The sequence below is a fragment of the Pan paniscus genome, chromosome 7 (assembly GCF_029289425.2).
Source record: "Pan paniscus chromosome 7, NHGRI_mPanPan1-v2.0_pri, whole genome shotgun sequence".
NCBI lineage: Eukaryota > Metazoa > Chordata > Mammalia > Primates > Hominidae > Pan > Pan paniscus.
The window spans coordinates 44,343,477-44,631,834 of record NC_073256.2 but is presented as its reverse complement, the minus strand read 5'-3'; the positions used below and the strand labels follow the sequence as shown (position 1 = coordinate 44,631,834).

The 288,358-nt window shown below is 42.4% G+C and overlaps 1 protein-coding gene and 1 pseudogene across 2 annotated transcripts; both read left to right on the top strand.

The window, feature by feature from the left end:
- The first annotated feature begins 46,671 nt into the window (after positions 1–46,671).
- EBF2 (EBF transcription factor 2) lies at positions 46,672–251,846 on the top strand. 2 transcript variants are annotated; one of them, XM_008977203.5, is made up of 16 exons: positions 46,672–48,275; positions 50,752–50,908; positions 52,001–52,064; positions 52,332–52,387; positions 52,899–52,972; positions 59,837–59,905; positions 184,912–184,993; positions 203,613–203,730; positions 205,520–205,650; positions 206,611–206,737; positions 230,704–230,792; positions 232,123–232,188; positions 232,271–232,448; positions 234,992–235,177; positions 242,801–242,968; positions 248,934–251,846. In XM_008977203.5, the coding sequence occupies exons 1-16, from the start codon at positions 48,145–48,147 to the stop codon at positions 248,963–248,965; spliced, it is 1,728 nt and encodes a 575-aa protein (XP_008975451.2). In that variant the 5' UTR covers positions 46,672–48,144; the 3' UTR covers positions 248,966–251,846. The 2 variants fall into 2 exon arrangements, with proteins under 2 accessions (XP_008975451.2, XP_034821752.1); XM_034965861.3 differs by having other exon boundaries at positions 203,613–203,756; positions 205,519–205,650; positions 248,934–251,829.
- Positions 149,482–150,753, top strand: LOC129398601 (uncharacterized; annotated as a pseudogene).
- Positions 251,847–288,358: the final 36,512 nt, after the last annotated feature.

Genomic DNA, 288,358 nt, shown 5'->3' with positions numbered 1-288,358 from the left:
ACTTAGCTCAAGGGAAAAGTCAAGCTGGGAACTGCTTAGAGCAAACCTGCCTCCCATTCTATTCAGTCATCCCTCTCCTCACTGAGGTAAATGCATTTCTGATTGCCTCCTCTGGAGAGGCGAATCAGAAACTCAAAAGAATGCAACCATTTGTCTTATTTCCCTATGACCTGGAAGCCCTCTCCCTGCTTCAAGTTGTCCCATTTTGCTTTGAGTTGTCCTGCCTTTCTGGACCAAACCAGTGTTCATCTTACATGTGTTGACTGATGTCTCATGTCTCCCTAAAATGTATAAAATCAAACTGTGCTCTGACTACCTCGGGCACAAGTTGTCAGGACCTCCTGAGGCTGTGTCACGGGCATGCATCCTCAACGTTGGCAAAATAGACCTTCTAAGTTAACTGAGACCTGTCTCAGATATTTGGGGTTTACATACATAATGTTGCACATCTTTTTACATGCTTATTTGCCTCTGTATATCTTCTTTGATGAGGTGTCTGTTCAAGTTGTTTGCTCATTTTAAAATCAGGTTATTTATTTTCTTATTTTTGGGTCTTAAGAGTTCTTTGTACATTTTGGATAAGTCCTTGATCAGATGTGTCTTTTGTAAATATTTCTGTCAGTCTGTGGCTTGTCTTCTCATTCTCTACACATTGTCTTTCATAGAGCAGAAGTTTTTAATTTTAATGAAATCCAGTGTCTCAATTTTTTTCTTTCATAAATAATGCCTTTAGTATTGTATCTAAAAAGTCATTGCCACACTTTTTGGAGTTGAGGATGGGGGAAGGTCATCTAGTTTTTCTTCTATGTTATCTTCTAGGAGTCTTATAGTTTTGCATTTTACATTTAGGTCTACGATCCACTTTGAGTTAATTTTTGTGAAGGGTGTAAGGTCTGTGTCTAGATTAACTGTTTGTGTGTGTGTGTGTGTGTCTGTCTGTTGATGTCTAGTCGTTCCAGCCCCATTTGTTGAAGACACTATCTTTGCTCCATTACGTTGCCTTTGCTGCTTTGTCAAAAATTAGTTGACTATTATTTATGTGGGCCTATTTCTGAACTTTCTATTCTATTCCATTGACCTATTTGTCTGTTTTCTCACCAATACCACACTATATTGGTTACCATAGCTTTATACTAAGTCTTGAAGTTGGGTAGTGTTTGTCAGTCATCCAACTTTGTTTTCTCCTTCAGTATTTTGTTGGCTGTTCTGGGATTTTTGCCTCTCCATATAAACCTTACAATCAGTTTGTTAATAGCCACAAAATAACTGACTTGGTTTTGGATTGGGAATATATTGAATCTACAGATCAAGTTGGGAAGAACTGATACCTTGACAATACTGAGACTTCCTATTCATATACATGGAATATCTGGATTTATTTACGTATTTATTGAGACAGAGTCTTCGGCTCACTTTCTTTCTCTCTTTCTCTCTTCCTTTCTCTTTCTTTCCTCTTTCATTCTAAAATATTTAACTCTTTAATCTTTCCAGAATTGATTCTGGTTTATGATATAAGAGAAAGGTTTATGTGAGTTTTTATTTTTGTTACCCAAACAATATCTTAGCAAATTTTATTGAATAATTAAAATCCTTAAAAGATGAACTTTTTTTGTCAAAGAGCAGATTCTGAGTTTCTGGTTCATGGCTCTTGACAACTGGTATTCTCAGGTTAAACCGAGTATTCAAAGATTAGTTTCAATTTTTCAAAAGACCTATCAGAAAACAGCATATCCATTAAAAAAGTTTATTTATGATAAAACTCAAAGGAGTAACTACTTTTTTTGCTTTTAATTAGAATTTGATCAACTCAACTCCATGTAATAATCAAACATTTATTGAACACCTGCTATGTACCCTGTTCTATGCAAAGTCCTGGATTCTTCATGGCAGTAACATTGGTTAGCTCTTGGAAAAATAAATAGAGATTAAGCAACAATTGAAGTTTCATGAGTAACTTCTTTCAAGACACAAGGTATATGGAGGAAAAGTAATAAAATGAGAGAACATTATGAGGTTTCCTGAAATCATGGACTATTGAAGCAGTATAGGGTCAATGAAGCAGTCTCCTCTTCTGAGGTGTTAACTGAGCTCTTTGTCTCATGACCAGGAAAATTAAGGAGCATGGACACCAAGGGTGAGGTTGGAGCGAAATTTTAATAAACAAAAAAGGAAAGCTCTCTGCAGCAGACAGGGGGCCTGAGAGGGTTGTCAGCTATGAGGCTGAGTTTGGGGTTTTTATGGACTCGAAGGGGAGGAGTGTGCTGACTGGTCTGCAGTCCATCTTGGAGAAAGCACCACTCAGAAAGAGGTATGATAGTGTAAAGAACCAATTGGAGGCAGAGGTGAAGTCTTGGCCCAGGACCTTGGCCCAGGACCAAGCAGGGGCTGAAGTGATGATTCACCCTATGTAAATGAAGACTTAGCTCCAGACAATTACAGAAAGGTAGGCATATGTAAAATAGGTGAAAAGTAAGAGACCAAGATATGCCAAGGAGACAGAAATGTGTCCAAAAAGGGATGGAATTTGTTCATCTGGGTTCACAGAGTAAGCATTTCCATTCAAGGATGGATGTGGGCTCTTTCTTTCTTTTTCTTTTTCTTTTTTTTTTTTTTTGAGATGGAGTTTTGCTCTTGTTGCCCAGGCTAGAGTGCAATGGCACAATGTTGGCTCACTGCAACTTCCACCTCTGAGGTTCAAGCGATTCTCCTGCCTCAGCCCCCTGAGTAGCTGGGATTATGGGCGCCTACCATCATGCCTAGCTAATTTTTGTATTTTTAGTAAAGACGGGGTTCCACCATGTTGGTCAGGCTGGTCTTGAACTCCTGACCTCAGGTGATCCACCTGCCTCGGCCTCCCAAAGTGCTGGGATTGCAGGCATGAGTCACTGCACCTGGCCAGCGGGCTCTTTCTTATCTGGGGCCTGCAGTTTGATTGTCAGGCTCTTCTTTGTTGAAGGAATTTTGCCAAGGACCCACCCTAGTTGCCTGCCTGACCAGTTTCTTACTTTCTCCTCTCTCATTATGTCTATTTATTTTTGTGTACTCAGCACCTAACTCAGTGCCTGGCACCTGGCAAGCATTCCAGTGATTTAAGGAATAAAATTGAATTGAAAAGAAATTCTGCGTGATGAAAAGGCTATGAACCTCAGCATTACCTACACCCTTTTTCCAATGATAGAGTTTTTAAGCTTTTTGGGGGAGACAGTGAACCAAAATGTTGTATATTTGAGCATATTTTTCTAGAGGGAGGATCCATATTTTGTATCAGACTCACAGAAGATTCTAAAACCTGCACTGTTCCTAACGAAGAAACACTGCCTTTACTCAAATATACTCCTGTGAGTAGGATTTTGTAAAAAAAAAAAAAAAAAACGCATTTTATTCACTGAAGACGTAGATTCAGGAAGGCAGGAGGGTATATTTTTCAGAGAAATATCACTTGGTTCTTTTCAGAAGTTCACAGAAGTGCTTCCTCCCTTCCCGAGTGCTTCAGAGGTTAGTGGTATGAAAAGTACCCCAGATGGAGAATCTGTGCTAATAAAATTCACCAAATTGATTAACCAGCCAGAGGTATCGCCTGTTCCCCAGTGTTCTGAATGTTCACACTGTAATTCACAGTACTCTGTATTTGCTGCCGTTGTAGTCTAGAAATGTCCGGAGACTTCCCTCTGAGGTGACACATGTCTGTGAAAACAGTCTCTGGCAGTGCCACAACCGCTGCAGGGGAGGCATGAGCCTATGAAAAGATTCAACTAGGTCCATGTCAGCACTGGCTTGAGAAAATGGAACACATCCCAGCATCCCAGCCCACACGCTCGGGTGGGACAGCCGCCATCCTGGGTGGGCTGTCTTAGGGTGGTCCGGTTTGCACGAGCTGCTCTGGGCGCCGTAGCCTCCTGGTCACGCTGCCATCTGTGCATATGCACACCCGGAGCTGCTTGGCAACTGCTGTACTAGGAACAATGGGCACTTCCTTTTTTTGGGGGGGGGGGCACTTCTTGTAAAAAACACATAAAAACAAAACTCAGGAGTTGGAGCTCATAACTAAAGTTTTAAGGAAAGCAAATCCAAATGGTCTAGGTTATGCAGCTGTATCTTCAAAGTTATGAAAAGAAATACTGGAATGGGTTTTCCTATTAAAATCACTTTTTACCGCAAAAGCACCTCCTGGAAAAATAGAGACTGAGCAGGCCATCTTGCGTTCAGGGTCGGGCTGGGCTCTGCGGCGCGCGCACCGAGGATGTGGAAATGGCCACTAGATGGCGCCCCAATCCAGGCAAATTATCTCCAATCTTGGCAAAGAGACAGATTTTGGTATTAATGCCAATATCCTGGAGGCAAATTAACACAAGCCTTATTGATTCTTCACCTAGATATTTCAGTTTCTACTAGAATAATTCCCGTCTCTCTGACACCCTCTACTAAGCTTTTTTTTCCCCCTCAAACAGGCAGCGGAAAAGAAATACCGACATTCCCTCATTTATTTCACGTTTAACTGTGTTCCTAAAAAGATGTGTATAAAGTCATTTAAATTAATTACAGCACATTTAGGGAAATTATTTTTACATTATTGGCAGTGATTCTTATCATGTTAGCTGTGGAGTAGAAACAGCCCTGAGTTAGGGTTGGGAAAAGCAGTTTGGGAACTTGGTTCTTCATGTACTCTAACATTAGCCAGGTCTTGGGAAGATTAAGCGAAGGTGGTCTCAGTTTCTTCACTGAAGTTAATAGTAACAGTACCTCATTAGCTGTAAAAAAAAAAAAAAAAAAGAAAGAAAGAAAGAAACCATGCCAACAAAGAACTCTCATTAGCTAGTGACATATGCTGAAATATTGACTAGTGAAATAAGATGTGGAATTTATGTTTTAAAATTCCAGGAAAAAAAGGAGATAGAAGAAAAATTAGCAAAGTTTTGAAGATGAGTAAAGGTTGTTTATCTTATGGAGACTACTTTTGTGTATGTTTAAAAGAGTCTATAATAAAAAGTTAGAACAAATATTTCTACTATAAGCTTGTTGTTTTAAGTATTAAACAATTATAAGTTACTGTTCATCTTCTCTGACTTCAGTAGTCTGCAAAATGAGGGGTTTGGACTAACTGAACTGTATGACCCTTTGGCCATGTAATTTTTGTGAATTTCTGCTCTCAGCCTGTCTTGTAAGGGATGCACCAGCCAACACAGATCCTCCGGGTCAGGCCTGGGCTGTCCTTGGAGAGGGCTCATTTGACCACCCTATCTAAACACTAGTCCCAGGACCTCACTCTTGATCTTGTATTTCTTTTATAATGTTTATCACTACTAGCCTTATGGACTGAGCTGTGTCATGCACCGTCCTCCCTCCAACCCCAGGTCATACATATGTTGAAGCCCTAACCTTCAATACCTTCAATGTGACTTGCATTTGGAAGTAGGGTTTTTTTTTTTTTTTTTTTTTTTTTTGAGGCGGAGTCTTGCTCTACTGCCTAGGCTGGTGGAGTATAGTGGCACCATCTCAGCTTACTGCAACCCCCGCGTCCCAGGTTCAAGTGATTCTGCTGCCTCAGCCTCCAGAGTAGCTGTGATTACAGGCGTACGCCACAATGCCTGGCTACTTTTTGTATTTTTAGTAGAGATGTATTTTTAGTAGAGATGGGGGTTCACCAGGCTGGTCTCAAACTCCTGACCTCAAGTGATCTGCCTGCTTCGGCCTCCCAAAGTGCTGGGATTACAGGCGTGAGCCACCGCACCTGGTCAGAAATAGAGTCTTTAAGGAAGTAATTAAGGGTACATGAGATTGTAATGGTATGGCCCTAATCTTATCAGACTGGCACCGTTCTAAAAAGAGGGAGAAACTCCAGGGATACACACACAGAGGGAGGACCATGGGAGGACACAGCAAGAAGGTGACCATCTGCTAGCCAAAGAAAGACACCTTGAAAGAAGCCAACTCTGCTGGCATCTTGGTCTTGGACTTTCAGCCTCCAGACTATGAGAAAATAAGTTTATGTTGTTGAAGCTGCCTAGCCTGTGGTATGTTGTTCTGGGGGCCCTAGCAGACTAATATAACCAGAAATTATCTTCCTTGTTTATTTCTTTTAAATCCAACTCCCCCAACCAGAATGTAGAGGCTGTGTGTCAACGCCTGGCACATGGTAGAGTGCCAATGCACATATGCTAAATGCATACATGAATGAACTTTCGAATGCATCACAAGCACTCATTCTACACTTATTGATTTTGCAAGAAAAGTCCTTCTGCCAATTAGAATGATCCCCCTTGAACTGTGAATTTTATAAATGCTAAGTAGAGAGTCTTAAGTCAGAAGGCATATATATGGTAGGGGACAGTGCCACTACAGACATCCCCAGCCATCCCACTTATCAGCCTCTCCTCACGAGAGGCACCTCGAGTCCCTTAAACAGCTCAGCTCTGCTTTAGAAACCAGGATATTCTTCTCCAGGGATGATGCCAGGCTGCAAATATACACTCTAGCAAGGCTGAGCTCCCGTCCTGTTTGTTATAACCTACTAGATACTGTCATCAAGAATTTATATTATCTGAAGTTAAAAATGAAACAACACAAAACCAGGACAATCCTGTTCACACTACTGCCAGGATGTTAGAGGAGAGAGTTCCCTAGGACCCCAGAATGGTCTCCTCTGAAAAAACAAAACAAAACAAAACAAAACAACCATTAATTACAAACAGTTGCCATTTTCAGAATTAAAAAAAAACAAAAAACGCTTACCGTCACATTTTGTTTATGTTTTCTTGTACATCTTGGTTTTTATTTTTATTTTTTATTACATATATATATATCTTGTTTTGTTTTTGTTTTTGTTTTTGTTTTTTTTGAGATAGAGTTTTGCTCTTGTCACCCAGGCTGGAGTGCAGTGGCATAATCTTGGCTCACTGCAACCTCTGCCTCCTGGGTTCAAGTGATTCTCCTGCCTCAGCCTCCCGAGTAGCTGGGATTACAGGCGCCAGCCACCACACCTGGCTAAGTTTTGTATTTTTAGTAGAGACGGGGTTTTACCATGTTGGCCAGGCTGGTCTCGAACTCCTGACCTCAGGTGATCCACCCACCTCGGCTTCCCAAAGTGCTGGGATTACAGGCGTGAGTCACTGTGCCTGGCCTATTTTATATATTTTTTGAGACAAGGTCTCGCTCTGTCGCCCAGGCTGGAGTGCAGTGACATGATCTCGGCTCACTGCAACCTCTGCCTCCCAGGCTCAAGCAATTCTTCTGCTTCAGCCTCCTGAGTAGCTGGGACTACAGGTGCATAGCACCATGCCCAGCTAATTTTTGTGGGTGTTTTTTTTTGTAGAGATGGGGTTTCAACATGTTGGCCAGGCTGAGCTCAGGTTATCTGCCCGCCTTTGTCTCCCAAAGTGCTGGGATTACAGATGAGCCATCATGCCTGGCTTATTTATTTATTTTTTTTGAAAATAGGGTCTCACTGTGTTTCCCAGGCTAGTCTTGAACTCCTGATCTCAAGCCATCCCTCCACCTCAGCCTCCTGAATAGCTGGGATTACAAGAATGAACCACCATGTCCAGTTATCTTGTTTTTTTAAATAAAGTTTTTACGTTGGATTAACCCGAGATTTACAGAAAAGCTACAATGATAGCAGAGAGTTCCCACATACCCTTTATCCATTTTCACTAATGTTATCATCTTACGTGGCCACGATACCTTTGCCAAGACTAAGAAACCAACATTGGCATATTGCCATTAACTGAACTTCAGACTTTGGATTTCACTGGTTTTTCCATTTGTGTCCTCTTTCTGTTCCACGATTCAGTCCAGGGTACCACCTTGCATTTACTCATCACGTCTCCTTGGTCTCCTTTGGGATGTGACAGCTTCTCAATCTTCCCTTGTTTTTCTTGACCTTGATGTTCTTGAGGACTAGTGGTCAGGCATTTTGTAGAATGTTCCCCTATCTGCATTGTTGGAGGCTTTTGTCATCATTCACCTGGGGTTATGGGATTTTGGAAAGGATACCGCTGAGGCGAAGCCCCATTCTCATCAGAGTATATCGGGGGTGTGTGATGGCCACACGACATCACAGATGATGCTAATAGGATCATTTGGTTAAGGTCACATTTGCAAGTTTCTCTCCTGTCAAGTTACTCTTTCCTCCTTTTCTTCAGAAGTTAGTCACTAATTCCAGCCCATCCTCAAAATCATGAAGGGTTAAGCTCTACTTCCTAGAGGTGATGGTGTCCACATTTGTTATTTGGAATTCTTCTGTAAGGGAGAGGTGCCCCTTCTTTCCCATGTACTTATGTATTGAATCATTTATTTATATCAGTACAGGCTTATGTAGAAAAGAACTATTTTAAACCATTGGCACGATCCTATCCACATGTAAACAGATGCTGATTTACTAAGTGGTTAAGAACTAAGCATTAACTGAAATGCTTCTTAAGGTGACAGCAGGACCAGTCTGGCTGTCCCAGCAGGTTCCAGGCCTCAGCAGGGCCACCCTCTGCACTCTGCTCCTGGGGTCTTGGGGCTGAGTTCTCAGTGGCTGCCTTCACTGCACATCCTGGCCCAGCTGATCTCACATCCTGTGATGTGATTTAACGCTGCCCTGCCCTCACTGGGGGTCCCCAATCTGCCCTCCTTTCTGTTTCTCTTAAGTTAAACTTTTTGGGGGGTCAATTTTAGATTTACAGAAAAGTTGCAAAGATAGTAGCGAGTTCCACTGTATTCCTCCCGCAATGCCAGTTTCTCCCATTGCTGTCATCTTACATTATTCTGCATATTTGTGAAAACTAAGAAATAAGAGATACAGATGCCCAAAGGATGGGCCCTACGTGAGTACCCCAACAAGTTTCATGTTCAGACAGGAGCTGGTCCCAAGAGACACCCATCACAAGGGGCTAACGATTGTGCCCCAGATGCTCTTTAGGTTTAAGGAAGCGCTTCCTAGTTTAATACTTTTTTCAATGAGGAAAAATTGATTTTAATAATTTAGATGCTTCAAAATATCAACCCTCTTAATAGATATCTGCATTCTTGGATGACATTTACCTTTAATCCAGGACAAATTTCCATTCTCTAAGATCCCGACACTGCTTCCTTTTCTAGTTTTTAACATTTTAATGAACAAATATGTTCCTTTAAGTTATTGTTGCCCTTTTTGGCTTTATAGTCTATAATCATACAGTTATTAGCTTTCATTTTTCAGAATACAGTGATTAAAGATATTTTATTTCCCAAATTCAGTACTACGAACATTTATTAATTACTGCACCTGCTCTACCCTCCACATTAGGTCAAATATTATAGGGGCTAAAAAAGGGTGTAGACCCATGTACAAGAAAGTTAAAACCAAATAGGGGGATGTTTCAAGAGTGATAAACTGACCCTGCCACTTTTCGGTAAAGCCCTTTAGTGACTTCCGATTACTATCGAGATTAAAATAACTCCTTAGCATGCTTTCCAAAGTCCTTCGAACTCTGAGTTTTCTCATTGTGGTCCCTCTCTTCTACTTCTTCTTCTTCTTCTTCTTCTTTTGTTTTTTGGAGGCAGAGTCTTGCTCTGTCACCCAGGCTGCAGTGCAGTGGCATGATATCAGCTCACTGCAAGCTCCTCCCCCTGAGTTCAAGCAATTCTCCTGCCTCAGCCTCCTGAGTAGCTGGGATTACAGGCCCGCCACCACGACTGGCTAATTTTTTGTATTTTTAGTAGGGACGGGGTTTCACCATGTTGGCCAGGCTGGTCTCGAACTCTTGACCTCAGGTGATCCACCCACCTCGGCCTTCCGAAGTGCTAAGATTATAGGCATTAGCCACTGAGTCCTGCCTGGTCCCTTTCATCTTCTGTGTGCCAGCCATGGAGAACTTCCTTCAGACCCTTGAACAATGACCCGCCTTATAACGTGTCGTCTGGGTCTCAGGGTAGCCGCACTTCTTCAGGGAGCTGCTCCTAGACCTGGGCCAGGTTAGACTCCTCCTGCATGTCCTCTCGGAGCTTCCTGGAATTCTCCTTTGCTAACTCAACCCATTTTTATGGTTCCCAGCATTGAGTGCCTACACTCTGGGTGTCTACAAGCTCCCTCCCTCTGGCAGGGGCTCCATGCCTTGTTCTCTGTGGTGTCTCTGGCGCCCAGCAGGGATCCTGGGCCAGTGTGTGGCTTCAAGAAATGTTGTGGGCTGACTGAATGAATGAATGAGTGAATGAATGGATAAATAGACTAAGGGATACGTGGATAAGGAGTCTAAACAAAGTGGTTCTTGGAGGTTTCAAAAGAGAAGGAAGGGCATTTAGTTGGAGAGAATGGGCAAGTCCTCAGCAGAGCTCTGGCATCTGCACTGTCTGGCGGGAAGTAAAGGGCTGAGTTGAGAATCCAAGACACTGCTGATAAGAATCAGCACAAGTGTGAGTGTGGAAGCAGGAGGGGAGGGACGGTTTCAGGCAACAGTGTGGAACCATTGAGGCTGAAGTCCAGGAAAGATGTGAAGGAGAAGAGGAAAACCAGACCACATTACGTCAAGGGAGCCTGGTTTACAGGACCAGTGGGAGATGAACATAATAACCAGTTAATAACTATGTTAATTTAAAAAATAATTTAAATTTTTAAAATAGAGATGAGGTCTCACTATGTTGCCCAGGGTGGTCTCAAGCTCCTGAGCTCAAGTGATCCTCCCACCTCAGCCTTTCAAGCTGCTGGAATTACAGGTATGAGGCACCAGAATGGGCCCATTTAGTAGCTATTTTAAAATGGAACACGGCACCTCATGAAATAGTGAGCTTCCCATAACAGCAGACATGTAAGCAAAGACTTGATGACAGTCTGTCCAAAAATATTGTGATGGGCATTCCTACACTGGATCAGAGTTTCAACAAGATAAGAATCCTAAAGTCCTTCCAACTTCAGGTTCCCAGACTCTGCAATCTCATTCTGTTCTGTGGGTCGACAGGAAGAGCTGTAGGTCACTGAGCATGAGGGGAACGTGATGAAACTCAGCTGCAGGAAGGAGGCAGGGGTGTGGCGGCTTCGGGAAGGAAGGGGCTAGGCTACAGCTTGGGGCCGGGGACGGAAATCAGACAGGAGGTATAAGCAGGGCATCATCTTCCTAGGGAGAAGAGAGTGGAACCTGTGGATTCCATGGAGAGGGGAAGAGGGTTGAGGGTGGGACGAGGAGGTGCTTCCCTGAAGGCACCTGTGGAGGAAGGAGAGGAGCAGGCTGGGAGAACGGAGGCATGTTAGAGGGGCACAGGGTGCCACGGCCACACGGGCAGCAGGGAGAGCTGCTAACCAAGGGATGTCATTCCCTGGGGTCAGGTCCTGGGGAGCAGGCAGGTGGGTTGCAATGAGATCATGTGCCTTTCTGAAAGCAGTTTCAGGAGAGCTATAGGGGAGAGGTCAGATTAAAGGCAATAAAAAGGAGGGGGCAGGGAGGGTGACTCATTTCTGGAAGCTGAATGGAAAAGAGCAGGAGCTGGAAGAAGCGCAGGAGAGGAAAGGGGAAGCCTACTCCTGTGTAGATGCACAGAGAAGCAGGTGGAATCCGGCGAGGGGAGGCACAGGAGGCAGCGCAGAAGAGTTAACAGCTCGCGAGGTCCCAGAGCAGGGGAAAGTGCTGGGTAAGGGTTGGCTTTGGCAAAGGAGATGCTGGCATCTTCGCTAAGTCTGCAAGGCTAGAAGAGGATGTGGGAATTGGAGGGTAAGGATTTGGGGACTGGAGGGAGGAGGGAGGAAAGCAAGACTCATCTATCTCAATGAAATAGAAGAGGAAGTTATTCTTAAGGGTGAGGCCAGGTACCTCTGGAGGAGGGGACAGGGTCTGGAAGAGCTTAATAGTGAGCAAGAAATGAATGAAAGGACTACCGAGCATCACTGAGAGCTCGGCTGAAGTGAGCATGGCCTGGGAGTGGACGCAGCAGCAGGGTTTTGTGGCTTTTCCTTGACAGTGGAAGGCAGCCAGGGAAGGAGGAGATGAAATAAGTCTCTGGAGGCTTTCCCTGGGTTGGGAGTCATCAGAAAGCAAGGGTGGGGTACAGACATGAATGAGTTCAGGAGACAAGTGATGGGATTGGAAGCTGCAAGAAGGAAGACAGTGCACTCACAGGGTGGAAAGCAGGAAAGGGCATGGCCATGGAGTGGCACCTGCAGCACTGAGTCTGGGGCGACGACAGCCACACAGGTGAGCACTCTCCATCCCAGCGTGGGGACTCCCCAACAGGCTCAGCAGTGGACAGACACTAGGACTTGGGTGGTGGCAGGGAAGATGGTAAATGCCAAGAGGATGGTCTGCAGGGTGCAGGTAAGCCACATTTTGGGGGATCTCCGAACTATTTGGGGAAGGCAGAATCTGACATGGTCTGGGATTCGCAGTGAGGTTGAAGTCAGGGATGACAATCTTCTAAGAGTTTCATTGTGACTATTTTTATTGCCACGCTGGTGTGGCCTGAGGGATATAGAAAACAATGACCTTGTCGAGGAACTGCTGTGACAGTTAATGTGAGGACATGGGTAAAGCATTCGCCTGGTGTCGGACTCATGGTGGATGCTCTGTAAATATCAGTTTTCTTTCTGCCACGTGTTCAGCATCACACTAGATCTCACAGAGAAACAAAAGAAAGAATACAGCTGGTGCAGTGGCTCACACCTGTAGTCCCAGCACTTTGGGAGGCCAAGGAAGGAGGATTGCTTGAGGCGGGGTTGTAGACCAGCCTGGGCAAGATAGCAAGACTCTGTCTCTACAAAACATTTTTAAAACAGCTGGGCCTAATGGTGCACATCTGTGGTCTTAGCTACTTGGGAGGCTAAGGTGGGAGGATCACTTGAGCCCAGGAATTTGAGGCTGCAGTGAGCTATGATGGCACCACTGCAGCCGGCCAACAGAGTGAGACCCTGTCTCTAAAAAAAAGTAATCAATTGTTTTTAAAAAAGAAAAGAACAAGTGGGCTCTGCTTCCATGGGATGCTCACATTCTAGGTGGGAAGAGAAAGCCCAGGTGGAACACCCAGGATGATCCCACAAAGCAGAGAAGGCTTTGCTGTGTCCAACTCTACAGCTGTGAGCAGCAGCCCCAGTGGGCGTGATTATATCACAGTTATATGCCACACCAGGTAAAACTAGGACGCAGGGAAGGACGAGAGTTCGGCAGAGAGAGGTTGGCAAGGGCACAGTAATTCTCAAGGGCTGCTGCGGCGGATTGATCTGAGGTGGGCCCTGTGAGAGGAAGGTGGAACTTAGCTAAAGCAAATGATGATGTGTGTGCACAGCCAGAGGATTAGAACTGGTCAACATGCAGTTTGTTTTGATACATCGGCGTGTATTTAACAGCAATAATCCTAATAATACTGAAGACAATGATGATGGGCAGGTACCGAGTGCTTCCCACGTATCAGATACTGTGCTAAGTGCTCTGTGTGTGCAATTGCACCTCCCAGCAATCCCGGGACATGAATCACTAGGGTTCTTTGGTTGCAAGTAACAGAAACCTTATTCAAGTCAGCTGGAAAATAAAGCTTTATTCTGGCTTGTAGGATAAAGACTTGCTGAAGAGTGGGATCCTCAGGCAGAAAGACCAGGAGGATGAGGAGGGGCAGTGTTTTAAGTAGGAAGACACCAAGGTCCCCCCATAGATGGCTCTCCCATTGACTCCTTTATGTGCTCATCCATAAGCCTGTGAATCTGGGGCCTGTCTATTCCTGGGAACCTCCAGAACTGGCAGGGGCCAGCTGCATTTGGCAAAGGCGCGTGCCTCTGGCAGCAGAAATTCACAAGCTCAGCGGCGCTCACCCAGGGCCGGGCTCCCTCCCAGGATGCCCCGTTACCGGCACACGCTCGCAGCCTTGCCAGTTGTCAGTCTCCCAGGGAGGGCCAGGCATAAACACAGGCTTTGGCTGAGGGGACCTGCTTTCAGAGCTGAGGTTTGTGGCCTTTGGTTTTTGTGTTTTCCCAGTTTGCATGTCTGTAGTCTTAGCCTGGCCTTCTTTCATTTCCTTTCCACAAGTAAGTACAAGCCTCTCCTGTGTGTCCAGCCACATACAAAGTGCTGGGAACTGGCAGAGAGGAGCCTAGAGTGGGCAGTGCAGCATCCCTCACCCCTCCCTCTCGGGGCAAGAGATTCAGCTGGGGAGACCTGTGTGTTCTGGTATCGGTTGGAAGAAAATCAACATACGGATAATCCAGTTTCTTACTTGTTCTGCCTTTGGACTCTGGCTTATGGTTCCAGAAGCTCCCATAGCTCCTGAAGCTGTTTTTTTTTTTTTTAATTTTAATTTTATTTTTAGAGAGATGTTCTTGCTGTTTTGCCCAGGCTGGAGTGTAGTGGCACAATCATGATTCACTGCAGCCTCAAACTTGAGCTCCAGCAATCCTCCTGTTTCGCCTCCTGAGTAGCTGGGATTACGGGTGTAGGCCATTACACCTGGCTAATTTTTAAAATTTTTTGTAGAGAAAGGCTCTCACTATGTTGCCTAGGCTGGTCTCAAACTCCTGGCCTCAAGTGATCCTCCTACCCAGGCCTCCCAAAGTGCTGAAATTACACACATGAGCCACCAGCCCTGGCCAAACTACTGAAGTTTTTGATAAGCCACAACCTAGCTACATTTGAGCAGTTGATCTACTACCCTCAGTCCAAAGTAGCTCTATTTGTCTTTTGTAGTTTTGCATTGTTGCATTGAGACATTCTCCAGAGCAAAAGGAAAGTGGGGGCTGGTGGCAGGAGGTGGGACAGAGCAGGGGGCAGGGTGTCTCACAGCAGTGAAGACAGTGGGGGCTGTGACAGGAGGTGGGACAGGGCAGGGGGCAGGGTGCCACACAGCAGCAAAGGTGCTGGATGCTGCCCCCATGCCCATCTCTGGTTTCCTGAAGTCCAAGTTCCAGGATCGTTAAGAGTGGCCTCCCTAGACCCCTGCATCGCACACCCTCCTTGTCCCTTGGCCCAACAGACAGGCTGGGGCTGATTACCTCTGCCCCACACATGCTGCATGACCTTGAGGGAAGCATTTGACCTCTCTGGGGCTCTTCCCCTCTCTGTAAAACAGGGTTAATAGCATTGACCCATCTCAGAGAGTTAGCACAGGAGGCATCACTAATAAAACTTGTCATAAAAGCCTTTGTTCCCTCAAGTCTCAGCAGTTCGGCAAAGAGCCTGGAGGCTTGAACAACAGCCCAGAGGAGAGGGGGCTGCTTGGAGAGCAGAGGTTCACTTGGAGCCACAGAGCAGGGAACAAAGTCCTCCACTGCCACACAGCCTGCACCAAGCGCTCCTCCCTTAGGGCTGCACAGAGAGGGACAGGGTGGCTCGGGCCTCTGACGGTGGCCATGCCAATGACCCACACTCGGTGCATCTGCAGCACTCACAGGGGAGGTGATATGAGCTTCTCACACTTGCTGTCTGTCAAGTCCAAGAGTCTGTCCAACAACATTCAGTTGGAAGTTAAATGCACGAAAGAAAGGCCAAACTTGGCCGGGAGTTTGTTTTTGTACAGAGAGCAATGGTCAGAGAGTACTGAGCTCTGCAGTGAGCGACTGAGCTGACCACAGCTCCCTATGGAAGGCTGGCCTGCACCAGAATTTTGTGTGTGTGTGTGCGTGCAAGTGTGTACATACGTATGCATGTGCATGTGTGTGTGTAGGTGTTTTGTGTACATGTCTGCATGTGGTTTGTATGTATGTGTGTGTGTAAGCATGTGTGTACGCATCTGTATGCATGTATGTATAAGTGTGTGTGTGCATGGGGATGGCTAGAGGGTACATACATATCCGCATGCCTTATCTCAGGCCTTCGCAGGGTTGTGTCCAAGTCAGTAAAAGCTCCCACAACTCTCGCCCAGCAAATGTTGCTGACTCCGAGATGTGGGCAGTGGATATAGGGGTGTGTGTGCTGGGGTCGTGTGGAGAGAGGCTGCCACTGGTGGGTCAGAGCCCTGCGGTCCCTTCCCCGGAAAGCTGCTGGACAAGCCATTCCATGCTCATAAGCCAAAAATTGCCTATGCTGGTCATCTTTTGATGCTTAAGATTTTAGACATGCCACAAATGTGCCAGAACATGTCTTAGTTTGTGTTTTATATTAACGAAAGCTAGGAAAATCTTTCAAGTTGCATCTTATCAAGAAAGTTTTTCAAAATATATATTTCAAAGTAGCCCTTTGAATCTTTTCTCACATTTCCAGCTAATACACATGTTGTCTTCCTTGCTACTTTTTCTAGTATTATTAATTGAAATTCAGTGGATGAAGCCCAGGACTAAAAGTTGGCAGGCTTCGGAATGCGGTCCCTGAGCCAGACAGTTGTGTTTGAATCTAACAGAGTGCGTACATATCTGCATGCCTTATCTCAGGCTTTCACAGGGTTGTGTCCAAGTCAGTAAAAGCTCCCATGACACGTGCCCAGCAAACGTTGCTGACTCTGTTTGGCCATGGGGAGGTTACTTGGCCGTTCTAAGTCTTCATTTTCTCATCTGTAGAATGGGGGTGCCTCATAGGATTGTCATGAGGATTAAATGAGATGTTGCATAGCTTCCCAGCCTATGTGCTGATGTGCAGTTTACTGTGAAATATGCACCCCTCCAAGGGGACAGGGTCTGCTACAAGGCCCCAGCTACCAGTTTTAGGTGATGAGCAGTGCTGGGAGGGCCAGCTACATAACTTATGGGGCCAAGTGTGAAAAGTAAATGCAGGGTCTCTTGTTAAAAAGTCATTGGGAATTTCAAGTCGGTGACAACAGAGCATTAAACAACTGCAAGGCCCTTCTGAGCACATGGCTGTCTGCGGTCACATCGGTTGCATGCCCACGAAGCCAGCCCTACCTGCAGGTACTGAGCATGACAAGTGACGTAGGCACTGGCTTCGCCGCAGTGTGCTGAGGGCAGTCCTGCAGGCTGAAGTCCTGAAATCTATGACAGCAGCCAGGTGCTGAATGCTCCTCTGTCCCTCCTAGCCAAAGGGCCCAGGGACCACATGGCATTTATGCTCTAGGTGCCCAAGGTACAGGCAGGGGACACAGGTGTCCTGCAGGTAGCCTGGCAGGGGACACAGGTATCCCTGGTATGCCCAGTTCCAGGTGAGAGTCAAAAATTTCTGCCTTGGCTGGGCAATGATGACATACACTTGTAGTCCCAGCTTCTCAGAAGGCTGAGGCAGGCAGATTGCTTGAGCCCAGGAGTTGGAGGCTGTAGTGAGCTATGATTGCTCCACTGCACTCCAGCCTGGGTGACAGAGCGAGACCTTGACTCCAAAAACAAAATAAAACAAACAAACAAAACCTCTGGCTTTGTAAATCAGATGCTTGTCAGTCTGTGGTCCACGTGCCCTTTTAAAGTGTCATCTAAGCGAGCTGCAGGGTGACCACCCCCCCAAAATGCACATACACTCTGCAAATTAGAGTTTCATCATGATTTTGAAGATTTTCTTTGAGAAAAGTTTGATGAGGTTCTGCTGCTCATAAGCCAAAAATCACCAACTCTGGTCGCCTTTTCATGCTTAATATTTTATAGATGCCATGAATGTGCCAGAACATGTTTTAGTTTGTACCTTATATTTATGAAAACTAGGAAAGTCTTTTGAGTTTCATCTTATCAAGATAGGTTTTCAAAATATATATTTCAGAGTAGCTCTTTGAATCTTTTCTTACCTTTCCAGCTGATAAATATGTTGCATGTATAGACATGTCATTTGTATATGGTTTGTTTGGCCTCACCAAGTCTCATGTGGAAATTTGATCCCCAGTGTTGGAAGTGGAGTCAACAGGGAGGTGTTTGGGTCATAAGGGCAGATCTCTCATGAACTGCTCAATGCCATTCTCATGAGTTCTCATCATTTAGCTCCCACTTATAAGTGAGAACATGTGGTATTTGGTTTTCTGTTCCTGCATTAGTTTGCTTAGGATAATGGCCTCCAGCTCCATCCATATTTCTGCAAGGACATGATCTCATTCTTTTTTTTATGACTGTTTAGTATTCCATGGTGTATATGTACCGTATTTCGTTTATCCAGTCTACTGTTGATAGGCATTTAGGTTGATTCCATGTATTTGCTATTGTGAATAGTGCTGTGGCATAGGTCAGGGAATGAGTGAGTTCTCACCCTTTGTTGTTGAAAGGAGCCTGGCATCTCCCCCTCTCTCTTTTGCCTCCTGTCTTGCCATGTGGTCTACACACACCTCCTCCCTTCACCTTCTGCCATGAGTGGAAGCAGCCTGAGGTCCTCACCAGGAGCAGAGGCAGGTGCTGTGCTTCTTGTACAGCTTGCAGAACTGTGAGCCAAATAAACCTCTTTTCTGTATAAATCACCCAGCCTAGGGTATTCCTTTATAGCAATGCAAACAGACAAACACAGCCAACATTATTACAAAAATTCCAAAGTTATATTTGCCAGTTAAAGACTTTATGGTTCTTTAGCTATAATTTATTTAGATTATTATTTCAAAGTGTACATTTCTGAATGGTTGTAAAAATGGTATAAAGATTGTGTTACCTATTTGAGTGAACAAAATTTCTCTCCAAGGGTCAACATCAAGAATTCAAGTGATCAACCTTAAGAACATTTGGGTCAGGGATTGTGCATAGCCATTTCTTTTTTCTTTTCTTTTCTTTTCTCTTCCTTTCTTTCTTGTTTTTCTTTTTTCTTTTTCTTTTTCTTTTCTTTTCTTTTTTTTAAGACAGAGACTCTCTCTGTCACCTAGGCTGGAGTGCAGTGGCACGATCTCAGCTTACTGCAACCTCCACCTCCCGGGTTCAAGTGATTCTTGTGTCTCACCCTCCTGAGTAGCAGGATTACAGGCACCTGCCACAATGCCTGGCCAATTTTTGTATTTTTAGTAGAGATGAGGTTTCACCATGTTGGCCAGGCTGGTCTTGAACTCCTGACATCAAGTGATCCACCTACCTTGGCCTCCCAAAGTGCTGGGATTATAGGTGTGAGCCACCGTGCCCGGCCGTGCATAGCCATTTCCAGCGTAAAATGTAACATTAAAAAGATATAGTCAAAGAAGCAAGCTCTAGTTTGAAATATTTGGAAGTTTTATACAAAATCAACATTGAATATCTACCCTGTTACTCTGCATTTTATTTTTGTCTTAATTATAAAATGTAAATTGAGTGTAATGGATTGTTTCAGATGGCACACTGGAGGGGCATAGTTTACCCCAGCTTACCCTGGTGTGCCGTATCTCTGGTTTCATTTTCTTTGAGTGCCACAATGTGGAAACGGCTGGGAAGCACAGAACCACAGATGTAACGAGCTTCCTCATGTATAGCAAGCAGTCCATAATATTAATTATGCCATTAATGCATTATTGTCATCATTATTATACAGAGAGCATGGATAAAGCTTGGAGCGGGTTGTCAGAAATTGTGAGTTGGAGGCATGCTTTTCTCATAAACTACCTAATGACTATAAATGAATCCGTTTATCTTTTTTATGTCTGCTTAAAATGCAGATAATATTGCCTGCTCTTCCTGCCCAGCATGTGATGTTATGAGACTCAAATGAGAAACTCTACATCAAAGATCTCTGAGAAATATGAACTATTTTGCTGGTTGGTTATTTCTCCTTTTCAAACTCAATGCTATCCCATCACAGGTGTCTATTTAAATTTAAATTGATGAGAATGAAATAAGACTGAAATTCAATTTCTCAGCTGTGTGAGCCACATGCCAAATGCTCAAAGCCACATGTAGCTGATGGCTACCATGTTGGAAAGTGTGGCTTAACTACTCATTGCCCCTTAATGCACAGCGGTCACCCCCATGTTTCTACTTCCTGCCCCTCTTGTGGATCAGATAGGGAAGATTTAAGTTCTTATATAGTCTTAACCTACAATAGGTATAAAGCATTAAAGATCCTGACCTCTGTCACAGCACTATTCACAATTGCATAGACATGGAATCAACCTAAATGCTTATCAGCAGTAGACTGGATAAAGGAAATGTGGTACATATACATCATGGAATACTAAACAGCCATGAAAAAGAATGAGATCCTGTCTTTTGCAGGAACATGGATGGAGCTGGAGGCCATTATCCTAAGCAAATTAATGCAGGAACAGAAAACCACCGCATGTTCTCACTTATAAGTGGGAGCTAAATGATGAGCACTCATGAACACAAAGAAGGGAACAACAGCCACTGGGCTCTACTTGAGGGTGGAGGGTGGGAGGCGGGGAGGATTGAAAAACTAACTATAGGTGGGACGTGGTGGGTTACACTTGTAATCCCAGCACTTTGGGAGGCCGAGGTGGGTGGATCGCTTGAGCTCAGGAGTTCAAGACCAGCCTGGCCAACATGGTGAAAACCCGTCTCTACAAAAACATACAAAAATTAGCCAGGTGTGATGGCATGCACCTGTGGTCCCACCTCCTTGGGAGGCTGAGGTGGGAGGATCACTTGAGCCTAGGAGGTGGAGGTTGCAGTGAGCCTAGATCGTGCCACTGCACTCCAGCCTGGGTGACAGAGTCAGACCTTGTCTCAAAAAAAAAAAAAAAAAAAAAAAACCAACCCAAAAACAAAAATAACTAACTATTGAGTACTATGCTTATTACCTGGGTGATGAAGTAATCTGTACAGCAAACTCTCATGACACACAATTTACCTGTATAACAAATCAGCACATGCACCCCTGAACCAAAATAAAAGTTAAAAAATTCTGATCTCTGCTTCCTGTGGTATGGGAAGATGCCACTGCTAGCAGGGTGTGCACCTTGATGGGTTTGCTTTGACTTCCCTGGCCCCTCTTGCCCAGATACTTGGCATTTTCAGGTGGCAGAAGGGCTGGAGAGTTATCAGCAATATTGGTGGAAAAGAAAACTACCAGGTACAGCGAGGGTTAAATCCAGGACTGTGAGCTCCTTGCATGTGATGTTTTAACCATCCTGACTGCCATCTGATCTTTACTATGACTAAATGTCATTGTCAAACTTTTTATTTAAATAACTCTAATGGACTCTGATTTTTTCACACTGGTTAAATAAATACCAAATGATGGTAGTTCAAAATGATTACCATCCATCCCCCTACCCACACCTAGAATTGGGCATCTGTTACCTAAACTATATGTGAGAACTACTTTGCTGAAGTTTCGGAACATAATGTGGCTAGCCAATGGATTTTTGGAGTCTGCTAGAGTCATGACTGTTGCTACAAGGACACAGTGGAGAAGAAATATGGGACAAATACTGTGTAGTGCCTTCAACGGTGGTTAAAATATATTTGCGCCACTTCCCTATTTCCTCTAGGACATGTGATTGTGGGCCAGGGTGTATTTGCATGACTGCCTTGAGGGGAATCTTTTCCCTGATCCATTCTGGAACAAAATTGTGTTTCTTTTGGCTGTCAGTTATTAGTCAGTCAAATCTGCTGGCGCAGTTTGAAGAAATGCTGACTTTCTTCATTACCTTTGGAAAAGGCTCAAAATAGAATCATAGACTCCATGAACTCCCAATGACCACATTTTTCTGTTACATACACACAGCAGTTGCAAAGACAGAAGTGACACAGGGCAGGTTACTACATAACTGAAAGTTCTCTTGCTGCTTTTTAAAAATCATGGGTTAGCAATATTTGCTACAGACAAAAATTTGACACATAAGCTTTTTAAAAGCTTACTAATGTTTAGAAATCGAAACTGACTTGGATATTATCTTTTAAACATCAAATATTCTTTTTGGTATACCTTTTGCTACAGACAAAATTTGACACATAAGCCTTTTAAAAGCTCAGTAATGTGGCTGGCGCAGTGGCTCACACCTGTAATCCCAACCCTTTGGGAGGCCGAGGTGGGCAGATCACCTGAGGTCAGGAGTTCGAGACCACCCTGACCAACATGGTGAAACCCCGTCTTTATTAAAAATACAAAATTAGCCAGGCATGGTGGCGGGTGCCCGTAATCCCAGCTACTTGGGAGGCTGAGCCAGGAGAATCTCTTGAACCCGGGAGGCGGAGGTTGCAGTGAGCGGAGATCTTGCCACTGCACTCCAGCCTAGGTGACAAGAATAAAACTCTGTCTAAAAAAAAAAAAAAGCTCAGTAATGTTTAGAAATAAAAACTGCCTTGGATATATATGTTTTAAATACCAAATATACCTTTAAGGAATCATAGATTTAGAAAAATTACCGATTCTCCTCTTATCTTTCTAACTGACATCAATTAGGTTGACAGAAAGCACAAACATTTTAACATGAATCCCGGAAGCCATTATTTCATAATACAATGTATTGTGACCCATTGTTGGGGTGTAGAATTGCTGATCTAAAAAACAATTCAACTCTTTCAGCCTAGTTCTGCTAGTTGTTTAGGTCTGACATACCCTTTTAATTTCTTTATGATCCAGTTTTTCATTTGCTAAATGGGAATCATTCTTCCTTCTGTAACTTATGTGGCTATTGTGAAGTCAAGATGGGATAATAGATGAAAAAGTGAAGTGCTCTGCCAACATTAGAACACACAACCCACACACAACTTAAGTTTGTTCTCAATTTTCTGTGCTTTGCAATGTCACCCATTCTTCTTGGTTACTTAACAAATAAGGATCTAAGAAGTGGTTCTTTCTGTCACTGGTATGTGGCTCTGTCTGTGTTTTATCTGGAGAAGCTGGAGAGGGTGGAAAGGACAGTAGCTGAAGTGATGCCAGTACCTTCTCATTCCCATGATGAAAAGCTTTTACTGGCTCTCGACTTCATAGAGCCCCTGCCCTCAACGTCACCCACTGAATGGTGGAGACAGTTGAGGAACTTGGTGAGCAGGCAAACTCCACACTTAGTGCTGTCTGAGGACTCAGCTCTCCAAGGTAGTAACATGCTGGCAACAGATGTCTTGATAAGAGGGAGCTGGGTGCAATGGCCCATGGCTGTAATCCCAGCACTTTGGGAGGCTGAGGCAGGAGGATCACTTAAGCCCAGGAGTTCAAGACCACTCTGGGCCACATAGTGAGATCCTGTCTTTACTTAAAAAAAAAAAAAAAAAAAAAAAAAAAAAGAGGCTCGGTGTCGTGGCTTATGCCTGCAATTCCAGCACTTTGGGAGGCTAAGGCAGGTGGATCACTTGAGGTCAGGAGTTCGAGACTAGCCTGGCCAATGTTGTGAAACCCCATCTCTACTAAAATTATAAAAATTAGCTGGGTATGGTGATGTGACACTGTAATCCCAGCTACTCGGGAGGCTGAGGCAGGAGACTTGCTTGAACCCGGGAGGCAGAGGTTGTAGTAAGCCAAGATCGCACTACTGCACTCTAGCCTAGGCAACAGTGCAAGACTCCTTTTCAAAAAAAAAAAAAAAAAAAAGAGAGAGAGAGTTTTGGATGAGTGTGAAGGCCCTGCCCTGCCCTTCCTTTTCTCTCTTTTGCATAAATCTTTCCATTCTTGAGGGTCCCACAGCTCACACAGCACTCAGGAGCATGAGAATATCGCAGAGTGATGCCCCACAGACTCACTGGGGAGCCCACTCTATCAAACACACCCTGGGCACAGTTACCTATTACTCTGCATCTCAAACCAGATAAATAAAATTGAGGAAGTTGTGCTCCTCCCTCTGGTTTTGATAGAGCCACTCACTGAGGGAACATGCCAATCTGCTCCCCTCCTCACTCTCTACATTGACTTTATTTCCTTGCTACAATCTTGCTGTACTCATTTCCTGTGGGTGCCATAAAAAAAGTACCACGCTGGTGGCTTATGCAGCAGAAATGTACTGTCTGGAACGTATTGGCTGGAAGTCCAAGATTGAGAAATTGGCAGGGCTGGTTCCTTCTGAGGTCTGGGGGAGAATCTGTTCCATGCCTCCTGCCTGGCTTCTGGCAGTTGCTGGCAGTCCTTGGTGTTTCTTGGCTTGCAGAAGCACCACTCTGCTCTTGCCCTCATCTTCGCATGGCATTCTCCCTGTGTTTGTGTGCTTCTCAGTGTCTACATTTCTTTCCTTTATTTGTAAGGACATCAGCCATATTGGATTGGGGCCCACCCCAACGATCTTACTTTCATTACATCTGCAAAGGCCTTATTTCGAAATAAGGCCACATTCTGAGATACTAGGGACTTAGACATTCACCACGTCGGGGAGTGGGGCAGGGGAGTCAAAATTCAACCCATAACACTTGTCTTTAACCAAATAATGTTTATTAGGAACAAGGGTATGAGAGGGTTAAAAAAAAAAAAAAAGAAAAGGGAAGAGATGAGGAATAAGGCTGAGGCTGAGGAATATGTGGAAGAGAAGTGGTTATCTCCAAAGGAAGTTTGAAGAAAGAGATATAAACAGGATAACTGCCCAAGGGCAGGGTTAGGGCATTTTTTTTTTTTTTTCCAGATAGGGCCTTGCCCTGTCACCCAGGCTAAAGTTCAGTGGCACAATCATAGCTCACTGCAGTCTAGAAACCCTGGGTTCAAGAGATCCTCTAGCCCAGGGGTGTGCAATCTTTTGGCTTCCCTGGGCCACACATAACATGCACTAACAGCAATGATAGCTAATAAGCTGAAAAAAATTGCCAAAAAAAAAAACTCATGAAGTTTTAAGAAAGTTTATGAATTTGTGTTGGGCTGCATTCAAAGCTGTCCTGGGCTGCATGTGGCCTACGGGCCACTGGTTAGACAAGCTTGCTCTAGCCTTCACCTCTCTAGTAGCTGGGACTACGGGTATGCGCCACCATACCTTGGCTAATTTTAAAATATTTTTGTAGAGATGAGGTCCAGCTATGTTGCCCAGGCTGGTCTTGAACACCTGGCCTCAAGCAATCTTCCTGCCTGGGCCTCCCAAAGTGTGCTATTATAGGATTATAGGTGTGACAGGTGATTATGTGTGTCCCTGCCATCCCCCTACTCCTGGCCTCTGGCATGTTTTCTCTTAGAGGATATGCTAATAAACTTCCCCTGGCAATTCCCAGTAGAACAGGAGGAGGAAGAATTTGTGCTTTCTTGGCAGGGAAGCTGTGACCCAGGCTGCAGTTGATACTGTGGTGTGCCATCCTTCAAGCTCCCAAATGCTTGGAGTGTTGGCTGCTGGTAGCTCACAGCTATCCCCTTCTTAGTGAATTATGCTTGGTCAAAGGAAGCCACCTTACCCAAGTGTGTGCATTCCTTCAAGCTCCCAAATGCTTGGAGTGTTGGCTGCTGGTAGCTTACAGCTATCCCCTTCTTAGTGAATTATGCTTGGTCAAAGGAAGCCACCTTACCCAAGTGTGTGCCTCCTCCCCTGCACCCCGTGACTGGTTTATGTGAAACTACAAAGGCCAGACCCCTTGTTTTAGTTCAGGACCTCTATGAAGGGTCATCCCAGCTCCAGCACTCCTTGAAGCAGTTCAACTTCTCTTGTCATCCAAGTCTACTTCTCTTGCTTCTTCACCAGCTTTGGTTTTGAGAGCATTTCCCAATGGATTGCTTGTTCTCACCATTCTTAGAGTCCCAGGGTCTGTTTCTCTGGGAACCCAATGCGTAACAGTTGGCACTGGGAGAGGTCCTAGGAAACAACCCCTAAAAACAGGGTTTGAGAGGTAGGTAGATCACCTGCTGGAAGGCTGGCAGTGAGGCCCATAATGTTTGTGGCAGGTGGAGTATGGAGAGTCCCTGTCCTATTGCAGTTATACAATTGCTAATTTTTCTGGTAGGAAAAATGGTGAGAGCAATGTTACTGGTGGGTGAACCAATGTCTTAGCAGGCTTCAGCTGCAATAACAAAATACCATAGACTGGGTGGTTTAAGCAACAAACAATTATTTCTCATGGTTCTTGAGGCTGGAAGTCTGAGATCAGGGTGCCAGCATGGTCCATGTCTAGTGAGGGCTCCTTTTTTGGTTTACAGATGGCTGCCTTCTTGCTGTGTCCTCACATGGTGGTGGTGAGAGAAGCACTCTCTGGCTTCTTTTTATAAGAACACTAATCCTACCACGAGGACTCCACTCACATGATTCCCTGTAAACCTCATTATCTCCCCAAAACCCCATCTCCAAATACCATTGCATTGGGAATTAGGGCTTCAACATATGAATTTAGGAGTGGGTAGTGGGACACAAATATTCAGTCTATAACAATGAGTCCATTACAAGGTCTGCAGAAGTGGATCACTGTTGCTGAGGGCAAAAGAGGCCTTAGAGAAGACCATGAAAGCCTGAGGGAAATTCATCAACAGCTAAAGGCTAAGTGCAGAAGCCAGAGGGCCTCTGGCAGGAAATCAAGAGACACTCATATCCTGCAGATGCCTAGGACAGATCCAGATGTCCAGGGCCCTGATTGGCTGAAATGAGACCTTGAGAGATGGAATGACAATGTCTTCACTTGAATGTCTTGAATATCCAGAGCCCCTTGAACATTCTGGGCCTGAAGAAGTGGCCCACTCCTCCCTGTTAGAAGACAGCACTTTCCAATGGCTTGAAGATAATGCACAGGCCTCTAGACCCTTCAAGACAACCCATGCCCGTATTAGTTCACTTTCACACTGCTATAAAGAATACCTGAGACTGGGTAATTTATAAAGATGTTTAATTGACTTACAGATCCACATGGCTGGGGAGGCCTCAGGAAACTTACAATCATGGCAGAAGTTGAAGAAGAAGCAGGCACCTTCTTCACAAGGCATCAGGAGAGAGAGGAAGGAGGAACTACCAAACACTTATAAAACCATCATATCTCATGAGAACTATCATGAGAACAGCATGAGAGAAATGGCCCCCATGATCCAATCACCTCCCACAAGGTTCCTCCCTTGACACATGGGATTACAATTCAAGATGAGATTTGGGTGGGGACACAGAGACGAACCATACCATGTCCCTTTCAGGCTCTGAGCCCACCTCCAGTTATGACCACCAGACTAATAACAAAGGTCAGGTCCCAACATTACCTGGCCAGGGAAGTGCTGGACCCACTAAGAGAGGAAGAGGACTGTGCCCCAAAGGACCCACTAAGATAGGAAGAGGACTGTTCCCCAAAGGGATTGATGGAACTTGCAAAAATGTTCTAGCAAGAGCCAGGAGAGACTGTTGGGGGATGGGTCCTGAGGATGCCAGATGTAGAGGGGGCAGAACATCAAGTTGGGTAAAGGGAGCCTGTGGATATGGGACATGCTGCATTACTAAACCTTAGCAAGGACCCTGGCACCTCAGGACTCTGGGATCCTAGGAGATGTTGCTAACACACTAAGGATGATTTGGAGAAACTTGTATACAAGCTTAGTGTCAGCCATTAGTGTCGCTTAGTGGCTGACACTAAATGAATTAGAAATATCAGAATTTTCATGAAAGACAGAAAAGAAGGGCTCAAAGATTTCAGTTAAGTGAGATTGCTACCTACAGCTGGGAAACACCAGCCAACTGTTTTCCTCAGGAGAACCCAGAGGACACTCTGTTCATGAGAGCAACAAGAAATGAGCTGGGCAGAGGGGCACCAACATCATTGAGAAATTCAGGAGTGGCTGTCCTGTGCAGGCCAGGGCAGATGGCAGGAGATGCTGTTGGGCGACTGGGCTTCCATAGCAATGGGGGTGATAGGATCCCTAAACAACAGAGACCAAGTGGAAGCAGTTAGCCATTAGAGGCAATGTGGTGGCAATTACTATACCAAGGAGCTAAATCAGAGTGGCAGCCAGTGGCTTGATGAGGGAGAGCTACAGAGACAGCTAATAGAACATGATGTTATACAGAGGAGCCAAAGATGGCCCCTGTAGGTTGGCCCTACGTTGTTTGCTTCTTTGCACCAGGCTGGGACCATTAGCTCAAAAGCCTGCCAAACTCAAATTTTTTAAATTCAAAGCATCCTGTTGCTTTAAATAGAGAACGAGTAAGTAGATTTTTAGCTATTTACAGGCTGTCTGCTTTGCCTACCTTGCAAAATATCTGTATCCAATGTTTGCTAGCCATAGATAAGACAAGCCCTGGGGTTATAAAAGACCCTAAGCCACTGCTGCCACTGGGAGCTCTCCAATCCGGACTCCCTGAGTGACATTGCCTAGACACATGAGGCTTCTCTGCCACTCCCCTTTCCCTCCTGAATTCTTTTGCCTTCTTCTCCTTCTGCATGGCCCCTTGTTTCTGGAAGGTTTCCTTCTGGGAAGGACTTCCCTTTGCACACAATCCTATCAAAGTGTTGCTGAAATCAAGTTCATTGTGTGCTACTATCACCTAGTGGTCATATCTCTGTCTCTTATCAGCCTCCAAATCCCTGAATTCACAGTGGGGATCCCTAGGGCCAAGATAGATGAGTAGCCAACAAGGGTACTGTTCAACCTGCAGAATAAACAGAAACCAAGGAGAGGAGATTGGAGGCTGAGAGCAGCCATCCAGATGGAAGTCATGCTCCTTGTCCAGTTTCTAGACCTGAGCCAATTTTCAGACCTACTGACTGAACCTGTTGAGGAAGGGAACCTACTGACTGAAGCAGAGGAAGGGTCCTCAGAGGAAGAGACCCTGCAACTCTCTGACAAGTGTATAATTATGGCCAAAGTCCTCTAAGATCTATGGCCATTTACATGAGTGTTCCCTGGGGAAGGGTGACAATTCAGATATTTGGAGGATTGTTGGACACAGGTTCCAAGTTGGCATTGACTGGGTGCCCCAGGTGTCAGTATGGACCCCCTGTTAGCAAGAGGGGCCTGGTAATGTGTGGAGCCTGGTAATGTGTGGAGTTCTGTCCTAGGTGTGGCTCACAGTGGCTCACCATCATCCATCTGGTGTCACCTCCCTTGCCTCTGGATGTTTGATGAGAATGGACATATTTAGGAGCTGGAAGAACTCCCACACTGGTTCCCTGGCCTGTGGGGGAGAGGTATGGCAGTATGTATGCTTGGGAAAAAGCCAAACAGCAGCCTCTGAAGTCCCACATTTCCTCTGGCCAAGAGAGCAAATCTAAACAAAGATCACATCCTGGGTTGGGAGGAGAGAGTAATGCCATCCTTAAAGAGCTAAAGGATAAAAGGATGGTGGTCCCCATTGCATCCCTAGGTAATTGCATCAGCCCAGCTCCTACAGAAACCAGACACCCTTTGGGATGAATATGGGCAATCACACACTAAAAGAGTAGCCCCAGTTCCAGCTGCTGCACTGGAGAGAGTATAATGTCTTTGCTAGAGCACTTTAAGATAGCCTCAGCCCTAGTATGTAGCTATTAATCTGGCAAATACTCTTTTCTCCATTGCTGTTAGAAAGGAGGATCAGGAACAATTCACATTCATATGGGACAAGCAGTATATCCATTAACAGTAGTGCTCCAGGGTTATGTTTCTCACTCTCTGTCATATGTAGGCTGAAGAGACCTGGACAATCTAGACATCCCTGCAAATATCACATTGGCCAACTATATTAATGACTTCACATTCATCAGACAGATGAACAAGATGTGGCAAGTGAGTTGAAGGCCTTCATGAGACACATGTTCTAGAGGATGGGAGATAAACCCAACAAAGATTCAGAGATCTGCCACAATAGGTAAGTTTTTAAGGGTCCAGTGATCTGGAGCACAATGGGACATCTTCAAAGTAAAGCACAGATTATTGCATCTTGCACCTCCTACCACTAAGAAGGAAGCACAATGCCTGGTGGGCCTCAAGGTCTGAAAGCAGCATATTCCACACTGGGGAATACCACTCTCCCACCAGCTGTAACTCTGGAGTACCCAGAACTGGAAAGAGCTCTATAGCAGGTCCAGGCTGAGGTTCAAGCTATGCTGATAATTGGGCTTTATAATCCAACAGACCCTATGGAATTAGAGGTGTCTGTGGAGTCAAAAGTTGCCACATGATGTTTATGGAATCTCAAATTAAAGAATCACAATACAGACCCTTAGAGTTTAGGAGTGAGGTCAATGCCATCTATAGCAGGGAATTATGTGTTTGAGAAACAATTTATAGAAAGTTTCTAGACCCTAGAGAGACGAAGCAACTGTCCATGACACATGAAGTGATCCTTCAGGCAGACTGCCTGTTATGAGCTTGGTTCTGTTAGACCAAATCATATATCTGGAGAGACCCGCAGCGCCATATTTTGAGATGGAAGTAGTACATCCAGGGAGGCCCAAACAAAGTCAGAGCATCAGAAAGCTGCATGGGCCAATGGCCCAAATCTCCAAACCTCCATTGAACTCACCACTGTTTTTGTATCATTGCCTCTCCTGAACTCATGCCTCTGGCTGCATGAGGTTGGGTGATTCCTTATGACCAGTTGATTGGGGAGGAAAAAGGCCAGGTGTGGCTCACAGATGGATCAGCATGGCATGTGGTACAAGCCAAAAATGGACTGCAGCTTCCTTACAGCCCCACTCAGGGTTGGCCCTAAATGACTGGCAGGAGAAATCCTCTCAACAGAAAATGCTGTGAGCAGTGCACCTGGGCATCCATTTCATGTGTAGAAAAAAGGAGGTCCTTAAAAGAAGAATAGGCCGGGCATGGTGGCTCACGCCTGTAATCCCAGCACTTTGGGAGGCCAAGGCAGGTGGATCAAGAGGTCAGGAGATCGAGACCATCCTGGCTAACATGGTGAAACCCTGTCTCTACTAAAAATACAAAAAAATTAGCTGGGCATGGTGGCGGGTGCCTGTAGTCCCAGCTACTTGGGAGGCTGAGGCAGGAGAATGGTGTGAACCCGGGAGGCAGAGCTTTCAGTGAGCCAAGATCGCGCCACTGCACTCCAGCCTGGGTGACCAAGCAAGACTCCGTCTCAAAAAAAAAAAAAAAAGAATATATATGGACTTGTAGGCAGAAGGAACTGGCTGGTTTCTCAGAAGCTTGGGAGGAGAAAGATTGAGAACAAAGAGTGCTGGGAAAGAGGCCTGTGGTTGGACCTAATGGAGTGGGTATGAAAGGTGAAGATCCCTGGATCACACGTGAATGCACACCTGAGAAAATCTTCCTGGAAAGAGGGACTGAACAACCAAGCAGATGTAACGACTCAGCCAGTTGTCATCAACCAGCCTCTGTATTCAGCCCCCACAGGGCTTACACAATGGGTGCATGAACTGTGTGGCCATTGTGGAAGAGATGCATGGGCCCAATAGCGTAAGTGTCCACTCATGAAGGTTGACCTAGCCACTGCCACTGCCGGATGTCCCACCTGCCAGCAACAGACACCCACACTGAGCCTCCAGTACAGCAGCAGCCCTCAAGCAGACCAAACTGCCACTTGGTAGAAAATGGCCAGTGATTCATCTTGACTAGAAGGAACACATAATTGGGGTATGGATTTGCCTTTCCTGCCTGTACTGCTAAAGCCAGCACAGCTCTCTGATTGTTTACAGAGTATTGATCCACCAACACAGGATCCTGCAAAACATCACATCTGACCAGGGACTTACTTTCCAATAAAGTAGGCATGGCAGTGGGTGCCTGAGCATGGAACCCACTGGCCCTGTTGCATATTCCACCATCCAGAGCTGCTGGCCTTATAGAGTGATTAAGGTGCCATCCTCCAGGACTCAGTATGCCCTCTAATCAATGACCATTATGTGGCACTACGTTCCCAATAGATAGAACACATGGGGCTGGAAAACATGGCAGGGAAGCAGGAGTGGCCCCATGGTCTTCATTCCCAGTGACCCCTGTGAAGAACTTAAGCTTGTTTTCTCTGAAACTCTAGGTGGGCCTAGAGGTCCTGGTTTCTAGAGAAGGAAATACTTCCACCAAGAGACATAGCAAGAATCCCTTTAAACTTTAAGCTATTGCTACTGTGAGACAATTCTAGGCTTCTTGTGCTAAGAGACCACCAGCCAAATAAAGGTGTCATCGTCCTGACCTGGATGGTTGCCCCTGATCACTGGGAGCAGGTGGGTTTGCTGTTATGTAATGGAGAAGGAGGAATGTATTGGCTCCCAGGTGATAAATGGGGGTGATTTCTTGGTACCTCCCTGCCCAATTCTGATGGCAACTGGAAAAGTGCAGCAGCCACAGTCTGAGAGCATGGTCTCCAGAGACTCAAACTTCTCATGGATGACATTCTGAGTCACTCACCAGGTAAGTGGGTGACTCTGACCTGCAGAAATTTTTTTTCTTTTTTTTTTTTTTTGAGACGGAGTTTTGCTCTTGTTGCCCAGACTAGAGTGCAATGGTGCAATCTCGGCTCATTGCAATCTCTGCCTCCCAGGTTCAAGTGATTCTCCTGCCTCAGCCTCCCAAGAAGCTGAGATTACAAGCATGTGCCACCATGTCTGGCTAATTTTGTATTTTTAGTAGAAATCGAGTTTCACCATGGTCAGGCTGGTCTCAAACTCCTGACCTCAAGTGATCCACCTGCCTCGGCCTCCCAAAGTGATGGGATTAGAAATGTTATTTGAGGGTGGAGGGAGCCTAGAATGGAGGGAGATGACGTGTGTCAGTTGTTGCCTTGAGACCAGCCATAGCAGCAGGCCTATAGTTTGACTCATTCCTCTTCTTTCTGTGTTTCCCTTGAAAAGGAGACCATTCTGAATCCCAGAACTGGGGGGAACTTGCTCCATGAGAGAGGTAATTGAGCAGCACAAGGGGTGGACTGTAGTGGATACTTTAGTAGGCCCTCCCAATGCTCCTTTGGGACCCTAGCACTCATTGCTCCAGGTGCTGGGTGTGTTGGCTGTTGAAGGTCTGCAGCTGCCTCCCTAGGAGGGAACTGACCTCCATGGAAGGAGGCTGCCTCACCCAGGGTTAAGCTGCCTTCTCCTGGTCAGCTCACATCCTGTGACCAGTTGATGCAAGAGTACAAAGGCCTAGGCTTCTTGCCTTGATTTGGAATTTCACTGCAGGTCCATCCCCATTTTAGTTTTCTCTGGCCCATCACAGTTAACTTCTTCCTCTGCCCAACCTGACTTCTCTCATTCCCTCTTATTTACTGTTGACAAGAGCAGTCCACAGTAAACTTCCTGTATGCCAGTCTGTGGCTCTGAGTTGGTTTCCCAGGGAATCCAGGCATATTGTTATTATTCTTTTATTTTTATTTTTGAGACAGAGTCTCGCTCTGTTGTCCAGGCTGGAGTGCAGTAGTGTGATCTCGGATCACTGCAACCTCCACCTCCTAGGGTCAAGCAATTCTCCTGCCTCAGTCTCCCGAGTAGCTGGGATTACAGGTGTGCACCACCATGCCCAGCTAATTTTTGTATTTTTAGTAGAGACAGGGTTTCACCATGTGGGCCAGATTGGTCTTGAATTCCTGACCTCAAATGATCCACCCACCTCGGCCTCCTGAAATGCTGTGGTTACAGGCGTGAGCCACTGTGCCCAGCTGAGGCATATTTTTTCTCTATCATTCTTTCACCCCATCACTTCTCTTTCTTCTCTGTTTCCCTATGCATAGGGTGATCACATATCCTGGTTTTCTGGATATGTTTTCACATGTCCTGTTTTACTTCTGTTACTCTGTTGACCCACCTGGCCAATATCTCCTTTCATTCTCAAAAGGATCCTGATTTAGACTATAAATTATGTGACCATCCTACTAATTCATCTTTTCATCACAGATGTATTCTTTATACTTACTACATTTTACTAGGTGCTGGGAATACAGAGTTGAATATGAGATTCCAATCCTCTGAGACCATGCTGGAAATTCCTGTTGAAATTGCCAAAAGAATATAATTTCTAAAAGCCCATTATTGCTGGAAACTAGAGAAAGGTGCCATTCTCAAATCATAAACTTCAAGCAATTTCTCCAAGACATATTACAGGCATGAATGAATGAAGGGGAGGGTCTGCCTAGACAGGTGTTTCCTTTGCTTCATTTCATGCATTTTCTACAGATGAGAAGCTACCCAGGGACCAGTGGGAGTCACTCCACCAGCATGCCCTAACTCAGAGCAGACGGACCTGGAGATGGCATGGGGAGCTGAGTTCTACCTGTGCCTCCCAGCTGTGCACTGGGCACAGGGAGAGGCTCAGGGTGAGGGCCTACTCTGACACACATGGTATTATCTGTTTGGGATGTATCCTAAACACGGTATGGGTGCTACAGAGATTGACCCTAAGGAGGGCAGAGGAACCCTAAATAAAATATCACTGTTGCAGTTAACATTAGGTTGTCCTAAGAAATATAAAGATAAAACTCTCAGACATGGGCTGGGCATGGTGGCTCATGCCCATAATCCCAGCACTTTGGGAGGCTGAGGCGGGTGGATCACCTGAGGTCAGGAGTCCTAGACCAGCCTGGCTAACATGGTGACACCCTGTCTCTACTAAAAGTACAAAAATTAGCTGGGCATGGTGGTGCACACCTGTAGTCCCAGCTACTCGGGAGGCTAAGGCATGAGAATCACTTGAACCTGAGAGGCGGAGGTTGCAGTGAGTAGAGATTGAGCCACTGCACTCCACTTTGGGCGACAGAGACTCCATCTCAGAAAAAACACCAAAACCCTCTGACATGAAGATGTCAGAGTTGTAGTTGTAGCTGCCTTCCTGTTCTCCATAGCCCATTGGAGCTTAAATCTAGAAAAGTAAAATGCACAATAACTTAAAGCTTCTGATTCTTTTTTCATTGAGGCCTGGAGGATCTGAATAAAAATCCATCTGGGACTCAGTCTCAACTCCCATTACCTGAAAAACAATAAAAAATTTCTAAAATATGTCATCATTATGTTTTATACATGAAAACAGTGAAGCATGCTGATGTTAAGTAGCTCACCCCAAATATTCAAATTCACTCCCCTCTGTAGGAAGAGCACTGAATATGCAAAGTCCTTAGACATAGAAAGAGAATTGGCAGTTTAAAGAAAGAGATCAATTTTATGAACCATTGTAGAACTACTGGGAAAATAACACTTTAAACAACTTAAATTGTCATTTCAATGAGAGTAAAAATACTGGGAATTAACACTTAAAGATTCTAAACAATTCTTGGGAAGTTTTACCAAACAGAACTGTAATGGAGGCAGTGATATTGTTGTAAAAAATGATAATATCCACATGTCATGTCCAAGAAACTTCTCAAATACTGAGAAATATAATTTTTAACAGCCCCTTATTGCTGGAAACTAGACAGAGGTGCTAATCTCATATAATACACTTTAAGGAATTTCTCTAAGACATATTACAGGCGTGAGTGGATGGAGGGGAAGGTTCATCCATACAGTCTTCAGTTCTATCTAGAAGAGGTGAAGACTATGTAGGCTGTTGTTAAAGCACCCTTTCTGAAAAAATTATTACAGGCTCATGTCAAAGCTTTATTTCAGATTTGCCCTGGGGAAAGAAGGTCCTGAGCCAGCCATTGCAGATTTTTTTGTTTGAAGAAGAGGTTGTAGAAAAATACAATAAGGCAGTGCCAGTTAATGTTATCAGACTCTTCTCAAGAATGATAGCTTCTCAGAAGAAGCTCTTGAGCTCAATAAAGTCTACCAAAAAATCACACAAGGATGCTAATTATTTCCCAGAAGGAATTATAAATTATATCACATACATAAAGAAAATTGTGTCCCAGACCATATTTGGGACAATTTTCTTTCTTGCCATGCTACAAGGCATTTGGTGGTATAATAGTTCAGTTATAGCTCATTTAATGGAGAAAACAGAATCTGGACCACTATTTTAGACAATGTCACAAGTTAATCTCATATGCATGAGATTAAACATGTGGATGTAAAAGATGAAATTGGAAGTGTTGGATTTTTTTGTGTAATTTTGAGGTGTAGAAAGACTTCTTAAGCAAGACTCCAAAGCACAAAAGTGGATGGAATTGACCAGATAAAAATAAAGCATTGCTAATCAGCAGAGGACAACACTGACCAAGTTATAGACAAATGACAGATTAAGAGATAATATCTGTAACATCTAAAACTGACAATTAACATCTAAACATATAAAATCCATCTGCCAATCATCAACATCAACAGCAGCAGAAGCAGCAGCAACAACCATCTCCAAGGCTGAAAATCCAGTGGAAAAATGCTATCAATAAGTGGTTAATTGGTGGGGGATCCAAATGGTTAAAAAACGTTTGAAGAGATGCTGAACTTCACCAGCAAGCAAAGAAATGCACATTAAAACAACAGCAAGATATATCTTTATACCCATCAGATTTGCCAAAATTACAAAGTCAGATAATACCAAGTTTCTGGTGCCCTGTTGATGGGAGTATAAATTAGAAAAGTCTGGAGGAATAAAAATAAAACAGGATATTTAGGTTGGTTCCAAGTCCATCGGGGGGTGGGGGGCTAGGGGAGGGATAACGTTAGGAGAAACACCTAACGTAGGTGGTGGGTTGATGGGTGCAGCAAACCACCATGGCACATGTATACCTATGTAACAAAACTGCACGTTTTGCACATATAACCCACAACTTAAAGTATTAAAAATAAATAAATAAAACAGGATGCAAAATGAAAATATTCAACTCTGGCAATGGGAAAAAATTGTTTCAGATACAGAAAATTAAAGTTATAGCAGAATACAAGGTACAGCTCTATGGTAATGTATTTAAAAATATTAATGATATAGATTATTTTATATGAGAATAAAAATTATCCAAATATACTCAGTAAGCGATAGAAAACCTGAATAAATCATTAACCATCAAATAAATTAGATAATTTATCAAAGCCTTTATGGGAAAGTTTTGTTAATTTTTTTTTAATAGAGAATGGGGCGGGGGGGGTTCTTGCTATGTTGACCAGGCTGGTCTCGAACTCTTGGTCTCAAGTGATCCTCCCATCTCAGCTTCCCAAAGTGCTAGGATTACAGGTGTGAGCCACTGTGCCTGGCCAAGTTCTGTTAATTTAAAGAAAATATAGATCCTATGCTATTTAAACTAAACTTGTATATTTAAAAAATCATAGAAATTATTTTTACAGAGCTTGTATAACCCTGATACCAAAATCTGATGTGCTAGTTGGAGTTTGGCATAAGAAATAGAAAATCTTCCAAACATCATAGAAAAAGAGATTTAAAAAAGGGGGTGTGGAGTTTGTAAAATTGTTGGAAGAGTTGGAGAGGCAAACTTCAAGCAGGGCCTTCTAAAATGATCCACAGAACACCAAAGAAGTAAATCTCCAGGACAGAAAGGCACAGAAGAGGAGGTGAGAATAAATGATGGATGTCAGGTGAGTAAATACACAACACACCTGCAAAGACAGAATTAACATGAGAAAATTGCAAATCAATCATCATCTTTTCCCTGGAGTATAAATTTCTCAGGGGTGTGGACTTGGTGTCGTTTACCATGGTGTCCCTGGTAAGGTGAGTGTCTGATAAATTTGTAATGGATGCATAAATGATTAAATGACCATGTTGGGTTTACTATAGAAATTCAAAAATATGTCATTATTAGTAAATATATTAATTAATAACAATAATAGAAAGATAGGAAAAGTCTATAATCACCCTAATAAGTGCTAACAATATATTTGATACAATTCAACATCTATTTATAATCAAAGTTCTCAGTAACCTGAGATAAATCTGTACTTTATAATACCAGACACCAATCAACTTAATAACACATTATAAAAATATCCATAATATTCAGACACAATATAAAGTGTATCTCTGATACTTCTACTCTTTGCCATTGTATTCTAATACAATGAAACTAAACAGGTAAACTAAACAGGTAAAATAAATCAGGTTTACTTTACTAGAAAGAAAAAGACCAAATTATCATTAAGTAGGTGATATAATTGTCTACTTGGAAAGTCTAACTGAATCAATTAAGAAACTAGGACAACTAATAAGAGCTAAGAAAGATGTCTCTGTGTGTAATAAATGAACAAGTTCCCCATATTTCAGCAATAATCAGGAACTACAGTCGAAAAAAAATACAAACTACCTAGGAATAATTCAAACAAAATTTGTGGTGGACCTATATGAATAAACTACAGGCTTTTTTTTAAATTTATTTTTATTTTTTTACTTGAGACATGCTTTCACGATGTTGTCCTGGCTGTTCTTGAACTCCTGGGCTCAAGCAATCCTCCTGCATTTGACCTCCCAAAGTGCTAGGATTACAGACATCAGCCACCAAGACCAGCCAATACTACAAGGTTTACTGCAGGACATAAAATAAACTGCATAAACTAAAAAGCATGTGGTTTTTCTAGTTTCTAAATGTCATAAATTTCCAGTTCTAATTTTAAAATCTCTCTCTCTCTCCATATATATATACATATGTACATATACGTACGTACGTACGTATATATGTGTATATATACGTACGTACGTATATATGTGTATATATACGTACGTACGTATATATGTGTATATATACGTACGTACGTATATATGTGTATATATACGTACGTACGTATATATGTGTATATATACGTACGTACGTATATATGTGTATATATACGTACGTACGTATATATGTGTATATATACGTACGTACGTATATATGTGTATATATACGTACCTGTGTATATGTATACATATATATATACACATACCAATGTTTCACATTTTGGGAGAAATTAAGGATTATTTAATAAATGCTGTTGGTACAATTAAGAGTTTAGTGACAGAAGTTTGATTTCCACCTCTTAATATAAATGGAAATAAATTCCAGATGGACTATAGTTGATAAATAAACATCAAAATATTTTGAATAAAATGGGCGGGGTGTGGTGGCTCATGCCTGTAATCCCAGCACTTTGGGAGGCGAGCGGATCACTTGAGGCCAGGAGTTCAAGACCAGCCTGGCCAAAATGGTGAAACCCAGTGTTTCTACTAAAAATAAAAAAAAATCAGCTGGGTGGTGGCACATGTCTGTAATCCCAGTCGTTCAGGAGGCTGAAGCATGAGAATTGCTTGAACCTGGGAGGTGGAGGCCGCAGTGAGCCAAGATTGGCAACAGAACAAGAACCTGTCTCAAAAAAAAAATTTTTTTTGATATTTCAGTATCTATAGCTAATCTTCTATTTAAATTGGCCTTCTAAAACTTAGTTTTTATTGTTGAAAAGGGAACCAAGACCATAATGAACAAATCTATTTACTTAGGGCAAAATTTTTAATGAAAATAGAGAAATAAGAAAATATACATCAATATTTATCTTGGAATGGGGAAGGATTACCTGCAAACAACACAAAATGAACATATTATGCTTTTAAAAATTTTATTTTTAATTATGAGTACATAACAGGTGCTAAATTTTATTTTTAATTATACACAAAAGATATTATAAAGAAAAACATGGGTGAAGTTAACTACACACAAGTTAAAGACCTATTGCAGGACATAAAATAAAATGGGTTTGTCTAAGGCCAGGTGCAGTGGCTCATGCCTGTAATTCCAGCACTTTGGGAGGCTGAGGTGAGCGGATCACTTGAGGTCAGGAGTTCAAGACCAGCCTGGCCAACACGGTGAAACCTCATCTCTACTGAAAAAATGCAAAAATTAGCCAGGCATGGTGGCACACGCCTATAATCCCAGCTACTCAGGAGGCTGAGGCAGGAGAATCGCTTGAACCCGGAGGTGGAGGTTGCAGTGAGTCGAGATGGCGACACTGCACTCCAGCCTGGGTGACAGAGCAAGACTCTGTCAAAAAAAAAAGGAGGGGGGGTTGTGGGGAGGGGGGCTTCTCTAGCTGCCTAATCCAACTGCCATTCTCAACCCGCCCTGAAGTGCTTCACAATGGCGGCACTTGCTTTCCCAGATAAACGTCTAACTATGGATGGCCACGTGACTCAGTTATGGCAAAGGAGGCATAAGGGCTGTTTCTGGAAAAGCTTCTACTTTGCAATCCACTGGGCCAAACCTGCCAGTGGCTCTGTTCCTCTTGCTTCCTGCCTTGAATGTGCGCCACTATTGCTGCTGTATCCGCCACTAGGAGGCAGTAACGGTGAGATTGAAACTCAACATGCAAAGCAAATGAACCAGGGTTGTTTGTGGCAACCTAACTTGGGGCCATCTACCTCCCGGCTTCTTGGTATGTGAGATAATTAAATGATTTTATTGCTTAAATTGCTGTTAGTCGCTTATTTGGGTACTTGCAGACGAAAACATAGTAACTAAAATACATCTGTATTTCTGCCACCAAAAAATTATAAATAAAATTACCAGCAAGCAAAGATGGAAAAAATATTTTCAACATATATGATAAATTAAAATTCAACGTCCTTAATAAAATAATATTTAACTCCCCAAAGATGTACACTGGCCAAAAAGTGTATGAAAAACAATTTCCCCTTACTGGAAATTCACTAAATATAAATAAAGTACAAATACTAAAGGACATTTCCAATCAATCAAACTGGGAAATTTTAAAAATAAGACTATAACTTCAAAGATTCAGAAGGTTGAGGGGTGAGGGCAGAAGGGGTAATCTCAGGTATTGCTGGCAAAAGTGTACATTTAGTCTTTCGAGAGGCCAAATTGTCAATCTGTATTAAGGTGTAAAAACATGCAAAGCCTTTGATTTTGCAATTTTACTTCTAGGACTTTATCTTAAGGAAAGAATCATAGTTATTGAAAAACTAAGCTACAAAGATGTTCATCATAGTATTGTTTATAATAGTGAAGAATTAAGAGCAACTTAAATGTCCAATCCAATAGACTGGTCAAACAATTTATGGTATGGATAGGGAAATACTATGCAAATATTAAATGTTACTGTAGAAAAATATTTAATGGCATAGGAAAATATGCTATATTAAGTGAGCCAACAGGTTACAAATCAGCATATAGTCTATGCTCCCATTTAGAGTACTGTATATAGAAATATGCGTAAAATAAAGGGAGAAAACCCATCCAGATGGTAGCAACGGTTATTTATGTTGATGCCACTGGAGGCGGTTACAAATTTCTTTTGTTTTTATTTGTATATATTTTTCTGCAATAAACATGCATTGCCTTTGCATAAAAGATGCTGCAAGTTTTAAAAGAGCTTCTAGTTCTGTGGAATGGAAAAGTCTGGAACCTCACCCCTTAACACCGCCTCCCCCCTCCCCCCGCCACCACTGCCGCACCCCGCAGCCTCCAGTCAGCCACCTCCTGGCTGACAGTGTCTCAGTTCTTCCGCCCGTCAGCTTGCCTCCCTCCCAGCTTCGTTTAATGCGGGCTCTGGAAAGCACCACTCGGGGAGCTCGGCTCTGGCTCTCGGGAGACAGAGACCAGTAGTGTCAGGCGAGCCGCGTCTCTTCCTGAGGGCGCAGGGCGGGGAGGGGCTCCCCAAGCTCTCTGTGAACCACTCATCGACGGGGGTTTGTCGTAGAAACCGAAGATCCATTTCAGAGCTCCTCGAGACCTTCAATTATCTAGCGAGTTCCGCGATCCATCCCAGCACGCGGCCACGCAGCGAACCGCACTTGCATTCGGGGTGCGCCCTACTCACTGCCGCGCGCAGCGCGGAGCCCCCCGCACAGCCTCCTAGGAATGAAGTCGCATTCCCTCCCTGGGTGAGACCCCGCTCAGTGACCTACGGTGCCCTCTGACGCCCGCGTGCACCAAACAGCTTCCAAAGCGCTTTCCTCACATGCAATTTCATGCGGAACAAACAAAAAGCTTATCACCCACTGAGCGATCCAGTCCCTGTGCCAGGCAAAGGAGCTGCAAGGACAAGCGAGTCAGAATCCCTGCCTCAGGAGCGCATAGGTCGGGGGAAAGGAAACCCATCCCCATAGGAGACTCAGGATCCAGTGAATTCCATAAGCAGATGTGATCATCCTCATCTTACACCTGCAGATGCTGAAGGAAAGCAAGCGTTTATTGAACACCTACTGCGTGCCAGATACTTTCACCTAAGCTGTCTTATCTGTAAGGCAAGCAAAGCTCTGAGGAATAAATATCCCCATTTTACCAGTAAGGGAGCTGAAATTCAGAGGAATAACATTCCCATTTAACTGGCTAGGAAACTGAGGTTCAGAGGAGTAACAACAAATGCCAGAGACCTTATTAGTAAATGCCAGCCTCTAACCTGGGTCTGCGGACACCAAAGTTTCTCCTTCGAGTGAGGACAACAGAAACGACCCAACCTGCCCGGGTTCAGATCCACGGAAAGTGGACATCACGGGTTGTGCGGGTTTCTGGGCATTTAGTCCAGCGACCCCTACGCGGCGAGGCCAGCATTGCCCTATAAACGTTGGTCTAAGCACTTACCGCGCGGGGTGACTGTCTGAACGCAGTGACCCCCAAGCCCTGTGACCCTCGTCTGCTCTCCTTTGGGAGAAAAGAGTAAGTGGAAGTTGTGACCCCCTTCGAGGGTGGTACGGAGCTGCCCGGCCAGGAGAGCGATCTCTGTTTTCCCAGCTGGCTCTGAGGGTTTCCGTGGGTGCCATGTCCCGTGCTCCCTGGACCCACTGGCGCCCCGAAATGATTGCCCGGCTCCCGGCAGGTGAGGGGGTGGGGGTGGAAGGTTCCGTGAGCCAGAAATGGAATTTCTAGGCCTTGGGCTGTGTTTGGGGAGATCCCATGATTAGAAGTCCAGTTTGCACCGTCAAAGACTTCTTGAAATCCGTGCACTCTATGCAAGTGACTTTCCTGGATTTTCTCTCTTGCCACCTGAGTGAGGTGTGCCAGTGTAGGTGGAGGTGATCGTGATGGTGTGCGAGTGCGTGTGTGTGTTGGAGGAAGAGGTTGCCTAGTGATAAATGGAATGAAATTCTAGATGGTGCCATATTTGCAGCTGACCCCCGCCGCCAAAGTCTCCCCCATCCTCAAATCCGGGAGGCGGGAGTCGCGGTGACTAGTATATTATGAGGAAGAAAGTTGGATCTGAAAGCCAAGGGTGTTTGTGGGGGCCTGGAGGAAAAGGCAGCCGGGTTGGGGGTGGGTGGGCAGCAGTGAGCGGGAGACTTTTGTCACCCCTCCCTTATCCGAGGAGGGCCCCGGGCGCGCGGGGCGCTGCGTGCGTGTGGGGCCATGTGAGCGCTTGTGCATGTGGGTACGTCAGTGTACGTGTGAAATGTGGCGGCGCCGGCCGCAGCAGAGTGTGCGCTCGGTAAAAATATGAATAATCAACACATCGCTCACACCTCCGCCGCGATCCGGGAAGGAGCTGGGAGGTCCCTCGGGCTTTCCCCTGCCGGCTGGCGGGCACCACCAGGAAAAGGGGGGGCATTTCAGAGTAGCTCTTCGGTTATCACTGAGCTAAGAAGCCGGAAAAAAAGAAAAAAGAAAAATGTCATATTTAACTTTTTCTTTCTGAAGGCCTTCTGTTGCACCCTATTGTTGAGTATTAGAAGTGGAAGATCGGGGAGGATCCTTATTCCCCATTTAGCAGCTGGGATGCCACTTGTCATCTCCCACCCTCATTTTGTTCATCTGTAAAATGGGGGCAAACAAATCAATAAATTCCACTGGAAGTGTTGCTGTGAAGTTTAAGGGCGAGAAAGGGCCTGGGCAAGTCCTGCCTCTGATCGTTAGTACCTTCCTCTTGGTCTTCCGTTTCACGGAGACCAGCATGATTAGGCCTTTTAATGCGGGTCATCTTGCCCTGATCGCTGCACCGTAAATAGTGATGACAGATGCCACCGCCTTCGTGCACAGTTCCCTGAAAGGGGCTGCAATCGGCCAGCCGATTTACCCCAGCAAGGCCCCCAGCAGGGGCTTCACGTGAAAGTCACCCCTCCCACCTGGGAAATCGGGTCCCCAGGTTCGCGTGGAAGCTATCAATCACTTCTCTATACAGACAGCCTGTCCCGCAGCACACACACCTCCGGGGCCTCTATTTCCGCGTGGTCACCCGCGCTCCCCAAGCTGCTGCTGCGAGAATTTGTTCTCTTGACCTTTCCGCTTTGCTTCCTCGCTCGTTCTGCACCCGGAATAAGGAGATGGGAAAGAGGGATATTTCTGAAGGAGAATACCAGGGGGAGGAGGAGCAGAGGAGAGGAAGACGAGGAGGAAGACTTTCTGGAGTTGCCAAGTGTTAGGGTAGCGGTGAATCTGTCTCCTCCAGTCTATTTTGGGTAAACTTACTGCAGTGCCCCGACTGGCCTGGATACAACCGACATCAAGTGTCTCTAAAACGTTCCTCCACGACTCAGTATTTCTGCAGCTGTTCCCGCTGAATCTCCTTCACTATGCGAAAACAAAAGAAGCGAATCCACTTCTTACCCAAATTGTCCTATAAGGGAGCTGTTTGGTATTGACGGCGGAGTCCCCCTGAGATATTTGTCGTGCATTTTTGATTAGTTTCTTTTCTCCCACCCTCTCTAGGGAATTTGCATTTATAGAACATACAAATCTAGTTTCCGGAAGAAAATGCCAAAGTTGCAATTTGGTGTGAGAGTTAATGGAGTTCGATATTTAAAAAAAGCATTTCATAAAGAATTGTGAGTTAAATATTCGGCAGGTCTCTGATATGCCAAGTAAAGCTATTTCTTTGTAGTCGGACAAAGAGTAAAAGTTCCAGCTTAAAAAATAAAAAACCCAAAATTGTAAAATTCACGTTCGAAGAGAGGCCAGGGGGACAGCCACTTTTTCCATTTATAAAACCCAGACTGGCTCTCCCTGTGAATCGAATTCCCCGGCTACTGTCTGGCTCTGTGCTTCGGCGCAGGGGGTGTGTGTCTGGAAGAGGGGGTGAAGGTCGTATTTAGGGGTGTGTTCTGACATCTCTGAATTCACCCCAGTGTCCTGCCGGACAGGAACACAGCCAGGAGAGCAGTTTCTAAGTAAAATTTCCGAACCTCTGATCGGGAGGAGAGACTTGGCGCCCAGATGACTGGACTAGACGAGATTGGGCAAAGGGGCTTAAAACCAATTAAGAGGAAATCGAACATACCGCACTGGGTTGCAGACGTGAAACAGAAACATGAAAAAAACGGGGGTGCGGGTCATTTGGGAAGGGTAAATGAAGAAGGGAACAGGGTAAAAGACAGACACCCCCAGTTTTGTATAAATAGATTGTGAATAATTTTAATCATAGTGTTCATTTTGGATTTTTCTTGACCCGGGCTAGAGGCAGAACCGAGCTAGTTGGCCGGAGCCTGAGGAGCGCGTGGGCTCCGCAGCCCCGCGGGATTGGGCTTCCCGGGGCCGCAGCTGCGCTTGCCAGGCCCCCGCACAGCTCGGGGCAGGTTTTGTGTTGCACGAGATCGAAAAGGAGGTTTGTTTGGGGGTAGCTGGAGGCGACAGAGGTGGGAGCAACCCTCCAGGCGCAGCCGCCGCTGCTCATTCCCCCAACCAACGCATGTTTCGCGCGAGTGGCGGACTCTGCGAGCATTCCTACCCAAAACCTATACAGACGCAATTAACCCCAACTGGGTTGGCCGAAACGCCGCCACGCTGGGCCCAAGGCAGTCCTTGTCCCCTCACGCTCGCGCAGGCACTTCAGCCTGGCCAACAGGGAACTTCAACGCCCGCAGCGAGCCACACAGCCATCCCTGGAGCTCCCAGCAGCACTGCCGCGGGGGGCGCCCTTAGCGCAGCCGGCAAGTAGTGGGGAAGCCCCACTCTGTCAAAGTTCGGGACCACGGCTCCCCCAAATTGCCTCCCAGCGGGGCACCGAGGCCCCTGAGCGCGTCTCGGGGGGTTGGCTGGGAGGAGGGGCGCCCGCCGAGCGCGGCCCCGTCTGTTTTGGGGCGGGCAGCAGGGAGCTGGGAGAAAGGAACAATTCATTCGCTTCCTGAGGGGGCATAATTTGGGTGGCAGCTGTTACCGCCGAGAAAAGCTGGTGCCCTCGACCCTGACTTTGCCCTTTAACCCCAGCCAACCTGAGCCTGAGGGGTAAACTGTTGGGGCTTGGCCCAGGCCCACTGCTGACCAGAGGCCTCTCCGGGTGCCCTGCGCACCTTTCCGGGGCAACGTGGAGGTACAGCTGATCAAAGCCCCCTTGAAAAAAAAAATCACCGGGCTCATAGGCATGTCTTGAAGGGCTCACGGCTGTTCCACACTCTCTGCCAAGGAACTCAAGGCTTTGGCCCCGCTGGGCGCAGACCCCAGACGAAGGGGGTGGGGGGGAGTTGCTTGAGGTTCGGAGAGATTTATAGAGACCGTAGAAGACTCCAGGTGATCAGTTTTTGCTGGGACCGAAAGTCTCCGTAAAACCTGCATGTAACAGAGAATTGCCGAGTTGAAACAGGGCAGTGAATCTCATCCCTACAAATTTCCCTCCCCACCCCCTTCTTCCTTTGGACACTCCTGTCTTACTTGGCTTTTACTAGCCACCCGATCCATTTCCCAATCGCCCTGTATGGCTCTCCCGCCCCTTCCAGTCCAACAGGGAGGACCAAGCCAGAGCTCTGGGGTCCGGGTACCACAGTCAACACAACCCAGAGGCGGGGGGTTTACCTTCTCTACCTTCCCCCAAATCAATGACCCCAGTCCCTGGATCCCGGGGCCTGTGCAGAGACGGTCCGTGCACCCGCCCCGCAAACTCCCTAACCCCCTATCCGTTTTCAAGCGAATCTCCGCAGTTCGGACCAGCACTTCCTAGTCGCAATCCCGCGCACGCAGCGTGGTGCCGCGGTTTGTCCCTTGGGGAGGTGGAGGCGCGCACCGGTCCCTTTCTCGAGAGAGCCCAGTTTTCTTGAAGTGCAAGCTTCCTGTCAGCCTAGGCAAACCAGTTGCAAGGCGCTGTGTCCTCTAGCGGCAAACTCTAGCAGTTCATTTGCGAGCGCTCACCTACACCTAAGGGATCTGGTCTCTCAAATCTGAGACCCAAGAGGGGAGAAAGTGCCCTGAACGCAGTCCAGGCGCTCGCAAATGCCCTCCCCGTAATGAGACCGGGAGACTCGGGCGCAATCGCTCGAACTACGAACAGCTGATTGTCTCCTCCACGGCAGATGGTCTTTGAGCACAGATTTGCATTCATTGTCTTCAAATCTGTTTTCGCGCTGGTGTTCTAGATTTCAGCAGCAGATCTATGCGCAGATCAGAATACAAAAGGAGAAGCAAGAAAATGACACCCAGCCAGGAGGATGTTTAATAGGCACCGCGAGCAGCCCCGCGCAGTTAAAAAACCGTCTAGGGTTTCAGCTGTTCGGTGAGGCTGACTGCCACCGCCTGCCGGCCACCAGCCCGCGGCCAGCACCGCGGCGACCGCGCGCGGTGGGCGAAGTTTCCACGACTCCCCCGTCCCTCCCCGCCCACTACCGGGGCCTTCGGGAACGGAGAGGTGGGGAGGGAACCGGAGGACCCGCGGGAATACGCCCCGGCCGCTCGCGCACTCAGCCCGCCTCGATCTGTCAGCAACCTCTCCTCCACAAGGGTGCGACTGCCGCTCGCGCCCGCCCGCGGGTGTTTTCCTTAGGTCATGGACCGTTTTCCCCAGCACTGTATTTGAGCAGCACTTGCCCCTCGCTCGTCCGCCCCACCCCATCCCCCGCCTTCATTCATATGTTCTCCACTCTCAGCAACGTGCAAGCCGCACACAACATCTGATATCACCATGGAACTCCAGGAGACCTGGGGAGCCATTCAGGGAGCTGGGTGCTCTGGGGGACGTTTGCGCAAAACATAAGCACATGTGGCCACGCTCACAAGCATGCACACAGATCCGAACCCCGGGAACGAACGTGCCTCCCGGCAGGCTACAAAAACCTACATCTAGAGGCAGGATCCAGGGAGGCTTCCCGCAGCCAGGCCGAACCCCTGCGTCCCCAGCCCGCAGAGACCCGCTACCCTAAGTCAGTGCAGGGTGTGGGGGCCCCCCAATCCTGCGCACGCACACGGGGTTCGTGCTAGGACTCGACGCCCGCAGCTTTCTGTCCCCTTTCACCTCCCGGAGTCCCGGCAACGCAGAGCGTGGCGCGCGCCGCCGGAGGACGCCGGCCCGGCTTGCCAGGCGCCGGCCAATCCCGCGCGTCCATGCAAATGAGGCTCCTTATCGGGCCGCAGCTCCGCCTCCCGCAGCCAGGGCCGTAGTAACCCATTCATGGGGCCCGAGCGCGGCTGCAGCCGGGCTCCGTGGCTTTCGCAGCCACCGCCTCCTCTCGGCTCCAGGTCTTCCCCTTCTTTTTACAACTGATCCTGTTGGGGATTTTTTTTTTCTAAATTGGAACGGTGGGGAAGACAGGGAGGGGGGACCTGGAGGAAGGGGAGAGATTAGGCAGCCATCAATTTCCTCCAGTTTCTCCCAGAACAGGTGATGCTTCTAAATTGTGATCACTTTCAGGAGGCAGCACTGCAGCTAGAAGGATGCGAGCGACCTAGGGTGGAGTGGCTGAGGCGGCAGATCTGAACTTGCGGAGGATAAGAACCCAAACTTTGACTACATCAGTCCGCACCTCGCCAGTGAAGCAAAGGACGGGTTATCTTTTTTTTTTTTTCCTAAGACTCAAACTTGGGCACTTGATCCCTTTTCTTGGATTGCTTTGGAGGAGACGATTTGCTGGCAACGTTGGGAACAGTCAGGACTGTGTTGTAACTCTTACTTTTAAAGCGACAGTAGAGGATCAGACTTTTTAAATGTTTGGAATTCAAGATACTTTAGGAAGAGGACCAGCTCTGAAAGAGAAATCGCTGGGCGCGGAGATGGATTCGGTCAGGTCCTGGGTCCGGAATGTCGGAGTGGTGGACGCTAATGTCGCCGCGCAGAGGTAACGACACGGCCGCGCAATTATTATGCTGTCTCTCGCTCTTACGGTCTGTCTCTCCGTGTGCACCCCCCCGCGCTCCCCGTGCCTTTCTCTCTCCCTGTCCCCCCATCTGTCGCCCAGGCCCTGCGCGCTGGGGCTCGCCCTCGGGCAAGCAGATCGCTGCAGTCAGGCGAACGCTCACCCGGCAGCCGGCACTCGAGTTTCTGAACTGCCTGGGTCGTAGGCGTTTCTCTCCTTCTCCTTTACCACAGTCCACTCTTTGCAAGGAAAAATAAAGTAGCCCCCAACATCTCCCAGCTCAGCCCCTAGTCCTGCAAGCCGAGCCGGCCTGGCCCCGAACGGAGCGTGAACACCGGCGCTGGCAGTGGCGGCGCGGGAGGAAAGCCGGCTTCCTTGCCACTCTCGGCTTCTCCACGCCGCCTGCGAGCGCCTATCTCCCGCATCTTGCTGGGCGATTCCTGGAGCCCGGGAGGCCGGCGGCCAGAGGGTGGCGGCGGCGAGGGGAGCGGGAGAAGCCGGAGCGGCTGCCCGGGAAGGCGAGGCGGCCGGGAGCTCTGGGAGGGGGGACAGGCTGGAGGGTCCCGGCTCAAAGATAAAACAGTGAGCCAGACGAACGGAGCTAGGGAGCTGGAGAAAAGAAGAGATTTAAAAGAAGAGAAAATACTGAGTCACAGTAGAAAGAGTTGCGGAAGAAGAAAGAGGCGAGAAAAGGCGACCAGCAGCTAGACTGGCTCAGGGATCGCCAGCCTCTGGTTTTGCGGATCCCTGAAGTTGACTTTGTGTTTAGGCGTCTGCGTGCTGGGATAGTAAATACCATGTCCGGGGTGCCACCCTACGAAGACATTACGGTCCCACTCTCTCATCACCACTACTGAGTTGGGATTTGTGGCCTCCAGGTCCTTGTCTGCGAGAGAGGCAGCCCTTCTACCCCCAAAGAGCCGATGAACTTCTTCCACTACCCTCGCTTCCCCTGCTGCCCTCCTGGCCACCCACATTTAAGTGCCAACATCACACGGAGAAATGATCCCTTTCCCAAACTGGCCAGGTGTCCCGGGTAGAGCGAACCGGCCTCTACCCTTGGAGCGGAGAAAGCAGAAGTTTTATCGCTCCAGGACTTGAGCCGGCGGCGGTTCCCTCCCTCCTGTGGCCCGGGGAGCGCGGATTTCCCTCCGGCAGACCGCACAGCGCGGCGGCCGCGGCTTTCCGCAGCGCTTCGGGACTGGCCCGCCTGCGAGCTAAGGGAAATAAGGCAGCACCGCAGAGGCAACTGTGCCGCGCATTTCCTTAGCCGGGCTCCTGAAAGACGCCTCCCTCGCTTTCCTTCCTTCCCGGGATCAAAAAGTTTGTTGAAGCTGGAAGGAGCAGACTTAGTAGGGGAGAGCTTAGCCAAAATGTTACCCCTTTCAAAAGAGTGAATGAAGGCGCTTGCGCACCGGGGTTCAACCTGGGAGACCCCAGCGCCGCAGGGCAGCTCCCGCAATCTGTGCGTTCACCTCAGCCCCAAGTCTTCGGTGAAATGGGATCTGATGGCCAGGTGGGCTGTGACTGCGACCGGTTGGCTGGGAAGCGTGTGCACACACTCAGCACGCTCGAGGGCGCCTTCCGGGTCCCCCAACTTGGGTTTCACAGTCACTGGGTTCGGCTGGCGCCGCCGGAAAACGCAGCATGAGTGGGGATCGCGTTGGCCCCAGGAAAGGAGGTTCTCGCCTTTTAACAGTTTGGCTTTTCCCCACCTAGCACCTCTGGGAGGGAGGGCCCCCTATGTCGGTCATCTCATTTGTGGTGGCCAGCGATCCCCGGAGCTGGTCTCGAGGATTCCGCCCTGTCTCTGTCCCAGGCACAACTTTTCGGAAGAGCGAGGCAAGCAGCCCAAGGACCCAGACCTGGACTCTGTGTTACTCTCCCGCCTGCCCCTTGGGGTTCTTACCCACTACCTTTCCCAGTCAGCATTTGGGCGTTGTGAGCAGTGGGTCCAGGACTGATAACTCGAATTAATACTAAATAAAAGGGTCGCTTCTTCCAAAGCATAGGAGGCACTTATTCCCCTAACCCTGGGCCCCAGCTCTGCATCCTGATACACCCAGCAGTACCACCTGAGGGAGTGGATGGAGACAGCCCCACGGTATAGGACGCGGGCCACCTCCTTAGGGGACCACTCTGGGCCTCTGTCTGCAGCCGGGGTCTTTCGGTTTCGACTAAAGACGGGATGGTGAGTGGCCCAGCGGTGGGATGCCGGACCACTTGGTGGTGTCAGAGACCCCAGGTATCAACCCTGCCACCCAGCCCCCGTGGCCACGGTGACTCCTTTAAGGAGTCTCCTCTTCCTTATCCGAATTGGAAAAAAGGCCCGAAGGGTTCAGAACTCTGGACCTGGAAAGTGGACCCCTTACCCCTCTGCAGTGTTGTGGGCGGTTAGTAACATCGCCTTTTTGTGCTTCCCCGTGTCTTGTGTTCCCCCGTTTTTCTCCCTGTGCAGCGGGGTCGCCCTGTCCCGGGCCCACTTTGAGAAGCAGCCTCCTTCCAACTTGAGGAAATCCAACTTCTTTCACTTCGTCCTGGCGCTCTATGACAGGCAGGGCCAGCCGGTGGAGATCGAGCGGACGGCCTTCGTGGACTTTGTGGAGAATGACAAAGTAAGCGGAAAGTACCCCCCAAACCCCGCGGCCTAATAACTCCCTCTTGCGAAGTACTAAAGATTCCATCTGTCACTCTCGCGACACTTTTCCACTCTCATCATCAGGGATGATAAATCGAGGCTACTCACCCCCAGCCTCTAAATCAGTCGATTTCCCGAACCTCCTCCCATCCCCACTCCCCCAACCTGGAGCTGGAGGAGCGCTCCCGGCTCTGTGCACCGAGCCTGGAGGCCTTAGTAGCGCCTGGTTATGGACTGACGGCGGAGCAAACGCCCCTTGGACTAGTTAAAAAGTACACCCAAGGCCGCCGCTCCCCTTCTCTGGGTTAATTTTAGTTATTTTGCACCTGCGAGAGCCAGGTGGCCTGAGTTGCGGCACTAAGTGGAAACCGGCAGCCCAGCCTTGGCCTGCCTTCTGGCCGTGTCTTCTCTCCTGTTCTGTTCTCCAAGGCAGCGCCTCCTCCAAACTCAAGCCTGGAATTGGGGGCTGGGTTCGGTCTCAAATGAAGGACAGTCCGCCGAAACCTATGTGTGACCAAAGGAAAATCCCTTGCCCTTTCCGGGTCTCCGTGTCCCCAGCTGTACAATGTGAGCTTTAGAGTAGGCACTTCCCAAAGTCCCTCCTGAACCTGGAACTCAGTCCCTGAGCTCGTGGCCCTGCCTGCGCAGTCCTCGCGGGATAGGCCCGAATGCTGCCTTTCCAAATGACAAGTCCCTTCACTTTTCTGCCAAGGGAAGCCTTGGGGCTTCCTAAGGACAGACAGAGCCCGATGGGTTGGGTGGTGCCTGTTTAAAGGCAGCTTTGGCAAGTGGTCCGGTTGTCGGAAGCTCAAGGGTCAGACTTCTGAGGACATTTTTAAGGGAGACAGAGGGCTGGAAAGGGTCAAGTGGCTACGAGTCTTGGCAAGTTTCCGGGGGCGGCCAAGGACAGGCAGATGCTCATGCCCTTTGACCTAGGGCTGAACAGGGGGTTGCTCAAAGCTGCCTTTTGATGGGGAGAAGGGATGTGAGGTGGGGATTCACTGTCTCCTCTTTCCCTCATTTTGGGGGGCTGGAAGGCAAGGGAATCGAACGCTGCCTGTCTTTTCAGGAACAAGGCAACGAGAAGACCAACAACGGCACTCACTACAAGTTACAGCTCCTCTACAGCAACGGTGAGCTCTTCTACAGCAACGGTGAGCCGGCGCCTAGCAGCCGGCTTCCGGGCCACACGCGCTGACCTTGCCATGATCACTCTCAGGGATCGCATGGAGCCCAGGGCGGCGGGAGGCTTGCCTGGGACAGGGGACTGGGAGGTCACCGTCTCCAGGGCGGCTCAGCATGGAGAGGCTGCTTGGGCCTCAGACCCATGGCAGAGAAGGGTTTGGGGTGCCCGGAAGGGGCTCTACGGCCCTTGACTCGTGCCCCTCCGGTCCCCGCAGGTGTCCGCACGGAACAGGACCTCTATGTCAGGCTCATCGACTCGGTCACCAAGCAGGTGAGCCGGAGGCCACTTGGCTTCTCTTCGCCTGTCTCTGACCCCGACCCCCAAACCCCCCAGTTTGTTTCTGACCTGCCCCTCCTCCACGATTTCCTGGGTCAGACTCCACAGACCCCTCCACGTCCCCCTCCCAGCACTTTGTCTGCTAGGGAAGACTTTTTTTTTTTCTTCCCTGTCTCACCAAGTGACCTGTTTTGTCTGGCTCAGGGAAACCCTGGGGGCAGTAAGAGGCGAACAAAAAGGATGGAGAGGAAACAATTATTGGGAGATTCAGTTCCCCCAAACATTCCATTTTGCTAAGAATGATGTTCTCACTGGGGCAAACTTCTCTATGATTTCAGTCGAGTCCAAACTCGGCAACCGCGCAGAATGTGCTGCGGGCGGGAATTCCTAATGCGGTGGCAGGTAGTGGGAGGGAAAGCGATGTTGTGCTTGTTCTGAAGTCCCTTCTTTCCTTGCCCCCCACCCCTCTCCACATCTTCCTTTCCTGCCACTACCTCCTTCACAGCCCATCGCTTACGAGGGACAGAATAAGAATCCGGAAATGTGCCGAGTTCTCCTGACGCACGAAGTGATGTGTAGGTAAGAGCCGCCTTTTCCCAGGCCTTCCTGGAGAGCCCGCAGGTGCTCCAGCCCGGCCTTGGCGCGCCGCGTTCCCGGGACTAACTTTCAGGACTGAGCGCTCGCAGCTGGGAGGCCTCGCGGGCAGACGGGCACAGAGTGTAGATCCACGGAAACCCTTTCATGCAAGTGTCTTAAAGCATAACCATTGGGACTCAGAACGACTCGGGATTCCACCTCTCTGATGTCGCAGGAGTTTCCTCCGGCTACGTGGAAAGTCTCCACTCTGCCCTTGTCAGTAGTAGTGGTGGAAGCGGGCTGGGCAACCCCGGGCCGGGTTTGGGATCGGCTGGAGTTCCCGCCGGGCCTCTTGTGGTAGATTTCCAGTAACTCCACTTGGAGTTACTGAGTGAAAGCCCTGGAACGACTCCTAGTCTGGGCGAGGGACCACCAGAGGGTCCAGCGGCTCATTTCCGGGGTGCTTCCTGGCACCCAGGCACCTGCTGTGATGCGTGGGCGTTTCTTCCTCCCGGGAGGTTGCTCTCTTAGGAGTTCTCGTGTCGGGGGAGTTTCTCAGGTCAGAAGGAACTACCTGGAAGAAAGATCAGTCCAGTTCCCACCAGCGTTAGGAGGGGCAGGGAGAGGACCCACTGGGAGATCTGGAGTGTGGAGCAACAGCTGGATTCTGATGTTCACGTCGTGAAAGGTTCAGTCTACTGGCGTTCCTGCACCTTTCCCATCTTCCTTTCAGAGACCAATCCATTCCACCTTGAGTCCTGTGCATTCCCCCCCTACCCTTTTTTTCTGCCTGACTAGAAGAAAGTTTAAAAAATCAGAAGAATTGCATCTACCCTTATTCTTTCAACAAATGTTTATTGAGTGCCTAACGTGTGCCCGGTATCGGTTGGGTGCTGGGGATCCCACCGCAGACAAGAAAGGATATAAATAGGAAACTCTGGGAAGAGTGTGGCTATTTTATTATGAAAATTTAAATGTCTGCTCCATACATGCTTTTCTTCCTCCAAAAATCTTTGATTGGAGGGAAAGTCTCAATTCTTCCTTACTTGGCTATTGCTTTAGTCAATGTCTCCTAACTCCAGACTTACTAGCTTTGGGTAATTGCAGGTTATCTGATTTAGTGTGTACTGTTTTACGGGCAGCTCCCTGAAGCCCTGTCTCCCTCCCCAACCCAGTCAGGAAGAAACCATAACAATCAGACATGTTTGTTTTGGTTTTGACCAAGTATCAAAACAAACTTTCCAAATGCCTGTGGCTTCAGCTGAAAGCAATGGAGGCTTCCTTGCTGGAGTAGCTGGGGGGAAGGCATTGGGAGGAGTAAGAAGATAGATACTCCAATATCTCAGGGACGTTTGATAGATTTGTTCAGAAAGAAAATACAGTTCTGAGATGTAGTTCATATAATACCTAGATTTAAATAGAACGCTTTGATTAGGTTGGTTAGTTGAAGGGAGGTTTTTCTTTTTATACCTTTGTTTGGAGAGATTACCTCCTGAAAAGGAAAGAAAACAAAAAACTGATCCATTGTCTGATGAATTATACCTATCATTTTAAATAATACTTGCATGCCCCATCCAGCTGTAGTTAAGACTGACATTTTTATTTTTAAGCCCAATCAAATCCTCCTCATTTTATGCTGTTTAAGTAGCAGCATCAATTTTTAAAGCCTCTAGTTTAGTCTGCATTAGTAACACAATATAAAAATTTAATGTACTGTAACTTCTCTGCATTGGAGACCTGGGAAGATGCTCTGCTGTTTTCTTCCCAAACTACAATTTAAAATAAATATTAATTATGTGTAAATAAATGATCCATTGGATAGATACTGTCTGCAGCATACGTGTGTGTGTGTACATGTGTGCAGATGAGATGGGTAATGGCAAATATTAGATGCATCCAAAAGGGAAGTTCTCATTCAATCTGTCAGTTAGAGCTGGTTGATACTCCAGGAAGGGGGAAAAGTTCCTTCTCTTACATTTTAAGAGCCAGTTGTAGCAGTCAATGATTGAGAGATGAATCAGGTGCCCTGTTTCTCAAGGGTTATTGCATATACTTAGTTTCATTTGCATAGTGTTATTTGGCATACCTGGGCACTTCCCCGGATGGTTTTATGTTCCGTAATCTTTAGTAAAAGCCTCATAAATCTGTGTTTAGCTTTGAATGGGGAACAAAGCAGAGACAAAATAAATCTCTTTAGGAATAACTTTTTTTTTCTCCCTTCCCCAATGGTCTCTGTTCCTCTCTTCCCTGCTTTGGTTCATTTTGCCAATTATTAGCAAGGAGAAATCTAGTTGTTATGTCGCTGCCAGCCACCCCTGAGCCCTCAATGCTCAGAGGGTTAAAAGATATTATAATTTGAACAGAAGTCGTCTCAAGGCCTACAGCTGGCTAATAACAGAGTTGTATTGAGCTCGAGCAAACCCCACAGCTGTGACTTTTCGCCACAAGGCGCAGGCTAGACAGGGCCCTAATCAGATGGGCCAGCCGGGCAGTGGGGCCAGTGTCTTTATCGGCCAGATGGTGTGAATTTAGACACTTTTGTTATGCAATCACAGGGAGGAGTTGGGGAGAAGAAAACAAAACAAAAGCCACCATGCTGTGCGCTTATTTGAGTTTGAAATTAGAGACAGATTTTTGAAAGTTGAAGGTTGAATTTTAAAAACTATTTTGGAGGGGAAAGGGACACACTCGCTTGTCGTGAGCTGGAGTTTGGCTGACGGGACACTCTCCGTCCAAGGCTGGGGCTTTTTCCCTTTCCCCAGCCATCTTTTATTCCTCTTTTTCCCTTTCTGAAAAATGCAGGTATGATTCAGGATTGTGATAAGAGTTCTCATATTTCCCCACCTCCCACTTCCAACTTGTTTTATTTTTTCTCTCTCCTTCAAAGACTCCGGGTGGAGATGGGGAGAATAAATTGAGAGTGTTTCAAGTAAAAGGTTCTCCAAATAAGTACTAGAATAAAATAAACCAAACCAAGCCAGAGAGAAACAGTGGAACAGCTTTCATTTTCATTCATTAGGAAAAAAGAGCACCTCTGAGTCTCTCTGGGGTTGTTACGAACACAGTCTTAACCTATTGCCAAGCTCAGTTTCCTCTTCTCTTTGTTTTATTTATTTTTTTATTACTTTTTTTTTTTAATCTTAGAGTCATTTTTAGTTTTAGAAAACACTTATCAGGAACTTCAGACTTGCTTGTTGGAGAATAATCCTAAAAGCCTTTTAACTAAAGTAGCTGAACCTGAAGTTGGTCACTCAGGCTTTGTTTACACAGCAAAGGGAAGGCAGAATTGAGTTTATCATCTGAGTAATTCAGGGACCTGGTTTCTTAGCTGTTCCACACTGTTTGGGGAGTGTAGGTTCACAAACATCTCAGGTTCTCCACTTCCCATTGCTTGTGCTAATATTGCTGGCAGGAGGACTGAATGCCGTTAAAAACAAAGAACGACTAGAACATATTAGTGAGAACTTTTCTAAAAATAATAATTTGCTTTGGCCAACTTAACAGACCCAGAAAAAAATTTAAGATGGGCTCAAATGGGGCTAATTCAACCAAGTTCTATTATTTTTATACCTTTACTATTATAGTTCAATGGCCAAGTATGTTCTATGTATGTTTTGTGCTGAATATCAACATTAGAGATGATATTTAAATATGTTACTGTTGGAAAATGGAGGATTGGATCCTAAAGTTTATCTGCATTTTTCTTTGAATATCATTTCCTCCCAAGTTCTTTCCCTACATTATACTACACTGGCACCAGGCTTACATTTTTATCTGTTTTCTTTTCCTCCAGAGGAAATCCCCACGGAAGGCAGCTGAATTCAGCTGAACAATTTTGAAAACTTACTCAGCCCCCTCAGAATCATTCCTACCCAAACTAAACAGATTGGCACGTTCTGACAGTGTGTGCTCTTGTAATTAAATTGTACCCGGCATTGCACACATATTTGGGGTTAGGTTGACATGCTGGTGATGTCAAAGGGGAGAGTCTTGCTTGAAGGTCTGTAGGTAGCTGGCATGTATGGGTCTTTTGAAACCGTGTTGCTAAGAAAAATGGTTTGCCTGAGCTGCAAAGGTATTACGTTGACATAAGCAATATTCTAGAAACAGGAAAGGTGGGAGAAATGGGTGGGGGGTAGGGATTTGGGAAGAGAGACAAGGGCTTTAGGAGGTGGGAGAGCAGCTGGACTGCATTTTTATTGGTGTTAATCTTGGGATGGATTGAAATTTTAAAAGTTAAGACCTAATATAATTTCAAAGGCCAAATATTATTTCAGAAAGTCCCAGTGGCAAACTCTGGTATTTAAGAAAGTTGAGACCATTTTTCTTTTCCTTCCTACTAATTTGATTAAATTTCTTAAAACCTCATTGTGCCCATTTGCTGCAAATGTTTAAGCATCTCTCAAGTATATTTTACTTTCTGAGGATGGTAGACTTACTCACTTGCGAATCCACACACCCATGAAAGAGGTGGGTTTAAAAAGTTTTAAGATATTTATTTGTTTATGTTTAATTCTGTGGAGAACCAGAGAGGGCAAATGAGCTGCAGAGAGCCACAGAGCTAGGACTGGGGCTTGGCATGGTGGCATACACCTGTAATCCTAGCACTTTGGGAGGCCGATGTGGGCAGATGGCTTGAGCCTAGGAGTTCGAGATCAGCCTGGGCAACACAGCAAGACCCTATCTCTACCAAAATGAAAAATAAAAAATTAGCCAAGTGTGGTGGTGTGCACCTGTTGTCTCAGCTACATATGGGAGTCTGAGAAAGGAGGATCATTTAAACCTGGAAGGTTGAGACTGCAGTGAGTCATGATCATGTCACTGCATTCCAGCCTGAGCAACAAAGGGAGACCCTGTCTCAAAAAAAAAAAAAAAATTCTAAGACTGGGTTGGTGCTAGGCCATTGGGTTCCTGCTGTCACATGACTTCCCTTTTTCCTTATGTTATCACCACTTTCAAAGGGTGCTCATGGAATCCCCTAGCCTCATGGACTTAAACCTAGAAGACACTCTAGAGAGAATCAAATCCAACACTTTCACTTTATTCATAAGAAAGAAAAAGCCCAGAGGGGTTAAAGACATTTGACTAAATTTGTGAAGCTGGTTGGTGACAGCTTGGACACCAGAACGCTGATTCCCAGTTCAGCAATCTTCCTAAGGTATCATGTCAAACTTATGCTACAGAAAAACTACCATGGGCAGGGCAGTGTTCACATATAGTTTGGTTATTGTTAGTGTGCTTACTCCTTAGGCATATTCTCCAACCAGTATGGATGATAAAGATTTTTTAAAAAGCCATGTCAAGGCTACATCCTTAGCCAACTATAGTTGATAGTGGACCATGTACCTGAGATGAGCTAAGAGGTATTCAGAAGTCTGTAGCCCTGATAGGCAGCAGATGGGCTCCCTGGTGGTAAGGGAGTGAATTCCCAGTGCTTCTTACCAGCAAGCTTCCTTTGCCCTTCTCACATTTGTCTAGGTATTTTCGAACAGATACCTTTGGATTGGAGTGTTTTGCACCCCTCTCAGGTCCTAGGGAGTACTTTCTGTTTGTTGTAATTGCCCCAGGGGATCTTCTTTATCTCCCTCTCAGCTAATCCTATCAGCATTTATTGAGGTCTTTCTATCAGGTACCCAGCACAAGAGGGACGTCTTGGAAAGTGGAGTTTTCAGAGCTGGGACTTACAAACAGTGGGATACCATTTCTATTTCAGACTTGGTGAAAATTATTGGAGCTACCATCCAACAGCTCCTTGCTTCATTTTCCTCGTATTTTAAAATGTATACCATAGTTCTGGTCTTCCTACTTCATCTGAAAAATGATGGAAATAAGTGAATGAATAAATGTTTATAAAGTATAGCAAGATCTCTGGAGAAAGATGTTATGTAAATAAGGTTTATAGTAATCCTGGCAGCCACTTGCAGTCTATTTTACATATTTTCCTTCCTCTCGTTTCTTTAATTATTTACTGAGCCACAAATATCTAAAATATCATAAAATCATTGAATATCAATCTGGAAGTGACCTTATCCATCTTAATATCCAACCTTCCGTGGTTCCGATTACAAATATGACTCATGGGAAAGTTGTGATTTGCTGAGAATTAGCCAGCTTCTAAGTCACAGAGTGAGAATTTGAGTATATTTTGGCTTCAGGTTCAGTGTTTTTTATTTTTTATTTTATAAAACATGGTCATAAATCCTGCCCTCAAGTAGCTTATAGTTGGGAAGCTACCTTAGACAGATTCATTTTTTTTTTCTTCAACTTTTATTTTAAGTTCAGGGGACCATGTGCAGGACGTATAGGTTTGTTACATAGGTAAACATGTGCCACGGTGGTTTGCTGCACAGATCAACCCATCATCTAGGTATTAAGCCCAGCATCCATTAGCTATTCTTCCTGAGGCTCTCCCTCCCTGCACCACCCCTCTGACAGGCCCCAGTGTGTGTTGTTTCCCTCCAAGACAGATTCACGAAGGTGAATGTTCTTGTGGCCAGGCACTACAGCTCATGCCAGTAATCCCAGCACTTTGGGAGGCCGAGGTGGGCAGATCACCTGAGGTCAGGAGTTCAAGACCAGCCTGGCCAACATGGTAACAACCCATCTTTAGTAAAAATACAAAAATTAGCTGGGCGCGGTGGCACACACCTGTAGTCCCAGTTAGTCAGGAGGCTGAGGCAGGAGAATTGCTTGAACCCAGGAGGCAGAGGTTGCGGTGAGCCAAGAAGGAGGCATCAAGCCATTGTACTACAGCCTGGTGACAGAGCCAGACTCTGTCTGGGGGGAAAAAATGTTCTTGTCATGTGCTCATTGCATTTTCTTGATTTAATAAATTTCTTTCACTCTTGGTTCCTTCCCAATCTACAGTCGATGCTGCGAAAAGAAAAGCTGTGGAAACCGAAATGAGACTCCATCGGACCCAGTCATAATTGACAGGTAGGGGGAAAAAGTGATTTTTCAATCATTTTTGGTTCCTTTTCTTCATGAACCTCAACTCTGAGTACTGATCCATGGAGCTTTGCTGTCAAGTTGGTTTCATGTTATTTCAAGTCACTAAGCTCATCCAACAAAGGCCTCCTCATGCTGGCCTTTCTTGGAAGAAGCCAGAATCTTCCTTTGGAACACGTGTCTCTAAATCTGTGGTGGAGTCTTTTCCAGGTGCACCAGCTTCAGCCTAATAAGTAGTATGTGTGGTGCAGGATATAAGCGATGGCACCTCTCCTTTCGGGCAGGGTATGGTCTCAATCAGTTTTCTAGAAGAAGCAATGTGCCCCAAGTTAAGTGGCACCCACTTTATTATTCTCGGTGATTGCTGCTTGGCTGGAAGATTATCAATTCAGATTATGGTTTAGGGGATTATGGCAAGCTCTCTGCTGTGTTCAGGGAGATTCCTTTCTACCATGGAGGATTGCATTCTGTGTTCTATGTTATATTCAGAATGGGAAAGATTATTTGGGACAAGACACTAATTCACTGAAATGTGATTTAGGCATCCTCAGCTGTCTGTTTTTTGTGATTGGAAACAGAACTTACAAACCAATGAAGAAATACCAAATTAACTTCCAGAAATCATGTAATTTTTAAGAAACCCCATATTCCCATCCCTAATTTTTTTCTCTTTCGTTAAAAAACGGAATAATTCCCTATTGCTTCTTTCTTTGGGTTTTCACATTTCTAGCCAGGTCCTGAAATGGATTGGAGAGACCACAGTCTCCAAAGTTGTTATTCCAATATTCCAACAAATTCTCAGTTGGGAGAATGGAACCTCTGGCATTCTTCCCAGAAAGCCAGCTTGGTTTCTTCGTGGAAAGTATAGCATAGCCTAGGAACTGAGGAGGCTGGAATTCTGATCTTGTCCTAGCTTCTGACCTTGGACAAAGCACTCAGCATCTTTGTTCTTCAATAATATAATGATGGGTTAGGGGGTGCAGTCACTGCTGTAGGCTTCAAGAGGCTACTGAAATATCAATGGCAGCTTTGCAGTGTTCTCTGAGATGCTTGAAGAGGATGATGGGCAAATATAAAATGTTTGTTGGATGTGTATAGTGTCTTTGCCATTTTAGAAGGTTCCAGTGAGCTGCGTTTTAGGGAGCTATTGGGGTTGCTCTGGTCTTTTTTGAAAGTACAGAGAAGCTTAAATATATAGAGTTGCAAGGACTCTTTGGAGTCAGTCATTTTCCTCATCTAGCTGAAAAATCTGAACGCAGAGCAGTGGCATGACTTGCCCGTGGTTGTGCAGCTGGTTGGGCAGAGCTGGCATTAGAACACAGCTGTCCTTACTTCCAGGCTGGGTGCCGTAACTCACGCCTGTAATCCCAGCACTTAGGGAGACCGAGGTGGGCAGATCACTTGAGGTCGGGGGTTTGCGACCAGCCTGGTCAACATAGTGGACCCCAGTCTTTATAAAAATACAAAAATTAGTCAGGCATGGTGGCACATGCCTGTAATCCCAGCTACTTGGGAGGCTGAGGCAGGAGAATCGCTTGAACCCAGGAGGCACAGATTGCAGTGAGCCAAGATCACGCCACTGCACTCCAGCCTGGGTGACAGAGACAGTGAGACTCTGTCTCAAAAAAAAAAAAAAAAAAAAAAAAGGAACACAGCAGAACTGTCCTTACTTCCAGACTGTGCTTCTCTCCATGGCCACAACCTCATTCTCCCAGCACTTTTTCTGTCCTAACTGATGAGTTGGATCTGTTCATTTCTGTGTTTCCCAGGGATTCTCTGGGAGACTGGATGCATATGAGAGCAGCCTAGACCCTGTCCTTTCCGGCCTGTGGATTGAGCTCACTAATCTTGATCTAGTCTTTTCCACTATCTTTAGCTTCTCTTTTAAGAAGGTACTCTAACCTCATGACTGTTACATCCTTTTTCATAATAAACACCCTGTAAACCAGGTTTAGAAATGTTTGCAAATCTGTAAATACTCACCTGCACCTTGCTTCTCATAAGTACACACCTTAATGGCTCTGCACTAAGCAGGAGCTCTTACTTTAAAGAACTACATCTCACTACATTCACCGATAAAGTTGAATATGCTCATGTTTTCTTCCTATGTAATACACATATGTACAAAAGAAAGTATCTTTGCGTCTATAGAAAGAAAAGATTTTCATATTAGGCGCCTTCATAGTTTGTGCTAGCATGCTCTAAATTCTTCTGAGAAAGTGGAAATCGTATCTTGGCTACAGATTATGAGTTTTATGTGACTGTGGCATTTATTTTTACTATCCTATGTGCAATAAAATAGCCCAGTGATGTCTCTGCCTCACTTGAAATGTGCGTTACTTCTGAAATGTTGCATGTCTACACATGGAAACATACATACCAAAGGGTACTGTAAATTGTCCAGTATCAGGTTTTAAGTGAGCCCACCTTACTATAAACAGATCCATTTGTTTGGCTTGCTTATTGTAGGGCTTTTTTTTTTTTTAATGTAAATTTTACGGTACATGTGCACAACGTGCAGGTTTGTTACATATGTATACATGTGCCATGTTGGTGTGCTGCACCCATTAATTCATCATTTAACATTAGGTATATCTCCTAATGCTCTCCCTTCCCCCTTCCCCCACCCCACAACAGTCCCCGGTGTGTGATGTTCTCCTTCCTGTATGATGAGTTCATGTCCTTTGTAGGGACATGGATGAAGCTGGAAACCATCATTCTCAGCAAACTATCGCAAGGACAAAAAACGAAACACTGCATGTTCTCACTCATAGGTGGGAATTGAACAATGAGAACACATGGACACAGGAAGGGCTTTTGTTTTAAGATAAGAGTTCTCTCACTGAAACCTTGTCTCATCGCTCCTGAATGTCTTTCGGGTTTACCTTAGCCTTCTTGCCTTCATTTTCAGAAGTAAAATGGCATGAAGCAACCTGAGCACCATAGTGGGATCCCATCTCTACAAAAACTAAAAATGCTAGCCAGGTGTGGTGGTGCACACCTGTGGCCCTAGATACTCAGGAGGCTGAGGTAGGAGGATCACTTGGGCCCAGGAGGTGGAGGCTGCAGAGAACTGTGATCGTGCCACCATATTCCAGTCTGGATGACAGAGGGAGACCTGTCTCAGAAAAGAAAAGAAAAAAAAGGGCATAAAGTCAGGTTTCCATTTGTTGAAGGTGGGAATGGTGCTTACGGTATCCAGGGGTTTGGATCAGCCTTGCGTCTGGTCTCTGCGTCCATCTGCCAACTCCGTGGGTTCCCTCACAAGCCCCAAATGGGTGCAATGTAGTCTATTTTGGATTTCCTCTGTGTAAATATAGAACTCTGTTCCTTGTCCTTGTTCCTATAATGCCAACTAATTATCTCCTCCCCCTTCTCACCTAACCTTACCAGATGCAGTTAATTTACACTGTCTGTCTTTGCGTTTTCTGACACAACAGGCACGCTCCACTCTGGCTCAGAAGAAGTCTGTTTATTCCCTTGAAATGTGCATGTTCCAGGGAGAGGGAGAGGATGGTTCCCCAACTTTTCACCACCAAGGACCCCTTAAGCTTCTTCCTTGGTGAACACAGGGTTTTGCAGGACTTTGCCTTCCAAACTGCTATGGACAAATAATAATGCAGCTATAATTCCATTTTTATTAATCAAAAACGTATAACAAAATGGGAGGGAAAAACATCTCCTCTCAGAAATGCCCTTGATACCATCAATGGCCAATTAAGAGTTTTTGATTGGGATGAGATAACCAGTGTTACCACACTGACTTGGGAGACTTCCAGCTCAAACACAAAACAACTTGGCTTTCTGGTGAGTCCATGTGACCATATCCCAGCAGATCTTCTGTTTCTAATAGGCTGCTTGAAATACGAAAAATCGCTTTCACTACTTTGTGGCCCTTTAATTGAAAACCGTTGGAGTTTACAATAGGGGATCCTCCATTAAGGACTTAGTTCTCCCCTTCTCAAGACTTAGCCCCAGAGTTGGAGTTTTTTCCCCCAATACTAAATTACTCCCTGCCTTAATCTCTCTAGAACATAAATTTATTTTCTATTTTCATTTTTTTGTTCAGTATGCTTTTGTGAATTCTTGGGCAACTATGCCCCTCTCCAAAAGGCTAGACCAAAACACAGCCTAGCAGGACTTGCTGCTGAATCAAGGGTCTCCTGATTAATTTTTAGTGTAGAAATCCAAAGTCCCCATCAGGGGAAAAAACCACAAAACAGAACAGAACAAAACAGAAACACTAATGAAACATCATTCTTACTGTGGCCTTCAGCTGAGCTCTTGTCTATAAAGGCCTGTGTGGTAAATAAAAATAAAAGGCTCAAATGGATTTGCGTTTGTGTTTTAGAGGGAAGCTCTAATTCAAACTTGGTTGTTATGGGCTGTGTTCTTTTCAAACTCTCTTCTCTATCTGGCAGGTTCTCTGACGATCCAGTGAGCCTCTGGGGGGCTCAGGATAATCTGGTGATCTGTGAGAAGAGGACTTTAGGGACAGTCTGACTAATGTGGGAGAAGGAAGATGAGTCCCTATTGTTCCTGTCTTTGTCAGCCCCATAAAAAGTCAGATGGATAGAGAGGGCAATAATTTATTTTGAATCTTCGTAGGCTACCCATGTGCGTACTGGTAGGGTATTTTCTAGTAAATAAATAAAGAGGAGGTCCAACCTATTTCTCACACGCTAAATATCCCAGTCTTTTGTCCCTGGACATTGGTCTCGTATATTTCTGAGCTCTGTTCCCAGGAGGACCACTTTAAGTGTTGATGTGTTTTTGTTTATTTTCTTTCTTGAGAAACCAAACAAACAACACAATGACCTTCATTCAAAAGGTTTATTCAAAAAGATCTGAATAAACTGAAGTTTATTTGCCCATGAAGGCTTCTCCTGACACCATTTTCTTTTTTTAAAAATTAATTGTGGTAAAATACATATAAAATTTACCATCTTAGCCATTTTAAGTGTGTAGTTCAGTGGCATGAAATACATCCACATTGTTGTGCAACTATCACCACCATTCATTTATATAACTCTTTTCATCTTGCAAAACTAAAATTCTGTACCCACTGAACAATTCCCCACTACCCATCTCCTACCCCCACAAGCACATGGAAACCACCATTGTATTTAATGTCTCTATGAAGTTGACTACTCTAGACACCTCACGTAAATGGAACCAGGTAGTATTTATCTTTTTGTTTCTGGCTTATTTCACTTAGCATCACCTCAAGGACTCTCCATATTGTAGCATGTGTCAGAATATCCTTTCTTTTAAAGGCCGAATGATATTCTGTTGTATGGATGAACCACATTTTGTTTGTATATTCATCTGGCAATGGGTTGCTTTGACCTTTTGGCTACTGGAAATAATGTTGCTGTGGACATGAGTATATGAGTACCTGTTTGAGTCTCTGCTTTCAATTCTTTGGGGAACATACCCAGAAGTGGAATTGCTGGTCTAGATGGTAATTACATTTTCATTTTTAAAAGGAACTTCCATATTGTTTTCTATAGCAACTGTACTATTTTGCATTGCCACCAGCGTAAAATGCTACTGCTATTTTACATTGCTGCCAATGTAAAATAGTACAGTTGCTGTAGAAAACAATATGGAAGTTCCTTATTGTTCTTCCATATTGTGCATAAGCACAAGCAAGGCTTCCAACTTCTCCACATCCTTACCAATCCTTGTTTATATTTTATTTTATTTTATTTTTTTGATAGTAGTCATCCTGATGGGTGTGACTCTTGTTTTCTTCTTCCACCATCTTGGTGTGGGCATTGTCATCTGCTGGTCTCACCTCTGGTCCAGGCTTGTCATCGGCCCTTCTCCTGCTGTCTAACACAGTCTCTTCCTGCCTTTCTCTGCCTCATGAAGTAACTTGTTCTACTGAAGCATATGTTTGGATCTACTTTCCCCTGGGCCGTACTTGTTCTTTCTGTCTCTCAAGTGTATTTCTTAACTCCAGTGAAGTGCGATTTGTGGGATGGAAACTTTTAGAGAATCATGGTAGAAATAGAATTTGGGTAGTAGTTGGAGTTGAGCTGCAGGTGAGATTTATATCTACAAGGTGACCTATGTCTGCAAGGTGACCATTACCTCCCATTCCTCGGAAATGGGCAAATCAGATATATCAGCAGTGTTATCTCCTGAGTGAAGATTTCTGGCTCTGAGAAGGATACATAAAACCAATAATAACATTTATCTAACAGTTAATTGGCACTTATAGTATGTTGGGCATTGTGCTATGACATTTGTGCTAGTAAAATCATCTTAATTCTCAATGGTTGATAAAAGTCTCAAGTTTGAAGGAGTTATGTAACTCAGCCAAGGTCACATAGCCAGTTTGCTTGTGAAATTGGAATTTCGTCAATAGGTAGAAATTACAGAGAGAAAGATTTTGGTGTAATAGGAAGAAAAACTGCAGAGTTAAGAGCTGTGAAGATGGAAGGGCCTGGTGGGTGTGATCTGGAAGAACTGATAGGAACACTGGAGGGGGAATCTGTTATTGTGGAAGGAGTGGGTGCTGTTGGCCCCTGAAATAGCATTTAACTTGAGATTGTGTGAGTCACATTCAACTGTGTGACAGATTTGACAGAATGTCCGTCCTCGGCGTGACTGAGGAGTGGATAGTGCAGTGCAGCAAAAAGGCCTCGGATTAGGAACAGAAGACCTGTGTTGGGCCCAAGAACATTTCACTAGTTAGCTATCTAATGTTACAGAGGTCAAGAGCCTCCTCTCTGTGACTCAGTTCCCCTATTTGTCAAATGAAGTGCTTTGGGTTCATGGGTGACTAATACACTACCTTCCAATTCTACTTTCTCTGATTCTTGCTGAGGCCTCAAGTTTGGGGGTCAGGTATGCTAATTCATCCCTGCTCCTCAATAATTTACCAGAGTTATTAATATATATGTCTTCTCTGTCCAGACTCTTCATCTCCAGTATGGGAGAACCCAGTACTGTGAAGAGCCCACAGAAACCTGGCCCCAGGCTATTAAAAAAAATTTCTTTTTGAGACAGGGTTTTGCTCTGTTGCCCAGGTTGGAATGCAGTGGTGCAATCATAGCCCATTGCAATCTCAAACTCCTGGGCTTAAGTGATCCTCCCGCCTCATCCTCCCAAGTATCTGGGACTACAGTTGTGCCACTATGCCGGGCTATCTTTTAAATTTTATTTTTTTGTAGAGACAGGGTCTCACTCTGGGCCCAGTTTGGTCTCAGGAATTCCTGGCCTCAAACTATCCTACTACCTCAGGCTTCCACAGTGTTGTGATTACTGGTGTGGGCTGCTGCACTCAATGTATTTTTTTTTTTTTAAGTGAAAATTTCATTCTCTCAGGGAGGGTTTAGATTTTCTCAATAAAAACCACAGATTATCTATCCAATGTGAATGCATCATTCTTTCATGATCTTATTCCGTTGTTTCCTAGCAAAACCTTTGTTAGTTTCTTGGCCATTTCAGGGAATTACAGGTAAGATAAAGGACTCTGTAGCTGGGAAAAAGTGTCCCTATGGATTGAAGCTCTTCATTGGAGGACACTGGAGCCAAGTGGTAAAAAAGAAACAAAATTTTGTTCGAGAAAATGACTCTCCTCCTCATGATTGCAGAGGTGGTGCTGGAAAGTTCACTCATGTAATTGGGTTAGTATTTAAGAATTACACTTATTCTGCTTGCCTGGCCAGCTTCCTGACACTAGAGTTTTAGGATTTGATGCAAACTAGCTTAGTTGTGTATAAATGGGCTCGTTCCATCATTCATTCACTTGCTAAGTCCTTATGTTATTCAGTCATCAAGCAAAAAATATTTGTGAATGGCAGTGAGAGATCAGCAGGGAATACAATAGGCATGGTTCCCGCTCTCATGGAGCATACAGCGTAAATAAGCACACAAAAAATACGTATTCACAAAATACAAAAAGCGCTCCGAAGACTAGGTCAATGGATGGTACCTAGGTCCCAACATTCGAATCCCATCCTTTCTTTCTCTGTGGATCCCCCTGTCCGGAACACAGATCTTGAATTTTTCCTCTTTTCTCCCTTTGTATACACTATTTCCACCTGGAATACCCACCACAAGCACTCTGCCAATATAAATCCTATCCCTTTTTCAAGACCTAGTTCAGATTCTACTTCCTCAAAGATATTAATTCTTGTAGTGAAAATCTTTTCTCTTGACATTTATCACAAATTCTTACTCTTGTTCAGGGGTATGGGCATTATTTATTTATTTTATCTATTTCGTGCTTGCTTTACATTTCCAATTGTATTATAATTCTTAGATATCAGACATCACATGGCATTTAAATCTTGATGCCAATATTTATTAGCTGTGTGATGGTGTTAATAATACCTCTCCCCTTAAGTTGTTGTGCTAAATACATTAATGTAAGGTGCCCACATAGTGCATGATACAACAGATGCTTTAAAAAAAGTCAGGGCAATTATCCTGTATCTCACATTGCATCTTTGTAGTGGCTTGGATGCTACAGACACTCCATAGATATTAATTCACAGATTAATCTCTGACTGCCAAACATTGAAGAGTTTGGGTGATTGAGTCTATTGCCAGTTCATATAGGACCATTCCTGTGACTTCCTGCATTCTACAACCTCTTAGCGATCTTATGTCCAGTGGCAGATAGGTACAGAACAGGCCCAAGAACAGATATCTAGGGTTGTAAAGCAGAATAAAATTCTTACTTATATTTAGTAAATATTTATCAAGGGCCTATTATGTCATGGACCTTGCATGGGGTCTTAGGGATAATAAGATTGAGTAAATAGAAGGCTTTCCCACTAAGAGCTTGGAGTTTATGTGGAAAAACAAAGGATGTGTAGATATGACTAGGATGCTATGCAAAATGCAAAAAGTACCATAAAAGAGATAAAAGGATAAGCACTCTGGAAGATCTGAAGTGCGGAGATAATTTCCATCATGGCAGAGATAGGTGGGGTGATGGCTATACCTCGAATATTTACAAATTGGAGCAGAATGGCCTTCTAGGAAGAAAGTGTGTTGGAAAAGGCACCTGGAAAGGAAAGAATTTCCTAAACCTGCACATAGTTTTAGAGGTACTTGGCTACATGTGACGAGAGACAGTAAGAGAAGTTGGAGAGATTATTTGGGCCCAGATTTTGGAGGACTTTATATGCCCATACAAAAGTATTTTGACATTACTTTGTTAGTGATGGAAGATGTAGAAGGGTTTTGAGTTGTGCCATTTCATGATCAGGCTGGTATTTTGGAGACAGAACTTTGAGGATGGATTGGAACACGGAGAATAGAAGTAGGGGAACCTGCTAGAAAGTTTTTTCCCTGCCAGATACTCTGGTATCAGCCACTGGAGGGAAAGGTCCTTTTTCTTACCTCTTCACACCCTGCTTCCCCTCCCCCAGCACACTCACCACTCCAAAGCTTTTGCTGATGTTGCCGCTTGTCCCCATGAGTACGCGTCTTCTTTGTTCACTGGGAAGCTCAGATTCATTGCAGGGAACTGCTGTTATACCATCTGGCAATCTGTGAATTTTTTAGTAGCCTGGATGTTTGTGAGAAAGCAGAAACTCAGGCCAGAATCCAAACCATTTATAAGTAATTCTTTAGAAAAGAGGGAGAAAGATGAAAACCAACTCACCATGACTAGCATTCTGTCATTCAAAGTGCTTGCCCAAGACCTCTGGATCAATTCCCAGTGAAAATCAGAGGACCAACTGGATGGACGTGGTTATTAGAACAGATGATGCCATGCTTCAACTTCCAGCTTCTTCCTTATGAAATTGTGTGATGTGATTAAATAGCAGATTTGCTAGGAAGTGGATGGGTCAAGGAGCAGAAGAACAGTACTCTAAAATTGTGCTGTGCTGGAAATAAGAAGTAGGTATTTGTTTTTGGAAGAGACATCTCTTTGCAAACTTATCCAGCTGGCTTTAGGAGGAACAAAGGTCGTGGAGCCTGGGAAAGATTAGGATAAGACTATATATTTATCCAAAGAGGACCTCCCAAAACTGCCAGTTATTATCTTTCTTCTATTGGAGTGAACAGGGCTGGATAAGTTCTTTGGGCCCATTTTTGACCCAGCTAAGAGACTGGCATGCCAAATGGTTGGGAAATGAGACCTATATACCAAGGAGAGAAGGAAGTTATCCACAGATGATTCGCAGATTTAGGATTCTACCCACTAGGGATTGACTAGATGATTTGTTTGCGAATTAGAATCTTGTAAGAATTGTTCTTTGCTGCTGTCTTCTACACATTGACCTAGAGTTGCAACTGGAGGGGACATTTGATCAGAAAGAGAAGTAGCTGAGTGATGAGAGGCTCCAAGCCTGTCAGCCAGCCTAGACCAAAGCCTATAAGGAGTCAGCATTTCATCAGTCTGGACTGGCTCATTGATGAAATTGTTGTCCTCCAAGAAGTTTTGTTGTAACCTCAAAATTTCCAGTGAAGGCAAACTTTCCTGGTCCCCTCGAGACCACCAAGGAGCTGGAGCTGGTGAGAAATGCAGCAGCTGCCCACATTTAACAAGAGCCTTTGAGAGGGAAATAAGGGGAGAAATTCCTAACTCCATGGATGTGATGACAGAAATGGAGGAATTTGCAGAGATGGAACAAACACTTTGGGACTAGTACCTGAAAAAGCCCCTAAGTAGCCAGGACTTTTAAAACAGAGAACTCACAAGATGGCAGTGAGATGAGGGCTGGGGCTATTGTGTCTCTGAATGCTGCTATTTCCATGTAGCCCCTCCAAAAAAGCCCCAAGGTGTGGGTCTCTCTGGAGATAAATGGTGAGCTGTTTTGGTGCTTTATGCACAATTGTACAGGACATTTTTCTAATTAATTGAAAACGACGTGCACAACTCATTTTAGCTACAGACTGGAAATGTTATCCCACATTACAGAGTAGAAAACCCAATTGAAGATCAACAATTTCGGGAGCTGTGTAGCTGGCCAAAGACTCAGTTGGGATAAGAGACAAGGTCTCCAGCTCCCAGAACAAAATCTAGGTGGTCTCTGCAAGGAAAGGGACAAGAGAAACAGTGGGATTCACATAGAATAGATTGTGGCTGAATTACAAGGCTTCTAACTGAACTGAAGGCTTGGAGGATTTCCTGAAGGTCTGAGGATTCATTACCTTTCAAGCATATGGCTTGGGGCAAACTGATGGCATTTCACTTTACTATAATCAGTGATTTTGTGTGGAGCTGGTTTCTTACATGCAAAAAGTATTTTCTCACTTCAGAAGATACACATAGGAAATAGATTTCTGACACGTGAGCTGAGGACTCAAAGTGGCTGTTGTTCTTGTAGTATGATAATAACCACAGTAAAATTTGGCATCAGCACCGGTTTGCTTACTCCTCTGTCATTCATTCATTCATCCATTCATTCAATTCTTCCCTCTCATTGAATCTAGAGTTGCCATATTTAGCAAGTAAAAACTAGGATGCTACTTAAATATAAATACCAGATAAACATGAATGATTTTTTTAGTATGTATATCCAAGTTAAATTTGCATTTCAGATAAACAATCATTTTTCAGCATAAGTTTGTCCCATGCAATATTTGGGATATACCTCCACAGAAACATAATTCATTGTTTATTTGAAATTTAAAATTAACTGAGCATCTTGTATTTTATCTGGCAAACCTATCTGAATCCTGGTTTCTTATGTGAGGAGTTGGAAAGCAGTGGCCCTCAGTGTGGAGGGGGAAGAGAGATGTTGTGTGGCCATAACTGACTTCAGACCCAATCAGCATATGCTATGGCTCCTTTATTTTAGTGATTTTTAAATCTTTATCTGGGGCTCATAACCTTTGCCTTCTGATCTATACAGAAGCTGATTCACACGTAGGAGATTCACTTAAAAGGCAGACAGGTGAGCAGAAAGCATTATTGGGATCCATCAGCATTTTCCCCTCTTCTTTGTCAGTTTCTCCTCACAGACTCCCTCCTCATGTTCAGTCTCTTCCCTCCTTTTTTGTCACCTCTCAATGCCTTGGTCTCATGGTCTGTCTAGACCCTGCTTTATGGACTTGTCACCTCCCCTGGATTGTTTTTGCTTAGTGTCCACTGTCCAGCCCCTGTGCACTTTAATTCTGACTTCCCTAAAACCCTTTGTTTAGCATTCTCCAAGTCTGCTTCTCCAGCACTTTAAACATGTGGGATTGTTTAGGCTCGAGTGATAAATTGCACAGAGTTAAAGGTGAAGGAGAAGCTCCACTCTCTCTTCTTGGTTGTGGCTGACGCTTGAACAAGAGCCAGACTTTACTTCGATTTAACGCTAACAGTCCGCTCGATACTTACCCAAGCAAATGTAGAGTGGCTAATGCATTTTATCCTCCAGCTGGCAAGGCACAGGATGAAGAGTAACCACCCTTTAGACCTGTATCTGGATAATGTAGAGAACTGGAGAAAAAAAATCTGACTTCGAAAATGTGATGTCGTTTAGATTCAACCTACATAGCAAAAGGGACAGCAAAGTTAACCCCACCCCTGCTTCCTTTACTTGTCTTTAATCCACCACCATTGTCTCCATCCCCTTCTTTTTCCTTTGTTTACCTTTCCTCTTCCTGCCTTCAGTTTTTTGGCCTCCCTTGCTTTCTATCCATTGCCCTGCATTTCTAGTGGGTGTCTAACCTTGATTCCTACTCAGGCAATGAGAAACATTTCCCTTAGCGACTTGCACCCCAGTGCCTTTCTCCTAAAGACCTCCCTTTCTTCTTTTCATTCCCCGATGAAGAATAAAATGCTGGTTTCACTGTAGGTGTCCCATTTATAACTCTGGGCTGGCGGTTTTCACTTCAAGTGGCGTCCATTGAGCTTGTAAATTGTATTGGATCAGTGAGCCCATAATGAGACCTCCAAACCCAAACACTGGAAGTCTGCTGGGATTTTATTGTTCATAAAGCTTCTTCCCCGGGGAGGGATAGAGTCATTAGGTGTGCACTGTGTTTAATATTTGGTCATGACAGGAAGCAGTAATTTTCTATTTTTATGGTGGCTTCTGAGTTTTTAAAGCAATTGTCTAATTCCCATCACTGAGACTGGAAGCAAATTAACTAGACAGTGAGGAAAGCCTGAGTAAGGGTGGTTTGGGTTGGGGCACATCTTTCTTATCTTTCTCCATCCTGTGCCTGACCTGCTCCACCTTTGATGGTTGGCACCTGCCTACACATGGGCACACCTTATCCTTCGAGCCCCCTGAACTCTTCCTGTCAGGTAGAAACATTCCTTCTCTGCAGAGAAGGTGGAGCTGTGCCTCCCCACTTCTCAACCCCTGGGAAAGCAGGCAGTTTTGAGCATGATGTCCATTCTGAAGATTTTCAACTTAATCCAGCTTAAAGGTAGCTCCAAGTTGCAGTGTAAGTTCTCCCTGCCTCTTGGGGTGGGAGATGGCTTTGGCTTAGAAACTTCTGAAACAGAGACAGACCAGTTGCTCTCAGAAACCAAGCACCCAGAGACCAGGAGAGAAAGAGCTATTGGTGAGTTTGCATGGTCACCATCAGTTGCCCAGGCTGACCTGTGATGTCAGAACAAGAGGTGGGAATTTCTGAGTACATGGGCTCAGCTGCTGTCTAGTCACATCTGTACAGGGCCATAACCAGCAGATGATCCTATAGGTCCTGGGGCCAATGATCTGTTGGATTCTGGCTGCTGGCCTACCCTGACTGTGGGATTTGCAGTGCCATGGAACCAAGATTCTATGATGTAATTCCAAGGACAAGGAGGAAGAAGCAGAAGTCCAATTGCTTGGATTGAGATCTATTCTGTCTGTGGAATATCTTGGTCTCTTCAGAGCGTTTTCCCTGGTAGAAAACTAACATTGAGGCTTCAGAGACCTGCTTCTTGGGGATGCCAAAGCCAACCTTTTTTTTTTTTTTTTTTTGAGTTTTACAGGCCCAGTGGGAACCAGCTGAGCAAAATTATCATGCTGGATCTGGCCCTTAAAGCTGTGGAACTAACTCTTAGCTGTTAATCAAATGGGATGACCTTGAGAAATACTTCCTAAAAGCTTCTTGGCATTTGATGCCTGAACTTGTTGCACATTGGATAATTCCAGGGAAAGTTAAGAAACCTTGGCCTGAAGGCAGAAAGCCTGACCCAGGGAGTAAATAAAAGCCTCTCCTTTCCAAAGTGAAAATCATGCATACCTATCCTCTGAAATAGTATGTTGCCTGCAAAGTGAGAGGATGCCTAATACCTTCCCAGTGTTTGGGGGTTCTTTGCCTTTTTTTTTTTTTTTTTTTTTTATTGCCATGGATCCCACTGATGGTCCAGTGAATCCTATGGACCCATAATACTAATGTGGCTTGTTTACATTTAAAATGGAAGGAAATGGTAAATGTTGGTTGGGGGTCAGTGAAAATAAGATGTAATGTTTATCCAAGCTCATGGACCTCTTCACACTCCAAATGCATGAGAAGTGCTACCAACTACACATCAGCACACGGTGCTCTTTTTCTTCCTATTCCGTCAGCAGCCCTTTGTTTCTCTCTCACTTCTTTTTTTTTTTTTTTTTTTTTTTTTTTTTTTTTTTTTTTTTTTGAGATGGAGTCTTGCTCAGTCACCCAGGCTGGAGTGCAGTGGCACAATCTTGGCTCACTGCAACCTCCGCCTCCCGGGTTCATGCCATTCTTCTGCCTCAGCCTCCTGAGTAGCTGGGACTATAGACGCCTGACACCACGCCCGGCTAATTTCTTTTTTTTTCTTTTTTTTGTATTTTTAGTAGAGATGGGGTTTCACCATGTTAGCCAGGATGGTCTCGATCTCCTGACCTCGTGATCCACCTGCCTCGGCCTCCCAAAGTGCTGGGATTACAGACATGAGCCACCGCGTCCGGCCGTTTCTCTCTTACTTCTTTACAGTCTCTGTGCTCCCTTCTACTTGCAGCCTTTTCTCTTCTTCCTTTCCTCTCATTTTATGTCTGTCTTTTTTTTCTGTCTCTCCTCCCTCTGGCTCCCATCTTCCACTCCCTAAGTTATCCAGAGCTTCTAGGGAAGCCAACTGACAGCGTGCGTGTCAGTAACTTAGCCTTGGCTGTTCTGTGGCTCTCAATGGGCCATTTGTTTGCTCCTGCGAAGGGAGAGAAAAAGAAAAACTTTTCCAACCTATGAGGTCCGTTGTCTCCCTAGGGATCCTTGTTTGAATCTTTGCTGTAAGATTTTTTTTTTTTCCTTCTATGAAGTACCAAAGAAATAATTGCCTTATCGTTAACAAACAGAACCTGGCTCTTATCACCCCATACCCCAGAGCCTTGGTGCGAAAGTTGGGCCGTGCCAAGTGCATGCATTAACCTGATACGCGAAACCCCCTTTCAAAGCCAGTCCTTGGAGGATGCTCATTGAGGGCGTTTTTGTCGAGAGGTGGCACAGTGAAACCCCTTCTTATAGCTCTAGGTGCCAAAAGAGATTGGCTGGCGTTTACACCCCTGTTACAACAAAAAAGAGTGTATTTTTCTGGGAGGAACATTTTCAGATTGTTCTAATTGTCACCGGCAATGAGCAATACTTGGAACTTGAGTCTTGCAGTGGCCTTGCTGGAGTTTCCAAGCATCCTTTGGCACAGGAGATTTTTTGGTTGTATGGGTATGCTGTGGCCGGTAAAAGCAAGCGGACTATAAAAAGGATGAGGGCTGGCTGCCCACATGGCCCTGTGAGAGGACAGAACATGCCCTAGAACTCAGACCCAACTGTCAGCATGGTTCTGCGTTTGTTTTGGGACCCCAGAGACCTCCTGTGAGGGCTCATTTGCATCTAGGAACAGCCCCTTTGCTCTGACTTGTTCATGGTCTATTTTATCAAAAACAGAGATCTTCCTCTGGAAACTGGGTAGATTGTGGCATCTCACTTAAATCAATGGTATCATTTTCAGGCAAACCGACTGTAAGGCTGCTCTCTTTCTCTTACCATCTAGTCACAGAGCAACACAACTTCTGGGGTCTTTTGGGTATTTAGACAGGGTGGGCACATGAGGGACCTGGAAAATCTTCACTTTGAGGTCAACATGAATTGTGATCCTTTAAAAAATGTTTTCCCTTTGAGTCTTTTTTTTTTTTAAATAAATAAGGGGACTGCATGGCAAAACACACATGTAAAAGATATACAGTGTACAGGCATTAGATACTGACAATGAGTCTGAAAAGGTCCTTGGGGAAGGTTGTGTTTGGGGTAGGGGGAGAAATCCTCTTCAGTGTTTCCCAGCATTCCTTCTAGACATCTGGTTCTCTCATTTTCTCTCTGACTTCTGCCTTTTAAAAAATATAACTCCACTATTGTCATTATTTTTTATTATTTTTAACCATTTAACTAAATGTGCTGAATGGTGATCCCACATGACATCTTGTCTAAAACTCATTTGACCTTCAAAAGTGATCACCTTAACCAATTTTTACTGGCAAGTGTCTTGACTTTATTACTCAGGAGACAGTTTATTTTTGTTCCTTAAAGAGAGAGTGAGCAAGAGAAAGCGAGGTTTTCTTGAGATCAAAAGAAGGGAGGGAAAGAGTGAGGAGGTTCTACCCACCCATCTCTACTGGAGCAACATTTTTCTCTTTCCCATCCTGTTTTATTATTATTCTCAGTGTCCTTATAAAAGCATAAATAAATAAGGTGAAATCTCACCCATGCCTCCTGTAACCACATTTCCCTCTTAAAGCATTCAGGCCCTCCTCTGCACTTTGAAATTGGATTGCTGAGTTGGAGTATTGTCTAATGTAACCATTGTATTATTTTCTTTGGCCCACTAAGTAGAGGCCAAGTTGGTTAAATTTTAAAAGACGAATGAATGTGTGAATAAATGAATGAATGAATGCAACTGGGTTGAGTAGTTCTGCAATCCAATTTTAGTAGACATAGGTCTGAGTTAGAAGAATTAACTTTGCTGATATCTGCCTCCTGCTGGTCTGTATCACTAAAACCAAATATGATGAGGCACAGTGGTGTGCAATTGGTAGACTCTGGGTAGAGGCCCCAAGTGGAATGAGCACAATGAATGAATCGCTGCTCTATGCTCAGATGAAGTGGAGTGAGAAAAATCAGTAGAATAGAGTAAGACTGTGTTACCTCCTTCTCCCTGCACTAAAGAGCTGGTTTAGGTTTCTGGCATCATAAATCTCAAAGACCTGTGAACTACTGGTAGACAAGAACACTTAAACTTTAGCATCCTACCTGGGAATGAAATAATTTTAACCTTTCTAGGTTATTTGAGGTGATGTGTTGGGAAAAACATTAGGGCCTTGATCTAGAGCATTTTTCTTTTTTGGAGTGGAGCTTCTTTAGGTGGCAGCAGGGGTGAGGGCATTGTGGTGCTGGGGAGGCACCACATCAGGTCAGGGCTAAGGAGCTGCTATCTGCTTAAAGCTGCTGCCCTCAGGGTCTCTTCTGTCTTGAGAATGTAGGTTTCATTGGCCTAGGCTTTGCCACATGTCAGGAAATGCAGTGATGGTTGGACAAAGGCTTGACCAAGTCACCAGGAGTTTGTGAAGAAGCAGCCTTCATGATAGACCAGGCTAAAAAGGTAATCTCCTTTGTGTATGTAGATTAAAGTCTGGATTTCTAGAGCATTAATAAATATCATTTATACCATTTGCAACAAGAGTGACTGGCTTATAGCAGTTGGAGCCTCAGAGTTAATCTCCATGTCGCCCTATCCGAATGTTCTTACTCTCATACCATCCCAAGTTATTGAAGGCAAACAAGGCTGTTGATTCAGTTAATCAACTACTTGGTCAACCCACAAATGCATAGCGAGCACCTAGTTGCACTCAGCACTGTGGTAGTAATGTGGGGGTGGTGAGAGGATGTGAAAACTGCTGGTTAAAGATGAAAGGGCATGCCCTTGTGGCAGGGAAGAGGAGGATTTATGCATTCTTGATTCTATCCAGGCTTATTTGTGTGTCTATGAACTCGTAAGACACACTGCATGTCTCTGGGGCTCAAACTTAGCAGTGACTTCTGGAAGTCATGTTGATATTGTTGCTGGATTGTTTTTTCTTCTGTGGTCACTATTATTTTCTTGGCCTACCCATCACAAAACAGAGGTCACAGCACCATGACCTTTTCCTGGTGGAATGGACTGCTTAAGAAGTCACATGGCCAAGTTTCTATCGGGGGTCCACATTTGTTTCCTCCACTCTTTTAATCAGAATGCTCATTTAATTCTATTCCAGCACCTGTTCAGCAATTAACACCCTACGATTTGCATCTTACCCTGACATTTGCTATCTTTCCAATTAGTTTTTATATCAGTATAATTAGGTAGGGTTATTACAGTGCATCAAGCAGGGTCATGGTTATTCCCAAGCCTTTAAGCGCTTTCCCAGATTTGTTTAGGGAAGCCACTAAGGGCAAATGGTTGATTAGGATCACTGTTTTTCTTCTTCATTCAGATCAGGAGAAAACTGTTTCCCCATGTGGCTCATGAAAGATCAGGGAAATATGTCAACCTATAAGAATTAGTATTATGTAGTTCATGACTTTTGGGCGAATTTACAGAGGATTATAAATAAGGTGTACAAGGTGAATGTACTGCAGGCATTTTCTATGCTGGGATCATGACAAGGTCCTCTCCTTGCTTGCTTTGGGTGATCAGTGGCAAGCACAAAGAGAAAATGTTAAGCGAAATCGAAACCCTCAAAGTCAACTTTTCAGTATTCTTGTGTTTCTGAAAGAGAAATAAATGCTTTCTTCCTAATAGTGCAAAGGAGTAAAGAAAAGGCAAATTCACATTCAGCCAGTATTTGTATTTAAACTTAACTTTGATTTTGTAATTTTTACCCACCTTGGGAGTACCTGAAGAAACAAAACCAAAAAGTCTCCACCAAAATAATACTAATACTAATACTACTACTACTAATAAAAGTCAGAGGGCAGAAGCTTTGCGAGATCCATTGACGTATCTCTTTATCATATCCTGGATACTTGGAACAATGCCTATATTTATAATATAAGCAGGAGGGAATTGTTGCCTGTTATTAAGTGGAGTGTCCAGAAGTGAATCTTTGATAAGTTAAGTTTAAAATATATGCCATTCATTAATATTATATATTATAATGTGTATATATTATTTCTCCATATATGCCTTATCAAATTCATAGAGTTTTCTCATGTAGGTATAGGTTATTCATAAATGTAGAAGTCAAATTTCATTTCACCTAATACAAAAGTCCTGGAATTTTGAGAGTTGATAATTGTTGGAAACAGACAAGGGCTTTGGACTTTTTTGGAAGAGCTTGGGTTTTGGTGGGCCCAGTATTGTCTGTAGTGGTGTCTGACTTCCATGGTTTGAAGGAAAGAGCCTGATGGTTTGGGAAGGTGTTATAGCAATATCCGGATGCTGCCTCTGATACAGTTGTTGGAGAAACAATGCCATAATTGATGGGGGATGTAATAATGCCAGATTCCTCAGGGAGAGAATTTTACACTGTCTGATTTCATATCGACAAGGTTTTCTTTTACCTGTGATACAAGATTGCATGGAGTCATCTTGTTGTGTCTTGCCTTGATTTTTTTTTTTAATAGTGGGTGGAAATGTGATTTGAGAGTAGTGTGGATCAGAAAGCCAGGAAATCCACATTGTTATAACCGGAGCACCTCAATTTGCTATTTGGGGGTACCTGAAATGAAAAATTCCAAGTACTGAGTTGGGATGCTCTGAATGTTTCTGCCTTAATTAAGGAGAGAAGAGAGATTTGCAGGATGGAGGGAAAAGACAGATGATTAGAACCGCCTGATATAGCAGAAGTGCTTCCACACTGCCTTGATATTCCTTCTTCAATGCACTCCACTTAGAGCAGGCACCCAGCAAGTAATAGTTAAAGGGATGATGGAGCCACTGGGAAGACCACAGGAACTCACGAGGGCAGTGTCAGTGGGAGAAGCAGGAGGAAAGAGTGTGGCAAGGTGTGATCTAGTCTCTTAAAGGAATATGGGAAGAAATAGAGCTGTTTTGCCCCTGGCTGTGATGGAAGTGATAAAAACTAATGGGGACATCATCATCATCAGTTAATTCACATCTATTAACTGGAACTGTATATTTCAGTGTGAAGTTTGAGGTCAGATGTCCTTTGGATTTTAATGTCCCTTTAGTGAGATACTCCTCCCAAAACCAGCACTTCTTAACCCCCTTCCCGACTTAATTTTCTTCCTAACACTCTTCATCAACTAGGATGCCATATATTTGACTCATTTACTTGTTGATTGTCTATATTTCCAATCCCCCACCAACTCCCACTACTCTGCTACAGGTGGGCAGGGATTTTTATCTTTGTTTATCCTTGGCATCTAGAATAATGCCTAACACCTAGTAGGTATCGATGAGTATTTGTTTAATGAATGGATAACAGAAGGCCTGCACCATGGAAGACTTTGTTTGATGCTTCACAGAAAAGGTCAACGGTATGGGGCTGCTGAGTGTACATGGCACATGCTGTGAGCAAGGAGACAGGGACAGCATTTTCTTCGTCTGTGTGCCTCGCTAGGATCACCTGTTTGAAATCTGGCAAACACCGCAAATATGGAAAATGTCTTAGAGGCAGAGAATGCATACATGCATAAAATGGTAACTCTGTCCATTAGTGGAAAAGCTAAGAACCTTATCTGCCCATCTCTGCACACACTTCATCTTTGTCTTAATAGATTTCATTTTGGAATGCAAATGCTCTTGGTATAAATGAAAGGGCCTGTTTTATATAGGAGATACCCACTCTAAGAAGAAGGCAAGAATGAGAATAGAGAAATAAGCTTAGTATGTATCAGGAATTACTGAAATGATTTTCAATTTAGGGTTAAGGCATATTTCTCCAGCTATTTCAAGTTAGTTATTTTTGATTGCATTTTTCCTTGTGTAATATTCCTAAAAATCCCTATTTTCATATAAAGGACATTTATTTCGATGTTCCCTATACTAGTATGATATGAACCTTAATATGTATATTTATATATACTAAGCAAAGGCAACCTTCCACAGAAAATCTCTCTCGTATGTTTTACCTGTGGCTTTTTCTCCCCCAACCCACCTTTGGACTTTAAGGACAAAAACAAAATCTCATTCCTTTAACAAAAATCTGTGACACAGGAACTCTAGGGAAATGATATGCTTGCAAAGAAGTGAAAAAATAAACAGGGCATGATTCTTTCTTTCTGTCTTAGAATAGGAACAAATGGATTGGCTTCCTAAGGTGATGAAGTTTCTCTCCCTGCTTCAGTTTTCTCATACTTCGGGTCTTTCAAGGCTCCCTTTGTTAAGTTACCACAGTGAGGTGGGAAAAGGTTAACCCACTCAGGAGGAGGCATTCCAGGAGGGGACGCTTGCCCGGGCATCCATTTATGATTGATGTCACCATGCTCCTGGCTGTGCATGTGTCCTGGAAATATGATAACACGTTGCTTTTTTTTAAAAAAAAAAAAGTTCAAGTAAATGCTATTCTCCGTTAAGACTGCTGAGAGTTGGAGAATCATAGCAGGGAGGGGCACCACAGAGCGGTAGCAGTGAATGAGGACTTGATTTTGCAAAGACACATTTCCAGGTCTTGCTCAGGGTCCTTTTAGTCAATGGTACCATCCCATGTTTACTTATGTGTCAGTTTACTAAAGACCTTCTGGGAAGCAGAGCCGCATTTTAGCTGATGTCTCTCTGGCTTTAACATTGTGGCATGGTCCTGGTTGCAGCATCAGACCGAAGGAATACCTGGTCATTAGTATTTATTATTGGCAAACTTGAAAGTTGAGGCAGGGAGAAAAAAAAAAAAAGCCACCTGAAGAGAAATGTTTATTGGGAATCCAATAGGTGAGGACAGCATTTAAAGCTATTTAAAATGAAATTTAAAGCCAGGGAACTAGAGGCATATTCCCCACATAGAAAATATGAAAGGAAAATGATTGGTCGCTGCTATCGCTTTCTTTTACTAGAACAGGTTAGTTGTTTCACAAACGCAACCTAAAAATAAGAAATCGTATCATGTATGAGTGAGAGCAAGATTAGCAACATAATCAATATAAACAATATTTCCAACTGTATGCAATTTCCTTGGGAACAACCCCAAGTTACCAGGATGCAATTTCAATTGCTTTGATAAATGTGGTTTGCCTTTATCCATAAAGTGCTAAGCTGATCAACTGCTGAGCTGTTGCTTAGAGTCTGAAGCAGTGGAGTTATTAACTTTTGCTGCAAAGATGTAGGTAAGACTACCTTAGAGATGTGTGTGTGTGTGTGTGTGTGTGTGTATACACACATATGCAAGCATATAAAACAAAAGTTTATGCACTTTAAATAATAATGTTTATGGACTTTTTCTAGTGCAGGCAGGTAAATAGCTACACATCGGTGCCCATGTTTGTCAATATCTTTCAAGTATCCATTCATGGAACGCTCGGTGATGAAGGACAGAAAGAGCCGCTCTTTGGGTCTGATGTATCTGCAGGCATCAGGGAATGTTCCCCTCAGCGCGGTGCCCTCGTATCGAGGGAAGAAGGCATTCCAAGATGTCATAAATAAATAAATAACATTTGCCGTTGTTTATAAATCAATTAATTTGTAAGTTGAAAGGTCATGCAAAATATTTAGAGCTTTCCGAGGCAGCTCTCAAGCTGCAGCACGGCGGCCCAGAAGCAGCTGTCACGATTGTGCTCCTCTCGGTGCTCAGCTGCGCGTCGCTGGGTATTTTCTGCCGGGAACGGGTGACCGCTTGATTAGCCGCTACTGGGTTTTGTTCAACGGAGAGCTCTGCATGGTTGCATTTTAACACCTTCTCCACTAAGCAGGAGGCCAGCACAGGGTGCTAAATTCCTGTCTGTGGCTGTCTGTGAAATAAATCTGTGTGTTGTGCCGTTCCAAGCTGTCAGCAGTGGTTCGCCCTGATGGGCCCCTGAAAGGAGTTTCCTTTCGGTCTGTGGAGCAGTGAGCAGCCACTAGGGAGCTGTCTTTAGCTCAGATTTCAGAGTTAGTTCATTAGACCAATAACAGCAGACACTCTCTTAAACATATTCACAAAGTTATATTATGAGAAGGGGGAAAAAATGCCACGGCCAGACAATGCTAATATTGGGTTTCCCCTTCCCTTCTGTACCAGCCCAGATAGGAGACAGGAGGACTCCATGACCTCAGGCTCCTTTTCTTTCTGTTCCCCCCGACTTTCCGTTCTGATGTGTGGCCTATCTCCATGACAGGTTTATTTATAAAAGCAAAGTTTCTTCCCTTCCTGGGTAGGCAGTATCTCTCATCCATTTTCTCTGTTCCTTCTTAATAGGAGTTCGAGCCAATGGTATCTGAAGTGGAGGGCGTCCAGTGAAATGATTATTCCATGTCCTGGCTTCTCTCCTTGTTCTTTAAATGCATGTTTTTCTTCTTGGCTTAGGATGTCAGCAGTCTCCTCAGATATTTATGTGAGATTCATGAAATGAAGCCAGTCACTGAATTTCTAACTGGGGTGTTTCCCTGCAAAACAGTTTTTTCTTCTACCCTCTATTTAACTTGTTCAGCTCTTCTACTTTAAACATTCCAGAATTTCTCTGCCCAGCTGTTATTGGCATACGATCGCTATAATGTAGTAGATACCACACGGATGCCGTTTGCCAAGAATCTCGGATACTTTTAATTTGCGGGCAGTATTTCTTAGAGAATCGTGGCTGGAAGAAGCAAAATAGAGTCAATACCCAAGTTGCCCACGTTTTGCAGCGTTTGCATTTCAGTAAAGGCTATCTACCTTTTGCATAATTATTCAAAATAATTTTATACATCAAATTCTTTTTGGCTGATGAGTACTAAGCACATGCTTGCTTTCTTATTCTTGCAGTTATTTGTCATTATGATGTGTGATCAGATTTGTGTCTGGTAATGCTAGTTTTACGGTTACGCATAGATCTGCCTTAAGAATTCCCTGGTGCTCACTTGTATAGAACATGCTGAATACGTTTATACTTGGCTTTAGCACAAAGGTGATTCTCTTCTTTCTGGGGGAAAAAAAGAGAAAACTCAGGCAAAGTATGTTCAGCCATTGTGAAGTAATTCAAGGAAAAGGAAAGAAAGAGCAAAATAACTTTTTTCCTCTTTTATGACAAACTCAAACACCCACTCCATGGTGGTTTTTTTTTTTTTTTTCGCTTTTACTCATGGATAACTTAAAAATGGCTCAACTTGAAATTTTCCATGTGTCCATGAAAGCTCCTGGGACTTCTGAGGATATGTAGGCAGGAAACACTTCAGAATATATAAGCAATCAAAATTTTGTTTTCAGTTTGTGAGCATGCTGTATAAAATATCACAAACTTTTTGGCTTAACGACTTTTCCTACAATTTTACACACACATAGCATGTGTTGTTGTTTTTATTTCTGCTTTACTTTCGTGTTTTTTTTTTTTTTTTTTTTTTTTTGAGAGGTTGATAAATAGGGGTAAGAGTAGTTTGGTTATTCTAGGCATGGACAGTTAACTATGTATTTCTATGTAGAGTAACTTTTTTCCTCTTTTCTGTTTGGTTTCTCAGGAAACAAAGGCCTGGGATATAAAAAGCAAAGATGATAAAATGCTGCTAATTTAATATTGGCAGTAAAATTTCAGGCAAAAGGAAAAAATCAAATGGGAAGCCTTAATTCTTCTAACTGCACTTAGCACTTTGCAATCGAGAATTTTTCCCTATTAATTACAGTGATCTCAGTGAGTACTTTAGTGGTTAACGTAGTAGGTTGATGGGCTGAATACATCTTGGAGTCCTTGGGTTCCAACCACTGTGTGTCTCTGTGGCATCACTAGGCTGACTTTTTGCTCTTAAACAGCCACTTAAACATTTATTTAATGGGCACGGAACATGACCTTACCAGGTCCTTCCCAGCTGAGGCTTCTCACAGTGATCAAGGCAGGACGTGTTTTGCAGTATTATTGGTCAAATGCAGAATAGAATAAATGTGAAGGGAACTGCAGGAAAAGGAGAAAATATGGGAATGCAGACATAATGCATATTATGATTTTTCCATAGACTTCCTGAGGACTGGCCTTGTACTTATAGCCGAGGAGAGGTTGTGTGCTGTAAATACTGCTTGGGAAAAACAGGCCCATACCCGTGTATCGCTGAAGTCCATCTTGTATGCAGTTGGTGAAAACTATTATTGACCTGGAAGATCTCCCAGGCCCTGCTGGTCATGATGATTGCATTGGAACTGGGGACAGAGTCTCCCAAGTGGATTCAAATATTAGCCTCTGTGAACGGCCCAAATGTAGGACATTTAAAACTATTTCACTTGGAAACTATGCAGTGATGTCTTCTTTTTTCCGGGAAAAATGCTGAGATAAAATTATTATTATTTTTTTTAGGGAAACCTGCTATACTTTTCAAGTTATATCAGGCTAGTTTATATCTGTAATTGGGAGCTGCTTCCTCTGTAGTGTGTGTGTGTGTATGTGTGTGTGTGTGCGCGCACATTTGCAAAAGTTGCAAGTGTACGGGAAAGTGATGGTTCTTTAGGGGTGAAAATCTGTGTCTGATCCGGGAATCCAGGGTGATCCCACTATTGCAGCCTGGCTCCTGCTCTGTGGTTTGAAGGCTTGGTGTGAGCCTAGGAGCTTCATGCAGGGGCGATGAGTGTTATTGTCTTTTAGACTTCTCCATATTCTCAGGGAAACCCTTCCCCAGCAACCTTGACTCGTGCTTTTGTTTTCTAAATGAGACTGTTTTAGTTTCCATCCATTTCTTTATCTAGTTGTTTGTTTGTTTTACATATGGACCCTGGATTAGATGATTAAAAGAAACTCAAATGAAATAGAGGAGAACAAGCAGTAAATGACAATATTGGCAGGAGAACATGATGAAACAAATTGCATCTCTAGTTTCCCAGTGGGACCCGATACCAAAGTGATTCACGTTTCATGAATGGAGAATGTCAGAGGCCACAGGGGGTGTTCAGGGGCCCCCTCAAGGCTGTGGAGTGAGTCAGTGCCCAAGGCAGGACACACAGCCTGGCGTCCTGTCCACTCACCAAGAGGCCAGGCTCTCTCCCTGTTGATCCAATAATTTAAAACATCAGGGATGGAAATAATCAGATCGCAGAAGAAAACTTCACTGAAGCAACGTGGCTCCAAAGAGCCAGGAGAAGCAACAGTTCTCTTTAAGTCATACTTCATCTCTCAGCGAGAATATTTCTTAAGGATTATGTGCATTACCTCCATCAATTCCTTTGCTTCTGTGGCTGTCTAGAAGGGCCTGTTCCTTCAGTAACCGAATAACTTATTTATCCCTTCTGTTGAGGTAGACTATGCTGTCATCTGACAAAAAGGTGAAAATGTAAATATGGTCAGAGGAGTGTTTTTGATAGTAGCTATATTGGATTATTGACCAAAAAGTATGAATCAAATGGGTCCTGCTGTGTTCATATTACTCAGTCCCACGGCCTTTAAAGGGAAAAGAAATTGCAGTGGTTCTGAAGAGGAATAACACAGAAGTTAAAATCCTATTTCCAGTCTCTTAAAAAGGAGGGATGGGGACTTGGCCGTGTGCCCTGTCTCACTATAGCCAACATCAGCCTAGCTAGTGGGCTTCTGATTTTTGCTTTGAAAAAATCCCTGCTGGGCACTGGCAAGGAGACAGTGTCATGGAAATGTAATTAACTGGACGACATAGTTTTCTCATCAGGAAGAATATAGAAGGTTGTTTATTTAAATATAGAGTCATAAGGAATAATGCCACAGAAAATTACAACCCTACATCCATGAAGATGTTCATTCCATTGCTTATTATCTAGAATAGCAAAGACCTGAGCAATCTATTTCGTAAGAGAAGAATGACTAAGCAAATGATGGCACAGAGATTTGATGCACTATTGCACAGTCATTGAAAAGAATTATAGAGGTTGTCTGGCAATGTGGAAAAATAAATGTTTGGTGAAAAAATAGAACACATGTTGATCTCTGTTGTAGATACTACTCTGTAAAATGTGCCTACATATGTGCATGCAGGAAGCAGAGAAAATAAAAGAGTCAATGGTGAGGGTGGTGTGATGATGTCCCTGGATCTGTTTGTTACTTTCTGTTTTTATTTTCTATCCCTAATGTAATTATAGGCAGTGTTTCAAAGGAAGATCACCTGGATCAGCTTTCTGAGGACCTGCCTTAGAGTATGTTTTAACTTTTTATTCCCACTCTGCATTTGTCTCTGTCCAAGGATGTTTGGCTCCTTGTGAAAATGGATGTTTGTTCTGCAGAAAGGGCATTTTTTTCTTGCGCTGGGGAGGGAGCAGAGTTCCAATGGAGACATGCTGCATGGAGGCCCTGACCATTTTAAAACCACAAATTAAACTGCGGCTACTTTGGGAAGGATTTGTGCTTTGAAGTCAGTGCTTCAAAGCATGAGTCTTTCTATCATTTTAAAATCTTTTTTTTTTTTTTGAGACTTGGTCTTGCTCTGTTGCTCATGCTGGAGTGCAGTGGTGCGATCTTGGCTCACTGCAGCCGCCACCTCCCAGGCTCAAGTGATCTTCCTACCTCAGCCTCCCAAACAGCTGGGACTGCATGCACACACCACCATACCCAGCTTATTTCTAATTTTTTTTGTAGAGACAGAGTCTCACTATGTTGCCCAGGCTGGTCTTGAACTTCAGGGGGCTCAACCGAGCCTCCTGCCTTAGTTCCCAAAATATCTCTCTCTCTCTCTCTCTATAAAATATATATATATTTATAATATATATATGTATAATATATAATATATTTATAATATGTAATATATATGTATAATATATAAATATGTAATATATGTATAATATATAAATATGTAATATATATTTATACTGTATAAATATATAATATATATTTATACATTATAAATATATAATATATATTTATACATTATAAATATATATATTTATAATGTATAAATATATATTATATATTTATAATGTATAAAGGTATAATATATATTTATAATGTATAAATATATTTATAATCTATAAATATATATTTATAATGTATAAATTAATATATATTTATAATCTATAAATATATATTATATATTTATAATGTATAAATATATAATATATATTTATAATGTATAAATATATAATATATATTTATAATGTATAAATATATAATATATATTTATAATGTATTATATAGTATATAATATATATTTATAATGTATTATATAGTATATAATATATTTATAATATGTATTATACATTATAAATATAATATATAAATATATATTATATAATATATAATTAATAATATATATCATTATATATCATTATATATTATATATAATATATAGAAATATATATTATATATAATATATAATGATATATCATGATATATCATATATCATTATATATAATTTAATATTATATATAATTTAATATATGATATATATTATATATTTTATATATAAAATACATAATTTATATAATAAAATGTATCTATATCACATATAGATATATTCTAGATATATATATATCTCCATCTCCCAGCTCTTCTTTAATATCTAACTAACTTCTTAGCAGTGTTCCATAGGTTTTCCCATGACTGGTAGGAAGCACAATAGACAAGAGAAAATCCTGCACTTTAATTTGATTTTTTTGCCATTGAGCTTGTGTTTCTGGGCAAGTGGTTCTTCCCTTTGTACCTCAATGATCTTCTTTCTATTTCTTGTCTACCTCAAAAGAAGACTAGCCACTATGCAACTGTTGTATATGGATCCCACTGTTCTAGATAAATGAAGAAATTAAAGATAATTCTATTCTATTCTTTAGGAATAGACTCTATTTTATGGAATGAGGTGGGGCTCAGTTTGAGCTATGGCACCCATCTCTCAGCCCTGGTTACGAAGTCACCATTTGGAAGTTGAAGGGTTTAGGTGCCTTTTAGGGGACTGTTATATTTTTTTAAATGATATGATTAATTTTGGTCACGGAATTGTTTTTATAGACAGCATTATGAAAGGGACCACTTTGTTTTAAACCTGCTTTTTTTTTTTTTTTTTTTTTTTGGAGACAGTCTTGCTATGTCACCCAGGCTGGAGTGCAGTGGGGTGATCTTGACTCACTGCAACCTCTGCCTCCCTGGTTCCAGCAATTCGTGTGCCTCAGCCTCTCAAGAAACTGGGACTACAGGCATATGCCACCACGCCCAGCTAATTTTTGTGTTTTTAGTAGAGACGGGGTTTCACCATATTGGCCAGGCTGGTCTCGAACTCCTGACCTCATGTAATCCACCTGCCTTGGCCTCCCAAAATGTTGGAATTACAGGTGTGAGCCACTGTGCCAGACTTATTTAGTCCTATCTTAATAGTCAAAGTAAATTACACTTTGAGTACAATTTGGAAGTTGGGCATCAATGTAAATCATGATACATTCTACTCTGCTCATCTTTCTTGCAACTATTTTACCAAAATGTAGCCAGTTTAGAGACAGATCATTCACTGGGCTTGAAATTATGGTCCAAGAAAAGCCATTGTTTAAAAGATTTATAATATTGGAACCAATGGTGACAACAAACTCCACATGTAGATTTTATTTTGAGTAGTTTTAATCCTTTTTTTTTTCTTTTTTTAACATGTCAGTCTTGTCCTAAGGTCTTTGGACATGGGGAAAATACCAATTCAATAATTAAACGACACCTGGAAGTGAAAGTCCTCCACAGAGTGGAAGGACAACGCCTCTCCTAATGTGACAGAAAACAAAGATGAGAGAGTTCCAGAGACAAAGAGCTTTGCTACAAACTACCCCTGGTCCCCCAGGAGCGCAAACTCTTGCTGGCAGGAGCGAGCACTTTGGTTAATCCCTAATTGTCCTCCTGGTGCTTCGCCAGAGAGGTGATTTTTCAGGAGAAGGATATAATGGTTCGGCTCAGAGGATGTGTGAATTTGGTGGGGTGGGTCAGTAACGATTGCCCCTTCTCAATTCTCAGCAATCCTGGCTGTCGCCTCTTCCCCAGGGATCATGGCCAGGGTGGAGGATTGATGGCCCAATGTTCTAAGCATAATGACCTTGCAGCTCCTCAGTCAGTTTACCTGAACACCTTCCAGGTGGAGGTTGCCTCTTAGGGCATCAGATTTCAATCTGAGCTTGTCTCAAGCCAGGGAGAGGAGCCTCCACCCCACCAGTGCTCCCATAGGAACTGTGGTACAAGCTCCATTGTCCTGAAGCCGGATCTGATTCCAGAAGTTCCAATACAGGAGACTACTTACCTGCTGCCTTACCCACATAAAAGTCATCGTAAACAACTTTCATCTCCTTCTTTTGCGGAGAGGGTTGGGAGTAACAAGAAAAGTTGAAGCTGTAAGAAACATTTTGAAAACTCTGGCTCACAGAAAATAATCTAGTAGCAATGATGGAATAGGGATGGGGAAGAAGCAGCAGCTCTCAGGGGGCATTCAGCTCCTTTCTAAAAGGGCCTAGAAGTTTTGGGCACTTTTTGCAAGTTTTCCCAGAGGCTCAGTTCCCAATACATACTTAGTTATCCATGGAACCCTCCCAGTCCAATGTTACCCAAAGCTCCCAGAGACTCCCAGAGTGGAAGCGGAGGAGCAACTCTGGATAGTCTCTCGGAGGACAAGTGACCCATTGGTTTCCACATGACCAGTCAGGAACTTCCTGTGTTCCTTGGGATCCTTGTCTGCAAAATGAGGCTGAGAACAGGGATGAGACCTTCCCCAGATGAGAGCTGTCTGGGAGCTGTCCAGGGCCACCTGCCTGCCTGCCTGCCTGCCTGCCTGCCTGTCCTGTTGGCTTTAACATCAAATCTGCAACCACAAGCAGCCACATTCTGACTTTAGAAGAGGCTTCACACCCAGGGGGAGAGACGCAGCCGGGAAGAATCGGGCCATTACTACCCTCATTATTTATTTCTCACCCAGCACTCCAAAGCCTGCAAGGAAAAGAAGTCTAATTCCCTCCGCATTTCCATCCTGCAGTATTTACTCCAAGCCCGAGCCTCTGCCTGTTAATGTTCTCTCTGAGGAACTCTACTTGCTTTGAGGGAAGGGCCGTAGGGAAATAGAACACAAAGGGAAAAGGAGGCAGAGAAGTGCTCAGCCCCGGGCCCTCGCCGAAGAACTGGCGCTGTCATAATTTACACACCTTGTCTAATGCACAGCACATGTCTGGGCTACAAAAGGCGTTGGGTAGGCTCGGCGCTGGCTGCCTCGCAGTGAGCCTGCTGGGAATGTGTCAGCAATACTCTTAACGATGACAAAGTAGTTCATCAATAATTTTTTCCCTTACACCCTTATCCAAGAACGGAGCAACAAAATAAAATTCGTCTCCCATGTAGCCCTCCCGTCTGCATGGTCCTCACCGTCATCCGTCACCCCACCAGCAGACTTCATGTTGCCTTAGGCAAGATGACCACAAGCTCAGCCCCAGAAGTGGGATCCTGGCCCTGGGCTGGCACCTTTGATTCCACTTTCAGGCAAGCAAGTGGCCTGGGATCCTTATGTTCCTTTGCCTGAACTCCCGGTTCCCTTTGTCTGTGCTAAAGTCGGGTGATACTGAGGCCTTTCTGGCTATTGTGCCTCAGAAAAGGAAGCTCTCTTAGTTTTCATCACAATCCTAGTGAGTTTAATGCATTTCAGTTCCTTTTTATCTGTCATCCCCATTCTGGAGTTCCTATGTGAGCAGCATCATTAGGATCCAGAGGCTGTGTAGGAGTGGGCATGGGGGAGGAAACTTAGGTAGAGCAGTTCTTTTTAAAAATGCAGGGCTGGGTGTGGTGGCTCACACCTGTAATCCTAGCACTTTGGGAGGCCAAGGCGGGCAGATCACTTGAGGTCAGGAGTTCGAGACCAGCCTGGCCAAAATGGTGAAACCCTGTCTCTACTAAAAATACCAAAATTAGCTGGGCATGATGGCGCGTCCCTGTAATCCCAGCTACTCGGGAGGCTGAGGCAGGAAAATCGCTTGAACTCGGAGGTGGAGGTTGCAGTGAGCCAAGATCGCACAATTGCACTCCAGCCTGGGGACAAGAGCAGAACTCCATCTCAAAAAAAAAAAAAAAAAAAAAAGCAAATAAACTTATTTTCCTTTATATGTATGCCATGTTTAATGGAGAGATTATTTAGAATTATAGATACTGTAAGAGAAAAGAAAGCACATCTGCTAAGACTAACTGCAAATAATATTTGGCAAATATGTAGATATCTGTTCAGCTAGATGTTGATAGATGTCTTCATAGATCTCTTCCAAGTATCCATTTAGTTAAATCTCTTTCCATCAACCTCTCTTTCTTCCTCTGTCTCATCCTTCCTCCTTTCTTCACTTTTTCACTTCCTCCTCTCTTAACTTTTTTTTGAAGGCAGGAGCTGGTCTTATAAGACACAGACTGTATGTCCCTTCCCTTCCCCTTCCAGTGCTGGATGAATGTCTTGGCAGAATGGTGCCCTTTGAGGGCCCAGTGAGCCATTGCCAAGCACAGCGCCTGCCACTTAGCATGCACTTGGTGCTCATTGGGTTACATTTTAGCACATGTTTTTAGGTACCCCAAAGACCATAAGATTGCTTCCCATGCTAGGAGTCATTTGCTAAAGACTGCATTGTATCTCAAGCTTATGTTAACAGTTATGGCCCCTCGTTGAGGTAGGTTTGATTTTTGCGCCAACCTCCACTCTCTAATTTCAATTCCTTGCTCACTTCCTGCAGCATGACCATTGGCAGTCTATCCATAATACAATGATTTTCCTTTATTTATTGGGTTAGCTCTTCGGCTGGCATTTTTACGGTTATGTTGTGCCTGTTGATTGTTGTTGGCTAAAGAACAAACGCCTGGCTAATGTCCACAGGGAAGAACAATTTGCAAATTTATTTTATCCTTTTGTTGATATTTCAGTTCCAAAGGCTCAAGGTTAGTTTGCTTAACTAATGCGTTATCCCATGATCCCAGGTGTTTCCATATGACAGTGTCATCTGGGCTTGGCTCCCTCGTGTGACATTCAGGACTTGCGAGGATGCACACATCCTTATGAAATACTAACAATTCCATTTATTAGGGGTTACAGAACCAAGATATAGCCAGTTGATTAAAGGAACAAATGAATAGTGAGTTTATTTATGTGTCAACAGGGGCCAGTTATTGAATTTGTCTTATTTTTCTCATACAATATGGCCTCAGTACTGGTGATCATGGTTGCTGCTGGTGGTTTCCAGGCTGTAAGTGCAGAGACAACAGGGACCATGTCTTCTCCATCTTCCCCAAGACTTACCACTGGACCCAAAATATGTTTGAGCTTCACAAAGGCCACTTAGCGATATTGATGATGATGGTGTAGCTAGCATTTGCACTGCTTTGTAATGGAGCAAGCCAAACTGTGGTGCCCAGTGACAAATATACACATCACCCTTTGTATCTTGACAACATAAAGCCAAGTAGAAGGCTGGGTCTCTCCCAATTCCCCTGTGTGAGGAGGATTTGGGAGTAAGGACTCAAATGCCAGATTCTCATTCGACTGTAACTTAGAAAGTTCTAGGACTCCAGAAATATCCTGGGACAATAAAATTGTGATGTCTACAATTTTCATGGCCCGCTGTTATGAGTTTCTGGCTGCTCAGGAGTTTTCTGCCAGGGTAGTCAGGTCCCTTGTTTTTGAGTTGCTAGTGCTACTGCCTTGAGTTCTGAGGTCCCATGGACTGGGGCTAGATCCATTTCAGAGACTTTTGATGTCTTGGTCCAAGTGGAGATGGGTTTTGAGCCACACGGCTGGTACTAGAGAAATTTAGTGGGAGGTAGGCAGCAAAGAAAACGATGAGGAAATAGAGAACTGCAGAAATGTGATGGTAGAAAGACTAAACAGAGAAGAGCTGAGTGGACAGACTAAACACGACGATAGAAAGAGAAAATGGAAGGGAGGAACTTTCACAGAAGAGGGAGTGTGTGGATATGGGGGACGGTTTGGGAAGATGGGAGGCAAAGACAAAAAAAAAAAAAAAAAAAAAAGAGGAAAGACAAGATCCAGAGTAAAAACATGAAAGAAAGCAGAAGACATGTAGGGAAATGCAGAAGGAAATTAAAAACCCAGATGTAGAGAGACCAAGACTGCGGAGGGAAGAAAAGAAAAGGAATGGAAAATGAGTATAGGAAAAAAAAATTGCAAGTTCTCTTTGAGGGAGGTAAACAGGGCATTCGTCAGATGAGAGTTTTCATGAGACATGCTACATTAGCAAATAACTCCAGAAAGAGAGGGCTGGAAAATTCAAATACATCTTTATCTGATGAGTTTTTAAAAATAATATTTATTTATATTTTCATTGGCCCCAAATCCACAGAATGCGAACCAAATCATCATGAATGTGTGTCTTGAGGAGAAGAAAATAGACAAAAATGATGGTGGCAATAGATTGTTTTTCATTTTCCATTTCAGAGACAATTTAATAACAGTTTGGCTCTGATGGTTTTATTTATTTTGCTTTCTCTTCTCAAGGGCCTATTGGGTACATGTCTGTTTTTCTCTAAGCTTGTTTATAACTAAGAGGGAACCTAATCTTTCACTTCAGTAACATCAACCTAATTTTCTCTAGGATCCTGAGTTTCTCTCTTTCTTCTCCAGCTCCTCTACAAGAAATTGGCCACATGTCAATCTTTTCCTTTTCTCGAAAAGTTTTTTCTTTCCCTATACTAGTTACTCAGTGGCGCTGGCAAGTGGGACCCGAAATTTGTTTATTCAAAGAGAGACGGTGGTGACGAGTGTATTTCCTGTACTGTGAAATCTGAACTCATCTGTGCTCTTGTAACGAGATATCAATCTTTTGTGTAATGCCAGGTAGTGTGCTTAATTGCCCTCTTGTAATGTGTTATCCCTGAGATGATAATTTGAGTTATTTCTTTGTTAACCTTTACACAGCCAATAACAAATTAAACATCATTATCTGAGTTTAAAATAGGCTGTAAATCTCTAAGCCCTGGTAATACTCAGACACTTACAACCAGGGAGTCATAAAATGACATTAAATGACACTCTGAAACACAACCCAGAAAGTACTACAAATAAATGGGAAGAAAGCAGAACGTCACCACTGGAGTTTACATGGAAGGATCCATCTGAATCACCATGTGGAGATTATTCAAATTACAGCAGTTTTGCCCTAACAAAACCACCGAAAATGCACTTGCTTCATCTTTCTTCCTACGGCTGGTGTCCCTTTCAGAGTTGGACATTCCTTCTTCATCTATGGCTTGAAATAGTGCGAGAAAGATTGAGTTTGCTTCTTTTGTGCCACCAGTTTCTCTCTTCTCCTGACACTGATATCCTTGTCTGTTTCCTTCACATCTATTGCTTGAACTACCCATCTGGTGACTTCTCTTGTTTTCCCTCCCACTGCCTGACATTGTAAGTCATCTCTCCTTCATGACACTGTGAGCTTGCTTGTAGAATTATGTCTTGCCCTTATTTTGTAGAGTAAGTGTGCCACGACCCAGGGATGGTGATGGCAGCTAGGTGGGATGGGGAAGAAGGCCTAAGAAGACCTAAAAAACAATTTCATTAATGTTATTCACATCTTCTCCAACTTTATTTTTTAGTCTATTTTGTTTGCCAAAGAGCAAGAGGGATAGGTTAAAAGTCTGTAGTTATAATTTTTTTCTGCCAATTTATCCTTGGAATTCTAATACTTTTAAGATGTATATATTTTGATGTATATTTTTATTTATGATTACTGTGTATTATTATTAATGTTAGCTCTTTTTATTATTATAAAATTAGCTTTTTTATCCAGTTTCGTGCAGAGGAAACTGCTATTTGAACCAACATTGCTGTTCTTTTTCTCAGATTTGTTTGAAAACTGGTTCTATGGGATTGCCCCATAGTCTAACTGAGCCTTGTATATCCACTAAGGGCCAGAGAGAGAAACTGCCTTCTCAAGATAGCACTGAAACTATAGTTAATGATAGAACAGGTCTAGAACTCTAGCTTCCAGCTCCCAATTTGAATGTTCTTTCTGTTATATTCCATGTCAGATGGAGATGGTTAGAATGGGTCTGTTTGATTACTTTTTTTTTTTTTTTTTTTTTTTTGAGATAGGATCTGGCTATGTTGCCCAGAGCCAGAGTGCAGTGGTACAATCTTGGCTCACTGCAGTCTCAACCTCCTGGGCTCAAGTGATCCTCCCACCTCAGCCTCCTGAGCATCTGGGACTACAGGTGCACATCATCATGCTTGGTTAATTTTTGTATTGTTTATAGAGATGGGGTCTCGCTATGTTGCCCAGGCTTGTCTCAAATTCCCGAGCTCAAACCGTCTGCCTGCCTTGGCCTCCCAAAGTGCTAGGATTACAAGTGTGAGCTACAATGCCTGGCCTAATTTTTTTTTTTTTCTTAACTATTGCATGAACAATGGTGATAATCTGAGAGAATGTGTCTTTGGGGCTTACCAACCTCAGTGGAATGAAACCATAGCATGAAATAGAGTGGATTTTAGCACAGAGTGGGCAGTAGGGAGTGGGTCACACCACACCACACCACCTGCAAGTTCTGCTCCAGCTGTGCAGTCTCCAGGATTGCATGGTGACCCATCTCCATGACCTCCTGTGCTTTTTGTTTTTTTGCTCATAGGCTGCCTAATAAAACTCTTTTAGTTTTATGAAAATTGTTGCAAGATCTTGAAAAAGTTTTATTCTGAAATTTAGTATTTCCCTAAAAATAGTGGATTTAGTCAACATTTTTATACTTATTAGCACATGATTATATGTAGTATTCTTCACAATTTGAAAAAATCTCCACTTTAACTATAAATTCTGAATGTTTTTCATTCCTAATGAGGTACTTGCCTTTGTGTTCTCTTTTTCTCTCATTCTCTTACCATCTTTCCTCTTATCCTTGGCAGAAGTTTTTCCAGTTTATATTTAAATTATTTAATTTTATTGTCAATTCTGCTTAATTATGGTCTACTTTAATCTTTGTTAATTCCATTATTCTGCTTTCTGTGGGTTTATTTCACTTTTAAGTTTCTTTGATTGAATTCTTAGTTTATTTTTTAGTTTTTCTTTTCTTATTTTTTTTAAAACAAAGCACTTTGGGCTATGCATTTTCCTCTGGGTGCAGTTTTGGCCATGATTTTTCATGAGTTTCAGTAATTTTTTTTCTGATTGTCATTTTTTGTAAGTACTCAATTTGCAGTTCTGATTTTTAAGTGACTGATTTGTTAATTTGTTAAAATTTAAGAGATTACCTTAAATTATTCAGTTTGGTTAGAAAAAGTGATTTGAACAATTTTTGCCTTTTGGGATGCTGGAAAAAAATTTCATTAATGTTTTTCACATCTTCTTCAACCTTCTTCATTTTTTTTTTTTGTTTGTTTTTTGTTTTTTGTTTTTTTTTGAGACAGGGTCTCGCTCTGTTGCCCAGGCTTAGAGTACAGTGGCACGATCTTGGCTCACTGCAACCTTCACCTCCTGGGCTCAAGCCATCCTCCCACTGCAGCCTTCCCAGTAGATGACAGGTGTGGGACCATGCCTGGCCAATTTTTTTACTTTTTGGTAGAGATGGGGTTTTGCCATGTTGCCCAGACTGGTCTCGAACTCCTCAGCTCAAGTGATCTGCCAGTCTCAGGCTTTGGCTTCCCAAAGTGTTGGGATCACAGGCATGATCCATTGTACCTGGCCCTACCTTGTTTATTTTTTAGTCTATTTCATTTGCCAAACAGCAAGGAGGATACGTTAAAATCTCTAGCTATAATTATTTTTCTGCCAATTTTTCTTTGGAATTCTAATACTTTAAAATTTATATATTTTGATGTAATTTATTTATATTTATGATTACTATGTATTATTAATATAAATGTTAGCTCTTTTTATTATTATAAAATTAGCTTTTTTACCCAGTTAATGCATTTTTTTACTTTTAACTTTACATTGCCTACTATTAGTTTTGTGACCTCTGCTTAATTTTGGTTTATGTTTTTCTTATAACCCCTTATACATCTTTTTACGTATAATTTTTTATTTGGGTGTTTTTAAAAAACAGTTTATTGAGGTGTAGTTTACATACCATAAAATTCATTCATTTTCAGTGTGCACTTCAGTGATTTTTCATAAATTCATGGAGTTATGGAACATCTGAGTGTTCTTTTAAATAGCATACATATTTTCGATCTAACATGAATATTTTATTCAATTCCTTTTTAATGCGAGAGTTTAACTTATTTACGTTTATTATTATAGCAGATATTTTTGCTCATGGATCTGTCTTCCATTTTTTATTGTTTTTCTTTCTTTCATCTGTTGTATTTTTGTATAAATATGTTTGCTTTAAATCTTTTAAAATATGTTGGAATGTATATATCATTTTTATTTTTATTTTTTTATTTTTGAGGCAGAGTTTCACTCTTGTTGCCCAGGCTCGAGTGCAGTCATGCGATCTCAGCTCACTGCAACCTCTGCCTTCCAAATTCAAGCAATTCTCCTGCCTCAGCCTCCCAAGTAGCTGGGATTACAGGATGCACCACGCCTGGCTAATGTTTGTATTTTTAGTAGAGATGGGGTTTCTCCATGTTGGTCAGGCTGGTCTCAAACTCCTGACCTCATGTGATCTGCCCACCTCAGCCTCCCAAAGTGCTGGGATTACAGGTGTGAGCCACCACGCCTACTGTATATATCTTCTTTAAAAAAATTTTTTTTTTCATTACAAGGAATTGAAATTTTATTCCAGGTATTTATTTATTTAATTTTTTTCCTTCTAACTTTGATTTTAAGTTCAGAGGGTGCATGTGCACATTTGTTACATGGGTATATTGCATATTGCTGGGGTTTGGTGTATAAATTATTCTGTCATCCAGGTAGTGAACATAGCACACATAGGTAGTTTTTTTGGCCTACCCTCCACCCTCAAGTAGTCCCAATGTCTGTTGTTCCCTTTTTTGTGTCCATGTGTACTCAGTGTTTAGCTCCCACTTATAAGTGAGAACATGCAGTATTTGGTTTTCTGCTCCTGTGTTAATTTACTTAGAATAATGGCCTCCAGCTGTATCCACATTGTTGCAAAAGACATGATTTTGTTCTTTTTTCATGGCTGCATAGTATTCCATAATATATATGTACCACCTTTTCCTTATCCAGTTCACCATTTTGGGGCATCTAAGTTGATCTGATGTCTTTGCTATTGTGAATAGTGTTGCGGTGAACATACATGTCCATGTGTCTTTACGGTAGAATAGAATGTATATCTTCTTTAATATTACTATTAAATTTTTTTCAAGAAGTTTTTTAGCCTATATTTCTATTAGTGTCAGTCATAAGTGGAAGTCCTATTTCTGTTTGGCACAATAGTTTTATAAAATTTTGCCTTACATCATTCCTATTCTTTTCTTATGTTGCCATTTCTTGGTCTTTTTAAATAATAAATTTGGCTACTATATCCAGACTAATATAATTGTATCAAGTTTTCATGTATCTTCTATTTTGATCATTATTTTTAATATGTAAGTTTTATAGTCATATTTATGTTGATTATTAGGCTTACCTCTATTTTGATTGGTTTTAGTGTTCCTCACTAGTCCCCTTCATATTATGATATCTGCATTTTAAGCTTTTAATTTTGCTTTATTTTTCTAATGTTGGATTGCATCTTTAATAATCTTGTCAAGCAGGGTATATAGGTCCTATGTTTTCTGACACTTCGAATACCTTAGAGTCTTTCTCTGAGGTCTTCCTTTTCAAAATAGTGGCTATAAAACTCTTAGGCCATACCCTTTTCTAACTATTTAGACATTGCCCAGTATATTCTAGCATTTAATGTTGAGATAGGAAAGTTTGGGTACACCTAGATTTTCATCGATTATTCCTGGAACATAATAAGCTTCCCCCACCCCCCCAAAAGACATAATGGACATTTAAAATTTGCATACATTTCTTCAGCTCAGAAAAATATTCCTGTATTACATTTTTTAATGCTTCTTCTATTACATTCCTTTGTCTCACCCCTCTGTGTTCTAGGGAGCATCTCAAGCTTGCATTCCACACAGTGGTTGCAGTTTCCCCTGGTTGCTGCGTGAAGAATGAACTGGAACGTAGCTTGAGACAGAGTGTAGCAGAAATGCAACTGGGAGAGCAGTCAAGGTGGCTCTTACAAAGACATAAAAAGGAAATGAGCATGGCTCAGACCAGGAGGGTGGCAGTATAGATGGAAAGCAGTGAATGAAATTGAGATGCATTTCAGAAGTAATTTTCAGTGTTGCTATGAACATCTTTCCTTTATGTTGCCTCTCTGGGTCTTGTAGTAAGAGGCAGGGGAAACTGCATAGGGGCTGTTAGCAGAAGGTCATTTTGAACTGGAAGTCTGCTAACAGATGTGGCCAATTTATAGGGAAGAGGAGTCCTAATAGCTGGGCATTTGCAAAGTTCTTAAAAATTTATACAGTGATGTCTCATTTGCACCTCTTATCCAAAGGTGGTTGACAGTGCCGACAGAGCTAAGAAAACTAAGGTTCTGGGCAGTTCATTGACTTGCTTGAGGCCACCACTTAGTGGAAGAATAATGACCTCATCTTCTGTTTTTCAGGGGAGTGGATTTTCCACTTTCCCAGTGTATTGAGAGCCTTTGGTGTCCGTAGGGACTTTGGAATTATTATGTCACTGAAGAAGGTGGGGGCAGGGAAAGGTGGTGGATCAACTCAGCACACAAAGCTGGGTCCCTTTCCACACATTGACCAGCACAGCTCCCCTTTTGCCTGTGATATTCTTTTAATTTCCAAATATGATTTTTTTTTTTTTTTTGAGACAAGGCCTCATTCTTGTCGCCTAGGCTGGAGTGCAGTGGGGTGATAGCTCACTGCAACCTCTGCTCCGTGGGCTCAAGCTATCCTCCCACCTCAGCCTCCTGAGTAGCTGGGACCACAGGCATGTGCCACCAAGCCCTGCTAATTTTTGTATTTTTTTGTAGCGATGAAGTCTCACCACGTTGCCCAGGCTGGTCTCGAACTCCTGAGCTCAAGCAATTTGCCTGCCTTGGCCTCCGAAAGTGCTGGGATTACAGGATTGAGCCACCCACCGTGCCTGGCCTTAAATATGAAATTTTTGATTTAAAGAAATTGTGTTGCCTTTGGGCCTGATGGGTCTGTGGCTTTAATACAAAAGACACTTGAATCCTCTCCACTCTCTTAATCTAGATTCTGACCAAGCGCACCACCAAATGGAGGTGGCATGACAACCATGAGACGCGTTGTGCAGTTCCTAGTTCAGCTCCACTGAGCTGGTGTTTGGAAAAGACTTTCTCCACTCCTGGCTTGCATCTGGTCTTGGCCTATACACTGCCTTTTGCTTTTTTTTTTTTTTTTTTTTTTTTTTGAGACAGAGTCTCATGCTCTTGCCCAGGCTGGAGTGCAATGGCGCGATCGTGGCTCATTGTAACCTCTGCCTCCCAGATTCAAGCAATTCTTCTGCCTCAGCTTCAGCTGGCATTACAGGCGCCTGCCACCATGCCCAGCTAATTTTCTGTATTTTTAGCAGAGACAGGGTTTTACCTGTCAGGCCAAGGTAGGAGAATCACTTGAACTCGGGAGGTGGAGGTTGCAGTGAGCCTAAATTGCACCACTGCACTCTAGCCTGAGTGACAGAGTGAGACTCTGTCTAAAAACAAAAAACAAACAAAAAAAGATTCATCATATTGATACCTGTATCCACAGTTGTTCCTTTTTCATTGCCAAGTGGTATTCTGTTGAATGACTCTGCCACAATTTGCTTAGCTAGTCTATTGCTGCTCAGTGTTTGTCATCATGAATGAAGTGGTTGTGAACTCTTCCTTTTGTTTTTGCTGTCCCTTATTTATTTTTTTGAGACAGAGTCTCACTCTTGTTGCTCAGGCTGGAGTGCAGTTGTGCGATCTCGGCTCACTACAACCTCTGCCTCCTGGGTACAAGCGATTCTCCTTCCTCAGCCTCCCAAGTAGCTGAGATTACAGGTGCCCGCCACCATGCGTGGCTAATTTTTCTATTTTTAGTAGAGATGGAGTTTCACCATGTTGGCCAGGCTGGTCTCAAACTCCTGACCGCAAGTGATCTGCCCGCCTCGACCTCCCAAAGTGCTGAGGTTACAGGCGTGAGCCACTGCACCCGGCAGTCCTCTATTTTCTGCCCCCATTTCCAGACCCCTCCCGTCTTTGTTCCCAGAACACCTTCAGAATGCATGAGTAAAATGGAGGTGATAATTTCCAACTCACAGGATTGTGGTGGGAAGAAAGTGAGACCATCTATAAAAGTCTTCCAGTTCAGTTCCTGGCATACAATGGGCCTCAATAGGTGGTGGTTCTGATTAGACAGAATAGGCGCAAAGGCTTCTCTCTGTGAGGCTTATTGTGATTGGATTTCTGTGATATATTCTTGCTCCTTGGCTTTTGCCAAATGAACCCCCACCTACGTGCCTTCATTTATTCCCCTAAAATCTCTCCCTCTCCCCATGAATTAAATAAAGATAAAAATACAAACTTTCCCAGTATTATTGGAAGAGAATGCTGAGGAAAAATGATGGCAGAAGAGTTTGCAAAAGAAATAGCATCTCCTTTTTTTTTTTTTTTCACACTACTCGAGTTTTGCAAGAAATTGCTTCGAGATCCTTGGATGAGAAAACTGTATTCAAAAGCCAAGAGCTACAGTTTGAGGGATATCCTTTTCCCAGACCCATTAGCTGCCATTCAGCTAGGACTTAGCAGTTTCCACTGGAGCATAAAGAAGTTTATTTTACCATTTTAATTTGGTGCTGCTTTATTTACCCTGTTTGTGCTAACCCAAATTTGGCATCCACTCTGTACTCCAAGTGCTAATTTAAGTGACATATTTCCGTTCTGCCTGGGAAGAATACACAGAAGAGCTGAAAGACGTGTGTTTATAATTATAAGGTACTGAGTTGGCTCAAACAACATCGCGTAGCATATGGGAACTATGTGGGCTAGTTAGCAAAAGTTTATGCTGAAGCCTGATGCCATTTGGCTGAGTTTTGTAAACTCAGAGTTGTTAAGTTGTATCTAAGAAGACATGGGCTGAGTCAATTTAATATTTCCAGGCTGGTCCATTGTGGTGGTAAGGACGGCCCCTTTTCTTGGCTTGAAAGCACAGAGGACTTGGATTCTGTGCTGGAGCTAGTAGATTTTGTTGGGATAAGAGAGACAGGCTGTTTTCTTACAGCACAGTTGTAGAATCTGAACATGAGTGCTTGGCCCCACGCTGGCTAAATCTGGCTTTTAATTTTTCATCCCAGATTGACATTGAGGAGGGTTCTTGGATTATACTGAACATTGCTCATTTTAAGCTTTCTGTTTAAAACAACATTACATATGATCTTGTAAAGTTTTGACTTAACAGACCTTTCTTATTATTATGTAATATAACAATCCATATTTAAATAGGGTATTTTAAACTCAGAGGAAGGATGTGCTGGTGTAGAAATGTGTCTATTGATTTTATGTGTGTGTGTGTGTGTGTGTGTGTGTGTATAACCCATAGCTCTGTATTATATACATGCAGATGTATAAGGACATTTTTTTATGTAACATGACTGGCTGTGTAAAACTGGAGTTTCAGTAAGATGTCATTGTATACCTACTGCGTGCAGGCAAATTAGATCTTGCTTCCTGATCTCAGGTTTCCTTTTCTACCGCAACCTTCAAGGCTGGGAAGAGGAGATGACAGGAGAGAGCCACTAGGGACTGAATCCCCAAGCCAATCCTAATGCAGCTTTAGGCTCTAGAAGTTGACCCCTAGGCCAAGTGAACTGGTAGAGAGGAAAGCCATTAGCTCTCAGTGTAAGGCTTCCTGGTGAGGCTGCCTTGCTGCTGCTGTTGCTTCTGATGTTTACTCACTGGTGAGTATAGGAGCAAGGCCACCCATGGCTCTCTTATCCAGAAAGCCAAATCCACTTAGCTTACGGAACGGGAGCCTCATGTGCCCATCTTCCTGTTATTTACATGGAATACACAATGTCTTTCAATTGCAGGCATACTGGAAAGAGACAGGGTCAGAAATTTAAACTACTTGTAAATGTGGGAGAGTTGTCTGCAAGCCATTTGCGTTGTCATGTATCTGAATCATGTTGATTCCCAAGCGCCTCCGGCATATGAGGCCAAATGTAAAATGTCTATAGTCTCTGAAACCCCTTGTTTACATGGATATTTATTTAAAGAATCAGAGCTTCCTATGCCAAATAACATACTTTATAAATCATGTCTTTTTTCATCTTTAGAGGGGATTAGATGAGGTCTTGCCCTTTTACAAGTTTACTAGGACACAGATCTTTATAATCCAGATTTGAATGTATTGCAAGCCAAAACCTTGCCTTAATGTCACATGGGAGATGGTGAAAGCTGCTGTGATGTGGCATTGGCCCATCCTATGAGTTTGTTATCTGTCAACACCCAGCAGAGAAGGGCCTCTTCCTACTATTTCACCACTCATTCCTAATGAGTCACATTTAATTCATCCTTTTCTGTTTCTAAAGCATTCTCACATGCATTTATGCCTGTAATAACCTTCTAGGGAAGCTATCATTAGACTCATTTTATGGAACACTGAGGCCCAAAGAGGCTAAGGCATTTGTGCGAAGCCAAATATTTTGTCAGTAAGTGACAGAGCCTAGGTTGCCTGACTCTAAGACCAGTGTTCTTTCCTCTACACCGCAACTGTCCCTTGTGTTTGGATATCACATAATTAATTTGATATGATAGGATGATACAATGTTGCTAGTTTAGTTTTGTGTATTAGTCTTGTTTTGCAGAACGAACATAGTTTTTTGGAAAGAGCTGTGGATTTGAAGTCTAAAGAACTGAGTAGAAGTTCTTGCTTTTCCACTATTTAGTTATGCGACTTGGGGCAAATCAATTCTGAGCCTTGGTTTTCCTTATCTGCAAAATGGGCCTAGTAGCAAATGTCTTGTGAATGCTGGAGGATGGTATCTGATAAAGCATTTCGTAAAATAGAAAATATTATGCAAAATGTAAAACGTTACCCTTATAATTCTCTCTTCAACTAAATTGTAGATTCCTGGCTGGATTAGATCACATTACTTTTCTATTTCTATAACTTAGCATAATGCCAGCTACATGAAAGTTATTCAATAAATATGAGCAGATGATTTATTCATTGACTGAAGCTGAGATCATGCCTCCTAGTTCCCTTGTTTCTCATCCCCAGTGCATAATGTGGTAACACCCCAGAGATAAGTTTTGGCAGATTAAAATATGCTCCTTAATGCATGTATCGACATTCATATTTGCATATATGGACTTATAAAACTCATTTAAATGTGTGCATGTGTGATCACCTAGAATATTTCTGCATGTGCATGGGGAATTCTCCATTAGTAGGGGCTCACTAATGGCTGGGGCATAGGGACTAATGGAGCCTTGGGAAGATCAAAGCTTGTCTGCTTGTCTCTGGCTCAGTGTGGCTCTGTGGGCAGCTCTTTGATGAGCCCAGGGCTCTCAGAACTGTGTGAAGAGCCCCAGGGTGGGAGTATGTGCTCTACCCTCTTTATTTCCCTTCTATCTACACTCCCCAACCTGCTATCCAGTGAGTGGCCAAATGGATCCATGGACAAGAAGTGCTAGGCTGGGAGGAACCAGCAATCCTGAGGAATTAGGTCTTTTGAAAAACCCTTGGACACCACTAAGCTGTCCTTGGAATGTACCTATGTTATGAAAAAATTCAGTGAATTATGAGAGTCTCTATAAAAAACCTAGCAAATTGGTAGATCTCCTCAAGACATGACAATGAAGATGATTATGAGTTTTGTATATTACTGTAGTGTATACCTGTGTGGTTGTGTGTCTGCAGACACACAGCTACTACCTGGAGCCCACATGAATGCTTGAAGCCCCTGAGGGCAGGGGCTTCTAGGGAGCACAGTGAACACCTTTTGGAGGGCATTGGAATGGGGGTGGGTTCTTATGCAGTTTGTGTTCAAGAAGAGTAGCACGATACAGAAGCATTCAACCTGGAAGTTAGGAGACCTGGGTTCTGGTTTGATTGTATTATTCTTGATAAAACTTAATCTTTGTGTGCTTCAGTTTCCTCAGCTGAAAAGCCAAGGCAGTAATCCTCACTCATGATTGTTGAAGGGCATGGATATGATGCCACTCATAGAAGTTCTTAGAAATCTGTAAAGTGTCGAGCACATAAAAGGTGATACGATGATTGTGTTTTGAAGGCGTAAATGACTTGGAGAGCCAGCCATAGAGTGATGAAGAGAAGGACTCTGGAGACTGCCTGGGGTCAGCTCCCATACTACTTACCAACTGTGTGAACTTGAGCAAGCTACTGAGCCTCTCTGTGCCTCAGTTTCCTTATCTGCAAAATGGCGGGAAATAATAGTACCAACCAGTGTTTGAGCACACAGTTAAGGTCTCAATACATGTTTTATTTTATTTAATATAAAAACATTCCTATATCTGTGATGTTCATATATGTATCATATTATCCAAATCATATATAACTAATATCCAATAAATATGACTCTTTGGTAAGTCAGATTCCAATATTGTTGCTCTTTCTGTCCTTACCCTCACCTCTGCTTCTTTAGCCTTATCTTCCTCTTCTGCTTTTATGAGAAAGATGCAAATTATCAAGTTTTTTTTTAATTCCAGGGTAAAATCTAGACCAGTGGCTTTGGGGTTGTGCTCAGCAGAGCCTCACGGGTTACAGAAAAGTGTCACAGAGCTGATGGGGGTGAGGATGTCATGGCCAGGTGGAGGCCTGGGCTCCCCATGTTGCCTTTGGCAGAGCCTTTGTCCACACTGGGCTTCTTTATATGATTTTATTTAACAAGAGAGTTCAGTTGCTTACAAATCTTGGAACATGCTGGCTTACAATCAACTCTATTCTTATCCATTCAGCTTTTATCTTAGGAACCGTCTCCACCTATGTCTGTTACAACTGACAGAGTATTGTTAGTGATATTGATGAACCACAGAGTATTGTGCCATCCCCCCAAAAAGTCAGTTTTTTTTAAAGTTGTTGTTATTGGTGTATCATATGAGGAAAGTAGAATAATCCAATTGAAAAAGATTTACAAAATAAAGGTTGACATAAAAATGAACTCTCAAATGACCAGTAAACAAGCCCACTGAGTTTAACCAAGATTTTCACACAGTCAAGCATCAAGCAAGGTGTATATATTGAGAAACTGGTGAGTTTGGTGCCATGGTGGACATGACAGAACTGCCCCTGTCTTTGGGAGTTTATAATCTAGGGAGGGTGACCGTTTGGGGGCACTTAACAGCAATTCAAAAGTCATGTGATTCCACATTCAACAATGCTTCTGTAAATACTACAGCCCAGTGAGAGAGAAGTTAGAGTAGACTGCATTAATAGTACAGGAAAGCTTCATGAAGGAGCTGGGAGTTGAATATGGTAGAATTTAAGCAGGTGGAGGGCATTCTAGGTGGGGGCTATTGCGTGAACAAAGGCAAGGAAAGTGGACCCAGCAGTCAGAGACAACTGTTATCTGAACCATAAGCTTCAAGAAGGCAAGAATCATGGTATATACCCAGCATATAATAGTTGCTCAACAAATATGTGTTGTAGAAATGAATGCATATCTTAAGGCTATGTCACATGTAATCATTAAGCTCATGAAACCTTCCCAACCCCTCATGTACTTTTTATTTTTTATTTATTTATTTATTTATTTATTTATTTATTTATTTATTTATTTTTGAGACAGGGTTTCACTCTGTCACCCAGGCTGGTGTGCAGTGGTATGATCACAACTTACTGCAGCCTCAACTTTCTAGGATCAGGTGATCCTCCCACATCAGCCTCCCCAGTAGCTGGGACTACAGACGCATGCTACCATGCCCAGCTAATTTTTGTATTTTTTGTGGAGACGGGGGGTCTCTCTGTGTTGTCAAGGCTGGTCTTAAACTCCTGGGCTCAAGTGGTCGGCCTGCCTCAGCCTCCCAAAGTGCTGGGATTACAGGCATAAGCGACCGTGTCTGGCCTCACTTCCTTGCTTAAATAGCAAGATTCCCGTAATTCCTGTCCACCTCAATTTCTCCTCTCCTGGCTGGACCATGAATAATCTTTCAGTGAATGTCAGGGATTTGAGAATGACCTTTGCTATATATCTGGTCCAACACTTTGTTTTACAGAGGAGGAAACTGAAACCCAGAGAGGTTAAGTGACTTACCGAAAGCCACACAGCCATTTAGTGGCAGCACTATAGGGTTTTTTTCTGTTCAGAAAGTATGTTCTCAAGTATGTGCCTGGCATCGTCATTAGGGCCAGGCTGACTCTGGAAACCTCTCTATTTCCCCAGACCGTTGGTTCTGCCTTGCTGTCTGGAGGCCTCCCACCTGGGTTTACTGACGGGGAAATTTTATGTGGATATCATGTACAAGGAAATCTGCTGTGGCACTGTATATTTTATATGTAGCCACTGGGTATTTCAGAGAAGGCAGCAGCTAAATTCCCAGCCAATTCTAAAGGGCACTCTTACACTTGGTGTTGGCAGAGAAGTGAGGGGAGGTCTAGCTGCATGGAGCCCTGGAGGGCTTTGAGACGTTGGAGGCTTGAGTTATCCTGGTTAATTTCCAGTTTGGTAGGGTTCTTCCTGGTTGCAGCCCATGCCTTGCTCAGTTCTGTTTTATCACTTTTCAAATATAAAACAATCCCCCTGTCTCCCTTAAGAGCAGAGTTTACGGTCCCTAAGATCTTCTGGAGAGAGAAGAAAGATACCTTTTCCTTTGCTTATTGTAGAGCCATAATTTTTTTCAGATGCTGAGTTTTTAAAGAAGTTTCTCAGTTTCAGGAGGTGGGTGGATAAAAATCTTTGAGAACACCCAGGAAGGGTGGCTGTGGATCTGAGCTGTGCAGATCTCACTCTGTAAAAATCTCAAGGCCTCCACTGGAAGCAAAAACCTTGGGCTGTTCCCAAAATGTAGATATCAAAGAATACTGGGCAAATTTCATTACCTAGAAGCGGGGGTTTCTGAGGTGCAATCAGGCAAATGGGTCTTTTTTTTTTTGAGATGGAGTCTTGCTCTGTCGCCCAGGCTGGAGTGCAGTGGCACCCTGTCGGCTCATTGCAACCTCCGCCTCCCGGTTTCAAGCAATTCTCCTGTCTCAGCCTCCCGAGTCGCTGGAACCACAGGCGTGCGCCACCAGGCCTGGCTAATTTTTAAATTTTTAGTAGAGACGGGGTTTCTCCACATTGGCCAGCTGTTCTCGAACTCCTGACCTCAGGTCATCCACCCACCTCGGCTTCCCAAAGTGCTGGGGATTACAGGCGTGAGCCACCGTGCCCAGCCGCGAATGGGTCTTATGGATTTTTTTTCAGGCTCTGTGCCTTGTAAATGTTGGAAAACCTGGGTTTTGGGGTATATTTACATATGCTCTTAATTATATAATTAATGCAACTGTGTGCTAATCTGACACTCACATTAAGTCAGCCAATATTGTTTCAGTAAAACAGTGGTTCACAGTGCTCTGTGAAATGCCTGAGTTGTTACAATCTTCCTAAATTTGGGAGACCCAGCTCCTTCTCAGTTTCGCATTCCAGAAATAATTTATTTGGATTCTAGTTTACACACAAGTACACATGGAATCACACAAAAGTACACACCTTTTGGTTTACTCTTTCCTGTCTTTGACCTTGGTACCCTCAACTATGTGCTGTTAAAGGAGAAAGCCCCGCACATGGCAGGGTGGCCAGTGTTGAGGGAATGCTGCTATCCACTACTAAAGAAATGCTTAGTTGTAATTTTTTGGGAAGCAGTCATTGAACAGTTATTTTGGGGTATCTTTTAAATAGCACCCCACTGACATGCAAGGATAAAGTTCGCAAAGCAAAGCTTTTGATTTTTAAATCGACATTGATACCAAGCGGTGAAGTCCTTTGTTATGTCTTCAGCACTCGGGTGTCAGCTGATCCATATGCACCGGTGGGCACACCCAGCGAGTTTTCATAATTCATAAGCAGCGAGGCCCCTGATGAGCAGAGGCTATACACAGCTAGAGCCCGGGGTTGTGCTGAGGAAGCTGGGGCCGGCTGGGGTGAATGCTGGGGATTGGAACTAGGGAGTCCTGGCTTTTCCTGTCATTCCAGCTTCCTGGGTAGTGTTAGGAACCCACAACCCAGTCCCAAATTAGTTCCCAGTAGACAGCTGGGGATGAGGGCAGGAGAGTGAATGACACTTTCTCATTGGAGGCAGCGCTGAGCCTGGAGTCAGAGAACTTCTGTTTAAGGTTTTCTTTTAAATTATAAAATGAAATAACAAAACAAAAAAGTCTGGAACATAGAAGAAGAAAAAAGTCGCTGTAACTTTCAGCTCTTTTGCATCATTACTTTCGCTTTTGTGTGTCCCCTTCCGTCTTTTTCACGGGCGCATTTTTACACGTTTGAGTCCACATGATTTTGTGGTGTTATTTTAACTTTCACACTCAATGATGCACATTTTCCATGCTTTCATAGATTCTTCATCTTTCTTAAATGGGAAATACTATTCCATTGGGTGGGTAGATATGACATAATGTATGCGACCATTTCTACACTATTTTTGATATATGGGAGTTCCGTCTTTAACTTGTAAAAATGCTGTGATTTGAATGTGCTCGTGCATGCGGAGGGAATGCGTTTGTGATTCCTGGTTCCACTGGAGGTTAGCTAAGTGATTTGTAGAAAGTCATTGGACCGCTTTGAATCTTATTTTTTACCAGAGAATTGAGATTATTGTACCTATTTTACTGACAAATATAAGCCTTATACATAGAAATTTATAAATTTAACATAATATATAAAGATATATTGATATGTAATTACACATTTGTATATACTACGTTTACATATGTTACAAAATAATAGAGCACAGATTTTTGCATAGGTCACTCTTGTGTGTTTCTGTTTAATTACATGGTGGGTTCTATAGTGTGAAAACCAAAATAATTTAAATCACCCTGAACTTTAAAAAAAGAATATAACACTTTCCCCCAGCACCTCTCAGAGGTGGAGGGGAGACAAGGTGCTGGGAAAATCAGGCAGCACTGGTGTGTTACCATTCTTAAAAGGTTAGGGGCCACAGAGTAGCTTCAATGGCCTTGGAAGGTGGTATAAATGCAGATCAATGAAATCTGCATACAGTTCTCCAACCTCCTTTTAGATAGAAGTTTCTTTCAGTGCCCTGCCCATGGAGTCTTACATTAAAACTCTTCCCCTGGGAATGATCTGAGTTTCACCTTTCACTCCCCATGACCACTTACTTTTTGGTGGAGGTTCAAGGGGCAAGGAGTGAGGAGGAGGGTGAAGGGATGAGGGAGCGGGGCCACAGCTCCCTGGCTGGGGCCTGTGCTGTGGACTCCAGCTGACATAGTGTTCAGGCTCAGTCCCACCCAGCCAGCATTCTGGGAACTGGGAGAATCAGCAGTTCAGTGTGGGTGTTCTAGGCAGTTTTCTCACCACTTCCCATTTAGCAAATGTCTGAAGGAATAGCTCACAGAATTGGCAGTGGAGTTCAGAACATTGGTGTATGGGAAAAGAAGAACTTCAACTGTTTTTGAAGCATAAATGGGAACTGAAGCCCAGGTGTCTGAGAGCAGAGAACTAAAAATGCCCATCCCTATCCAAACTCTAATTGGGTCAACTTTATATATAATACGAGGGGCTGAAATCACAGGAAACCTCCCTCCGTGACAAATGCAGCTAGGTACCTTTTGTAAAACTTAGTCCACGAGCCATGTTAGACTCTACCAGACAGCCTTTGGTTTGCAGAAAATTTTATTCTATTATCCAATTGTGAAACCCTTAATTTGCATTTAACTGTCAGATTATTTTGAAAATTTACATCTAGATCTTTCCATTTAAGGAAAGGAGAACTGGGCATCTATTCCATATACTGTTTTGCTGGATGAATAACTACACAGATTTTTTTTTTTTTTAAGATGGAGTCTCAATCTCACCCAAGCTGGAGTGCAGTGGTGCCATCTTAGCTCACTGCAACCTCTGCCTCCCAGGTTCAAGTGATTCTCCTGCCTCAGCCTCCCTAGTAGCTGGGATTACAGGTGCCTGCTACCACTCCTGGCTAATTTTTGAATTTTTAGTAGAGACGGGGTTTTGCCACGTTGGCCAGGCTGGTCTCAAACTCCTGACCTCAGGTGATCCACCTCGGTTTCCCAAAGTACTGATAGGTGTGAGCCACCACATTGGGCCTTCCACAGGTTTTTACACTGGGAAATGCAGGTGCATGTTGTCTGACTGCATTGGTTCATGCTTTTCCTTCCCACTTCCATTGCCCTATCCATTTCATTTTGGAACCCAGATACTCCAGTTCCAAAATGAAATGGATAGGGCAATGGAAGTTTGCCTTGCAACAATTGACAGGAATCACAGAGCATCGACTTCGTACTCTTGATACAGTGCTAGGTGAGGGAAGATGGGATGGGGGCAGGAATCTGGCCAAGGTCTAGGCCACTCCTGTTGCTTAGAAGTTAGAAGCAAGGAGATGAAAAAAATGCATGTGTAAAGGGAGTGATGCAAGACAGCAGAGCATTGAGACCTCACTGCGTGGTTGGCACAGGTGGTGGCAGCCAAATCAGGGGTCATCAGGGAGGGTGAAGAAGGAGGCTTCGGGGGCAGAGCAGGGAGGAGCAAGGCTTAGAGAGGAACAAACGAGATGTTCTTCAAGTTTCAGGCAGAAGCAAAGCCATTCCTGGAGCTGGGAACCAAAACTGTGTGGTAGTTGAAGTTCTCTGTTCATGGACTTTCTACCACTGAGCTGGTTACACCTTCCCCAGGACAGGTCACAGTTACTCCAGGGGTGAGGGGGCCACCCCCCACCACAGTGCTGGGGTTGCAGTTTTCTCATGGGTTCCCAATGACACCCCTCCCCCACTGCTTTCCTCCAAGGCATTTGGCATCTTTTTTTTTTTTTTTTTTTTTGTGGTGGCCTCCCAGTGTCATTAGGCAAGTCAAAGGTCATCGGTCTAGAAATTGACACACTTGACCCATTTCCTTTCTGCGCTGGACCTGGAGTCTGGAGCAGCTCCCCCTGGGACCATGTGAAGGGCTTGAAGCTGAGTCTTCAGTGCTTTCTTCCCATGAGGTGTATAATTCGATATTTATTGCCTCTCTCCCCAGCAAGGTCTATGGTGCCACTGGGATCCATTCGGTAAAGAATGCTGATCCCCCTTATGAATTTTTGATGGTGGAGGAGGAGCATTGGAGGCCACTGGGGGACCTTGTGAAATGGAAATGTTTTTTCTTTTTGATCTTTCTTTTTTCTTTTCTTTCCTTCCTTCCTTTACAGCACGCTTACCATTGTTGCAATGTCTGGACTTCTCTGAATGTCAGTGTGTACTCTCTTTAAAAGAAGGAAGAATCATAGTTCTTTAAAGCAGCAGCCTCAACACCTCCTTACACGTTTAACTGTGTTTACAACAGTGGAAACTTTATTCAGGAAGAGAGATATTCAGGTCAAGAAACAAAAATTCAAAATAAAACAGAGCAACAAATAAGGTTCACTCTGGAATGGGAGAGGGTAAAGGATGCCCCTCCCACCCCCGCTGTTCCATTTTTTGGTGGTCTGAGGGGGTAGCACCCAAGGGACTGAGAGAGTCAGGATCTGTATTTCATTGCTGAGAATTTGACAGCTACAGTGCAAAGCAATACAGTCCTGCTTTTTATTAGCCTGTGTGAGTCCAGCACAGAATGAAGCTTTTTTTTCTTTTCATTTTTCAGAGGTAGAAGTTTTTGCCAAACTATGAGATGATTTAACCACAATTTCCTTCCTGAATTTTTTTTCTAAAAGGGGGAGGGGATGGTTGGGTGGGTGTTATTGTTTAATAAGATTTAAACAGGGTCTCTATTTTGTGGCCGGAACAGCCTTTCATGCCCTTTATCTGTACTGGGATTTCAGCTGGGTTTTTATTTTGGTGACATATGGCCCACCGTATAATAAAAAGAGACGAACCATTCAGATTTAATTTGAGTGGCTAAGGACGTCAGAAGGGCTGCAAGGGGAGGCTGTACCTGAGCTTTCATTTGTTTAAAAAAAAAATTGTACAGAGAAGTTGAGAAGGTGACTTTTGGAATTAGTTTGGTTTGGAGGCATTAAGTCCCAGATCAAGAGAGAAGGTCAATTTGTAAGTTTGGGAGATATGCCAGCCCTGCTCGCTCTTTTATTGGAGAATTGCCTGTGGGGCCTTTCAGAGTATCTGCCCTTCAGGAGTCCTGTATTCCACCTGCTTCCCCCTTAAACAGGGAAATGGGCTTTTAAAAATATTACGCAGCACGCCACAGCCATCTCCTGATCCGAATGCCGTGTGGCATGACACAATGTGACTCGAGGGCCAGGGGCAGGGCGAGGGTTTGCAGCTGCCACATGGTGCTCGTCCCGTGCAGGGACCGTTTCTTAGCCCCGCGTGCAGTTCCCTTGGAGGACACGGCCCACCTGGCCTCCACATACCCCTGGCAGCCTGCCCAAATCATTTTCTCTCCTTTCACCCTCAAACACTGTCGTGGAAGAAATGCTTTTTGCATCTGCGGGACACACAGCAACTTGTGATGGTTTTGTGGGCTTTGGGTGTGACAGTGACAGAGCCAGCAGAGAGATTCGTGCAGCCACACAGGAATCTCACCATCATTTTCTATGTGGATCCTTCACAAGGGTGTGTGTTCAGATGAGCTACGGTATTCGGAGAACCCTCCGTGTCACAAGATTAAGGGTGCTGCGTGGTTTGAGCAACCCGTTTTCCAGCCTGAAGCCACTGCAAGCTGCCGAGCGAACCAACCCGCACCACTCCGCCCCCCGCCCAACGTCAGACCCTTTATTTACCTTCCATGTCATAATGCACGTCTTTGGCATCGTCTTTTACAAGCTTTCATTACCGCATGGATTGTGTCCACTGTGCACCGAAGGGCCCCTTTGTGTTGCTTCTGATTGACTGCAATGACAGCATTTGATACTACTCCATGTGCCGGAGGAAGGCGCCTTGGTTATGTTTCCTTGGGCAAAGCACATGCCATGGCGGGGTTGAGTGTTGTGGGGGTCCCATTTCCTAGGTGTGCTCAGGTTCTGAACCTGCAGCCAGAGGGCGAAGCGCACCTTTCCGCTTTCATTCATGTGGGGCTCAGGAGGGCTGCACCTTGTTTTCTTTAGCTCCCAGAGACAGCTTGGTTTGGACCATTGCTGCGATGCCCCTCATCGCCATCATGGGATAATCAGGTGACCATCTCGGTCGCTCTCCCAGCCAGCTGCCAATAGCATTCCTGATTTATTTGCAGCAACTTGGAGATCCGCAGCTAACAGACATCTTGATGGGAAACAGCACTATAATTGCTTGGGGAGAAAGGCAGGCATTTAGCAGTCGTAAAAGAAAATCTGCCCACCACCAAACCAAATGCCGCTGCTCTCCTTCCATGTGGCGGCCACGTTACCCCCAACCCGAGGCCCCTCAAGGTGGGCCTGGGGCTTCCCTGGCTTTTTAATCCTCTCCATTTTGAATCTGGGGTTTGCGTGATTCTTTCTTCTTCCTTTTGGGGTAGACGGAGCACATGGGGAGGGGGCTGCAGTATTCAATGCATAGTTTCTGGGGCTTCCAGTGTGACGAGGGTTCGGTGACAGGAGCTACTGATGGCCTCTGGGGCTGTCCAGCAGCCTGTGACCACAGTTGATCAGCTGGGGGTTTGTGGTGCTATCTCCCTCTTCAAAGTGACAACGGGATAGGGTCAAGAAAAAAAAATTGCAGTAAAGCTCAAGTCAAACCAAAAGTCAGGCTAGAGGGGAAAATAATGAAATAATAATGATCCCTAACTTTTCCCCCTTCTGTGGGCATCACAGACGTTGCTTTCTTCCCTCAGGTACTCATGTTATCTTAGTCTCTGTCTGCAGTCCCCAACTCACCTTATATTTCTGTAGCCAGGAAAATGTGTCTTTGACACGTGTCATAGAAGAAACTGTCAGCCAATAGCATTTGTACATGTGCACTTCGGGCAAGGAAGTCAAAGCTGACTTGGAATGAACCCTGTTCATGCTAGGGGTGAGATCAGAGAGGACCACCACTTCCTTGTCCGGGAACAAAGGCATAACTAGCTTGTTTGAAGAAGGTGCTTTCTTCATGCTCCTGACTTCCTTTCTTTCTCTTCTTCTTCCTCTTCTTGCTCTTCTACTTACCTTCTTCTATCGTGGTCAGAACATAGCTGGGGGTGAGAGAGAAGATTGAGGGTTTTGTGGCTTGGAAAATCAATTATCACTCCTCATGCATTTATCAAGCACCCCTCTGCATGTGGGGTGCTGTATAGAAAATGTGCAAAATCACAGGCCCTACCCCCTTTAACTGGGGGAAGGAAGCTCGTGTTTGATGGAGGAATTGGGTTCAGCTGGGCTCAAGTGTCTACTGCTCTGTCCAGGATTAAATGAGATAAACTGTGGGGAAGTACCTGACCCGCTGGGAGCATGCGATGTGCACATATTAAGGGGACAGCTCTGAAACCCCGCCCTGCCCTTCACTGTACCCCGAGCCACTTCTCTCTTGCACAGAGCTGCCTGATAGTCAGAGATCCGTGCCAGGGAATGAGGGCAGGCTCTGGGTTTGGAAATGCCTCTGCTATATTCCCTAATCAGATCTCAGTCAGATAACAGCTCAGACCTGGGAACATGAGATTTTAATGTGAAATGAATAAGTACCCTGAGACTGAAGCTTGTCACTGCTGCACATCTGGAATCACTTACAGCTGGGTAAATTCACTGGGAGCTGCAACTCAAGAGAACATGGAGTTTAAAAGGAGGTGCACAGAGCGTTCCTTTTAATGTCTAAACAGTCTGATGTTGACAAGCCTTTCACATTAACCCCAAAGTGGCAAAGTTTAAACCCTTTATTATCCGATTCTGTTTGGCAAATCATTTAGAGGCTTAAGAGTCCATGTTTACCAGGAAAAGGCCAATCTTTATTTTTGTCTTCTTCCAACACAAGCAACCCTAATGTATACACATTTATGTTTACTTAGAAGGTTTAAAAGACCTTCAGCATTAAGTGAGAATCAGGCTAGAGAAAGAAGATTTTTTTTTGTTTTGTTTTTAAGAAAGCCCCTCATCTCTTTAGAATACAAAAGGCATGAGCATTGCAAACTCTGGAAACTATATCAGATTAACAAATAAGTAAAGAAGAAATACAGGAAATCATTTCCAAATATTATTAGTCCTCAGTCGAAATATACTGTGTCTTGGCAGCTCAGCCCAACTCTGTGTCATTTTCCTAAGGATTTGCCCAGAATGTTATGAGTGACTCTAAAGACGGTGAATGGTAGTTTGGGTTCTATAGGGGACTACAAAATATTATGGAAGTTAGAAAGCTTAACAGTCGAGCAGTGCTTAATAACCATCTATTGGACCTGTTTCCAAATTGGCAAAATTTTACGGATCTCCATTACAGCATGTGAAAGAACATGGAAAAAGACTGCAAGTGGTTTCAAGACCTAGATTCAATAATAATTTAATAATTTTAACCACATCTATGAAAAGCGATGAAGACATTTTAATTCATCTTCATAAAAAGCATGATGCAAGAGAGTTGAATTTTTAATTTTCATCGGAGGAGGGTTTTCATAGTAATTGAATTTATTATTATTTTATTTTAAAGAAGACCCCAAACTAAGAACATGGGTAAATCTGACTCTACAGAAGGGATCTCTGTGGACGTTTCTGGCTTTGGTTTGAATCCTATCGAAGAAGTTCATAAAGATTAAGATTGCAGCATAGTTTTGACCACAGCTGTTCATCCTTTAGATGTAATTTTTAACTTTTCTTTGGCAGCTGCTCAAATTCAAATCTGAAATCACCAGTTATCAGCTTTGCTGAAACAGAATTTTCAGATTCTGGGATAATTTTCTGCCTATTAACCCTCCCCAGTAATCGTGTGCACTGTGTCAATTTTTACCTCTCAGGATACTGTAGAGTTACTGTAGAAATGAAAATAAAACTTTTTTAAAATGTTGCTTGGGAACATAAATACTCATTTAACATAATCCTGCAGGTTTGGGTTAGGCAAGCAAAAGATGAAAGACTCTTAGAATCTTGTTTATACAAAAATATTTCCTATAGCACAGTTTTTAAAACTGAAAATGAAATCAGGCTCTGTACATTTCAAATATTTCATTTAATAAAGCCAGCGTATATGATCAGCATATTAATAACCTGCAAAGCATATTATTCAACTTATAAAGGCTTAGCTGTCTACTTAATCCTGTCGCACTATTTAACCGGGAAAAATGTACATCTGAATTTTATCCTGAAGAAGTGATAAGAAAGGAATCTGATATTGCTTTCAGTGTCTGTCTACATTACATTATGTGCCTGTGGTGTGTTTTACTGAGACCGTTGATTCTGTACCAACTAAACTTCATCGAGAATGAAACCTCCAAGGCCTTTTCAGTTTTGCATGATGTAAACTGCTGTAAAATTTGAAACATGTATCGTTTCTTTCATTTTCCCCTGTAGTCCCTGCTCACCCAGGCTGAGCAGAGGATGTGATTTTCAGCTGAGTAGTTCCTGGGTTAACAGGCGCTTCTGAGGCCAGGATGTGAAGTTTCATTTTATTTTTTCTGACTTGGGTGTATGGTGTTTTAGGAGTGGGATTTCGAGCCGAGGTTGCAACTGCTTTAACTTTGTGGTCTCTGATTAATCTCTTTGCTTTGTGTCTCTGGTAGAAACACCACCACCACTGAAGGTAATGCTTATTTGAGAAATTGATGTCAGCTTAGTAACAAGAGGGGCGGGGCAGCCGGTAGCTTGATTGTTCTGGATGAGCTATCAGGGATCTGCTGGGAATACTGGTGCTTCGACCCTGATGGCCCTCAAAGTGCTGAGTGTGGAAAATGGGAAGTCTCCCCGGATCTCAAAATGCACAGGATGTCAGAAAAATGCAGTTCTTGGAAAACTGTATTTTTTTGGCTACAGTAGGATGGGGGGGCAGGGGGAGTTTGGCAGGAAGGAAAGCAGGGACTCATAATTATTTTGCCTTCCAAGTTCCAGTGTCTTTATTGTTACTATATTTGTATATTGTCAGAAATAGTTTTTAAAATACTAACTAAAATATATTTTAAATCACTTAATTGAAGAGCAAAATTCTAACTCAGTTTTTTGTTTAGTCCACACCACATTAAAAGTTCAAACTAAGATTTTATCAAGTTTTCTGGCTCTAGGCACTAATTGATAGCTAAATCAGCTTTTCCCAATCAGGTAAAAGGATAGAAGTTTTCACTTTGATAACTGGGATACTTCTCCAGCAATTGTTTCAGCTATAGTCAGCACAAGGAGATACAGTGTACTTGGATCAAATCTTTCATTTACTCTTACTTTCTGGAGATGGTCAGGCCTGCAGGATGAACTCACTGGTTGCTCAAATCGGCAGTGGGATGACAGGAAGTCAGTGGGAGATGCTGGCAAGAGCACTAGGTGAGGAGTCTTGGGTCCTGGAGCCTGGTCTGGTTTTGCCCACTCCATCTGTGACCTGTGCCACTTCCCCTTGGTGCTTAGTGAGCTCATCCGTAAAATCAGAGTCAGACAACATGATCTCACCTGCCTCTTCCTAGTCTAAAATTTGCGTGTTTGGTAAGAACTGTAAAATCTTTTGCATTGTTTCCATTTGGAATTCTCATAGAGATGTGGTGCTCAGACCTCACATTTTCTGGAAATGAGCAGAAAGCCCTATAGGTTTTCTAATAGAAATGAAAAGCTTAGGCTGGGTGTGGTGGCTCACACCTGTAATCCCAGCACTTCAGGAGGCTGAGGTGGGTGAATTGCTTGCTCCCAGGAGTTTGTGAGATCAGCCTGGGCAACATAGTGAGACCCTGTCTTTATAAATAATACAAAAACTAGCCATTTGTGGTGGTGCATACCTGTTGTCCCAGCTACTAGGGAGGCTGAGGTGGGAAGATCGTTTGAGCCCAGGAGGTGCAGTGGGCTATGATCCTGTCACTGCATTCCAGTTGGGCAACAGAGTGTGACTCTGTCTCAAAAAACTAAAAAGAAAAACAAAAGAAAAACAGACTAGCTTCAAGGGGGAAAAACAATCTAACAAAGCAGACAGATTTGAGGATGGAAATGTGATTTGAGAGTTGTTTGTTTTCTTTTAAGTTAACTTTTATTAAAATGTAGTTTGCATTTTTAAAAAGTTAAGTTTGCTTCATCGCTGGTTTTGCACACCTTTGGAAATATCACCTCCTCCTAAATTTTCAAAGGGAAGTCAAAAATATTGCTTAACTGTGCATTCAAGCCAGTCCAGTGTGGTAGGAAACAGATCTGCCCTGTAAATATGATCCAGATTAGAACAGGATCAAAGGTACTGAAACAGATTCAGTAATATTCTGTTTAGGGGACTGAGGCTGGGCAGGGGAAAGAAAGGTATCTAGCTAAAAGGATGGAATCAGCGTTTAAAAATCCCTGAATACATATCTTAATGTTAACTTTTTATTTTTATTTTTTTAAGTCTGCCCAAGTTCATATTTACCTGAGAGACCAGTTGGCACCTAAGGACAGCCTGGTTCTCTCAAGTAAATAAAAAACACTTTGCAGGTCGCCTAATTGTGTTCCATACCCTGGAAACTGCAGGCCTCCTGGGTAAATACTGTGCTTTGGAAACTCAGTGAAAAAGGAATACAAAAATGTGCAGTCCAGCTAGAGCCCAGGGTAGAACCTGCAGAGGAAACCAAAGCTCCCGCTCTTGGAGTGGGACAAGGGTGGGTGGGAGTTGGGGAGAGGGACTTATTTTGAAATGTAAGGCAAGTTCAAACGTGCTTTATGAAAAAGGTGATTTTCAAAAAAAAAAAAAAGCCAAACTGCATTGTATTGCATATTGTACCTGCTAGTTTTCATATGAAATATCGTCTCCCCTAGTCTTTGAAATACAGCTTATATTGCCTGTGATTTTACACATCGTGGCCCACTCAGCCACCATCGCCCTCATGTATACTTTGAGCTTGGGGCACAGTGCCCGGGAACATTGGGCGTGGGTCCCGGCTTCCTCATCTTCCTGTGTGACCCTCAGCAAATCACTTTTCCTCTCTGGCCTCCCTTTTGTTGGTCTGTAAAATGAGGCAGGGGTTTCCATAGTCTCTTAAATCCTTTTTTTGCTCTGACAGTCTATGAAATAATCCAAGGATTTTGTGTCAGGCTTAAAAGCTGTTATGTGCCCATTAGAAGTAATCCTATGCTGCCCATCCAGATTCTAAACTTTGCCTCCACTAATGACAGGGGAGGGTCATTTGATCCTCCCAAACCACACCCCATCCCCCTCCAAAATATACCACCCCAAAGCCACCCCCAAAGGAAGGTGCTGTTTGCTGAAGGAAGTCTGAGGCAGCTCTTCCCATCTCAGACCCAAGGCGAGGGACGGTGCCTCCCTCAATCCCTAGTCATGGGTGGACCAAGATTGTAATTGTTGGCTCCCTCGGGGTCTACGAAGGAGGGGACCTTGTGATCCGTGATTGCTGTTATCAGGGAGAGCCTGTCTGACGTGAGGCCTGGAAAGCCCCCCTCCAGGTCAGCATGCTCCTCTCTGTTGATTTCTGCAGCCTAGCTCTCTTCCCTTTGCATTCCGGGGAACAGCCACGCAGTCCCCACTCTCTGTCCAGGATCCTTGTCTCTTGTCAGCTGGAGCCAGCTCTGCCACCCCCTTGCAGAGCACTAACCTTTTGATTTAACTTTATTTGCCGCAGCAGGACTACCACCGAAAGGGGAACAATGTGCCCTGGCCATCTGGCCCTGGCTGCCTGAGGCGCCCAGCCTTGCAGCCCAGGGTTCTTGGAGGGGCCGCTCGAGCTGTAGAGCAGATTCCCACCAGCCTCCCTAGACGGGTGCCCTATTTTTGTTTTTTTGCAAATCAACCTTTTAAAATCCAGATGCAGGCTATAGCCAGTGACTCAGAAAACCATAAATAATACAGCAGGCTTAGCTCGAGGAAAAAAAAAAACACAAAAAGGTGTATCTATCATTATACTTAGCCAGTAACAAGCCAAAGATAAAGTTTTGTGTTTTTTTTTTCTTCCCTGTGACCCTTAAGCAAGTGTGACAAGCATTAACCTATCAATATTAGTGAGTGATTTAAAATACCAACCAACATTTGCCTGCAATAATTTCTGTTGTAAACGACTCCTTCTGGGCCCTCCTACCAATAATTTAGCGCTCATAAATCAGAACCCAGAGCGCGGTTCTTGGCTCTTGCCCTGGGCAATTCTTGAGGTCTTTTTTTCGGGGGCGGGGTCTGGAATCCAGTCACACTGTAGTGTTTCCCTCTTGTTCCCGCTGCCACCTTCATACGGGGCATTAAAGAGAACACAGATCTGCAAAATGAGACTGAACTCTGTTGCCCACGATGTCTCCGAACTTTATTCTGGTGACAGGAGGTATTGGCTTATTTTTTCATCACTCTTTCTGGACACGCTGCCAAGGAGTTAAGCTGGCTTTTGGTGGGAGGAATTCCATCTAGATTTTTCCACATTAGCCAGGTGTGTTGGAAGGTCCACTCCAAGAAGGGAATTTTTGTTGAGGTGAAACTGCTAAGAGTGGAGGTTGCTGGGTGCAGTGGCTCATGCCTGTAATCTCAGCACTTTGGGAGGCTGAGGCAGGAGGATCTCTTGAGCCCAGGAGTTCAAGACTAGCCTGGGCAACATAGTTAGACCCTTCTCTACAGAAAACATAAAAAATATTAGCCAGGCATGGTGGCATGTGCCTGTAGTCTCAGTTACTCAGGAGGCTGAAGTGGGAGGGTTGCTTGAGCCCAGGAGTTTAAAGCTGCAGTGAGCTGTGATCGCGCCACTGCACTCCAGCCTGGGTGACAGAAAATCCTGTCTCTAAATAAATAAATGAAATAAATAAATAAAGTGGAGGTTGCAGATACCAGAACAGGAATAAAGGGAGAAGAACAGCAGCAGTGAGTGACCCAGCATGAGGGGAGCAGGCACAGGGAAGTAAGGGGTGATAGAAAGTTATGGACAAGGAATAATGCAAGCACCAACCTGGCCAGAACCAGCAGGCCTCATTTCTGCAGGCTGCATCCTTCTGACCCACATTCTGGCCCGCAGAGGCAGCTTGGGTACAGTCATGCAACTGAATAACATACCCACTTCAAGGAAGGTAATTTCTTTAGAGTTAAGAGATTTATTAGGGGAGCCTGAAGAGTGGGGAGGGGGTGTTGGGGAGGGACTGAGACCCATCTGGTTTGTTGTGGGTCTTTTTTTATTAGAAGAGGAAAAAAAATTGCTCTGTGGGTTCATATGTCTAAGGAGAGCTCAATTAAAGTTATTTGCTGGAGCTTAAAATATGCCCGCACCTGCTTCAGCGCCAGGCTCCGAGACCGACACATGCTCCCAGAAGGCGGAGCAGATGAAGGCTCCTGTCGAAGCGAATGGAAGAGCAGGGGACAGACTTTCACTTACGCTTTGGTACCAGCCTAGGATGGGGATGCCAGCAAGCAATCTGGAGCAGCATCCTGGTTCATCTGGAAACCAGAGCCTGTGGTCAGCCCTGCCTGGCTGCAGCCCTCTGCAACTGCCTCTCTGGGTCAGAAGGATGCTTCTCTTTCTAAGCAGACTAGAAAGAATAGATCCAGCAGAGGGAACGACATAGAGAGACTGCATTACCCTAACCAAGTCACTTGCTTCTCTGGGTGGCCCTTTCCTCTTGATAATATGAAGGTCATAAAATCTGTTCCAAAACTCTGTGGTGAGGATAGTAAATAATAATGGCTAACATTTGCCATGCATCAGGCACTGTGCTAAGCCTGCCTTACACATCACCCCTTTGACTTTTCACCACAACCCCAAGAAACAGATATTGCTGTCAGGCACGGTGGCATGTGCCTGTAGTCTCAGTTACTCAGGAGGCTGAAGTGGGAGGGTTGCTTGACCCCAGGAGTTCAAAGCTGCAGTGAGCTGTGATCGCGCCACTGCCCTCCAGCCTGGGTGATAAGGAAACTGGTGCCTGGATCCATCTGACCCCAAACCTGAGCTTTGAACAACCCTGCCTCAAAGGAGACTCATGAGTGAGAAAGAAATTCCAAATAATACAACGATAAATTTACTATGCCCTAAGATGGGCTCTAGTGAAGCAAACACGCTCTCATTGAACACGCTCTTTGCCCTGTTACCATCTCAGTTTAGAAAGTGTCCTCCCAGGCTAGGTGCTCCATGGATGTGGGTACTGCACTTCCTGTCTCCCAGGAGGGAGTCCGGACCTGGAGGAACTCAGAAGGGTCAGCAGGCCTTTACCCCTGTTCTCAAAAGCACAGGAGAAACCTGGAGACAAGAGTCTCGATTATCTTCTATTTTCTGAAACAGGTGATTGATCTCAGCCTCCCTTTCTAGCTCTCAGGGCTTGATGAATTCTTTATTCCTGATTCCTAGGCTTTGCACAAGAAATGGAGCCAGTTTTAGACACCAAGGAAGGAATTCATGAATGGGACAGAGAGGAATTTATTAACTCTCATTGATGGAGTTTGTCATTACACAGAACTGAACCTAAATCTTCTTAGACAATTCCTCCTTCGGGGTTTTACTTTGAGATGTCTTAAGAAAAGGTGTCTCCAATATGGGGGAGAGAATCCAGAGATCAATGACCATTAATCTCCATTTGAAGGGGACTTTCTGACTGTGTGATTCACTGAGATTCTTTTTTTTTTTCCAATCAAAATTTTTTTTTTACCATTTTAAGTTTTTTAAAAAAATTATTTGTGGTAAAATACACTTACCACCTTAACCATCTTTAAGTGTGCAGTTCAGTAGTGCTAAGTACATTATTGTGCAGCCATCACCATCATCCAGCCTCAGAACTTTCATCTTAGAAAACTGACACTCTGCCAGGCACGGTGGCTCGTGCCTGTCATCCCAACACTTGGGGAGGCCTAGGCGGGCATATCACTTGAGGTCAGGACTTCAAGACCAGCCTGGCCAACACAGTGAAACCCTGTCTCTACTAAAAATACAAAAATTAGGCGTGGTGTTGCATGCCTGTAATCCCAGCTGCTGGGAGGCCGAGGCAAGAGAATCGCTTGAACCCAGTGGGGTGGAGGTTGCAGTGAGCTGAGATCATGCCACAGCACTCCATCCTGGGCAACAAAGTGAGAATCCATCTGAAGCAAACAAACAATCTGTACCCATTAAACAACAACTCCCATTTTCCCCTCCCCCCAGCTACTGGCAACCACCATTCTGCTTTCTGTGTCTATGAATTTGACTGCTCTATGAACCTCATGTGAGTGGGATTATACAATATTCATTCATAACTGGTTTATTTCACTCAGCATAATGTCCTCAAGGCTTATCCATGTTGTAGCGTATGTCAAAATTTCCTGCATTTTTAAGGCTGAATACTATTCCAGTATATGGTTATACCATATTTTTCTATCCTTTCATCTGTTGATGGACACTTCAGGTTGCTTCTACCATTTGGCAATGGTGAATCGCACTGCTTTGAACATTGTACAAATTACTCTTCAAACCCTGCTTCCAGTTCTTCTGGGGAGATAGATATCCACAAATGGAATTGCTAGATCATGATTCACCGAGATTAAGTAGCTGTGAAGTGTCCTGTCCTTCATTAAATAGCCCACCTATGTGCAGAAAAAAATACTGACTACAGCCTATACTTTGGGGACATTTAAAAAGTTTTTCTGCTGATTCTTTCAGGTAAGCTGCATACTGTAAGTGCATATTGTATGCATGTACAAACTCGTGAGTACATATTGTGTATATATATGCTGTAAGTATACATACTATAGTAAGTGCTTTATCTGGCTACTGGAAACCTCATTTAATCTTCTCAATGACACTCCTATTTGGCAGGTTCTATTCTTACCCTTGTTTTACGTGTGAGTGTCCTGAGGCTGAGAGATGAAGAAATTTGCCCCAGTTTTAAGTGGAGGAACATAAACTCAAACCTAGGCATCACAACTCCAGAGCTGCAGTCTGAATTGCTACTCTTTGCTGCATTCATGGAGACAGAGTAAGGAAACTAGTCCTTCAATGCATCCTCACCCTTGCCCCCAACACACATAGATTTATGATCTTTTGATTTGACAATGGTGTGAAAGTGATATGCATTCAATAGAAACTATAAAAGTTCCCATACAACTTTGCTGTTTTTCACTTTCAGTACAGTATTCAATAAATGACATGAGCTTTTCAACACTTTATTATAACATAGGCTTTGTGTTAGATGATTTAGCCCAACTATAGGCTAACATAAGTGTTCTGTACACATTCAAGGTAGTTTAGAGTAATAAGCTATGATGCTCACGAGGTTGGATGTATTAAATGCATTTTTGATTTGTGATATTTTCAATTTATATTGAATTTATTGGGATATAACCCCATTGTATGTTGAGGAGTATCTGTACATGGATCCAATTCTCTACCCAAAGAAGAGCTCCGTTTTTCTTTGTATCTTCTAGAACTTAGCTACAGATTTTCAAGCTCTTGCCTTAGCCTCTGTTCTTAGCAATGGTTTAATAAACACATTTCATCTTTTCCTTTCCTGCCTCTCCCAATGTTAGTTCCCCTCTAGCAACATGCTGTGTGCACCATTAGTTGGAGTTTTGATTTCCCAAATACATAGACCCATCTGCATTTCATTCCATCATCTCTGATGATGAATTTGTTCATTAGCCTCCTTCTCTCTGTTTATTGTAGCAGCATCCATGGCAGCCTTTCCAGGGTTACTTCTATGCATTGTTGACATTGGCTCTAGGATTTATATATGTTCAGGGATGGTGTCTGGGCAGGCCCTCTAGTGACAGTCTATAGAAAAGAATCTCTGGCCAACCATGTGGCAGGAAGGGCACCACAGCTTGTTGTGGCTGTAGCTTTGTTGCCTTAGTCTGGAGAATTTCTCCTTGCCTTCTCATATACCCCAGCATGCTGGCTATCTGGATTTGGAGAGAAAGGTATGCAGGCTGCCTGGCTTTACTGGCTCTCTTATCACCCAGATGGCAAGAAGGTTTGCAACAGGAGAAGGCAGGAAGATCAGGCTCAGTCTTTTCTGAGGAACTCAAAGAGGAGATGGGCCAAGGCATTGTCTCATTAGGATTTTGAGAAAGAACTCGGGCTTGTTCATAAAGACAGTTCAGAAACCTCTGTCCTATACTTTATGTAATAGAATAAAGCCCCCTTGGAGTTAACAGCAAATCTCTCAGATTGCATTTACCTTCTTGCATCTACAGTTCCCTTTCTTTCTGCCTAAGTAGATATGCTATTGCTGTTTGCAAGGGTGTGGATGAGGGTAGAGTCCCGAAAGTGATTTCCTCTGAGTCCCAGGAGCTTCTAGGAACAGGCTTGGGATGGTGTGGGAAAAGAAGGGAAGAAAAGCAGTGCCCTGCAATACATTGCAACCGCACCCCTCATTCCTTCAGGAGCAGGGTTGAGTGACTTATGCCAAATACACCTGTTCTTAAATTGCCAGGTGATGAATCAAAATCTCCAAAAGCCTAGGCAGCCTCATCCCTGACTTGGAAAACCATGGATCATCTCTAAGCCTTTAGATGCTTTGTCTCTAAAGCCTCAGGCCTTGAGCAAAAGCCCTCTTGCCCTTTGAGAAGAAGCCAGCCTGGGCTGGAGTTGGGTCAAATGCGTACCTCTGGCTGGATGGCTGAACGTTACCTGTCCTTTTTTTTCTTCAACTTCTCCCACCTTGCACTGTTGCAACCTATGCCCCAAATGATCAGTTGGGTGAGAGATTCCTTGTTCATAGAGTGCAGGGGCCAAACTGCAGTCAGGATAACTGAGGGCAGGACGCACTTTGCTGATGCCCTGGCAGAGGAAATTGCAGCTTTGCTGCCCTCGGCCAGGTACAGATTGTTGGGGTTCACTCTGCTCTACTTAATCTGCTGTTTGCTGTTCTAGTAAATGCCCTCCCCATCTTTCACTGTGGGAGAGCTGTGGTGACTGCCTCAAGAGGTGACTCTAGGGCCCTACAGTGAGTTCATGGGTGAGGCGTGTCTCCTTCAGCAAGGGACCCTAATGTCTTCTGGTGGCCTTCATAGCAGTGGTCCGCCCTTGTGTCTTTCGTTGGAATGGCAGGGATCAGACTACCCACAGTCAGTCTGAGTTGGTACCATCTCTGCTGTCTGTCATCTCCTGCTGAAAGTTGACAGATAGGATTTCTCCCTAAGTGCATGCTTACATTTGCTACATTCACTTTTCACTTCATATATTATTTTTGGCAACTGAGAAAATATAGAGGACTCTCAATCTCCAAAGTCGTTAGCATTTCCATGCACACTGGATTTAGACTCAGCCTTGCCCTTGTTGGTGAGCTAGATGAGATCAAAAGCACCCCAAATCTGCATATAAGCAAAGCAGTCTAACCAAGATCTGTGAGTGAGCGCTTTTAATGTTGCTTAACAAAATATGTTACACAAAATCGTTATAGACTGAATAGGTACTTTGAGTTCCAACAAAGTAAAGCAAAGTAAACATTGCTCTTATGGGAAATAAAGTTCTATGTGGTTAGGGGCAGGGCTGTGATTAATTCAGTGGCAATGAAAAGTCCATGAAAATATAGTAAGGTTACTGACTCTGCTTGAGAAACAATTTAATATCTGCTATGTATTAAATATATATGTGTATATATATATGTTTTAATACCAAATAATGGGTGGTGGGAGAAGAACTGATATTTCTCATCTTTAATTATAAATTAATGTGCTGATGCTCTAGATATCATAGCTCCATCAATTATTGATACTAACCTCACTACAGAAATCAGTAAGGAAAACAGAGTGATGAAAGGCAGCATTGAAGAGATGAGGACTAAGCTTCTATGACAGTCCCTCTGTGTGTGCACGCATGCGCCTGTGTGCAAACATCCGCATGTGTATGTACATATAGATAACTCAGTTTACCTTTACAACAATTATCTACTGAACTGGAGATTTCTCAGAGCTCTTGGACTGTAGCCTTGTCCAAAGTGCATGCCTTCATAATGTGCATTTTAACGTTAAATGATTTTTAATATTCTACATATGGTTTCATGGTTTTAACTCTCCTCTCTGGGAATGAACAGGGCTGTGGTATTATGATGAATAGTGGACCGTGTCCAGGACACCCACTTACTTCCCTACATATCAAACATGTGGCGCTCCCATTAAACATGGAACTGTCTCTAGAGATTACAGTTGTCCTATCTAATCCAGTCCTGTTTTGTTCCCTCGACCCGGATTGAGAAGGATACATTGTTCTCATACATTCTTTTTTTAATTAAATGTGGTGGATATGTCACGTCCATGAAATATTCCAGGTCTGTTTTCACATCTGTGGTCATTTTCTCCTCCTCTCCTTCCATTTGGCTTTTTGGAAAGAAAACCAACCCTAAATGTATACTTGGATTAATTGATTGGTTGTGTGCAATTTGCCAGGACAGTTTAGATATGATCTTAATTTTTTGTTTCTAATCCCAACAGAATGTTCTCTGTTGCTGCTCTTTGCAGACACTTACCGAAGCTCTCGTCATTCCTATCCAATGATTGTTTGAGTATGATATTCTTATTCAAATTGATTCATCCAAATTCACTTCTCCCTCCCCTTGTACTGGGGTGTGCAAGAGAACCTTTAGGTGTGGGGTATGCCTGTGTGTGTTTTAAGTTTTAATTGCTAGGATCATTTGCTAATTGATCCTATTGATACAAAGTACTGTTAGAAGCCTTCTATATAGACAGTGCTTCATCAGCAGCAAGGAAACCTGATATCCCATAAAATTCTCCATTCAATTATAATTTTAAAATACTGGAGTAAACTCCTAGCAATTCACAAGAGGCTAAACCAGAGCCCCATTAGAAGGGTACTACAAGTAAACATTATTAATTATAAAAAATTGCCTAAATTAGATTTTTTTCACACCTGCTTCTTGCTTAATTAGCTAGCAATCCACATATTCCATTCAATTGAACTCTTACTATTTATTCAAGCATACTTGACATTAACATACTGTTTGATGTTTGATATCCTCAGTTTTAATTTAACCACATGACAACAAATGGTGTTTATGAAGTACCAGTGAGCTGGAAAAATATCCTGCATTGTAGTCGCACATGGGAGTGAACAGAGAATTTTTCTTTTGGAAGGGCTTGATGGCAGTAGGAAAATGAGACCCTCATTTTGTTTAATTTTTGAAGTTTTCATTCCTGTTCTCTATCACACCCCGTAAGAGGGCTTTGGAAGGTCCTACAAGGACAGCACCGGGGCTTTGTTGCAAAAATATCCTTGAGAGCATTAATGATGGAAGGAAGTATTGTGCACCTGCTGGCACTCGGGAAGAATTTTACAGAACTGCCTTTATGTTAAAAATGCCATGGCCATTCTTTCGGGATTAAAGAAGAGGGCAGGTACATGAAGATCTTGCAGCTAAATGGGACTGTCTGGTATCAGGGAGGAGAAAAATGAGACGCAGAGGCCAAAGGCTAGAAGTTGGCCATTATCAATGAGTCATTTTCCCTGTGCCTTGGCTAAGCCAAGGTGACCAGGTAATTCCTGGGGTGGACCTGGCACTAAGGACCTCTTCACTGTGTTGCTTCCATATCTGAGAGTCCAAACTGATGCCCTTGAAAGGGATATCAACAACAGGAATGGGATACACAAGTTCAACATAGACCTGCCAACAAAGGCCTTGGACTTGTTATTTGGAGACTCCCATGTCTAATTGGATTTATTCCTTAAACTTTTCCCCTGCCCCTCCAGAAGAGCACATGAGGGAGTTAGTGGTTGTGATTCCTGTCAGCCACTTTGTAATGCGAGTACCTTGCAATCTGGTGATGAAACTCAACTTGGAAAATTCCCTGGGCCAAGAGACAAAAGAGAAAATTGTCTCCATAATGTATTGATTCTGACTAATGACATAACTTGTTGTAGGGGATGTGGATTGATAGCCACTGGCTTGTCTCCAGTAAGACACCATGTCACATCTGACTCTGATCAAATTGTCTGTAAATCATTTTTAACTTGGGTCCTGTAGATTTTGTGTTCACACCACAACTATGGCTTGGGTTTGACATCATTATTCTTCGCTTGGACTGTCTTTGTTTAAGAGCCACTTAAAATTTTTGGCTGCTGGTGAATAGAGAAGCTTGTTAGCTGAGGAAAACATGTTGATGTCACACACTAGCAGGATTTTTTTTTTTTTTTTTTTAATTTTGGTCAGGCTGTGCGGATCCAAGAAAGTGTGCGGTGTTACCCGCAATAGATGGATGGCTTTAGGTTCAGAGGCTAGATTCAGATATGTCTGGATAATAGTTGGAAGTTGGAAGCCATCTCTTGGGACCCCGCATATTTACATCAGGGCTGATACTTCTTGCTTCTGGAGGGGCTTGTTATTCTGAGATGAACTTGTTTTCCAAGACAGCCCTCTTTGCAACTGGGGTCCACACAAAACCAGGTGTGTCAGAGAACCACAACTACCAACACCCTGCACTCATATTGCTTACAATCCTCAAGGAAATGGGTCTTGGACAAGATATGGAATCAAGATTTAGACCCCCTTTTTGCTTTTTTGTTTTACTTTTCAGGCAGAGGAACACATGAACTCAAAATACATGTTTGAATGGAGAAGAAAACAAGTAAGACGTGTACGTGGCATTCAGAATGCACGTTCCTCCCCGACCCCCTCCTTGTTATTTGTGTTTAAATTAGGCTACTCTAATAAATATGTATTCCTTATGCCCAGGTCAGTTGGGCAAAGGGTAGAAGGACATGCTACAACTGTGGAAAATATGGTTTGGCTTACACATTTTTTAAGGACAGTTTGGAGAAGCTGTAATCTCCAGAAAGATAATTTTATTAACAATGAGCTTTTAACTTGATAAGAATAATGGGCAAATGAATTTTCCGCCTGAAGGGGAATAGATACCTCTATTTGGTTCATTTTCTACTGTAGGTGCCCCTGGCACTTGAGCCCCTTCCAAAACATATTTCATTTCTGTTAAAGAAAAATTCACAGTTTAGGAAAACCAGCATTATGAGGAGTCATCTCCAAGTTGGTGATTATTTGATTTTTTTCTTAACACCTCACATTAGGGCTGGGCGCGGTGGTTCATACCTGTAATCCCAGCACTTTGGGAGGCCGAGGTGGGTGGATCATAAGGTCAAGAGTTCAAGACCAGCCTGGCCAAGATGGTGAAATGCTATCCCTACTAAAAATACAAAAATTAGCAGGGCGTGGTGGCGGGTGCCTGTAGTCCCACCTACTCAGGAGAGTAAGGCAGGTAATTGCTTGAACTTGGGAGGCAGAGGTTGCAGTGAGCCAAGATCGCGCCACTGCACTCCAGTCTGGGCAACAGAGTGAGACTCAGTCTCAAAACAAAAAACCAAAAACCTCATATTTGAAGTGAGATTGGTTGAAATATCCCATAAATAGCAAATTGTAAAATTTATTTTAATTACACCAGGGAAATGGAATTCCTATCTTTTACATTTAAATTTTAAGCCTTCTGTTATAGAAAATTTTAAGACACATAAAAGTAGAAAGAATAATATAAATGATATGTACCATATCATTCTAGCTTGTTTCACACACTGTCTTTTTGGTTTTTACTTTTACTTTCTGCTATTTTTCTTTTTCATGCATATGTGCAATGCAATATAGGGTACAATACACAGCTCTTCCCCACCATGTGCCATACATACAATGAAAGCAGAGCCTTGGGGTGTGTTTTTATATTGATCAATATAGGTACTTATGAATACACACATACTTAACACTTTTATACACATATGGATAAACACATTTTTATATTTATGTGTGTGCATTTATATCAGTAGCATTATTCTCACCCACAGGTTTAACAGTCTAACACAGGGGAATTGAAAGAGATAAGGAAGATACCTTTAAGTGGACTTAATTAATTACATATTATAATCTGGTTTTCTAAAGAATTTAGCAATGATTTGTCGCTGTGAGAAATAATTCTGACCACCCCAACAGCTCCATCTCTTGAGACTTTTTGATGATGCTCTAGAGACGAAACAGCATCAAAGACCAAAGGCTCTTGAATATGCACAACAGTTTCGGCGGGCCATTTCATCTTTCATTAATTCATCTAGTGTGAGACGCATCTACAGGTGCCCCCAGCAAAGCAGGAAATGTATAGTAACTGGAACATTTTCACTGGGGCCCATATTGATTGTTGATGTAACCAATGGCGCCTCTACAATTTTAATCCCTCATTCAATATCCCGAGGAGATCTGATAGATATTTATTCTGGCTATTTGTTCATGTGTACATAAAGGTTGTTTTCCAAGGCAGTGGTTTTGCTCTGCCTCCCATGGTTGGGATGACGGGCAGTACTATGTGTTTTACAAGCTTGCTTTTAGGGGCTCTGTGCTGAGCTCTGTGAAGAGAGCCACCGCTGGCCCTGAGGGCATAATTGGTTCTTCAGTAGGAATCCCATTTCTTTAGAAATAGACTGCCCATCTGACAATAGACTTTCCTTCACTCAGGAACTCAAGTAAGGCCATGATGTTGAGGACTCTTTCATCTTTGAGCAAGGGTGGATTCTGCCTATCCTGACTCAGAGACCCCCAAAGCTGGAGTAACAAAGAGTGGGTGTTCATTTTCTCTGGGTGGCCAGTGAAGTTCTCCCTGCTCCTCCCTTCCTTAGATACATGAAGATCACTGCTTTAGGGAAATAGACACACTCAAAGTTCACCCGACCAGAACCCAGGAAAGGTGAATAGGCTGGGAATTGGGTTATTTGTGTTTATTCTGGTCTAGGTTTACCCTTGGATATGCCCCTGAGCTGTTGGTGTCTCATCCATAGAATGGGACCATACTACCTAGTCCTTTAAGTATTTGGGATGATTTTCTTTTCTTGCTGTTGGGTGCCATTTGCTTCTCAGACCTCCACATTCCTGACTGTACGCCCTTCCATTTTGGATGCCATGTCTTGCATGAGACTCTGGAGATGTAATTCTAGGCAATGAAACCCAGATGGAAAGGGTAAGGAACAGAACTTGGGGGTAGACACATCAGGACCTGGGGCAAAGATGTTTGCGGCAAAATGGCTACAGTGCTGACACAGCTGGCTGCTGAGCTATGGATTTAGGAAAAAGAAAACCCAAATCAAAACCTCCCCCAAACAACAAATGAGAATCAGTCCCACTATGGGAAGAAAAATGGCGGTTACATTTTTACACCACAATTCATTTGCTTATAAAAATATATCTTAGGCCAGGCCTTGTGGCTCATGCCTGTAATCCCAGCACTTTGGGAGGCTGAGGCAGGTGGATCACCTGAGGTCAGGAGTTCAAGACCAGCCTGACCAACATGGTGAAATCCTGTCTCTACAAAAAATACAAAAATTAGCCAGGCATGGTGGTGGGCACCTGTAATCCCAGCTACTCAGGAGGCTGAGGCAGGAGAATCACTTGAAACTGGGAGGCAGAAGTTGCAGTGAGCCGAGATCACGCCACTGCACTCCAGCCTGGGCGACAGAGACACAGTCTATCTCAAAAAAACTTTAAGCAAGCATTGTCTCTCCTTAGAAGCCAGAAAAACAACCTTATGTTTGCTCCTGGCTTTGTAGAACAACCCAACATATTGAAGAAATTCCTGAGCACCAGAAAAATGGAATGGCCATTCCCTCACTTTACAAAAAGTCCAGCCTCAGCTCACCCTCCCCTTGGGGTCTGCGTCATTGTCCTTTGGCTCAGCCTAACCTTATGAGGTTCCCAAAGCCCTGGTCCTGACAGCAGCCGTTCAGCTTTGGCCGAGGCTGATGGTGGCACTTAGAGCCGGGTAAACAAAGCTTCCAGACTTGATTTTATTTTTCCTGTCAAAAAGAAATGGAAAGAGGCTACTTCAGATTCTACTGAAGTCATAATAAAACTAGACCTACTGGGTCACCATATGTGGGGAAAAGTTCTCCTGGGCCTTAGTGTACACACTCAGGGAGGGAAATAAAGAAAGGGAAAGCCGCCGTTCTACTGGCAACTGTCGTTAGGTAGTATAAACAATGGCCCGTCACTGGCATGGAGTGGAGGCTCAGATTCCAATAGCACTCAACAGGGAACCTTCCTTAAAAAATTAGAAGAAGCTGGGCTGGAGTTGGTCCATGCTGGGAATGGCAGAAGAAGCAAAAACAAGAGTAAATGAATGGAAATTAAGCAGCAGGAAATGGGGATTTGGCACAAAGCTGGAATTTGAAACTGCAGAGAGGTGTCAGTGATAAGGTTGTATAAAGTTTCTGGCCAAAAAAAGAGAGAGAAGGAATGCAGATGTGTTCATTGAATAAAGTGCAGATGGAGAAAGGGGCAGGAAGAAAAAAAAAATGCCGGGGAAATCATAATGAGTGGAGGTGCATTTATGTTTAGCAAAACTTTAAAAATTATTCTCCCTGCATGTCTGGATGAAATTACAGGTTGGTTCAGATTGTTCCAATCTATTGGAGAGATTAAGACCACGTTTATTTACTTTTACCTTTTCCTGCTCTGAGCAGACTGGGCTGTTTGTGTTGGGAGGCTCTGGGCAGGCAGAATCCAGGTATGAGTCTCTGTTTGGAATCTGCTCAGGAACTGCAGCCATCAGTTCCTCTTTAGATAGAAATAACCGGGATGTCTCTGGAGAGTTTAAATCTTTGTGCGGGTTTGTTATCTGTCTGGGAGGCTCATGAGAAGACATGCAGCAAAGAGATCTGACCCCTTGCACACATGAGCCCTCTCCCTTGGCTGTGCAAGGAAGCTTGCCTTTTGCGTTCTGCCTGCCTTCCTCACTCCCATCTGGCAGGGCTCAGTTACACTGCTCACTGGCTAAAGATGGTCTGTGCATCACAGGGCAATCCTATGTTTAAACACCATCTTATTTGGTAATTAACAGGCTGAAATTGGCCTCTCCAGTTGTACCTTGGTCATGCAATCATGGCTCACCACGATCTTGAACTCCTGGGCTCAAGTGATCCTTTCATCTCAACCTCCCAAGTAGCTGGGACTACAGGTGCGTGCCACCACACCCGGCTAATTTTTATTTTTATTTCTGTAGAGATAGGGTCTTGCTATGTTGCCTAGGCTGGTCTTGAACTCCTGGGTTCAAGCAATCCTCTCACCTTGGGCTCCCAGCTTGCTGGGATTACAGGCATGAGCCACTGCACCTGGCTGGTCCCCTCTATTTCTTGTCCAGCCTTGGATGTAGTTAAATAACTCAAGGGACCCATTCCAAACACTGTTGCTCCACAGGCAGTGGGGATGGGAGGCAGTGGGAAGTGGTGAAGAGGTGGCCTGCGGGGGAGGGGAAAAGGTCTGTAACCCTGAACTAGCAGATGGGATGCTGGCCCAAGTCACTTTACCATCCTTAGATGTCAATTTGTCATTTTCCCAATAAGACTAACACCTACCCAGTGTATTTTAGAGCCTTTGTTTGTTTGCTGAAACTCTTGTGAAGACATGTGTATGAAAGTACTTTGCAGAATACCCTGTATTATCATATGCAAAGCATCATGATCTTCATTATCTGTGGGAAAGAAAGATTTGCTATTAGAGGGGAAATGGCAGTTTTAGCAAAGAGCTGAGGTGTCTGGAGGCTGGAAGGCAGTCTGGACATAAAATTTCCACAGCCATCCTTCTTTCAAACAGTAAAAGTGGGTGCTTTTGGATGTACACTTCTGACATTCCGGGGTTTTAAAAGCAATGTAAGGCACAGCAAGAAATGTGGCCCTTGCCAAATATTCTCGATCTGTCAGTATGGATATTGGTAGATGCACAATGGTGGGTAATGCGTCAATCTGGCTTCCTTCCCTAGATGAGCGGTGTTTCCTTGGGGACAAGCACAAATGTCATGTTTTCTATATCAATGCTGTTGATATAATAGTCTGGATTACCTTCAGTTCTGATTGTGTGTCATCTTGGGAGAGAATACTGTTTAAATGTTAGCGCTGAATAATGAAAATTAGGTGAAGAGTGGAGGGTGGGTGAATATTAAAATGTCGCCATCACAACGGCCCCACCTGCCCTGTAGGGCCCTGTCCCTGTCCATCTACTTTCTCTGCTGATTCTGGGTCAGAAATACAACATGTTCTCACTTATAAATGGGAGTTAAATAACTTGTACACATGGACATAGAGTATGTAATAATAGTCATTGGAGATTTGGGAGGGTGGGAGAGGGCGAGGGATGAGAAATTACTTAATGCATACAATGATACAAGTACACTATTGAGATGATGGCTACACTAAAAGCCCAGACTTCCCACTCTGCAATATATCCATGTAACAAGAGTACTTGTACACCTTAAATTTATACTTCATTATAATAATAATACTTTTTTTTTTTTTTTGAGAAGGAGTTTCGCTCTTGTTGCCCAGGCTGGAGTACAATGATGCGATCTCGGCTCACTGCAACCTCCGCCTCCCAGGTTCAAGGGATTCTCCAGAGTAGCTGGGATTACAGGCATGTGCCACCACACCCAGCTAATTTTGTATTTTTAGTAGAGACGGGGTTTCTCCATTTTGGTCAGGCTGGTCTCGAACTCCCGACCTCAGGTTATCTGCCCGCCTCAGCCTCCCAAAGTGCTGGGATTACAGGCATAAGCCACTGTACCCAGCCAGCAATTTTTTTAAAAAAGGAATAATGCTCTCCCTCCCCATCCCTGTGCAGACCTACACACCTGCCCATTTGGTACCACACATATTTGGGGGGACAAAAGGTACATTCATACTCCAATTCCTTTTTTTAAAAAATAAAGATGGGGTCTTGCTCCATTGCCCAGGCTGGTTTTGAACTCTTATCCTCAAGCTGGGCTTACAGGTGTGAGCCCCTGTACCTGACTAACACCTCAGTTCTTGGGAGAGCAGTGTTTCCTTGGGGACAAGCTATATTCCCAAACACAGAAGGTAGTCTCATCCAAAATATTAACTTATATTCACCAAACACAGAAGTTAGCACTTAAATGTAAGCCAGAATGAGACTTTCAAGGGGCAAACCTAGACACAACTGCAGTTAGGGACAAGTGCCCCTAAACATGGCTTGTGTCTCAAGCTATTGGGAGCATAAACATATGACTCCCCAAGCTCTCTCCTTTTTTCTTCCTTCAAATCCTTTATTTCTTCTCCTTTTAAAGACATCAATAAGCTATATAAAAGTATAGAAAATGTGTTAAAATAACAATCTTTTAAGACTATCTTTAGAAAAATCCGTTTTTATTTTTTTTATGTGCCTGGACACAGGAGTATATACATTTTTTATAGCGGTAAAATCTCTATTAGGTTATTAATTTTTAGGCCCCTCTAAAATGCTTAGAGTCTCACAAAATACATAATGCTACCCACAAAATACCTCTGGAGCTTCTTCCTCTCCTCTAATTCTCAAGGCCCCCACCTGAATTTAGGGCCTTCCTCTCACCTTGGTGAATAGAATGGCTTCCAAGCTGGTTTCTTGCCTCTAGGCCCTTCTTATACCCCCAGAATTAACTTCCTAGAGCACAAACTTGACCCTCTGTTTAATGCCTGGCAGCAACTCCCAGCACCTTTGGAGGGAAGCCCCGTCCCCAAGGGTCCTTGTCTGTGGGCCCAGCCAAGCTCCGGGGAGTGTGGCGCTAGAGTGGTATGCTCTTGTCGCTGTGATCAGCCCTGGTTTCTTGTGTCTGCCGCAGTCCACACTGTTCTGGGGATGCGCTCCGTGCCCTCCTCGAACGCTCTGATCCTCCCAGAGCGTGCGGCCCCTGGGCGCCTTGTTTACAGCGGCTGCACAACCTGGCGCGCTGCGTCTGAGTCCTCGCAGCACAGACCCCAGGTCCCTAGCCAGCCGCAGTCACTGTGGTGAACAAATTAGGCACAGCTCCTACCTTCGCAGAGGCAGCAATCCATTCGGGGAAGCCAGCCATGGTATAATTAAAAGTGCACTGAGTATCCATGTCCTCCAGCACTGCGGGGTGCCATAGCAGCAAATAACCAGGGGACCCAAACAGGCTTGGGGAGCCGCGAGGGCTTTCTGTGCCAAGGGAGGGATGTCGATGAGAGTTCTGAAGGCTCCCTGGGGGAAGGGGCGGGGGCGGTGCTGGAAGTGAGTGGGGGCACTTTCCCTGAGAAGAGCCTTGAACGGTGAGTACAATCCAAATAAGCATGTGGGAAACGGTGGTGCAACACGACGTTTCCTCCGCATTGATTCCCTTCACTGAAGGCCCTCAAAATATGTGAATTTTGTTTTTCTTAGTTCCTCAGAGCTTGAGGCATTTGTGAAAGCCAAGACCCATTGCCCTTGACCTCTGGGGGTCTTTCTCTTTGGACCTGTGCTCTCTGCACCTGGCAGAGATGCACCCAACGAAGTAGGAATGGGCTCATCTCCCTGCACGCGAAGGTGGGGCCGCTGAGCAGAGCGGCAAGGTGCCCTGTGGCTCTCCAGACTCAGGTGGTGCATTTAGCAGCAGGAAGCCACCAACGGGCAGCCCTCTGGGATGCTGTGGATGCCAGAATGGAGGCTCCAGGAAAGCAATTTGGCTTTCCAGGTAGCCCGATATCACTCTTACTCCGCCTGAACTATTTTGAGACACTCCTGCCATCCTTCTCTCTCCCACACATACCCTTAATATGACTAGAATATAGCTAGTTCGAGCTAACATATGTTCTTATAATTATGTTGCTAGCATGATAGATTATTTATTCTACTCACTTTTTTTTCCCGAGTCTCTGCACTGTGTAACCAAGACTAAGGAGCTTGTTTAAATAAAGAGATACTAACACACCTTGACAGCAGCCTATAAAAAAAAAGGAAAGCCCCAACCTTTAACAGGTCTCAAATCTGCATCCCATCTGTTTAATATGCAACCTAATGTGCTGCTGGGAGGCTCAGTTTCCTCGCAGCCGAAGGGAGAACCAGGGGCTCTGTCTACTAAGCTGCTGATCTCTGACGATGGAGGCTTTGAGTGTCCAGCTCTGTGTGATGTTGCCCTAACTAGAGACTGTCATTCACCTGGAGGGGTGCTCAGTGAGTGGGCTTTGGAGCCAATAGGTACTGGAGCCAGAAGGAGCCTCCATAGCCCTTGGGGCCAGCCTTCTCTTATTGCTGATGGGGAATCTGAAGCCCTAAGCACAGTGTCTTGCTGATGGTGACACAGAGACTCAGTGAAAGGTCAGATCCCGAATCAATTGCCCTGACTGCATTCAGTGTCTTTTTCCTCTGCGGTGTGGGACTGGAAGATCAATGGAAATGGGTTCCACCACCCATTCTGGGAGGCAAAGCAGAAGCCAGGAATCAACCACTCCATCCATTTCCTATGACTTCTCTGAGGAGGAGCTTATTCTCTCTCTTCTTTAATTTAAATGCTTGGAAATGCAATTAAATGCAATAAAAGCCTATATGACCACCTTAAGGAAAATCATGTTTCCATTCATTCCTTTAATCGTTCATTCAACCAACATTTACTGAGTGTCTGTTGTGTGCCAGCCATTGAAGACATGGTGATCAATCCAGCAGAGCTCCTGTCCTCCAGGGCTTTCCAATATGGTGAATGAACAGCTAAGTAAACGAGGCATTACAGTCCACTCGCCATGATCAAGAAATGCCACAGTGGTGTATGCAGAGCTGTGAAGCACACATGGTCTCATGGAGGCACAGAACAGGGACCCCTACTCCAGGCTGTGTTAGAGCTATTGGTCTTAGGGAAGGCCCCTTTCTTTTGGAGATGAGCTTCTTGATCTGTAACTGGACCAAATGGTCTCTGTGAAGTTTGTTTGTTTTTCTGTTCTAACATCCTGAATAAGGTGTGATGGGAAAGAAGAGGATGGGAAAGAAGTACAAGAAATATCTCAGACTTCCATAAGTTTTAAGCCTAATTGGGAAAAGAACCCCCAATACTTATAGAATAAGTAGAGGAAAAAAAAACTCCAAAGCCTCATTCTGTAGTTCAAAGCTATGTTATTTGATATGTACAATAGATACTAAGAAAATTCAGAAAGTGGGAAAAGTAGAATGATTTGGAGTTGGCAGAAAGAGCCCTGTGGGAGAGATGCACATTCACTTGGGTTTGAAATAGAGCATAAAACTTGCATAGATGAAGGGCTGATGGGGGAGGATATCTAGACATGAAGTGTAGGGGGGAGATTAGCAAAGTCTGTGAAAAGGAGTGAGCAGGGCAGGTTGGGCATGAGCCAGAAGGTGAAGTGATTTGTAATAGCTCCTTACCTAATGACTGCCTGGCCACTTTGCAAAATCCCCATGTAGACAGGGTGAGTACATGTTCCTGTTCACCCTGGACAGTTCTGGATCACATTTCTGTTGGCCTACTGTAATTATTTTATTTATACATTATTTTTATTTAAAATGCATAATATATAAATGAATAAATAATTTATAAATAGATAAAATAATAAAATAATTACATTAGGCCAACAAAAAATAAAAATGTATAAATAATTACAGTAGGCCAACAGGCATGTGAACATACTAGAGTCTTGCTCTGTTACCCAGAGTGGAGCACAGTGGCCAATCATGGATCACTCTAGCCTCCAACTCGTGAGCTTAAGCGATCCTCTTGCCTCAGTCTCCTGAGTAGTTGGGACTGCAGTCACAAGCCACCATGCATGGCTAATTAAATAATTTTTTTTTGTAGATACACGGTCTCACTCTGTTGCCCAGGCTGGCCTGGAACTCCTGGCCTCAAGCAATCCTCCTGCCTTGGCCTTCCACAGGGTTGGAATTACAGGTGTGAGCCAGTGTACCTGGTCTTTTGTGTAATTTTTAACAGAGTCCCCTTTGAACACTTTTCAACATGTTCAAATTTAAAAATGATTAATATGATTGAAAATGATTAATAAAATATTAATCTTTAATAAATGATTAATGAAAAATGATTTCCGACGAATTCTGAATGTTCATCTTGACCTTGCTTGTTTCTCTTAGCATACAGTCTTGAAGCCACTGCTTTTCCTTTCTGTGCTTTTCCATACCTGTCTATAAAATAGGGGGAATGCTTGGTGCCTTCCCTTCTTCCTGGGAACATATGGAGCCAAAAGACATCTTCAACCTCATTCTTTCCTTGGTAGAATTTAACAATATACCCTTAGCTACAGAGAACTAAAAACTCTCTCATCTTTGCCCTAGCTAAGTGTGTGTATTCTCTCCCTTCGCAAGTGAATTTCCAGGTTCTCAGAGAGTCCTCTTTGTCTAAAAGGGTTGGAGCACTGAGTTGGATGACTTGGAAAGTATTTAAAAATTATTTGGACAGAGCCATCATGAAAATACCAGGTGGCCATTGGGAAGTGAGGGGGTGGATTCCATCCAGTGGTGCCACCATTTATCATGTTCAATTGGGTGGGCCAACTAGCATTCTGGAGCAGAGAAAAAAGGACTGTACGTTGTGGGACTTGGTTTTGCTCTCCCAGCTGGTAATCTCAGCTGGGACAGGCCTGGGCTCCAGCTCACATAACCACTCCTCAGGCTCCTGTCTAGCCAGCAGGGAAGATTCTAGTTGCTGGCACTGTCGATCCAACACCTATTTATGAGTACTAAATTTGCAAAAATAATACATGAAAATGAGGTTGTGTGTCATTTCAGCATGTGTTCTCTATAATGAAATAAGATGGTGATATCAAATTACTGGCTAATTTAATTGCCTGGAAAAATTAATTTCTAAAAATGCCAAATAATTTTCAAATCAGAAGGATTAGGGAAGCAGCATCTATTTTTGAGTTTCATTTGGGGAGAAAGCTATACAGAGATTTTATTTTTTATCCTTTAAAATCTATAAACATTACTTTGTCCTAGGCTGGGGTATCAGCTCATGAAAAAGGAGGAGGAGAAGCCCTTTTATCTTCATTTCATTTTGAATTGTACTTATTTTTAAAATTCTGCTTCCTTTTTTTTTATATCAATTTGTGTTAAAACTGTAGAGGATTTAACTCATTAGTTAACAGCTTTACTGGCCTGTGAATTATGCATTTATGGTACAATTTGAAGCACCAAGGGATGAAAAGATGGTCTAAAGTTTGCCCAAACCCAAAGATCATGGTTCCATGCCTGAGACAGAACAACTAGGGGAAACCTTTGACCCTGGGTCAGTGGTTTAACAGACTTTAACCCATTCCTCCTTGAAGGAGACCCAATCTTTTTGTTTTTAGTCAGGCTCCAGTAAATCTTAGTCCTGTGCAACCACACTTAGGTGCAGCAATGGTTCCCTTTGTCCCCTCTTTGATGCGACTGGATGAGATTCTCAAGGCAGTGGCCAGTGGCGGCCTGGGTATCTGCCTCAGCAGCCAGGAACTTTCAGGAGCATGGAAGCATTTAGATTCTGAGGGCCCCTGCATTGCAGATGCATTCTTTAAGCAAAGACTTCACTTGTGCTTTCTAGCCTTTTACCGGAATTGAGAGACATGTCCAATTTCATTGTACATTTCCATTACTTTTAATAAAAGTGTGTAAATCTAATATGAGGTAGGCATCAGTAATGGTAGCCATCTTGTTTTAGGAAAATATGGAATTTGAGAGCCTGCTGAAAGAGCTTAAAAGAAGAGAGGTCTTTGCAGAAGTAATGTAATCTAGCGAACATTCTGTTATTCATCAGTGAGTGATCAAAGGAGGAAACAGCTCAGTGGGGCACCTCGTTTCAGATGCTCTGATTAAGGTGGCCTTGATTTGTCGAAGCTGGTCTTCGGATGATGTTCATTAATACGGTTCTAGACTGAGACTGACAAGCTCTGCCAGTGTTGTCTTCCTCAAGTGGAATCCCAGATCTCCTTGGCCTCGTGCTTGTTGGTACAGTTTTCATTTCTAAAGGTGATGAGGTTAATATTGCTAGAAATAATAATTTAGCCCTTACCTGATTTAAAACATTTCACCAAAACTGTCATCCTGTGTGGTACTGATGAATGCCTGCAGGCCAGCTCGAGGCAAAACTGTGAAGTAGGCCAAGTTTATTTTTGACTTTCCTGACTGCCTCCCCAAGTGGTCACCTTCCATTTTTTTCAAGGCACCTGTCTCTCCTTCTTTTCCCTCACTCCCATGACCACCCTCCCTCAACTTTCAATACTATTTTTTTCTCATGTCCTTACTTTGTTTTTTTCCTAATAATGAAGGAATGATTTGGAAACCTCATTCATACTAAGGTACTAATGTCTTCTTTTATTGCCCTTCTTAGGGATACTTGCATTTTAAAAGGACCTCATGGAGAGGACCAACTTCAAACCCATGGAAGGGATTTTTGGTGGGCGACTTTTGAGCATTGGTAGAAAGGATGTTTTATCAGGGCGCACCTCTTGTAAACTTTTTATCTAGCCCAATTAGTAGTTAATGAATGGTTAATCCTTGAGAGGTTTGGTTTTTTCCAAACCAAAAGAGGACCTATGTTAAATATAACAAAATTTTAAAAAAATGATCGAACTTCCAATGTGATTATGGGGGTAATTTTAGTAACCATTCGCAGAAAAGGGGAAGACAGCGTGATGTAGCAGTTACAGAACGTGCTGAAGGCAGATTGCCTGGCTTGAATTGTAGCTCCACTTCTTTCTAGCTGTGTAACCTGGGGCAAGTTTACCTGACCTCTCTGTACCCCAGTTTTCTCATCCGTAAAATAAAAACAATAATGATTATGAACCTCATGGGGTAGTTACAAGGATTAAACAAGTTAATGTGTAGATAGTATTTGAGAAGTGCTTGGCATATGGTAGGCATTCAATAAATGGTATTGATGATGATGGTGGTGATGATGATGACTGCAAACATTTGAATAGTAGAAGAGTGTATCTGTGCAAGACCTATTATTTTTTCAGCCCATGATTTTTGGCGTGTATTTGGATTCTTGGATGACTCACACGCAGTAACGCACAGCCGCCCAGGGGTCTGCAACCATAGTTAGAGTTTGGATTAAAGCCACACCCTTGCTGGCCTCATTTTGCAGAGATAAGGAAAAGCTGAAGCAGCCAGAGTCAACGTAGGATTAGACTTTGGAGCTCCCAGAGTTCCCAAACCCGGGAGTTCTGCGAGATATATTCATCTTTCAGTTAAGGCTCCATTTATTTCCCTTGTGTTCAGGGGCTCAAGGAGGGAACCACTGTTTCCTTTACTTTATGAGTCATGGTTCTGTTCTGTCATTTCGGGAAGGGCCTCAGGCCCCTCAACAGTGTCACCACTGTGCAATTATCTTGAGTGAAGGCACACAGCAAAGCGCATTTCCTTTTTAATGTAGTTATAAATGTCGCATCACTTGGAGATTTAGGAATCCGATCAGGAATTCCATTTCCTAGTCAAATAGGGTATAATTACGGTGGGACTCTGGGCCCATCCCTCACCAGGCACTGTAACTGGGGAAGAGGAAGCAAGGAGCTATTCTGCTTCCTTTGGATCTGAGGGGCATCTGGAAAAGGAGAGGTATCACCTAAGCTCAAAGCCATAGAACTGGTTTGCTTCCCCAGAGAAATGAGGCCTGCTCTCCAGAGAAATAACAAGTTAGAGTTTTCATTCATCCACAGAGCCCTTGCACTGGGGTGGAGGTATGCGGCAGGAAAGACGGTGCACCTTGTCATTTTTGGTTTCTTCAAGACAGGCCAAGGAACAACCAAGTCATTTTAGAAACTTGTTCCTTAGGGATTAGCCCCTGATGAGATCCTATGTCCAATGTACAGGAGGCCTATAGAATGACTCTATGAATGAATGAATGAATGCTTGGCCACCTAAGCCTTTTGGAGGAAACTTCTGGCATCGTGCATAGCCTTAGGACACGTTTATTATGCATCTTCCATGTATCAAACCCTGCTCCAGGGATAAAGTTTTGTGTCATTGTCTTCTGCTCTGCAGCTGGGGAAACAGACAAGGAACCAAAAATGACAAAACAGAAGGTCATTGTTTATCAAGGTCTGCCCCGAATTTATAAGAAGGGCTTCTATTTCTGCCTGGGCAAAAAGTAGAATCCTGGGTAATTTTCCAGAGTGGTTGATGCCCAGACTGGGTGAAGATGAAGAAGGGTTACCTGGGCAGGGAAGAAAGGAACAGCAGCCCAGGGGGAAGGAACATATTCTCCTTGTGCATGTGCAAGAAAGAAGGGGAGTGTGACGTGTTGCAACACTTCCAATAGGGTGCACTTAAGGGTATGCAGAACACTGAGGCTGCAGAGGAGGGCAGGGGCCAGACCATCAAGGGACTCCTAGGCCAAGCAAAGGTGTATGGATGCTGGTCTAAATGCAGTTGTGTTGGATGTGAGTGGTCAAGAACTGAAAGTCTGTACATGGAGATGTGACCTGATTGAACTTCCCTTTGACTAGGGCTACAGCATGCGTGTATTAGTCTGTTCTCACACTGCTAATAAAGACATGCCTGAGACTGCGTAATTTGTAAAGGAAAGAGGTTTAATTGACTCACCATTACACATGGCTAGGGAGGCCTCACAATCATGGCAGAAGACAAAGGAGGAGCAAAGTCACATCTTATATGTCAGCAGGCAAGAAAGCATGTGCAGGGGAACTCTCCTTTACAAAACCATCATGAGATTTACTCACTATCATGCAAACAGCATGGGAAAAACCCACCCTCATGATTGAATTACCTCCCACCTGGTCCCTTCCATGACACATGAGGATTATGGAAGCTACAATTCAAGATGAGATTTGGGTGGAGACACAGCTAAACCATATCAGTGGGTCATGGGTTGAGCATGGGGGAGACAGCCTGGAGGCAGGACAAAAAAACTAGGGGACCATCATCAGTAATTTAGGCAAGAAGAGCTGTGTGAGGACTAAAGTGAATCAAATTGTATTATTGTATTAGGGATATTTATTAAATAAGTAGAATTTAGCTGTGCTAGTCACAAAAAAAAGTAACTCTGTGAGATGATAGACTAATCCTCTCCACTACAGTAACCATTTTACCATCTCAGTGTGTCCTATAATATCATGTTGTAAGCCTCAGATAGATGGAATACATTTATTGAAAAACAAAAAGAAATGATGGAGGCCTGAACAAAGACAGTAGCAGCAGTGGATTGAGACTAGGGGAGGATTTTGAAAGAGATTTTGAAGTTGAATCAGCAGGATTTGACTGGATATGAAAGGGAGGCAGAGGGAGTTGTCTGGGCTGCCATCTAGGTTTCTCCCGTGATGCACAGGTGGTCAAAGAGGGTGTTGTCATTCAATGAGGATAGTTTAGGAGCAGGAGCTGGTTTGGGTAATGGAGATAAGGTGCAAGGAGGGAAGAGAAGGATAAACATGATGACATCTCTGCAGAGTCCAGAAGAATACATATTTTCCATTAGTGACAATTGCCCCTCACCTGCCACCCCAGATGACTGCTGGGAAAACTTGGAGGTCTTTGGTACTTTTCCATTTTCTTCTCAGTCACTTCACTCTCAGCAAGCATATTTAGGTCTGGGGTAAGATACCATGCTAGGCATTAGAGATACCGTTATGAAGAAGGTACAGGTCTTGCTCCCATGGTGTTTGCATGCTGGTCTCTTTCCCATGCACACTCCTTGGCCTGCTTATCTGTGTGCACAGTCCCATGCCCCACTCCCAAAGTGATTTTCTTCTTAGTTATTGCCTCATTCCACATACAGTGATTGATGAGAAAGGCATAGGAGATTTGGCTGTTCTAAGTGAGTTTAGAGCTTTAACGGGAGATTCTAGAAGTTGAAGAACTCATTATCAGAAATGATTACTTCTGACAGTGGCATTTCCCCATCATGCCAGGCAGTGAGAGAAGTGGCTGTAGTCTGGGATAACTTCCTGTTGCTCCGACAGGCAGTCTGCCTAGGTGGTAGCTGTTCTGCCACCCTGGAGAGTCCTTCCAGTTCCAACTCCTTGCTCATTCTGAAACCAGACTTCAGCATTCTTTATTAATAGTAAAAAGTTCTCCCACCTTCAGAATGAAAGACCGTTTCAATAGGTTTAGGAGTCCTGAGTGCTTCTAAAGCTCCAAAAATATAAATTCTGTCTCTGCTGATCAATTTAGCCACCCTCCAGCAGCAGTAAAAATTTAACAGAGCTGGAATCAGAACCACCTTCCCTCCAACTCTGCATTTTCTTTTCATAATTTCAGTGACAGACCTATTATTCAGGGACATTCAAAGGATTGCATTATCAGAAACAAATTCCACAGGCTCTCATTGTACCCCTGAAACCAAACAGACCAAGCAGAAGAGGTCTACAGAAAGAGGAAGAAAGAAATAGTTGGTTCTGTGTGAATGATGCCATTCCTCCCATGTATCGGTACTTGGGACAAGAGACACCCTCAGTATTGAGCAAACCTAGGGAGGCTCTTTTTACTTCTCTAACCAGGTGATGCAAGATGCTTCATTCAGGCCAAGAGCCAGAGAAAAAAATACAGAAAAAATGCAGACGAGGGAGGCATCTTTGCCTGGGTTCCCTTAGCGCAGCTACCCACAGAGTTGCAGAGGGGAAGAAATGCTAGAAATTTTCTGGTCTGAACTATAGTACTATATAAATATAGAATGGGGGAGATATAGCTTAATAGAAACTCATGTGAAATAAAATACAGGTATTGAGTTCAACTTGGGGGATATAGCAGAAGAATACTGAAAAATTGGGGGAGCAGTTGGAATCATGCAGGCTATGAAGTCAGGTGACAGGAACTGTAGCTCAGGTCACAAGGCCTGAAGAAGCTTGGAACATAGGAGTCTGGGGTGGGGGGGGGGCAACAGAACAATGTTTTCACGCTTGAATAATTGTCCCATGGAATAAGAGCAGGCATCAAACCCTTTGGCCTTAAAATCTAGTCCATTGCTTTGTTTTACTTTTGAAAAATCTAAAGCCCAGAGGGTTAAACAACTTTGTCAAGAGCAGTCCTGAACACTGGTATCCTGTCTTATCAGAGGCCACTTATCAGATACCACTGACTCCATAACTGGGTATACAACTGCATGTAATAATTAAATCACCATATGTGTGTATATGTGTATGTCTATATATGTGTGCATATAAATACATATACATGTATAATCATATATACAATATAACATATATATACAATATAATTGTTATTGTGTACATATAATCATATGTATATATAATTATACATAATATAATTTATACATTATATAATATACAATATGTAATTATATATTAATATCATATATAATATAATTATATAATGTATATTGTAGATTATATGCAATATAATTTATAGACTGTATTAATATTGTAATATATAATATTCAATATATAAATAATTGTGTATATATTCTATAATATTATAGACTATACAATTTTCAAATATATATTTATTTGAATGCCTACCATGTAGAAAGTCCTGTGCTAGATGCCAAAGGGATTTCAAACCATATACATTGACCTCTGCCTGCAAAAACTTCTAGTCTTATCAGGGGAGTGAAGACTGAGGCCCACAAGGGATGAGCTGGCTCACCAGGCAAGACAATGGCTGTCTGAAGGGAGATGTAAGTAAGAGATGCTCTTACAAGTCTAGAGATGAGGGAGATCACTTTGGTGGAATGCTAGGTTATAAAGAGATGTTTACAAACTTTAGGATATGAGTTCATTTCTAGCTTGCTATCATCTATGTCTTTTCCTTCCATTAGCTTGTAGCTCCTTCCAGAGCTGGAACCCTGCCCTATGCTTTTTCTCTTATCTCCGTAGAGTACCAAATATCAGCCATACACAAGTGCTTAGCATAACTTAAATAGAAAACTATAAGGAGTTGACTTTTTGAAATGGAGATTTCCTCTTTCATAAAGCTCATCTGTTCAGATAAGAGCCCATTTCCGGGGATGGTTGGAGACCACGAGTCTGGGACACAACTGGGACCCTGTTCTCACCTAGGTTTTCTCCCTCTGGCTGAAAGCTGACAGACATTTGTGAGGCCTCAAGCTATCAGGGCAGTCTTGGGGATTATCTGGTATCTTATTCGGCTCTATGTATTTCCAACAAAAAAAATGGGAGGGAGGAAAAGGATGTTCCAAATCAAAATAAGCCCCTTTGATAGTGTTTCGATGTTTCAGCTGAGAATTATACTGGGGAGAACTGTATTTTTCTGGGGTTGTCAAGGCTCCCCAGCTAACCTCCACAGTTGCCGTTTCAAGGGATGAGGAGTTTTACCTAACCCAAGGGGAAGGTCCCTGGAACTAAAGCAGTCACCATGTTTTCTGAGGGTGAACCAGGTACAAGATTCTGTGCTAGCAGGGTGGTATAGAGGAAAGGACATAGAACTAGGAGTCAGGAACCCTCAGGTTTTAAACATTTATTTAAAAAAAATTTTTTTTGAGAGACAGGGTCTAGCTCTGTTGTCCAGATTGGAGTGCAGTGGCATGATCATAACTTACTGTAGCCTCAAACTCCTGGGTTCAAGAGATTCTCCTGTCTCAGCCTCCCAAGTAGCTGGAACTACAGGTATGCATCAGCATGCCCGGCTAAATTTTTTTCTTTTCCTTTCTTTCTTTCTTTTTTTTTTTTTTTTTTTTTTGTGTGTGTGTGTAGAGACAGGGGTTATGTCTTGCTATGTTGCCCAGGCTGGTCTCCAACTCTTGGCCTCAAGCAGTCCTCCCACCTTGGCCTCCCAAAACCCTGAGATTACAGGCATGAGCCATCCCGCCTGGCCTTGTTTTAAATGAGGTGTTTCAACTAGGTGGCCTCTGGAGTTTCTTCTAGTTTAACAATTTTGTTCCATAGGAGAAACAAGTATTTAACTATTAACTCAATTCAGACCCTGCAGAGTTGAGACAATGTGCTCAGGCTTGAAGGGAGAAGAGCCCTGGGAACTTTCTCATTAGAATAAGCTCTAGTTTTCACATAGGTTTCACGGAGGGAAATCCTGAGCTCCAGGAGGTTACCACTGCACTGAGGTAGACCATGCACCACGCACTCATCAGTGACATATCCTGTAGTTCATTCCATGCAAAAATCTACAAAGAGGCCTGTGAACAGCAGAAGAGTGTGGAAAATGCTCATTAAGCTCTATGGTGCCAAGGAAGGAGCAGGCCCTAGCTGGGGAGGTGGGCAAGCCCGCAGGAATGAAGGGTGTTCCGGTTTTCACAGCTGCTCTGCACCTTGGCCACTCCAAACTCCTCACTTTACTGTCAAGGAAACGAGATATGTGCAGAATCTCCAATTTAGGCTGAAGTCGAGTTAGACAAGCCTTTCAGTTTTTGTTGCCAGAATGACTTTGCCATATATGTCACTCTAAAGCCGCCTGAGGAGGGGGCTGGGGTTAGACTCTGCCCCGGTGACCTAAGACAGCAGTTAATCTCCACGGAGCCTCTCCATAAGGGGGATAGGCCCCAAGGGGACATTGTGTCCATTTACTAATGACTGTAAAAGGCTGTGAAAATCCCAAGTACTGGTGGAATGCTGCTCACAGCAAAGGGAGAAGGAAAACAATGTAGTTCCAGGACTCTGCAGCCTGAAGACTTTCTCTTTGCTGGGAGGAGCAGTGTGGACACTCTAAGTGCCCTAAATACACTGACTTGATCACTATGCATTATGTACATCTGACAGAATTGCACATGTACTCCATACATTTGTACCAATAAAAAACCTTAAAGAGTACAGGTTGCTGGAGGTAGATTTTAAATGTCTAGTTTTCCAACGGGAAGGCATGTGAGAACCATTGCATGTTCCCAGATGGGGCTTGTGGTTCCCCCTGCGTGTTTCCGGTGCTCTCTGTGCTCACCTCTGTCTAGGGACTCAGTACAACATCCTCTTACAATTTTCCCCAGTGTTCATGCTCACTGGACAGGGAGTTCCCTGAGGACGGGAACATGGTTTTCTATTTCCAGCCTCTAGCACAGTGCTTCAGGTAATAGATACTCAAGTAATTGTTTGTTGACTGAAGAAGTGATCCGTTATTAAGCCACAGCATGGACTAAAATGGACGACAACCCTGGGCCATCTTAGGAATGGGAATGTTTCCCTTCGAACATCCACATTGCATTTCCACGTGTTTATCAGGGTGTCATAAATAATGAATTAGCGAGAGCAGGAGGTTTTATATAGCAGGGGAGGAGGAGAAGCAGCACCTGTAGGGGCAGGTATGGGTGTGGGTCGGGCTCTCTGACAGCAGCCAGTGGTCCAGGACTGCTGAGGAACCCTTCTGGTCAGTCTGCGTGTCTTTCACACTCCTCCGTAGCTTAGGGCACAGACTAGGGGCTCAGATGGAGGAGGAGTCATGGTTCCCATTGCACCTTCTTTTCTGGACTCCTTTGCTAATCTGTGGTACTATCATCCCATTCCCCAAAAAGAGTCAGACGGGAAAGATGAGCAGAAAGGAGGGGGAGCACAGCTGGGCATAGTGGCTCACGCCTGTAATCGCAGCGCTTTGGGAGGCCGAGGTGGGCAGATCACTTGAGGCCAGGAGTTCGAGACCAGCCTGACGAACATGGCAAAACCCTGTCTCTACTAAAAATACAAAAATTAGCCAGGCACGGTGGCAGGCACCTGTAATCCCAGCTACTCAGGAGGCTGAGGCAGGAGAATCACTTGAACCTGGGATGCGGAGGTTGCAGTGAACCAAGATTGCTCCAGTGCACTCCAGCCTGGGCAGCAGAGCAAGACCCTGTCTCGAAAAAAAAAAAAAAAGATGGGGGAGCAGCAATCACTTTGGGGCTTGGGGGTGGGGAGGCCCCAGGGACTGCAGAGGAGTAGCCACTACTGCTGCCATTAGTTGCCTTCCACTCTCCATGCTCATGAGATTTGATGTCATACTCCCAATGCATGAAAATATGTTTTAGACATAGAGTGCCCTATCAATAAAAAGGATCCTTATAATTGTTATTAAATCTTGCCAGAGTGAAATATTTCCTCTAGGATGAAGTTGTTTGGCACATGGGAAAAATAATCCCTGCTGTCAGCCTTGCAAATAGCTAGCAAACATTTACTAGGCTACCGTGTTTTGGGGGAAGGGGGAGGCACTGGTGGCTGGGGGTCTGTCTCTGTATATACATATTCCACATGCCTTCCCTCAAGAGGCACATGGAAAATGCAATGAATGAAATCATTCTTGCATTCACCTGGTTTAAATCATTACTTGCCAGATCAAGTGGGTGGGTTGCCTATTTTAAGATCTTTGAGGAATCAAGCAGAAATCAAAGTTTTCATTTTGGATGGCCCACTGAGAAGATGACTGCTCCAAGCCTTGGTTTTGGGTTTTTTAAAAAATTTTTTTTAATTTTTTCATTTTTATTTTTTGGTAAAATGAGGATGGAAGGAAATGATCACAGAGGTTGCTTTCTATCTCTGGTAACTGATGAACCTCTATGGCTAATAATGTTACATATCTCTGGGATGTGGCAGGAAATAACTAAGACTAAGTGAGAACTATTCAGAGATCCTGGAAAGAAAAGTGTCAAAGGAACAAGTCTCCTGCATGGGGTCTGCCCTGAGTTCCAGCCTTGACTCTTCCACTTGCTAACTATGGGGATGTAGGCAAGTCACGTCAACTCCCTGTCCTTGGTTTCTGCATCAGTAAAATGTGCAGCTAGTAATTCCTACCTCAGAAGACTACTGTGAGGCTCAGAAGAGGTATATGAAAAACTGTTGTGTAAAATACTCTTCAAACGTAAGTCATAGCAACCCTGGTTCTGCCACTAGCTTTAGTAGAATGTAGGGGCTGCCCGGATCTCTTTTTCCTTAAGGTCTCTTCCAGTTCTAATAGTCTATTCTTTCATCATGATATTTCCAAGTGTTTTTGTGAAATACCCTATTGGCTAGCTATGTGTTTATAATCAACAGGTGTATAATATATTGGAAGGGCTTAGATATCATTTGCTCCAGTCTACTAAGTCATGCAAAAATTCTCTTTATGGCACCTTTGACAATGGGTTCTTTATCATGATGGGGAAATCATGCCTAACAAGGCAGTCTGTTTTGATTTTGAGCAGTATCATACTTTCACAGGTTTTTCTCATATTGAATCAGATCTGCTCCCTGGTAAATCCTACCTACTGGCCCTCATTTCTGTTCTCTGGAACTGTGAACACTCCAAAGCAATCAGTAATCAGCTTTATCTCAAACTCCTCTCTTTGTTAATTATTCTTTCCCTGATTCACAGATAAGGAGAAAGAACAAAAGTTAAGTGATTTGTCCCTGGTCACATAGAGGGACACATTAGAGTATGATGGGAACTTGGAGCTGTAGGGGTTTGAGGTTGTTTCTTAACCCTCCTGAGCCACACAGAAATAGTCTCTGAACTTATGCAGAGAAGCCCCTGTTCCATTTTACCAATAAGCACAATTCATTGCTTTGTTTTAGAGTCTTCTGTTTAGCCAAATGTTTTCATTACATTAATTGTAAAAGGTTTTTTGGGCTGACCCAGACTGACTCACAATCACACTAGTGCACACACAAACACACACGGACGCAAACACAAATGCAAAACACACACACATACACACGCACACGGAGACCCAATATGTAACCAGAGTGATGTGTCAGGAAACTCTAGGAAAAGCTGTCACATGTTAAGTTTTTTCCATTAAGCTTGAAACAATGTCAGGAAAATAGATTATATGTAAACATAGAAGAAATATCTCTAAGTTTTAAAGCAATGTTCTCAACTCAAGTAAATCCAGTGATGTAAAAGAAAGGAACTAAGAAAAGAAGATCACAGAATGGAAAAGTTCGCAGAATTTGAGCTTTGTTTGGATAGGATATGGAATATCATCCTTGGTTGCTGATTTTTTAGTTTTTGATTTTTGTCTTGAGCATGAAGTTACCACATAGAAAAATGCACAGTAGTGAAGTTTGTGTAGAACAACAGGGAAAAGGGAGAGACTGTCCCATTTCCTAACTGTCCATGGAGGGGTTCCCAGGTCTCTGGGAAGCTCAGCTGTAAGAGGAAGAAGAGCAACAGTCCTTGACTCCTTGACGTGAATGGTGAGCTTTGTGCTTTGGAAGATTTTGTAGCATCCTAGAGAGAGAGGTGTGCGGGTGACTTAGGAACCCCTGTCCTTCTCCCAATACCAGCCATATTTTCCAAGTAATGAAATTGAGGCCCCCCAAATCACAGGGACTTGTGACCCACCATTCAGCAGAGCCAAGACTAGAATCCAGCCCTGGAGTCTTAGTCCAGGGCTCTTTTTACTGCATCCCTGAGCAGAGTATTTGACTTCCTTCTTACTGCCCGGAAGACGGACACCCTAAAAACAGTGGTCCCTTCCATCCTTATGAAAGCATGAAGAATTATGCCTTTCATTAAGGCACAAAGAAAATCTTATCATGATTTCTTTCAATGATCATAGCTCAAAGTCACGATTGTTTCAGATGTATTTCTCATATTTAGACTTAGTATCTTACACGGTTAAGGTATTTGTCTTCTATATTGGCTGTAAATGAAGGAAGAATTTTAACAGCTGTCCAACTAGAGCAAGAAAAAAACTGAAAGACAAAAAAAAACTAGGCTTTTTTTTTTTTTTCAAAGTAAGAGAGGAAAAATAACATTAACACAAAGGAACATTCTTACTAAGAGTAGGTGGAGAAAGGCATCTGAAAAATAATACCTCAAGATGCATTGAAACATTTTAGGGAATTAGGGAATTCTGATCTCTTGAAAAAAAAGAAAATTAATATTAAAGACAAGCTGTGAGTTTCCATCTGGCCTTGCTGCTTTCCACTAACGCTTCCATGACGGAATTCATCTGTCCATCAACTGTCAAAAATTCTCCTGTCAGTAAATCCCACGACACCCCAGCGAGCCCACCCCGCTCAAAATATTCCATGCCACAAACTATTCCGAATTCTGAATCCTTTTTTTCAGATCTCTGTACTATAAGACATAAAAGTTGCTGCTTTTTTTCTTCCTTTTTTTCTCTTTCTTTTCCCAACATCTCTTTCACCCCCACACTCTGTAGTATGGAGGTAAAGGGAACTTGGGTGGAAAATTTGGGGAGCCCTCAGCTATTTGAAGATTATGTTCCCACCAAGTCTCTTCTAAGCTTTTTCACTGGAGTCTGACAACAGACAGCCCACATCTGTTTTAAAACACCAAGTGCTTGTGAAGTGTGAACTCCCCACTGTTTAATGTAACTACATGACTATTTAATGTACACAGTGGTAGAGCCACTCAGAATGCCAAACTGTTGTGACATGCCTGAAGGACATATATAAACATAATATACTGTGGTTTATTGTGACAAAGAACATCTATGCCACAAATAGGAAGATCTGTTTGCTTACCAGTGTAGTCAAATGAAGAAGGAAAAACGTGTACAGTACCCTCTCCCCCGCCCCATCGCCCATGTCAATAGTGAAATTGATACCAGATTGATGAAACAATAAATCCAGAATAGGCATTTTATAATGTTCTATGGTAATAATTTTAAGCCTAGGATTTTGAAATGAGTCATTCATTAAATTAATCTGAATATATAACGCAGAGAGAATAGAAGGGAGATAGAAAGTCACTACAGGGAGGGCTGCTGAGAGTTTGGCCTCTTCTAGAAGGTTTGTTCCCTTGTATGGGTGTCGGGGACATTTTTGGATGGCAGAGACTTGGGTAACATGTTGGTGCTGCTTTTGGCCAACTTGGAGATCGTAATTTTCTGTACATTGTTACCCATGGAAAAACATCCACGGTTGCTGCTTGTGTTAATAAATGAAGAGAAAAGACATCATGGCTTTGCAAACACATTTCATTTTTAATATTTCTCCCAAAGGTGGATTCTTATACCTTCTGACATCTCATTAATCAATCGATCAGAATGTGTTCTCTTACATCTCATTGTTACAATTCTAATTAACCTTTGCTAGTTAAATACTTACCAAAAATCAGCTCCAATTGTAATCCCGTTTCCTCTAACCCAAGCATTTCAATAAAAGCTTTTCTTTCTATCGGTCTTTAATAGGAATTAAGTGGAGAAGAACTATACTGTGTGTGGTATCTGTTGCTTTTTAAGGGATTTTGAAATTCTAGAATAAAATCTTTAGGCATGAAACACAGATGAAGATGATACTTTTAGTAAGCCTCCAGAGTGTAGACAAGGCTATTCTTATATATACTTTTAGGAAAGTATTAACCTTTTTTAAATTCACAGTTATCATTTCTCAGAAAATAACTACTTCCATGGAAGACATAACATCCCAAAACAAAACAACAACAACAATGAAACCCTCTTGTAAATGATACTAAGAAAGAGAACAGAGATCTAGTTCTAAAATAAAATTTAAACTGCTATTGTTGTTGGCATTTAAGTTATATTGTTATGGTACAGACTAATACTCAACTTCATCCAATATTTCTAGATTGAAAATACCAGTGCAAAGTCCTGGTCATTAGAAAAACTTACTCCTGCCTCTGATTATTACAATTTGGGGTTCCCATGGTTTGTATATTGCTATATCCTGTGGCTCACATAATTTCCCATAATAATTTAGCAGTCACTAAGGGAACAAATCTGAGAAGGCCTTTATAAAAAGTGGTGCCTGCTTTCCTGTTTGCCTTAGAACTGCAGCCCACGTCCTGGAGCATCAGGGGTGCTAAGGACCTTTCTTATAATGGAAATTTTAAAAGGACAGTTTAAGGAAAGCTCAATAGAGGAGCCAAAGATAAATTCAGCAATACAGCAGTGAGGAGCAAAACCACTTTTGCAGAGCAGGGAGAGTTTTAGTATAATGTCTTTTGGGATCAGATTGTTGCTTTAAAAATGTGGTGAATTAGCCGGTTTTGCTTCCACATGATTTCATAGCATACTCTTCTCTACTCCTCTGCTGCCTCTAACCACACTGAACACTGCCATTCCTGAGCAACACTTCACATCGGCTCCTAATGCGCAGAAGTTTCTGGTTACACGGCTGCAGTTTCTGTCTAACGTTACCACCCTTCCACAGCCGAGCGGACTTGAACGGGCTTTTATTTTAATTTCCTTTCTCCCGCCGGTCGCAACTTTGGAAAGCCACGCAAGCCTTGCCACACAAACAGGGTTAGTGCCTCTTTAAGGAATATTTAAATTGCATTTCCTACTGTCAGTTAAATCTCATCAATCATGTTTTTAATTAAAAAGAAGGACATCTACATCCCACTTTCGACTCAAAGTGCATAATGAAATCATAGATTGGGGCAGGGCTGGAGAGTTTCAGCTTTGCTGGGTGCATTCAGCAGAGATGCGGGGCAGGTCAGGAACACTGGTGCATATGCAAGTGGCAAACAAATAACACTCCTGATAGGGCCGGGTGACATGTGTCAACCCTTGTCATTGAGAAACAAGGAAGGCAATGTGCCCAGACAAAGGGTAGGGTGGAATCTCTACACACTGGCAGAACCTGACCCACGCGCAAGGGCTTTGTGTAGCAGATGCCGTTTCTCATTGTTCTGTGCCTCCCTCCCCAGTACCCCTGACAACAGCCACTGCCGCTGGCATTCCACCCTGACATCTGTTCAGCTTTATTGATGCGGCCCTGGAGGAATTCCCAGTGTAAACAGGGAATTCTCTAAGGGAACCCCATGTTGTAAAGGGATGAGCTGCATAATGCAAAGATTTAACCACTATTTAAAGGTGTGACACTTGATTGAAAGTGACTTGCTTTTTCCCCCCTTTCCAATCCCACCTCCCTCTCCACCCTTAACTGTATTTGGCACCAACTGGCTGCAGCAACACCCCCACCTCCCCCTCCATCGCTTTGTTTTCCTGATGCATAACTGTTAGGAAGAATGAAGGATGGGGGGCCTTGGGTACCACCAACCAAAAAAGCCACTTAAAAAAAATTTCTGGGTTACAGTCAATTGAGTCTAGTTGTCGCGTTGGGATCCTGTCCGCTGCCCACCCACACTCCTGGCGAGAAACAGCTTGCAAGTCGCTTGGTCCTGTGGCTGAAGCTAATGGGGTGGGCTTTGTGCTCCTTGCTAGAAGCAACTGTGGCAGTTCGCAGTCCCTGAGCAAAGCCTGGTGGTACTAGTTCTGGCAGTGCTAGAACGTAGGGGATTTGCCTTTGGGATTTTGTGTTTTTGGCAATGGCGCCGTAGGATATTAATAAGGATTTTTTTTAAAAGCAGACCTGATGGGATACGGGATGCATCCGTCATTGCCCCGGCAAACGTACGTGTGCTCTAAGGCACCTCTGAAGTGTCACACTCTCACTCAACTTCCTGGCCGATGTTCAAGTACAGGGAGTGTCGTGCGAGCTCCAGCCATGCACATTGTGTCGCTTTGGTTGAGCATGCAGAGACCGGTGAATAGGGCCTTATGCAGCAGGACCGCCTCTATTAGCAGTAAACTCGACTTGTGATACGACATGGACAGAGTCTATTTTGTAAGTCCATGGGCTGAATTTGGATTCGTGTGCTTCCAACGCTCTTCCCTTCCAAATGACTGGTGGAGAGACAAAATTTGAAAACGGCAATGATGTCTTCCTGCAGTGTTTCAGAATAAATGAGGTTGTGGGTACCACAATAAGGGCAAAATAAAATAGCAGAATTATCCGAGGATGAAGTCAAAAGTCATAAAGGGAAATCCGTCTTTCTAAAGGCCTGAAGTATTGCTGACCTATGTTTTCAGAGAACAGATATCAAAAACAAGATTGGTGTGTGTGTGTGTGTGTGTGTGTATGCACGTGAAGTCAACAATAAGCAGCAGCCTGGTCCTTCACCTGGAGTCCTAAGATTTGCTCTTAGCTGACCATTCTTTTTCCCTCAAAGGGAGGTGCACTTCCATCATGTAAGGCAGTGAAGCTTTAAGTCAAGAAGCCAGCACACCATTCGGGAATGCAGACTTTCCTTCCCATTGCCACAGATTGAATTTTTACTTAAAACAACCAAAACCCTCTAGAGAGATTTTATCTTTAAAATTAATTTATGTATTTTCTTCTGACCCAAACAATGTATGGTCATTTTAGAAAATTTAGAAAATATGGACAAATAAAATGAAAATGGCCCAGTAACTTACCGCTCAGAAATAATTGGTAATTATTCCAGTTTTGTCTCTTATCTCTCTCTGTATTTAAACAAAAATGTGATAATCTTATGTTTACTGTTTCGTATTTTTTTATACTAGGCTATCTCTTGGTATTATTAGATGTTATTCTATAACATAATTTAAATAATTATGTAGTATTTCTTTGTATATCATAGTCAATTATCCATTTGGGGACAAATTTGTTTTCCACCATCGTATTTATTATAAACAATGCTGCAAGGAACATCTTTTGTAGATAAAGCTTTGGGTATATCCATGACTCTTTTTTTCGGCAAATCCTTAAAATAGAATTGCGGGGTCAAAGGCTGTATGCATTTTTAAGACTTTTGATCTATATCGCCATACAGCCAGAAAGATTGAACTAATTTATACTCCCACCAGCTGTGGATCAGAGTTCCCAAAATGGAAGTCTTTAGGGCATATTCCTGTGTGTCCCCATAAGGTGGAAGTCTGTGTGGTGAAGCTACAGTCCCTTTTCCGTAGATTCGTGGCAGCATGTCTAATTAATATGTCCATTCTTAATGCTTTCCCATCTGTATTTCTCTGCATGCAGTGACTGAAAAATACCATCAACAGCTCAGTGCTGATAGACGGTTCAGAGTCCAGCAATGTCCTACTTTCCTTCCTGTCCACTTTAGAGTGAAAAAATAAGTTAACTTTGACATTTTTAGCAGTCACAGATTTAAAGCAAACTGGAAATAGAATCCAGGCCCAGTTCTAAAAAGGACACGCGAACACTCCAGCATGCCTACGAGACCTGTTGGAAGAGGGAGAAAACAAAACAACTCACAACGTTTCCAGTGAATGCACTTCCATCAGAATGTGCTACTGATGGGCTGCCCCTTTAAGCACAGTTTGCCTTCACTGAGTTTGAATATACCTTTTGGTATTCAAATAATTTTGCAACAGTGGATACAGACCTTCTTTATGTGTTATTGGTCTGGGAACAGCAACAGATTAAAAAAAATATTACCAGGTCAAATAACAGCTGTTATTATTAAGTTCAGCTTTTATTATCAATTTTGCCAGTAGATTCTGGCAGTAAAAAAAGAAAGTCTGCTTCTGAGCTTTTTACTAATCAGTACTCTCATTTTGCTAATATTCTAACGACTGTCAATTTACTTCAGTGCTGCCATTTGCAGAATTTTCCAATTAGCGGCAAACCTGTTCCACCTTCTCCTGTAATTACGGGGGACTCAGTTCAGATCAGCTGCGGCCAGACAGCATATGATGTAGTTGCCAAAATCTGTGCAATGTTGTTTTTAACCTTTGCATGTGCTGGCACAGTTTTAACATCTCTGTTTGTAGGCAGGAGGCTTCTGCCGTAGTGGCATGTGTCAAAATATCAAAATTATTTTTAATAAACACACAACGAGGATGAAAACACAAATAGGAGCATATTTGGGTTTTGGATCAATTTAATGTCTGCTCCAGATTCAGTAGCATCCCCTACGCTGCCCGTTCTTTTTTTTTTTTTTAATCAAGAGACTTTTGATGAGGAACAATTGAGAGTTGCTGAATTGCATCAATTTCAACCTGTTTCCTTTCCTAGTTAAAAAAATTGCTGAAGAGTCTGAAAATTTAGAATGGAGGGGTCCTAATGATCACTTGTCATAAGCCTCTCATTTTTATAAATGAGGAAACTAAGGCTTAGAATGGAGGAAGGACTTACCTAAGGTCGCACAGCTAGTTATGTGCAGTTCTGGGACTAGAACCCAGGTCTTCTGCCTCCAGTCCAAGGTTTGTTCCACTACATCATACATTTTCCCCCTTCTCCTGGTGGCTTCTCAATATGGCAGAAGACAGAGCAGGGAAGCCTCACCCAGATCCCTTGTTTCATAGAATGCCTTGCTAGCAAGATCAAAGCCAATCAAACTCTCTGAAAGCTGCCTAAACAGCTGACGTTGCAGTAATAACAATAGTGCAGCAATAACTATTATTGCTACATGAAAAAAATATATTTAATAATAAGCTCATTGATTTTTAACAACATCTCTGTGTTGCCTAATTGATGGGAAGTTGTATGTTTGTGTAGCCGATGGGCGTTATGAATTAAATATGGCCGTCTTTCCTTGAGGGGTGCATGTCAATGCACGAAAGACGGAAGATCTACATTTCCCCCAAGCAAAATAGTCCCCTTGTACCAAAGCAGGGAAGACTGAAATGCGAACAAAAATAAAAACCATCCATCACTGTTTATTAAGTGCTGCTACTTGAAGGTAAAAGGGATATTGAACTGTTTTTAAATTGGAAGGAATGTAGCTGGACAAAATATTGATGGTAATATTAGCTAGGTGACAAATTTTATTCTTTTTGTCCACATTCATCAAAGGAGCAATTTGGAGTGAATTATTCTCTCTATGCCCATAAACCAATTTTTCTTCCCTTTTTATTTTTTAAGCACATATGTTTATTAAGGAACATGGCATAGGAAGGATGCTATCTTCTGGTTCAAGTCGTCCAAACCTTGCTGCTTGAGTCAAAGGCTCCACAATTGCTTTAGACCAGGCCGTGCATTGATCTCCAAGGTGCTTATATTAATATTAAATTTTATATGTGCTTAAAGATTGAGGCAGACTGAGTCTGTTCCCACAATTTAAAAGAAAAGGGGTGGGTCAGATTTGATTTCATTTTTAGCTGTGGTTTTCAAGTGGAAGTTCTGAAGCATTTATTTATTTTTCCAAATTTATAGTGTGCCCCTTCAGTCCAGTGTTCACTGGCTGCTGTTCAATGAAAACATCCAAGTTTCTATGGCAAAATGGGCTGAGGCAGGGAAATGAAAATTGAAAATGTCATCTGACAATGGGGAGAATTTCAATAAAAATTTAGTTTGAAGTTTCATTCGCTTCAACTCTGTTCAACTTCAAGTCATTTTTGTTTTTATGAGGCCATATAATCTCTGAGATGTTTCATGAAAATCTTACCAGGCAGTCCATCATACTCAGTGATAGAGGGGGATTGCTGGATTTAAGACTCAATCCAATCCTCAGTGTTGTTCTATATGCCTACTGTGTGTCCAGAGATGGCCTGGAGGTTGGCATCCCTAACTTCTTCATTTGGATTTCTGGAATCAAGCCTCTTTCATCCTCAAATGTACAGGTAGCCAAAATGACAGTCTCATTACTTCTGGCAGATCTCATCATCCCAACCAAAGCTAGTCATTGAGCAACAGAAAGAGGTTTGTTTGCAAGTACATTTATAAACCTAAAAATCCCTTGAATGAGGCTGCTGTCAAGCCGAGTGGATTTTCTTTGGATGTCATTGACTTCCATAGCTATCTCTTTCTCAACTAAATGAGGACACTTTTAAGGAAGCTGGCTGGAGTTAATTAATCAGTCGATCAATCAACAAGATTTTAATGAGTCCCTGCAAGGCACTAAGCAGTGGTAACATTTATGTAGCACTTAATGGTTGCCAATGCACTTTCCCATGTATTGTCTTATAGGTAGATATTCTTATAGATAGATATGAGTGAGGCTCAGAGAGGTTCAGTGACTTCCCTAAAGTCACACAGCTATAAAGTAACGAGCTCTACTTCAGATCTTCCAGAACTGTTTTTCCTACACTACTTGAGACAGTGCAGGTGACCATAAGATTACCAGCCAGCTTCCTCAAGTGTCCTCATTTAGTTGCGAAGGAGATAGCTAAGTCCCAAATGAGTAGTATGGTCAAGAAGTATACCTGATCCTGGATGAGCCCTGGAGATGTAACCTGAATAAAACCAGAAGTCCATGTGTCCCTGCCACAACGTGATGTCACACCCAAACATTTCAGCAGCTGAAAGTAATTGAAAGCGGTTCTAGTTTTTCTCTGCATTTTTCAAAGAACATTGAAGTAATTATAGAAAATTCACTTCATAAGATACTGCCTCATTATTTTGTTCTCCATTCAGCTCCCTCATCAGCCATCCTAAAGTCTATAACCCTCATTCTCCATTGTCCTTCCCCTGTTCTCCCCCTTACTTTTTCCCTTCTGTTTTTCCTCCTCTCTTGTGTGTAAACCTTAGCCCTTTCTACCCCATTTCCACCATTTTCCCACTGATACCCGGATCTGTGCCAGGCCGGCGAGCTCAGTGGTGGGGAAGTAGGTGTGTGGAGAACAAGACTGTGAAGACTCAACCAGGATCAACATGACCTTCCTCACGTGTGTTTAGACGTCCCAAGGAGGGAGTCATTGTGGACCAAAGGATCCTGACTTACAAGGGAGATAGCATTTGTGTGTGCTCTGAAAGAGGAATAGAACTTAGAAGATTTTTTTTTAAGCACACATGTTTATTAAGGAAGATTTCAAAAGTGGAAAAAAAAGTACCCAATAAGAAGAAATGAAGGCACATAGTGAAAAAATCTTGAAATAGAGAAGCTCCTTGCCTTAAAAACAGAGTAAGCCCACAATAAAAAGCCTCGTCGAGTGTCTGCTCTCAATAAGCATCGTACTAAGTGCTCTAAGTCACCATAGACCCTGACAAAATGTTTTCAGAAGGAAAAAGTTTGCACTGATTACTTCTCTCTCTAACAGGAGTTGGATTAAGACAGTGTGTTTTAAACAAGCAAACTGTGGAGCCAGGATGCCCTGTTCACATCCCGTCTCCACCATCTGGTAGCTGTGTGACCTTGTGCAAGTTCCTTAACCTCAGTTTCCTTGTCTGTGTAAGATAGGGATATTGATGCGATAATATCTCACAGGACTGTCGTGAGTAATTAAATGAATCAACATGAGCAGATCACTGCTCAACACTGAGGAAGCATTAGTTGTATTCTTCACTCTTATTAGTTGTAATATTACTTTCCATTGAAATCTGTCTGCATAGTTCTTTTTGAACTGATTATAATAATATAATACGACTCCTGGTTATTGAGTGTGGAGATAGAGGCATCTCACTGCGTCAGCACTTAATACATGAGATTTTGTTTAATCCTCGAAAGCATTCTGCATGTTAGAGCCCTCCTGTGTAGCAAGTAGGAACTCCTTGCTGGTCTGTTTGTAGTTTGGCCAAGCCTGGTCCACTTCCTGGTGGAAAGAGGTGTCCTCTAGTTCCTTTCTCCTCTCCATTTCCCTGGTTTTTTTTTTTTTTTCATTTAAAAATCATTTTATTATTAATCATTATCCCATGTAGCCTAGTGCCTGACATGTATAAGGAATGTTGGTAAATACTCCATTTAAAGCTTCTTTGTACATATTTCCGTTGTTAAATAAACTCTGAATTCACATAAAAAGTTAAATTAATAACTCATATTTCCTTCTCTTGTAACAGGCACGTATTGGTAGAATATAAATATTCTTGGGCTCTGGCTTCATTCTAAGTGAAGACAGTAATTGATCACATGGTACAGCTATTGACAATAAAACCAAGAAATTGTCAGCTGGTGTCCTGGCATGGACTAGTGCTGAGGTGGGAAATAGAAAATTCACATTTGGTTTCTGGGCCAAGTTGGGGCAGGAATGGTCGTGGGGAGAAGAGGACAGGGAATGAGTCAGATGGGAGCATATGAAAGATCTGCATGGGTTCTCTTGCTGTCTCTTGCAGCTAACCCAGATAAGCCTTAAGTTTATGAAGACCAGGTTTCTAAGAGGTTCTTTTCTTCCTGCAGTATGTGGAAATCCAGCGTGTGCACCTTAGATGCCAACAGTCTAAAGAGAGTGGGTACATGTCTCAGGAATCCACACTAGCTGTACTTCTAATTTTTTTCAGTATGAATTCAACCTAAAAAAACCTTTTACTCTTACCAGATTCTAATTTATTCCTTTTCCCTTTTAATTAGGGGAAACCCATTTCTGACAGATTCGCAAAGTTTTGGCTACCTTTGTGTGGAGGATAGGAGAGGAGACAAGCCGTGTTCCTTATCTGATGGACTTTTTTATAATATATATATTTCTATTTTAATCAAGTGGAGTAAATACATTCTGGGCTTTTCCTGAGGCAATGTGGGCCAGGTTTTATTCATGACAGGGCTTTCTTATTAGAGTTATGAAATCCTTGTAGAAAAGTCAGGGATTTCTCAGAGAAGATTTTTTAAAAATGCAAAACTTGACACACTTTAATTATTTCTGCACTATAATAACAATATCATATAAACCCCACACTGTTTAGGACTTAAGTTCCAACTGAGTACATTTTAGCATGATATATACAAATAAGAGTGTTCTAAGGCCATAGCCAAGCCAATCACAGGACTCCTCTGCCATCCTCTCCCCTGTCCCCTCTTCTAACACTCAGAGGGAAGCTCCTGTGAGGTTTAATGTGCACCAGGAACTCCAGCAGGAGTTGCCCACCCTAGCAGAAAGGACCATATTATTTGGTGGTTTTAGGTTCTTTTGTGTTTTCAAGTTTCTATAGTGATAGAAGTTCTCTCTAGAGTGGAAATTTCCTGTTGGTCCTTGAATCAGCCAGGGTTCTCCAGAGAAAAGGACCAATAGGAAATGTATATATATCATGTATATTATATATGATATATAATATGATATATAATATACATGATGTGTATATAATATATATAATATACATGATAGGTATTATATATAAATATATATGATATCTAGATATATAAATACATGATATCTAGATATATACAAGATAAGGAATTGGCTTATTGTGGGGTGGGGTGGGGTGGGAGATGGCAAGTCTGAAATTCATAAGACAGGCCAGCAGGCTGGAAACCCTGGCAGAAGTCAATGCTCCAGTTTTGAGGCAGAATTTTTTTTTTCTCCAGGAAACTTCAGTTTTTGCCATTGAGGCCTTCAACTGATTCGATGAGACCCATCCACATTATCAAGGGTAATCCCTCTACTTAGAGTCAGCCAGTTTGTAGATGTACCTTCAGTGTAACACCTAGATTAGTGTTGGATTAAGTAACTGGGTGCTAGAACCCAGCCATGTTGACAAGAACTAACCATCACAATCCTGAAACTCTCTTTCATCTACGGAATCCTTGGACTTCTGAATCCTCTTGCTGGCCCAGAAAAGATCATGTGGACCTCCTCCTTCATTCCAGGGGGATAATCTGATCTGTTGGAGATCCTTTGCTCAGACCTTCAGGGCAGTTTGGTGAATTTACGTTGCCTCAAAGGTGATGAATAGAACTCTCGAATGTACTTTCAAAGTCTTGCTGAGAAATCAACTCCTGTCTGTGTTGAATGGTAGTAAAATCTCTTAGGAAAGAGCCTGGGAATGTGGAGAGGACTCATGCTTCTGGGAGTTTTTATGCCTGGACTTTGACAAAGTGGAACATATGGAGGAATCAATGAGTGTCATAGAGATGGGATCAATATGCAGACTTTCTGACTAAATGGACACCCTCAGTACTGCACACTGTGAGTCAGAGAAGGTGATGCATACAGACAAAGATACATCCACATTGTCGAAGTATAAAACCGATGTCCAGCTCACAGAGGCAAGAGTCTTCACCTTTCTGAGCTATTTCCTTAGAGACTTGATCATCATCTCATCTAAGCAATAGTTTATTATTTCTTAGCCAACTTGGGAAGATTATTAGAAAGGTGGGGGTGAGAGGAGACACATCCCAGGCCCGACACAATGTTTCCAAAATACCCTCTTTTCCCAATGGCACCAGTGAAAGTTGGGGAGCCAGCCTGCCTTGGATTCAGGGCCAGAGAATACACAGAAACCCTCGACTTCTCAACCAGGCCACCATATGGCGAGAGCAACGAGATCTCCCTCCCATGTTGTATTGTGGCTCACTGGTACCTGGGGACACAGAGCCCTCACCTGGTGGTCTTGCTTCCCGGTAGAAGGACTCATAGTTCTCTAGTTCCCTTAAGCCCTTCAAGCTGACCACGTGTTTGAGGCAAGACTCTTTAGAACACCTATTGGGACTTGGGGGCTGAGGGATAGCAAAGAAATAGACAAAAGAGGGCATATCAAGGAATTGGCTGGTACCTGCACATATCAGTCGCACTTCAGCAATATTTATAATCAGAGTCTGTGAATTTCCAAACCCAAATATAGGGACAGTCACATTTGACCTTTAAAAAGCATTCCCCCACACGGGCTATAAGGGCTCTGCAAAAAATCTTCCTATTATGAAAATGAAAAAGCTGAATGCTTTTTCCTTTGCCCCAGATTGGCTGTGAAGGGATTTGAGGCCCCACAGCCCATCGTGACTCACAGGCAGCTGCTCTGACCCGAAGTTTGCACAGACCTCCGAAGAAGACTGTCCAGAGGCTCGGCTGCCCAGTGATGAGGCCCCAAAGAGTGATTCTGTGTTCCTGGCTTTGACACACACACATGCGTAGACACACATGCACGCACACACTGCACAAAGGCAGCTGAAGTGCATTCACGAGGATTGGCTGAAGTAATGTGATGGTGGGTTGGGGGGTGACAGCATACACTCAGGAATTAGAGAAACAAAGGCTGACAAATGATAATTTCCTCGGAGCCCCCTCTGCAAGGTTTCAGGTGCTCTGTTCACACTTTGCTGTATGTCTGCATGATACACTTACTGTAAGGCACCTCAGGTTCTTGGTGGAGCCCAAGACTCTTAACCCATTGCCCTGTTTTTGTCCTCACAAGTCACTCTGATGACCCCTCTCAGCTCCTTCTGTGCACCCTGGGTTTTCTGAAGTTCTCAGGACTATTTAGGGATAAAATATGTCATAAGTATAACTCTTCAAAATTGCAAGAGTTACAAGGGAAAAGATGTCAGAATTTCCAAAAAAAGGAGAAAAATATTCTCGGGACTGAGGTGAAAATACCACCAGGCTCCTAAGTGTAGTGCCCCGCTTGGTTCTGTAATCCCAACAGTAGGAAAATGACCAGGGTCACAGAGCTGCTGGGGAGCTGTGAGAACAGCACTGGCTTTTGAAACTCCTGTTAAGACTGTCTCCCCAGGACCAAAGCAGGTGTTTCCAAAGCACCCAAAAACAGGTCTGGGAAAAGGCTCAGTCCTGTGTTAAAGAGTGAATTCCTTATTTTCTGTGCATCTGGTGTGTTTCTGGGCACCAGTGGGTACAGTTGTAGCTATATAGGCACTTTAAGTGTCACCTCGCTGCTCTGATATTCAGCATGTATGTTAAAGGCACAGAAATAGCTGGACTTGCAATGTCTTGTGCCAAATCATATATTTGCAAGAATCAAAATTCAGGTTTAGACGTCTGATCATCAAACCACAGAACTTCGGGATTAGTCATGCTAATGAAAGCCATTTGGCCCTGTTTTCTCTGCGAACAAAGCTATCTGTGTTGGTTCATTTAATCTAGCATATATCTGGCAATTATTGATATTAAATTGATTTAGTGTTTCCAAAGATGTTTCAGACACCAAACACAAAACTCCCAGTTTATTTTACAGCTGAATACAGAACATGGATTCCTTCCTGATGTAATCAGCTTTTCATTTAACCTCTAAAGTGTAAGCATTGATCCCTCCTTAACTTGGTGACTTAATTACCATCCATCGCGCCCTCCTTCCGTGTAATTTATTTTCTGGAAATAAACAGAACCCTGTGGGTGGAGGGTCACTTGCCTAAGCTCTGGGGAGGATCACTTTTACTGAGTAGGAAGACAATTGCTAAGTGTGTCATGGTTACTTACCAGAGGCTGATTCTACGGTAGGAACATTAACAATATCTGCTATTTCACAAGAAAGTTCTAAAAGGTGTTTTAGGCTGTTTCCCAAAGCACCTAAGTAATTCTCCCAGCATCTCTCAGAGGCATTACCCAATTTTACAGGGAAGATATGTGAGGGGACTTGTATGAGGGACGAGAGTAGGCAAGTAAGACACAGAGAGATGAAAATATTGTCAGTAATATAAACTGTAATTGAACATGAGTGCCTTCCTCTTAAGTTTTATCCTCTAGGTCACACTGCCTCCTACATTACATTATTGGTATTAACATAAGCATGGGAGATTAATTTTATAGATCACATGAAAAGTAGATGACATTTATCTTCACTTTTCAATGCATCATCTCATTAGGAGAAGCATAAACATTCAGCCCAGGTTAAAAGAGCTAAGAACAAAATTAATCCGCTAACTGCTTTATCATTAAAAAAATGATCAAAGTCAATTGGCCTAGCTTTGCCTACTAAAAAAGGCTTTGTTATTGTTGTCTTGGGTTAGAAAATATTCCTAACAGAATAATAAACTTCCAGATGAGGACAAATTGTGAAAAACCATGACCTGGCCCTCACTAAGCCCTTTGGTTGAATTCTATCAAACTTGAATAAAAAATGCTCCTGTGCCCACGACCTTGGCTAACAAAGCAGGGAGATGGGAACAGCTTTTGATCAGTTTAGAACTTGTATTGCAAAACAAACAAACAAACAAAAAAAACAAAACTTGAAGCAGGCTTATCACTAGGAGTGACGAAATCTGCTTTTTTATAGACATATATGTGTATACGTTTACAATAGAATCGTTGCCTGGTTGTGTGTTCTGCATGATTTTGATGTGATCACCCTGGCAAGCTGAGAGATGGTAAAGAAAACAAAAATACCGGGCCTGATTTTTCAGGTTCTGTCTTAATTCAAGGCAGAGTTCTACCAGGAGGAATGGTGGAATTGTAGCTTCAATTTGGGTTGAATGAGGAGCTCATAAATTCTGACTTATGTATGAAACTAGATGATTTCCTTATCCTGGTGTTGGGCCACAGGACTCTCTGGGCCATTTCTGGGAGTGGTTATCCTGCCTATGGGCTTGCCAGGGAGAGCCTGATGTCAGATCCCTGCACAGAGTGGCCTTTCTCCCAGCGTGGCTGGGGCGACTCCACGGTGTGCCTTCCCGAGGGACCTGTGGCTGTCTCTTTCCCATGCTTCCGGACCCTGTCCTGCTGCTCACTTGAGTCCTGGCAACTCCCTGAGAAAGCAGAACAGGCTCTGTGGCCTCTGAGTGAAGGGCTGAGATGTTTTACTTCCAGGTCAGCTGCTGATTCTCCAAGGGATGCATTTTTTTTTTTTCCTTTAGTAGTTGTATTCCATTATTCACTGTGTAGGGAGAAACCACAAACCCAACTCTAAACTCCAGGGTCAGAAAGAATCATGTCAGTAAAACGGTCTCTGGCTTTTGCAGATTATTGGATACTGAGCGTGTCAATTAGGCCTTTCCCCCACCACTGATGTTAAAACATTTTGTCATTTATTTAATTCTCTGCCTCATTCCAAAAAGAGCTTGAGAAGGCTCGTTTGGCTTATCAGCACTCCTTTCAAAGGCAGTAGAAGGTGACAGAGCCAGTGACACTGAAAGTTTCAACTTTTGGGGACTAGATGCAACTTTTATATTTTTTGTGTTACCCTGCCTTTTATGATATATATGGATGTGAGTGTGTTGACTTAATAATGATATCTGTTCTGGCAGAGGAAATGGGTGGCTGAACTATTTTAAAGTTTAGGATCTATGCAGATATCTAAAAGCCCCACATTCTTTTTCTCAAGAAAGCTTTTCTTATTTGACTCATCCTTATTATATGATCTTAAGTGAACGTACTGTGTAGAAACACATTTCTACCGCACCAGGCTTTGAGAATCAATGTCATTTGTTGAAGGGTAGGAGTAAGTACCAAAAATAAATGCTAATTTTTAGAAATTATGCAGATTTATAAATGCAGATTTATAAAACATTGTGTAACATAAAACCAGGTGTTTTTTGTTTGTTTGTTTGTTTTTTAAAGCAAAAACAGCCTAATCAGTTTGGAAGTTATCTGGAAAGTTGAAGTTTGGGCTGGGCTCAGCCAAGCACTTTTGAAACTTCAACATAAACTCAGGTTCTGGTTTTCAGCAAAGTGGGGCTGATTTATGGGAGTCCTATGAATCTGCCCCATTTACACTCAGCCTTTCTTTGAACCTGGAGTGAGAAATCCTAGTGACTCCAAATGGGATGGGAGATTTCATGCCTAGCCTCCATTTTTGAAACAAGGTGGCTCAGTTTCACCTTGTTCCAAGAATCCAGCATATTTCTGAGCAATAATGTGATATGGCATGGGAAGAAAGATTAGAAATTCCAGATGCACAGAAGCAGTGCCCAGGGGCTGCGCCTGTTCTCAATGGGAGCGTGCTCAGGTCTGGTGTAAGCTCTGGTTCCCCCAAGAGACGTTTCGTTTGAGGAGCAATTTTTTAAAGAGAAAATGAAAGAAGAGATTCTGGACATCTACTTAGGAGCAAAGTAAAAATTAATTAGGTAGTGTCCTCTGCAAGACGACCAGAGTTAGCACAAAATGCAATGGGGTTACAGAGAATAAAGAAACGTGAAACAGATAACATTCTCTTGTGGTATATTTAAAAGAAAGATTTCATTTTTGGTACTAAGATGTGGAAACCTCCAAAAAGTTGATAATTCCCATAGAGTTAATAGAGGCTTTAGGCTCAATAAAGTTTGAATGACAAAAAGAACAAATAATTGATTCCTGATTCCTGGAATCTTGTACAGATATAGGTGTTGGGTAGAGCTTAGACCGATGTGATCATTGTCTGCTCTGTTGACTACACTCGGGAATATTATTAGCCTTATCTGAATGCCTTTTGTATCAAATTCTTGACCTGATTTTTGTCCCAGTTTCTCTTTTATATCATCTAGGTTTAGTTCTTCTTTAAGGAAAAAAAAAGAAAGTTAAAAAAATTCTAATGAAAGTCGGCTGACTCTACTATGAGTAATATAAGAAAATCTGTTTTGCTTAGGGAATGACAGAATATTGAAATACCTGGTTTTATATTTTTACATGGGTTTGGCAAATGCATCTGAAAGTGGCTAATATGATACCTGACCCAGTGTTAATAGCCAATGATAATTCCATATGTACCAACTGCTACCTGTTAGCCTACAGGTGCTTTCTTTTTTCCTTTTTTTTGGCACAAAGGTTATATGTACTGTAAATGTGGATCTTCATGGCTGAAATGGAGGCAAGCCACCATAGTTTTCAGATAAAATTGAGCCTAGCTGTAATTACCATCTCGGTTTCTCTATTTCAGTCATCCCTTCATCCCAACTTACTGCTCCCCACCCCCACCAACTTTTAGGTAGCACATAAAAAAAGCACACTACATCATTCAGAATTTGGAAACTTGGGAGAGAGCAAAGATAGGTGAGAAAGGAGGAGGCAGAGAGACTGAATCACAAGAATAAACTAGAAGTGAGGTGAATGGAGGAAAATCCTCCGGCCAAAATATAAAATTAGAGAAATTTCCTGGAATGTTATATTAGGTGAAAAAAAAAATCCATTAGCCAAAGTGCAGCTTTGTTAACTAACTGCTTTACACCTTATTGCTTAAATGCCACCAAATTTCTTTCTCCCTCATAGCTGATTAGGAATTACTCAAAAGCTAACTAACTCTGCGTGGGTCACAATCGCTTTCTCTCCACCTGCTCTCACTAGTACATAGTTTGAAATTGGGTAGGCAAAGCTGAAGAAAATAGCCAAACAAAACACAACCCCAAACCCAACTTCAGCAAAACCTCTTGCCTGTCAATAGGTGGGACTTGCTTGAAGGACCTGCCTAGCTTTTTCTGACTCTCAATTCTGCTCTAGTCTCAGGCCAGTGCTTTATGGAGGAAGTGGCGAAAGCCTCCATTTCACCCTGTGAGTTTAGCCATTAAGCACTTTCTTGCTTTATAAAAACAGACGTGCACATGTTCCTGACTACAGAGAAACCAGGCCTCCTATTATAACCACTCAAAACGGGATATGAGGAATCTGAAAGAAAAGCATAATACTTTCAAATGATTTTTCCTGAAAGGTGAGGACATTATTAAAGATTTCCATGACCCTTTGTGTATTCTTTTGAGAGAAAATAATTTTGGCCTCTTATTAGTCTTATTATTCCAGCTGCTGTCATGTTCCTTCAAGAAACTACTAGAAACACAGAAAGCTCTTTTTCCTTGAGGCTTAAAAAAAAAATTCCTGAACCATTTAATCTCTTTAGATGGGTACTGATGCAAAAGCTATGGTTTGGCATATAAAAACTCTCCAAAAGTGTTATGTTTCCAAACTACCCAAGTAATAACATTGCTTAACTCTGAAAACCTGTGACAGCCTTTTCCAGGTGCTTTCAAAATATTTTTTGCACTTGAGTTAGTTGTTGCAATAGATAGCCCCAGGAGGTTGCTGGGTTCTCCTTCCAGATGAGGAGAAGAGAAGGCAGCTCACACGAACATCTTTCAGGGAAGAAGCAGAAACAGTGCCCCTGGCATCTGCTCCTGGCTTTGGCCAACAGCCTCCGAGGTGCTGGTGTACTTTTCAACTTTCTCAACTCCCAAGCTAGCTTATCTTGTAGCTTTGTTTAAAAAAAAATTTTTTTTTTTGGCTGCCTGGTATTGAGAAGGTGTATTTAAGACAGTAATGAGCCTGGGAAAATGGTTTCCATTCTTCAGAAGTTTCTATTTATAGACTCACTATAAAAAACTGAATTAATAGAAAGCTAAACACATTTCAAATGGCTTCATCTTTTTGACTTAATCTTTTGGCCACTGATAGTATAGTGACTTAGCTGAGTGGAAGGGCCAGGGAGCTCTCTATTTGCTCTAAAATTATATTTCTCCTCTCTTTGAAGGTTGACTGACTTCTCCTTGCCAGAACATGCATTTCCTACTTTCTTTCTGGAGTCTTCCTCAACTTGCATGACCACTAAGCTTCCCTTGCCCTTCCAGATTCCCACCCTGCTCTGAATTTTCTAACAAGTGACCTACTCAAACCTTGAGCTCTGCTGATCCTGGTTTATTTTTGGGAGTCAAAATGAAGCTTAATGCTTGGTTGGAAAACTCTATAGTTTTCACATTTTTCAGTGCACAGATGCATACTTTTCTTTGAGACTCCACTCTCCAGCATGAAAGAGGGACCCTTCATTGTAATAATTACCGAATGGATACAGTCCTAATGGAACTTAATTGTTTCCACTAGATGGATCTCGGGTGTTTTTGGCAGCCAAAATGAAAATGATTCCAAATACCATCAAAGGAGCTTATAAGCACCCAGCATGCACAGAGTGTTTTGATATACAGTGGAGTGTTAATATCATTATCTCTCCTAATACAACATACGGTTACTTTAATCCTTTCCCGCCTCTGTGATCTTGGAAGATCCGATGGATAGAAGGCAAAGAATAAAACGTTATATACAAGGAGACAAAGGGAGAATTAGACCCTATCCTCTGGATATGATTTTTTTTTGATTGTTTGAATGTTGGCTTCAAATATGTACCTTTATCGATACTGACTTCTGTATCTTCCACGCTAGTTTGAGTTTGTATGCGACATCAAACATACCTTTTCACACATGTTCTTTCCAGATTTTTTTTAACACTTACTTAGCAGTTTATAGAAGGAAGTGAATGATCTCCTCAAGCTGCTTACAAATTAAAAAAAAATCTGTGCTTATTAATTATGCAGGATTAGTCTAATTATAATTCAGCAAATTAATTAGCGACAGAAGGTGTTCTGAAACATTGGAGTACATTTGCATGTTAAATGGAGAGGCTAGTCTGTAATATATGTAAATTTATGCATGGCTTCATAGTTTAATTTAAAAATTTGCAGCTGCATATGGTATGGGAGCAGGTGAAAAGTCAGTTTTAGTTTAATGATGCTAACAAACATTGGATGGTGTCCTGTCTTAGCAAGAGAATGCACTCATATCTGCTAATCTATGAATCTGTCATAAGAATATAACGTTACATAGATGCACAATCTCAAGGTCATTGGAGAGTGAACCCATAGTTGCGATAGGTAGAAAGCTGAAAACTGCAGAAAGAAAATGATGCCAGGAGAAGCCCACACTCTGAACTTTGTCCGCCACTTTCTCCAACATTGCATGTTGCGTCATTCTGCCTTAGTTCAGGGAAAGTAATGCTCCAGCCTGGGTAAATAAGGGTTTCTTTTTGTCTCACTGGTATCTGTTCTGGCAGGTGTGAAATAGTTGTCCAACCTTGATTCCCTTTCCAAATCTCCACATTTGCACTCCATTTCAATTTCCTGGAGTCGTGGGAAAGTTATTACTGAGTTATGAATTAATGGTAGGGTAGAGAGTTTTACACATTGGCCTCAACCATCTGGCAAAACAGTAAAACCAGCGGACCAGGCAGCAGCAAAGGGCTCTGGGTGTAATTGGTGTTCACTGCTCAGCCTAGCATAGATGAGCTCTGCGGGGAGGGCAGAGAATGGGAGGGGGAGGGGAAGGATGGGGAAGGGGTGCTGAGGAAATGGGACGGTGAGGACCCATTAAGCTGATGGCTGACTAATAACTTCATTTCTCTCCTTCACCCGAGAGTCATGGTACTGGAAAGGGAAATAGATTTGTATTCTGATTCTGAAGTCTCACGGAAAGATTTTTTTCTCAAGGAAGTCCATAATATGATTCAGTTTTGCTGAGTTCTTTTTTCTTTTCTGGATGAGAAGACAGAGGAAAGGATAAGGGCAAAGAAGAGGACATGGGTTGTTTCTTTTACTAAAAAGGAAAGGATGGAAACTTGTGCTTTGCAAAGAGCCCTCCAAAGACATTTTGTGAGAACAATTAGAATTACAAACATGCTCTTAGTGTGTGTCTCATTCCAATTCAAGCCCAAAGAGTTCAATTATTATTTTCATTAATGGTGTCAGATTTTTATCTGAGTACAAAAACAAGGACTTTTCCTTAGAGATTTTTTTCCCTGTGAGCCTCATGGTGTCGAGGAATAGAATTCAGCAGAATGAAGATGCGTCTGAATATAGAAGGGGGGATTAAAAAAAAACAACCCAAAACCACAAACACACAAAAACCTCCCAACATCTAACCCCAGGTCCTCAGAAACTGTAGTTACCAATCAGAAATAAGTGGAGAATCAAATTGGCCCCTTGTTTTTGCACTTCAGCGGCCGTTTACAGTCAACTGCTTGCCACTTGGGCTATGGGAGACATTCCCTTCAGAGGAAATCATGAAATTCCTTTGAAATGAAGTCTATCGGTATGGAGTCAGGGAGTCAGATTTACATAGTGGGAGAAGTAGCTCCTTCCTGATGTCTAAATGAATGCAGCAGATTCTACTCAGAAGGCAGTGTGTTGAGTGATGAAGGAGCTCTTGCCAAACTGAAATGCCACTTCCAGGGACTTGAGCATGGAATAGAAAGTGACTCGATGGGGCCTGTTGCCAGTCAGAAGCCAGCATATTGTGTGGGTAGCTCTGAATTTTTTGCTGGCCAGAGTTTACTGAAAACAGGAATGAGGACTCCCATCCACCATTTTTTGTTTTTGATGTCGTTTTCTCCCCTACTATCTGTGAGAGTGGATTAATGACATGTGTGGTTTTTTTTCTTTTACTATCTCTCTCTTAAAAATTAAGGGAAGTTCTTCCAGTGTAGTACATATTAATATTGGAGAGATAAGCAGGGCAGAGAGGACCAGATTTAAATTCGTGACAGCTCCTTCTGGAATAATTTTGTCTGGAAAATGGGCTGTTTTAAAATGTGGTGGGGGAGAAAGGGGCAATACATGGGAAGGGATCATACATATGTGTACCAAAAGGTGAAGAAGCAGACTTGCTTTGTACCAGGCATTTACCCAAACACTTTGCATGAATAACTAGTCCTCACTATTGGCCTTGAAAGGTGTTTTTTTTTGTTGTTGTTTTTTGTTTTTTGGGTTTTTTGCTTTTTTTTTGAGATAGAGTCTCACTCTGTAGCCCAGGCTGGAAGTGCAGTGGCACACAATCTTGACTCCCTACAAACTCCGCCTCCCAGGTTCAAGTGATTCTCGTGTCTCAGCCTCCCAAGTCGCTAGGATTACAGGAGTGCACCACCACACCTGGCTAATTTTTGTATATTTAGTAGAGACTGGGTTTTACCATGTTAACTAGGCTGGTCTCAAGCTCCTGATCTCAAGTGATCAGCCTGCCTCGGCCCCCAAAGTGCTAGGATTACAGATGTGAGCCACTGCGCCTGGCCATAAGGTCTTTAATTGTTACTGAAAGTCCCTAATTTTTACAGTAAAAATTAAATCATCATCATCATCGCCACTGTAGAAGCTGTGAAATCACGTGGGCTTGGTATGGACACCCCAGTTAGCTGCCGCATATTGGACTGAAATTATCTGCTACCAAAGGCATTAGCTTGCTGGTCTATTTAAAAATCTCCATTATGGAGCTCCTGCTCTGTCCCTTGGGTAAATGCTTCCAAAATTTAGCCTTGGTGACTTGATTCCCAAAAAATGTTTTCCAAGATTTAATTCAACTTCTTTCATTCCACGTTTGATTTTCAGCTTTTTCCCTCCCATCGTCTTCATAGACAAATGGTCCTGAATCTTCCTCATGCACTTGAGTAACCTTTTTTTTTTTTCCAAAAGGCTGAAGCTATTTGGGCTATGCCATCTCTTTGGACAATTTGGGTTCTTGAGAAGTTTTGTTTTCTGAATATCTGATAGATTTATTTATCTTTTCCTTTGCATCCTCTAAAATAGTCACAGAACTTCTAGAGAGTGCACTCCCTGATAGGAATGGTAGACATTTTTATTTGTTTGCTTGTTTTGTTTTGCAACATGAAGGACTCCACTCTCATTCCAGCAGAAGAGGAAGACAATGACAGGATCCCCCATGTGGATCAGTAAGGCAGTTGTCCTGTGAAACAGTGCCGCGTGGCAACATGTTCAGCCTTTTTTTTTTTTTTTTCCAAAGCTTGGCCAAGCTCCCAACAGACCAGCATTTTGCTAAGAGTCAGACAGACTACTTCCACTCTTATTTTTTCTGCTTACTAGCTGTTTTGACTTGGGCAAGTCATTTAACCTTTCTGAATCTTGTTTATCTCCTCTGTAAGGTGGGGATGTTAATTTTCCTCCTCCCAAAGTTGAGAAGATTACATGAAATCGTACCTGGCAAATAATATAAGCTCAATGAATATAGGCTATTATTAATTATAATTATTGTTTCATCATAGTCTTTTAGGCAAGAGGAATTTGAGAAGTTGAGTGTAGTTGGAAATAAGAAAATTTATTGCTTAAAACATTTCTGTAAAGTTAAATTTTTCAGATCTTAAATGGGCTTTTATTGAAATAATCTGGGTGAACAAGCCTTAATGGTAATAAGTCCCTGCCTTAGGAATGTCTGTGGAGATTAAAGATTCTATACCTCTTCTGTTCATGTGTTTATTTTTACAGTTTGAGGGATTGTTTAACTAAATGGATTCGATAGAACATCAGTTTACAAAAATGAGTTTAAACTTCATTTCGTTTAAGCCTAAAGAAGCCAGTAGTCAAAACTATTCAGTCATCTTTCCTTTCCTTGAATCTTCTTGGGCTTTTGTGCTAGCCACCATCTTGCCAAGCAGATCTCAATTACTAAGCCAAGTGTTCTCAGATGCGTCATCACCAAGTTACTGTAGGGTGTAACAAATGCCCATTGGGAGCTTGACCTCCTGGAGTCTTTTCATTCTTGTGGACTTTAGTCAGAGTCTTCACAAGATCTTAAAAGCTTCAGGGCCCTTTGTAGCCTGGGCTGACACCTCAACAACCAATAGATGTATCCAGGGCACTTCATCTCCAGGCCAAGGCTGGGTCCCACTGCTAACCTTCACCTTCCCTAGGGCTGACTGGGTGTAGACTCTGCTGGGGGACCTTGAAGGAGGAAAGAATGTTCTCTGTTGTTGGAAAGGTCAAAGAAGATATTCCAGTTAAGATCTAGATTACAACTGGAACACCGCCGTTAAGATTTTCTGTGGTCTCAAGTGGAAAGCAATCACTTGCGAGTTTTCTTACCATACAAAGCTGAGTGAGTTGCTATGAGGGCCATTCTCAGAGTGAGAAAATGAACTCATGGGTGTGGCCACCCAGTAGGCTTCTCAGTCTGGTGTGAGAGCTTGGATTGCCTAATCCCCCAAAGGATGTAAACTTGTGGCGAGGATCCTGGAAGAAGAGAGGCAACTGCCCATTCCTTTCAAATGTGATTCTATGACCCAGCCTGTCCCTGTATTGCATAGTTCTCAGAAACGGTATGAGAGTGTTTTAAGGGAAATGGGCTATTTCCTTTTCAGAGGCATGCACAAACAGTGAAACTCAATTGTATTTTAATTTATTGGGCTAAAAACAAGGAGGTTTAACAGCTAATCCAGACAGAAAGTGTCTTCTGCAAAATCAATGAACACACATGGTTAAGTCCCTATGTGGTCTGTGAGGCCATATCAACTTTACGTTTGACTCAGCCTTTAGTGACCTAGCCTGCTTATGTGACCATCATGGCAGAGAAAGAGAACCAGATACAGCATCTCCTCTCTTGGTCTTTGGAGAGCCTGGGGTGTTCTCATCTCTGTGATGTATAAAATGTGGCCATTATCATAGCAGAAATTGTTTACAGGGTAGGCAGAATTAGATTCTTTTTTAAGGGAGTAAGGAACTAAGTTTTCAGAGTGAAAGGCATTTTGCATATTATTTTGTATACAGTCAGGTTCTGTATAATGGTAGCTGTTAACTACTACTAAGTTCACATTCCTTCTATGTGAATTCCCATTTATTTTTTTTTACTGACGGGGTCTCGCTTTGTCACCAGGTTGGAGTGCAGTGGCGTGATCTCGGCTCACTGCAACCTCCACCTCCCAGGTTCAAGCGATTCTCCTGCCTCAGCTTCCTGAGTAGCTGGGACTACAGGTGCATGCCATCATGCCCAGCTGATTTTTGTATTTTTAGTAGAGATGGGGCTTCACCACGTTGGTCAGGATGGTCTCGATCTCTTGATCTCGTGATACTCCTACCTCAGCCTCCCAAAGTGCTGGGATTACAGGAGTGAGCCACCGCGCCTGGCCTTATGGACTTCTTTTGTATTAAAAATTTTAAGGAGGAACTAGATCTTGTATTCCAATTTGGAGGTAAATTGAATGGCCTCTTCCATAAATCCTGGAGAAATATTGTGCTGGGTTTTGTGATAGACCATTGATGAGAATTCCAGAGTCTGGCAAAAATATTAAGTAGTTACCTTTCCTGTGATTTCAAGCCTCCTGTCCCCACCACGGAACCTTAACTCTGCACTGTATTTGTGCATCTCGTTTGAGATGGGTGGGATGGCGGAAGACATGTGGAAGCCACCTACACACTTTTACTGTATTCCTGAATAGTACAGGATATTCCAGTATTTTAGAGATTGGAAAGGAGGGTATTCAGTAATAGATTCAGGGGTCTCCAGACTCATTTCAGAATCTGGAGAAACGTATTTGAATAGTTTGGTTGGGGGATCCTTGGGGCCAAGGACTTTGCTTGCCACTGTGCCTGAACTTTCTGGCACACAGAGCACAATACATATTGATCAAATGAGTAAATAAATGAATTCAGCAGTTTTCAGTATTAAGCATTTAGTTCCATGTTTCCATATGTCTATCTTTGACTACTGATTTCAACTTGGGACACTGCAGTCTCTTCAAGAAGCCAGAATCTTTCACTTTTTTTCCTGATTTATTCTTGCTGTTGTGTGTGTGTGTGTGTGTGTGTGTGTGTGCGTGTGTGTGTGCCATTTTTAGACCATTTTGAAGTGTTTTTTTTTAATAACAAGTGTATTGAGATATAACTTACATATTACCAAGGGAACCCATTCAAAGTGTATAATGCGATGGTTTCTAGTATATTCACCCAGCTGTGCAGCAATCTTCACAGTGTCATTGGTGCAGGAAACATGCAACACCACATGGAGCTTGTTGCCACAAAGATCCAGGCTCCAGTCCTTGTGTTCACCACTTACAAGCTTGTGATCTTTGGCAAGTTTCTTAAATTCTTGAGGCCTTCGTTTTTCCCAGCCGTAGGATGATTTGTCACCCATGGGGTTGTTGTGAGAATGAAATACAGTGTTGTGTGTTGGGCAGAGAGTGGCTACTCAGCAAACTGTGTTTCCCTCCACTCCGTGACCCCTGTACCCTTCAGCTGCTGGACCGTGCAGGATGGTTAGAGGTTATGTAGGTGGCTCTGATCTGTGATATTCCTGAAGCACCCTCCCTGCCTCAGAAGCAGAGAGAAAGGGTCCTAAAGGGACAGTGCAACTCACTCAACAATCTGCCCATCAGCCTCAGGGCACCGCCCACTCTGGGCACGGCATCACCCTGGTTGTCCTATTTCCCACCAGTCAGCTGTCCCCACTTATTTATTTTTCACAGTTTTATCTCAGTGGGTTTCACCTACGTCTCAGAAACCCTCACTCCCACCTCTGCCACACCCACTCAGGTTTCAGTAAGTCATGGTCTCTTGTTTTCAGTGGTTTCTTTCCCCACTGTAACCCTTTTTGGAAGGAAGGTTCTCAACTCTGTACATTTTTCTTTGCAGTCATAAAATATTAATGTTAGAAAGAACCCTACAGATCCCATTCAACTCCTTTGTTAAGAGAGAATGAATGTGAGGTAACTTGGTCCTGTAGTCAGTTGGTAGCCACAGGTCAAGGCTAACCCTTGGGGCATTTCCAACGGATCTGTAGAGTAAAGGAATGCTCTTGTACATTCTTCTGCCCCACTGACCTAGGGACCGGATTGCCATCTGAAGGTTTGAGTTGCCATGTTGACTCCTCTTTCTGATCCTCTTCATCCGTAACATGAGGATAAACCTGTGATTGTTAGTGTTCGCTCTTAAGGAATGGGATCAGAAGCTTTGTCGTGTGTAGCATGCACCGTGGTTATGATATTCACGTCGTCAACATTGTTTGGAGAAAGTGGAAATAGATTTCATCCTGATAATCTGCACATTTGGTCTGAATCTCATAATTTATTTGGGTTTCCCGTTTCTTAGTGGAGAGTGCTGACATTTTCCAGGCAGCTCTGGCTTCAGGAGGGATCTAGACCCAGGGGATTTGGAGAGAATTTGTTCCCTGTAAGTTACCCCGTGGCTAAATGGATGGTATGATTAGTGAAGGTTTTGTATCAAGACCCTGAGCATGGTGGATGGAGAGGGTGGAGGGCGGAGAACCAGAAGACACCAGTTAAAATAAGAGGAAAAAAAAATGGAGATGTCAGTAAACCCCAGAATTTCTTTTAATTAATTTTTAGATCCATATATTAAAAAATCCAGGCCATAATTTCTGGTGCAAGCCATTTAGAAGTAGCAATACCTTCTTTTAGAAGATATTATGTAATGCAAGAGAACTTTCTGCCTCTTTCTGTCTTCTCTCACTCACCTCCCTCTTCCTCCTCCCACTTAACCTCCCCTTCTCCTTCGTGAACCCAGTGCTAAGTCCTCAGAGTGCACGGGGCTGTGTAGGTTACAAATTCAGCCCCCCAGACAAGCAAAGAGTCAAACTAGGTGTTTTCCATCCAAATCACTGTTAAGGGTCCTAATTTAAAATGAATAAAGCCTTTCAGCAGGCTCCATGGTTCCCTAAATCAATTTGATTTTATGTAAACATTTATCTCTTTTGCACTTTTCCACCTACCACACCATTCATATAATAATGCCTTCATGAACATTAATGTTTTCACCAGATACATTTTGGAGCGGGGAGTGGGGGTAGTCTAACACACACAGAACACATTACAAGGAGCCCAGTTGTGGCAAAACTTTCCAGAAATCAAGGACTAAATGAGAAAAAGCCCTCCATTTGGGTTTAGCAGGGGAAAAATGTAAGTCGTAAATTGCCGCTGGGAGTGGTTGAGGGCCAGTGTGGGGTGCAGCGGGGGCTATTGTTCAGAAACACACACGAGTGGGAAAAGGCAATATTTGCGTGCATTGTGAGTGTCCGTGGCTGACTCTGCTACGAGTGTACAAACGGAGGGGATGTTTACCCTTCAAGAAATAAAATGTTTGAATTCTGATCAATCTTTACTTACATAAAAGCAATTCTCCTTTCTAACGCACTCTGATGACCCGGGCAGAGATGACACTGCTGTTCAGAAAGCAGCGGCAGGTTGTGAATTTGAACACTGAGGTCGGACAGCCACGCACAACATTTTCTCTGCCTTATCCTTCCGCAGGTCTCTTCCATAAAGACCCCAACACCTCCGGGGCACAGGAAGCAAAGCCCAACCTCCCACCCACCCTATAAAAGATTGAAAGAGAGAAGTGAAAAGCAGATGTAATAAAATCATGAAAAAAATATTTAGCTGTTGCTTTCAAATTCACACTCAACCTTATTCATGGAAGCATGTGGCCAAATATTTCTAGCAAACAGAGTAAAAGAGCCTCAAACACAGAAAATACTCTGAAGAGCCAATTCCCCTTCTCTCCTCCTTTATCATTTACTGTTTATCTCCTCATCAGTTTTTAAAGTGATAAATACATTTAATTGGAGAGCTATCTAATTCTTTTGTGTGATTGTTAAACAAAAAATAAAAATCAGAACGTCGCAATGAGAACATTTCACCAACCATTGCTTTAGAATAGAATTTTTGGAAGCATTGTTGATTTCTACTTATTTTTGTTTGTAAATCCTGAGGAAAATGTATATCTTTTCCTTTAAAGTTCTAATTCAAGACATGGATGTGAGAGTTCTGGAGGGACTTTGGGACTGCGGTAAAATTTCGTTGTCATAGTAACAGAAAGGGAAATAGGCCTAGCTCACCTGGGACTTTAACACTGCAAAAGCTGGATTTTTTTTTTTTTTTTAAGGGAAAGGACTCTGCAAGTGAAATAAATGAAAAACTTACTGTATTTTGAAACAAATTTTCAAATATTAACTAGGTGAATTGCTGGAAAGGCCACTTCTGCCATTTTTCTTGGTTAACGTAGTTGCCTGATGAAAGATGCCCAATTTTAAAATTGCACAGATAGGCCATTTAAGAGAGAATATTGGCTTCAAGAAATATATATGACAAATGCTAACCTCAGACCATGATTCTGTGCTTTCATGTTTCTCTGAATAATCTATACATGAACTGAGAGGACATTCACACTTCTTATTAATCATAAAAACTCTGGCATATACCTGCACAGATGGACTTTGTCTTTGGAGGATAACATACCATTTTCTGATTTTGTAAACATTAGTTGAATATATCAGGCCACCTTCACGTATGAGCATGAAGGTGTCTGGGGCCAGTGGAGAGCCACACAGACGAGACGCCCTGGGATTCTGGGGCCAGGTCCTGCCATTTTTAACCCTGGAGCAAGACTTTCTGTACAGCAGGGGTCACTGCTGCATTTGAAGCCTTTTTAAAAAAAATTTCCAGAACGAGTGCTCTACAAACTCCGGGGGCCAGTGTACAAACCAAAGCCCACCTTGTGAACCACTTAACAATCCCCCACAGTGATGGGGAAGCGGGTGCTGGGCTTGAGATTGAAAACATCCAAATTTGCAAATTGCAGAGGGTCAGCAGTGTTCCTTCACAGGCAGGGCAGGTTGAAATTCCCCAGATCTGAAATAGAATCGCTTTCAAATCAAATCTAATGGAATGCAGCTATATTCTCCCTTAAAAAATGTTTACTGAAAAATGTAACACATCGCTTTCTCTTCACAGATTCTTTTTAAAATTTTTCCTCAAGTGCAATCAGAATTGTTTGAAAACAGCAGGAAACCCAAGGGACATGAGACGGTTTCAGGTAAGGGGCCCTGCAGATCTTTCCTGTTAAATAAGTCATCCTGTTTTCTCTCTCCTTCTCACTCTTTTTATTTTCTTTTTCTTTAAAAATTACTATTCGCTGCTACTCCTAACAATAAAAAAGATAATGGTAAACGATGACCCTCAGCCACTAGCATTGAGAGTTTCTTCATCTTGTAGTGTTTAAGCTTTCTGCCCCCATTGCCAAAGCCCTACGGGGAGAGGCACCAACCGGTGCTGGAGATTTGATTTTCAGCCCTCGGGCTGCCTACTGCACACACAGCTGCCCACAGCAGGAACCATGTTCTTGATATTCAGCCACCTCGGGATTTTTCAGAGCAGCTTCTCTGTATTTTCTGCAAGCAACAGCTCCTGTCTTCCCTTTTCCACCGATTAACTATTCAGTGGTCGCTCTCTGAGCCTTCTGGAAGGCAGCAGCCCAAGCAGCGTGGTCACTTTAAGATCGCAGCGTGACAACAAGACCCACGGGACGGTGACCCAGCTGCCTGGCAGTTAAATCTGCCACCGGTTTCATCACCCTTGCCACTGATGTACTGAGGAGACGAGCTAATAAAAACAGAGCGAGGCAAAGTGTATCAGGCTGGAGACGAAAGCAAGAGCAGCTCCTCTCGGCCCCCTTCCTTGAGCTTTGAAGCACCCATATTTAATTCACCAAATGGCTTTCCTGCCACTCACACCCCGTTCTAGATGTGGCACCTCCTTTTCCATAGAAAAATTAAAAACATGTTAAACGATAGTATGCAAGCTTGAGGCTTCAAAAAGTAAATCCTTGCAGCCATGAGAGAGATGGGGAACCTTAGCCTCATGTTTCGCCTGAGACAAGCGAGGTTCTGGAAGGTTAAATAACTTGCCCCTAATCACAGTAAGTACGTGGTAAAGCCCGGAGCCAGGAGCCGGGAGGATTTGTTTGATCAAACTCTTTCCAGCACACTGTGGGCATGCGACACGTTGCAGCTGCTAGGTTTATCTTTTGCTGTTGTCTTCTTGAAATTCTGAATAATTTTTTTTTTTTTTTTTTTTTGAGGCAGGGTCTCACTCTGTCACCTAGGCTGGAGAGCAGTGGTGTGATCTTGGCTCACTGCAAACTCCGCCTCCTGGGCTCAAGGGATTCTCATGCCTCACCCTCCTGAGTAGCTAGGACTACAGGTGTGCACCATCATGCCCTGCTAATTTTTGTATTTTTTGGTAGAGATGTGGTTTTGCCATGTTGCCCAGGTTGGTCTCAAACCCCTGACCTCAGGTGATCCGCCCACCTAGGGCTCTCAAAGTGCTGGGGTTACAGGTGTGAGCTACCACATCCGACCCTGAATAATTTTTGAACAAGGAATGTGACATTCATTTTTTATTGAACCCTGCAAATTATGTAGCTGGTCCTGCTGGAGAGCTTCTGTGGTTAGGCCACAATCAGACAGATGTTTAGGAGCAGAGCCATTCAAGAGTTAACAGGAAGATGGCCATACACAAGGCTACTAGAGTTACTTTGAAAAAAAAACTAGTAGTAGTATTTTTTAACCCCATCATGGCTATCAATCTTGCTGTGACAGGAACATTTTTCATTACAATACTTAACACTATTACCAGCCTCCCTTTAAAAAGTTGGAGACTTCTTCTCTCTTGGGCAGGCTGTTTCCCTGCCTTTGTTTGTTTGTTTATTTGTTTGTTTTGAGATGGAGTCTCGCTCTGTCACCCAGGCTGGAGTGCAATGGTATGATCTTGGCTCACTGCAACCTCCTCCTCCTGGGTTCAAGCAATTATCCTGCCTCACCCTCCTGAGTAGCTGGGACTACAGGCACATGCCACCACGCCCGGCTAATTTTTGTATTTTTAGTAGAGATGAGGTTTTGACATGTTGGCCAGGCTGGTCTGAAACTCCAGACCTCAAGTGATCCACCTGCCTCAGCCTTCTAAAGTGCTGGGATTACAGGTGTGAGCCACCGCTTCTGGGCCTACTTTCTTGTATGAAGAAAAACAGAAATAAAACCAGCCTTCTTGGGGGATCAAACAGGAACTTCGTGCATGGTGGAAGTTCACTGTGCTCAATATTCCAAATAAAAATGTAAATAATTTCAGTCCAAAGGAGAGTAAAATTCAAAAGTATTCCAAAGTGCCTCCGTGACCAAAGCTTAGCTTTATTTCTAGAAGATACAGAGGCAGAGAAAAGAGAGTTGGCAGTTTGGATTTTTATTCCATCCTACTTTCTACCAGCACTTTCAAAGAGTTTTAAATTTGAGAATTTGAGGATACTCTTGTAAATGTGAAGAGGCTTCCATTGTAGGAGAATGCCTTGTCATTTTCTTTCTCCCAAAGTTTAGGAATATATTCACAAAGCAAATGCATGCTAATATTTCCTCTACTTCTTTAGTTATTTACTTAAATGGGGTTTTCATGGTGCCTGAGTTTTTCATTGGCATAGAATAAATATTGTTGATCTAAAATGATATAGAATTCTCATCCTATGTGAAAGTATTTGACTTTTGCAAAGACAAGGGCAAAAAGAATTGTTTAGACTTTGTGGATTCTCTGATTGTCTTATTTCAAGGGTAGAGCTAAAGTCAACTGGCAATTTGTTTCCATTTTTTACTGAGATAAAATTCATATAACGTACAATTCACCATTTTAACCATTTAAAAGTGCAGAGTCCAGTGGTTTTTAGTACATTCAAAGTGTTGTACAACCAGCACCATTATCTAATTCCAGAACTTTTCTATTACCCCAAGAAGAAATCTCATGTCTCCCAGTTCCTGTTTTTCCCCATTCACTGGCAACCACTAATCTACTTTCTGTCTCTATAGGTTTGTCTATTCTGGGAATTTAACATAAATAGAATCATACAATATGTGGCTTTTGTGTCTGTTTTTTTCTGTTAGCATAATGTTTTTAAAGTTCATCTATGTGATAGCATGTATCAATACTTCATTCCTTTTTACAGCTGACTATTCCATTGTATGGATATATCACATTTTAAAATTCATTAGTCAGTTAGTGGACGTTTGGATTGTCTCACTTTTTGGCTATTACAAACAATGACACTGTTAATATTTGTGCACAGTTTCACTGTGTGACATATGTTTTTAATTCTCTTGGGTATACAACTAAGAACAGAATTTCTGGGTCATATGGTAATTGTTTCTTTAAGTTTTTGAGGAACTGCCAAACTGTTTTCCATAGTGGTTGCACCATTTTACATTTCCACTGGTAATCTGTGAAGGTGTCAATTCCTCGCCAACACTTGGGATTTTCTGTTTTAAAAAAATTCTAGTCATCCTATAGGTGTGAAGAGGTATCTCATTGTGGTTTTGATTTGCATTTCCTTAATGATTAGTGATTTTGAGCATCTTTTCATGTGCTTATTGCTCATTTGTATATCTTCTTTGAGGAAGTGTCTATTTAAATCCTTTGCCCATTTTTTAGTTGCATTATTTGTCATTTTATTGTTGAGCTGTAAGAGTTCTTTATATATTCAGGATACTGGCTCCTTCTCAAACATGTGATTTGAAAATGTTTTCTCCTATTCCATGAGTTGTCATTCACTTTCTTGATAGTGTCCTTTGGTGCACAAAAGAATTGGCAATTTTTATACTGTACTTAGATTCTACTAAGAATATAACCTTCAATGAAAGCTCTCTCATAGAGAAGGTTATTATGAAGACAGGCTTAGCAATATGCTATCATAGTCAAGTAAGAAACTTAGTTCAGGTTCCAAATATGAAACAAAACCAGACAGAGTGCATACTCATGGTGGTAGGACAGTCATCTGAATGGATGGTGACTTTCAGAAATTCCTAGAGTATGTATCTCACTCAGAAGGACAAAGACAATCATTTAGAGCCATATACACAATTCCTGCAATTCTCTACTTTTGTGATATGATCAAACATAAATTTAATATGAAGGATTCTTTCGTGAGGATTTGATCTGAATGGAATAGAAATATGAAAAATTTCTAACCAAATCCTGAACTCTATAAAACTCTCCCCCCTCCTTCCCTTACCCCCAAACACTGGTGGAACCTGGATTCTTTTTACAAAAATCATCCAATCAGACCAAAATTGTTACATCAAGGTTATTTTCAAGCTCGAACCAATCCTCTCTTTAATTTCATTCAAGTCCTAAGTATTATAGGACATAAAAAATACTGAAACACAAAGGATTTTAACCCTTTTAACCCTTTTTAACCTTTTTTTTTTTTTTTTTTTTTTTTTGGCCCAGACCCCTTTAAGAATCTGGTAAAAGCTATAGTCTGTATCCCATTGAAATACTACGTTTAAAGTTTTAATTAAAATTTCAGGGGTCTCCAGACCACTTGAAATATCTCAAGCTTCCATGGACCTCTAGTCTAAAGAAATGGAATTCATTTAAAGCCCAATAGGCATCCTTCATGTAAGGTAACCTTTAACAGTGGGGATCTGTCCACTTAGGACTTTTCCTGGTGATCTCTCATCCACTCTCTTGGCTTCAAATGCTCTCTGTTCCTGGATGATTTCTGTATCCATATTCTCAGACTTCTCTAGAGCTGCAGGCATATAATGCTAGCTTCCTTCTGGGCATCTTCCCTGGATGACTAATGAGCACGTGTTCAAAACAGAACTCACTGCTTGTTCCCTGATTCATTCCCTCCTCTTTCATTGTCAAAGTGTCGCTGCCTCCTCCTAAGTATCTATTAAATCCACCTCTCTCCTCAAAAGCTGCCACAGCCCCTGTCTTTTTTTTTTTCTTTCTGTTTTTGTTTGTTTGATTGTTTGTTTGTTTTTGAGACGGAGTCTTGCTCTGTCGCCCAGGCTGGAGTGCAGTGGCGCAATCTCGGCTCACTGCAAACTCCGCCTCCCGGATTCACGCCATTCTCCTGCCTCAGCCTCCCAAGTAGCTGGGATTACAGGCATTTGCCACCACGCCTGGCTATTTTTTTTTTGTATTTTTAGTAGAAACGGGGTTTCACCGTGTTAGCCAGGATGGTCTCGATCTCCTGACCTCCTGATCCACCCGCCTGGGCCTCCCAAAGTGCTGTGATTACAGGCGTGAGCCACCGCGCCCGGCTGTAGCCCCTGTCTTTATTCCTCCCCTGTCTAACCCGTCCTCAGCATGAATGCCGGAGTTACCTCTTAAAATATGTCAGGATGCTAGGCACAGTGGCTCATGCCTGTAATCCCAGCTCTTAGGAAGGCAGAGGCAGGAGGACAACTTGAGCCCAGGAGTTTGAGACCTGCTTGGGGAATGTAGTGAGACCTTGTTCTCCACAAAAAGAAAAAAAAAAAAAAAAAAAAAAAACCAGACAAACAAAATGTCATGAGGATGCCCCATTTACCCTGATGTGATTACTGTGCATTGTATGCCTGTGTCAGAATATCTCATGAACCCCATAAATATATATGTCTGCTACGTATCCATAAAAATTAAATACATACACCTACTAAAATGGATATCAACTGTCCATGGACACAAAGCCTGGATTTAAAAAGGCATGGCTGAGAAGGCCACTCAGCCTCTGCCTACCAGGAAAACCTGCCATGCCTGTCCCAGAAGTTCTCATCTGCCTGCTGCTCACCACACACCCATCTCTGATTTCTGTTCCATCTAGGAAGCTTTCCATATATTCACCCCTCTGCCTGGGAACCCTTCACCCCTCTCCAACTTGTGACTCCTTTTCATGCTTTAAGGCTACAGCTGAATGTCACCACCTTAGTGATGCATTTTCTGACTCTTTCAAATGGAGCTGTTGGTTCCTGGGTCTGTGCTGACACACAGACCTCTGCAGGCCTCTACCCTGCCAGTTATCACTTCATCTTGCAGTTGTTGTTTGTCTCTCCAATAGACTGTGTGCTGCTTGAAGGCAATCGATATGTTTTATTTATTTTTGTATGTATTGCCAATGTCTAGCATAATGGCAGGCATTCTGTAGATTATTATTAAATAAATAGATTAATTATTAAAATAATTGATTAAAATAATAGATTATTATTAAATAAATTTTTAAGAGAGCAAAAGAAAAAAGGAAAAAAGAGAAAAGAAACTTAAGATTTCCAGGGCTCCTCAAAGTATCTAAATCCATGGGTCATGCATGCGGAAAATCACTTCTGCCCTCCTTGAAATGGAACAATTAGGTGAAACACCCAGATTAACAGCTCAATGAAGGAAAAGAAAAGAAACGTATGTCTAGTTTAAGCTGACAGGCCTGTTAAGACATAATGAATCCCATTCTTTATTTCTTTCTGCTTGTGTGGGTGGAGTGAAGGCAGCTGTAAAATCCAAAAGAAAATCAAGCTAGGAAGAGGAAGTCAGGCACACAGTCATTTCCCACATTCACATTCTAAAAATCACTAGGAATTGACAATAATTTAGAGCTTATTGTTGCTAATTCACTGTCATAGATAGGATGGCTGGGTCTGTTCCAAGTCATAGTGAAAACATAGAGGTACTCATTCATTTATTCATGCACCCAGCCAATATTACTGATGAAATTCTGTGTGCCAGGCACTATCCTAGGTGCTGGAGTTACAGCAGAGAGCAAATCATAAAATTCCTGCCCTCGAGGGGCTTGCATCCTAGTGGAAGGATATAAAAAATAAATGAGTGGTTTGCATAGCTCAAGTCTGCTTCTCTGTGACATTCAGGTGACTTTCCTGGAAGCAGTGGGCTTCCGTACAGTGCCAGCTGTGTTTGTGGTGCTTGCTGGAACTCAGCGGCTTGGTCAAGTGTAGATGTTTGTGGAGCTAAATGATACTCACCATTATAGTAACAGTAAGTGTGGATGCTCTTATGAATAGTTTTCTGAGATTTCCACAGCATCACCTATTATAGGACACAAATGTCAGCAGATCTACTTGAGACTGGGAAGCTTAGAGGCCTGAATGCCAAGTTTTTACCCTCTGCCTCAAAAGGACTTCATTTTAAAAATACATGATCATTGGGGTGTTCTCTATCCTGTGGGCAGCACCAGCGTGTATATTAGGTCGTTTCAGATGTAGTAGCATTCTGGAATTGAGATCCTTGACACAATCCAACCTCAAAAATCATTAACTTTTTTTTTTTTTTGAGACAAGATGTCACTCTTTTGCTCAAGCTGGAGTGCAGTGGTACAATCTTGGCTCACTGCAACCTCTGCCTCTCCAGCTCAAGCCATCTCCCCACCTCAGCCCCTTAAGTAGCTAGGACTACAGGTGTATGCCATCAGGCCTGGCTAATGTTTGTATTTTTTATTGAGACGGGGTTTTGCCACATTGCCCAGGCTGGTCTTGAACTCCTGAGATCAAGTGATTCACCCACCCGTCTCGACCTCTCAAAATGCTGAGATTGCAAATGTGAGCCACCACACCCAGCCTAAATTTTTTTTATTGATATATAATGTTTGCAATCTTTATGGGGTTCATGCGATATTTTGTTGCATGCATTGAATGTGTAATAATCAAGTCAGAGTAGTTAGGGTATCCATAGTCATCCGTCATCATGAGAATTGATCATTTCTCTACGTTGGGAATATTGCAAGTTCTCTCTTTTAGCTAGTTTGAAATGTACAATACATGGTTGTTAACTGTAGTCACCCCACTCTATCAAATATTAGACGTTACACCTTCTAACTGTATGTTTGTACCCATTAACCAACCTCTCTTCATCCTGCCTAATCATTTTTTTTTTTTTTAGTTTTCTCACTTTTTTTTATTTTTTATTTTATTATTATTATAAGTTTTAGGGTACATGTGCACAATGTGCAGGTTAGTTTTTAATGAACTTCACTCTAATCGACAGCTTACTTGTAATTAAGATAAAGATGCTTCCCTCAATTTGCTGAACTTTCATGAGAGACCCTTGGGTGTCTCAAATTTACCCCCTAAATTACTCCTTTTTTAGATTAGGTCCACCAGAATAATCATTTTTAATTTACAGAGTCATGCTAGGGAGAGGACTGAGATATATGTGCAGGTCGTGTCATCCTTGGCCTCAAGAGATATGTCAGTAGATATGGAAAGACAGATATATTTCTTTTTCTTTCTTTTTTTTACAGACAGGGTCTCACTCTGTCACTGAGGCTGGAGTGCAGTGGTGCAATATTGGTTCACTACAGCCTTGGTCTTTTGGGTGTAAGTGATCCTCCTGCTTCAATCTCCCAAGTAGCTGGGACTACAGGTGCATGCAACACAAAAAACCGGCTAATTTTTGTGTTTTTTGTAGAGACAGGGTTTTGCTATGTTGCCCAGGCTGGTCTCGAACCCCTGGGCTCAAGTGATTCACTCGCCTTGGCTTCCCAAATTATTGGGATTACAGGTGTGAGCCACCACACCTGGCCAGACAGACACATTTCTAATGAAAGAAAAATCATTCCAGGAGTCAGACTGGGGAAGCCTTCAGTGCTGAGTTGGTTCCAGGTTGCATGCAAGCCCAGGATGGGCCTGCTGGAAGGGCATCTTGATGGGGATTTGAAGGGTTCGAGGGAAGGGGTTGGAGCTTTTTGAAAACACACCTGGCGCATCTGCCAGGCCTGTGAGAAAGCAAGAAGCGCCCGGTGTGGGAGAGAAGGGAACCAAGGGCAGAAAGATCTGCCGGATGGGAATGGAGAAAGGAAGTGAGGCCCCGTTGGGACTGACTGGCATCCACAGGGTGGTTGGATCATGTGAGAGGCCTCGTGCCTGTTGCTGCAACATGCTGGATGCGACAACTGCAGAAGAACGATGGGGCAAATGAATGGCTCTGACAAAGACACCTCGTACACACAGCTGGGCACGAGCCATTAGTCGGGTTTACTAAACGACGCGAGAGCAAAGGGCACGGCTACTCATGTCTTGGAAAAGAGCCAAGCTCCATCCAGCAACCCCTTATGATTTTTAAACCCCCAGCTCTTATATAAAACTTTTTAATGGCACCACCGTCTATTTTCCTTAAATAAAAAATGTTGAATGTTTCTCTCACACCCGTTGGAGAGGGAAGCGAGAGTTTAAATTAACTCCAAATGGTAAAAATTTAATACAGCTCCAGCTGCCTGCAGGTTTCTTCAGTTCACATCTTTCAGTGTGAGAGCTGCTCCAGCTGCTCTGTGATCTCATCTACCATTTGAAATCCTGAGCGCTACTGAGCAGCAGTTTTAAAGCACATAATAGAAATCACTTGACTTATGGCCTCTCTGATCAGCAGGTGAGTCCATTATCTGATGATAAAACAAACCAGATAGTCCGAGTTAAGAAATCATAATTATCTATTTGGAGTCAGAAAAAAAAAACAAAAACTGTGGAGGGTCGGAGGATCTTTCTCTTAGTCCAATGATGTAAGCTTGGGGAAGGCTCTCTGGAGTGACTTCAAGCTTTTCTCTGCTGTTAGAACCTTCTGCTGCCTCCACCCCTAAATTTTGGTGTCTTGAATGGGGACAAGAATCAGGATGACAGAAATCTTGACTGACTCACCCAGGAAATGAGTTTTGAGCTCTTTGTAAAAGTATAAGGTGAGAAATGAAAACCAGTAGTTGCCTGGGAAACTTTTGGGAGAGGATATGTCAGACTGCAGTTAGCTGGAAACACAATCTAAATGCTCAAATATTTTAAGGGACTCTAATTTGGACACAAACCTGCCGCTGAACCCATTCCAGGACTATCGAATGCAGAACTTCCTGGAAAGCAAAGTGTTCTTAGTCCTGCAATAAGAGTGCATAGTTCCTCAGCTGCTTCCAGGGCCTGTGTGCTCCTGATTTTTGATAGGCCACAGGTGATTCAGGTTGTCCCTGGGGCTAGAGCTTCCTAGACAAGAATGCCCAAGCCAAACAAAGAACTGCATCAAATATGTTATGGCTCCCCTGTGGCTCTCAAAACTTTTGCTAGTAAAATATTGCCCTTGACCGTAACCATCCCACTTGGCACAAATTTTAGTTGGGAAAAGTAATGGGTTCAATGGAATAAAATGAGGTAGGGTGGGAGTAGCAAGTATCTTTGGCCTTTAAGATGAAGAGACATTCAGTATTGCAAAGCAGATGAATGATCTTCACACTCCTCAATGACATGAAAAGCTGGTTTTTTTTTTTAATTGCCACTGGATTTCTCAATTGGGTTTTTAAAGTAAGCTCTAAAAGGTGTTTACTCTAAAGCCAAATTAGCCAAAATACACCAACAGAGAGCTCTTGGGCATACTACTCCCTTTATGCCAATTAGAATTCTTCTTAGGTGCCAGAATAATCATCTCAGTAATCTCAAGTTGTGTAACTCCCCCAGTTCTTCAAGGTCTGTTCTTAAATCTCACTTTCTTGATGAAAATGGCTGTGATAGCCTTCAATTTATGCTGATTCTTCCCAGCGTTGGGCCCCTAGAGTACACAGTGGCCACAGTTTAATCCTCAATGACAGATTACCGTGCAATAATATTTTCTGATTATGTCTAGTGTTTGCTATGCTTTGCCCACTGTAGGGTGAGCTCCTTGAGGCTGCGACAATGTTTCCTATAAACTTCCATTGCATGTAGCAGAGCGCCTAGGAGTCTCAATAAATACCCAGTGACTGATGGAAACACAGTGCTGTCTGGTTCCTTAAGAAAGTATCTTCTCTAGTTAAAATGAAAAAAATAAAATCAAACTATCATTTGACCCAGCAATCCCATTGCTGGGTATATACTCAAAGGAAAGGAAATTGTTCTACCCAAAAGACATGCACATTTGTATGTTCATTGCTGCATTATTCACAATAACAAAGACATGGAATCAACCTAGATGCTCATCAATGGTGGATCAGATAAAATGTGGTACATAGACACCATGGAATACTTCACAACCACAAAAAAGAATGAAATCATGTCCTTTACAGCACCATGGACACAGCTGGAGGCCATGATCCTAAACAAATAAATGTAGGAACAGAAAACCAAATACTGCATGTTCTCACTTGTAAGTGGATGCTAAGCATTGGTTACCAATGGACATAAAGATGGGGGTAATAGACACTAGGGATTACTAGCAGGGAAAGAAAGGGAAGGAGGAGAGGGCTGAAAAACTACCTATTAGGAATTATGCTCACTACCTGGGTGACAGGATCATTCATATCTCAAACTGCAGTGTCACACAACATACTCATGTAATAAACCTGCATGTATACTCCTTGAATCTAAAATAAAAGTTGAAATTACACAAGAAAAAAAAGTAAAATAGTTAAAAGAAATTATTTTTTAAACTGAGTAAATTGACCAGTGTTGGTTTAGTTTATATTCTTGTCATCAAGTATATCAGTTTAAACTTGACAGAATTAAAAATATGTATTTTTTTTTTAAAAAAAGAAAAGAGCACGTCTTCTCAGGAGTAATGCCATTGATGCCCAGTCCCCTCTCTCTACTGGAGCAACCCAGAACCTCCCACATCTGTCTCTATGGCAGTCAACTCTGTGTTCTCCTGTCTGGGACTTGATCCTTCACTGAACAGAAAATTTAGCCTTCGGGAATATGAAACAGCCATTGCTGAGAATTCTGGGAATTCCTTTTAAAGAAAATGACAAAATCCATGCTTGTGGGGTAGGTGTTTAAAGGTAATTTTGGAGACTCTGGAGTCCCATAACAAAGAAGAATCTGGGCCTTAAATCTGGCTTGAAAATATGTGTGCCAGGAATAAAGTGGTAGGGCAGAACAAACTGCAGTAGCCCATTTGTTAGTTGTTAGCCTGGATTGAATTAATGGAGGCTTAGACAAAACTGTGTCATTAGATTCAGCTTGTCCATGATGAGAATTCGGGATTGTGTAAAAACCCAACATGTATTTCTCCTTGCAATATGGAACTGCAGCTTGGTCCCAAGCTCGCCATAGCCAGAAGTCTGTCTTGATTTTCTCTGTCCCTTTAATGGTTTCTCTGTCCCTTTCCTCCTTCCACAGGTGGAAAATAAAATCCCACATAACAGTTATGCTTTGGGAAAGCTGAAATAACATATATGGCAACCGAACAGTTATAAGGGAAAAGCACATCATGAATTTAATTCCATTTCCAGATGTAAAATGTCATAAAGAATTTTTTTTTTCCACTCTTGGCAAAATAACAGGAATTTTCGAGACCATTTTATTTAGCCGAGTGTATGCACATTCATAAGTAGGGTATCAGAGTCTTCAATGTGGAGTGTGCTATAAATGCGATGTGTTATAGCTTTACTGAGATTAAACTACCAAAGGCCCCACATTCAGCTAGGAGGTGCATGACCCTCATTGAAAGGGTGGGGAACTGTGTCTGACTAATGGTAGAACTTGGTGTGTTTTCAAAGCAAGGACTCTGGCCCATATGGGGAGGTTTCTGACCAGTGTAATTATTCTCTAGTGACTGCAGACATTGGAATTGTCGTCTGTTTCAAAGAGCAGATCATTTGGTGATTCCACACATTTTTCATTTTGACTTCTCTTTTTCTTTTAGCCTCTTTGTATGAGACTTAGGGTCTTTGTAGAAACACCTGGGTAGGAGCTGAAAAAGCCTAGCTGGGAGTAGGGCCCAACTGGCCATTCCTCTGGCTTATGTAATTCAACTAAATCATACAGTTAGAGTTTTGAGAAGGATAAGTACTTAAAACACACACACACACACACACACACACACACACACACACACACACACACACACACACACGGTGTTCCAAAAAGCCAAGGACATTTTAGAGAAGGGCTATAAAAATAACCAAAGGGTAGGAATAAGTCAGTTTCGTAAAAGTCTCCATGGCACATGCTATCATTCTGATAACTAAAGAAATAACTCCTCTATTGGAAAATTAGATGTTCAGACAGATTAACGGATGTGTCCACCTGAAGGGTGACCCCCACTGTGGCCTTTTATGAGCAGGAAAGGGCTCCTTTACAACTCAGCTCCTGCTTTGTATAAATTATTGGAGTGAGGGACATGGGAGAACTTTTGTGGAATGAAAAGAAAAATAGAATTTGAGAAAGCCGATCGGTTTTCTTGAGAACTGGTAGAAGACTGCTAACGTACTTGTAGATTCCGTTCTTAAAACTTTCTTGTATTTTTCATGGGAAGATACAGACTTTTTATTCATGTTTCTATTTCTGTATAACCAACTAACACTGCCATATAATTAAATGATTTAAAATGGAACCTACCACCGTCACTCTCCAATTGGTCTGTTTATTGAGTTGGTGTTACTAAAAATGAGAGATCACATCAAAGCAAAATAGGGAATGGGAGAAGGCAAAAACCACTTTTATTTAGAAAAAAATGCAAGCAATTTCAATTGATCCTGATTTCTCTCTCGGAAACTTGGGTTAAAGGTACTTTGTCCTAAATAAATTGGTTGTTGCTTTTGCATTGAAATGTATCAGTTGAGGAGAGCTGTCATTTACCATGATTTAGTTTTCAGATCTGCAGGCTTTGAGCTGTAATACAGATGTATCAACTCTAAGAAATAAATGAAAACTGTCACCAGTGTCAGCAGCAGAAACTGGGGGTCCATCCCACACAAATTATGGACATCTGTATTCCTAATTGGCATTCTTTAGGGCCATGCCAGCAGAATGGCAGTGCCAATAGAGTGACAGCCTTAGAAAAGATGCGTTATCAGGACTAGGTGACAGGAGACGATGAGGCATAGAAGTTCCTTTGTATGCATCACTATCCGTATGTTTGCTAATATAATGCTGGCGATTTTCAGTTTCAGGCACCTCCGAATGGTACCTTTTATCCATACTACATTTGCTTCTTTTAAAGCAGATCAGTTGATCTTAGGTGAATAAGTGGTATTGATGGTTATATGATCAGAAGACCCTTGGCAGAGATGCATACAAATAGTTAACAAGGTAATGGTAAGAAATGTTGACCTTGATTTGTTTAGCTAAGATGTAAAGATTTTTGAAGGTCAAAGGTGTCCTTGTGTAGTGTTTTGGAGTCTAACTGTGCCTGACCCTCTAACATTAAGCTGCTGTGGCCTGCAGTTTTGAAGAGTGAAGCAAACCAGGGGGAAAACGAGAAGGGGGAGAGAACAGGAAATGGAGTGAGGTGTTTCAGGAAGTTGTCAGGGGTTGACTGATTGATTCCAGATGGGAAGGGTCAGCCTTCGTGACCCAGGAAATACTCACTAGGGGAAAGAAGTTGGCTTGTGGAAGGGGAAGGCCTGGGAGTAAGATGATGTTGGAATGCGCATTCCACTTCCTTTGGTCCTAAAACATTCAGAAATGTTAACTTCCCCAAATAGACGCATATCAGTGTTGTCACTGTTCATCAGTAAACAGTGAAGGAACTTAAATTTGAAGTTTTGACTGTACCAAATATATCTTCACCTGTGTAATGTAGTTCATTCTTCCAGAAGTAAAGCAAATGTATGTAAAAGTCAGTATTTAAGTGTGTGTCTCTATGTATAGAAACAACCACCAAACAGGTCTGGTTTCCTGTGGGGGAGTTTATGAATTAAATCCATCACATTTTGAAAATTCAGTTGAATTGGCAGGCTCTTCCAGCTACCTCACCATCTAAGATATTTGGAATATTAAAACCTGGATCTTGCCTCATATCTATACGTACACATGCACACACACATACATTTGGACATAATTTAAAATCTTGTAATAAATTTTATAGACACTGACATAATTCAGGTTAATTCCCTAGCTGTCATGAGAGGCCAGCGTGAGCCAGCAAGAGATTAAAATTTATTTCTATTGTTAATAGAAAATAATGAAGTGCATCTGAACCATCAGGGTATGTCATTCGGGAAATGTTCACTTTGGAACTAAGTCTCACTCCACCCAAATGGACAATGATGAAATCAGCTGGCTTGTGAAAGCCCCATATTTTGTGGCAGGAATGCGTGGGGAGTATTAATGGACAGTATGACAAGGAGCTTGTGGAGTGAATTAAAGCAGCCTCAGAGAGAAGGCTCTTTACCTCCACGTAATTCTCAGACAGGGCCCAGGTTCCCCTTAGTGTGCCTAGGACAGCTCATTAAGAATTAATGCCCATGGCTGGGTGCGGTGGCTCATGCCTGTAATCCCAGCACTTTGGGAGGCTGAGGCGGGAGGATCACTTAAGGTAAGAAGCTCTAGACCAGCCTGGCCAACATGGTAAAACCCCAAAAATACAAAAATTAGCTGGGTGTGGTGGCAGGTACCTGTAATCTCAGCCACTCGGGAGGCTGAGGCAGGAGAATCGCTTGAACCTGGGAGGCAGAGGTTGTGGTAAGCTGAGATCAGGCCACTGCACTGCACTTCAGCCTGGGTGATAGAGCAAGACGCTGTCTCAAAAAAAAAAAAAAAAAAAAAAATGGAAGAATTAAAGCCCAAAGCACCCTCTCCTTGTTTTCTGTTTTGTTTTTTCCAGAGATGACAGTTATGTCTTTGAAAATGCATTCACACACACAATTTATAAGAGTGGTTTGATTCTTTCTTCTCTCTCTTCTCCTATTATTTTCGGGGGGTAGGCAATACAATCTTCACGTTCATCTTAACCTTGCAACCAGGAGGCTCTGCCTCTCCCTTCGGCTGTAACATGACCTTGTGTTTTGCTGAGATCACTTTGATAAGAACGTGAGCACTTACGGGGAGTGATAGATGCCGCCATCTTAATGTTTGCCACTATGATAGGAACTTTCTGGAAGGAATTTCCCCAGATTCTAACATGTTAACATGGACACAATTGAAAACAGACACAGCGCTTGACAGGCTGTACCCCTGAATTGTGAGCAATTATATTGATAATTTTCTGAATGACAACTGAGGTTCCTTTAAGTTTATTCTTTGAATCTCTGGGCCCTGTCACATATTAGAAACACAGTGAATTATCTGTTGGGTTGGATGACTGACACTTATTCATGTAAAATTTTGCATATGTTACCACCATGTTCAAGATGTGACACTATATGAGATGATTTGTGGACTCATGGGTTTTAGGGATTTTCCCAAACCTATTATGCTAAAAATATAACTTAAAAAGATGTCATCAAAAAACTCTTCAGGGCAAAGAAAAAAATCAGAAGAGTATTGCTTTGCTGGTGGTGGGGGTAGGATGGACTGGGAGGGAACACAAGATGACTTTTTGGGAAGATGGAAATAGTCTACTTCTTGATCACAGTGTAAGTTGGACAGCTAAGATTTGTGCATTTCAATGTATGTAAATTTTACCTACAAAAAAACCCAAACCTGTGATTATTATCATTGTTGAGTAGGGGGTTGGGAGTGGGTGGTGGTAAACAGTAGTTCCCCCGTCCACTTTGGAGGCTTCACTTTCTGTGGTTTCAGTTACCCAAGGTACAGTACAATAAGACATTTTGAGAGAAAAAAAGAGAAGCCACATTTATATACTTTTATTTCAATATCTTTTTATAATTGTTCTATTTCAAATATTATTGTCATTAATGTCTTACTGTGCCTAACTTATAAATTACACTTTATCATAGGTATGTATAGGAAAAAGCATAATATATTATAGGGTTTGATATTCTCTGAGGTTTCAGACATCCACTGGGGTCTTAGAGCATAGACCTCTTGGATAAGGGGTCTACTGTAGCTGAGATGAGAATGGCGATATTTTGACAATTCTTGAAGCTGAATGGTAAGTACTGGGGATTCATTATGCTATCCTGTTTCTTTTGTTTGCTTGAAATTATTCATAATAAAAGGTTTTTAAAATGCTGCCTCATTCCTTCATATTCAGAGGTAAGGTAGGGCTGGGAGCTGTGGCTCACTTCGGTAATCCCAGCACTTTGGGCGGCTGAGGCAGGTGGATCACTTGAGGTCAGGAGTTCAAGACCAGCCTGGCCAACATGGTGAAACCCTGTCTCTACTGAAAATACAAAAATTAGCTGAGCATGGTGGCAGGCATCTGTAATCCCAGCTACTTGGGAAGCTGAGGCAGGAGAATTGCTTTAACCCTGGAGATGGAGGTTGCAGTAAGCTAAGATGGTGCCTCTGCACTCTAGCCTGTGCAACAAAGTGAGACTCTATCTCAAAAAAAAAAAAAATACGGCAGGATCAAGCCCCCTGCCCTCCATTTAATAAGTAAGGAAGGACAATTACAAGTAGAATATCAACTGTTTTAATTTGGGAGTAGACAGGAAGAGTCATTTTTAAACACGACTCTTCATTTTGTACCTATTTAGTGCCCTTCCTCAAAAGGTCTACACATGTTTGTGAGTATGTATATAATAAGTTCTTTTTTTTCCTCAATAATAATGGCCATGCGTAACTGACGTGAACTGAGAAATAGACCCATGTCTAGGGTGGTTCGTCTTCTGGGTCAAGTGATTCGGTGGGAGCTCCACCCAGGTCCACTCCCTTCTGCTATGCTTGGCCAGCCTTTGCTGATATCCACCTCTTTGAGCTTCTCCCCCACCCCTGATCTGCAGTACATATGCTGGAGCTCGATTTGATACCAGTCTTTGTGCTACTTGTTTCCTGTGTTAACTATGATTCTCCAGCCAGAAAATAAACTCTTTTAGGTTAGGGACCATGCCTTATAACTGTTGGTACCTATTTCCTATCTGCCTCTTCCTAGGACCTCCCCCCGAGCTTAGACCATGGGAGAACCTCTGTGTGTGAGTAATGTCATCTGTCTTATGGTCTGGTCAAGCCCAGCATGGGCAAAGCAGTTAGGACGCGAACTCATCCCAGTTTGGCACACACCAAGTACTGTGCTGAATCCTTTATATGTATTACAGGTTGAGTATTCCTTATCCAAAATGCTTGCATCTAGAAGTGCTTCTGATTTCGGGTTTTGGAATATTTGCATTCTGTACTTACTTACTGGTTGAGCATCCCTAATCTGAAAAATCCAAAATCCAAAATGATCCAATGAACATTTCCTTTGAGCATCATGTCAGTGCTCAGAAAGGTTTAGATTTTGGAGAATTTTGGATTTCAGATTCTTGGACTAGGGATGTGTGCCTATATCTCATTATACCTCATTTCAGCACTGTGAGATACACATTGTTATTTATATCTTACAGATAAGAAAAACTGAGATTAGAAAAGGTGAAGTAATTTGATCATGGTTGCAAGTTAGGGGACAGAAGCCTGGGATTTGAATTCAGCTCTCCCTGACTCCAAACCCATGTTCTGCCACTGTTCCACACCACCTCTCCCCTCGCCCTCATTAGATGCTACACATCCTCTACTTTCAACACTGAATTATGGCAACCTTATCTTCTCAGCAAAAGTCGAGGCATCGCTGCCACCACTCTCTACTGGGCAGCAACACCACAGACAGTTCACCAGCCAGCATCCCAATGCTGGGCATGATGTCAGGACCTGTCTGAAGTGCAAGAACCCATTCCTGAGCTTGGAAAAGTGACTTTCCAGCTGGCGTATAGATCTCAGCTTCCACATGGCACACCAGCTTTCTGTGGTGGAGGCTCCACTGGTGGTGGTGGTCCAGGTCTTTTGATAGAGAACCAGGTTTCTGGAACCATCAGGCAGATGGTCATTTTCTCCACTTCATTACATGGGTGTGCTTTGAGCAAAGGTTCTTGACAATGCATGGATGAAGGGCAGCCACTTTTTCTGTAAAGTTTTGACATAATTACAGAAGGAGAAAACTCTGTTGAGTCCCAAGTTCTGTCCCATCTCCCCTTTGCCAAATGGAAGTGTGGCAAAACAGAATTTTGGTGCATTTGCTACTTCATGTGAAACTAATTCCACTGTACCCCCTTTCTCCTTTTTACTTTAAATATGCAGGTTGTGTTGTCAACAACGGTGAATGTGGATGGACACGTCCTGGCTGTTTCTGACAACATGTTTGTTCATAACAACTCCAAGCATGGACGGAGAGCAAGAAGACTCGATCCATCGGAAGGTAGGGCTGCCTGCGCTCAGCATAGCAGACACATGAAATTCACCACGAATTTCCTTGTTCGAACTTCAAATTTATGTCTCGGAGTCAGAGCAGAGAAAGTACACAGAACAATGTGGGTTTTTTTTTTTTTTTTAAAACGAAGTTATAAACACGGACTCCAGCCTGCTCCACTGTAAGGCCCACACGTCTACCAGCCCGTGCCAAGTTCTCATGCCTCCCACTCTCTTCCATCCTGTTCTGTGTTTTCCTTTTTGTGAGACGGGCATTTCAGGCAAACATAGGCCTATGACATCTTAGTTAAACAGGAACATTGCAGTGCCAGACATGTATGAATAAGTGTCACATGTGCCCTTAAACAGATTGTAGGCAAAACAAAACAATGCTCAGAATGAAACTGACACTAATTGATTTTTGTTTGCTTGGACAAGAAGAAATCATGGTCTGTTCTGGGTAGTTTTCCAAGTGCATTAAAGTAATTAGAAATACCGGTAACTGTTAAATTTCAAGTTGTCCAAAAAATTAAAGTATATCGATGAAGATAACTGACAAATCTAAGTAAATTCCATTTTAATTATTCCCCTTCCGTCTGCACTCCCCAACTCACTGGTATAGAAAGACCTTATAATACAGAATGTTGGTCAAACTAGGCTACTATTTTAGTGTGATGTTTTGTTATATACTACCACCCAACCCCCACCTCCCACCCTAACTCAGCCCTGAAAATGTATCTTGTATCATTGTAAACAGGAATTAATGAACTGAAAGAAAATGATTGAATCAGTAAAGAATTTGGAGTGGTGTTAATTCTCCCACAGTGGGCACTGAAAGGGGAAAAGAAAATCCCAGAGTTCAGGACTAGGAACCCATCCAGTTTCTTTTGACTGATTGGATGTGATTGACTGGCTGTTCAAAGGGGGCTCATGTTTTTGGAGTCCTGCCAAAGTTCTCCTCTACCTTTGACCCTGTCAACTTTGGAAATGGAGTGATGGATTGACTTTAGTTATGGCCTGAAAACCATATTGGGTTCCTGTTGGGATATAAAGTCCAGAGGCCTGGAGCATATGGAAGAAGTGGGGAAAATCCTTCCTACAAAGTTAGTAGAGTGATTAGAAATTGTCTCTTGATAGAGCTGAAAAAAGCCTTCAACTATAATAGATTTTGCTTTCTCCCCCTCTCTCTCTCTCTCTGGCCCATTAACAGGCCTCGTAAATCTTAACATCTTAGGGCAGAGGAGGTGGGGAGAGAAAGGGGATTTACACATTTCCAGTGTGATCAACTTATAAAAATATGGGCAAAAACAACAGAGTTTTTCAAACACCCTTTGCACAATTACCTAAGTGTTTTACTTTTTCATACATAATGGTCAACTCATTAGGCTTCAATGACTCGGTGAAAACCAACAGCCAGTTAGGGAATGATGGCAAGTCAACAAATCTCAGCTTGAACTTCTTGGAATGACCAGCAGCTTTCAAAAGCAGCCCATCCCCAGAATTCTAGGCTTCAACCAAATACGGGTGTCCAGCCCTTTGAATGCAAGGACTTTTTTATTTGTGGTGTGTCCAATCCTTTGAAGGCAAGGATTCGTTTTCTTATCTGTGGTGGGGGATATCACAAAAATTATACATGGACCTTTTTTGTTTGTTTGTTTGTTAGCTCATCAGTTATCGTTAGCATTAGTGTATTTTATATGTGGCCCAAGACAATTCTTCTTCCAATGTGGGCCTGGGAAGCCAAAAAGTTGGACACCCATGAAAGAACAAACCTGACTTTTTCTTTCCTGTCTTCTTAGCTACCCCCTGCATCAAAGCCATTAGCCCGAGTGAAGGCTGGACCACAGGAGGAGCCATGGTCATCATCATCGGGGACAACTTCTTTGATGGTCTCCAAGTGGTGTTTGGGACCATGCTTGTATGGAGCGAGGTAAGCAGAGGCAACAGGCTTACTCTGATTTCCTTTCGCCCAAAGATTGTTTTGATCTGGGAAACTAGCACAAACACCAAGGGTAAAAAAGCATAAAAGTCATAGTAAATCAGGCATGGGTTTCTTAAGAAGATAAGTATCCACTGCAGTATTATTTAAAATGGTGAAAACTTAGAAATCTAGAATTGTAAAGTGATGGAATGTCACTCCACCGTTAAAAAATGTTTTGGAAAAATTCGAATGATACAGGAAAGAGGATATGCTCACACTGTAATACTAAGCAGAAAAAAAATAAGGACAACAGTGCCTATGGATGTAAAATCTAGTTATATAACACACATTTATAGAAAGGTACTGGAAACATACCAGATGTTAATATTGATTGTCTTTATGATGTTAATTTTTAAAAAATATTTTTCTGTAATTTCAAAATGTTCTAAATTGGATGTGTTTGACTTTCATCATCATATAAAACATGACAAAAAGATAAGTGACAGTGTTAAGTTGGGGTTGGCACTTGCCAGATCAATATTTGAAATCACAAGCAGGATAGGAGTTCAGCAGAGGAAAGGATTCCAGGGATGAGGGTGGGATTGGCAGCAGGAGGTGGGAGGGACTTGGGCTGGGCTTGTAGGAAATAAAGGACCTACATTGGTTGAGTTGAGAGGAAATTCCAAGGTGGGGGTCAGAGAGAGAGAGACAGGCAGACAGAGAGAGAGAGAGACAGAGACACACACACAGAGAGAGGGACAGACAGACAGAGACAGACACATACACAGAGACAGACAGAGACAGGACAGGGATGTTCAGAGTGCATTTGGAGCTAGGAGTACTCCAGTTAGAGTAGAGCAGAGAGAAAGAAGCCCCTGGGGAGCAATAGTGGGAGATGTTGTACACCTTATGTCCTTGGTGATGGCTTGTCTAATGGGTATTTTATTTCCCTGCCTGTTCATTCCTCAGCTAATAACCCCTCATGCCATCAGAGTACAGACTCCTCCCCGGCACATCCCAGGCGTGGTAGAGGTGACATTATCTTATAAATCTAAACAGTTCTGCAAAGGAGCCCCAGGAAGGTTCATTTACACAGGTAGGTGAGAAAATGATTCCAAGAGAGGCTAGCTTCTGGTTTGCCTTTGCGCTAGTTCCCAGTATCTGCACTTTGTAATCGTCCTGATTTTTCTAGGTCTTTTTACTAGTGTGGAAAGAGTGAGCTGAGTGATAGATGTTGAATGGTGATGTGAAGGTTCACTTCTCAATTAGTGTTTTACTTAAGCAACTTCTGCATGATCTGGGAGATCACAGCAGCTCATTTCAGGAACACACCTCTGAAAATTTAACTCTGTTGGAACCATGCTGTAACCATCTTTTATCCACATGGTCAGATTAAAAAATAGACAGTTATTGGCTGTAACTACATTTTCTTGAAAAGATTCAAGAGAGTTGCCTAGTGATGTTGGAGAGCAATTCAAAGTATTTTAAAACTTCAAGAAGGTAAACATCATATATTAGTCAATATTTGTTAAATTTCTACTTTGTATCAACTGCTTTTTCTAAGAGAAGGGTATGGATGACACGTAAGACATGATCCCTTCCCCACTTGGAAGTTTAGAAACTTTTGAAGGAGGCAGTGGTATATTGCAAAGAACAACTGGTGAATTCATAAATTTGAAATGTTTGGTATTTCCGATGAATGGAATATGAGTTTCAGGAAGAGAGGGCTTAGTGTGGACAAGAGTAATGGGGTGAGGTGCCAAGGAAGAGATGGAAATTGAAGACCATATTTACGGACAGGGAGAATTTGGATGGGCAAAGAGAGAAAGGGAGAATGTTCTCACTATGGGAATCCCATAGGCAAAGGCCACAGGGTGAGGTGAGCACATTCCTGCAGGACCAAAAGCTTGTCTGACAGCTGTGGCAATGCATTTTGTACTTAAACTAGAACTTACCCTACATGTGCTAGGCATCTGTATTAGTCTGTTTTCATGCTGCTGATAAAGACATACCCGAGACTGGGTAATTTTTAAAGAAAAAGAGGTTCAATGGACTCATAGTTCCAAGTGGCTGGGGAGGCCTCATAATCATGGCAGAAGGTGAAAGGCACATCTTACATGGCGACAGACGAGAGAATGAGAACCAAGTGAAGGGGAACCCACTATAAAATCATCAGATCTCGTGAGACTTACTCACTACCATGAGAACAGTATAGGAGAAACTGCCCTCATGATTCAACTATCTCCCACCAGGTCCCTCCCACAACACATGGGAATTATGGGAGCTACAATTCAAGATGAGATTTGGGTGGGGACACAGCCAAACCATATCAGCATGGGAGGGAAAGAAAGCATAAAACAGCTTAAAAACCTTATGTAGTACATACAGTAGTCAAATTCATAGAGATGGAAAGTCTAATGGTGGGTACCAAGGGTTAAGGGAGGAGAAATTGGGGATTCATTTAATGGGTCCAGAGATTCAGTTTTGCAAGACAAAAAGAGTTCTGGATATGGATGGTGATGATGGTTGTACAACAATGTGAACTACTTAGCCCAAATGAGCTGCACACTTAAAAATGATTAAGATGGTAAATTGTATGTTATGAGTATTTTACCACATTCTTTTAAAGTTAAAAAAAAAAAGGAGCCTGGTAAGGGAGTTTAGACTTGACTTGTCAGAAAATAAGAAGGCATTGAGGGTTTCTGTGCAACGAAGAGTAACTCAAAGGTATTGTCTTCAAAAAAAGAAATGGTGTTGATATAAAGACTGAGTTAACTGAGGAACAACCAGAAGCAGGAAGATCAATGAGGTATTATACTTTGACAGAGAAAATAAAGAGTATAGAGAAAGAAATATATAAACCAAGAAAATATAGCAGGCATATTATAAATTTTTAATAATATTATTTTATAGATAGTGTAGTCTCTCATTTGTGCTCTGATTCCTACTCTTGTTAAAGTGTCAATGTCTGGCTAGCTATCAATTAGCAGTAGATGGAAAGAGGTAATTTTTAGGTCTATTTATTCAAAATTTAGCCTTTGAATTTTCTGTCCTGAGATAAGCACATCTCAGGTGTTATTTTCTGTGGATCTATGGGAGATTCTATTGCAGTCACAATAAAAAAGTTACTGTTCCAACTCCAAAGGGATATAGTTCATTCATTCATTCAAACTAGTATTTATGACCTGCCTGCCATGGGCTGGCACAGCTCTAAGCTCAGGGGTATAGAAGGGAGGAAGGTAAAGTCCCCCAACTTCATAAAGCTTGTATTATAGAGGGGAAGACAGACAAGAGAGAAAATAAGTGATATAATTTCAGATAGTGAGAAGTAAGGGAAGGAGAGTGAGGGAGGGTTGGGCAGGCTGGTTAGGGAGGCCTCTCTGAAGAGGGGACATAGAGCGAAGACCTGAATCCCAGGATGGCGCCAGCTGTGGAGATCCATCCCCTCTTCTCTCCTTCTTCCTCCATCCTCCTCTCCTCTCCATCCACATTCCCTCCTCCATTGCAGGAGCTCCCTTGGGCTGGGTTTTCTGTTTGGTTCACTGGTGTTCACTGGAGCAGTACCTGGCAGTCCATGAATCTGGGGGTGGGGGAGGGGGTTGTCCCAGGTAGAGGGTACAGCAAGATTACAAGTGGGAGGGAGCCTGGTGCTGTTGGGGAAGAGCAAGAATGCCGGTGTGGCTGGAGTGGAGTCAGTGGGGAAGAGAGTGATGGGAGATGAGGTTGGAAAGTCAGGCAGGGCGAGGACTTTGGATGGGAAGACGTGGAAGATGTTGAGCAGAGGAGCAACCAGCATCTAGACAGGATTTAAAGCCACAGGACCAGAGGAGATCACCATGATATGGTGGAGAAGTCCAAATATGGTGCCTTGGGAACACCAGCATGCAGGATTAAAGATGACAGGAGGAACCTGGGAAGGATCCTGAGAAGGAGTGGTCAGGGTAAGAAGAAATCAGAAGCGTGTGCTGTCCCTGAGGTCAGTTGGATAGCAGGTCTTGTTCCAGGACACTGTTTACATGTAGAGCTTCTGGTATCTCTATTGTTTCAGAGACACCCCTGGATGTGGGTGATGGAGCTGGCCTATAAGGAGATGAGTAGGTATCATAACAAACACATTGCAGCCAATCCTGAACTCTCTATTGAAGTAAAGAACAATCTCAATCAGTAGCGCAATTGATGTAGACATTTGGAACCAGGTGTTGTGTACGTGTGTGTGCATGTGTAAAAGAGGTCCTCACCCTTGGCCACACTTTAAATTATCAGTGCCTAGGTCAAACCCCAGACCAATTAGATATGGATTTCTGAAGGTAGAAGTGTCACCCATTTATTTACTCAACAAACACGTGCTCTAAACACACAAAATCAATACTATCAGTACAACTCTATCAGCTTACAGTTCTAGAATGGGAGATGACAAAAGTTAAAAAAAAAAAAGGGAGATGGCTACAGTTACATTACAATAACTAGATACAGCCCCTAAAATAAAAAAGGGTTATAGAGGCACTATGCAGGGAGTGACTAGCTTTGGGGAATCAGGGAAGGCTTCCCAGAGGAGGTAGCAATAGCTGACATTTTTGAAGCGAAATAGGAATTTGCCAGACAGAATGAGGAGGCTGTGGTCGACAGATCTTGGAAACACAGTACCTAGCAAAAGGGGAGCCTATACACCTGTGAAAATAACAGATGTTATGTTACATGTAAATTCAAATAATTTTAGAGATTAAGGGAATATGAAGATTAACTAGTCAAAGTCCTCCTTTTCCAGAAGAGAAAACTGAAACCTAAGCAGAAGTGATTTGCTAGTAATTGCCTGTTGAATTAAAGATGGCATTAGAACAAAGATGCAGGCCTCTGGCCATCCTGCCTGGTGTCTTTCTGATGCTCCTTTAGCAAGTCGTAAAATATCTCTGTTTTCTTCATGTGCTGAGACATTAACGACTTTTGCATGACATGTATATTTATTGAGCAGTGCACTCTGTGCTCAACATTGAGCTCTATGCTCAGGCTATTGGAGACAAGTCAAACCAGTGTCTCCCACCTTCCTGACATTACAATGCACTGACATAAACACTAACTGCTCATGCTCTGGAATTAGATTCCAGGACTCATAGTGTGGCTTGCCTTCTGAATTGTTCTTGAATCTTGGGGAAGTGACTTAACCTCCTTTTCCCCCATCTATAAAATGGGCTACCTACAGGGCTGAGGACTAAATGATACAGTGCCTGGCAACTGTGGTGGGCTGGCAAAGGTTTAACAACTGGCTCTTCAGGAAGAAGCAGATTTTCTTTTTTAAATCATGGGTTTATACCATTTACTGATTTCCACGGTCAAATACTCTCACCATGGCAGATTTCAAGCTACCACTCAAGTAGCTCACAACGTTCCTGAAAACTTCACCACCTGCCTTCACAAGCTGGTACAGCCAGGTCTCTTCATGGAAAGTACCTGGGATAGAGAGTGGATAGAATGGCCCATATCTTATTAGTCAAAAAGTGGTTTATTATTTATATTATTCTTATTATTACTGAAATGGGAAAAGTCCCCTTGTTCCCCTCGCAGGGCATGCGACGGGGCTGTGGCTCGCTTCTTCAGTGCCTCACTGTTCAGACCTCTAGGGGAGCATGCAGACGGGCAGGCTGTGGGGCTCTGACCCCATAGCAGTGTCTAGGGGTAAATTTTACAGCTGAAGCCCCAGTGGGTGTGTGTTACAGGTGCTCTTTTAGTTTAGGCTTCCGTAGGCGGCTTGTGTTACTCAGCTCAATTAGACCCCTGCCTTATCACAAGGACAGAGGGCTTTCATATTCCAGGTTCTTGCTTTGGTGTACCAGAAGAATTGGATCACACCCGGGCTTGGAGAATGAGTGCAAGGTTTTATCGAGAGGAGGTAGTTCTCAGCAGATAAGGGAGCCAGAAGGGAGATGGTTTTCCCCGGGCCTCTCGGCAGCCCAGGTTCTCCTCCAACTGCCCCAGCCACATTCTGTGTCGTTCTGCCGGTCAGTGGCCTGCCGGTGCCTGTCGGTGCGTTCCTCTGGATGTCCAGCCACCCAGGTGTTCCTCCGCTGATGTGTGTCTGCCTTCCAGGGTCTCGGGGTTTTTATAGGCACAGGATGGGGGCATGGCAGGCCAGGGTGGTCTTGGGAAATGCAATATTTGGGCAGGAAAACAAAAATGCCTGTCCTAACTTAGGTCCATGGGCACAGGCCAAGGGGTGGAGCCCTAGCCAGGGACCAGGCCTTCCTCTACCCAGCACTTCCCTTCCCCACTTCCATATCATTGAAAGGTACCACGCCCTTCCCTTCCCAGCACTTCTGTGTCATTACCATTAGCCTTATCAGTATGGAGACTGACTTAAGGAATTGCAAACCTGATGAGGACTAAAAGGAGTTGTTTAGGATGCTGGGAACATATGCCAGGGGAATTGAACCTCTTTAAACTGAGTTGATGGGGAGGATTTAGAATAGACTAAACAGTATGTGCAAAGGCCCTGGGGTAGACAAGAACACGGGATATATTTTATGAACAGAGCAGAAGGAATGAGTTTAAGAGAGGCTGTGTTCAAGCTGCAAAGGTGGGCAGGGGCCAGGTCACATCAAGGCTTGTTTTTTTCAGCTCTTCCTCAAGTGCCATGGGAAGCTTTGGGAATATTGCCACCATCAGATTTGCCTTTTAAAAGATCATTCTGGCTATAGTGCAGAGGATGGCTTGGAAGCCAGGTTGGATGCAGGGAGGTCACTTGGAGGCCAGTGGGGTGGCCCAGGCCAGAAATGATGGTAGCTTGGAGCAGAGTGCTGGTGGTGGGGACAGGCAGAAGTGGATAAAATTTAGGAGGTAACATTGACACAACTTGATGATTGATTGGATGGGGTGAAGGTTGGGGAGGGGAAGGAGGGGACGACGCTCAGGTTTCAGAGTTGAAAAATTGGGTGGGTATAGTTTAGAAAGTGATTTTTTTAAAAGATATAACGTGCTAAGGGAGTTCAGAGGAAGGACAAAATACTTCCAGCTGGTGGAGAGGTGGGAAGATTTAATATTGTAAAGATGTCGATTAATGAATACATTTAACACAGTGCCAATCAAAATAGCAACAAAATGTTTGGGGAAACTTTACAAAAGTTCACCTGGGAAGGAAAGGTGCTAAAAGAGGATTTTGAAAAATGAGAGGCCCTTGCCCTGCCAGACATTAAAACCTATTTTAAGTTTCAATAATTAAAAGAATATGGGGCTTTGTAGGAACATACAGAAATGTCATGCAACAGAAGAGAACATTTAAAAAACAAACACTTTGCACACATTAAGGGTATAAATACTTAGGTATTAGTAGGTGAGGGAAGCCAGGTCAGGTCAACGCAGAAAAGATGGAACGCTTAACAAATGTGTTGGGCCAACTAGTTAGGCATTAAAAGAAAAAGTTAGATTTTAAATTTCATAGCATATAAACTAAACTGTATTCAAATTAAATATTTTTATTAAAAATGTAGACATTTCAGAAGATTACAGGTTTAAAGAATAATTATCATTTTGAGACTTGTGAACATTGAGGCCAAAGACAGGCACCATCAAGCAAAAGATGTGATTACGTAAAAGGAAAGTGTTTGTGTGTCAATATGCCAGGCATTAAAGGGAAAAGGACAAACTGAGACCACATATTTGCTCTACGTGGCCTATTATCTTAAGTATAAAAAGACTTATTCCTTTATTCAGCAAAAATTTATTTTGTGCCTACTGTTTGTTAACTGCTATGTTATACATTGTGGAAAAAGAGGAGAACATTAGGTATCTTAGAAATTGAAGAGGAAAAGACAAATATCCAAATAGAAAGCTAGCAATGAACATCAAGAGTTAAATTCAGGAAGGAAGACTAGTAAACAAAGAAACCTATTATAATAAAAAATCCCAACCACACTAATAAATAAATGCAAATTAAGGCAACAAGATCACCTTTTTTTCCCTATCAAGTTGACAGAGATTTTCTTTTAAACAAATGAAAATACTCAGGTTGGCAAGATTCAAAGACAATGGGGACTTTCTAAGATACTACTGCAGGATACTCTAGACAGGATTTAAAGCCATAGGACCAGATGAGATCGCCATGAAAGAGTAGAGATATGGCACCTTGGGAACACCAGCATGCAGGATTAAAGTTGACAGAAGGAACCTGGGAAGGAGTCTGAGAAGGAGTGGTCAGGATAGGAGGAAACCAGGAGAGTGTGCTGTCCCTGAAGTCAGTTGGAGAGTGGGTCTTTTTCCAGGACACTTTCTGCATGTAGAGTTTCTGGTATCTCTAGTGTTTCAAAGACACCCCTGGACATGGGTGATGGAGCTATAAGGAGATGGGTAGGTGTCATAACTATCTAAGATACTACTGAGGAATGTAAATTTGATAAGAGAACACCTGAAGATGTATGTGCCCTTTGACCCAGCAATTCTACTTCTAGAAATGTCTGCCTAGGAAATAATTGAGTTTGCTGGAAGACCGTTCATGGGAGTTTATTATAGTGAAAAATTGAAAATATCCTCATTGTACATTAGGGGATTCATTAAACAAATAATGGAACATCTTCTACACTTTTTTAGAGACATTAAAAATAATGCCATGGATGGATATTTATTTACATGAAAGGCATCTGTGATATGGGTTTTAAAGGAGCTTTAAAATAGTCTGCATGATATGACCCAATGTTTAGATATATGAAAAATGAGTAGTTTTACAAACAACCCTAGTAGGGTACAGAATCCTGCATGCCAAGGTATTAACAATGGTGGTTTCTCAGTGTTGTTGTTATTTAAATTTTTTTCATGTTGCTTACTTGTATCTATTTTCTAATAAAATTAAATAATTTAAAATTTAAAGAATAAAGTATGGCACAATATAGCATCACACGTTTAAATACTGAAACAGTGCACATTAGTAAACTTGATTTTTCAGGTACAAAGTATTTCCAGCCTGATAGTTGGTGGTGCTTCTTCCAGAAACTGCCTTTGAGAAGGAAGGGCCTTCAGGGGCAGTCGGGGTGAGGAGGGGAGGGACTCAGGAGTTTGTTCATTCACAAATAAAGAAGAAATGCTATCAAGGATGGCTGGATCATCCTTGTTCATTCACAAATAAAGAAGAAATGCTATCAAGGATAGCATCATCCAAAATTACAAATGCTATCAAGAATGGCTCAGGAGTCTGGCCACTTTCTAGAAAAACTTCCACCCCGAGGTTACTGAGCGAAGTACCACTTGAGTTGGTGGAGACAGGAAGCTGATGTCATCCATGGAGGGTTCTAGAGCCCACAGGAAATAGCTTGGTGGCCTCCTGTCTTTCCCATTGAATTGGCAGCTACTGACATGAAAAGCCAATTTCATCTTCATCCACTATCAGTGGCTTCCACAGGCACCTGCTGATGGGCTGTTCCACCTCAGAGCTGACTCCTCACTCTGGTCACCTGGAGAGCCATGGCCTCTTCCCTAGGAGGAGAAAGACAAAGCCCTCCTGTCTTTCCAGCCACCCTGAAGCACTGACCCACGCACTCTGGACGCCTGGAGTGCTTCACTGCAGGACAGTGCTCCTAGGCTGCTATAGGCCTAGACAAACCACTCACCTCCAATGGCAAGGTGGACAAAAAGTCATTCTGGTTCTGGAGGAAAAGGCAAAACTTGAAACCTAGAGGGTTTTAAAAGGCGCAGAGTGCTGTGAGCAGGACGGGTCCTGAGAGTAGGACCAGCCGGAAGCACTGCCTTCGGGGGCTGGCCGTGTGGTCCACTGCTTGTGTGTACTTTCATCTGGTCACTGACCTCTCTGAGCCTCATTTCCATCATCTGTAAAGCTCTGGTGCCAATTATGCTGTTACCCAAAGGTGTTTCCCTAATTTGGCTGATCATAAGAATTATGCTTGGCACCATTCCAGACAATACCAAATCATGCTCTTCGGACAGGGTCTGTATTTTAAACAAAGAAATGAGTTTGAGAAACCTGAGTTCTGCTCCTGAGGCTGTTGGAGAGGCTTTCTGGCCTATAAAGCACTCCACCCATGGGAGGGTTCTTACGAGACTGGGTCCGTTCACCAGGAACACAATAGTAGTGTTTACTCTTATGTAGAACTTTCTAGAAGGAGAGTCCTGTGGGAGACTCCAGAGAACCTTTCCTCCTTCCACCCCTGTCCCACTGCACACACTCTGTGGTCCATAGTCCAACTGTTGACATTTTCTGTATCCAAGGATGCACCACCATGACAGAGCCAAGCCCATTATTAGGTGTACCTGGTTAATTAGCCAGACCCCCATGGTTGCCGCTGCCAACCACAGCACAAACAACATCAGGGCTCTGAAAAATAACACATTTTCTTTGCACATGTGACTTTGCAGGTCAATTTTCCACCAACTGTGGTTTGCTAACGTGCAACTTGCTTCTGCGCAATTGAGAGAGCCACGTGAGAACAGGGCTCATTAGGGAAAGTCCAGTTGCCTCTTACTGGTTTGAGACCTGGAGGAGGTATGCTAGCCTAGGCGGAGAGGAGAGGAGAAGAGATCCTCTGTCTTCCACGCAGACTTTTCCAGAGAGAACTGGCAATGCAGAAAAATAATCCTAGTAGGGGCACCCAACAGAACCACAGTGACTGGTTGTGCAGGGACTTCTTGGCTGTCTTGACTTCAGGTGGCAGTGAGTACGCAGGGAGAGGATATCAGAGCATGGTATTTAGGGGTGGAATTGTCATTGTCTCTAATAGTAAAATCTGCACCAACCACAGAATTCAGAGCAAAACACAGTGTGTGAGGACATGGGGGTAAATGAGCACAGCTTTTCACTATTGTTCCTGTGGTTCTTTGCAGAACCTGGACTACATATTAGACAGCTGGTTAAGAAGTCTTTTATAAATTCTATCATAAGACAGAATAACAAGCAAAAATGACAGCAGTTCAGTAATCACATCTGTCATCTATTCAGCACGTAAGGCAAGGCTCTGTCCTACAGGCTCCGAGTATCACCACCTTTATCTGTGATGACAGTTCTATGAGGATCTCAACTTCATAGTTGAGATCCTGCTACTTAGAGAAATTAAGTCACTTTCCTAAGGTCACCAAGCTATGATGAATCCTAGATGTCTTATTCCAAAGTTCTGCTCTTAACACCTAGCCTGTGCTACTTCCCAATACTGTACAGTTTATTACAAAACATGATACCAAGGCCATCTGTTTGGTCTTGTCTTGTTTTACTTGGCAGATGATGCCTTAGCTCTTGGGCTGTTACTCTGGAGAGGTGCACAGGAAATAGGCCGTGGCCGGTGAGCATGAAGGGGGTCTCAGAAGACGCCTTACCTGGGCCCTGGTTTTCAGATTGCAATATGGGAATATTTCTTGCTACTCTCCTGAGAGGGTCTGAGAATGTGTATTTTATTTTATTTTTTATTTTTATATTTTAAGTTTTATTTTACTTTAAGTTCTGGGATACACGTGCAGGACGTGCAGATTTGTTACGTAGGTATACATGTGCCATGATGGTTTGCAGCACAGATCGACCCATCACCTAGCTATTAAGCCCTGCATGCATTAGCTATTTGTCCTGATGTTCTTCCTCTCCCTGCCCCCAACCCACCGACAGTGTGTGGTGTTCCCCTCCCTGTGTCCATGTGTTCTCATTGTTCAGCTCCCACTTATGAGTGAGAACATGCGGTGTTTGGTTTTGTGTTCCCATGTTAGTTTGCTGAGCATAATGGCTTCCAGCTTCATCCATGTCCCTGCAAATATGACATGCTCTCATTCCTTTTTATGGCTGCATAGTATTCCACAGTGTATATATACCACATTTTTATTATCCAGTCTATCATTGATGGGTATTTGGGTTGGTTCCAAGTCTTTGCTTTTGTGAACATGCTTCAACAAACATACGCGTGCATGTATCTTTATAATAGAATGATTTATATTCCTTTGGGTATATACCTAGTCATGGAATTTCTAAGTCAAATGGCAGTTCTGGTTCTAGATCCTTGAAGAATCACCACACTGTCTTCCACAGTGGTTGAACTAATTTAGGGAATGTATATTTTAAACAAAGAAATGAGTTTGTGAGGCCTAAGTTCTGCTTATGAGGCTGTTGCAGAGACTTTTTGGCTTGTAAAGCACTCTACCCATGGGAAGGTTCTTATGAGACTGGGTCCTTTCACTGTGAACACAATAGTAATGCTTGCTCTTAGGTGGAACTTTCTAGAAGACTCAAAAAGCAGGAGTTATGAAGGGGAGGCTCCAGTCAGTATGATGTGCTAGACTCAGAGCCTGTGAAGTTCCTTGAATTCTTTAGAAGTCATAGAAATTATCCTCTCTACAAATAACTGAAGTTGCAGGAGGCAAAGAAATATGAACTCCACATTTTTATTAAGCTTGAGAGAACTTGGCGCTGGGGCACGCTGTTGTATAGAAGAGAGCTGATGACAGAGTGAAGAGGCAGGGATTTGCATTCCAACTTTCAGGAAAAACAACTATTCTTTGTGCCATTTTTCTAACCTAAAAATGAGGATATACTTACCCCATTAGAAAGATAAAATTACATACATATGCAAAGGTATTTATGTATATAAATATAAAAGCACAAGCACAATTCACTGTTGTAAGCATCTGGTGGGAGGATACATGCAGCTCTGGGGAGCGTCCTCTCTCTTTGCTGTTGGACCAGCGTAGGGCTTCTTTGTCTGTCTTCTGGAAAATGTGGATTCATCTTGAAAGACCTACCACATCATGCCCTGAATATCTCGATCTAGATTAGTAATCAGGTTTTTGCAGGAGACAGAGAAGGCCAAGGGAGCCCAAGAACATGGCCTTTGCAGGAGAGGGACAGGGGGTCACAAGGAAGCAGGTATTAAAAGGTAGAAGCCAGGCACCATGGTTCCCTGCTGAAATTCCAGTACTTTGGGAGGCTGAGGCCAGAGGATCACTTGAGGCCAGGAGTTTGAGACCAACCCAGGCAAGATCCCATCTCCAAAAAAAAAAAAAAAAAAAAAATTAGCCAGGCTGGTGGGGCGTGGGCCTGTAGTCCCAGCTCTTGGGAGCCCAAGGTGGTAGAAACGCTTGAGCCCAGGAGATCGAGGCTGCAGTGAGCTATGATTGCACCACTGTACTCCAGCCTGGGCGACAGAGGGAAACCTTGTTTCTTAAATAAATAAATAATTTTTTAAAAGAACCCAGAAGTTCTTGTAAGAAAAAAATAAATAAATAAAAAATAAAAGGTGGGCCAAAGGAGCAGAAGAGATTGACTGTGCCCCAGCTGGCCCAGGTACATGCAAAGTAGGTGCTTGACAAGGTGTGCAAGAGAACTTAGAGGTCTACATAGACAACCTGCTAGTTGAGATGCACCAAGAAACCAGAGAATTCATGCTAACTAACCCCCTCTCCCAGAATACTTCTTATCTTCTACTTTGGCAAAAAACAATTTTTTTTTTTCCTGTTCATTATTTCGGAAAGAGTATTCATCGACAGGATTAAGGCAAGAACAGGCAGCAGCTGGGAGGAAAAATCAGAGGCCGAGGTTTTTCCACACACCCCCAAATCATACCCTGAACAGCCTCCTGCCCAAGGCTGTGTGCGAATTGTGGGGCCTGCCTTCATAAAGCTGTGCTGCACAGATGTGCAAACTGGATTTCAAATGTTAATAGCTCATCCACTTCGCATTTTTTCCCCTGTATAGCGTTATCCTGGAAAAAAAAATCCCATTGAAGAAATGAATCTGATTTTTAGTTAAAAATACCCAATTCAGACATCAGAAACTGGCCCAAGTACAACTATTCCCTGTTCAAACTGGAGACAGGTTGAGTCAATAGCCCCCCTGGTAGCCTGCACTTTTGCTGAAATTGTCTCCACTCCCACCTCTTGTGAAATTCAGATACATCATTCAGCTGAGTCTGAGAAATGATGTCTCCGTTGTTAGCCCCAGAATAGGGGGCTGTTGTTTCACTAGAGACATCCCAGCCCCTTAATGGATTGGCGCACTCGGCTATAATATTCTAAATACACATTACAGAGAGCAAGAGCGTATTTATAACTGCTCCATTGTGGCATTTAGATTTACCCTTGAAATTTATCTTTAATTTTTACAGTTGTCTCCTTAACCATGTATATTATTCCCTTCCTCAAACAATCTGTCTTGCTGCTGCAGTTTTTCTGGAAACCAAAGTGTAATTAAATATTAAATTAATATTTCATTTAAAATTAAATATCAGAGGCTTCAGTCTAATCTTTCACTTGTGCACTGTTGGTTCTCTCCTCGTATTCTTGTTCCTGTGTCCACAAAGGCAGGTACCGCCTCTTAATAATGTGTTCCTATATTATCTTTGTTCCTTTTTGTTTTTAAATTGGTGACACTGAACTTTTGCTACATTGAAACAAATGGATGTGGGGAGAGATTTCAATGTAGCCAAGGTTAAAGACAACTTAATTCAACAGTCCTTGACTTCAGCTCCACCCTCTACTCCTCAGAGAAGAAAGCCACTGCTCCAAATCAGTGATAGCCTTAGAATCATAAAATGTAAGAGCTTGAAGGGGTCTTAGAAGCCATTTACCCCAATCCTTTGTCTTCACAGAGAAATAAACCAAAGCCTCACCTGGCCAAGTGACCTGATGAAGGTCATGTCATTTGTTAGTGTTGGGAACTAAGGCAGCTCCCAAGCTAGGACCAGCTTTATCCCATCACACCATCATATGCAATGAAAAACTTAGCATTTAAGTGTGAATTTAACATAGCCTTTGCATGTTGGACACATGAGGAATAGGGCAGAAGGGAGACAAATAGACAAGGAAATTGGAAGGGGAAGGACGAGGGAGAGAGAAGGGAACCCAAATCCTAGCACATGGAAGACAGACTTTGTGGGAATGAACATGTGGGAAGAAAGTACTATGTAAGGAAAGAGGACAGAGATGTCCTAAAGTGGCACGAGGGCAGGAGCTCGTCTGTGTTATCTAAATTCCTCCCAAAGACAGATTGTGTTTCATGCCTTCCTACGCTGTCAACAGAGAGCAATTCTCCTTGGCCAAAGCCACGTGGCAGGTATTGTTAAAGCATGTTTTCTCTTCCATTGCCAGTCAGTGTCTGTCTTCTGGTCTTGTGTTTATATGGCAGTCACATTATATAGATTTAAGGGTTGTTGTTGTTGTTGTTTGCTTTCTTACAATGCAAAGAAAACCTTTCAGTGGTTTTCCTTATTCTTGAAGAAAGTTGGAATTTAGAGTTAGGACTGTAGTGATCCTCTAGTTCTGTGGGCTGTCATCCTTAGGAGACCATGGGCTGTGTGAACATCTGATGAAGTGAAGCTCCCTTTCTGCAGATAATGCACAGATGCACAAACACATGGCTAGGCTTAGAATTTCTACTTTTATTGGCCTCCTGATGACCACCTACAGATTCCATGGTAATCCTAGGATCCAGGGGAAGACTCACTGGTGAGTAAAGCTGCAACCGAGGCCAGCGGTGTGATCCGCCAACATCCCCAGAGTGGCAGCCAGTTGAGAACTCAGATCTTGCCTCACTCATCATCATCTTCTCTCACATTTTTTCAAAAAAAAGCAACCAGGCCTTGATGTTGCCATCTTTGCAATCAGTGCTCCTGCTGGTCAAGAGCATAAATGACCTCCAGCCTGCAGTGTCAAGGCTGTAATTGTTAAGGGCTGAACAGGGTTCTAACAAAGGGCCCCCTTTCCATGTTAGCCAGTGTCCCCTTCATTTTTGTGAAACAGAAGTAGAAGTATAAGATGGGGTAAGCATTATCTGCTCCCTGTGCCTCCTCTTAAGGAAAGAAAATTAAAACCATATAGAATTTTATATCGCACTAATCCTTTGGGAAAATTAATATTGAGCACCAGCCAGCTTTTTTTTTTTTTAAAGAGTGGTTCCCAGTAGATATTTTTAGTTAAATACTATTTACTTTAAAAAAGAAACCATTCACACATTGCTTATAGTTTATATTTATTTATTGGGTCCAAGATATATGTAAGTAATCTCATATATTATACCCGCAATCAAAATGAGAAATGGCACATGAGATCCAGGCTCTCAAGAGAAATATTATGAAATCTCAAGGTATTGATGAAAGTTTTTCAAGGCTGATCCAAATGGGATTTAGATTCTGTGGCAGTTGAAATGTGTATTATTAAACTCCTTAAGCAAACCCGAATGACTCCCAGTGGAGGATTAAGACATTCTATGTATAGCAAAGACGAAATTCTCATGTCTGAGTTTTCTCTCTTGAATTCCCTCTTGATTAGCTTCTGTAATATTTAACTTCATGCCATGCCATAATTATTTAATAAAAGGTAAATATAAATTATATTTCAGTGGGGCTATGACCTTTTACCTTAATGTTATATTACTAAAGAAAGACATAGATAAATAGAGCCTATAGATTGAAGCATATTTTTAATTTACTCTGTTTTTGCCTTGCCAGCACTTCTCTGTATCCCTGTCAGCCAAAAGGTTGGCAGAACTTCACAGCATCCCCGCACTCCATGTGGTAGGCGAGGTTGTAAATTTACACTGATGATGGCAGTTAATGGCCTGGTTGGCCCTTGGAGACAGTCTTGGTGCTGGTCTTGGGCACCTCATTAGCTAATTGAGCTTTGCTTGGCTCATACCAGGACTGAAAAGCCAGAGAACGCCCAGGGAAGTAGGGAGGGGGAGGGAGGAAGTTGGGATTCAAGGTGAAGCTGAATCTAAGAGACGCAAAAGCAACTGGTCAGTTGGGAAGTCAGTCTGGAACCAAAGAGTTGTCAAACCCGGCCATGTGTTAAAGGCTGAGGTCCCTCTTATGGTTTAGTGTTGGCTGAACAGAGCTAGAGTACTTTCAACTTCATGCTTTCTACTTCCAATGTGCACTTGATTAAATGAAATTCTGTCTGTGTGTATGTGTGAGTGCGATTTTCCCTGTCTGTGTAGGTAACTGTGTTTTACTGTCCTCTCTTTCACTTGGATGCACATGAGATGTATCCCATAGTTTATGCCTATGAAGTCTGGCAGGGACCTGCCAAAAAACAACATAAAAATAGACAATTCTGCCTTATCTACTTATTCAGTGTAAAACATGAATTGCCAGCCCAGTGTAGTCAAGATACTCTGCCATGTCTAATTTGGGAGCTGGGGAGGGGAGGGCAGGCAAGAGAAACTAGACATGACCCTGTATCCTAGTGGTTTGCAATCTGGTTGGGAGAACAATGGGTGCAAATGTGTGATAAATTATATTTTTTAAAAACTCATCTCCATCCCACCTCTGTGCACTGATTAGAGCCCAGCTCCAGAAAATTCCTCTGTGAGCAGCAGGAAGGACTAAGGGATAAGGAGGGTGGTGTTCCCTGGCTGGACCCCCAAAAGTGCTTTTGGGAGAGGCAGAGAACTTGCCAGGGTGGGGGACAGCCATGCAGATGGAAAGGGACAAAGGCAGAAATGGAGTCAGGGAGGGGTTAGATTTTCTGCCTTATGGGTTATCTGTTTAGTTTGTATTTAGCACGTTGTGAGTGTACCCATATCAATAATTTTCCTGTTTTCTCTAAGAAAATCTGCACTTTGGCTAACAAAATGGTGCATATTTCTAAAAAAAAAAATTAGGCAATGATGAATTTTGAGAATTTCATCATCAAGTCTGTTTGCCCTGCAGCACCAGGCAGCTGTTTGTGTTTGCTAGTTGATTCCGCATGGGGTCTCCTTCTGGTCTCAGTGACGAAGTCAGGCAACACAGGGAGGACTTCATTCATGCTTTTGCATCTGTAGCTCTTGAAGCTGAGGAGGATGCCCATCATGCTCTTGCATCTGTAGCTCTTGAAGCTGAGGAGGATGCCCAGAGGGGGATGGAAGGATCATCGTCTCCGGTTCTGCAGCAGGAAAGGTTAAGAGCACAGGCTTTGGAGTTAGAGAAGCAGGATACAGATCCCACCTTTACCACTTGGGACTGCATTGAAAATGGGGATAAAACCCACATCGTAGGGTTAGAATCAGAATCGAACGAGCTAATGTGCCTAAAAGGCTTAGCAGAGTGCCCTTAACATAGTAAGGCTTCAGTACGTCCTAATGGTGGTAATAATGATTTTCACTATTGCATATTACCACCACTAAAAATCACATTATTTAAGAAAAAGTCTTCCCAAATTGCTGACATTATAAAGCTAAGTGGAAGAAAAAAGTTTACAGAATAATTCTACTTAAACATACGGCTATTCTTACATGTGTTTCTAGGTAAGATGGCCTTGTGAGTGCAAGTGTTTAATCGGCCCCCACCCCCAAAATATATATTAGAGGATACTTTCAGGAAAACATAAAAATAAAGGAAATCTGGTAATAATGCTTGAAGCTAGGCTAAAGTCATTAATATCCCAGAAATTTTGCACCATTGTGCTGGCATGTGCACACAGGGTCGTACTGGTGGACCTGCGAACTCCAGCTGGCCTCCTCATTTCCCCTTAGGAAAGAGCAGCAGGGCAAGGAAGTGATGGGGGAGACACCAACAACCACCCTGAGTCTCCCCTGTCTACACCTTGAGGAGTGAGAACCAGTGGCACAAGCAGAAAGTTGATCTTGAATGGGAGAGTGTACTTAACTATTCTATATCCAGAGCAGTTGTCATTTATGTGTGAGAAAGACAAAAAGATACTCTCTTATTTCAATGGCCCAGACAGAATTTAACTCTTATTCTTATTGATAGCACCTGACTGCAGGAGAATTGAATCAATGAAGAATGCAAGATGGGAAAAGTTGTGCTATTGCAGGATTGGTGGTTGGCCGAGAAAGCAGTTAAATATAGAGTGTCTAAAAAATTCTTGTTAATATGGTGATGAGACTTAGTGGAAACATGAAAATTAGTTTCTAAAAATATAGAACATAGAAAATCTAAGAATAGTAAATCAGCTTGAAATGATAAACTGCCAACAAAAATGTATAAGTGGAGAGAAAGAGGTGGGAAGATTGAAGGCAAGCAAAATTCCTTATATATGGAGCGACTCAACACCTCAAATAATTAGGAAAAATAAAATATTTTCAGAGAAGTCTAAAGACACTTCTGTAAATTAAAATAGTATGTACAGACCAGGAGCTGTGACTCATGCCTATAGTCCCAGCAATTTGGGAGGCTAAGGCGGGCGGATTGCTTGAGCTCAGGAGTTCAAGATCAGCCTGGGCAAGATGGTGAAAACCCATCTCTACCAAAAATACAAAAATTAGGCATGTGGTGCATGTCTGTAGCCCAAGTTAGTCAGGAGGCTGAGGCAGGAGGATTGCTTGAGCCCAGGAGGTGGAGGTTGCAGTGAGCCGTGATCGTGCACTGCACTCCAGCCTGGGTGGCAGAACCAGACTTTGTGTCCCTGTCTCAACAACAACAACAAAAAGTGTGTATATCTCTCAAATCACTAGAAAAGTATATATATTTAAAACTATTAGAAATGAGAATGTGGGAAGACAAATTTATAGAAGCAAAAATGGACGTGTTAAAGTGATCAAAAAGATAGATGAAATAAGACATTAAAGCATTGCCCATAAAATGCAGACAAAACTAATATGTATTAATTCACAAAAATGCAATAAATTCCAAAAGGCACATACTGTGCAGGACACCTTTTAAAATCCAGGGCAGTTGGCTACAATAAGCAATTAACAGTTTAGTACTCAATTACCTAGAAATTTTAAGATACTCTTCCTGGAACTAAAGGAAGTCAAAATTATAAATAGGACTAATCAGAAAATTACAACAAAATTGTGAAATACAGTAAGTTGTGGCAAAGGTAAGTACTTAATGTTACACAACGAAATAAAATCCAGATAGGTTAAATAATTTAAATGTCTACATATATTTGTGTACATTTCAGTGGGCAGAGGGGGAGGGGAACTCTAGATTGGTTAGAAATTTTAAACAAATACAATACAGATTCTATGCTAAAACATTAACAATCTTGATGAAATGGATGATTTTTTCTAGAAAAAATACAATGATATTGAGAAACAATGAATTCAAGGTTTCTGATTGGCAGTCAATCATTTGGATGATGGTACAATTCACAGAAAATCTCATGAGCTTGGGTATCTTGGGTAGGGAGAATCTATGGACCATCTAAATGGAATTTTCTAGCCAACAGTTGGATATTTAAAGCTGAATCTCAGGCCAGGTATCTAGTCTAGAGATCAAGATTTATGACGATTAGCATGTAGCTGCATGTGGAAATCATGGAGAATTGATGAAGTTGCCCAGGGGAACGTACAGCAAAGCTGAAGACTGGCTGGCAACCATCTTGAGGAGCATCATTTACAAGACAGGCAGAGAAAGAACAGTCCGCAAAGTAGTCTGACATGGCCAAAGAGGTAGGAAGGAAGCCGGGCAGTGTGAGTTCAGGAAGCCAGTGAGTGGGAGGGTTTCTAGAAGTGGAGAATATGAGCAGTCTCAAATGTTAACTTGGGGTTAAGAAAGGAAAAGTTCCTGTTGGCTTGGCTAAAATGCTATTGGTGACCTTAGTGTGAGCAATGTTACTAGGGTTCTTTCAAGTGTTTAGCAAGAGCTACTGTCCATGCTATGTAAGATTTATAGAGCATAGGATAAAATAAAGAAAACTTCTCAATATAGTTTTCAAAGCTCATATGAAATAAAAATCATTAGTTGGACAGAGCCATGCACACAATCCTAGTTAATATGGACACATAAATTCCTGACAGCAATAACAATAACTGATACCTGCATGCTCACCAAGTGCCAGGCACTATTCTTAGTAACTTGATTTAATCCTTGTGCCAGTTGTGTTAAGGAAATGTTAATCTGGTATTAATGGTTGAATCTGGTATTAATGGTTATATCTGAATTTAGATATATACCAAAAAAAGATACATTACTTCCATGAATTAATGTTTAATTTTGAAATATTAGAAAATATAAAATATAGGCCAGGCGTGGTAGCTCATGTCTGTAATCCCAGCACTTTGGGAGGCCGAGATGGGTGGATCACTTGAGGTCAGGAGTTCGTGACCAGCCTGGCCAATATGGTGAAATCCCATCTCTACTAAAAATACAAAAATTAGCCAGGCATGGTGGTGCATGCCTGTAATTCCAGCTACTAGGGAGGCTGAGACAGGAGAATCGCTTGAATCTGGGAGGCAGAGGTTGCAGTGAGCCAAGATCATGCCATTGCACTCCAGCCGGGGTGACAGAGCAAGACTTTGTCTCAAAATATATATATATATATATATAAAATATTATAATATAAAAATTATATTATATTATATAAAAATTACATTATTATATATAATATATTATATATTATATATAATTTTTATATATTATATATAAAATATATATTATGTATAAATTATATCTATTATATATATTATATAATATATAAAAATTATATATAATATATTTTTATATCATATATGTCCTATATATAATATATATTATATTTTTTTATATTATATATCCTATATATATATTATATATATAAATAAAAAATCTGGCCAAAAGAGAAAATTCATGTGACTGTGATTTTCTAAAACTCCAAGAAGTCCTGATAACCCTTATTGAACCCTTATTGAACCATGATAAATAATATCTATCTCAAATAGCCAACACCATATTTGGTAGTATAATATGTCATTCCCATTCAGAGAAAAACAAGAATATCCAATTTTATTGTCGTTTTGGGGCATTGTTTGGGAAGTTTTAGCCAATACAAGAATAGGATTAAGAGAACTGAATGGGATTAATGCATCTATCAAAAGAAGACAAAATGATCACTGTAAGTAGATGATATGAATGTACAGGCCTAAGTAATAGAAAAAAAATAATGATATCTGTCAGGGGTTTTGGCTACAAAATAACAGTTACTTTCAGTTAAGATTTTTTTTTTTTGAGACGGAGTCTTGCTCTGTCACCCAGGCTGGGGTGCAGCGGCGTGATCTTGGCTCACTGCAAGCTCCACCTCCTGGGTTCACGCCATTCTCCTGCCTCAGCCTCCCGAGTAGCTGGGACTACAGGCACCCGCCACCACGCCCGGCTAATTTTTTGTATTTTCAGTAGAGACGGGGTTTCACCGTGTTAGCCAGGATAGTCTCGATCTCCTGACCTCATGATCCGCCCGCCTCGGCCTCCCAAAGTGCTGGAATTACAGGCATGAGCCACTGCGCCTGGCCTGGTTAAGATCTTTTATAGGCCAGGTGCAGTGGCTCAGGTCTGTAATCCCAGCACTTTGGGAGGCCAAGGCGGACGATTGCTTGAGCCTAGGAGTTTGAGACCAGCCTGGGCAACAGGGTGAAACCCTGTCTCAGAAGAAAAAAGAAAAAGATATTTTATATGCCAAGCACCGTGCTGGGGACATTATAAAAATAGTTTTGATTTTGACAGCCAACCTATAAAATGGATTTTAAACAGCTCACGTTCACATACATTGTGGAGCTGGAATTCAGACCCTAGATCTACTCAACTCTAAAGCTGATTGTCTTCATCTGTATGCCATAGACTTCCTGCACAGATGTGTAAAATACCGAAGTGTTTCTAGACTCTAATAAAACTCTTGGACAATATGATTAATGAATAGCCATATTCACAGTAAAAACAAAAAGTGAAATACCAAAAAATTAAAATGGTAAACAAAAAATTTAGCCCCTATATGATGAGCAGCACAGTTTACTGAGAGATCTAAAGAAGAAGGTGGAGTGTTGCTATTGCAAAGCCATCCATTTTCTCTCTAGCTGTAGGTTTAATGCAACTGAAATATTTTTTTACAAATTTCCCTAAGGTTAACCTGGAAAGAATAAATGGATAAGAATAATTGAGAAGGCCAGGTGCGGTGGCTCACACCTGTAATCCCAGCACTTTGTGAGGCCGAAGCGGGCGGATCACGAGGTCAGGAGTTCGGGACCAACCTGATCAACATGGTGAAACCCTGCCTCTACTAAAAATGCAAAAAAAAATTTAGCCAGGCATGGTGGCGCACGCCTGTAATCCCAGCTACTCAAGAGGCTGAAGCAGGAGAATCGCTTGAACCCGGGCAGTGGAGGTTGCTGTGAGCTGAGATTGCACCACTGCACTCCAGCCTGGGTGACAGAGTGAGACTCTGTCTCAAAAAAAAAAAAAAAAGTTGAGAAAATGTAGTTTTAAAAGATTGTGTGTTTCTGGAAGGACACTTACCCTATCAAATATTAAATATGTATTACAACCTCAATAGGGTGACTTTTACCCAGAATAGATCAATAAAACAGAATATATGTATAGAAACCATTCAATAAATTGTGAAATACAGTTAAGTTGTGGCAAAGGTAAATTCTTAATGTTACATTACAAAGTAAAATCCAGATAAGTTAAATAATAAATAATGTAAACATTCATATATGTATACATATGTGTGTACATATACATTTGTGTGTGTGTGTGTGTTTGTGTGTATCTACCAGTTCTTGGAGTAGAGGTGGTTTTTCTATACATAAAATACTTAAGGTCAAATTGGGATGTGATATTGCAACATGATACCACAGTATTAAAAATCTCAACATATAAAGTATTTTTACAAGTGAAAGAAGAGTGCAGAAAGTATTAACACGCAGTTTATAAAAGAAGAAATTAACATCAGCAAATATAAGAAAAAATTCTTCAACCTCACTGGTGAGTAAAAAAATGTAAGTTAAAATGAGCGCACGCATTGCTGGAGGGAGAATAAACTCATACATTCTCCTGAGGAGTGATTTGACCGTATGTCTGAAAGGCCTGAAATATAAATCATAATTTTTGGTCCAGTAATTCCAATTCTTAGAATTTTCCAATTGAAATAATTAAAGTTATGCACAAAGGATAATTATTGCTCTGATATTTATAATAGTGAGAAATTAGGATCACATTAATTGCCTGGTATTAGGAAGCCATTTAAATAAATTATAGAACATGTCATATAAAAATATGCAGGAATTTAAAATAATGTTATAAAAGAATAGTTAATGATCTTGGGGAAGTTTATGATATATTGTTAAGTGGATGAAAAGTAGGTTATGTAACAGTGTGAACGGTATGTCTCTGAATAATTTTAAGTATGTGTATAGGTTTCAATATGGAAAGACATATGCAAAAAATGTTAATCCAGCTCATGTCTTAAGTGGGTTTATGGTAATTTTTTACTTCTATATTTAATGTTTTTAATAGTTTTTTACAAAAGGCATTGTTATGATAGAATAATAGCAACATATATATAAAAAATAAGATTAAAGAGGAAATAGACATTACTGTGTTTATTGCTGCATAACAGCAGTGCAGGTGATTATTTCATTCTTTGTATCTTTTTCTTTAATCATGCATTAATTTTAAAACCATGACATTTAAACAAGAAACTTTTAAAAAATAAATGAAAGGGAAGAAGGAGAAAGAATAAAAGCAGCATGAAGAAAACTCTTTAGAATAGTGGAAATGCTAAAGTATGCCATTCATTAATTCACTCATTCACTCACTCGTTTTATAATCACTGACACTAAGTGCCTTCTATGTGCCAGGCCCTGTCTTAACGGGAACATAGTGGTGAAATAAAATTTGTAGTATTCGTGGGGTGGGGGGCTGATAGTTACCAGATGTGGGTGTAATTAAATATAATTGAAAATTGTGGAAGCGTATTATGCATAAAGTGGGTTTTATGAGAATAAGCTCATAGAAGGTTTATGTATGTATAAATATACATAAGAGACTGGTTAAGAAAAATACTTAGAAGAATATTTCATAGATATTTAGAAGAATAGACAGTGCAGTCCTACTTAAGAGACAAGAGAAAGGAAAATAATATAAAAGTAGTTTATTATCTTCATAAGAAATTGAGATATGGTTGCTTGTGTAATTTTTTATTTGATAGCAGAGAAGTTTATGTATACTTAAAGCAGAAATGATCATTGTAATCTGAAATTTTGAAATGTTATTCTAATAGAAAACTATAAAAGTACTATAAATTCCAAATTTATATGTGAATTAACCAATGTCGATAGCAAAAACCCTAACTGATTACATCCATTATGCATCCAGAACCTTCTTATTACCTGTGGAAGAATTAATTAGAAGGTTTGCTTTATAGCCAGGATACCAACTCAGAAAGAGGACTTTTCTCTTTCAGCATTAAATGAACCCACCATAGACTATGGCTTCCAGAGACTGCAGAAGGTCATCCCTAGGCATCCTGGAGATCCTGAGAGATTAGCTAAGGTAATGTGCTTTGGAAATTGACATGTGAAGCCATTTGTGTAGAATTTCAGGAAACTTAGACAAATGCAGGCATTTACATCCCATTAAAATTAATTAGACCTTGAAATTTGGCTAAGCTTTAGATACAAGATGCACATAAAATATCTGCTATGAAATATATTATGGTCTTATTAATCTCTGAGGAAATATGAACATTTGAGCCGATTAAACAGATATGCGACAGGAGTATTCAGTTTAAAAAACATGGCCAACTTTATGAAAATAAATAACTGCATAATTGGTTAAAAGTATAAGCTTCCACTCCTTTGTATTTAAATGTTTCTATTTAACCATAATTGCAAGGACTCATTAATCCACAATCAGTATTAATTATTGAGGGCCTACTATGTACGTAGGTATCTAATGAGGAGAAAAATGCTTCTGTATAAAATTTCTATGAAATACATCACTTTCAAGTGAACTTCCTTATGAAAATTACTTTATGAATTTGGCCCATGTTGTTAGCTTTATTTAAAAAGTACATCAATTTATTAGTTGTCATTCAGCTGATGAGAAACTATTAAATTTTCACATTTATATTTGCACTTTAAACACACAAATTATAAAATGCCATATTCTCTTTTGCATACTGTGAATAAAATTTATGCACCAGAGTTGCTTCTACATCACACCTTTATTTTCCTCCTGGAAAAATCCCTAGCCCCACCATTAAATTAGATGATATCTGGAAAGTAGGTTAATAGCAATTTAAAAGGCTGTGAAAAACAGGAGGTGGAAAAGGCAAAATGAGAGGAAAGGGATTCGTGATTACTAATTCTCTGTGGTTGAAGTGTACAGGGGGAAATATTATTGAAAGAATTCATCTTTATTAGAATAAAATTTTGCAGCAGGCGTTGCCAAGATAATTTCAGTACTCTGGACAACTCCTTGGCAAGCAGCTAAACTCAAATCCATCAATCATTTTAAGAATATTTGGTTAATTAGAGAACCAGATTTTAAAAACAGAATGGGCTGAAAGTAGCATTTAATAGAACTTCCATGACATTAATAATTTTAATAAACTATACTCTCAATTGGGTTGTTTTTTGTTTTGGTAACACAATCATTTATAGAGCCATTTTATAGAGGTGAATTTCAGAGAGATACATATTTACAGAGAGATATATATGTACAATTGTATTCTACCTGTCAAACCAAATATAGGACCTCTTGGCTAATTACTTACATTTTGGGAGGGATGTGTGGATTTCTCATTTTTGCCTATAATTTTCTTTTGTTTGCCATCTTGGATTTTGCCTTTGACAATATCCCATCCTCGCTTATTTTCCAGGAGATGCTGTTGAAAAGAGCTGCAGATCTAGTGGAAGCTCTTTATGGCACACCACACAATAACCAGGTGAGATACTCACATCCTATCCTTTATTGAGTTTCGCACTTTATGCTGGATAGAATGCTCACATTAACCTGTTGTTTTGTAGGACATCATTTTGAAGCGAGCCGCAGACATTGCTGAAGCTCTCTACAGCGTCCCCAGGAATCCCAGCCAGCTTCCAGCCCTCTCTAGCTCCCCAGCGCACAGTGGCATGATGGGAATCAACTCCTATGGCAGCCAGCTTGGGGTCAGCATCTCAGAGTCAACACAAGGAAATAATCAAGGTACCGCCTTTCTTAGAGTCAAAATCCAAATATGTCTAATTTAAAAAGTTCTGCTGGAGTGGACAGAGTCAGAGGTTGGGTCATAATGGTCCAACAGAGTGTGTCCGCAGATAGGCAATACAATCATAGGTTGGGTTATTTCAAGATTATAGATGGTACATTATTAGACTTTGAGCTTCTTAGGTACCAGGTAGAATGTCTGGAAATATTTAAGGAGAAGATTGAGTATTACTACCAGGTTTGATGGCTCACACCTGTAATCCCTGCACTTTGGGATGCTGAGGCAGGTAGATTGCATGAGCCCTGGAGTTTGAGACCAGCCTGGGCAACATAGTGAAAACCCATCTCTATAAAAAAAATAGCCAGGTGTGGTGGGCAGATGTAGTCCCAACTACTTGGGAGGCTGAGGTGGGAGGATCACATGAGCCTGGGAAGTCGAGGCTGCAGTGAGCAGTGGGGTGCGCTGGCACACTGCCAATGAGCCGAGGCTGCCTGTACAGTGTGACAGTGCACTCCAGCCTAGGCAACAGAGCGAGAACCTGTCTCAAAAAAAAAAAAAAAAGGATTGGGTATTATCAATTTAGAAGTGTTTGGGCTTATAGAAAATAGGTTTACAGGTATTAATTTAAAAGAAATTTATGCTTCTGTTATTGTGATTATCAGATTGAATACTGGAAAGAAACTGATTATTGCCATTATCATTTATGATACCCAAATTTCTCTTCCTGGTAGCCAAGAGTGAATGGCTTGGTTTTATTTGGTAACTTCTATTTTGTATTATTTCATATATATAACAACAAACAAATATAAAGACAACTGTGCTTTTACATGTGAAGCAGACCGTGTAAAGACATTTGCATTGAGATTGATTATTGAAGTGCTAAGTCGAAATCTGTCACGAATCATTTTTAAAAGGAGTAAACGTTCCTAATGAGGTCCTTAACATTGGGATAGTTTTTTCTAATTTTATTTGTTGGAAGAGAATTCTTCATTTTTTTTTTTTGCCCAGGGAGAGTTCTTACAAAAGAGTAGGTGAGCCGGGTGTGGTGGCTCACGCTTGTAATCCCAGCACTTCAGGAGGCTGAGGTGGGCAGATTGCTTGAGCTCAGGAGTTTGAGACCAGCCTGGGCAGCATGGTGAAACCCTGTGTCTACAAAAAATACAAAAATTAGCCAGGTGTGGTAGTGCTCATCTGTAGTCCCTGCTATTTGGGAGGTTGAGGTGGGAGGATAGATTGAGTCCAGGAGGTTGAAGCTGCAGTGAGCCATGACTGTGCCACTGTACTCCAGCCAGGGCAACAGAGTGAGATCTTGTCTCAAAAAAAAAAAAGACTAGACAGGACATATTATTATTTTTGTTTCTGTAGACATGAGGCCCATAGAACAAATATCAAATTCTTTTTCATTTGGTGACAAATTTGGGTTGTTTCCTATATAGTTTTAGAGACAGTAATCCAAAGTGTTTTATTCCAGGACATATGATACGATGTTTCTGAGCTGTGGTTTCTCACTCCTTCCCCCGTCCCAGGCATAGACTGGGTCCCCCACGCTCACTGCTGATGCCCCAAAGTCCTAGGTCAGAGAATAGCACATTTTAGGGGAACTCATCTACACTTTTTGAATGAAATTGATCCCTACTTGCACCTAGGGCGTGGCAACAACTTGGAACTGACGTTTCTAGAACTGTATTCCATAGAATACAAGTGGCCCCAGAGAGGTGAAGATACCGTTCCCCTCCAGGCCCCGCCAAGAGATGCTATGGCATGTTAAATTTGGCAAACACTAGGCTAGCAAAGTTAAACCAGTTTATTTATTCTCCAGGCCTTCTGTATATGAATCAAGAAATGGCTACAGTGCATAACATCTGCCCAGCCTAACTTGACCACAGAATGCTTTTTCAGTGACACCAATCATATCTCACTGGACTCCAGTGTCATATGAAATATGATTTGGGAGAGGGAACTCCACACTGCTATTAGCCATTCGCTCCTTGGTGTGAGCTGGAGGTGCTGAGTGCAGGTTTGAATGGAGTATCAAGGGCATGGCCTTACATAGATGGGGAAGAGAGAGGAAGGTATAAAAGGCTGAAGATGGGCTGGGCGCACTGGCTCACACCTGTAATCCCAGCACTTTGAGAGGCTGAGGCTGGTGGATCATGGGGTCAGGAGTTCAAGAGCAGCTTGGCCAACATGGTGAATTCCCGTCTCCACTAAAAATACAAAAATTAGCCGGGCGCAATGGCAGGGTGCCTGTAATCCCAGCTACTCAGGAGGCTGAGGCAGGAGAATCACGTGGACCCGGGCAGCAGAGGTTGCAGTGAGCCGAGATCGTGCCACTGTACTCCAGCCTGAGGGACAGAATAAGACTCTATCTCAAAAAAAAAATAATAATAATAAAGCTAAAGATGGACTGCACACTTCCTACAACTGTCCGGGGCAGCTGGTGACATTCTGTAGTCTGGGGCCAATGAGGACCTGTGCTAGCCACATGTGGCCTGACCGTGCACGCCTGTTGATTTACCTGGGCTTTTTCTTTGTTGCCAAGGGTACATCCGCAACACAAGCAGCATCTCTCCGCGGGGATACTCTTCCAGCTCCACGCCTCAACAGTCTAATTACAGTACCTCCAGCAACAGTATGAATGGCTACAGCAATGTCCCCATGGCCAACTTGGGTGTTCCAGGATCACCAGGATTTCTAAATGGCTCACCCACTGGCTCTCCTTATGGAAGTAAGTGACCTCTCCATCACTTGGCTCTCCATGCTTTTTTGTCTCTGGGTTTTACTATTGGGCCTTTTGGGAGAAAGTTGCATTTGTAAATCTTCCTAAGTTGTTGGGGAGCAGCCTAGTTTCCTGATTAAGCATCCTTCCTGCCTTTCGTTCTTTTCCCTTAGCTGGACTTTGGCTCACGTGGTTACTCAAGGCCTTTTGGGGAAAGAAAAGGATTGAAACAATTCCCTTTTTATAGAGAAAGAGCATGTGTGGCCTGTGTAAGTGGAAGCAAGGAATTAAGATTCCATATCTGTTAACAATATGCGTGCTCTTAGGCACTTTCAGACGTAATATTTTATTTAATCTCCATAAGAACTTTTCGATAAGAACTTTATCTTCATGTTATAGACAAGGAAGTTTGGCTTTGCTGCAGTTTTCTGACTTAATCAAGATCACATAGCTAGAATAGAGCAGGGTAATAATTTAGGCACAGTCCTGATGACTTTGAGTTATTTTGTATATCACACCATGGTGCTTTTTGACTTTGCAACCTGGTTTTCCCCTCCCTTCAGTACCTCCAGAGAGGTGGAAGTTGACTGTGTGCAATCATGTGATATATTGAGACAGAACCTCTTCATCTTAATCTGTGGTCTAGCAGCAAAGCCCCTGCTCTGGGAAGTTGTGAAAACCCCATTTGGGTTGCTTTGGGAGGTATGCCGGGAAGTTACACAATGCTCCCAGGAGCCTGAGAGAGTGCATTTTTCAAACCTACCTAGGGAATACTTTAGGCCAGGGGACAAGCTGACATGGAGAGGCTGAAGTGATTGAGTAGAGTGTTCTCGAAATGCTGGGTCTTGTTGCAATTCTCTGCACCTTGCCCTCTTTTTACCCAGTGTGGTTCCCTTGTGCCAAGAGCAAGGACATGTCAAGGGCAGCATGCAGCCACGTCCACCATAGCTTCAGAATTGACATGTCACAGAAGCTGCCTTTCACAGTCTTTGGACTTTTGGTTCCCTGGGGAGACACAACTATGAGCTATTTCTGGATTATCAGTTCAATGCATACACTCTACACTACACGGTGAGATAAAGACATAGCACCAAGCAGCGAAGGGTAGTAGAGGTCAGTTCTTCTAGTGCAATGAAAATCTTCTTACTGCAAAGACATGAGTTCTATGTTGTGTCTTGTCAGGTGGCCTAAGTTAATTAGATAACAGTCTAGAGAAATAAATGATTGCTTGATTTGTTTCTACCTCATAGTAGGTAGAAACAAATTCCTCCAAATTTTTGGAAATTCTTGTTCCAAAAAGTGTTTGGGGGAATTATTGCAGTCAAATAGATAGTATGAAAATATAAAACAGAGTCTAACAAGAAACTGAGCTAAAAGAAACAAATATGGTTCAGGAAATTAGAAAATGCCAGGGCCAGCACGAATATCATTTGGTCTATTCAAGGGAGTCATTTACTTTGCTCTGAGTTTACAAGAGGCTAAAGCAAAGAGAGAAACGCTATTTGTTATAAGATTTTATGTCCACACATTATTTTTTAAAGTAGCTCAGAAGAAAGGTGGCTATTTCTGTTACTGAGATGTTGGAGAGGTCTTTCCCATGCTTCTTCCTGGAGATGGTGTCTGGTGTGGTAAAGAGACCACATCTTTAACAACCCCTAAAAATGATGCAGTGGCAGGAGATCCATTGTGTAAACAATGATATAACAGTGACAACAATAAGATGAATTAATTACATTCCACTTTACAGCTTACAAAGCATGTTGACATCTAGAGTCCAGTCAGAGCCTCACAACAACCTTGTGACATGGATACAATCATTTTTATCATTATCCGTTGTAAGAGATGAAGAGTTATTAAATGACTTAAGAGTTCATAGCCAATAAATAGTAAAAAAGGGACTAGAACACATCATCACACTCAGAATACCATGCTTTTAAATTATTAAGAAATATTTAATGTATTTATAGTGTAATATTAGGCTAAACCATAGGAAATTCCCTCTATTTGACCATTTTGATCTACAAAAGTGGCAATATCATATCATTCAATCATAATCTATGTAGGTATGAATGAAGTTGAATCATAATAGTTGTTTTTGTACATAAAAATGGTCAATTTTATAATACAGTATGTAGTGTGGTAGTGAAGAGGATGGAGAAGAAAGGAGAGGAAAAAAAGATGAATGAAAATGCACAGTTAGGTGTGAATTGCTTAATATTTCTTCCTAAATAATTCATTTGGTAGAGAGAAATCCTTCCCACTCCCACTAGTGACGACTTCCTTCTACTGTTCTTTCATGATCACCCAAACCCACTGCCACAAGAAAACTAATAACACCCCAAATCTTCAAATTACCCATTAAAATGAGATGGTAGACACAGAACAGGAAAAAGAGGAAGGCAACCTGCCCAACTGGGAGAGAGAAAGAGAGACGGGAGAAAACCTCCTCCCTGTACCTATTGAATCTGGTGTGGTGGTTTGCACCTTCACTTTTGGAGAGGGAGGGTCTGAACGAGTTGCAGCCTAGGAATGAAATTCCAAACAGTGCATTCATTACAATCAAATTCACCTACTCCAAAAATACTGAATACCCAGTGGAGTTCATTACAATAGCACCTGACCTGTATTTCTAGCCAGCCAAGTCTTTACTTCTCTGGGAAATACAAAAAAAGAAAAGCCCGGGGGAAAACATTTTGTCAATTCAGTTGCTTGTGTCTGAAAACACAATTCTATGATTTTTTTAAAAATGCATCTGATGTGGCTGGACCATGCCACGGAGCAAATACTTGCCAGAGACACTAAGAAAGAAATAGAGCCAAGCTTCTTAGTCAAGTTTGACTTGCATGACAGCCAATGTAGAGTATCAGAAACCCGCATCTTTACTGTTTTTGCTCTCGCACTACTTCAAAAATGGCCAAACAGATGTTTTTTTCAATTTTACATACAAACTTCACTTCCTGGCAGTAGCAGTGTGCCAAGTTCCAGCTCAGTGCAAGTTTTTATGGCTGAATTCTAAACCCCTGACAATAGGGGGTTATAATGAAATGCTGACAGACCCCTTAGCTCCAAAAAATGCAATGGCTTGATGCAAAGGAGGATATGTGCCCAGTGAGTTCCAGCTGAGACTATGCAAGCCAATCAATCCTCCTACAAAGAAAAGTGGTTTTTCCTTAACTCCCCATGTTCACAGAGATTTCTGGGCCAGACGTACTTTTCTTTACTTTGGCCTCTATCCATAGAGAGATAGATGTCCAGAGAAATTCTCGATTGGAAGTACATGCAATCAACTTTCCTAAAATGGTTCTCTCTGCAGTCCCAAAAGATTGTCTATTTAACAAGCCTGTAACACCCATAGGGACCACTTCTTCCAAAGCAGAATAGCCACCAAGCCTATGCAGTTTGGGACAGAATCCATACAGGCAGGAAGCCAACTTGTCCTCATAGATTCCTACATTATGTTCAGAGCCTTAGACCATGCTCTGGGGTTCAATTGTTTTATAGTTTCAAAAATAAATACTAAGACATTCTCTATTGTAAAATATTAAATGATTATTACAGAAAATGTAGAACATATAAAAATAATTTTTAAAAGAAAGCGTACTCCCACCATAAGAATAACCTCTTTGAATTCTGGTATATTTCTACTTCTTCAGCAAAGAAAAAAAAAGCCTATTAAAATAGTAGTATTCTCATTACAGACAACTTGAAAAGCATGTATAGGTAAAAAGGAGGAAAGAAAAATGGCACAGTCTGTGTCTATGCAGAGGTAACCATTGTTAATTTTTAAAGGATAGCCTTTCAGTCATGGATAGATACATTTTGAAAATTGCAGTGTCTGCTCTGATGCACAACTAATGAGATTCTGCCATAAGATCAATGAAAGAGAGGGTGGAAGGAAAGCAGTAAAATTACCAAAGTCACAGATATGAAGCTGGGCTGCATAAAATCCTTCAGTGATGCAGACCCAGGTCATAAGAATGAGGAACAGAGATATGAGGAGTGGTGTTTGCTTTCAAAAGTTGACTACAATCACCAAGTGTTTCCCAGGAATGTGAGGATTTATTCATCTCTTGCTTTTTTTTTTTTTTGAAGGTGGGGGTTGGTATTAGAGTAACAGACAACTTTGTTTATAGGTACTACAGCCTTAAATGAAAGAGGAAAGTTAAAATTATTTTTAAACGCTATTATGTCTATTGCTAAGGATTGTATTATTTATTTCTTCCCAAAGAAATCGAGATTTTTCATTTTTAAAATGTAATAGCCTTTACTGGTTTCTCCTACCATGTATTAAAAGTAATACAAGTTTGTTGTAGAAAACTTTGAAGATACGGACAAGTGAAAGCAATACATTTAAGGGTATTCATAATCCCATCAGCCAGAGATACCATTGCTAAAATTTTGGGCATATATCACATCCTGCTAGACTTTTGCTATTTGTATTTTTAAAAATTAAAGGGGGCTTAGTATGTGTTATGTAATCTGTTTTTTTCATCTGAAGAGGTGTATATTTCCATGTGATTATTCTACAACATTAGTTTTAATATTGGCATAGCCTTCTATTGTATAGGCTAAATATAATGTACCCTACTGTGGGACACTTAAGTTATTTTCCAATTTTTCATTATTATAAAAATGCCCTTGAACCTATTATTTTTGGCACAGTCGTGACTACCTCCTTGGGATTAATTTCTAGAGATTGAATTAGTGGGTCAAAGGATGTACACATTTTAAAATACTTTTATATATATTGCCAAAGACCCTCCAGAGAGGTTAATTCTTCCCTTAGAAAAGAAAGAATATTATATGTTTCCCCGCCCTGTTAATTTTTTCTTTTTCTATTTATTTTCTTTTTCTATTTAGTGAGTGGAAAATAAGATCTTTTTACTGTTTTAATTAGCATTTTATTATGAATCAGTTTGAGTGTTTCTATATGGATCTATCTTGGTCATTTTTATTCCTGATTTTCTTTTTTTGTGTCCTTTGCTTATTTTTCTCTTGGGGCATTTTTCTTTTTCCAATTAACTTATGAGCTATTGAGGATATGAACATATCTAAATAAGTATTACAAATATTTTTCTTAATCTGTCATTTGCCTTTTTGTGTTTGTTGCAGAAGTTTTTCATTATGCGGCAAATCTATCTTGTGAACCTCTAACCATCCTAACAGTTCTACTAGCACTTTTACAATTTTGCTTTTAAAAATAAGTCTTTAATCTACTTAGATCTATTTTGGTGTTTAGCAGGAGAAAGTACTCTAAACTTAGTCTTCAAATGGTTAGTGTATTTTTCCATGCATTTATTTTCCTACTAATATGAAATGTCACCTTTATTAAGTATTAATTCCCATCTATACCCAGGTCTGTTTCTGAACTCTATTTTGCTCTAAAGATTTGTCTGCCTATTTCTGTGCTAGCACAATGCTGATTTCACTGATGAAGATAAGTGCCTTCTTACTACTTAAAAAAAGTTTTTAAACAAAACTTCCTGTCTCTTACGGTGTTGTTTTATGAAACAGATAAACATAGTAATTGTGTTTGCCGAAATGCACAAATTAAAATTCCTTTCAGTATTTTTATTATAGTTGCATCGAATTTTAAATTCAGTTGAATGCATTTTGGCATTTTTACAAAATTGTTATAAGAAATATTTAAAACAGGCATGTACTTGCTCAACTCTGCAACAATTCCTTCACGTCACTTAGTAAAGCTTGAGGTGTTTCCTCTCCCACTGCAAGGGAACCAGTTTTGATCTAATGGGCCCTGCTTTCCGTTGAAATCTGTTATTAGAAAATAATTATCTGTACTAGTGAGTCATTTGCTGAATATAAATGGAATGGAGTGTGTGTGAATGCTTCATTCACATTGTAAAAACCTCTTCAATGATGATGTCTGAGAGGGGGTTCTGCTGTTGTAGACACGGAAACCAAGGCGCCATTTGGGGGACCATGGTAGAATCAGGGCCTCCTAAGTCCCAGCTTTTCTTTGGCTTCTAATTCTGTACCGTAGAGAAAATGAAAAGTTGGGGATTTTTGGCTTTTGGATTTTTTTTTTTTTGTCTTTTTTCTATTTCACTAATGCCAAACCCAAGGCTAGAAGAGATTTTGCTCAGAACCATGAATAAGACCCACTCCTCATGCTTAACCCTCTGTCCTTATTATGTGAATTAGCCCAACAGTGTTTTTATTCATTTACATATTCAAGTATTACATGAGATTCTTCCAGAACTTTGTTCTCCTTTCCAATTTTTTTCTTTTTATCCATATATGAGGAAAGACAGATGTACTCAGATGCATAGCTCCTTAAATCAAGACTACTTTAAGGATAAGATGTTTTTAGAGAAAGCTCTTCTTTTGAAGTCTTTGGATTTTAGTTTGGCTATAAAAGACATCATATGGGAAGTATGCTATATAAGTGCTTTATACAGGCAATTGGGTGGACGTGGCCCAAAATATATTTTTATAGGGAAGGAGGGGAAATGAGGGTGGAGTTGTCCATGGACATCAGAACATTTGACCTTCAGTTCACCTTGTACTTGGTTGGTCAGTCATAAGTGTCACCCTTGTCCTCACTTTCAAATTTACTTTGAAGGACAGGTGGTCCATTGAAAATACAAAGCAAGAAATAGCACTGCTGGGCTTGGTCATTAGGCTCCAACAACACTTTTATCAAGTCATGTGACTTGGACAGTTCAGAATTCTGGGAATTATGCTAACACAAGTGCCTAAAACTATACTATAAGGTGCTATATTTAAGAGTTTTGCCCTTGTGTACTCTAGTTTACTCCTTTCTTAAGTTGAACATAGAAGATAAAATTATCATCTTGCATGATATAACTTGGTGGAGTATCTGACATTAAGAGGTGGGGTACTTCATTATGTAAATTGCTTTTATTTTTTCTTAGAAATTATAACGCTTGGCTTTTGTCTTCCCTTAAGTCATTTTAATGTTAATATCACTAATATTGGTGTTTTTTTCTAAACATTATGTCAGGGGAGGCCGACTTGCAGCTATATTTCCCAAGAGCACTTGAAATTACAGGAGAGGAAGACGATTTTCTGAATGTTAATAAACTTTTACATTTAATGAGGAAGTGGCCCATAGAGATGGCACTCTCAGAGAAGATGTTAACCCTACAGACAGAAGATGTTAACCCTACAGACCAAACCCCTGGAGCCTTAGGAGTTACGGGGGAGGCACATAGCTCCCAAGTAGGACTTTTTTTGTAGGGCGTGAAAGCGATTTCCATTGCTGGGTAGATTTGATGATTTTTCAGGCATGTTTGATCTCAGTCTTCTCTCTTGCCAAGCTTCTGCTTGTGAATGAAGACCTGTGCTAACATCACTTCCTGAAGCTGCCTTCCCGACTCTCCCAAGCACAAGTGCCCTTTGCTGTGTGCATCTCCTGGGCATTGGGTACCTTCCTCTAATAGCATCATTACCATATTAGTTGTTTTATGTGTCTGTTCCTCCCACTGGACAGGGTGGGAATGTTGTCACATTCAACTTTTTTTTTTTTAATCCCTGCAATCTGGAACAATGCATGGAAATTAACAATTTCTCAATAAATGTGTGCCAAATGTGTGAACTGAAGGAAGATCTTAATTTCTAAATGAGGATTGTACATTTGCTTTCCAGTCATGTCATCGAGTCCCACCGTTGGGTCTTCTAGCACATCCTCCATCCTCCCATTTTCCTCTTCAGTTTTTCCTGCTGTCAAACAGAAGAGTGCCTTTGCCCCTGTCATCAGGCCCCAAGGCTCCCCTTCACCTGCCTGCTCCAGCGGCAATGGAAATGGATTCAGAGGTAAGCAAGGGTTCTGTTTTGGGGATACACAATGTACCATAGGGTTGGCAAAGTAAGCGCAAACAGCACATCATTGTATAGCTCCAGCCATTTACCTGCAAAGAGATGCTTTGCTGTTCTTATCATGGGACATGAATGGCTTCTACAGCTAGGCAAGTGCTCCATCTAAAAGCAAGATGGGGCCAGGTATGGTGGCTCATGCCTGTAATCCCAGCACTTCGGGAGGCCAAGGCAGGTGGATCACTTGGAGGTCAGGAGTTAGAGACCAGCCTGGCCAACATGGTAAAACCCTGTGTCTACTTAAAATACAAAAATTAGCTGGGTGTGTTTGTGGGTTCCTGTAATCCTAGCTACTCGAGAGGCTGAGGCAGAAGAATCGCTTGAACCTGGGAGGCAGAGGTTGCAGTGAGCTGAGATCGCGCCATTACACTCCAGCCTGGGCAACAAGAGCAAAACTCCATCTCAAAAAATAATCAAATTTTTTTAAAAAGTAAGATCAGGGAAAACAGACATCAGCAAACTCTGCAGGTAATGGAATTAACCATGGTTAATACAATTGAGGAGTGTCTGGACTTCCCAGCCCTATGCTGTCCACAAGGCCATTCTGCTATCTCTCAGAAAATGCCCAGTCACCCCACGGGATACCACATGGTGCTTTCTGCTTACCTAATCCACTTGCCATCATGTCCTCTTGGCACACATGGACAGGAGCCAGCAGGAGCAACCAACAAGTTCTGAGAATTCTGGTTACATGCAAGTCAAATTGATAGCAGGTGCCTGATTAGGGGGTTGTGGAGAATAGAAAAGTCATAGTTTCTAAGAACAAAAGTTATCCATCAAACCCATTTTTGAGCAATGTTCTAAAATATAATATGGCATGACATAACACAAATGTGATGAGTATATGAAAAATCATCTCATTGTGGATGGAGGGCAGCCGACAGCAAAAGACAGCAAAAGAGCAAATTGGAAACTGCTGAGGACTGGGGCTCACTGGCAACCCACATTATTTTTAGGCTGCTCCTCTCATGTTCTTGACAAGAAAATATTTACAACAAGCAGGGTTGGGTAAAACTAAAAAGGGAAGAGGTTTCATTAACCCTCATGGATCAAAGGCTGTAATGTAAGGTCAGCAGTGCTTGATGGGGAACCTTGGATGGGCTGCATTGTCCTGGGGATGGCATCTGCCTGGTGGTTTGATGATAGAGTGTGGGTTCTTAATTCTTTTGGGACACGTGTGAGAGGTCAGTCTCCTCTTGTGGCTGAGCAGAGCTCTGGGAGGGACGTTAGGTTCCTGAGCCATCCCAACACTGGAGATGATGGTGTCTTCTGGAAGTCAAGTGACTCTACAGAGAAACTGTCAAAACCAGAATGGAAAACCCAGTACTCAGAAACATTGTTGAAAATTATTTTACTTCTCACTAGAGAAAGCAGCGGGGTCTATATACCACCCAATGTATGGGTAGTTGGAAACATCTGGAAACTTCATGGATTTTTTGGCAGGGATTTTCACCCAGATGTCTAATTCCTAGAGAAATAGGCTGAGCCTGTAGCTAAGTGTCTCCACCTGCCCATCTTTCATCAAAGACCAGTGGTTTCCATCCCATCCTTAGGGAATGTGCCCAGAGCTTTTTCCATGAGACAGGGAAATGAAAACGATTGCTGAATACTTACCGTACTTTCCTTCCTCTTCCCCATGACCTCTTCAGTGTTGATGTTTCCTCTTTTTAAGTTCTCTGGTTTTATTCATCGACCTTAACCCGAGTGGAGGCCCAGCAAGTCTTACTGGCAAAATGCAGATTGAGACAGACCAAGGAGGGGTGCAGGCTTTCCTCTGCATTGGACGGGAGGCAGACAGGATGGATGCAGCCCTTTCCTCATTCCTGGCCACTTAGCACATACATTACTTAAAGGAAAAAAGGATACTTGACTTCCACTGATCACCCCTTCCCCACCTCCTCTCTCACGGGAAAGTGGAGCTGGTTGTCTCAGATCTTCTCTATTTTACCCAGCTCTGAGCCTACAATGTGGCCAGGACAAGTTTCTTACAGACTCCCAGGGCCTGTCATCCCCACCCCACTTCCTGCTGCATGCCCAAGACTCCCGTGCTGTTACTGAAGTCAGGTTTGAGCCAGCCCACAGAGCTGGAAGGAAACCTTGCTTGGTCTTAGTAAGGTTCCCTGTGAGGGCAGCTGCAGCAGAAACAGAAGACCCTCTCCAGGGTCCCCAGCCACACAAAATTCTGGTCACCACCCCTCAGGATGCTCGGGCTGAGCAGCACATTCCTGATAGGTTTATAGGAGCAATGACTTGGTGAGTTGCATGTAGGCACAGGCTCTAGGCTCTAGCTTCATTTCTAGAGTCACTGTAAGGTCCCAAACCTCATTTGAATCCTTCAGTTCCCTCCACATTCCTCTGGTGATTTGAACCTTTAAAAGAAGAAGGGGCCAGGCGTGGTGGCACACACCTATAGTCCCAGATACTTGGGAGGCTGAGCCAGGAGGATCACTTGAGCCTAGCCTGTGCAACATAGCAAGACCTCATCTCTAAAAGATAAAAGTTTTTATAGGTTTTTTTTTAAAAGAAAATTTCATTAATTTTGGGGGTACAGGTGGTTTTTGATTACATGGATAAGTTCTCTAGTGGTGATTTGAGATTTCAGCGCACGAGTTACCTTAGCAGTATCCACTGTACCCCATATGTAGTCTCTTTAAAAGATAAAATGTTTGGAGTAGGTCGGGGAGGAAAAAAATAGAACTACCTGTCGATTTAGGGCAGTAGCCTAAAAAGAAATTGCAAAAAATCTATGAAAATATCAAGTGACGTGTGGAGAAATCCTTAAAGAGTATTAGCCACTGGAAGAGTGCCGGCCATGATGTCACCAGTCCTGTGCTGAGTTCTAGTTCAGCTCTTTCCGGGCCTTGTCAATCTGTGCATGCCATTATCTCAGAGCCTCAGTTTCCTAGTCTGTTAAATAGAAAATCGACAGCTATCCCCAAAGGTGGTTGTTGACTAATTCGTGTGAAGAACTAGGCAAGGTAACATATTTCCTACAGCCTGGCTGGGAGGAGGTGAGGGTTGACAAAGGATGCCCTCAGTGACCTTACCTTATGCTCTTCTTCGTTTTAGACCAGGTGCATGGAAGCTCAGTGTCCAACATTGTGAAGTTCCCTTGAGTACAGAGAGAGAGGAAACCAAGCTGACATTTAATGCACAGTCACCGAACAAAACAAACAAACAAAAAATCCTGGGATCTCAGACACCAGCTGGACAGGGAGCTCCATCTTTTTAGAGATACACAGTGGGAGGGTGACAATGTGGGCTGAGTGCCTGGGTGATCGCAGGCTGGGGAGGGGCCCTTCTCTAGACTTCATTGTCTGCAAAGGCATATGCTGCCCACACTCTTTGAGGCTTGCTAACTGTCCTGAGCACTACAGGCAAGGTGCCGAACTGAGTGCCTTAAGAGAATTATCTCCAAGTCATGCCATTATCACCATTCTTAGTTAAGCAGTTTACCCAAGGCCACACAGGAAAAGTCTGATGACTTGAACCCAGACATGCGGATTCCAGAGCTTGTGCTCTGGCAGCCCACTGTGTCTCCAGGGACAATGAGAGTGAAATTCTTCTCTTTACCCTATACCCCCTACCCCCATACCTACTTTCCACCTGGTTCAAAGGGAGATTATTACTTTCTGTCTGTTGCCTATGGTTTCTACAAGCAAAAAGTCAGAGTTTCCACCTAGCAGAGATCAGGCCTACCCAGTCTGGATGTAGGACTAGGAGGAAGGGATATATCTCAAATCTGTTCTTCTCTGTCATTCAGAGGATCTTGATCTTTGAGCACCTCTGCTGTTACATGAGCCCCTTTGGTATCTCTCTGAGCACCCAGAAAAAGGAAGGGGCTGAGGATTTTTCTTTTTGAGACAGGGTCTCACTCTGTCACACAGGTTGTAGTATAGTGGTGCAATCATGGCTCACTGCAGCCTTGACCTCCTGGGCTCAATAAGAGATTCTCTTACCTCAGCCTCCTGAGTAGCTAAGACTATAGGCATGTACCACCATGCTGGGCTGTTTTGTATTTTTTGTAGAGATGGGTTTTCATCATGTTGCTCAGGCTGGTCTTGAACTCCTGGGCTCAAGCGATCCTCCCACCTCAGCCTCCTAAACAGCTGGGATTACAGGCGTTAGCCACCGTGCCCAGCCAGGAGTTTGTGAGTCAGAATTCCACTGCCAGAGAGCTCCACATACAGCATGGTTCCACCTTCTACCTCATTTATCAGCTGCTTCCAGTTGATGAGTATAGATTGTCGAGATAATATTACACACTATGTGTCTGATTCATTTTCCAGCTCCCTCCAGGAAAAAAAAATAAAAAAAAACCTCCTATACTCTGGGATAATTACTAGGGTTGCTATATCTCTAAGTCATCAGGGAGTGTCCAGAATTGAACCGCCTTTATTGAAAAGTTACATTGATTCAATATATAGTAATACAGGCAAAAATAATTAAGGCTTTGCTAGCTGTGTAAGACCTTAATCCAGATCTCACAAACATTCAATAAAGGCTATATGGGCAGGGAAATAGACGGCTGACAATTTTACCCGAGAGGACTAGCTGATGTGGAAAAAAGGGGCACAGAGAGTAAGAGAGGAGAGACAGATGGAAGGGTTGAGAAAAGCAGAGAGAATTTCAGCCATTTGCTTGGAAGCTTAGTAAGCAACACTCAGCAAAATGCTTCTATTATATTGAATAATTCCTTAGATGCATTGTAGATAGTAAAATGCAAAGGATCAAATTCTAGATATGATTTTAAAGGTTCTGATGCATGGAAACTATTCTGACATTTTCTAAGAATGTGAAAATCCCACGGGCTTATCCTCTGAAAGCCAAGGCCAGAGGAATACATTTTGCTGTGGGATTTTTCCACGTTGTGCTGGTGCTGCTTTATTTGCCACATCTAGGGAAACCCTGGGAAGTGATTCCGCCCAGACAGGCATTGTCCGAATCCTCTTGACCCGATGAAGGGAGAAAGAATTAGATTACTCCATTTATATAGGGTGATGAAGACTAGGAATTGGAGGCTGAGTACAGTGGCTCATGCCTGTAATCCCAACATTTTGGGAGGCTGAGGTGGGTGGATCACCTGAGGCCAGGAGTTCAAGACCAGCCTGGCCCACATGGCAAAACCCCATTCAATACAAAAATTCACCAGGCGTGGTGGCATGCACCTGTAGTCCCAGCTACTCAGGAGGCGGAGGCTGAGGCAGGAGAATCACTTGAACCCAGGAGGTTGCAGTGAGCTGAGATGGCCCCACTGCACTCCAGCCTGGGTGACAGAACAAGATTCCACCTCAACAAAGAAGAGTGGGAATTGAGGGACTAAATGAAGTCTTCTATTCCAGTGATCAGTGTTCATTTGCAATGAGCATCAGACATGAACAGTGAGCACCAAAGGAAGATGAGCTAATTAAAAAAAAAAATGCACTCACCAAAGAAGTGAAGGATAGATAAAAAGCTTGATTTGTTATCAACGATGCCCTGGTAAATCAACAGGCTCAGCACCTGGAATTTCCTTTCCTGTTCCAACTAAGTGATTTGGAGCAGTATAATCTAGAAATTATCTTAGTTGAATAAAAAAATATGCATATATTACAGTTTAGTTTACATGTTTACATCTGTTGTCTCATTTATACAACCCATATAAAACAAAACATAACTCCTGGCCTCCCAGGCAAAACTTCATCAAGGTTTCCTTGTACTTCAGTGATTCCATAAGGCTTCAGTGCCTTTAATGGGCTGTCTGCTAGACCAAACCTGGAGAACAGGTCCTCATATCAGCTGAGGGCACCATCTCCTTGAATAGCATCAGACTCTATCATTCCCATCCCCTGCCCCTCATTCTGTGTCATAGCCTTGAACATAAAAAGTCCCCAAGTCTCATTCCTGTGCCACTCTTTCCTTGCAGCCATGACCGGACTTGTTGTACCCCCGATGTAAAGAAGAACTGCTTTCTTATAGCACAAAACTACTTACTCTGATGGACCAATAATGAAGAAAGCACTAGGAGCTCTTTTGGGGGCGTAGTGGTGCCCCCACATGAACATGATGGACACCCTTGGGTCTGCAAGGAGCCGGCATCTTACTTGGTCCCACGTCCTCCTATAGCTCTGATGGTGGCTACACAAACTGACCCTCTTGGGACAAGGACAAAAGATGTCATTGACGTAGTCAGTGCTAAGAGCAGAAATGCAATTCTTTGTTATGAACATTATGAAAACCACCTTCCTATGTTTGTAAAATATTTAAGAAAAAATTGGCAAACAATTAATGCTTAATATTTTGGATACTATTTGTTTTTCTTTGTAGGAAAAAAAAGTTGAAAGTTTCTATTTTCTATGAAGCCTTTCAGATACCAATTTAGTTTATGCAGAAAAAAATTGAACAAAACAGGGTACCAGCATGGAAGACTTTCTTAAAACGCAACCTGAATTGAATGATGAAATGTTGTATGTGTGTTTGCTTATAGCTTAATCTCTTTAAAAAATGAACAAAAAAAGGGAAAAATTTTAAAATGTTTTACAATTATTTAAATAAATAAATGTGTAACTTATTGTAAGTAGAGGTAGAAATTAAGACTTTTTTTGGAAGAGAGAGGGATTTCTCTTCCTGATGTAAAATGAAAATGATGCAAACATGTAGTAACAAGTTTTAAAGGTGTGTGATTATTACTGCAGTTACTTACTAGAGTCTTATCCCCTGTCCTGCACCCCCTCCTTTTCCATCACTTTATTGACCCAAGGGCAAGAACATGTAGATTCCCACAGAACACCCTAATGCAGAAACAGACACTCTAGCACATGCACAAATACTCCAACCCATCAATTCATTCCCAGCTCCGTCTGATTTCTAAATAGACCACACTCTTGTGAATACTTTTAAAAATTCCTATTATTAGCTTTCAACGTTCTCCCCTGAGCAGTCCAGAGAATTCCCATGTTTGAGTCTGTCTCAGGCTTTCAGCATCCCAAGGAAAGAAGCACCTCACCTTCTAGCAGAGCCAAAACCACAGACTTTCTTAACCAAGGGACTCCTTGGGAATTCTTCCTCACCAGAACCCCACCACTCCCTCCGCTTTGGGTGCCTGGTTCAGTACAGAGGTACACAGCCCCATAGAACTTCAGCAACACGGTTTGGAGAAAGTAACTCTGTTTGATGGACTCTTTAGAGTCAGTCTTAGAACATCCAAATCCTTTCCTCTCCCTGTCAATTTCCCCTTTTATGGCATTAAACTCTCTTGAAAAACATAGCTATGCCACTCGACAGTTTCTAGTCAAGAATGAGATGGAATGTGGGAGAGGGATATTAAAAGCCCTAATCCCCTCTTCTGATGTTTGAAGAAAGGCAAGACCAGATTCCTGGGAGATCCAGAGATTAGGGGCATCTGTGTTCTATGCAGCACAGTTACCCAGCCCTTTGATGGGCTCTTCATCGTTTTGTGACTAGCTCTTAGAGGAGAAGAACCTTGCCTTAGCTGCTAACAGTGGTTGATTCTTGAAAGCTTATGTAATCCTAGAGACATATCCAGGCATATTGGGATTGCCAATAAAGATGTCACTTGTTTCCACATTGGGGTTCTCCTTATTGACTCATGAGCACCACAGTAGAGTCTATACACAGACTTAGTTTGGGGTTCTTGGTTGGGATTTCAGCATTAGAAATAGATGCAGCACTCATGGAAAAACATCATGAGTGCATCTGAGCCAATTTTATGATTTCATTAATTCTGCATACCTTCTCTTTGACCCATTGATGCAGGCCCACATCTATCCAGCCCCAACTGTCTTATTTGCCTTTAACCCATTCTGGAATTACCCAGTATGACTTATATTATTTCTATGCACATGAGAATCCAAGGTTTTACAAACCTGGCATGCTTATAACTACTGCTGACAGTCCCTCATAGTCAGGGCTTAAAGCGCCAAAATACACGGAAACATAAGAGAAAAAGTCCCCCAGTGAGAAACCTGATTGACGGAAGGGGAAGAATGTGTGGAATATGAATGTTACCTTCCAAAAGTGAAGGCAGAGCAAAATTAATCATGTTTAGCCCTGGATTTGAGCCAATCCAACATAAGGAAATTTTGTTTTTTTTAAGTAGCATTGCTTTTAGAACCTGTGAATTTTCCTTTTGCATGAAGATGAGTGCAGTACTGTCTTCAAAATGATTGTAGAATTTGTTGGTAGCTTTACACCGAAAAATGCGTGTAACTAAATACCAGACATCTTGACCATTCAGCTAGAACCCTGGCAGCAACAGAGCTATTTAATTGTACAAATGTGTGTAAGGATTATTTTTAGTGTACTAATAAATTAAAAACAAAGCTACCCTGTCCTCGTTAGTCATTGCTATTCAATCATTCCAGTCCCAAGTTATTTTTGTGCCACTTGGAATACGAGTATTTCTATTGGTAACTACAAACTCTATCCTGTGTTTGTAAGAGGAGCTGTGTAAGATTTTTTTCATTTAAAGGGACAATTTACTTCATTATTTATCTTTCTTTTGTTATTGCGTTGTAATTCTTCTCAGTTTTTCTTTGCACATTTCAATATGCATGGTTTAAAAACCATTAACTTCCCTACCTTTTGTACAGTAAGGTTTCATTTTCACACTGTATAGTTTCATTTTATTGTTTTGCTTTGTCAGTTATATACAGTATAAAGTTGCTATGCACAGAGCTTTTTGTAAAGACAGCTTTTTTGTTTACTGTTTTTAATGGTCTTACTTAAAGAATATCTTGTTTGTAAAATGAATATGTCTACTTCAGTTTTAAACTTTAAATTATCCTAACAAAAAAATAAAATTTTTGTACTGTAAAAATGAGTGGACCTTTGCTTTTTATTTTTTATTTTTTTTTTGAGTGGTAGTTTGGAATTTGTTCTTAATGTTGGCGATTTTCTCATAACTGCTGGTCCCTGAGTTCTATTTGAGGAAATCTTACTATAGATTTTGTTTACATGGAATGTGTACTAAGTTACTCCCTTAAAGGAGAGCATGACTTTTGTTCATTTTTCTGTATATATTCATCGATATATCCATCTGTTCAAATTCATTCATAAAAAAACCCCTCAAAACTGAAAGAATCCTGTTTGCTCTAGTTGGATTTTGGCTATATAGTATTCCTGAGGTAGGTGGGCAGTCTCCCCTGATTTGAAATTGCTTGTTGAGCAAATGTTACATCTTGAGCCGTCAGACACTGGGTGAAGAATCGCAGGCTAGAACACAAAGACTTGATGTCTCTCCTTAAATCATAGGAAAGGAGTGAGATGTGTACTCATGGAAGAAAATAATACGCAGACGATAGCTCACTCAGGAAGATAGAGAGGGTGCAGAAGCTCGGAGAAGACACCCAGACAGAGGATTGGAGCTGTCAGAGAGGGTTCCTTCGAGGGAGGCAGGGCTGGACCAGGGCTCCAAAGAGCAGCAGGAATTTTGCAGTAGAGGAGGTTAGTAGCGAGCACTCCAGATGGGAAGGATAACATAAAGACATGCAAAGGGAAATTCACAAAGCACACTTAGGAGAACCGGATCCTACATGTGATTTTTCAACCAGCGTATTCACAAGTGTACTTAAAATTGGATTATTTCATTTCTCTCTAGGAGGGTACAGATATCTTCAAACCACACGCATTGCCCTCCTCACATAAATGGATGCAATCCTGCTTCTAAACACTGAAAAAGTCACTGTGTTTTTGCTTTTCTCAATGAAAACTAGCTCTCTGCCTAGTAGGATATTCTCCCCTTCGATCTCTGCATAGCTGTTGCCTTCTCATCCTTCAGGCCGCAGTTTAAATATCACCTACTGAGGGAGGCCTCTGGTGACCACCTAAGATGCAGATTCCCCTTCTTATTCTCTGTAATTAAACTCTGTTTGTGCCCTTTTCACACTTGGCATTCATTTGTTTGTTTCCTGCTGGCTGTCTCCCTCCACTTTAGACAGAAAGCTCATAAGGACAGGGACCATATCGGTCTCAACCCCATAAGTGACCGAGGTTCTCAACATGCTTGTTGGATGAGTGAACCAGCGGACTCAGTTCGGACTCCCAGAGGTGGCCCTGCCTTGTCATGTGGGAGAGGCCGCTGATTTGTTACAAACGACAGAAAATGGCATCATTGGCAGAATCCACTCCTTAGGGACTCTCTTGTCAGTCAACTAATCAAAAGAATTATGAAGTGTGTCTATAATGTAATGTGGCTGGATGTTTAACAGAGAAAACTCAAAATGGGAAGGAAATGAGGAGGAAGCAACCTCTGGCTGGTCGCCTGTTGGAGAGGTTGCTCAGCCCTGGAACTTATCCCATGTGGATTCTCTCACTCGGATGTGATTCTAGAACCAGAATCTGGATCTTTTAGAGAAATGTACATTCCATTCCTGCTCCAGGTAGGACAATGTTAACCACACACTTGAATCTCAAAGAGTCTTTGGTGCATTTACCAAATGGCAAGAAGTCCAGAGTGGCTGTTGGGCACTGAATGTGAGAGTGTTTAGATTTGAAACTTTAAGAATTAGGTGCGGACTATGTCCTAAAAGACTGTTCTCAATGCCAAAGACTTTAGACTTCATACATTGATCTATACTGCAGGTAATGGAACTCAAAGAAACTTACAGGGTGACATGATCAACTTTAGACTTTAGATAAATCATAATAACTACAATGTGTGTGATGGATTGGAGATTGTAGATATTAGAAGCAAGGAGACCAATTAGGCAAGGACCAAAGACAGCCGATTAGCACCAGTGTTCTGGGCTATTGTTTATGACTGGTGTCCTTTCTAATTGCTCAGCACCTGTGTGGCACCAGTTGTGAAATGTTTTAAAATTGCTCCTGCAATTAAGATACTATTGCAGTAGTCTAAACACAAATGACTCATATTTGAACAAGGCATGACAATAGAGATGGAAAGCAGAGGAAAGATTTTAGAGAACGTTTTACAGTTTGACAGGAGTTATCGACTAGTGAAATGTTGGAATGAAGAGAATGGGGTGACTAGGATAAATCCCAGTTTGCCAGTTAGACAATCAGATTTTGGGATATCATTAACTGAAGTAGGGAGTGCAGAGGGGGGATATCTTGGGAAGGTTGGAAGGAAATTATTTTAAATTGGGACACACCTGGCACACATCCTCCTCTTCCTTCTTGGTTCACTGAAGGTTGTTTTCTAGCAGTTTAATCAAGAAGGACTTAGGAGAATTATGCTCCTTGGTTCATGCACACCAAAAAGAGATTATTTCTATTTGAGTGGCTATTGGTTAAGTATTAAATCTAAAATTGGGGGGGTTATACTTTGAGGATTCATAGGAGTTTTTGTTTATTTGTTATGTTGCTGTGGCGATGTCTAAAGCCATGACTTTCTTCTCCTCTATTATTTTACTTATTTAAGCAAGGCAATCCTATAATTTTTTTGTGTAAGTCATGACACTTTTGAGAGTGAGGGAAACACAATACATAATTATGGCTGGAAAACAGATGCAAATTGAGACTAGCTCATGGTCTCTCTATTTACAAGTGACTTGATCTTTTTGTCTGCCAGCCCCAGAGGCTTTCTATGGGAAGCCAGTCCCTTTACCAGGATATAGCTGGATGTTGATTGTCCTGAGTCATTTTTTTCCCAGTGTTCCCTTTCAATGTGTAGATTCAAGTAGTCTTTATTTCTGGAAACTTTAATTATGATGTTAAAATATATTCTCTGTTCCTTCATTCTGGTCCTTCTGGTCCCCTTTTCTGGTCTTTCTAAAGACGCAAGTGAGGCTCTCTAGTCTCCATCATTTGTGTCCGTCACATCCTCTCTAAATGCATACTGTTTGCTTGCCTTTCGCACTCTTGTCTGCCTTTGTGTTCCTTCTAATTTCTCAGTGGCTTTTATTTTTTCTTTCACTATTTTCATGAGTTGTTCCAGGTTATATTTCATTGGTTTTATTGTGTTGCCCATTTTCATAGAACTGCTGCATCTCTGCATTGAGCTATTGTTTCATAGAAATATTGGTTTTTAAAATGATTAAGGCAATGAGCTTGATCAGAATTACCACCAGCTCCATGAGAACCTTTTTCTTTCTGGTGACTATCCATCAACTATCCATTGTTTTCCTTTCCTTTTTCTTTCCCCTCTCCCATAGTGTATGCATATATATCATATTCTGATACCTTTTCGACAGCATTTATCTTTGATTGAAGTGAATTTTTCCTGGACCAGCTATTTGCCAGAAGTTTGGGAGGGGAGGGTCAGGGCTATGTATTAGGATAACAAAAATTCTTATTTCAGAATTCTTACTTGTGTACATGCATGTGTGTGTGTGTGTGTGTGTGTGTGTATGTGAGAGAGAGAGAGAGAGAGAGCATGCGTGTTTTTTTTTTTTTTTTTTTTTTTTTGAGAAGGAGTCTTGTTCTGTCACCCAGGCTGGAGTGCAGTGGTGTGATCTCAGGCCACTGCAACCTCTACCTCCTGGGTTCAAGTGAGTCTCATGCCTCAGCCTCCCAGGTAGCTGGGATTACAGGCATGCATCACCACATCTGCCTAATTTTTATATTTTTTAATAGGGACAGGATTTGCCATGTTGGCCAGGCTGGTCTCGAACTCCTGGCCTCAAGTGATCCTCCTCGGCCTCCCAGAGTGCTGAGATTATAGGTGTGAGCCACTGCACCTGCCAGACCACTCTTCCTTGCCAACTGGCCGCTTCTTACATCTATGGCTTGTTTGGGTGATTTCCTCATTCAGTTCTGCCTACTGAGCTTCATCTCTCTGCCAGATGAGGTCCAGAGATACGTCTGCAGTCAGACTCCATGCTCATCCCAGTGGTTACAAACAAGAGGCTGCTGGTTTGGGCCTTCGAGATAGTCCTACTCTTTCCCCCCAGCTTTCTCTGACGTTAGCAGCTGAAGCAGCCTTTCTCAGTCTCTCCACATTCCTGTGTAATTTTCACAGCCATTGCCACCCCTTTCTCATACATTGTGATTTGGGGTAACCTGTTTTCCTAGTTTCATCAAAAAATAAATTCACGCCTCTCTTTCTCATTTCTCTATTTTCTTTTGAGTGATTCTGAGAGGGAACTGGTGGAAAGGTCATAGAATAGCACTTTAGTCTGGATGTCAGCCCCACGGTAATTCAAGAAAAAGGGACAACTACACAGCACCGTGAACTTCATTCTACCACCATGTGTCAAGCTTACCTCTGACTTCGTAGACTACCCTTGATAACCAGCTCTGCGGCCCAGCTCAGTGACACTTTCTCCATTGGATCCTTTCCATTGGATCACTTTCTCCATTGGATCCTGCCAAATACAGATAATAAAACACAGGCAATTTCCCAAATAACAAATAAAAGTGATCATCCAGCTGAAGTTTATTATGATGAATAATACACAGAAAGGAATTCATTGCCTGACTCTTGGAAATCTGTTGAAGGGCACACGAACTGTCACACCATTGGGAGTATTGAAGGAGATGGTTTTTTGGTTATTTCCCTAAAACTGAGCCCACCTGTTACAGCAAAACCCTATTTTCCATTCATTTCATGAACAGAAGACAGTGTCATAATGTGGAAATATCTAGGATTCAGAGATCTGGATTCAAATTCAAGTTCTACAATCCTTAGCTATGCAATCCTGAATAAATCACTGCATTATTCTTCTCAAGTGTAAAACAAGGACAAGGACAACTACACAGGCATATATGTATACGTAGATACATGCATATGTGTGTATACATATAACTACATGCATACACACAAACAGTTATTAGGATTAAATTTTAAAATATATGTACTTTAAAGACTGTAAGCTCAATGAAGTTTGAATGTATTTTTCTGGCTGTTTCATTCACTACTATATTCCTAGCACCTAGCATAGTATAATACTTGAGAAAAGCAGGCACTCCATAAAAAATTAACAATTTATTGAAAATGTAAAATACCTACATGTGTTAGAGGTTCATTAAATTCAGCAACAAGAACAGCTTCAACATGGACTTTTGGAGACACAGACTTGGATTTGAATCCCAGCTTTCCCACTTGCCAGTACCAGCACAGGAATGGAACAAGCAGTGACACAGTATTCTCTGGTTCATCATCTTTGAAAGAGCAGGACTTCAGCACCTGGTCCTGCCTTGGGGGTCAGTTAACATCGTCCTCTCAACAGCCCGGTTTGCTTATCTGATGGGTGCTGAAAAGGAAAGCAGTCAAGATACGGGTTTCACTCCAGTTCATCTGTGGACAAAAGAGTGACTAGCAATAGGACCATTATTTGGCCATGGATATACTTTGATCCAACAGTAAAAATTAGGTTAGAACAATGGGCCCCATACCCAGGAAGTAGTTCCCAAGGTCTCAGTGTGCTTGGAAGTGAGTGGTACAGCCAGGAGAAACCATAGTCCCACGTCTTTGTAAGTGATAATAGGAAAAAAAAAAAAAAAAAAAAAAAAAAAAGAGTAAAGGATGTGTCCTAACCGCCAGTCCATTTTCTTCCATTAAAATCTAACAAGAATTTTCTTATCAGAGATTAGAACATCTGGTATGTCGTGGCTATTACTTTTGAGGACAAAGCAAACATTGTTTTCAATCCCAGATTTTCACAAGTCCAAGAGTTTGAACCCATGAAAAATTGCTCTTAAAACAAGAATGAGACCAAAATGACTTCTAATACAAAATCCAAATATTACCACTTTTGAACTGAGCAAGAGCAGAATAGTTGCATAGAACTCTAAGTGTCTCAAAGATTAGGGCTACATAAATTTGAAGTATTATGGTCATTAAACATTAATAATACTTGTTTATAATAATGATAATGACTAATACATTGGAAATGCTAAACTTCCACTCTTTGCCCTGTGGAGTAGCAGAATGAGTGTTAGCATTGGAAACCACCAGACATGAGTTCAAATCCTGCCTCCATCCCTCACTATAATTATCCTTACAAGCTGCAATTTCACCATCTGTAAAAATGGTGATAAGAAGACCTTTATGCCAAGATTCTTTGCCTGCCAAGATTGTTGTGAGGTTTAAATACAATAATGAATGTCATAGTGGCAGACACAGTAAGTGTTTGGCTCTATATGTTTGTTTCTTTCCCCTTAGCCTGAGATAAAAATTAACATGTGTTTATCTGGAAAGCCACCCATCATTCTTTCCTTACAACTCCTCCCTGGCAGCACAGAAAAGAGAATTATTAATTAGCCAGTGTTTGTGAAACACTTAGAAGATGAAAGTGCTGAGTGCAGAACAGCACCATTTACATCACAATACATGAGTTGGCTGCTCCTTCAAGTGGATCCACTTACAATGTAAGGCAGGCCTAATGGATGTGTTCGTGTCATTCAAAAATCAATGTGGGAGTCTCTGGAAAAGGCATGTGTCTGCCTGCTGTGCTATAGCCAGTCCAATGCAGTAGGAGGGCAATCCTGAAGAGGCAATTGATGGATAATGCTCTAACACAGTGATCCCTAACTTTTATGGCACCAGGGACCAGTTTTGTGGAAGGCAATTTTTCCACGGACCAGAAGAGGGGGATGGTTTTGGATGATTCAAGTGCATTACACTTATTGTGCACTTTATTTCTATTATTATTACATTGTATTAATAATATATAATGAAATAATTATACAACTCACCATAATATAGAATCAGTAGGAGCTCTGAGCTTGTTTCCCTGCGACTAGATGGTCCCATCTGGGGGTGATGGAGACAGGGACAGATCATCAGGCATTAGATTCTCATAAGGAACACCCAACCTAGATCCCTCACATTTGCAGTTCACAATAAGGTTTGTGCTCCTTTGAGAATCTAATGTTGTCGCTGATCTGACAGGAGACGGAGCTCAGGCAGCAATGCAAGAGATGGGAGCGGCTGTAAATACAGGTGAAGCTTTACTTGCTCACCTGCCACTCACCTCCAGCTGTGTGGCCCTGTTCCTAACAGGCCATGGATTGGTACCAGTCCATGGCCTAGGGATTGGGGACCACTGCTCTAATAGCCATGGTAATGAGAAACCAGAAAGGAGATCAAAATTTTATCTAATTGAAACCTACAAACAGCCCTAAATTCCCTTTAGCAACAACAAGGGTATCTGGTGGATTTTGGTTTCACATTGTCTTCTTTCCCTGGCAGATCTTAGAAGAAGAAAATCAATTCTACATAAATAGCAAAAGCAGTGTTCCCCAAGCTGGGGCTGACAGACCCCTGAGAAAAAAAGCATTATATGCTAGCAGAGGAGCTGGAAGTTGTGGATCTCCAACACTGATTTCCAATATTTGGTTCTCCTCTGCTCCTGATCACATGCGAAAATTACACTTTCCCATGTTGTTTCAACAAAACATCATCCATCACTGTAAATTAATGTTGTTAATATTGAACTTACTGATTTTGTGGTTTTGATGGTTTTTACTTTGTGAATTATTTTTATTAAAACAAGCATATATAAAAGCATATGAATCGAATCTTAAATTTTAGCTTTGTGCAAATTTTAATATAATTCCAAATAATTTACAAATAATTTAAGAAACACCACAGCATTTTAAAGGTTTAAAATTTTTTTTCTTAATTCTAAATTCTTAATTTGGAAATATATTACTCAAATTTGAGGATCACTGAACTGTGAGAATAAGAAAAGGGAGGAAAAGTCTTAGTAATCGACAAATTGGGTCATCAGTCCTTGAATACTCAAGACTTGGCTGCATGTTGATTCCTGTATTCTGTAGTTCTGCACCAATAGAAGAAATCTCCATGTATTATTCCGATATTTCACTTTTACCTCTGAATTATGTTCATATCCACAAATCCCAGCCAAGGGCCTATAGAATAATTGTCCCCACATGTAACATTTTCCTGGTGATGTTTTCCTTTCCTTGGTCCTATGAAATATAGAAATGTGTTTCTAATTATTAGCAGAACCACCTGGTAACTGCACTGTATCATCTCAATAATATGACTCATTTAGTATACAGTTTGGTAGAACTCAGTCATGTTTGATGCCATCCAAGAAAAATTAGTTATGACAATAACCTCACATAACACAGGCTCACCTGTAACCAAGGTGATCATATTTTGTTAGCCAATAATAAGAAATTATGACTTGACAAGTATAAATATATCTGAAATTGGAGTTGTCCTAGAAAATCCAGGACATACAGATTTCTATGGCATAAGGCACAAAAACCACCTATGAAGTGATGCTGTGGTGTCTTCATTTTCTTGTTTTTAAGAACTTAAAGCAACTGGTTCTTCTATCCATTGTCCTTATACCTGTATGTGTGGGCGGAGGCCCAAGAATCTATCACTTCCTTGAATTCACTGAGTGTGCAGGAGGTGAGCAAAGAAATTAACCAGCTCTTCTGGGAAACTTACCTCTGCCTTTGCAGGGAAACTGAATAGAAATCTCTTCCTGTATAATAAGGCTTTTACAAAACTGACCCCTTCTTTAGACTCAGCAGGGTTGGCTTGTTGATGAGGGAAGAGGTTGTCCAGACGCCTAAGGAAACGCTTATGTGTCAGGCTAAATTTTTCTTCTATGTTGAATCATGGCCCAAGGCCCCCCAAGTTTGTGAGCCTTTGCTAATTTGCATGGATAGCTTCCCTACTCTTTCTTAATTCTTTGTTTTTGTTTTTACTGTTTTAAGTAGGAATGTCAGAGAGTGGAAGAAGAGATCAAATGAAGAGAGGGCATGGCATAGATTTGATCTTCCAACAGAGAACAGAAGAAAGGTTTCCTAGTATGGCAGTCCATTCTGGCATGGAACTGAGTACCATGGAAAGGTCAGTTAAGGAATTCTGAGAGGCCTTGGGCACAGGAAGGAACAGCCAAGAGAAATCAGAAGTAGCACCAAAATTCTAACCTGTAGGACGTATTTTGATGTTGGGAGTGGTTGGGGGCTATAGGTTCATTAGAACACAGAAGACAAGATTGATGGCATCCACCCATGAGAAATGACAGCAGAAAGTGGAACTGCACCTTGTTGTTCATCAGAGTGGCAGAGGAGAAGGCGCCTGTGGCACAGGCAGCAGCTGGAGGAGGTGGGAAGGAGCTAAGAAGATGCAAAGCCTCAGGCAAAGTTCTCCAGGTCCCTCACAGAAGCACCAGGTTGCTTCTGCCTGTTGGAGGACTGTGTTGGCAAGAGAAAGACAAGAGGGATAGGCCTGGGAAGGATGCTTTCTCCAGCATGTTCCAACCTGGTTTTCCAAAAACCAATGACCCCAACAATGGTAACAAGGAAAACGACATAAACTACTTGAGTACTAACAGCCAAGCCAGATTGGTACACACAAATTGTGTACCAACATAGAGTACACAATTTAATAGTTGTAGTCTACTTAACCAAAGTTGTGCCACCATCATCCCAACCTAACTTTAGAACAGCTCCATCACCCCAAGGCCTTAAATGCTTTTTCCCTTGGATCTATCTTTCCATGTTTCTTTAAGAAGTGCCCTTTTTTAGCATCCTGTCTCAAGCATGGGTAGAAATGCCAGGTGAGCCTGCCTGTTTGTGCCAACCTCCATGCAGTAGAGACCTCCACAAAGTATCCTTTCCCACAGCAAGGCTTAGTCATGTGCATCGATGCTGTATGGGGCTCTTTTAAGCACATAGGGTAGCTTATGTCTGAAGCAGGCAGCTGGGCTGCAATGGAAGGACTTAGAATCAGAAGGGCTACTTTCAAATCTCAGTTGAACTCTTGATTGTGTCAGCTCTTGGCCTCTCTGAGACTCCATTCCTTATTCTGCAAAAATGGGTCAACTATCTCGTGAGGTTAAAAATAAAATGGGGTGACTCTTGTGAACACAAGTAACACAGAGAAGGGATCAACACACATCAGTAGAATTCAACGTTCTTGAATGTAAATGAAGAAATTAAAGTTTGTTAAAAAATGATTGTTTTTCAATTCTACCACACAGATAAGTAATAAATAATCAGTAGACAATTACGGAAAAGTCTTACTAAAATGAGATTACGGTGGGGGCAGGGCCAAGATAGCCGACCAGAAGCAGTTACGTTCGGAGGCTCCCAGTGGAAAAAAAAAAAAAACATAATAAGTGTGTGAATCCTTCACCAGCAACCAAGGTATCCATGTTTTCTCATCAAAAGTGACTACGGGGCTCTCTCAACAAAAAAATTGACCACGGAGAGAAGGAAGAACAGTGTGCTGCAGTGGCACACCTGAGAGCCACACGGGCAAGGGGAACCTCCTCCCCCAGCCAAGGGAGGTGGTAAGTGTGCTACCCTGCCAGGGAAACTATGCTTTTGCCATGGAACTGTGCAACCCATGGATCAGAAGATCCCATTCGCGAATCCACGCCACCAGGGTCTAGCGTCCCAACCACAGAACGCACAGATGCTTACAGCCTCTCAGCTTGAATCTGCTTAAGCCTAATGGAACTCCCTGGGGGAAGGGCGACCAGCATCAGCTATGGCTGCCTGCTGTCTAAGCCGGTTGAGCTCCTTTCAGGAGGGGCAGCAGCCAGCACTATGACTCACAACTGCCTAACATGCTAAGCTCCCTGGGCGGGGGGAAGGGCGGCACCCATTTCTATAGCTCCAGGCTATGCTTTTCCTCTGCTGGAGCCAGGGAGACTGGACAGCTTGGCCCCAAGACTTGTCCCCACATCCCAACACACCGGCTGTGGCAGTCAGCGGCCAGAGTGCCTCTTCAGACCTAACCCTGACCCATCTTTCCTCATTGGGTGGGGCTTCCCTGCAGGATTTCCAGTAACTCCAGCCAGAGGATCAGGGACAGAATTTGGATCTCCCTGGGCATGAGCCCCTAGTGGGAGGGGTGGCCACAGTCTCTGCGGACTAGCAGACTTAACCTCTCCTCCTGGTAGTTCTGAGGAATGCAGGCAACCTGGATGAGTGGGTTTCCCCACAGTGAAGCACACTCTCTCCACCAAGAAACAAAGTGCTTCATTAAATGGGTCCTGCTCCCCATGCCACCCAACTGGGTGAGACCCTCCAACAGGGGTTGTCAAACACCGTATATAGGAGAGATCCTACTGGCATCACGTTGGTGCCCCTCGAGGTCAGACATCCCAGAAGAAAGAGCAAGCACCCATTTTTGCTCTTCTCCAGCCTCTGTGAGTGACATCTCCAGGCATGGGAATGAATTGGGTAAATAGGGCCTAAAGTGAACCCCCAGCAAACTGCAGCAGCCTTAAAGAAGAGGGACCTGACTACTGAAAGAAAAACAAACCAACAGAAGGCAACAACAACAAAAAGGCCCCCACAAAAACCACATCCAAAGGTCAGCGGACTCAAAGACCAAAACTAGACAAACTCACGAAGATGAGAAAGAATCAACGAAAAACTGCTGAAAACCCAAAAGGCCAGAGTGCCTCTTTTCCTCCAAATGATTGAAACGTCTCTCCATCAAGGGTACAGAACTGGACAGAGGATCAGATGGATGAATTGACGGAAGGAGGCTTCAGAAGATGGGTAGTAACTACAATGAGCTAAAGGAGCATGTTCTAACCCAATGCAAAGAAGCTAAGAACCTTGATAAAAGGTTAGAGGAATTGCTAACTAAAATAACCAGTTTGGAAAGGAACATAAACAACCTGATGGAACTGAAAAACACAGCGCTAGAACTTTGTGAAGTATACACAAGTATCAACAGCTGAATTGATCAAGCAGAAGAAAGGATATCAGAGTTTGAAGACCACCTTACTGAAATAAGACATACAGACAAGAATAGAGAAAAAAGAATGAAAAGGAATGAACAAAGCCTCCAAGAAATATGGGACTTCATAAAAAGACCGAACCTACAATTGATTTGAGTACGAGAAGGAGGTAGAGAGAATGGAAACAAGCTGGAAAACACACTGCAGGATATTATCCAGGAGAACTTCCCCAGCCTAGCAAGAGAGGCCAACATGCAAGTTCAGGGAATACAGAGAGCACCATTAAGATACTCCACGAGAAGATCAACCCCAAGATACATAATCATCAGGTTCTCCAAGGTTGAAATGAAGGAAAAACTCTTAAGGGCAGCCAGACAGAAAGGCCAGGTCTCCTACAAAGGGAAGCCCATCAGACTAACAGCAGACCTCTCAGCAGAAACTCTACAAGCCAGAAGAGATTGGGGGCCAATATTCAACTCAAGAATTTTCAACCCAGAATTTCATATCCAGCCAAACTAAGCTTCATATGCAAAGGAGAAATAAAATCCTTTCCAGACAAGCAAATACTGAGATATTTCATTACCAGTCCTGCCCTGCAAGAGCTCCTGAAGGAAGCACTAAATATGGAAAGGAAAAACTGGTACCAGCCACTGCAAAAACAGACCAAAATATAAAGACCAATGACATTATGAAGAAACTACATCAGCTAGTGTGCAAAATAACCAAATAGTATCATGAAGACAGGATCAAATTCACACATAACAATACTAACCTTAAATGTAAATAAATGTAAATAGGCTAAATGCCCCAATTAAAAGACACAGACTGGCAAATTGGATAAGGAAGACCCATTGGTGTGCTGTATTACGGAGACCCATATTATATGCAGAGACACACAGAGGCTCAAAATAAAGGAATGGAGAAAAATTTATCAAGCAAATGGAAAGCAAAAAAAAAGCAGGGGTTGCATCCTAATCTCTAACAAAACAGACTACAAACCAGAAAAAAGGGCATTACATAATGGTAAAGGGAACAATTCAACAAGAAGAGCTAACTATTATAAATATATATGCACCTAATACAGGAGCGCCCAGATTTGTAAAGAAAGTTCTTAGAGACCTATAAAGAGACTTAGACTCCCACACAATAATAGTGGGAGACTTTAACACCTCACTGTCCATATTAGACAGACCAATGAGACAGAAAATTAACAAGGATATTCAGGACTTGAACTCAGCTCTGGACCAAGCAGACCTAATAGACATCTACAGAACTCTCTATCCCAAATCAACAGAATATACATTCTTCTCAGTGCCACATGGCACTTATTATAAAATCAACTGCATAATTGGAAGTAATACACTCCTCAACAAATGAAAAAGTACTGAAATCATAACAGTCTCTTAGACCATAGTGCAATCAAATTAGAACTCAGGATTAAGAAACACACTCAAAAGCACACAATTTCATGGAAATTGAACAACCTGCTCCTGAATGACTCCTGGGTAAAGAATGAAATTAAGGCTTAAATCAAGAAGTTCTTTGAAACCAATGAGAACGAAGAGACAATGTACCAGAATCTCTGGGACACAGCTACAGCAGTGTTAAGAGGGAAATTTACGGCACTAAATTTCCACAGCGGAAAGCTAGAAAGATCTCAAATCACCACTCTAACATCACAATTAAAAGAGCTAGAGAGGCAAGAGCAAACTAATCCAAAAGCTAGAAGACAAGAAATAACTAAGATCAGAGAAAAATTGAAGGAGATACAGACATAAAAAACACTCCAAAAAATCGACAAATCCGGGAGCTTAAAAAATTAGCAAAATAGGTAGACCGCTAGCTAGACTAATAAAGAAGAAGGAGAGAAAATCAAATAGACACGACACAATAAACAATAATAAGGGGGATTATCACCACTGACAGAAATACAAACTACCATCAGAGAATACTACAAACACCTCTATGCAAATAAAGTGGAAAATCTAGAAGAAATGAATAAATTTCTGGATGCATACACCCTACCAAGACTACACCAGGAAGAAGTTGAATCCCTAAATAGACCAATAACAAGTTCTGAAATTGACACAATAATTAATAGCCTACCAACCAAAAAAAGCCCAGGACCAGACAGATTCACAGCTGAATTCTACCAGAAATACAAAGAGGGGCTGGTACCATTCTTTCTGAAACTATTCCAAACAATTGAAAAGGAGGGACTCCTCCCTAACTCATTTCATGAAGCCAGAATCATCCTGATACCCAAACTGGGAAGAGACACAGCAAAAAAAGAAAACTTCAGGCCAGTATCTCTGATGAACATCAATGCGAAAATCCTCAATAAAATACTGGCAAATCGAATCCAGCAGCACATCAAAAAACTTATCCAGCAAGATCAATTCGGCTGCATCCCTGGGATGCAAGGCTGGTTCAACATACGCAAATCAATAAACATAATCCATCACATAAACAGAACCAAAGACAAAAACCACATGATTATCTCAATAGATGCAGAAAAGGCCTTTGACAAAAATTCAACATCCCTTCATGTTAAAAACTCTCAATAAACTAGGTATTGATGGAACATATCTCAAAATAATGAGAGCTTTTTATGACAAAACCACAGCCAATATCATATTGAATGGGCAAGAGCTGGAAGCATTCCCTTTGAAAACCAGTACAAGACAAAGATGCCCTCTCTCACCACTCCTATTCAACACAGTATTGGAAGTTCTGGCCAGGGCAATCAGGCAAGAGAAAGAAATAAAGGGTATTCAAATAGGAAGAGAGGAAGTCAAGTTGTCTCTGATTGCAAATGACATGATTTTACATTTAGAAAACCCCATGATCTCAACCCAAAAACTCCTTAAACTGATAAGCAACTTCAGCAAAGTCTCAGGATACAAAATCAATGTGCAAAAATCACAAGCATTCCTTTATATCAACAATAAGCAAGCAGAGAGCCAAATCATGAATGAACTCCCATTCATAATTGCTACAAAGAGAATAAAATACTTAGGAATACAGCTAACAAGGGATGTGAAGGACCACTTCAAGGAGAACTATAAACCACTGCTCAAGGAAATAAGAGAGGACACAAACAAATGGAAAAACATTCCATCCTCATGGATAGGAAGAATCAATATCATGAAAACGACCATACTGCCCAAAGTGTTTTATAGATTCAATGCTATTCCCATCAAACTACCATTGAGATTCTTCACAGAATTAGAATAAAGAACTATTTTAAATTTCAAATGGAATCAAAGAAGGCCCTGTGTAGCCAAGACAATCCTAAGCAAAAAGAACAAAGCTGGAGGCATCATGCCACCTGACTTCAAACTATACTACAAGGCTACAGTAACCAAAACAGCATGGTACTGGTACTAAAACAGACATATAGGCCAGTGGAGCAGAACGGAGACCTCAGAAATAAGGCCACATATCTACAACCATCTGATCTTTGACAAACCTGACAAAAACAAGCAATGGGGAAAGGATTTCCTATTCAGTAAATGGTGCTGGGAAAACTGGCTAGCCATATGCAGAAAACTGAAACTGGACCCCTTTCCTTACACCTTATACAAAAATTAACTCAAGATGGATTAAAGGCTTAACTATAAAATCCAAAGCCATAAAAACCCTTGAAGAAAACATAGGCAGTACCATTCAGGACATAGGCATGGGCAAAAACTTCATGACAAAAACACCAAAAGCAATGGCAACAAAAGCCAAAATTGACAAATGGGATCTAATTAAACAAAAGAGCTTCTGCACTGCTTAAAAGGAACTATCATCAGAGTGAACAGGCAACCTACAGAATGGGAGAAAATTTTTGCAATCTACCCATCTGACAAAGGTCTAATATCCAGAATTTATAAGGGACTTAAACATATTTACAAGAAAAAAAACAATTCCATCAAAAAGTTGTCAAAGGATAGGAATACTACTCAAAAGAAGACATCTACACAGCCAACAAATATATGAAAAAAAGCTCAACATCACTGATCGGAGAAATGCAAATCAAAACCACCATGAGATACCATCTCATGCCAGTAAGAATGGTGATTATTAAAAAGTCAGGAATCAATAGATGCTGGTGAGGCTGTGGAGAAATAGGAACGCTTTTACACTGGTGGTGGGAATGTAAACTATTTCAACCATTGTGGAAGACAGTATGGTGATTCCTTAAGGAACTAGAACCAGAAATACCATTTGATCCAGCAATCCCATTACTGGGTATATACCCAAAGGAATATAAATCATTCTACCATAAAGACACATGCACATGTATGTTTATTGCGGCATTATTTACAATAGCAAAGACATGGAACCAACACAAATGCCCATCAATGATAGGCTGGATAAAGAAAATGTGGTACATATACACCATGGAATACTATGCAGCCATTAAAAAATGAGATCATGTCCTTTGCAGGGACATGGATGAAGCTGGAAGCCATCATCCTCAGTAAACTAACACAAGAACAGAAAACGAAACACCACATGTTCTCACTCATAAGTGGGAATTGAACATTGAGACTACATGGACGCAGAGAGGGGAGCAACACACACCTGGGCCTGTTGGGGGATGGGGGCGAGGGGAGAGAACTTAGAGTATGGGTCAATAGGTACAGCAAACCACCATGGCACATGTATACCTATATAACAAACCTGCACATTCTGCACATGTATCCCGTTTTGTTAGAGGAAATAAAGAAAAAAAAATGAGATTAGAAGAGCTGAAGAATTAGACTAGAGGTGTCTAGTTCCTTTTGTACTGATGACCTTAATGGTAAAAAAGAAACACAGAAAGATAAATCCAAAGGAAAAAGTGTTTAAGGCTTCAGGGTGATGGGACTGTTCTGAAATTAGATTGCGATGATGGTGGCACAATTTTAAATAAAAAGATTACCCTCAATAATGTGGGTGGGCCTCACCCAATCAGTTAAAGGTCTTCGGAGCAAAATCTGAGGTCTCCAAGAAAAGAAATTCTATCTCAACACTGTAACATCTCCTCCTGCCTGAGTTTTCAGCCTGCTGGCCTGCCCTACAAATTTCAGACCCCACAATTTTGTGAGCTAATTCCTTTACAAAATTGAATATTTTCTTCCCTCTCTCTCTCTCTCTCTCTCCACACACACAAACACACAATTCATTATGTTTCTCTGGAGAGTCCTTACAAATATATATATTTAAAACAAGTGAATTTTATTGTATGTAAATTACATATCAATTTTTTAAACACTAGATACTATATGATTCTATTTATATAAAATTCTAGAAACTGCAAACTGATCTATAATGGGCTTGGGGAAACTTTTGAGGGTGAAGAATATATTCCTGATCTTGATTATGGTGATGGTTTCATGGGTGTTTACATAAGCCCAAACTTACCAAAGTGTACACTTTACATAGGTGCAGATTATTATACGTCGATTCTACCTTAATAAGTGTTATCTTCAACAGACACAGAAAGACAAAGCCAAAGGGGAAACTGTCTGAGCCTCAGTACAGATGTGGCCTATGTTGCCTCCATGGTTCCTCTTCCTCCTGCCCCCACCCTGGTGTCCTTAGGCTGCCCAAAGATCGGCGGATGGAAAGGAACACCCTGCCCCCAGTGGACACAGGCCCACCCTCGAGGACTCTGGGGGCATCCTGTTCCTCCTCTACTTCAGGTGAAGATGCCGGCAAGAAACTGTTTCCTGGACACACAGTGAGCCCGTGCATCACTGGAGACAAAGTAGGAAAACAGTGAAAGTCCAGTCTTCTATCAGCAGAAAGAACACTGATAGAGACAGTGTTGTGGTGTCCTTGCTTGCGAGCACCCGGGAATCAATTTATCTTGGAACCAATGTTTTGTCCTAAAGGAGTGGGACACAGAGCATCTGTCCTCTCCCTATAGCACAAGCACAGCTGGTCAGAGAACACAAGCTTCCAGTGTCAACCAAAATGTAAAACTATAGGGTCAAGAGTCAACAGAAAGAGCTGTTTCCCTCTGAGAGACCAGTAAGCAGAAAGAATTTCTTAGCACAGGGATGCCAACCACGCTTCTCTAAGAACTCAGGCAGGAAGCTTCTGCTCACACAGAACCTTGAGCAAGTCTGTCCATCAGCAAAGGCTTAGGAAAAGCACCCAGGTATGTCCCAGGATAGATAAGGAGGACAACACAGACGCACAGCGGAGAAGAGGTGAGTGTACAAAAAAGCTGTGGTCCAGGTGAGCATGAAGACCAGCTTGTTATGTGCACTTGCTAAGAGTCTTGGGGAAGAGGAAGTGTGATGTCATGTCAGGAGCCACCATAAGGATTTATTCAGGGCCATGGACCAAGAGTCTGCTCCACTGAGTGGCTTCAGCCATTCTTAGCTATACTTTTCTCATCTATATAATGTTTGGGAGTATAAGACCACTCAAGATGTTTCTATAGCTACCACAGAATTATTTCAGACAAGGTTCTGGCGCCCAGAGTTAGCCAAGAAGAGAGGCTGGCCAGGTTCCCAGGGCCAACCTGGCACTCTGTGGGCAGGTCATGGTCTTGTACCCTGATTCCTCCATCAGAGCTGGCAGCAATGTGAATGGCACTCCAAGAATTCACAAACCTGGGGATTACTGGAGCTTCCAGGTTACCTGGAGATGACGGTTTTTTTGAGGCTAAAACTACAGAAATTTATTTTCTCATAGTTCCAGTGCCTGGAAGTTCAAGATCAAGGTGTCAGTAGAGTTAGTTTCTTCTGAGGCCTCTCTCCTTGACTTGCAGACAGCCGCCCCTTCACTCTATCCTCACATGGTCTTCCCTCGTGCCATCTCAGGCCTACCTGGGGATGATTTAAGTTCCTGGCTACAGAGGAGGGTGTTGAGTTTGTGTGTGTAAAAGAGATAGTGCCAGATGTAGGAAACAGAGAACCCTGGGACTGTGAGGCTCAGAGGTGACAGAAACACAAAATTCACCTTAAGAAAAAAAAAAAAGGCTGAGATTCACATTCAAGTGACTTAGTTCATGGGCTTTTTGACCATGGAACAATGGCTTGGTTTTTCTGAGCTCATTCTATCATCTGTAAAATGGGCCTAAGGAACTAGCTCATGGCATTGCTGTAAGACTGAAATGAGATAATAATGTCACAGTGCCTGTGAACATGCTTTATTTTTTTAATTTGTACAAATGTGTGGGGTACAAGGGCAATTTTGTTGCGTGCATAGATTTTGTAGTGATCAAGACAGGGCTTTTGGGGTATCTATCACCAGAATAATGTACATTGTACCCACGAATCAATTTCTCATCATTCTGCCCCCTTCATCCCCTCACCCTTCTCTGTCTCCGTTATCTTATCATACCACTCTCTACAGCCATGTGAATGCACTTCATAAGCGGCAAGGCCAGCACACAAGTGCGCAGATGAGTGGACGGCTCGACATTGCTTGGACAGCCTCACTATGCATGGAAGAGGGAGGTTTATCAACACTTGGCTACAACATGGCCCCTCCTGGGGAACAGGCATGAGCCAGGGGCTGTGGGAGCTGGAAGGACAGACTCAGCCCTGCCTAGGAAGGGCTGAGAAATTAACAGTCGCAGCACTGAGTACACTACTGCTGTTCATGAAAACCATGGGCCTGTGCATTTTAATTCATAAAAAGACAATAGGATTCAGATTTTTAAATTTTCTATTTTAAAAAAAGAAATCAGTAAGTGCAAGGAGCCTCCCACACTTAGCCTCTAATGCTCCTACCAAGCCCGTAATCGGCTGTTGCTATCCACATTTTACCAGCAACTGAGGCTGAGACAAATTAGGGTTGTCGGCAGAAGTCCCAGAGCTGGGTGGCGACAGAGCCAGAATCTAGCCCTGCCACCAATGCTCTTGTTTCCCACTGTAATTTTAAAATAACATAAGCAAGATGTTATAGTTTTTGAATTTAAACATCTTTTAAAATAAGATTATTGTTTTTCTGTGCTAGATTCAAACTGAGCTTTGGAAATGAAGAATTGAGAGAACTTGGGAAGGTTTGGGAAGGACATGGCCAAAATGAGCAACAGCTTGGGGGAGAAAAAAGACACCTTTTCCTGCTGGAGGAAAAATGGAAGAAATTATTCACTGGATGGCACGTTCCAACGAGGCCAGGGGCTGCATCTTCCATCCTCCCTCAGTGGCCTCCTCCTCTTTCTTTCTGCTCCCCAGCTGGGAACACAGTGTATTCTTCTCAGTCTGTTGCTCATTTTAGTCTGAAAAGGAAAAAGCCAAGGGAGTGGAACCAATGACAACCTCCAAGAATCCTGCATGAGGAATCAGAGGAAAGTGGAGATGAAAAGAGGTTTCACGCTCCACAATATCAGAACAAGAAGAAAAATTCTAGAATGCACTTGAAAAGTAACTGTCTTTGTCTGAAACAGGTGTGAGACACTTGAACATGCTACCAAAAATGCGAAGCCTCTTTCTTTGGAGACCTCAAAAAGAAGGCTCAGGCGCCAACATTTTGAAAGGGTAGATTGCACCCCTATACTCCCGGGGCGACATCTCAATGTAACTGAAAAGCCAGTGACGCCTGTGACTTTGCTGATGTCAAAAGGCTAATTCCAACATGACTTCACGAGCTAAAACGGCTTCTCCATCCATGGCAAGTTTTGCGAGCACCCCGAGGATTCCAGCGACGTGGTTAAGCCGCCGGGAAGACCTGGGAGAGCTTTTCCAATATCATCCGAGGCTTTGTGAGAGAGCGAATGTCGAGCCCGTAATAGATGCTTTCTGATCCTCCTCACACTGCATCTGGCTCTCCTAAGTATTGGTCCTATTACGTTTTTAAAAATAGCTCAGAAGTAATTTGAGTGCTGAACTGGCTACAGGATAAAAAAAACCCACCTGAATACATTCTAACTTCTTCCTATCAGCCAGAGACCAAGAACCGCAGTCGCAGTTTCCTCGGAGCTAATTTTCAGCATTAGGGTTTATCAGAACCTAAATTCTGTTCTAATAAACGATGGAACAGCAGCCACTCTTTCAGCCACTTATTTGGGCAACCTGGGAATTGGCAGACGAGTTAAAATTTTTCATTGGTGACAACACACAGCTGTTGAGGTGCAAAGATCTGAGACTCTAATCAGACCAGGTTATATACGTAGCACTGTCTCATTATCTCTGCTTGCGGGATAGGGTTCACAGGCAGCTGGGGCTGTACGGGGGTGTCAACAGAATAGCTAATGGCAAGTTGACACACAGAGATATCAACTTGGAAGAGACAAAGTGGGTAACCCTATGCCCCCATCCAACCTTGAAGAAGAACACAGAGTAGGAGTAGTCCCTGCCTACAACTCTCCTTGCGTAAGGCAATAGCCATAATAAACGTGACCCCTTTTTTGGATTTATGAAAAATGGTTAAAAATGACACACCCAGGGCCTCCTGTTGGCCTCCATTTCAATGTCCTCTCAGGAACTTCATATTCTTCCCAACATTTTGAGATAAGTTGTGATGTTGTCAATAAAGCAAGAAACGCACAGAGTGAGAAATTATCTTGAGTGCCCAGCGCAGAACAGGAAGTCAAGACGTGGGAGCTATTCACACTATGAATACACTGCAGTGAGCAGTGTCATTTTAAATTCTCATTTGCAAAGGAGATGACGGTTATCTTAGAACTAATACAAGTAACAACAAGAATTGACCAAACTAAGGAATGATAAGCAATTTACAAAATATTTTTACATCCATTATCTGCTTAACCTTTAAATACAGCTGCGTATGATGGGAGTAGTGGTGGGGCTTATTATTCAGACTTTAAAGATGAGTGTTACTGGGGGCTCTATAGAGTAAACAAACTAATATGCTTGTTCTTGCCCAAGTTCAGAACCTACCACAGGGTAGAACAGGAGTCAGGCAAATGAAGAGGAAAATGCTGACTTTATTACTAATACACGTTATTGGGGAGCATGGCTGAGGTATGCCATGAGCCTGTTAACATTCCCTACCCAACCCACTCCCCACAGGCACACACGACACACACTAGTGTAGACCCTGGGGTGGCCATCCAAGTGAAAGTTTGGGACCACAGCAGATGCATTAACTAAAACTACAAGACAGGAGGGATGAGAGCAAATCCCTCATGCTGACAGTCTTTTGATGGATGAACTCTACCCAACAGATCACATATGCCAAAGGCTACAACTCCCTCCTTCTCATGGGGATGTGAGGGATAGGGGCCAGGGAGCCAGGAGTGTTACTCATGAAGGCATACGGAAAGGATAAAAAGTGATTTCTCTTAAAGCATCCCAGTTCTTTGTTCTCCTAGCCAACTGGGTTTAACCATTAAGCTTATGGTCACCCAAGGTTGTGGCTGTTTTCTCTGGGGGAGCTCTCTGTCCTAACAGTGCCACTCCCATCTTTCTGAGGCCAGTCCCCTCACACTAGCCACAGTTCCTTTGGAGAATCCTTCTGGGATTGAAGGTGGACAGTTGAGAAATGACTCTCAGAAGACTCTGGATGGATCCAAAGAGCATATTAATTTAACTAACGTAAGGACAAATTCACTTCCTAGTCTTTTTCTCACTCCCTGCCGCCAAAATGTTCAGCTACATTGTCTAATATAATGTTTTTTGGAGGTTCTGCAATGTAATTAAATAACAATATAAAATACTCAATAATTGAATTCCAGCAACACAGAGGAGACCAAATTTGAATACAAACTCCCTTTCATCTGGAAATTCCAAGTGAGATCTTGAAGTCCAAAAATCAAATCTTCTTCTAAGGAAAGTCCAAAGTTTAGGTTCCAAAGAATTAAAGCCCAAAGTTAAATTTCCTCAATGTACAATTAAAATTCCAAAGAACGTCAAGTCCAACACAAATTTTTATTTTTTTCCCATGACTTGATATGCAAAAAAGTGTTCAAAATTTCATTTCATTTCCAATTTTTTTTTTTTTTTTTTGAGATGCAGTCTCACTCTGTTGGCTGAAGTGCGATGGCGTGATCTTGGCTCACTACAACCTCTGCCTCCCAAGTTCAAGCAATTCTTGTGCCTCAGCCTCCTGAGTAGCTGGGATTACAGGTGCCCGCCACCACGCCTGGGTAATGTTTGTATTTTTAGTAGACAGGGTTTCACCATGTTGGCCAGGCAGGTCTTAAACCCCTGACCCCAAGTGATCCATCCACCTAGGCCTCCAAAAGTGCTGGGATTACAGGTGTGAGCCACCATGCCCAGCCCAATTTCCAGTTCTGATGAGTCTCTACCAGAGGGCCTGGGTCTGATGTCTGTAGCAGCCCCAGCCTGGGCTGCCTTCTGTGGGAATGGGTGTGGCTCCTTCATGGCCTCTCATGAGCCACATTTTTTAAAGAGTTCAAAGAGTTAATAGGACACATCAGATTATTATAGCCTCAGTCTCATATTCCACATAATTCAGAACCACAAGAAATCCCCAGCCATCAGAACAGGTTTTTGAGCAGACTGTTTTTTCAGAATCCAGTAATGAGTATTGTCAGAGGGCCTGCAATATTTGAAGGAAGGAGAAAGATCTATGGGGTAAGCCACAATTTGGGTCCTGAAATCTAAAATTTCGGTCAGTGCTGACATATTTAACAAACTGAGAACCAAATTTGGGATGAATTCTTGAATGTGCCAACAAGCCATGTGAATCCAACCACATTTTTCACCCTTCCAGACAAGATGCAAAGCAACAGGAAGGGGAACAGCACCAGGATACCTGAGCCCACCCTGCCAGCCCAAGGCAGGCATGACACCTCTACGCTCTGTAGATCATGCGCTGTCTATGCCATTTACACTCTTGGCCTGCAGTCCTGGCTAAGATCCACATCGCTGCAAGCACACTTCTGCTTACTGATGCTTAAAGACAACAATGCCGCATTGTGCCTGGTTAGTTCCAGGCAAAGCTTATGGTAGCCATCATGAAGTGGGTTTAACTAAGACCCCAACAGCCTGTTTGCTCACTGTAGCAGTTAGAGTTTGCTAAAGTCCACGTTTGTTTAAAACTGCCTAAAAACAGCCATTTTTTTTTCTCATGAACAAAGCTGCTGTGAGTGGGGTGACCACATTAATGCATTGCTTAAAACTAGGAGACTTTGGAGAGTGAAAAGGGAAGAGATGAATAAATATGATGCGACAAAAAGCATTAACTATCCTGGACAAATTGTGCTGCCTGGTTGGTAGACCCATAAGCTGCAGGTGACACAAGGTGAAAGTCCTATTTCTCCATGGAAGCCCCTTAATGTGGGAGACATGAAGAATGGGTAGTAGGGGTCTTCCCCAAAGGAAACTGGGGCTACCAGAGTCAAATGACTTGCCTGGAATTATCACATTTATAAGCGATGCCACCAGTGATGGAACTCCAGTCTTCTGCTTCCAAAGCCATGGTTCTTTCAATATATCCCAAGCACATATTATCCCCTTTGGATTCTTCTTCCAACTCCCCACCAGCCATTTCTGCTACAATTTGAACACCTTTCTTCCCCTTATTTATCTTTGGCTTTTGAAAAATAATGTGTATTTTTCTACTACACAACTAATAAATGTTCACTGTAGAAAATTTGGAAATTGTAGAAAAGCATAAAGAAAAAAAAAACAATTGGAATCTTACCATTAAGAAATAAGTCTTGTTAACTTTTTGAGATAGAGTCTTGCTCTGTCGCCCAGGCTGGAGTGTAGGTGTGCAATCTTGGCTCACTGCAGCCTACGCCTCCCAGGTTCAAGTGATTCTCCTGCCTCAGCCTCCTGAGTAGGTGGGATCACAGGTGCCCACCACCATGCCCAGCTAATTTTTGTATTTTTAGTAGAGACGAAGTTTTGCCATGTTGGTCAGGCTGGTCTCGAACTCCTGACTTCAAGTGATCCTCCTACCTGGGCCTCCCAAAGTGCTCGGATTACAGGCATGAGCCACCGCACCTGGCCATTGTTAATATTTTAATGTCTATTCTGCAGATATTTGTGTGTGTGTGTCTATATGTGCATGTATTTTGTATATAACGCACCTCCCTTTTCTTCCTCTCCCTCCTTCAAGCAAATAATAGGTGGTGTCTCATTGCCTCAGGGATGAAATAATACCAGGCAAAAAGCAGAAAATAAGGAGAGTTTGGTTTCCAAAAATTCAAACTAATCAAAGATATTGTCTTTGTCATCTGAGGCAAATAACAATTTTTCTCTTCTTTCCAATATTTATACTTCATGTTTCTTTTTGTTGACTTATTGTTGACTAAGAGTGCCAGGAAAATATTAAAAAGTAGTAATAATGATGGCAAGCTCATATGGTGAGGTCTGATTTTAATGTCCAGGTTTCCCCATTGAACATGATATTGGCCAATTTGACTAAATATTCTTAATCTGGTTAAGGAAGTCTTCTATTCTTTGTGGCTAGCAGGTATCTTTTTAAATTTTTTTATTAAAAGTCAGGAATGATATTGAAACTTACCAAATGTATTTTGGCATCTAGTAAGAATCATGATTTATTCTCCTTTGATTTTATAGAGATGATGAATTATATCAATAGATTTTTTCACCATCAAGCTATTTTTACATTCCTGATTATGCTGTATTATTTGTTTAAATAAGCTGCTAAATATGATTTGCTAGTCAAAAGTAAGATTGGTTTATATTTTTCATTTTTCAAAGTACCAAGCTTGTGTTCTTGAGAGACCTGCAGAATCATAAGATAAATTGGAATAATTTTGTTATTTTCAAGCTTACATAACAGGAGAGAATTATTTTTCTTGAAAAAAATTTAAAGCTTGCTCAGAAAAACTTCTGGGCTAGGAGCCCTTTTGGAGATAATTTACTGACAGCTGTTTCCTTTTTACCCATTTTTATTGAATAATTAAGAATTTTTATTTTATCCTGTGTCAATATTATCACTTTAAACTTTTCTGCATAAATTGAAATTTTAAAATTGAATAGCGTAGAGTTATATATGGTCCGTATTGTTTTTGTCTTGTGGTCTAATTTATTAATATCATGCTTTTTTGTTAGGCTTTTAGTAATTTGGTACCAATTTATACTTCCCACTAGCAGTGTGTGAGTGGTCCCATTTCTTCACATCCTTGCCAGCATTTGGTCTTGTCACTATTTTTTAAATTTAGTCATTGTGATTGGTATGTAGTGATAGTCATTTTGGTTCTAATTTGCATTTCCCCAATTGCTAGTGAGGTTGAATATCTTTTCAGGTGCTTATTTGCCATCTTCAGTGAAATATCTCATGTTTTTAGCTCATTTTCTTTCTTTTTTCTTTGCTTTTTTTTTTTTCTTTTGAGACGGAGTCTCTCTCTGTTGCCCAGGCTGGAGTGCAGTGGCGCGATCTCGGCTCACTGTAAGCTCCAACTCCCAGGTTCACGCCATTCTCCTGCCTCAGCCTCACTACAGGCACCTGCCACCACGCCCGGCTTTTTTTTTTTTTTTTTTTTTTGTATTTTTACTAAAGACGGGGTTTCACTGTGTTAGCCAGGATGGTCTCAATCCCCTGACCTCATGATCGGCCCGCCTCCACCCCGCAAAGTGCTGGGAATACAGGCGTGAGCCACCCGCGCCTGGCCTTAACTCATTTTCTAATTGGAGTTTTGGGTTTATTTATTTTATTTTCTTTTTACTTTTGAGTTTTGAGAGTTCTGTATATATTCAAAATAGTAGTTCTTTGTTGGATATGTGGTTTGCAATATTTCCTTCCAGTGGGTAGCTTGTCTTTTCATCCTTTTAACAGGATCTTTAGCAGAACAAATTTTTAAATTTTAATAAGGTCAATTTATCCATTTTCCCTTTTACAGATTATACTTTTGGTATCAAGAACCCTTTGCCTAACCCTAGATCCTGAAGATTTTCTCCTAAGTTTTCTTCTGAAACTTGTAAAGTTTTATGTTTTGTCTTTAAATCTGTGATCCATTTTGAGTTAATTTTTATGAAAGCATGAGGTTTAGGACTAGGGTCATTTTTTTTCTATACATATCTATTTGAAATGTCTTTGGAAGAGGTGACATTTCAAATTTTGATAAAGTCTCATTTTTCAATCTTTTAAATTTTATGAATAGTACTTTATGCATCCTAAGAAATATTTTTGTACCACAATGTTTAAAATTTTTTATTAAAAGTCAGGAATGATATTGAAAATTATCAAATGTATCCTAGTTATCAAATATATCCAATGCTGTAATGATTTTTTCATTTTATTCTGGAACTTCTGAAGTTTTAGATTTTATGTTTAAATTATGATTTCAAGTGACTTTCGTTTGGATTCAAATATGGATGGAACTACTCCTCCTTCCCTTTGTCCTCCTTTTTTCTTATAAAGATATTCATTATTCCAGCACAGCTTATTAAAAAGAATATTCTTTTCTCATTGAGTTACCTTGGCACATTTTTCAAAACCAATTGAGAATATATTTGGTGTGGGCCTATTTCTTTTTTCTTTTCTTTCAATTATCTATATATGTACCTTCATGACAATACCACACTGGTCTTAGCTTTATAGTAAGTCTTGAAATCAGTCTTCCAACTTTGTCCTTTTTCAAAATTGTTTTGGCTACTTTAAAACTTTGCATTTATATACACATTTTAGAATTAACTCATCAATTCTATCAAAACACCTTCTGAGATTTGGATTGTGTTGAATCTATAGAATAATTTGAGAAAAATGAGCGTCTTAATAATATTGAGCCTTCTGATAAACATTGTATATCCCTAACTTATTTAAATACTTTAAAAACTTTCTCAGTAATGTTTTGCAGTTTTCAGAAACTCTTAATTACATGATCATTTGATGGTGTCCTACAAGTCACTTAGCTCTGTCCACTTTTTTCAGTTTTTTCTATGTTTCAGTTTGAAGAGTTTCTATTGCTCTGTCTTCAAGGTCACTGATACTTTCTTGTACTGTGTATATAATATGATACTGAGGCTCAGTTAATGTTTTCATTTCAGATCACACATTTTCAAGTTCTAAAATTGATCATTTTAACATCTTCCTTTCCCTATTTGTTCATGATTTCCTCTAAATCCTTCAACATATTTAGAATAGCGGTTTTAAATTTGTTTTTTTTTTTTTTTTGCAAATCTCATTATCTCTATAATGTGTGATCTCTTTCTGCTGACTGATCTTGCTCCTGGTTATTGATCATATAGTCCTGCTTCTGTGTATGTCTAGTAATTTTCTACTGGATCCTGGATACCTTCAATATAACATTGCCAAGTGTTTGGATTTTGTTGTCTTTCTTTAGAGTATTGGTTTTTGTTTTGAACGGCAGTTAAATGACTTGCTGATTAGTGTAATCCTTTGTGGATTTCCTTAAGCTCTGTAAGGGAAAATCTAGAATAGTCTTGATTCTAGAGTATATTTAGTCCTATCACTAAGATGTGACCTTTATGGGATCTCTACTGAAAGTTCAGGTGTTCAATGCCTCTCCACTTTGGATGGCTAGAACTTGAATCTCTCTCAAGGTCTTTGTGAGCTCTGCCAATTGTTCATTTTTACAGCTCTCCAGTAGTAGACTTTGTGTGGCCTCATGGACTTGCACCCTATATATGTGTGGCTTAATATTCAGCATCAGACTCAAAAAAGCCCTGATACAGATTTCTGGATATATCTCTCTGTGTCTCTGTCTCCGTCTGTCACTACCTCTCTTTCTCCAGCTTGTGTCCAATAGTCTCTCACAACTCTTAGCCACCTTAGACCATCTAAACATCAGTCTGTTTCCTCAACTCATCAACTTGCTTATGTTCTGCTTGGATTCCTCCATCTTGCACTAAAAAGTGCCTCTAGACAGAAAGCCACAGCAATTGTGGGCTTGCCACTTTTGTTTCCTTTCTCTCATTGTGATAGTCCTTCTGTGCTTGTTTCTAATGTCTAAAAAAGAGATATTTCATATATTTTTGTCTAGTTTTCTTGTTGTTAAAGGAGGAAGAACTAGCCTGGTACCAGTCATTCCATCTTGGCTGAAACTTTTTACAGCTTTTAATTTTGATTTTCAATTTGCGGTTGTTTGTGTGTATGTATGTGTGTTTCTTCTTATTCTTATGTACCACTCTTTTTATTTAATTTCAGACTAACCCTTTAGTAGGATTTTTTCTAAATTATTTATATATTGTTTCATTGAGACTGACTTTTTATGAAGTTTTGAGATTATAATGAAGATACCATGTAAAATTTGTTTTTATTTAGAAAATCCTTCTTTCAACATGACATGCTCTTTCAATGACTCTTGGGCTCTATGTCCTTAATCTCTGTGTTTGCAGAACATTTTTATAGACCCATGTAGTCATTTCCTGGTCACTCATCCATTAGCAGGAAGGAATCTCTCCCCTTCTAGTTTCTGCTGGCTTTGCTGGTTGTCACTATCCATCTGGATGCTAAGATATCCCTTTCCTGGGTATTAAGCGGGAAGGCTGGTTGATGATATTTTGCCATCTTTCATTTAGTGTCACTCTGTTCATCTGGGATTAGGTATCTTGGTTATCATACATGAAAGTGGAGACTATTTCTGCATAATGTAATGTATTTGTAGTTCTTACTTTGTAAGAAGTATAAAATACTGCGAGTCCCATAATACATTTTTTCCCCTACAGATTGCTAAGGTTTAGCTTGATTTTTTTTATTGATTTTCAATTTTAAACAAATGGTTTTTTTCTTGAAGTAATATTTTAACATGATTAAAAATTCAAAATAGTCCAAAGGGTAAAATGAAAAATTTCCTCCTGACAACTGTCCATAGCCATCTAATTTCCTTCCTTGGAGGCAATCAATATTACCAATTTCTTGTGTTTTTTCCCAGAAGTAGTCTATATGTTACAAATTTTAATATTTATATTTTAATATATATTATATATTTTAATGTAAATATTTTATTTGGCCATTCCTCTACTTATTGACATTTAAGTTGTTTCTATTTTTCTACTATTAATATAATATTTAATAAATGTGTCATTTTGCACATATGAGTATATTTGTAGGATAGTTCCCAGAAGTGGGTGAATGCATTTGTGCATTTGTAATTTTCAGGTCTTGCCAGATTACCTTCTATAAAGAGAATGTCCAACTGCTCTAATTTGCCAAAGACATTGTCTCAACGTAGTTAATAATAACAACACCTTTTCTCTTAAAAGTGTCTGGTTTGGATAAAGTATATGGTTGCCCCTCTCTACAGAGGTTGTGCCAGTTTATACTCTCACCCTGAGCCTGGTTTTTAATACTCATTTATATGCTGACATCTCTCAAATTTCTATTTCTTCTTCTGAGGTTGAGACAGCTGCTGACTTGGATATTTCCCAGAAAGCTCAATTTAACATGTCCAACATAAAGTTTGGAATTCTCCCCCAAAACCTTCCAACCTGAGTTTTTTGCATCAACAAATTACAATGCTGTACACCCATCTGTTCAAGCCAGAAAGCAGGGCTCCTCCACTTTCCTCCACTTTCTTCACTAGCCAAGTAACCATAAGTAAGCCCTTGTCCTCCTCAGCCTTAGTCTTCTCACCGGCAAAACTGGAACAGTATTACCTGCCTCATGGTGGGTTCATGGAGATTAAAGGAGGTAACATAGGTGAAAGCAACCCCTTTCATTTTCTGGCATATATAAGGAATCAAAAATATTAGTTCTTTCTCCTTTCGATCTTCAAAATACTGCCCCCTGTGGATCCATGATCTTTTATACCACATGATTGGAATACATGTGATTTTGGGGAATGAGTTGTACTAAATGCCTTTGATGAGGCCCTTTGCAGAAAACAGAGTTTATTTCTGTAACATCTACACTGTAGACTTTCTTCAAAACCCCCAAAGCCAGCCCGAATATTGAAGAATAAACTACACACTTGTTTGAAGTGAAATTATCTGTAATGCTATCAAAAGTCAGAACGGTGACCATCATATCTTAGTTACTTCTTTTCAAACATCTTCCTGGTCAAACAGTACTGTGTTGAGTCACTTTTCAAAATGACTTACTCATCTCTAACCTTTAATTTTAGGAGTCTTGGGAATTATTGAATAATAGGATTTTAGCTTTTTGTTTTGTGCATGTATCTTTTAAGAACATCAACTTTGGAACAGGACTGCTGCAATGTACTGGGAAGAGCATCTGGTCTTGGAGCCATGATACTAGGGTTGAAATAATAATTAGAACTCTTCTGAGCAGGATGACTGTATTAGTCTGTTTTTACACTGCTGATAAAGACATACCTGAGACCGGGTAATTTATACAGGACAAAGATTTAATGGACTTGCAGTTCCACGTGGCTGGGGAGGCCTCACAATCATGGCATAAGGCAACGGGGAGCAAAGTCATCTCTTAAATGGATGGCGGCAGGCAAAGAAAGAGCTTGTGCAGGGGAACTCCTTTTAATAAAACCATCAAATATCATGAGACTTATTCACTGTCACAAGAACAGCATGGGAAAGACCTGACCCCATGATTTAATCACCTGCCACCAGGTCTCTCCCACAACACGTGGGAATTCAAGATGATATTTGGGTGGGGACAGAACCAAACCATATCAGTGACTTTAAGTAAAAAGTGTGAGTCTGTGAGATTTGGTGTCCTCATTCTTTGTTAGATGCTATTGTGAGTATTATCTCATTTTATCCCTATAAAGTTGTTTGGAAGATGAGTTTCCATGAAAAAATTAAAAAGGTGTGTGAAAATACCAAGCACCTATCAGGATTTATTCCAAGAGTCATCAAACCTCTGATTCATATGAGCAAAAAAAAATTGTAGTTGTCAACCATATTTCTGTATGAGAAATACAAAAGCTGAAATTGAAACTCAGTAAAGACTGTCCAGGACAAAAGGTGACCTGTTCTTGGAGCTTTTCCATGGAACTAAAAGGAACGAATATTCTTTCCTAGTACAGTTGAGAAAAGTAAGGTCTCATGAGTTCACTGACCAGCCCTGGGTTACAGAGCTTATTGGTAGTAGAGTCTAGACTGGAATTCATTGAAACTCCGGATGCAAATCCTGTGTGCTTCTTCGAGAAGGCCTCTTGCTCACAGAAATTATCTTGACTCACAAACTATAAGCAATCTCTCCACTGCACCTCCTGATATCTCCCAGCTCCCATGCTAGAATTTTAGGTGAAAGTTGATCCAAAACAGAAAGTGTTGAAAGTGTTGAAAAGGGGAGGAAGCAGTGAAAACGGTGTTGCCATTTATGAAATCTGTCTCAGGGGCCTGGTGGAAGCTACTTCGGAACAGATCAAGAAGTGAAATGCCAGGGCAGAAATCCACACGCTTCTTTCTCTCCCCTAAAGAAGAGCAGGCTGGGAGCAGTGGCTCACCCCTGTAATCACAGCACTTTGGGAGGCCAAGGCAGGCAGGTCGCTTTGAGGTCAGGAGTTTGAGACTAAGCTGGCCAACATAGTGAAACCCCATCTCTACTAAAAATACAAAAAAAAATTTAGCTGAGCATAGTGGTGTGTGCCTATAAATCTCAGCTACTTGGGAGGCTGAGGAGGGAAGATCTCTTGAGCCCAGGAAGTGGAGGTTGCAGTGAGCCAAGATCACCCACTGCACTCCAGCCTGGACAACAGAGTGAGACCCTATCTTAATCAATGAATAAAAATAAAAATAAATATAAAAATAAAATAAAGAAGAGCAGACCTGAAGGCAACAGTAGACTGCCTACTGGGCCATCTTATTCTCTTACTTTCAGCTCATGGCTTATTCCTAAAACCAATGGAAATGGAGAATGTGTGGACAGGGAGAATCAAAAGAGCTGCTGCTGATGCAACCCCATTCCCTATCCCCAACCCCTTCCCCTCACTGTGGCCAACAGGCTGCTCCATCTTCCTCCATCAGGTGATGAGGAAACCATGAGACGGCTCCTTAGGGATGCCTCCTTGGAATAGGCATCTGCAGCCAGCCCACCCTTCAGAATGGAGCCACCCACTGGAAAGGGCTGAATGACAAAAGCAAGAGAGAGAGCAACAGAGGACAGAGAAGTGACAAGGGTCAAAGGCACTGTGGGCAGTCCTTGTTCTTCTCCGTTTCCACTGAAATCCTAAACAAAATCCCCCAGTGGCCATCCTCAGGATGCCATGGTAATGCTCAGACCACTCTGGCTTTAGTCCTTGCATTTATAAAACACAGAAAATTGATTGTCCTCTCATTTCCCTCCCCTGCCCAGGTGGGACCCTCAAAGGAACAGGGATGCCCTGAGTTCTCTAAGTACTTCCCGTTGCACATGGATAAGAAATGCAGAGGTGAGTACCTCTCAAAAAATTCAAAAATGTGGCCTAACACAGGTTTATTGATTGATTGATTGAGATGGAGCCTCTCTCTGTTGCCCAGGCTGGAGTGCAATGGCATAATCTCGGCTCACTGCAACGTCTGCCTCCCAGGTTGAAGCTATCTTCATACCTCAGTCTCCTGAATAGCTGGGATTACAGGCATGCGCCACCATGCCCGGCTAATTTTTGTATTTTTGTAGTAGAGATGGGGTTTCACTATGTTAGCCAGGCTGGTCTCGAACTCCTGACCTCAAGGGATCCACCCACCTTAGCCTCCCAAAATGCCGGGATTACAGGCATGAGACACCGCCCCCGCCCTGACACAGGTTTTTATTCTCATGAACATATTTGGAGAAAAGTCTTGCAGAGGCTTAATAATTGCAGGAGACTTAGTTAGGAATTTAACAAATCACCTTTGCAATGAAGACTAGAACTATGTGAAATCTGCACCATCCTGGAAAATGTAGGCCATATGGTCACCGTAGGTATAGGTGACAGGCTACACAAGAAAGCACTTTATAGATTTGCCAATCTGCCACCTAATTTTAATCAAACACTTGGGTGATATTGAAGGGGAAAGGCTTTCCCGTGTAATGGTAATCATAACAACATGCAATATCTTGGATAGCTCTCTAAAAATTTCAAAGTGCTTTTGCATAAATTATCTCATTTGATCCAATCCATATGTGTAACAACAATCACACATACCAAGGCAGAAATGTCAGGACTGATAAAGTTCAAATTCTCCCACATCCAACACACCGCCCCAGCCAGGCCCTGTTTTCCTCACATACGTGCTTTCAGTAAACAGAGGAAGCTGACCTAGGGCTATGGGGAGGGGAGAGGTCAGGAGGACCTCTCACACTCTCCCACCGTCTGGGGAGCTTCTCCAATTTCAGGTCACCAGGCCGGGGTCCCAGGGACCAGCATCTGCTGCTCTGTCTCCTCACTTTACCCCATCCCCTCCATTCTAGCAAGCAGTAGGCCAGTGGCCAGGGCACCATGATGGTATACAGGGGCCTGGTGCTGTTTCTTGAAGGTTGGAACTAAACCAGGGCAGCGTCTCTGAGGCCATGAGGCTGGCTCAGCTAGGGAAGAAGAAATAACCCATAAACCTGAACCAGTGAGGGCCAAGGACAAAGGGGAGCCAGGGGCTGCTGGAGAGGAATGCAATCAGCTTGAAGTTTGTGGAGCTATTTCATACAGAAAGTAAGGTGAGCGATTAGAAAGATGCAGGGAAATTAAGTGGGCATGAGGCTTTGAACAAGTTTAGGGAATGAGGGAGACATTCTAATGTAGTCCAGCTGAGGAGGGCAGGATGGGTTGGCCCCTTAATGGGCACAGGGCTTGTGGGATACAACAGAGTCCCCAGCTGGTTAGGTGTGCAGGTAGATGTGGAATTCTGGTGTTTATTCACCAGGCTGATGGATTTAGAAGTTACCAGAGCTGAAAGGACTTTAGAAATATTTTGTTTACTGCTTCCCATGGCCTCTAACACCATGTCTATACACACAGTATCTAAACTCACACCTCTAACCAAGATTTCTCTTCTGATCACCATGTCTATGTGTCGACATTTGACTCATCACTTGAAGTTTCCAGGAAAATTCCAATTTCACATGCTGATAAGGAATTCTTAGTTCCTCCACCTTCACCTATTCCTCTTTTCGTTTTCTTTTTTGTTTTTTGTTTTTTTTTCTTTTTGAGACAGAGTCTCGGTCTGTTGCCCAGGCTGGAGTGCAGTGGCACCATCTTGGCTCACTGCAAGATCCGCCTCCTGGGTTCACATCATTCTCCTGCCTCAGCCTCCCGAGTAGCCGGGACTACAGGCGCCCGCCACAATGCCCGGCTACTTTTTTGTATTTTCAGTAGAGATGGGGTTTCACCGTGTTAGCCAGGATGGTCTTGATCTCCTGACCTCGTGATCCACCTGCCTTGGCCTCCCAAAGTGCTGGGAGTACAGGCGTGAGCCACTGCACCCGGCCGACCCCCTTTCGTTTTTTAATTTCAGTAAATATTACCACATTAGTCCATTCTCACACTGCTATAAAGATACTCCCTGAGACTGAGTAATTTATAAAAAAAAGAAGTTTAATTGACTCACAGTTCTGCTTGGCTGGGGAGGCCTCAGGAAACTTACAATCATGGGAGAAGGTGAAGGGAAGCAAGGCACATCTTCCCGTGGTGACAGGAGAGAGAGCACGTGCAGAGGAAACTGCCACTTATCAACTGTAAGGACTCCCTCACTATCACAAGAACAGCATGGGGGAAACCGCCCCCATGATCCAATCACCTCCCACCAGGTCCCTCCCTCAACACGTGGGGTTTGCAATTCGAGATGAGATTTGGGTGGGGACACAGAGTCAAACCATATCAATTACCTACGGAAATGGAAAGTTATCCTTGATGCCTCCTTTTCCCTGCCTCCACAAAATTACTCATCAAGGTGTGTCAGTTCGATCCCAATACATATCCCTAGTCTGTCCTTTCTCCATTTTCTTGGCCAGTCATCAAGACAAGCCACTGTCATCCTCCCATCTAAGCTGATGGACCGCTGAGTTATCTTCCTTTTCCAATTCTCACCCCATCATACCTGTCTCCCACAGACTAGCTTGAGTTGCTTTTTTAAAGTGTAAATTGGATCATATCTCTTTCCCTCTCAAAACCTTTGAAGGCTTCCCATTGCACTTAGAATAAAATCTAAAATCCATATCATTCCAAAGTATGGAAAATCTGTTACTGCCCCACCTCTCCATCCTCATCCTATGTCATTTTCTGTCACTGCACAAACTCCAGCTAGACAGGCTTTTCATGTCTCAAACACTACAAGCTTTTTCTACCTCAAGCCCTTTGCATAAGTGGCTTCTTTTGCCCTAAAAATAATTTTCTCCACTCTTTGTCTGATTAACTCCAACTTATGCTCTACTTATCAGCAAAAATACCACTTCTTCACAGAGGCCTTCTCTAAACCTCATAACCTAAATTATACCCCTGTATCAGTTAGGGTTATTTGGCTGCAAGCACAGAACCAACTGGTTAACCCAAGAAGAAAGGAAATTAATTGGAACAATTTGAGGTCATGGAGAGATTCAAAGGGAAAGCTGAAAAATAGGCTCAAGAGGACAGGAACTGAGATCCAGGGATCCAAATGACAAGAATTGACAGTCTGTCTGTAGCACTTTGATAGCAGTGAATCAGATCCAACTTTTTTGTGTCTTTGTGTTGTTCCAGTTAAGGTTACGGTCCAAGGAGAGAATCTAATTGGTCTTAATCATACCACATGCCCGTGTCTCATGAGAATGGGGTGAGGTGGAGAGGAACCTTAAATGACAGCCCCACAAAAACTACAGACAATGAAGGAGAGTCATTTCCCTAAGGCAATATGGGCAGTTTTAGCAGAAGGGGGAACGAGTGCTGGATGCAAAATTAGTGGGTGGTCCCATTGCATGCTCTCACTGCACTACCTACACTTCCCTTACAGCACGGGTCACCATTTATAATTATGCAGTACAGCCAGCACTGAGTAAATGCTCATTTCTCCTTTTCCTCTACATTTTCCAG

Bases quoted from the DNA above. Each gene is read 5' to 3' on its own strand.
- EBF2 (XM_034965861.3), top strand. From the start codon at position 48,145: ATGTTTGGAATTCAAGATACTTTAGGAAGAGGACCAGCTCTGAAAGAG. The intron at 52,065-52,331 runs GTGAGCTCTTCT...CGGTCCCCGCAG, and splicing joins ACAGCTCCTCTACAGCAACG to GTGTCCGCACGGAACAGGAC. The intron at 230,793-232,122 runs GTAATGTGCTTT...CTTATTTTCCAG, and splicing joins ATCCTGAGAGATTAGCTAAG to GAGATGCTGTTGAAAAGAGC.